General features: G+C 40.8%; 3 protein-coding genes across 20 annotated transcripts in view; 1 reads left to right on the plus strand and 2 right to left on the minus strand.

Annotated features, from left to right (window-relative positions):
* Positions 1-66,350: 66,350 nt before the first annotated feature.
* bcl11aa (BCL11 transcription factor A a) lies at positions 66,351-119,710 on the minus strand. Of its 2 annotated transcripts, none has more exons than XM_084947838.1 (3): positions 119,323-119,710; positions 114,855-115,301; positions 66,351-72,204 (listed from the first exon to the last, which is right to left on the minus strand). In XM_084947838.1, exons 1-3 carry the CDS (start codon positions 119,375-119,377, stop codon positions 69,962-69,964), a joined length of 2,745 nt encoding a protein of 914 aa, XP_084803964.1. In that variant the 5' UTR covers positions 119,378-119,710; the 3' UTR covers positions 66,351-69,961. The 2 variants fall into 2 exon arrangements, with proteins under 2 accessions (XP_084803964.1, XP_084803963.1); XM_084947837.1 differs by having other exon boundaries at positions 114,855-115,304.
* A 10,596-nt stretch (positions 119,711-130,306) lies between these two features.
* rims1a (regulating synaptic membrane exocytosis 1a) lies at positions 130,307-242,336 on the minus strand. Of its 15 annotated transcripts, none has more exons than XM_084948439.1 (33): positions 242,094-242,336; positions 238,077-238,151; positions 209,134-209,344; positions 205,755-205,766; positions 184,862-185,133; positions 180,544-181,238; positions 169,534-169,574; positions 168,060-168,173; positions 167,830-167,929; positions 163,440-163,563; positions 162,533-162,550; positions 160,050-160,096; positions 157,686-157,798; positions 157,462-157,592; positions 156,733-156,904; positions 156,409-156,556; positions 153,117-153,282; positions 152,568-152,672; positions 152,059-152,118; positions 150,057-150,134; positions 148,030-148,119; positions 146,761-146,844; positions 144,739-144,804; positions 140,874-140,983; positions 140,665-140,783; positions 138,551-138,711; positions 138,243-138,457; positions 137,370-137,402; positions 136,232-136,397; positions 134,621-134,733; positions 134,420-134,521; positions 134,141-134,280; positions 130,307-132,706 (listed from the first exon to the last, which is right to left on the minus strand). In XM_084948439.1, the coding sequence occupies exons 1-33, from the start codon at positions 242,252-242,254 to the stop codon at positions 132,488-132,490; spliced, it is 4,461 nt and encodes a 1,486-aa protein (XP_084804565.1). In that variant the 5' UTR covers positions 242,255-242,336; the 3' UTR covers positions 130,307-132,487. The 15 variants fall into 15 exon arrangements, with proteins under 15 accessions (XP_084804565.1, XP_084804564.1, XP_084804563.1 ...); XM_084948438.1 differs by having other exon boundaries at positions 153,117-153,279; positions 157,686-157,801; positions 242,094-242,335; XM_084948437.1 differs by having other exon boundaries at positions 157,686-157,801; positions 242,094-242,335.
* A 10,061-nt stretch (positions 242,337-252,397) lies between these two features.
* asrgl1 (asparaginase and isoaspartyl peptidase 1) overlaps positions 252,398-275,814 on the plus strand; it is a 35,989-nt gene continuing 12,572 nt past the window's right edge. Inside the window, exons 1-2 of one of the 3 annotated variants that reach the window (XM_084947997.1) lie at positions 252,398-252,475; positions 274,994-275,226. In XM_084947997.1, coding sequence (XP_084804123.1) covers positions 275,031-275,226 — 196 coding nt within the window. In that variant the 5' untranslated portion in view covers positions 252,398-252,475; positions 274,994-275,030. Of the gene's footprint in view, positions 252,476-267,861; positions 274,787-274,993; positions 275,227-275,814 lie in introns of those variants that run through there. The other 2 variants (XM_084947999.1, XM_084947998.1) reach the window with 2 other exon arrangements.

The raw sequence follows: 275,814 nt of genomic DNA on the forward strand, positions 1-275,814 counted from the left end.
GTCCTGTGCACCACTGCCTGCCTGACACTTTTGTTCCGAGTTGGTTGGACTCTGCTCGTTTCGTTTTCGTCAGGCACGATGCCCATAGGACTCCGCTGCGTCCACCATATGACGGGCCATACAGGGTTCTTAAACCAGGCGACAAACATTTCATTTTGGACTTTGGCGGTCGGCAGGAGGTTGTCTCTGTTGACAGACTTAAGCCTGCACATGTTATGCAGGAGGATCAGGTGGTCCCGGCCCAGGCCCCTCGCCGCGGCCGCCCACCTGCCACCGGGCTGATGGATTCTGTTTTTTCCCCCAGGAGCGACCCAAAATCAACTGAGTCCGAGTCGTCTGCAGCTTTTTCTGACCGCCAGTGCCAGCCTCGCTCCCGGGCTGGGTTGCCCTCTGTCAGTTCCCCACCCCCCCGGTTCAGCCGTTCCGGCCGTTTGCTTAAGCCCCGGGTCCTGGACTAGTTCTGCTGGGTGTTCGGGGGGGGCATGTGTGGTGGACCACTAGAGGGCTCCACTCACACCCAGTGTATAGGAAGTGTGTTCCTGTGTTTTGTGGCGCGATATGCACAGTTGATGTTGGCGACGAATAAAGAAGGAGTGAGAACTGAGAGCTCTGTGTCGTTGATGCTTACCTCCACAAGCTTAGCTTTTTTCTTGTGTGTGAGAGCTCACTAGCTATGTGAGAGTAGGCGATATCCATTACCGTTCTCTCTCGTTCTTTCTCTTAACGCACATACAAACACACATGTCAGGGTACAAAGGGGAGGAGAATGTTTTATTTGGCCTTCTTTTATACTTGAACACAAACACAATATCCAACACACTCTGTCTCAGACACGCAGTTGGATGGCTCAAAGGGCAAGTTATTGGCTCAAACAGTGGAATAACATGTCAGCCTCGGGGGATTTTGACAGTGATACCTGCTAGTGCAAAAAGGCCGTTTGCAACCATTCTCTGTACTTTACTTTATCTTCCACTTTGAAAGCTGACATGGTGCTGGCTGCTGTTCACTGCCCTTACAGATAAGCAAAAAGGACCACCAATGGATAATCAAACAAATGCATTGCCTTTACCATTGGCTCTTTCGGTCACTATAACATATAAAGCAGACGGGAGGATTGCCCATGAAACCACCAAATGCGTAATTAGTCAAGAACCATAGTGACAGTAGTAATGACTGACGTACAGAGAATCATCAGTTCAATCTGCAGGTCGCCCAGACGCTGTAGCACTTTACAGTACTGTGCAAAAGTCTCAAGTCACCCTTCATTTCTTTATTTGTTGCTAGGAAAATGGGAAAGACGCGCAGCGATTTACTAAACTGTGCAAACATAAATGGAATGAGGTCTATAAGAGGTGAATATTTGGTATGACAACTTTTTGTCTTCAACACAACTAACTTAGGCAAGTGTTCTGATCATTTCCTTAAGTTACCTTCAGGAATGTGTTCAAAGTTCTTCTTTGGATGTTGGCAAGCTTTTCTTTCATTCTCTTTCAAAATGATCCCATACTGTTTCAGTAATGTTGAGGTATGGGCTCTGGGGAGGCCAGTCAATGACTGATAAAGTTCAAGTGTGTTTGGGATGATTGTCAAGCTGAAATTAAGCTGTTAATTAAGCTGCCAATCAGACATTTCCCAGATGGTGTACCTTGGTAAAACAAAATCTGACTTCTGCATTTATAATTCCACCAATCCCCAACGCCTCTGACTGAAATGTAGCCCCAAATTATGACAGAGCCTCCACTGTGTTTTACAGATGGCTGTAGATAGTCAGTGTTATGCCTCTCTCCTGACCTCCTTCATACAGCCTGAAGATGATTTGAACCAAAAATATGAAATTTGGATTAATCACTATAGAAGACCGGTCACCACTGATTTTTAGTCTACTTCTTAAGTAATTTGGCATACCTCTGCCTTTTCTTCCTGTTTTCATTCCTCAAAAATGGCTTCTTCAAAGCCATCCTTCTACTGAGAAGATTTCTGGTGAGGCTTCAGTGAAGAGTAAGAACCAGGTATATCTATCAGGTCCCGTGTCAGGTGTTTTCAGGGGTTTCTCAAATTTCTTAAGGATATCACTTTCTGATACTGTTTATTGTCTGCAGATAGCTTTTAGGCCTGTTACTACTCCAAATACGTTTTCAAATAGTAGAAGAGTTTACTTTCCAAATGAAACCATATAAATTAATTACAGTTTTTCTGTTAAAAGATGTCAAGCCTTGGTGTTCTAAATAGGCTGAAAATTTTAGAACATGGGTGAATGTTAATCCATGGATGGATGATGACAATAGAATACACAGGTACAGGATATAAACACTAGCCAGCAGGAGAGTTCAGAAGGTTAACAATAGTGTAGCTCAACAGTATCTAATGTGGACGAGCCCTTAGCTCCTATCAGTGCACTCTAGTTTGAGGGAATATAGCTAATCATCAAGGTAAAATGACTTGCACCTGTTTTCATAATGGTCCAAAGGGTAATTGAATTTAGCTGTTGAGTTTCCACAAAGTCAGCCTCACACATGAAAATCATTGTGAATAGGCCAAGGATTAGGTCAGATGGCAAGCAGCATTTGTGTGACTCAAAAACTAACTTAGTCAAAGTAATGTGTGTAAAATATTTTTTGAATGCTTCAAAGACTTTCTATTTTTTTTACCCCAGTATAAGAAAAATCCTCCCCAGTGAAGGTAGAGAATGCAAAGAGCCACATTATCAATTGTGAAAGGAAAAAATAGGCTGAAAAAACAAGAATTGTGTTTGTATTAAGAAATGTACGTGTATACACAGAAAACCTGTTAGTTATGATGCAGTTAGTAACTGAACTGCTATGTTGTTTGCATTTGTATGCTTGCATAATGTGCTACTGAGCTAGCAGTGGCCAAACAACTGAAGAAAAAAAATACAGGACTCACTTGCACTGTTTGAATGTCTACTTGTGTTCTATCAGCTGACAGTAGATCAAACATAGTTCTGCATTTTCTGCATCCAAATTTGTGGAAATTCTGCTGCTTTACAGCACTGCTTCCCTCTGCTGTGTTAGCAAGATACAGCACAACAAGTTTACGTTACATTTTAATGCCCTTACTGAAAAGACTGATGTTGGTAAATGGTAAACAGACTGGTTCTTATATAGCGCTTTTCTACTCTACCTGAGCACTCAAAGCAGTATGGACGACAATTAAAATCCAAACATTAGAGAGGGAAATGGCCCCAGGGAAATGTTCACGTCTATCAGTGTGATACCTAATAGCTATTTGTTACAAGAATAGATGAGCTATTTGCTGAAAATAGTGCTTTGAGACTACTGACGCTGCTTAGTGTTCATGGTCAAACAGAGTAAAAACCTTCCATTATCATCAGCACCACTGTCAAAATGTCTTGTTTTTTTTTAATTTCCAATGGAACTAGGTCTCCAAAGAATTGGAAGTGAGATGTAAGGAGAACGTGGATCTTTATTTAAGTGAAAGATGTTAATACACATGAATTAAAAAATGTACATTAAAATCAAAGAAAGCCATCATGTTCTCATGAACGCACACATACACTTTTTATGAAAATGGAAAGGGAAAAACTGTCAATTTTGGAAAAAAAAAAACCCTTAAACCATTGGGAGATTTTGGTGTTAAAAATTAGCATTTTTTTTCCCCTGAATACACGTATGCACACACCCAGAAAAACCCACTCGGGCTAGCTTATAAAAGTGAATGAACTCAGAGGGGCTGACCAGTCTTGACCGCTCTTTGATCACGCAGTGGTTTGTTTCCTCAGGCCTGTGACCTCTGACCCCCACAAGAGAAAGGGCACCTCCTCAGCTCAGCGCTAATGATCCATTTAACACCCCTCAGCAGTGTTAGTGTGTGGCATGCCTTCCCTTTAGCACAAGACAGATTGTGCTGTTGTTAAGCGCTTCAACCAACACTTCAACAACATGTAACCATAGACTTTAATGGTGCAAAATGACAGCTGACAGAGGCCAAGCTCTCACTTTTATGAATTTTTCAGTTACATTTGACAGCTTCTGAATGCAAACACGACCAGCATAGAGGGAAGTCGCACATGTCTCTAATAGTCACGTTAGTCCTGTCGCATGGCAGCCAGAGCCTCTCACACAGAGAAAGAAAAAACCGCAACTTTTCCAAGGCCTCCAACTTTGCACAAACCCTTCGCCACACTGCCTCCTGTCTTAAATTTATTTTTAATAGCACATTAAAGGGAATTTTATTAATTAGAAAGAAAAAAAAGAAGCCAGTGTCACACATTCGGCTTCTGCTTGCATTTGATGCGATTTCTGTTAAAAAAAGAGCATTCCCACATGTCGCAAATCCCTGCTGCCGCTTCGCCTAAAAAACAATGGCAAACAACAAAACAACAAAAACAGCCACTGAGTCAAAGTGGATCGCTCTCAGTAGGAGCCGGGGCCAGAGTCCCCTTTCAAGTGCAGTTGCAACAATTATCTTCAAAGCCGGAGCTGAGCGGGAACCTTTGTTTTCCTCCCAATCCGCATGGCTTGAACCTGACCCTGTTTCTTCAAGCCTGGTGGAGGATAACATGTTCCTACAGTTTGATAGCAAGAGTACATTTTCTTATGACTTATTCATCTTTTTTTCCTCTCTCCAGCTCCTTAATTTATAATTCATTTGATCTAAAATTTCATTAATTTTCTAAAATGTTCCAATTGGGGCCTTGCTGGGCCCAGGCGAAGGGGTTTTTTCTTTGTCCAACCCTCTTTGTAGTCGCCTATTATTCTTTTATGTAGCAGCCTTGTAGAGGTTATCGTCTTCTGAGGGCAAACAGCGCTCGCTGGAAAAGTTTTAATCAGCTTTAATGAGTGGGGTCAGTGCTGGAACCAGAGAGGGAGAGGGAGACAGACGGAAACTAGGAGAGAGAGTGAGAGGAAAAGATAGCCAGCCTCTGAAACATATGGACATTTTTATCTTTTCTACATTTTCATCTCTCATTTGCACTTTTCACTCTTCTTTTTTTCCCCTGTCCTTCTGATAGCCAGATTTAGCTCAAATTGCACTGGCATCTCAGGCATGGGAACAGATTATAGATAATGAAGGAGAAATTCACTTTGGGAACTCACTATCTTCAAAGTATCGTTCCAATCAGACACTACAAGGATGCAATTAGAAGGTGAAAGCTAATTTTTAAAGTCGTCCGTCAATAGCGCTGGAAAAAATTCCGTTATAGTCAAGACGAGGGACTCGTAAATGCCTTAAATTTCTCCACAATGATAAAGCTAGTTTAGTCTTACTGCTTTGACAATCCCTAGCTTATCGTTCCCTGAAATACTCCGATATCCCTCTTTTACCTTCTCCTCTTTAAGTTACCTTGCCTTTCTCCACTCTGTCTTTATCAAATGTTACTGGCCTTTCTCCTGGCTTTAGCCTTGGACTCTAATCTTCTTTCAAGCGATAGTCTAATCCATTCCATTATTTGCATTTTATAGCCAAGGCTGGCTCACTCATCATGACATAGTTTGCGTCTCTTCTCAGACTGCATGGCAAGAGTATGACATGCCTCGTTTGGATGGAAGGTCACTGCAAAGACTTGTTACACTGTCAAAGTTGTGAACCATGAAAAGCTGGTCACTTCATATTAAAAGCTCTCCAGCTTAAAGAGTTCTTTACCAGGGGTATGTAAAACATACAAAATATAAAAGCAACGTGCAGTGATATTTTTTCCTTTGCATGTTTCTTTGTTTTTAACATTGCGTGCAGATAATCGCAACACGTTATATTACTGATAAATGTAATGTGATTGTTGTAACCTGTTACACCCAACACTGTTTATAAGGTAGCAGAGTTAGCAAATCGTACTGATTTTAGTGATGCTTCCTCTAATGAATCTTGACCTTTGTGTTTCTGAAAGAAAAGCAAATTTATGATCATTTTGTAATCATCATTACGCTGTTTTATGGCATGTTCTGTCTTGGTAGCCATAAATTTGAGCTCTATTTTCTGTCTGTACTCTGGACAGGTGTGCTCTATTTAATGTTCAGAGATTACAGAAGCTTTTATCAAATATTTGCCCCGCTGAAGGTTTAGCCAATAAGAACTCAGTCAAATATATGAATTTGATCTAAGCGTAGCAGGACATTCTTTTCCCAGTAGATAATGCTGTGGCCTTCGTGCAACTATGCATTGTGTCATGAGCATGATGAACTACTGAAACACAGTCATATCTGGGCCTATGAGCATGGTCATATTATTGTGCAAGGGATCAAAGTGCCAATTGAACTCAAAGTTTCCTACAGTTGAAAAGGGATTTTGGAGTTTGAAGTTCACAGTTGTAGGAGAGAAATGCTTTTTTTTCTGTTGAATATGAGTTGCAGAATGAAGTTGTGGTCAATTTTCCACAATAGATGTTAGATCCCAATATGAAATCCCACCTTCCTCAGCTCACCTCTTTCACACCATGAGGCCACAAAGCTCCATTGATCTTCCTTTTGCCAGCATTACTCTGTTTTCCTCCCTTGTATGCCAAGGGAAAAGGTTATTGTGTGTATGTGTGTGAGAGTGCATATGCTAGTGCCCATATCTCCATCATCCCTATTATCTCCTTCCCCACATATCCAAATGTCACTACATCTTTCTTGCAAATGTCTTCCTGGGTGTGTGATTTGTGAATTTATGTGTGTCTTCTTTACATGCATTTGTGCTGAGGAGTACGTGCTTTTCACTCTTTGAGTGCATGTGCATGCATGTGAGTGTCTGAACATTGTACGTGTGAGTTTGCGACCAGATCGTGATGGAGCCTAGCCTCGCTGCGCTCCCAGTGGAGCTGCAGCCCGAGCTCAGAAGGCCGGCGCTTAGCCCCAGTGTCGATAAGCGGTCGCTCTTCAAAGAGCGTTGAGGAAAAACGGCTCGCCCCTGTCAAAGCTGGACAAATTCCCTGCTAACACCCTGAGCCTCGCTGCTCAAACGGTTCAAAGAGTGAGAGGGAGAAAAGCCAGGAATAGAAGAGGAAGGGGCGGGTGGACATAAAGTAGAAATACAGATGGTGGACAAATTAAAGCAAAAACTTAATCTCTTGGCTGCTATAGTGAGGGGATCCGGTAATTCTGTGGGGCACCATCTTTATTATTAGCAAAACATGATGGTAGTTGTCGTCCAGCACCACGGTCCAATGGGTTCTCATGCTGGTGCCTCGTATTATGCTTTTTTGTCAGATGTTGGTTGTGTCATCATTGATGTCCTTGGTAGCAGTTCTTGACTCACCAGTCATAACTGGGAGGCCAGTTTTGAAGTCCTAGCTTTTGGATTTTGTACTTTAATTTAGGGCAGAGCCATTGTGGAGGGGGGGGACACTTCTAGCATAATGGACAGGTTTTTGACGGGGCTCCCACACAAACGCAAAGCAGGAGATGAAGCATCGCTGAATATGTTTCCAAACCAACTTCATTCTAAGCCAAAGACTAGAAAATATGGTGAAGCATATCTGCCCTTTGGTTTCACCTGCACAAGTGCCAAGGTAGGTCTCCCCTGCAGAATTGGTTTTCCCTTCGTCGGGAGCACGCGCTGGGCTCTCCAAATCACGGGCAAACAGTATCCCTCATTCTTGATTTTTAGGTGGTGGGGGACGCGAACATTTTTCTTGTAAAACAAAGGGGGGCCCAGCAAAAAAAGTTTGGGAACCACTGATTTAGGGTTTAAAAAAAAGACTTGTTAAAAAGGTGCAACATTAGGTACGAGTGTAGTCAATCATTTTTTCCTTTTCATTCATATACTCATATACCTTTATTTATTCAACTAATTGTCTCACATTCACAGTGACATAAAAATAAAACATGCGCTCCATATGTGGCATTCAATAAAGGAAACTATTTATTGAAACAGGCGAGTATCTTTGTAACTGTTTTCCAATGTACAGCGCTGTGAAAAACTATGAATCCTTGTTTATTTGTCACAGATCGTCAAATTGTCATAACCAATGTGCAGGCTGGACTCAAACGTAGGACCCATGAAAGAAAGTTTACAGTGAACTATTTACAAGATCACGAGACAAGGGATTTCCAGTTAGTGAACGTCCAAGCAGCATCACCTACAGGTCCCAGACAGAGCTCTCCTCCACAGATTACTCTTTCTCAGGTAGGCACTGAGATATCTACGCAGAGGACAAAACAGGTGAGTTACAGGCATGGAGGAAATCAAACTTACTAATGTAAAGAGACAGTTTCACTAACATGGTTAGTTCAATGTTTAGCCAACGCCTGAAGGATTCCTCCCATCTCAAATCGCAGCAGGACCTGCTGCCTAACAGGTGAACTTCAGATGTGCAGAAACAAAGTGCAGAAAGCATGGAGGAATCCCCTGCAAGACAAGGGCGTGGTTAGGTGCTCCCACACAAACATCCACACAGAAAGAGAGAGCCAGCAAACAGAGGAGGGGCAGATAGAAGAATGAGAAAACACAGGATTGAAATGTAGCTTTTACATGAACATTTCATTTATTAAATGAAAAAAACTATTCTAACCTATCTAATTCTATGTGGGGAAAAACAATTTTTACCGCCAAAACCTAATAACTGAGTGTGGGGGGCAAAACTGGCATCCACGTGAGAGTTCCCAGGTGCAAACCACTGCTGATTAAACAAACAAAGATCTTATTGCATTTACCAAAAAACATTTTGATGATTTCCGAGAATTTAGGACTAAAGGTTTTTGTCACTGGACAACATCCTGTAAGTGATGGAACCATGAATTCTGCTCTCTACCAGAGAATCAAAGGAGAATGTCCAGCCATCAGTTTATGCCCTGAAGCTCAAGCAGGCTTCTATATGGCCTTGGAAGCCATCCAATGTGGCTGAATTAGAATAATAAGACTCATTGCCAGATATAATAAAAATCAGTGATGGGAATAACGGCGTTACTAACGGTGTTACTTTTTTCAGTAACGAGTAATCTGACTAATTACTATTCCTATCATTACAACGCCGTTACCGTTACTAACAAGAAAATGCGGTCGCGTTACTATTTTTCAACAAACAGACGGTTGAAGCTGTGTTCAGCTTACCGCATCTTATATCAGTTGCATGGAAGTAGCTGTAAGTAATCTGGGCGCTACAGCTTTAAGAAGCTGTGCGCGCTCCCGTGGGCGGCAATCCCTTTCTGGCAGACGATCACTTTTTGGCACAACACCTGGAGCTAATGGGGCAAAACATGAGTGCTGCTGTTTGACTGAGGAAGAATAAAGTAGTCGTGGTAAGCCAATCACATGACCACTTCAAGATGACAAAGCAACAAGGTGATATATACCAGTTTTTAAATTGTGTATATAGGCCACGTAAAACCAGAGTCACGATAAACAATATATACGCTGCGTTTTTCCTCAATAGTTTCGTCACGTTTACTGTCTAAGGACAGCGCAGCAAGCACTCTCTGCTTATGAGCAAACAAAAAACAGCCTGTTCGTGTTGGTGGAAAAATGCACCATGTCAGCCAATCAAGAAATGATATGGCAACATGACATTTGGTTGTTTAGGAAGAAGGGGAAGTTTTAGGAGTAACGGCGAAAAAGAGAGAGAGAGAGACAGACAGCAGAAAAAGAGAGAGAGCGAGTCTTGAGATGCTGAGAGATTTGTGACGTTTAGCATGTTTGGAGTGTGTAGTTAATGTGTTGTCTTGTGTAGTTAGTGTGTAGTGTTGTGGATAGTTTTGTGTTGTGTGTTAGAACAATGAGGCGACTGTTGTCTCCAGGTAGAAAACAGGAGCAGTGATACACCTGCTGCTGTCAGACCTGCAGGTATCAGGCTGTGATGTTCTCCTTTATAGTGGACAGAAATTATTTTTTTGGAGCGGCAGAAATAATTTGTGTGGCATCTTATTGAACAGCTGGTTGTTATGTAAATAGTTTGAAGTGGTTATTTAAAAAAAGGGTAAAAGGTAAATGGTAAATCAACTTGTGCGTATGATTTTAAAATTGACCATTTATATTTGCATTTAAAGTTATGAAATATGATTCATTAAACATGTTTGTGGTTGTTACAGTAAAAAAATATAACTTTTTCAACTCGGATTTTATGTTTTTTGTCTGATTTTAGATCAATTGTGTTTATACAGTATGTCAAAATGAAAACATAACTGTAAATTCAGATACGTGAGGTTGTGCTGAAAAGAATGATGCCAAACAAGGCAAAGTAAATAGTTTTTAAAGGTGAAATGTGGAGGAAAAATCAAAAGTAGTTAAAAATGGCCAATTATACCCTGGACCCCAGAGGGTTAAACATTTTTTTTTAAGTAACACAATAGTTACTTTTCAAGTAATTAATTACTTTTAGAATATTGTAACTCAGTTACTAACTCAGTTCCTTTTTTGAAGAACTAGTAACTATAATTAATTACTTTTTCAAAGTAACTTGCCCAACACTGATAACAATAGATTTTATTTGTAGATGCCTATAAACTATATACAACTATAAGAAACAACACAGTTATTAGACTGCAGTTCTTGCAGTCAACGATGGCAAAAGCAGTTATTAGATTTAGGGGGCATTTACTTTTTCACAGAGGGCCTGGTAGGTTAGGTTAGGATAGCTTTTATTCCTCAGTAAATAAAAATCTTCATCTGAATACTGCATTTTGTATTTACTTGGGATATCTGTGTCTATTATTAAAATTCCTTTCACGATCATGTAAATGTAAAACACGTAAATTTGTCAATTATGAAAAAAAAATAGGAGAAGAAGAAAGGGGGGGGGGGGGTTGCTTTTTCACAGCACTGTAAGGTGTTATTACACTTTAGTCATCACTAGTCCTGTTTCATTAGCTGACAGTCTTCACCGTGCCTGGCTTCAGGACAAGGTTTGATCCAGAAACACCTCAAAATGACCAGCAAAGCCTTTCCTTTTGGAACAAAACAACATATGATATGCAAGATGTTGTACAAAAAGAGAGGGGGGGTTGTAAAAAGCCTGGCCTCAGCAAGTCCGCATTTTTTATAGTTGGCATTAATTTGTTCTCGAGAACAACAAACGATTCTCTGATGCTCTTGTGAGGGTTTTATTTTTTTTCTTTTATCTGCCTCTCAGACATTAATTATATATTTATATACAGAATATGCAAAAAAGAGCTGAGGAATGCTGGGGAAGGCAAACTGATTAAAAATTAAACAATGCAGAAAATCACTCTGTTACCTAAAGGGATGCTACAGCACATCTCTCTCGTTTTTATCTTTATTTTTACTCCCTCTCTCCCTCGCCGCTTTCATTTGTTTTTTGTGTTTTGTTTTTTCTTTTCTTTTTTCTTTTTTTTGGGGGGGTTGGGGTTTCTTTAAAGCTGTCTGCTCCACAGGCACCCATGCTTCCCGGCCCACAGACAGCCTCAGAGTGTGTGTTCTGCATATGCCTGTCTTTTCAGTGTGTGTGTGTGTGTGTGTGTGTGTGTGTGTGTGTGTGTGTTTGTAGCAGCATCCAGGCTATTTGTCATGGCGTAGGCTGTTTGCTGGGTCAGTCCAGATAAACTAATGTGTCAGTGCAATGGGGCTCCTCCGCTGACCAGAGCGCCTGCAATATGCAAAGACTTTGAATTATTTCTCTGCCCCGTGGCTCACCCACAGAACATCATGCAAAAAGTAGAGAGAAGAAGACCAGAAGAGGAAGGGGGAGAGAGAAGGGATGAGAGAAGACGACTGGGAATAAGCACGGGGGGGACAAAGAGAAGAAAAAAAACTACTTAGATATTGGAGGACAGTGAGGGAAAAAAAGAGAAAGCGGATTTGGGAATTGTAAAGGAGGGAGTTGCCAACTAGCAGAGGAGGAGGAGAGTGCAAACAGGGAGGAAGAGATAGTGAAGGATGAAGGGGAAACACACGAGAAAATGGAGGTGGGGGCCAGTTAGTACTGAGTGTTTGCCCTCGGGGACGGCATTATCCGGCCTTTGAAGAAAGAGAGGCTTACGAGGCAGCATTGAGACACACAAGGTCACAGGGTCACTGGTCACACTGTTACACTGTGAACGCGTGTGTGTGATTTTAAGGAAATTGTGTACCTGGTGGTGACCTGTATGTCCAGATGTGAGAAACACATCAGCATTGGTAAGAATTTGCTGTCGCACTTGCATCTGATTGTCAAATGGGGGTGTTGCACGTGTCGGCCTCATAGACTGTGTATGAAAGATAAGCATAGCAACCATGATGTCACTGATTGGCCAACTCCCTGTTATTCATGGCAGCCCAAAGCACCAGTATTTGGAAGGTGAATCTAAAGGTGCAGCTTAGTTGTCAGATCGATGCACAGATTCAGATAAATGATATTCAGTCTTAAATAAAGAACTATTAAAATGCTATGATTTTACTGACCACAATTATTATTGTAGGGTCTGTAGCTCAGGAGGCAGAGCAGGTCACCTACTGATCGGAAGGTTGGTGGTTTGATCCTTGGCTCCTCCAGTCTGCATGTCAAGTATCCTTGGGCAAGATACTAACCCCAAGTTGCTCTCCGATGCGTCCATCGGAGTATGAATGTGTGTGAATGTAGTTAGATAGCACTAAGTATAGACAAAGTGCTTGTGAGAATGGGTGTGATTGGGTGAATGTGGCATGTTGTATAGAGCGCTTTGAGTACTCCGAGAGAGTAGAAAAGCGCTATATAAGAATCAGTCCATTTACCATTTACAAGAAACTATCCCCCCACACCGTTACACCAAACCAAGCTGTTTTAACCACTGCCAAATTCTGACCCTACTATCTGCTGCAGCAGAAATCAAGACTCAACAGACCAGGCAATGTCAACCCTCTGTGGTCCAATTTTGGTGAACTGCAGCCTCTGTTTCCTATTCTTAGCTCTCAGGAGTCATACCAGGTGTGGTCATCTGCTGCTGCAGTCCATCTGCTTCAAGGTTCAACAAGATGCTCTTCTGCATAGCTGGGTTGTAAGACGTGGTTATTTCTGCTTCACTTTTCAGCCCCATTGTTTGCCATTTAGTTAGTGTGTGTTAATAGACATATGTGATGTTTTATGTAGTGTAATGTAACTGTATAAATAAAAAAAAAAATCTTCATTTTTGGATGTAAAGTTTACAAAGGATTTTCTTTGTGATGACAAAGCCAGCTTGGAGATAGCATCATTTCTGCTCCGAACACATCTTGTGCATATCTCCAGTTCTAACAACAGCAGTGCTTAAATGAGAACAGGTTTTCCTGATCCCAGGCAGATGGTGACCATCTCTTCAGAAAAGAAAAAGTTGTTTCAATTGACATAAACCAATGCTTCAATCTAGATTTCAAAAGTTGACCTCAGTGTCTTGTTTGCATCCATGGGAAAATACTTACTCCTTGGATTTTGTTGTCCTGAAATTGCCTAAAGATGGGAAACTTACAGGACAGAACATCAGCTCCAACCCAGCAATGTTGGTACTGGGCTTCAAAAAACCACATTAGTCAAAGAGAAGTGGTAGTTTACCACAAATTTACTATAACTATGTAATCATAATGACCTTGAAGGCATATATTAGCGTGTACACGCCTATGTCCCCCTCCACACACAGTACCCTAAACACACACATAAACAGGAATACACATGCTAGCGATCATTATGGTCTTATATTTTGTCAAACCTCAGATTGGGCCTGTTTGCCTCTAGCTGACAACTGTGTGAGGGGAGATTTTTTTTTTTTGCCTCATTTTTGGCAAATGATCAGACAAGAAGCACAGTGGTGTATTAAAATGTCAGCTTAAACTGAAAATAAACAACTTAGGGGTGGAAAAAGGTTTGGCGATACAGCTAATATCAACCCCACCCCCAGACAGACTTGGTATGGCCCTAGGGCAGAGTGGAGATTGACAGGTGGGGAAGCTGGATCTCACAGCCGCAGGGGGGTTTCCCTGTTTGAACGGCAGGAGCTTTAGGTCTTTAGTAAAAGACTCTGGAAATAAACAGCGATAAGGCTCAAACATTATTCAGCCGAACACATACAACCTATATATTACATGAACATAAATATATTCTTTATTTGTTGCAGCATAAATGTAAACACGCAGAAACATAAAAACCAGAGCATCAAAGGTATCCTAAAACAATATTTGACACTCTTTCTGCTTTTCTGTGTAAAACTGTCAGTTTACTTCAAAAGATGGCCTTACTGCATCACCATACGTTGGTTCTGACTTTAGAACTGGGGTAGTGGGTATTTATTCCTTGATCTGCAATGTATGTGCTACATCTGCTTCTCAGTCAGGGGGGTTTCCAAAACTTGGTGGTGTGTTGGAGCTCAGGAAATGTGAATATTTAATCAGAATTTAATACATCACCACTTTGCTGTCTTCTGTCTGAAGGATATTTGTTTCTGGAAAATTCATGCAGAAAATATTGGTAACAATTTGCATGCACATTCTACTGCCCAGTTAAAGATGGCACTGTGGTTATGTAAAAGTAATCATACTGCTGAAGTAATTGTACAAATGTTGCAACTTGTGTTGGGTGTAACGTGTTATTGTAATCACATTACACTTTTAGAGTAACACTGTACTATGTTCAGCAATTACATTACAGTCACAGTTATATATACATTGCATTGCAGGTGGGACAACCGAAAAAGGGGACTAAAACTAAATAGATTTTTTCAGTTCTGTCACTAGTTAGCTAACAAACTAATGTAAGCCTGTTAACCGCAGCCAACCAACCAGGTGACATCGCGTTCTGTGCTAGTACAAGATGGCACTAAACATGTCCTAAAAACTTTAAACACGTATTTCAGTAGTAAATCTGAAATGTAGTAAATGTAAAGTAGTAAATGTGGATCCCTGCTCTCAAAACTGACAGTGTAAATTAGACTTTATAGATATAATGTTTCATGTCCACTTTAAAAGGCATCCACATGTGGATGTGACTAGCAGTGATGACACAACCACTGTGTGTCAAACAGTTAAGCAAAAAGTACCCGAAAAACAACTATTCCATGGCTCGTTTCCATCACACAACCAAAGACTCAAAGCTGAATAAACACGCTGCCTCCAACGTTCTGTCATGCACTCCCAGCTGGACATTTTCAGAATGACACCTGTTATTTTTTAACTGGCAAAAAATGGCTTCTCACAGCAAATATGTTTGAAAGGGCAATGTTATCTGAGCGTACAACACACTAAAGCTAACCCGTACAGTAGATAGGCAAATGTGTTTTTGTACCTATAACAGAGCAGACAAAGCAAAATATGTTTATCAGATTACTGCAATAATTTTTTAAAAATATAACAACAAGAAAAAATGAGGACATTTACTGCTAGTCTTATTAAACATTTTTAATATTTTTTCCGTTTTTTGAAGATCAATGTAAAGTTTATTTAACAATTTGAAATCTGCTAATGGCTCTGGTAACCAATTTCATACTTTGTCATTATATCATGTTGTCCATCCACAGCCTCACTTTGTCCACTTTCAAATTGTACATCCTATCCTATTAGTACATGTGGTGCCTGCTCGCTCTACCCTGAATTTTTCCCTTTGCCTCCTATTGTATAAATATACAATTAACTAAAAAAAGACATCATTTGTTTGGCTCGGTGCGGTCCCCGAGCGTGTTGTTTTGGCCTCGTGTACAACACGGAGAGTGTTTGTTGGCGTTAACTAGCACATGTGTCGAAAATAAACACCTCGCTCGACAATGCTCCATTAATAACACGCCTTCGCTTTGTTGCCCGCTTGTTTCTGCTGCTGCTGTGTTTTGTTACTTTGCTGTCTTACTTTCACTGTCTTTTGTAGTGCCTGTGTGCGTGTGCGGGTGTGTGTACAGTAGCTTCTTTGTGCATAGGTGTGTGTACAGGAGTGTATTTGTTGTACATTGCTTGACGTATGAATACAGAGATGTGAACAGATAGGAACAAAATGTTGAGAGTAATCAAAAGATGATCAGATTTTTAACTTGAACTGCGGAAAAGAATAGAGAGTGTGTGTGTGTGTGTGTGTGTGTGTGTGTGTGTGTGTGTGTGTGTGTGTGTGTGTGCGGCCTCTTGCTTGGTTGTGGCTTGAGCAGAGAATCACCGTAGCTTCTATATGTAGAGTATGCGTCTGTAGAGGTGTAGCAGGACCAAGTGTCAGCTCTGAAGTTCATAAAAGGAAAGGCTTGCAGAACAGAGGTTTGCATCTTTGCACATGTAAACTGTGAACTCGTACATATATATGTTTGTATTACTTGGATTATTTTGTGTAGTTGGCATTCAGGAAAAAACACCCAGAATGTCACAAGAAACCAATAACTCGCCCCCCTGCAACCACAGAAGCATATGAAACAAAAAAACCCACAAAAAATAGAGAGAGAAAACCTTTCCTCATGAATATGCAAATATATCACAGAGGAGTCGGCACTTGTTTGAAAAACTGCTGCATTTGTTTCCAGCATTTAATGGTGCAAACAACTATTCTCCCTCTCTCGCTGTGTCTGTCTCTCTGCTTCTGTCTATCTGTCTATCTCACCCAGTCTGTGAGTGTGGTAAGCAGAGAGGATACAACTCACTCCGCACCCAGGTTCCCCAGATGGATTGAGATTAGCAATGGAAATGGAAAATACATAATTCAATAATAATAATTCCAGTCAGACTGACAGATTTTGAATAACCAACTTTTTAAAAAATGAAAAAAAAAAAAATATGGTCAACTTTTGAATTGCTGATAACTCCCGCAGTCTTCAAAGATCTCTTCCTAAACCATGGTAAGTTAAGAAACTTTAAGAAAGTTCAAACTTAGAAAGTTGTTCAGTTGCAGTATGGCAGGGCAGTGTGCATTGTGTAGTACGATACGATACAAGTACTAGTTCATTTGCCATGTACATGACATACTTTTACAGAGTTAACCATCATAACATGATGCCCAAAGAAAAGCCCAGGCTGACAAGACTGCTCAAAGTTCGTCGTATCATCAAATGTCAAAGGTAATCAAACCTTTTATATTTCAGGTCAAAAGCCCCATGGATATGTGTACCGAATTTAACTGCAATTAATCTGAAAGCTTTTGGGACACTTAGGCTACGTTCACACTGCAGGTGAAAGCGCATCAAATCCGACTTTTTTGACCCTATGCGACCCATATCCGATCATGGAATGACAGTTTGAACAGCACAAATCAGATATTTTCAAATCTGACCTAAGTCAGTTTCATGGTACTGAATTCAATACATATCTGATGTTTTAGAAAGCGACTGCTGTTCGAATGGTCATGTCGCATTAAATCCGTCTTTTACGTCACTGACACAAGACAGACGCCAATTATCGGCGCCAGAGAAGACAAACGAGAAAGCATGGCAGCGGAAGCGAGTCAGTGGACAGAAACTGAGGTTTTGGACTTGATTAGCATATGGGGAGAAATTGATAGACTGCCGCAACAACACCTACTAGCTCTGTAGCCGCCATTTTTACTTCCATAAACAGAGCGCGTTGCGGGCCGCTTTGAGGACCGTGAACCGTTTGCTGAAGCGCGTATGCTGTCACATTTTATTTGAAGTGTGAACAACCAGACAAAAAAAATCGGATTTGATCAAAAATCAGAATTGAGCATTAAGACCTGCAGTGTGAACGTAGCCTTAAATCATCCAGTTTTTCTCTAATAGTTGATTCTGATCAACACAGATACAGAGAAATGAGCCATTACCATTCAGATGACAAATACTTGTGTAGCTATAGCTAATCAGAAGGTGCAGCGTGGTGGGCTTGTTTACTCTTTTTGTTGCTAGCTAGCCAGAGTTAAACAGAGAAAAGCACATGAGCATGTTCATCACATCATACTGGTAACTAGATACAACCAAAAGTCTTCAATGCATCTTAGCACCATTATTCACCAATCAGAATTTACATTTCAGCCGCAGAGTCATAATGTATGTATCCTTCCGCAATTTCTTTCTGATAAACTCTAGCTGAACCTCGGTTCCCCCTGGTTTAGACACCTCAATCCTCATATTTCGACAGACTACAGAGGTGGACGAGGACAAGCCCTGTCACATTTCATGAGTTGCTGTGTGCTGAGAGAAGAGGGCATCTGTCCACCCAGCACAGGCTATTCCTCAAATATTAATAATGATAATGAGGCAGGGGCCGACCAGGGCCCGGGGTCCACAACTACCATCCTCTTATTAGAATAACCCCTGCAACTCTCTCTCACACACACACACAGACTCACACATGCACTCAAGTGAATATGTACATGAACTTGTGCACATGACAATATGATGGGCAATATGCACATATATGCACACGCAAATGCATTCAAGCCAACAAAGACATGTTATTCAAAAGATGGATAATGTGAGAGCATGCAAACACACATAAATGGGACAGACATGCAAATGAGCACCCACTGGGACCGAGAAGAGGATTCCCCTCTGGCCAGAGAGCTCATACTCTCAATCACCCCACCCTGCTCCATCTCTACCCTCCTGACCCATGTCACACACAATCAGCCTCCCAGTCCAACACACGCACACTTAAATTCTCGCTATCTCTTTCCAACGCACCCGTTCATCTCCCTATACACACTGTCTGCGTCTCTCCCGCACACACACACAGACACACAGACATGGCAGGTGCCCTACCTCACCCCTGGACCCCGTTGGTCATTAGTATGGAGGCCTGTCTGTGTTTGTTTGGCTTCTAATGGACCATTTAAATGCAGAATATTCACAGCAGACAGGGCCATCCTCGGGGACAGCGCACACTGAGGCCTGAATATGCTTCGGCTCCATTATCCTGGAGGAAGTTATCCTTATTATCATCACACAACCCCACACTGACTGGCAATGAGTTAGAGCGCTCTGGCCCTCAGCTGCCTCTGTCTGCTCTTCATGTGTTGCTGAGAATGGAGAGCTATGTTTGACCACCAAAACCCACGGCACCTGCAACACCACACGCGTTTCATATTGTTATCTGGACCATAGTAAATGGTGTTAAGATTGCCTTCAGTGTTCCTGTTGTACTGTTTTGCATTTATGGATTCTTCCTTTGATATCACAGATTTACATCACACAAAGGGGATTTTACTGATTTTATTCCTTTTTTCCACACAAGTAATTTGAACTTTACTTTTCTAAAACATTAGCTTTGATTTTAATGTTTTTCGGGGGAAATCATTCTTAAAACATCTAACATTTTGCTTACTGAAAATACCATGACATTTATAAAAAGATCAGCATTTGACCCACTTATTTGGAAGAGGAAAGGAGAAGACTCAAATAACTATTCACTTGGTTCTTCATTAGTCAAAACATTATGACCACCCTTGTCTCATGGGGCTACTGCAACGGCTCTGTCCAACTGAAACACAGATTTCATAGAAGTGTCCTGTTGAATCTGGGTACTAGGAGCACATGGGTTCTTTAATACCTGTAAACTGCCTCTGGAAATACAATAGTAATCTATATAGTATATGTGTGCAATAATAATAAGCAATAACTAGTAATTCAATTTAATTCCATTCAAATGTACTTATATAGTGCTAAATAACAACAACAGTCACCTCAAGGCACTTTATAATGTAAGGTAAAGACCCTACAATGATGCAAAGAAAAGAGTCAAACAGCTCCCTATGGGGAAGCACTTGGTAACAGTGGGAAGGAAAAAATCTCTTTTAACAGGAAGAACCAGGCTCAGGGAGGTTCAGCTATCTGCTGTGACTGGTTGGGGGTGAGGGCATATTTATACTAATAAGAACAAGGCTATAATATTAAACTTCATGTAAGAAATCACAATACTAAGATTGAGAGTAACATACTGTATTAACTCACTGGATCTCAAGAAGTAAAAGCATATCATAAAGTATTAACATTATTGGTGTCTAATTATGTTTTTATTGTGCATCCTATTGGGCTTCTGCTCTATTTTAATAGAAGGAGCACCAGTCCATTTGACCATGCTGGCCTGTTTGGTTTTGCAAGGCTCAAACCACTTTAAATCGACTCGACAGGCAAACAGGCAATAACAGTAGCTTTGCCTGTGCACCCACAGATAATACTGAAAGTCCTTTCAATTTCTAATATTGTGTGAACGTAAAGTGTATTTATTCATGCATTGATTGATTTATTACACATTTATTGTAAAACAACCTTTCTAATGCTTTCTGCCAACTTCCAAGGCTGAACGATACGACTCCTTTTCCAGAGGCAGGAAGAGATTCCCACTGAGCAGAGTGAGTCTCAGCAGTCTCAGCTGAACAAACCGAGAGTGTTACAATTTTCCTCTGTTACAACTGGGGACTGCTGCTACCCTGGGGGTCTCATGGTTTTGTAGTTCCCTTACCCCAGTCAGGATTTCAGTTGTCAAACATGCTCAGATCTTTGTTTCAGCTTATTTCTGTATTTCAGGAGCATCAACTTAACTGTCCATGTATCATCTAATATACTGCTCAGAAAAATAAAGGAAACAATTTTTAATCGAAGTATAGCATCAAGACAGTCAAACTTCTGGGATATCGATCTGGTCAGTTAAGTAGTAAAGTAATGCTTTTACAGGTGGAGGCCACTGATATTTTCCCCTCTCATCTTTTCTGACTGTTTTTTCACCAGTTTTGTATTTGGCTGGGGTCACTGTCACTACCGGTAGCATGAGGCGATACCTGGACCCTGCTGCGGTTGCACAGGTGGTCTAACCCCCCAAGATGACACATCAATATGTGCTATTGTCAGAAGGTTTGCTGTGTCTCCCAGCACAGTCTCAAGAGCATGGAGGAGATTCCAGGAGAGAGGCAGTTACTCTAGGAGAGCTGGGCAGATCGTTAACGGATCAGCAGAGGAACAGGAGTAACATAGGATGACTATACAAAAATATTCATGCCAACTTTCATGGAATTTGGCTTATGGCATGAAAGAAACATATTCAGCTCTTACAAGACATTGGTCTTCAAGTCTCCGTTTACCTGTGACGACTTAGATCCTGGTTCAGACTTATCCTGCTATTCTTTTCTTTTCAATAACCCTCTCAATTCAGATATCCTTATTCTCCTTTTATCTAAAGTTTCAGTGTTTCCCAAGAATTCCAGGCTCATTCATCAAGGAACCAAAAGAGGAATAAATTCTAGGGGAAAAAAATCTGAATTTTTGCCATTTATCAAATCTTTCCAACCTCATGGATTGATGCATGGATGTTCTTATTTCACGTCAGCTCACTTTCTCTCCTCTTCTCTCAGTTTCACTGTGTTCTCCATGAGCAGACAAGACACTAGCATTATATTACCTTTAGTGCAAGAAAAGTTTCACAAGAAGTATAAATCCATCTGAAATGCCTGGAAAGATTCAAGAAAGAAGCTTACGGGGAAACACACCATGAATCAATAGCTGCGTCCAAATTCATGGGCTGCATCCTCCTGAGGACCCGGCCTTCGCAGTCTACGTGGGCCGGTGTTCTGGGAATCCATCCTACCTGAAAACACATCCTACCCAATGTTTCTGCACAGACGTGGCGCTTGCGCACAAAACCAACGCTGAATTAACTTCTTTTTTTCTCACCCATCCGGAATACTTCTTAAGGTTATGGTTATGGTTGGGGTTATGGTTAGGGGTAGGGTTAGGTTTAGTCGCAAGTCACCGTCAAATTATAATGCGGGTAGGAAGTTTTGTCAGAGTAGGATGGTTTCTCAGAACACCGGTTCTCAGGAGGTCGGGCAGGTTGGAAGTAAACGGCTGGGGAAATTGGACGGTCTAGCCTTCTGATTAGCGTCACCGCTGTCTTGGTGGAGTTGAATAAACTCGGCCGTCTGCTCCTTGCTATCTAAAATATAACAGGACACTGGCGTAAATTCTCGACCATCTCACACTTCTGTTTAATCAGTTTTCTGTTTGACGTTTATTCAGCTGTGTGAAAATCCCGGAGGAACCCACCTGGGGGATTGATAAAGTTTTATTTTATCTAATCTAATAACTTTAATCTCAGCCAAACCAATTTACTCACGAACAAATAAAACACTGAAAAAAGCCCAACAATAACATTTTTAGGTTGTCTAAGTGACTTATATATTACGTTTAACCTGAGTAGCGAAAGTCCGCGGTGATATGAAAATGATGTGCCGGTAGTTGTGCCGTTCTCTGCGGCTTCAGTGACCCTCGAGCTCTCGGCTTGCTATCGAGCTGGTGGGTAACAGACGTCTCCGAAAACGTCGAAGCACTTTTGCAAATATGCGATATCTTGATAAACCGAGCAGATATTTGAAGTTTACACACCCACATTCTCACCTGAAAAAATATTAAAAGTTTATTTTGTGACCCAGAAAGATTAATAAGAGTAATTTTAAAACTTAGTAGCGAGTTTGGCTGGGCTGCGCTATGAATTCTGGGATATGGTGGGCCACGAAGGACACATCCTTCAAATTCGGGGAAAAGGAGGACGCATTTGTCGGCTGCATTCGGAGGAGTCTACGAATTTTTTAACTTTGGAAAAAACTTGAACATTCAGGGTTATGAGATAAAGTATACAAAGGCAAAAGGAATCACAGAGTCTGTGAGATTAGGTTACATGCAAAAAGAGAAGAAGTTTTTTAGTTACTTTACTGATATGTTTTGATTATGGCCTTCAAAACCCAAACATCACTCTGCACCAAAACTTAAGCTGAATACTTCAATTTTAATTATTCTTTGCTACATGAAAAGATGTCTGTGGATCTGCGACATGACCTACAACCTGGTTGTTTGTCAACTGTTTGGATGTAATATGAATTTGTATTGCTGGATGTGTCTGTATGTTTCGCAGCGTCCAGTTAACTTCTCTTATTGCAGCATTTGTCTCTCACTTTCTCTTCTTTCTCTTGGTTAATCTTATAAAAATGAAAGGGACTTTGGCATGAGGCTGAGCAGAGTGCAATCCTCTGCCGCCGGCTGTAGATTAGCATAATGTTTTAGAGTTTAATGTGTGTGCCTCTTGGTCATGTGTCTGAGTCATATAGGTATGGATATGCGTGCATGTGTATCTCAGCACATGCATGTCGTTTTAAAATGTGTTTGTGCGTGCAAATCAGGCGTTTAAGTCCACGCGCATGCACATTTTCCTGTCAGGGTGTGCATTTATGCTCAGTACTCTCTAGGGAGTGGTGGTGGTGGAGGAGGAGGAGGGCTGGAGGGAGGCTGCTGGCCCAGTGGGAGGCTCCAGATGTGGGGCTACTGAGCTGACAGGCCTGGGCCCCTCTGGGCGTATGTATGCCAACCACAACCTCTCTGACTGAGCAGCAGACCCTTCTGTGGTCTGGTTTTGGTGTATGGACAGAGAATAGAGCAAGAGAGCGAGAGATACTGGACCATAAAAATGAGAAAAATAAAAAGGGCGAAGAACAAGAAGGGATGGCGGGAAAAAGGAAATAAGAGAGAAATGGTGTCTTAATGCCCTGGCTGATATTTGCGTCTTTAGAAGCATTCAGAATAAAAATGTAGAGAATGTGTTTTATTTGCTTTATACCTGGATGGCTCGAATCCCTAGGAGCTGACACAAGTACATCACATTGCTTTTCTGTTGCTCAGTACATCTTCAACAAAGCTGCCCTTCAACAAATCCAAAACCTTCACACTTACATGTCTCGTGTATTTAAATACTTTGACATTTTAGCAAATGTACAGTACTATTCAATTCCTAACACATTCTATAAATCAAAAGACAGAAATTGCTCTATTTAACCACATTTGTAACATTTTCTGAAGTTTTGTTTGGTTGAAGCAATTTTTTTTCAGATGGTGAAAAAAAAAGGATTCTTTGCTAAGTTTGAGGAAAACCTCAAGGTCTCAAAAGCATTTAGTTACAACGTGGAATAATAATGGCCACACGAAAAAGTCACTCACCCTAAACAACCAAACAAGTTGCCTGTTGGTTCCCTGTATAGCAAAAGGAATGTTAATAAAGGATTAATAATCACAGTTTAACAATAACAATAGTTCTTTATGATGTGGCAAATGTGGTAAATGTTTGGCTTACTTTAGACAAAGTTCAGGTGTTCATCTGAATCAAGGTTTAGGTTTAAATACATCCTTTATCAGTATTAAAAAGACTTCAGTTGTTACCATAATTAAAAAACTGTAGTTATGGTTGAGGGTAGGTCATGGACAAAGTCAACTCATTGGTGCCATCTACTCACTCTGACTTCCTCCCTATATATATATAACTATGAGAGAGCACTGTTATTAGCATGTGGAGGCATAAGTAGCTTTTGGAGCATTTGTTGAAAAGGCTGATGTTGGAACACTTTTTAATGACCGTTTGACATTTTCTTGAAAGATGAAAGTAATGTATTTTTTAAAGAAGCTTGCTTTCTGCAATAGGAATGAAACCCAGCGACACAAATGAAAGTCTACGAACAACTTGTGCGTACATTTTGGAGTTTTTTCTTGGTAGGCTAAGAAGACAGAACATCCCAATAAATCATTTTCAGTGTAGGCGGACGGACTGAAAAAGATGAGTCTTCAAGCTCAAAAAACTTGTTTTTTTGAGGTTTGTTATAATGAATCGTTTTGGAAAATGTGCTTGGTATATTCTGAATGTACCATAGTTTTCGGGTCATAAGCCGCTACTTTTTTCCCACACTGTGAACACCGCGGCTTATACTGACGTGCGGCTCATGCATTTTTTTTTTTTTACTTTACACACAAAGTACACTTTGTACTTTGGGGTCATTTCTGTCCACGAGGACCACAGGTGTTATAAAATCCAATAAAAACCCCATAAATAATTCAAATTACTTAAAACCTATTCCAATCATGCATAGCATAGTAATGAATAACGTCTGTTATTTTCAGACCATTTGATGAATAAAAAACACATTTTTGATAGCAAAAGATTTCTTTAGAGGACAAAAATGACCCAAGGACAACACAAGGGTTAAGCTCCTCTTTGACCAATTTCCACTCAAAGACACTACTAAATTAAAAATGCAACCAATTACCTCGTCACAGAATAAAAGTAATCCAAGTATTGTGCCCTACACTTTAAATTAGTAAGAGCGCATTTTCCCTTTGCACAGTTAATCAAATGCTCCTGCTTTTCCAAAGAGAATTTTTCTGCAACAAAGCTGTTTTTTCTGAATCCACACCAGCAGAGAAGTGTAATGCCAATGACAGCTGAGGGAATGCGAGCTGGAAAAGTGAGTGCAAGGTACTGAACCCCTAACCCTTCCAAAATACTTGCTCCATCATCACCAGTACAGGCTGCGGCTTTACTGGGCAAGTCCAAAAAGTTTAAAAGAATGCAAAGTAGAAACGAGCCAGTGTTGAAGAAGCGTGTGCTGCTTATTTAAAATTCCCCTGGAAAAAGAAAACGAGAAGAAGAAGTAAAAAACAATAATAAAAGAAACACACTCAAAGCGATTTATGGACCGACTCCTCCATTGCAGAAGTGCTGGACTGCTTTATTGAATCACGAGAGTGAAGGCGAATCAACAGCACACACAAAGGAGTTCTTTAAAAGTTTTTTTTTAACGGTAATAACTCATAATTTTCTGCAAAGATGCACGCTCACACCCATGTGTAACAACAAAAACAAATTGCTCCCAGACACACAGATGCATGCAATTTAAGGGACTGTATATTCACGCACAAACAAATACAAAAAAATGCATCTATGAAATACACACAGCTTTGTGAGGTGTGTGTTGCGTGGAGTGCTGTGTCAAGCCTGCAGCAGCTCTTCCAGTGAATGTTATCTGCTCTTATCTGTATGTGTGACTGGCCGGGTAACACTGTGCCTGCTCCATACGCCTTATCGCTGGGACAGGCAGCAACCCTCTCTCACATACACACAAGCACACTCACACATGCATACACACAAATATATTTGCACGTACCATATACAGCCAAATGTGCAGCACATAGAGGATATGGCCATCTTGAGTTCATGCTTTAAAGAATGGTAAAGTGCTGATGAAGGTTTCTTGACTGAAAAGGTTAGCTGCACTTTGCGTCTGTTAGCAGGAAAAAAATGGGTCCATATCTCACATTTTGTAGGCAGCCGTCACGTCGGAGTGGCTTCCTTGCAACACTATCAGAGGTGCAGTGTGAATACGTGCATGGACTGTGCTCTCCGACCGGTGAAAATAAGCAGCATCTTTAGGACAAATCACCAGCAGCTTTTCCTCCCCTCTCACTTCCTCAAAATGTTATATATACATATTAAGAAGTGATTAAAATTCCTGATTTTTATACTTTAATCCAAATGTTTACTCCATTTTTTTGCAGGACAACAACATTTTAGAAAAACATTAAAGTACCAGTCTACTTCAATTAGACCCAACCTATGCCTTACTTCACAGCAACCACAGCCCATCTCATTCTACGCACTGAGATGTTGAAACTTCAAAGAGTTTTTCCTACCCTTTTTAAATCCACAAGGTCACTGCAACATGTGTAGGGTTAGGGTAGGTTTTGTTTTAGTCACATGGTAAAAAGAAAAAATGAATAGACGTTAAAACGGTTTCTGGTTTTCTGTCTTAAAACTTGTTTAAGTTTTCCAAATGTTCCAAAATTCTGTTATTCTGGATAATTCTGCATTTTTTTTTTTTACAGCAATGGGGTCGGGGGGGTTAATGGATCTACTTATTTTTATCATTCCTATATGATAAACGCTGTTTCCTTTATCTATCACAGATTTTGTACAATGTTCCAATGTAATCAACTACAGCTTTCAATGATTTTTGTTAGTCTCAAGGCTTCTCTTGCAGTAATTCTTGTTCCAGCACAGTATTGATTAGCCACTACTTTCCAAGCAGTGATATTTTCATTCTCATGAATGACCCCTCACAACTTACAGTATCCTTGCTTTACCAGTGGGCCAAAATGACAAGTGACAAGTTTTAAGAAAAGAAGAGTTTTTAAAGCGCTCATAGATGTGTTTAGTTGTGCTGTTTTCTAAATACAGGCAAATTGCAAATTGGAAAAACATTTTACTATCAAGATTTTAAAAAAATACATGTGCTTTTTTTTTTATACAGCACAGCTAGCAGTAAATTGCATGTCACAAATAGTGAGTTAGTAAATCAGTTTGTCCACATGACGGAAATATTCTCATTTCATACTTATACTGACTTGAAGCTAAGGTACTGAACACAAACCCAAAGCCTGCCCGGAGTCATCAGTAGTAATGATCCAAACCAAGCAGAAGGCAAAGTGCTGACGGTCCTCTTTGATTGGTTGGATCAGAGGGAATGACATGCAACATGCAAATTAGCAGCCAATTTAACTGAACACATATAACAGACAGATATCTAATACAACTAAAAGCATTGTCATACAAAACTGCATGTATCAGCATGGCCATATTTGAGCATTTTCCTCTTTCTCTTGACTCTTCCTGTCAGATGGCAAAGCACAAAATTAAAGTGCATTCTTCTTCACAGAAGCAGAAATGTTGGTTGATAATCAGATTCTTCAAAGCAACAGTCTGATGAAATTACAAAATACTTTAATTTATGTGATATATTGTCCACTATGGCTACTAATTCCAGAATGAACCTTAGTGCTTTTTATATGGCAGGCCTTTACGTTGCCTGAAACAGAAGAGAAATTCAGTGGATGAGTAGGCTTTGAGAAACTTGTCTGGTCAACCCAAAACTACTTTGTTCCCTTTTCTTCACTTTCACCCACATTATGAACTTGAGCGTGCACGCAGACACACATTTAGCACGCTTGGTTGCCCCTTGGTGTGCTGGAGGCGGGTTGGGTAAGGGCAGGGAGTTGGGTGAGGGGGGCAGTGCCTGGGGCCATATGGCAGAGACACACACATTTACATAATGTCATATTTTATTTAATTAGCCATTCTAAATGCAATCAAAAGCTGATGAGGGCTCCGAGCTGCTTTGCTGATTGGCAACATGATAGCGCTCTGACCCCATACGCAGACGTGCCGCATCCCAATGATGCAATATTGAAACCATCCCCGTGCTCCTACACAAACCCAACACACAACTCTAGATGCATGTCGGAGAGAGAGGGAGAGAGAGAGACAGAGGGCAAGTGGGTGTCTCTGTGTGAGTTCATTGTTTTTGCTATTGCACTCTCATAAGATGTGGAAGTAACTTCATCATTTAGTCATTGAGAAGGGGTGGGGGTAAAAGGAAAAACAAAGTTGTGGTAAAGTGATAAAGAAAAAAGAAAGGAACACATGCGTGGAGGACAGGTGTGAAAGAAGGATTCGGTCAGCCAGTGTGTGTCACATGGTTTAGGTTATATTTGGGGAATTTGCCTGGCATCATGATGCAGGTGTGTTTCTGAGAATCAGGAACTACACTGATAGACTAGTCCTTTAGGACCACCCTGCTCAGCCAAGTGTCAAGCACGAGTACAGACAACACACACACACAGACACACAGGCTGAAACTGTCATCCCAGAGGAGTGAAGCGTTGGTGGCTAAAGGTACCCAGTTCGCTTGAACAGGAAGGAAGGAAGCAAGGCCTAATGCCAGTGTGAACACACACAGACACCAACACGGCAGAATGACTGCACAAGCTTGAATGCACATGTATAAACGTATCAAAGCGCAAACACACACATACACACACAAGTACAACTGGGTGTTCATGCACGCGTTCTGCCTCCACACTCGCAGCAGTTCTCTCAGCAGCAAGTCAAATAAACAGTTTGAACAGGGCGGTCAGGTACTGCATGGTTTAACAGGGTTAAAAGTGTTTTAAAGAGCCTGCTGAAAGGCGCTCGATAGGGAATGGGATTTTTTTTTTTCGGAATAAATTTTTATGCTCATCTGCTCGCAAATCCCCTGCGATAAAACCAAGTTAAACCAGTATGTATCATGTAGAATTTGTCCCGATGCGGTCACTGCTGCGTTGTGAAAGCATTTACTCTTTTTCTTTTTGTGGAATAGAATTTTCATGTGTTTGGAGCACATAAGTTTAAAATCTTTGAACACGTTAATTGCAATAGCAAAACATCTAACGCTCCGTTTACTCCACGAATGAGGTCACATTTTCATGTACATCATTCTTGCTGTCTCTAAACATGATAGCTCAATGAACTCTGGCAAAACTTTGTAGGGTGTAGAGTGGGGTCACGTTAACAATCCGTTTAAATTTAGCCTATGCCAACCAAAGTCTTCGAGGTAAATCTTAACAATTTATTGACCGAAAACAGCTTTACAGCCTCAAACCTATGAGTCGTACAAATGTGGTGTGCAGTGTCAACATATAGAAAGCACCGTATAAATATTTAAAATATCCTGTCATACACCTCTGACCTGCCCTTCAAGGGTAATAGATTGAGCTGAAGGACAAAAAGATAATAGTGCTGTATAACATTCATCTTTAAAGACAGATATAAGAATAAATCCACATAAATAAAAAAAATAATTGTAATCAAAATTATGTCCACTATATTGAAACAGGTGTCACTAGGCCATAAAACCAACACCTGCACTTTGGTTTGTTTTTATTGCACTACAGACTTTTTTAGCTCATAGTTTAAGTGTATTTAACAGTAACAAAGAAAGCAAAAGTAAAAATAGAAAAGCAATACTTTTCCCTTTAAAGGAAACATTTAGCGAGCTGCCTCGGTGGAGGTTTGCACTCTCCATATTTTGCATGTATCTAAAACAAACCCAGTCTTAAAGGGTTGCCAATAAAATTGAGGGTGGTGATTAAGCCCTTATTAATCCTTCTTCACAGCTATCTTTGACCTTATGACATTTTCTATTATAGCCAAGAAAAAGTTAGGAAAAGACAAGCAAGTTACTTTTTTTGACTCTTTGATTGCAACCACAACAGGGTCAAAGGATGGCTTGTCTTATCTTGGGACTTACTTACTTTGACCTAGAATTGATCATTCTAACTCTTAGGCTTCTTTCATTCAAACCTATTTTATGTACTTCTTAGACATACAGTAGTTATGTGGTTGGGTGGGGGGTTCTTACATACAGCATTTCCATCTGTGAGAGGAGCAAGCACTTATTGGAGATTATGTATCGACCATGCCTCCAAACACGCTCCTTCCGATTGTCATCTATATAGGTTCCCCCACTTCTGCAAGCTGTTCATTCTCGTTTACGTGCCCCACCCTCCCTGCCTCCTTGTTCTCAATTCTTTACCTTCTTCACTTCTATTTAGTACATGGGGATCTGCCAGGCCCGGGAGCCATCGCCAGTCCCCTTCAAGGCCTTCCCCAAACCGCAGCTCAATTCACGTCAAAGCATTCACTTTTACCTACTAAAACGCTGTCAAACATAAAATGAGGACATGGGCCCAGCTAGTGAATAAAGGGTACAAATGCTTGCCCTCCTCGTCATTTCTGTGACTTCACCTATCAAAAAAACATGCCGAATTTTGCATAATTGCAAGTGCAATTGTGACAACACATATTATTTTCCTTCCATCCACCTTCTGCTTATTTAATCAGCATGGGGGCTGGAGCCTATCCCAGCTGTCATAGGGCAAGAGACAGGGGTACACCCTGGACACTTCACCAGTCTTTTGCAAGTAGGTACTAATGGCAAAAGGAAAAAAATGAAAAAGCAAAACCCAGTATGGCAGTTTAGAGATGAAAAACATAACAATATTTTATTAGAATGCCATAAATATTTAAGACCACAGAAAAAGTTACTGAACCTAGGCTATAAAGGAGACAGTATTCAATTATGTCCATGTGCTTCGTGTTAACTCTAGCCAGAGTGTGAAAAAGCACTGAATCACGAGACACTAAAACCAGACAGATGAAATAGTTGTAGGTACTTCAGCACCTTTTTAGCACAGGGTGAGAGAGTCTTTGCTTAAGTTTTCTACTGTGTTATGTAATATCCTCCCACACCACCACACTGGACTGATTTGTCAGACATCTAATGAAAGAAGCAGACTTCTGCAGACTGTAAGTACTTATGGTGGGTTTATTAAATATATGATGCTTTCAGTCAGACGACCTTGCATCTATATAGATCATCTTTTTTTTGTTATTATTTTATTTGTTCATTTGAAAAGGGTTTCATCTTTGCACTTGGGGTCATCACCAATGACGACTTAGACCTCAGAGAGTTAAATTCAGTCTGAACTAAACCACTTCACTGATGCAGCTCTCTCAGAAAAGGTCAAATATAACTCCTGCTAACAATAAACAAACTTAGGGGAAACAGCCTGTTCTAACACTGGAATTTAATAGAATACGATTTTGCCTCTATTTGGGATCACTTTTCCAAATCTTTTAATAAAACTGTCACTTTTGGTGTGGTGAAATTGCTGTACATGCTGGTCTCACTGATTTGCAAACCACTGATGGTTACATTGAGTTAACAGAGTGAGTTTGGTGGCATCATAAAGGTTCTTGGGGCAGACCTCCAGTTAAAGTTGGTTCATTTCAAAATGCGTTAATTCACTAGAAGTGCCTGAGGACGTTTTTCCATCATACACATCCTTCCTCCTTTATTAAACAGTGTTGAATGTGGTCATAAATATTGTGGTAAGGTCAGTTCCCATAGACTCCGCATTTAAATGCCCAACTTTACAGTATTTAATAAAAGAAGTTCACACCTTCCCTATAAAAAGAAAATGTTATTTATGTCATACCCAAAACTGAAATCTTATAAGAACTGCAAAATGCCTAAAATACATGACTTGATGTGAAAAGTAACATCTTCAACTTTCTTATCTGTGGTTTAGCAAATGATGCTTTGAATGCAAGACTTTCCCTTTAACGTTATAATTTCTGAAATTTTCAGTCAAGCAGAATTCACAGTGACCACAGAAGATAAACAGCTGCGAATACACAACATTTCTTCCATCTAGAGTTCTTTATGTTGTGACACCACCAGAGATGGGCAGTAATGCGTTACTTGTAACGCGTTACTGTAATCCGATTACTTTTTTCAAGTAACGAGTAAAGTAAGGGATTACTATTGCAAAAACGGTAATTAGATTACCGTTACTTTCCCGTAGGAACGCTGCGTTACTGCGTTACTAAAACCGTGATTTTTTTGCGAGAATGTCTCATGACAGTGACGTAAGCGAGTGCGACGTTCGTGACAACAGCTGTGTGCAGATCAACAGTGGATCATATATCCAGTGCGGGAGAGAGTATGAGCATGCAGCGTTTAAAGCGTGGAAGTACTGACCTTATTTTGAGTTTGATTCCATAAAAAGTGACAAAAACATTAGTGTCCGTTGTGCGTGGGAAGAAAACTTCTTTCTACAGCGAAAAAACCCCCTAAACTTCCAAGCAAGCACCGAGTGCGCTACGACGTAATGGGAAACTCACAGAGAAACTCGCGGATTCTTCCACTGACCGCTGCGCCACACCTGCACCAGGGTAAACCTCCGCCTACTGAAAAGCTTCTCCCACTCCTGCTTTACAGGTGAAAATTACGGAGCCCTGCAGGGGACATGGGAGAAAAAAAAAATTAAGACGGACTTTTGCGAGATCTCGCAAAACTAACTCGGGATCTCGCAAAACTTTTGCGAGCTCTCGCAAAACAAACTCGGGATCTCGCAAAACTTTTGCGAGCTCTCGCAAAACAAACTCGGGATCTCGCAAAACTTTTGCGAGCTCTCGCAAAACAAACTCGGGATCTCGCAAAACTTTTGCGAGATCTCGCAAAAGTTTTAGCCGCATTCTTCGGACGCCGGCTCGAAGCCGACCGGGAGGTCGAGGCACGATGTGCCGGGAAAGCGGTGTTCCTCCCGGCTGTAGTAGGTCTCGACCTCCTGTTAGCTTCGAGCTAACGGGAAGAATGCGGCTAAAACTTTTGCGAGATCTCGCAAAAGTTTTGCAAGATCCCGAGTTTGTTTTGCGAGAGCTCGCAAAACTTTTGCGAGATCCCGAGTTTGTTTTGCGAGATCCCGCAAAAGTTTTGCGAGATCCCGAGTTTGTTTTGCGAGAGCTCGCAAATGTTTTGCGAGATCCCGAGTTAGTTTTGCGAGATCTCGCAAAACTTTTGCGAGATCCCGAGTTTGTTTTGCGAGATCTCGCAAAAGTCCGTCTTAATTTTTTTTTCTCCCGTGTCCCCTCCGGGGCTCCGTAGAAAATAGAGCAAAAGGACCGCTAGTCTTTGACTTTATTTATTTTCTGCTATGTTTTACTTGCATCTGAAAGAGTGAGTGTAAACACAAAAAATATGTATATATATATTTTATGTGCTGGAATGTGCAGAAAATAGGTTTAAATATTAAACAAATTTCTTCCAGACAGAGAATGTTGAATATAATTAAATTTTTTGCTTGATGCATAAAGTTAAAAGATTAAAACTAATAAAACAAGTTTTAAAAAGGGACTTTTCCATTTGATTACATTTTGTATGATGGATTATGTAGAAAAAGTAGAATTGGGCTTAAAGATCTATCGCTTTATCACCTATTCAGGTTGTAAATCGTGTTTTTAAAAAGTAACTAAGTAACTAAGTAATTAATTACTTTTGAAAATAAGTAATCAGTAAAGTAACGGGATTACTTTTTTGGGGAAGTAATCAGTAATTAATTACTGATTACTTTTTTCAAGTAACTTGACCAACACTGGACACCACCCCGCCAATCTGTGTTAATTAGTATTAATCTCTGGCCTGGTTCTACCAGAGGTTTCTTCCTGTTAAATGAGAGTTTTTCCTTCTCACTGTCACCAAATGTTGTTGATATTTGGTGCTGTAAAATAAAACTCTCTGAAGTATGCCATAATCAGTGATTATGTTATTTTTTTGGGGAGGCATCCTCTCAAGTCTTGGCAGCCATGGAACAAAGAAAATAAAGATTCTGACATTTATTAAAATGTATTTACTTTTTTTTTCTTAAAAAGTACTTTTTTCCTGTCCCCAAAAAAACAAAGAATGAGAGTTTTGGGGATCGCACTGGGACTGACAATGTCTACATGTCGGAGGGTTATTGCTGTCCATTTTGACTAATGTGAGACAATAAGACAGGCCCCTCATCATTTGAGACCCTAATTTCTCTTTAATTTCTAATACATTATATGAATCGCTTTCACTGATCTCAGTTTGTGAAATCTCCCATATAAATAAACGTACTTTTCCTTTTCTTACCTTGACCGGCGCCAACAGTACATCACCGTCCGTTTGGGTTTAAAGTGTAAGGAAATATACTTCCTTACACCTTTTTCCCTTTCACACAGCCATACTGACACACACTCAGTCTTTTCAGGTTCTTGAGGCCCCTCCTATTGTTCACAGAACCAACAGCGGTCTGGTCATTGTGTGTGGGGAGTGAGTGGCGGTGTGGCGGGTTTCTGTCTGGTTATGCATTGATTCAGTCTGGGACTTGGGTGGAAGGTCGCAGCCTTGACGGTGACCCCACCACCAGCCAAGGCGTTAAATGTCTGTGAACCTGTGTGTGGGTTCTTATTCTTATCATTATTTTTTAAATGGAAATATATGAAAAAAATGTACTTTTGGTTTTTAAGAAGTCTGCTGCGTGTTCACTGTTTTAAAAATGTTTAAAATGCCCTTACGTTTCAGAGAGCGTATGTGTGTTATCCCCATGACAAGCTGTGTCTCATTAGGTCCTGGAGGAGGTGCAGGGTCACTCCAAAGGTAGAGGAGATCGATCAGGAAGGATATACCCCTCCGACACCCCGCTATGCCCATCACCTGCTGTACGCGCAGCTAACAGAAACATAAAGACACAGTTCCATCAAATCCCAGAAAACGCTTTATTGTTGAAGCAATTTTAACACAGTTTCTTACCTTCAGCTTTCACTTCCCTGCACACTCACACACGGACACTGTTAGCAGCCACTGTTTAGTCCGCTACTGTCGGTTTCTCTGCATTGACACGTGACAGACAGGCGCATTAACAAGTAAATGAATACAAAAGAGATGTAGGCACACAGTGAAGGACAAACGCAGTGCAAAATGACCTCAACACACACACACACACACACACACACAAACACAAACACATTCCAATCTAAATTACGGGTGCAAATTGGGTGAAGGGGGAGACGCAGGAGGGGGTTGGAGGCAACTGAAATGGAAGAGCCGGACTGATCAATACTGCTGGAGATTTTCCTCCCTCCACTCTCCTCTCAATTGTCATGCTCCCTCAAAGCAATTAAAGGCACTCTGTCTCTCTTTCTCAATCTACCCTCTTTCTTTCTTTCTTTCTTTCTTTTCCTGTCTACGTGTATCTCCCTGTCACTTCTTTCTTTCACATTTTCCTTCTGTGTCTTTCTCAGTCCTTCATCACCACACTTTCACGCCCTTCTTTAAGCGCACTTATCTTGTGGTAAAAGCATTGTACATTGTCCTGTGCCATGTATATCTTATGCCTAAGTAGGTTAAAAATAAAGGCTTAAAAAAGACCTGACCCAGTCCAGCATTCTGCTGTGTTTGTTTGCCCAACACCTGCACTTAACAAGTTAGCTCTATTTAAGACAAAAAGGAAAAAAAGAAAAGCATTGAGAGTATACGACATTGTAATAATATGAGATTTATGGGTTTGCTTAATAAATACACTAATCCAACATCACTTTTTTAACATAATCTTTGTTTGTTAGTATTAGTGTGATGTGTTCAGTGTTATTTGTAGCAGCGTGTATGATTTCATCTTTGCCCAAAAGACTTTGGTGCCTTTTGTATGTCTTTGTAGTCTGCAGTACACGTTTTCAGATATTTTCTCAACTAAAAGGCATTCATAGTTTGCACTCATGTTTCACTCAGAGGTGTAGGAAAAGCTTTAGATACAACCACACATCTAGCCAATCGCTGTGCACTCTGGGTGTCATTGTTTGCTATGTGAGCGCTCAAAAATGAGTAGAAAAGGGTTCAGGGTTAGCGAAAGCAGCATTTACACTCACAAAGTTTGCAAAATGTATTTTTGATGTTTGATAACTAGAATTTGATGTAAGTAAATAACTGCAGGATATACTGCAAAACTATGTTAAAAATATTTCAAAATAAGAGGAAACCCAGTCGCTATAGTTCACCTACAGGGTGGTCACAAGATGGTCTGGAGTATTGGATCATGGGCTGGTTCTCTCTTCTTTTAGCTTTGTTCCGGCAATCTCTCTCTTCTTTTTTTTTCTTTTTTTTTCCCGCCCGTCCCGTTTGGTTCTTTTGCCATCAGAATTATTGTCTAAAGGCAAAGAAAGATGCCCAACGGATTTACTTTACCAAATGTTCTGGCAATCTCTAATTCTCTTTAAGAGTTTTCTGGACTTGGTTAGATGCTCTGAAGCTGTTTTTTAAACCAACTTTCTTTTTTAATTTCCGCCCTCATGGATTTTAGTCATCTTCTGCAGTCTTTCAGGACACTGTTGCTGAGACACCCAGTGCATGCATTTTTTTTAACGATGAACCAGATTGTTGCTATTATGTCTGCTTGATTTATCATGAAATAACAAAAGAGCAGTTTCACCTGACCATGAAACTGCTTCTCAGTCAATCGTCCCATTAAGTGTGAACCTCAGAAAATGGTGTGTATAAAAATGGCCCTAATTTTTAAACACTTAATGTAAAAACAATTTAAAACCCCTTGAATTAAAGCTGAAAGTTTACACTTCGGTCACATGGAGTTCATTTGATTTATAACCTATTGTGGTGGTGTACGAAAGGAAAAATGACAAAAAATTGTGTCTTTCTGCCTGATATTACTGAAGGCACTATGACTCTTGAAGAAAGGACCTTTTATCCAACATAGCCTATAAATTTGCGATGGTGCATGAGCTGAAATTACAATTAGATCACAGCAACAACTGTCTTTCTGATTATAGCCCTGTAGATCAAAAAAACATAGAGAAAAACAAATGTATGAGAGTATGTATTAAATGCAATACAATAGCATGAAGAAGTCAATGCATCAATTTCATGTCTAACAAGCCTAACTCTTGTCCACTACCCCAATGAAAATGAAAGTTCTGAGAAGGGAACTGTTTAGACATTTTTGGGGTAAATGTTATGTTTTCCATCACTATTGCAAAAAAAGACTTATGACCTGTGGATTTCCTCCATGTCCACCAGCTACAGAGATCCAACACAGAAGTGTGACAAGCTTTGATCAGCTGCTCTGCTGGTTATCCACGTATCCATTTGAGCCTGGCTAAACTGCTCCATGAATGCAGTAAATGAGAAATGTGTGAAAAATCATAGTCTACAAATAGAAGAATGTGTTCGAAGGATAAAATTAAACTGTATATTTGTGCCAATTTGCACATGCTTGGCACTATTTATTTCTTTATTTATTACATGCTTTGAGGTCAACTCTGCATTAATATCATGATTTCATTCCTGTTCCATCTGTGACCTTGCTGTGAAATGAGAGAGATTGCCCAGTGTGTATTTGAGACACACAAAACATTTATACACTAACATTTACAGGCCAGTGTCTATTTGCACACACACACACACACACACACACACACACACACACACACACACACACACACACACACACACACACACAGCAGGTGGCCACAAACAGAAGCATACAGATGCTAGGTCAGGCTGTACACAGCAGGTCAGTGTTGGCTTTGTGTAACTCAGCATGGTACCAACATAGATTAGCACCAGTGTGTTGAGGTAACACTTGGCTAAAGAGCCGGTACATGGGTTTTTTTATTAGTCATCGACCTTAGCATACACCAAAGCCAAAGCATAAATATGCGTGCTACCATGTGGTTGTTATAAGAAAACTTCTTGACAGCACTGTCTGTTTCAGCTGAGTGATAAAGGGATAATAGTAGGGTAACAAGGGAAAACATGTTATTACCATGCAATAACCAAAGTAATAACCACTTAATATCCAAATAATTTCATGGTAGCAACCGCGGTTCTAGTTGAGTAACATTTATGTAACTTAATAATTTATGTAACTGAATAATAAGGGCCCCTAACTGAGAAATTACCCAATTACAGTCTTGTTACCCTATTATTACCCCTTTTATTACCGGTTGTTGGGGTGGATGGTGGGTGTACCCTTTCATGCACTGTCCCATTTATCATTATTTTCGACGGCAAAACCTCAGTGCTAAAGATTTTTGGGAGAACTAGTGTGGGCTTTCTGCTGCTTTCTAGAAAACTTTACAAAAAATGTCTTTTTCAATCTTTTTATTGTATTTTTTGAGAAATCCAGAAATTTAGACACCCAGAACACATAAGCTATTCATTTAGAAAGAAGAAAAAAAAAAAAAGAACTTGTCTTGGAAAAATGCACAATAGTTTCTTTACTGACTTGCGAAACAACTTTTTGTTTCCCACGTTTCCCTGATGGAACCGCAGATTGTGACATAACAGCCAAACTGATGGGAAATAGCAGACACCAGGTTCAAATATAAAGGACCTACTGCTTGATGTTAAAAACAGAGCATGGCCTTTAATAAATGTGTCTGGGTCTTAACCCTGTCAAGCCAGAAGCATGAAATAATTTCCAGAAAATGTAAATTTAAAAAAATTAGAGAAAAGGTTGTATCATTTTTTTGTGCAATGCATTGATTAATATTTTATTTTGCAGTTTAATTAGGTTTTTCAGGGAAAAAATCACAGTGATGTGTTCGAGGTCTCAAGAACTTGGACATTTCATGTATCAAATATGATACACTTTGCGTTACATGGTTAAGTAACAGCTGCCTTTTTTGAATTAAACCACCCATGGCTGTTCACTAACTTTAACCAAGTGCTGCAACATGCCTTCACTTAACCATTACAAATGTTCTGCTTAAATCCACTCCCAAATGTACACCCCCACATCTTTTAAAATATACCATTTTTGCATTATTACCAAAAATACCATTGTAGCAGTAACTTAACTGGCATTAGTCTTGCAACGGTAGTGATAACAGCATTGTCTGTAGTGGTTGTAATAATATCAGTTACACTGTGTTGCTGTTGGTGGTGAACTTAAGTGTCTTCCCATTCTTTATCCCAGTAGAAGAGTCTCTGTGTCACTCGGGCTCCCTTAGGTGTTTGGCATGGGGGTGCAATGTCACTAAGAGAGAGCAAGAATTGCATTGTGGTGCTCTGAGTGTGACGCTTCGCCTTCACAGACAAATCGATTAGAGACAGTTCACCGCCGTGGATGCTTGAGGCATTTCACATAGAGGAAGAAAGGGAGAGGCAGAGGAGGGAGGGAGCAACGGTGAGCGCTGAAGTTGGCCCTCCCCCAACTCATTTTAAGGCAAGCGGGTCCTGCCAAAAACTGAATGCATAGACACGTGACAACAATACATTGTATATTGTTTTGCCTCTAGACTCATACAACATTTGATGTGACATGACATGGTAACAACATTGTTTGGCTTAAAAACATGTGTTTTTCTCCTTTATGAGAACATTTTAAATATGGAAGGGATTTAGGATTTTTTTTAACCCAGCTAACCCCTTATTATGTGTAGGTTGGAAATACAGACCCAGATCCCTGCTTGTATTATTTCACACTGTCTTAGAATCCACAAGCCTCTAAGGCCCAGAGTTTGTTTAACTTTTAATATAAACCGTTTCATCACAAGGTCTATTAAGTTGAGGATAATCTCCAAGCCTTTCAGAATTTTCACCACAACTAGGGAAATTAATTTGATCAAAAGCTCCAGAACAGCTGTTTAACATAAAGTTAGCTTTGGGTTTCCTTGTAGCTACGGACAACATTTAGAAAAGTAGAAACAATACTACTTGTTGGCATCAGTGTTTCTCAGTAAAATGTTTTTCATTTGGTTCCAAACAGGAAAAAATCTCTAACATTAATGGACCTGGTCTGTAAATAACTTTCTTTGCTACCCATCTACAAGAATACACTTTCAGTCTTGAATTGAATATGGATGAAAATATTTGAAAGTGCTTAAAAGGTCACAAATGAAGCATACATGAGAAGACCTTGTGCTCAGATAAAGGAAATTTTGGAAATTTTGGTCCCCTCCGTCTGTTAAACTTTTATCCCTCTGAGGTCTGAGTCGTCTCCGAAGATAACTCTTACTCTAGGGCTGGGTTTATCACCGATGATGACTAGAGTCTCAAAGATCAAGGAATGTCCATGTTACTTTCTGCTCTGTTGATGCATCTGCTGGCAACTGATCTGTAATTGCAAAACCTGGTTGCACAGACAGATATTTCATGTTGCTTTTACATATATATGGTGGCCAAAGGTCAAATGCACGGCAACATAAGAAAATGTTGCAAAAGTACACAAGACACCAGTAGTCTAATAAAAGACAATTAAAATAGAAAGGAAAGGAAGTCGAGTAAAACAAAATAGAACAGCTGTGGGACGGAAGAGACGGAAACCTAAACATACAAAGGCTCGCACTGAGACACAAAAAAGAGAGGATTCAATGGTGTTGTAAGGGGGAGAAAAAGATGCAAGGTAACATGTGTTTTAACTGCATGATTCATAAAATACTTTAGATAAATTTCCTATTAGCTGTTTACTGCTAGCTTGTCACTTCTACAGCTGTTCCATCTCATTATTGTCTCCCCCAAAACACTTCTGCTGTTGCAGCCCCCCCCCCCCCCCCATTTATGTTGTGTTTTATTTAACTTTTATTTTGTTTTCTGTGCTTTCTTTACTATTTGCTGGTGTTTTCTTATGTTGCAGTGAACTGGACCTGTCAGGTCCACCATACACATTTTTAATATGTTGCACTTAAGTTACAATCACAGTGTGCAATTCATGAAAACCAAGCTCTGCCAAAACGTACACAAAGACAAATAGTGGAATCATCCTTCTGTTGTCATTTTTTGTATGATAGTAGTTAACTTTGTATTGACAGGATTTCTTCACATTGAGTTGGATTTAATGCATTATACTGAAAACTACCTATAGAACACAAGTATATGTTTTAGGTGAAATTATTCTTTAGGATAACATCTTTTAACAAAGGTCCTATATTCCCTTTTATGCTCTGAATATTAAAAAGTTAATTTATTATAAACACATGCAGACACCTTCCTTGTCTCCTCCATCGCACACACACACACACACACACACACACCACAAATCGCGCCTCCCCTTTGCCCTGTCTGGGCTGAAAGGTCAGAGTGTCTGGGAAAGCCTTCCTGGGATCCCCTTAAGTCATTAAAGGTCACTTGCATTGAGAGCAGACATATAGGCAAATATATAGACACTAGCTACACTTATAGCCACACGTTTAAACATGGAGATGAGCTGCGTAGAAGCGCTCGTAAAATGAAAAATGGCTGTCCCATGTGTAAATTAAAGGACACCACACTTTCAAATGAGCCTGTCAACATGCTCTATAATAGCCTGAGTTTAGACAGTGAAGGATATTCAAAAGTGATATTGACTGAAGCCACACAGTGTGAGCTTCAAGTACTGGTGAATGGCAGCATTTTCATTGCTGAAGTTTGATTTTCCTTAAATGAAGTCAGCTCATTTCAAATTAGTGCCACCACTGACATGACAGGTGAGAAACTTCTATTGTGATAAAAAGTATAAAAGTGGTGACAACGGTAACACTATTTAAGAAGAGAAGTGTGTAAGACTGAAATGACACCTGTCATGAACATGGTAGAGTTTTTATCAACGTTAATTACTGCTCTCATTAATTGTCCTTCTATCACTTAAATAATTTCAGCCAGACTGAACTCAGAGATGACTTTTGTAATGACAGCTTGACACCAGAATTATTAGAGCTCGCTAAAATTCAACTGAAAAATAAATGTAGGTGTGAGACAATGTTATGTACTTTCAAAACCAAGTTTAATATAGAAAAAATACACAGAAAATCTCTTTATTTTAGTCTTTGTCAATTTAGTTGAAATTTCAACACAAGTGACCTAGTGGATGCTGAGAGGCCAAAGAAACTGGTATATTTCTATTTGTGTGTTACCAGCACATTGAATATCGTGACACTCATTTAAATGTGTTGCGAATATTCTTTAAGCTCAACTACAGTTGTTAAATTGATTAAAACTAGTCATTGCTTGGTTGGTATCGATCTCTCAAACTAAGTCAAACCTTTAAAATAAAGAGACATGAATGTCTGAAATATCACCTAAAGGCAGTAAAAACAGTAATAAAATCCCCCCAATGGTGTTGTGAAGTTTTAGATCAGTTCAGCTTTGATGCAAGTAAAACTGTGAAGCAACTTGAGGTGACTGCCATGGTAAAGACCCTGTCATATCACTCCTATGCATACATTTATTTATGTAGCATCAAATCACAACAGGCGTTGCCTCAAGGCACTTTATTATCAGAATCAGAATCAGAAGACTTTATTTATCCCCAAGGGGCAATTAACAAACATTATTGTAAGGAAAAGACCCTACAATGACACAGAGAACAATACAACAATACAGAGACAAGCACTTGGTGACAGTGGGAAGGAAAAACTCCCTTATAACAGGAAGAAACCTCCCACAGAACCAGGTTCAGAGAGGGGCAGAGACAGAACAAAAAACCCTGTGAAGAGACCCAGAGATTAATACATATTGATTAAATGCTGAGTGGTGAAATAGCACATAGCAGTATCGATGGTTAGCTAATAAGGATGGAGGATTTGTACATCCTGTGAAGTATGCTGTTGTCCTGCATTTATGTTCACTTTGCCTGAATGTAATACATGTGGTAATGTAAACTGGGACCATATAGTTACAGAAAGTAATCCTGCAGTGTAATGTGCACCCACTCCTGTCTCCCTCTCATAAAGAGTCCTTGATTTAGCTGATTGCAGACCAGGGCCAAGAGCCATGCTTGCCGATTATGATAATGGCAGTCTGTGTTAACAAGAGGCCTGATCTGAAGTCTGAGAACGGACTGTGGTGATCCAAAAACTGACCCCAGTTTAGCATGACAATGGAGTTGAGGCCTTGTTGTGTTCGTCTTTCTCTCTTTCTGTCTACTTCTCCTTTGTTCATTTGTCTACAGCTTGGAGTAAGATGGGAACATATAGTGTATTTTTAGACTGGCCTGTTGGTCAGCGATGGAACCACTCACTCCAAAGTCATGCCAGTAGATCAGTTGCTATTTAAGTTCTCCACGGTAACACATTAATGGTTACATGATGTGTCATTCAACTGACATCTAACCTTTTATGAAAAGAAACTGCATGTTGTTTGATTATATATAGGACCATAAGTAGTTGATCTTTAGAAACCGGTGAGCATGAAACATCTATGATATACAGTTAGGGTGCTCAAAACCATAAACCTAATACTGGGTTGATCAATAAAGAGCTTGTATGTGTTAATATGTCTACAAAATACATTGATATTTCGGAGCTGGTAATTTTCTGAGTAGTTTTAGGCTAACGTGCAGCATAGTTATAGACAGTGAGCTGCATGAGTCAGAAAATAAAATGCTAATTCTTAGTATCATCTGCCAAGATCATTGTTTTACCCAGTGACTGCTGGATTTCAATGCTTCTGTTATTGGTTGCACTTGAACTGTTTAAACTAGTGAGGTCAAGTCTATGCAGGTTTTTCCCTAAAAGTATAAAATATAAAGGAGATCTATACTGGGTGACCTATGACCTGGGTTAGGTTTGGTTTACATTAATGTCAGCTTCCTTATATATAATTTTAATTTTCACTTGTTAGGAACACCACAATGGAAAAGAGAAAAAATTATATTTTGTGCAAAATGTTGTTGCGGTTGATGAAAATAACTAATCATAAATTACGAGATTGTTCTAACAGCTAACCTCTGAAAAGAAGAAGACGGGCAATTTATTATTTTTTACCTAAAATCACTGTCACACACTTGAGTACTCACACAGACCATCACACTAAACTGTCTGGGGATTATTCGAATAATTATGAATAATACATGAGTGTTTCCCCTCCCCCTGGCTCCCACTGCTGCCTCTTATTGGCTTTGGCACACTGCCACTCATTCACTACTGTCGGCCAGTCGGTATGTCTGTCTATCTAGCTGTGGGACCTCGACACAAGACACGCTTCCAACAATCAGACCTCATTTTCCCTCATAAAAAGAAGATCAGTGCTGCCCATGACCACAGCAATCACATTAGCAAAACCCTTTCTTATGAAAACAGGCCAAGTTTATGGAGCAGGGTAAAATATGGGGTAGCGCTCAATCACCAAAACAGAAATATATTGTTCCCAGTTTTTGGGCTAAGTCGGTATGAGCTTTTAAAGGCTGTAATATTTCAGAATGTAGCTGCCTACAGGGAAGAATTTGTGCCAGTATATACTTTTAACAGCATCAGTGTTACAATAAACCATTTCTTTCTTTTGGGGTTTTGTTTTCACTAAATTGTCACATTTGGGTCTTTACACCTGTAAATTTCTTTGACATCTGGCAAGCTGACTACAAGAAACGACTCCCTTTTTGCCATCAAATATATTCTAAACCTTGATATCCAAAGATAAAAAGACATTCGCTGTTAGTCTGCAGTTGATTAATCAGGGTCAGTTTGTCAAATGAAACAAGGTCTGATTGTGGACTGCTTATCAAGGTAGTCTAAAAGGCAATATCTAAAATACTCACATTTTGACTTTCAGTTTTTCATTTTCATATATATCTGCAACAAATAGGCATAAAATTGTGACATCTAAAAAGCTCATTCCTCCCTCGTTGTGTGTTAATTGTGAGCTTTGTTGTCATTGTTGATGCAGTCTCAAGAAAAATTTGAAAAAAGCAAATTTTTAACTAATATTCACAAGAAAGCATCTAGAAATCTGTGTAGATTTAGTAAAGAGATATTTACCACACAAATGTCACTACCTTTGAAACAAATGGGTTTATTCCACTTGTACAACGTGTGAGGCTTTTTCTAATAATTGAAAATCAAAATTTACCATTTCCAATTTCTCTTTCATTTGGCACAAATTGTTTTAAAAGCCAAACAGATGACATTTGAACAGAATACTACTTTTTGATAAGTGCACAAAAATCTGAGTGCTAAAAGAGCATCATTGCTCTTTTTTTGCCCAGCAAAAAGCTTGTGTGTGATCGCCTGGCCGTGTTGCAAACAAGCAGGAAAGATGAAAGGTTGGAGGGGAAATCAATAGCTCCTCTGAGGACATCGCCTGACACAACCTTGTCAGACCGGGGCAAGGATATTCTAGGACACAGAGAAGTAAGGAAGGAAGTTCACTGCCAAATGTAAATACAAACACAATTCACAATGTTGAGATTGAAATAGTTTATCTTTTACAAACTGCTAAAGGGGAAAAGTCTCTCCTACAAAGACTACATTACCCATTAATACTGTAGGATCCTTTCACAAAGAAAGATTTATGCCTCATCGAGGGGAAAAAAAGCCCTTTGTCTTTCTACCATCTGCTGTTGCCTAAAATACTCAGAGTTTTAGTTGAGTTTCTGTGGTTCGGCTGTTAAACATGCACCACATTTCTTCCAATCCATCGTGGCTGCATGAAATTTTCAATATGGTCAAGGAATGTTTGCGTTCTGTATCTGACAACTGTTGGATAAAGGAACCATTAAACCTTGATCCCTGAGACCTACTATCCGTTAATCGCCTGGACGTCACTGTAATTCCTCCCCATTCCTTCGTCACATACGATAATAACATTACGGTGAACTGACACAATGTGCAGTGATGTTGGGCAGGGATGTGCTAGGACTCACGCAATTCACTGGCTCAGACAGTACCACATGGGGGATTTGTTCCAAAATCTCTATTAAGGTGAAAGGTGAGCTGGGGTCACCAGACTGCTTCTGTGCCATCTATAAGAGTGTATGCTGGCGTATTGGGAACAGTACAAGCTTGTGTACAAGTATGCTCACCCTTAGACAGTTGATTCTGAGGCTTTAAGAAGGCGAATCAGGTCATCAGTGTAACCGGGGGACAACCACCAGTCTGCTGTCTGCATAGAAACGCACACACACACGAACACACACACACACCTCTTGTCCTCCTTTCTCCTTTCTTTTTTCCTTTATACCTACAACCCTTGTAAGAGAACATCATTATACTGCAGGATCTATCTTATGCGTTGACAGGACCATGTAAAATACATGGAGCTTGTCTTGGCTTAATGTATTGCTATGGAAGCAGAGGAGACCAGCCTAATGACCACATGGGTTCATTATTTCAAATATTAATGTAATTTCCCTCCTTTGTGTTTCCTGCACATTATAAAGCAGACCACCATCATGGCAGACCCACTGTAGGATGTAGAAAAAGGCCATTTAATGTGCATAATCCACATTTTATCTGTTCAACACTGTCAAATAGTACAACCATCGAGACAAAAAATAAACCAGTGATTATTCTGATTTAATCAATAGAAAAAGCATTATTTGTCTATATATAATTTCCATTCCCTGTCCTCGTGCCCACAGCCAGTTAATACTGGTACTTCCTACCATATATTAGTTTTAATACGTTTAAGTCCTGCATTATTGCTTATTCTTAAGTCAAAACTAGTCAAAAAAACAGAATTTCTTTAAATGATGTGTTTATAAATTAAAGCTTATTATGCTGTAAAAAAAAAAAAAAGAAAAAAAAATTCTAAAATATAGGTCTGAAAGTTATGATGCTGACCCAAATTGAAATATTAATATAAACAAATAAAGAACAATTACAGATAGTGATAGATGTTGTTACTTGAAATCTCTAACCTTTTCTGTAATTTCCATGATGGACATTCAGAAAAAGAGTGTTTCGAAATGCCTTTTTATGAACACTTGCATGAGATTGTTTGTCCTTAGTTCATGATGGAGATATAACAGAACAACAACAGAGCTGTGTACAACATTTGAGGATTGGAGATATACATATTACACTGAAGTGACAGAGCAAATGTGTTCATTGTGGTCACGCTAGAAGCATTTATCCACCACTGCAAACACTTAACCAACTCTTTTTAACTTTTATGAGAACCATTAGATTTCTATGTGATGCTAATCCATGCTGGACCCAGAGTGATGCTCAACTGGAGTGTATGCTGACCCCAACCAAGCAATTCAATTCAATTTTATTTATACAGCACCAAATCACAACAACAGTTGCCTCAAGGTGCTTTATATTGTAAGGTAGACCCAACAATAATACATACAGACAAAGCCCAATAATTATATGACCCTCTATGAGCAAGCACTTTGGCGACTGTGTGAAGGAAAAACTCCCTTTTAACAGGAAGTAACATCCAGCAGAACAAGGCTCAGGGAGGGGCGGGGCCATCTGCTGTGACCATTTGGGGTGAGAGAAGGAAGACAGGATAAAGACATGCTGTGTAAGAGAGACAGAGATTAATAACAAGTATCATCCAATGCAGAGAGGTCTATTAACACATAGTGAGTGACAAAGGTGACTGAGAAGAAATACTCAGTGCATCATGGGAATACCCCAGCAGTCTACACCTATTGCAGCATAACCAAGGGAGGATTCAGGGTCACCTGGTCCAGCCCTAACTATATGCTTTAGCAAAAAGGAAAGTTTTAAGCCTAATCTTAAAAGTAGAGATAGTTTCTGTCTCCCGAATCCAAACTGGAAGCTGGTTCCATAGAAGACTACCCTGAAGACTCTGTCTCCCATTCTACGTTTAAATACTCTTAGAACCACAAGGAAGCCTGCAGTGCGAGAGCGAAGTGCTCTAATGGGGTGATATGGTACTATAAAGTCATTAAGATAAGATGGGGCCTGATTATTGAAGACCTTGTATGTGATAAAATGACAAAACTTTTTATCAGGTAAAAGGTGATAAAAAACAACAGCTTGTAGCGTCATACATCACGGAGCTATTGGCTTTTACCAATCAGAGGTTTGGTGGTTCACTTCCTGACTCCTCCAGTCTGTATTTCAAAGTGTCCTTGGGCAAGATAATGAAGCCTGAGTTGCCCCACAGTTGAAAAACACTATAGAAGCAGCACTCGGTTTACCATTTTACCCATATATGTTCCTATTGTATCACTATAGCTGTTTCTGAACTCCATTTCATTAGTTCTAAAACAAAAAACAATTTGTTCCTTACAAGAACAGAGATTTCTGTTAATAGGTGTAATATTTTAAGTTAATTTTTAAATTGATTGATTCTGTATACAAGGTTTAGCAGAAAGAATCTTCCAATTTTGGATGGCTATGTGTTTCTAAGTAACGGACATAGAAGCTTGTGGTATTTTATAAAATACATGCATGAATATAAAGTTTTACATATTTAAATATATATATAAATAAAATTGAAATGAACTTAATCAACTATCTTCAGTTTTTTCTTCCAACTCTTGTTTTCTTCCTCTTGTCAATCTTCAACCTCTCCTGCCATTCATAATTAGACCGATACAAATCCTTTCTTGATCTTTTCTCATTTCAGCTTCACATATCCGTTGCATACCTTTCTTTCTTCTTTGTTTCTTTCACTTTTTTCTTTTTCTTTTCCTTCACTCGTTATTCTCCTTCTCCTACCTGTACTGATGCCTCTATTATTTTTTCTTTTCACCTCCACTTCTCCATTCATTCATTCTTCCTTCCTTTCCTTCTTCCTGCTCTTCTCACAGATCGCGACCTTCTGCCATTTTTCTTTTTCTCCTCATTTCCTCCCCTTTGCCAGAGAATCAATTTCTGCCCTGGGCATGGTCGACATCCCTTTTCGCTGCCACAGACAGACACGCGCGCATACACACACACACACACACACACAACCACACACACACATACACACACACACAACTTTTCGCAAGGCAAATAGGAATATGAATCACACATCCACACACACACACCCTTGGTGTGGTCAGGCGACTTGGGCTGACCTTTTCACCGATTCCCGTTATTAGAGAAACTGACATTCAAACCTCCTCAGCCCCCAGGACACTGAGACCACTCCTGTACCACACAAACACACATATACTTTCCCTACACTTTTTTGGTCTCAGAACCTGACCGTTCCATCTCTCAAAATTAAACCGGCCAGCTTTCAAACATCCATCTGTAGCTGCTGGTATAAGGTTCCTTCATTAAAACCAACAGGAGTGCCAGAAAAGTCCAAGTCCATCTAAATCCAGGAAAGGAAAAGTGATCCCTCTGTGGGGTATGCTGATCAATATGTGTGGTTTGAAAAAAAAAGTCTTAGCGTGTAAAACAGTTTTACCACTTTTACATTCCACTGCCAAAAGATTTATAATCCTATATTGTTTTTGATCCACTAAGTAAGTCAGGCAACAACTCAACACTTTCAACTCTAAATTAGTTTCATTAAAACATCATCACATGTTGTGTGTGCTTGATTTGTAGGCTGATTGCAGGCATGTTGAGACTTCAGATGAAATACTCACCACATCACAGATAGTCCACTGATTGAGATGATTTGTATGCACTGTTCTGGCAACACAAGGCAAAGCAAGCATGGAGTCTAAGCACTTTTTTTTAAAGGGGAACTCCAACGATTTATGCATGAAGGTCAATTTTCTGCTCTTGGGGAGTACCCCTGGGGAAGTTAGCCTGTAAACATATCTGAATATCCGAGGCTACATCCCCAGTGATGTCATGCAAAACTAATGTCTTGAAAGCCCTTTAGTTTACCCGTGAAGTCACTGGTCTGCACCTTAAGCACCTCTGCTTTGAGAGCCTGTAGAGTTTGCAGATCGCAGTATGCATGTTGTAACTGTGTACTGTCACCTGAGGGCACTGTCAAAAATATGTGGAGCAGCTAGTAATGTGGGCTACTCTTGTTTATGTTTTTTCCTTTTGATTTGATTTGATTTGATATACCTTTATTAGTCCCACAAGGGGAAATTTTGCTGGTTCTTTAGCTGGTTCCCCAGCAGCAGGAAATACAGAAGTCTTATTACACAAAGAATGTCTTTGTAGTCAAGTAAAACCAAGTGTTAAAAACAATAAAAACTCTCCATGGATGGCATTATATGTGCTTCTCATGCTTCTTTTTAATGTTTTTGTGCTTCTCCTTCCTCTGGTTCAAGCCATCTTTTCAACTAGTCATCACTTTATCTTCAAAATGTGCCATAGCAGTGGTTCTCAAGAAGAAACATATGATGATTTATTTTATTAACGGACAAAGGATATCCATGCTTACATGGCTCTGTGAGAAAAGGATCTCACAGCATTTCATAAAGAGAACATCATACCAACAGTTAAACATGGTGGTGGTAGTGTGATGATCTGGGGCTACTTTGCTGCTTCAGGACCTGGACGGCTTGCCGTAAATGATGGAACGATGAATTCTCCTCTATTTTAGAAAATTCTAAAGAAGAATGTCCAAATGCATTTGTGTTATGCACCAGGACAATAATCCAAAAACACACCGGCCAGTCCACCTTTGAATTGTTACAAAAACCAAAATGAATCCAATTGAGATACTTTGGCGTGACCTTAAAGTGCCGGTTGAAGTTTGAAAACCCTCCAACGTGGCTGAATTAAAACAATCCTGCAAAGAAGAGTGGGTCAGAATCCCTCTAGTGATGTGAACATTGTCAGTTATCACAAATGCTTCATTACAGTTCTTTCTGTCAAAGATAGCAAAAGCAGTTATTAGGATTTGAGGGCACTTACTTTTTCATTAAGTTCCAGGTTTGAATACCTTTTTAAGTTAAATAATGAAATCATTATGCAAAAGACAGGGAAAAAAAGTTAAGTTAACATCAAATGATGATGACAAACAAGTAAAGGAAGAAACAGAGATTTTGGATTCACCCCATTCCCATGAGAAGGCATCAGTCAGGAGATCCAGAAGTTGAAATTGTATTTCAGGGTGTCAATGCCTCAGTCTGAGCTCTTGTTAGCAGAGTTGGGACCCAAATGGATTTATTTTACTATTTCTGTTTCCAATACTGGTGCACATGTTGAGCTACAGCACACTTGCTGGCAAATGCTGTGGCCTGACTGGTCAGATCTTTTTATTTAGATCTGAAAAGCTGAAACAATAATCCTGGTTAAAAAAAAAAAAAAACTCAAAATTGTCCAGATTTCACAGTCATTGTGTATGGCTGCATTAAGAACTGACGAGTCCTAAAAATACTTTTGACACAGATTTTATGTATACAGACCTTTAGGCTTGATTTTTGTTTTGGCTACTAACAAGATCTAGACTGGTGCCTGTTTTAACCAGTATCAGCTAATTTCCAAAAACTAGAAGCCTTTACCTTATAAATGATTTCTGATACGTTGTTTTCCCATCTTGGTGTTCCAAATATTCAAAGAGTCTATACAAAAAGTTGACGTTAAACTGATCCATACCCTATTCCTTACCCTAGATAACGTACCAGTGGCCTGGTGGATGTTAAGAAGTTGAAAGAAGTTGAAAGAAGACTCGACCAACCCAGAGTAGAGAAGGCATTATTCTAATGTGTCAACCTAATGTAATTATCACAACAGCTTGTCATTTGTCATTTATTATTGGATCTTACTTCTGAGGTGCCAATTCTATGCATTACAATTATGAATAGATTTATTTATTAATCTTTTTTTTAATAAATGAAGTCTTCCCAATCTTTACATTTGTCCAGACTGGTGAAAAGCATTAATGTACAGGAATTAAGTACATACACATGTATGCATTTATTTGTGCATGACCTAACCACAGGCAGTAATTGAGCATAACAATACCCTCACTTTGGTCTTATTTAAAATGGGCTGAACTGATTACTGTTATTACAGTGAAATGGTGCCTAGTTTACTGGAGCTGGCCTCAGCTCATTTCAAGTACACACACTCACATACACATGGATGGAAAATAAACACAATCAGCTCAGCCTGTGATCAATCTATCATTACTTTGTTACTGTTTTAATAGGCCCAATGGGTGGATGAATGGAAAGAAGAGATGAAAGCAGGGAAATGTTCACATATTGTCTGTGTGTGAGAGTGTGTGTCTGTATGTGTGCGTGCGCACACCTCTGTCTACAGTTTGATAATTCTAACAAGTTCCAACATGTGGGCCCTTAGCAGCATAATGGACTCGGATTAAAGCCATCAATCACCTGAAAACTGATTGCACCTAGCAACTACAATAACCTCACACACACAAACCGGTCGTGGAATGACATTAATGCACAAATCTGCTTGACCGATCCTGTGTTGACGAGTGGCAAGCTATGAGCAGTTCTTTGGTCATTTTAAAAACACTGAATGTCTATGTGAGATGCACACGAATGTGCATGTTTGCTTTAGCAGACAGCCTCCCTGCAGTTTCACTCAGCACTTCTTACCTGTGGGTGTGGCTGATAACAGGTGTGTGTGTACCTGTGTGATCTTGTGTGTGTACAAAGGTGTGGATGGGCCAGTAGAACAGGTCAATCATATGACCGATGCTTAGGGGCATGGAGTGCGTGGGTGTGTGTGTGTGTGTGAGAGAGAGAGAGAGAGAGAGAGAGAGAGAGAGACAGAAAGTAAAAAAGAGAGAGAGTTTCTTTGTGACAGTTTCTGGGAAAACAAAGAGATGACTGGCATAGAGTCAGCTGTGTATGTTCAGGTGTGTGTGTGCGTGTGTGTGTGTGTTGAGGTGGAGGGGGTTATTCTGAACTACACCAGCCAGAGGCGATGGGACAGATAGGATACTGTACATGTACACCTCTTTTCTTTCTTTCACTTATCACCACTTTGCCTTTTACACTTTTTTGGCCCAATAATTTGATCGTCTTTGCATTCAAATATGTTTCAAAACATGAAGAGAGTGATTAGTGTTCCAAAATGTCAATGTCTAAGGTCTTCTTAGAGAAATAGTTCATTAATTATGGCAATCTATAACTCTCCCATGTCTATACACCTGATAGCTTTAAAGAAAGAATCCAAAGAAGAGGACTGATTAACCTGCTTAAGGATTTGGTTGATTCATATATTCTGCTACTGCAGCTGTCACCTCCTTGGACTTTCTTGGGCCTTCAAGCAGCCACACTTGGTTTTTTGGTTGATAGCATAGCTGGACTGGCCATCCGGCTGATGGTGATTTTTCGTTTTTTGTTTTGTTTTGTTTTGGGGGGGTTTGTAACGGTATAAACAATGAAAGGTGGTGGATTGGCCAGATGCTGGCAGATGTGTAAAAATAACTCAGTTGTTTGGTGGTGGCAATGGCGGAGCTTCCACAGAGGCCAGCACATGGATGAGGGAAAGGGGAGGCAGGAGGAGGAGAGATCCGAGGCGGCCGCCGGTCCGAGTGTCAGGTGAACTGAACTTCAGGTAAGAAGTTATGACCTGCAGTCTATCTGGGTCAGATAGAAACCAAGTTTAGGTGGAGTTTATTTTCATTGTGCTGACTTTTTACAGTCAGTTACAATAACTCGTACTGCGTACTAGCTAGCATGACAGAGTATCTACACAGCTGGGTGGGTGCTATGATGTTACTGATAGTGAACTTTATTTTATTCATAAGGTTAGTTAGTAGAGTTGCCAACCGTCCCGTAAAAAATTGAATCATCCCTCATTCAGAGAAAATATTATGCGTTTCATATTGAGATGAGAAGGAACACAGTTTGTCCCGGACTTCAGCTAGAATGAAAAAAGACACAAAGCTGGAGTTCTTCTGTGTCTTTACGCTGTCAGCTGCTTCTTCTTCTCTCATTCTCTCCCCCTCCCTCTAATGTTGCTACTTCAGTCATGAAACTGATCAAAAATCAGCTGATCGGCTTTTCTGTCGCAAGTCCCGTCTCTCTTGTTTGTTTATCGCCCACTTTGCGCCAGAAAGAGGGAACCAGCGGATGTCGCGCTAAACAACAGCAGCACGTTTAAGCTTGATCAGCTGTTGTTAGAATTTATTTAATATTGCTTTCTAGTATCAGCTGATGTTTGCTGGAGCCACGGCTGTAAACGCTGCTGGTCATGATGTCAGTTTGGATATCTGCTGAGAGGGAAACATGAAGATGAAACCAGATGTCTTTACGGAATCATCAGAGCTGATGGAGAAACAGGTTTACCATTAGGGTGATCGTGGCTCAAGAGTTGGGTGTTTGTCTTGTAATCGGAAGGTTGCCGGTTCGAGCCCCGGCTCGGACAGTCTCGGTTGTTGTGTCCTTGGGCAAGACACTTCACCTACCAGCTACTGGTGTTGGCCAGAGGGGCCAGTGGTGCAATATGGCAGCCTCGCCTCTGTCTGTCTGCCCCAGGGCAGCTGTGGCTACAACTGTTGCTGCCTCCACCAGTGTGTGAATGTGAGAGTGAAAGAATAGTGGAATTGTAAAGCGCTTTGAGGGGTCCCGGAAAGCGCTATATAAATGCAATTCATTATTATTATTATTAGGTGACATGAATGAGTTAAAGTTATGAACTGTTTCTGAGAGACAAATAACACCAGGATCCTTCTTTTTACAGCTGGTAACTGTGCAGGGGCGGGTCTAGCAAAGTTTTGCCAGGGGGGCAGGTAGGGCATTAACAGGGAGAGGGGGGCACAAAGAAATACTTTTCTTTCTTATTCTCGTTTAAAATGTCTAGTTTTTATTAAATAATTATCTCAATCTTACAACCAAAGTTTTTATCTGACGTACAACATATAGAAATATATATATACATATACACCATATACCAACAAGACAGTGTACATCACTGTCACAACAGCGTCTGTTTTCATTCAAAGGCTTCATGGCTTTTCCTATAATACCTGGTGGGCCGGTCTCTAGTCAAATGTGCACCAGTCCAGGCCTGGTTGATAGCATGTGTCTGAAGAATAATGAGCTAATACTAGGTGTTTAATTAGCTTTTAACTCACCTGAGTACAAACTTCTTGGGTGGTCTATTAATATTTAAACCCTCAAATCCGAATATTTGTCATATAAATAAAGTTTTTCTCTTTTTCTTTTAGCTTCCTTATTTAATGCAGTAGGATTTGCAAGGACAACAGAGTCAGGAGTCCTCATTGGCCTCCCATCACCAAATTACGGTAAAGCACAACTTAAAAGGAGGTTCCACAACCAGTAACAGGGTGATGGGCAATGTATGTACTTCTGTCAGTGCTGCTTCTCAGTCCAGCTGTCCATCGACAGCTTTTATTAGTCTCTATGAATTTTTGAATCAACAGAATTACTGTAAGAACTTTATCATACCAGAATCCTATACTGGCTGTTTATGATAGAAAACTCAAATACTCAGAATGCCTAAATAATTTCATGGAACTTTTTTTGTGTACATCACTCCCTCTCTCTCTCTCTCTCTATCTAGCTCAATCTCTCTCCCTTTGTCTTTTTGTTTCTCCTCAGTGACCCAGAAAGAGAAAAAGCCAACTCATCAGGTTCACCCTCCACCTGTAAGTCAGAAATAGAGCTGGTTGAAGAGACAAATACACTTTCTGTTCCAGGAAAAAAGGAAGTAGTGTAAGACACAAGTAACTTTAGTCAGTGTCAGTGGATTTTAGAATTTCCCAAGCCAGTTTGACCCCATTTCTGAGCAGTGCAAAAAGTTGGAAGTATAGAAAACACCAATGATGACAACTTGACCACCAAACCTGTTTAGGCTGCTGTCTGTCTGGTTTCATTTGTCACTCATGAATGCTTGAGAGATAATTTTACTTGTGTCTGGAAAGTTAGTGATGAAGCTGTTAATGAAGGCGAGCAGTACTTCCACAAAGTTTCTTTTGTTTGTTTGTTACCTGTTGAAATTAGTTTTTCATTTACTTTAACAGACCCAACAATAACAGTGTACGTTTGTATATAAGTAATTCAAAAGATGATTTTTTTTCCTTGTCTGATTTGTACATTTTTTTACTAGTCTTTACAGACCTGAAAGGGTTTATTCAAAAACTTTGGTGGGAAAAATTATATGAAATTACAGCCAAAGGCTTGCTTCAGGCTTTGTGAGCTATTTCTTAGGACATTGGTAAAATCTAGCATCAGGGTCCTCAAATGTCGACAGTAATAATGTTTCCATAAGGATGTTTAGTGGCCATAATATCTATCATGTTTACCATTTCAATACAGCATACAGACAAGCTAATATTTGCTCATTTTAATTTTTTAAAAACACCAAAGCTGATGCCTTTGGCAAGGACTGGATCATGAGAGTTAACATCTTGAGGGGAACATGATTATGTGTAACAAATTCCATAGCGTTACATCCAAATCTTGATGAGGCATTTCAATCAAAGCTATAAATGTGAGCCTCGTGGTGGCAGTAAATAAAATGTTAGGGGATTTCCAAAGTTGTTTTGCTGTTTATGAAATACAGATCTACCAAATTCAGTCAGTTCACAGAATAACTGGACCAAAGAGGTGGACCAAGCAACCTACAGACCAATACTGGCATCATACAATGACTAAAAGATAATCAATATATATATGTTTTAGAAACTTTTCTTTGCCTTTAAATAACTTCTCTTTAAGATTTAGGCAGCAAGTGGAGTCAAAAACAGGACATAAATCTGTAAACAGTTTAAAGGTTTTATTGAAAGAAAAATAAAGAGTCAACAAAAAGGTGGAATCTGAGGCTGGTTCTTATATAGCGCTTTTCTACTCTGTCTGAGCACTCAAAGCACTTTATACAACTAATTCATTCACCCAATTACACCCATTCACACAAACACGTTTTCTAAGTTGTTAAGTGCTTGCTATCTAACATTCATACACATTCAGACTCCGATGGATGCATCGGAGAGCAACATGGGGTTAGTATCTTGCCCAAGGATATTTGGTATGCAGACTGGAGGAGCCTGGGATCAAACCACCATAGCGGTATGTAAATGTTTTTTTTCTAAGTAAGACACACAACTACAACACGGGAAAAGACCAGGGAAACTGAGTTAACAATGAAAACCCTGAAAACCATCAATTTCACACGCCGCCCGGCACCAAACGACTCATGGACCGGTACCGGTCCGTGGCCCAGGCTTTGGGGACCGCTGTATTAGACTATATATTGAGCCATGTATTTTAAAATTTACCGGTGCTTCTTTGCCCATTACTTAAAAAAAAAAAAAAAAGATTATTTTTGATGCTCCGTTTTATGTCCCAGGACGGGGTCAAAGGTCTTTCAGGGGTGCTGACCCCAGACTGAAATGAATGTAAAGTTTACAAAACCAAAATTAATTAATTAATTAAAGTTGGAGTTGACATTTTGATGATTCTAGTTTTGATTCCAGTTTTTGAAATAAAAGTACTAATTCCCCCTAAATTTATTTTAAACCACTCCTTTAAACAGCTTTGTGATTGTCATGGAATATTAAAACAGTAAACCGGTGTAAAAGAAACTCTTTCCATGGAAAGGAGTTCCTGAAGGCAGGGTGAGGCTAGTTTCACTGCAGGTTTTACCAACTGACACCTCTTGCAGCTGTTGGGAGTCTGTATGTAAGTCTGTTGTGTGTATTGTGCTTGTGAGGCGTTCACACGCTTCCATGCAGTCCCGTGGTTTTAAGCAGACACTGAAACCTGGACCTGGGTGAAGAGGTGGGGCTGGAGGCTGTGTGAACGTTAACTAGACGCAACATACTAGATACACCCCCACCGCTTCTAAGTGTACCCACACATGTTTAGTCTTCCTCCTGCAACCAGCAACAAAGGTGTTTAGTCATGTGAAACCCAAGCCTCAAACCCACAGGTTGAACTTTGACCTTTCACACACACAAATGAACGCGCAGGAGGAAAATGAGTGGAAGAGATTAAAGGACAGAATGGCTGTCTGTGTGTGTGTGTGTGTGTGTGTGTGTGTGTGTGTGTGTGTGTGTGTGTGTGTGTGTGTGGAGCTGGGTTATAGATGTGTTGTATATATCCACACAGGTTCCAGACATAACATCGCAATATTTTTTTTCTTTTCCAACAAAGGTGACTGCCCCCACCCCTCTCATCTGTGTAGCTGCAATTAACCTCCATAACCTCGGTGTGTATGCGTGCATGTTGGAGATTTTGTGTCCTAAACTTGGTTACACAAGATGGGCATGAGTCTCCAGGGTCATCACACACACACAGACACACAAACACACATATTCACACTGATAATCCATGCCTTTCCTGGACATCCTTTTATCCAGCTCAGGCCTCAGGGATTTTCCGTTAGCCCAGCCAGGCCGAGAGGCCTCTTTCTAGGGTCAGAGATCAGAGACAGCCCTTAATGACCCTGGAGGATCCGAACCCAGTGTAGCCCTTGCTGCCTACTGCTGCACTGTGAGGTCGAGGGGGGGTTAGAGTACAATCGGGGAGGATGATATAACCGAGAACATTATCAAGTGCAGTCAATGAGTGAGCTTATTCTTTTCATCTTTCAGCCACACTGCAAAAGGGTTATGTGGTGTTTATTGGCCTTTGCTGTTTTACAATATGAAATCCCTGAAAAATAACCAGCATTTTAAACTGTCTCTGAAGTGGCACTCATAACACATTAGAAAGGATCATAAATGCTTTATAAGCATTGCAGTTGTTTCGTAATTTTTCTAACTGGAGAAGGAAGCCATAAATACAAGCAAATGATTTAAAGTGTACATCATCTGTCTGACACGTTTAAAGTTAATGATGTGGGTCCTGATTTGTTGTTTGTCACAAACAGCTCATTTTAATATCCAGTTATATTTAAATATAACTTGGAAAATTGGAAAATGCTTTTCCTTTGCTAGCCCCACATTGACACATGTTGCTCTGTTTCCTCCCTGACCCTCCCCCACCCCTTCATTCATTCACTCATTCATTCTTTCATTCATTCACTTTGACAATGAATTTGAACTTCAGACTGGGTTCGAGGGGTGGGGTGAAAGAATGAAAAGAGGAGAAAAGGGAGGGAGGGTTCTCTCTTTTCTTCCGCTAAGCCTGCTCTCTCACCTTGCGACCCTGCAAAGGGCCAGACGCCCTTCCCCCTTTCCCCCAGTTTCCTCAACCCTTGGTATTCTCAGTTACACCCTCAGCATATGCAGTTTTTGAAGTGAGTACGGCAATGTTGGAGGGGAGACAAGGGGAACGCAGACACAAATCAACACACCTGCCATCACCTGCTGTTTGATTTGTCTTTTCTCCACTTTGCATTCCTTCACTGAAAGGCTATCAATAGACTTTGACCTCTCATGGCTCAGCTTAGCTTTGTGTGTAAGCATGTGTGCACTTGTGTAGGCTGGGGGTTGACTAACTGCTACACCTAAAAGTGATTCAAATAGCACTGTATAATATTATCAGCAAGCAGTGAGAGAGGAGCCACACATTTCTTACTAAATCAAGAAATTTGCAAATAATCTTCTCTTCTAGGAACGTATCAGAAACACAGTCAAAGCATGGGCAGTGGGGGCATGATTATAAGGCTCGACATGAGATTAAGTAACTTCGAACGCCGCTGTGTTTTCCACGGTGTTCTTTGAATAGTCTCAACAATTCCAGCAGCTACACCAAGGACAGGTTTTGAAAAATAAAGCATTCAACACAGTTTTATTTGTGGGAATAAAAACCTTTTGGTGCTCATGAAACACAAAAATCCTCTTGTAAGAATCAATAATCTCATCAAAACAAGGCACACGGTAATGACACAAGTTGGTGAAATCACAGCGTTTTAACAGCGGAGCTTAAGATGCTGTTGTTTTGTGAGTGAGATACACAGATGTACCTGCTTGCTTTTGTCTGTCGGTTGATTTATCACAAATGCAAAAGGAATCTGACACCTACAACTATTTGAGTGGATTAAAATGGAACATTTACCTGTGACATAGACATTGTGCCCTGAGACTTTATCATCAATGCCAATGCATAACGACAGTTTCTTAAAATAAATGTGGGGTTTTTTTTTTCAAAATCAAATGGTTCATAAAATATTTGTTATAAATTAAACTACCCACTGATTATTGTTTGCAGTGGTTATAATGTTGAAGTCCCACTCTTCTTGAAACTGACGATAAATCATAAAGACACCACACTTCACTATTATTACCACAATTAGCATTATTGTTTTCTAATTATGCATTTAAGCTTTTATTTCTAAACATTTTTACAGTGCAGTATTAGCATTTTTCTTTGAAAAGTTCCTGCACTGCCTCCTCCAAATTTTTGCTCTGTTAACACAAAATAGGGGTACCAACACGAAGGAATATTTGAAGAAAACATGTGGTTTGTCCAGCAGTCTGCTAAGCAGTTTTTCCTAATGTTTGACAATCAAAAGCCGCATATATGAGCATGCAGTTTGTACTGTGGCCCAGGGAGGTCAAACACACTCCAACTTGAGAAAATGGAAAAACACAGGTTTGCACTTAGACACAAGAAGTGGAAGATTCTTCAGTGTTGTAAGGGAGAAACAAATACAAATTTTAATCATGTGATACATATAATACTGTTGATAGAAACGTTTGCGATTAACTTTTGCAGTGTTTGCATCACTTTTGCAGAATCAGTGCTCTTTGTCATTGAATCTGTTATGAACAGAATTTCTAGGCACAGTCAAGTGGCAAAGCCAAGCGGTGGAAGGCTTCATCCATGGTGGCCTCAGTAAAGCAATTTGCAGCTGAGTGTGAAGAGTTGAGGATGAGAATTAGCATCTCCAAGTCCGAGGTCATGGTCCTCAGCTGGAAAAGGGTGGAATACCCACTCCAGGCAAGGGAGCATTTGGTGCCTCAAGTAGAGGAGCTTAAGTAGCTCAGGGTCTTGTTAAGAAGTGAGGGAAGCTGTAGACTGAGAGATGGATTGGGGCTGGAATGCAATGATGTGGACACTGCATCAGTCCATCATGGTTAAGAGAGAGAAGAATATAAAATCAAGGTTGTCGATTTACAGGTCGATGTACGTCCCCAACCTCACCCACAGTCATGAGCTCTGGGTAGTGACTGAAAGAATAAGATCCCGGATACAAACAGTGGAAATGTCTATTCTCCGAAGGGTGGGTGGCCTCTTCCTTAGAGATGTGAAGAGCTCAATCATTCAAGAGTAACGCAGAGTAGTGTCACTACTCAAAAGGAACCAGTTGAGGTGATTCAAACATATGAACACCCGGGCAACCAGGATGCTTCCTTGGTGCTTCATAGGCAAGGTGTTCTTGGTTTGTCCTGCTTAAGAAGGCTTGGAGTAGAGCCAGGGATGCTGGAGAGATATTTTCCAATTGACCTGGGAATGCATCAGTTTCCTCACTGACTAAAGAGGTGTCTGTAGAGAGGGAGTTCTGGGTTTAACTGCTCAGGGTGATGTCTCCTGTGAACCAGCCCCAGATAAGCAAAAATGGATGGATGGATAGTTATGTCAAAGAGTATCTGAAGCTGCCACAAAAATGGAGGCTATGTGAACTTTTGCATCTCTTTGTTTTGCTCACAGACAGTTTGATTTCAACTCAAAACAATTCATTGTTGGTTGTGATGGGTTTGAGTCTTGCCTAATCTTATGGTGAGTGTTTTGTTATGACTATAAAAACCGTTGGTCAAAAGGGCAGAAAAATACGAAGACGATAAGAAAAATACGTATCTCTGCAGAAGCTGGCTGAATACTTTTTTCTTTTCCTTTCACATGATAGATTAGCTACCTTTTATATGTTTCAGCCATGCTATACAGGTTATTCAAGTTAATCAAATGGCATCACCACCATGAACCAATAACTCTATTTTCACCTCAAAGGATGTGGACAAAGATTTATTCTGTGGTTCTTAAGTCAGTGTGTTAAACTGGAACTCCTACACAGCAGCGTTAAGTGTGCTGCGGTCAAAGGCAGTCATTATTCCTTTACTGGCTTTGATTGCATTTTTCTATATAGTGGACTGGCCTTGTGGTCATTATAAGTGCTAAGTAATGTTCAATGACTTTCCATTATAGTAAAAGGCATTTACTTTGCTGCCTTTTCCTATAGACTACGGGGGTCAGTGTATAATAAACTGTCCGATATGTATAGACATAGCTTCTTCTATGTATGGCAGAGGGAAGCTGGCCAAGACAAAATGCACTACTGTGGTACAGATGCCAACTTATAATGAGTTAGAAGTAAGACAGACAAAACACATTCATGCACACACATAAATTCCTTTTCTTTATCAAGATTCCATTGGAACACTGTCCTGTCAAGGCCACACAGTGACAAAAGCAATGTGAAAACATGCTTTCGAAAGTCTTTGGAGAATCTCTTATTGTTGAAATCCTGCGGGCCAAAGACAAATGCACAGGAGTTTATGGAGGACTGCAGGTCATGGTCATATAGATTTTATAATGGTGACAAATACAGTATACTTTTCACATAAACCAGCACAGGAGAGGCCTGCTTAAGCAGAAATGACTTGAATGCTTCACACATTTATAACATGAATTTATCACAGAAAGAGAAAATGAGCCGGCAGTGGTAGAAAGAAATAATGGTGCTGATTTGTTTTATTTGCCCAGTCAGTGGTGCTGGTGACCAGTTCTTTAGTCCGATCATGTCAATATATACTATACATATGCAAGATATATATACCATGTCAATATACATGAAGCATTCACTCGTCTGGCTTCACAAGTATATGAACTTGAGTGACATTCTTAATTCACAGGGTTTAATATGATGTTGGCCCACCCTTCTCAGCTTCAGCACTTCTAGGGAGGCTTTCCACAACGTTTAGGAGTGTGTTTATTGGAATTTCTGAGCATTCCATAAGAACATTTGTCCTGGTCAGACACTGATGTTGGATAAGAAGACCTGCCTCACATTCTTATCTCTAATTCATCCCAAAGGTGTTCTGTCGGGTTATGGTCAGAACTCTATGTTGACCATTCAGCATAGAGTTCCAAACTCACTCATGCATGTCTTTATGGATCTGGCCTTGTGCACTGATATAGAGTTCACACACGTTATACCACTGCATCCCATCCTTTGTATAGTGCTTGGTGATGTAGAGCTTTGATACGGCTGCTCTGCCATGTGAACCCATTCCATGAAGCTCGCTACACACTGTTCTTGAGCTAATCCGAAGGCCACATGAAGTTTGGAGGTCTGTAGCGATTGACTCTGCAGACAGATGGAGACCTCTGTGCAGACTGTGCCTCAGCATCCGCTGTGATTTTAAATGCCCTACTACTTTGTGCCTGATTTGCTGTCATTCCCAACCACTTCCACTTTGTTATAATACCACTAACAGCTGACTGTGGAATATTTAATAGTGAGGAAATTTCATGATTGAACTTGTTGCACAGGTGGCGTCCTATCGTGGTACCATGTTGGAAATTGCTGAGCTCCTGAGAGCGAACCATCATTGTTTGTATAAGCAGTCTGCATGCTTAAGTGTTTGATTTTATATATCTGTGTCCATGGTAGTAATTGGAATTAGAAGTGAATCTTCTAAAAGTCAGGACATGAAAGTAACTTAGCAAACTTAGTTGCACAAACTTTGCTTTTTAGTTTGTTTTCCTTGCATCCCTTTGCAGCCTTTGTTGTTGTAGGGAAATCTGAGGCTTTTGCACCTGAGGGCTGCCCAGTACAAGTGACACCTTTAAATGCTCTTCTCTGCACCAGCTGAGGTTCACTGCCTTGGTCAAGGGCACCTGAAAAGTAGCAGGAGAAGTTGTTACTCCCCCAGCAGCAGTGACTGCAAGATGTTAGAAACCTGCTCCCAGTCCCAACCAGAGATCCGATTACTTCCGAGTAACGAGTAAAATAAGGGATTACTATTGCAAAAAAAGTAATTGGATTACTGTTACTTTCCCATAAGCACGCTGCGTTACTGCGTTACTAAACCGTGATTTCGTTTGCAAAAGTGTCTCATGACAATGACGTAAGTGAGTCCGACGTTCGTGGCAACAGCTGTGTGCAGATCAAAAATGGATAATATAACGAGTGCGGGAGAGAGTGTGAGCGTGCAGTGTTTAAAGCATGGAAGTACTGACCTTATTTTGAGTTTGATTCTGTAAAAAGTGACAAAAACATTAGCGTCTGCTGTTCACTGTGTGGGAAGAAAACTTCTTTTTACAGCGAAAAACCCCTAAACTTCCGCGCAAGCACCGAGTGCGCTGCCACAGGAATGTGAAATTCACAGAGAAACTCCTGGATCCTTCCACTGACAAAAGTTAAAGATCAGAGATCATCTCTGAATTGCGATGTTTTGTGCAAATGTATTTCAACCTAACATAACTCTGTCTTTTAAAGATAATTTTGGTTCTGATTCAGCAATATTTCCCACTTTAGGTCAGTAACAGCATGCCAGGTTTGGATAGGACCTGAACAAATCATAAATTTGTTTTTGACCATAAGTCTTATTTTTATCATAATACAGCATGGCCACATTGCTCGCTAAAGCTACAGTAAATAATAAAGACAAATAATTAACAACATCACTAGTTGATGTGCTGCAGATAAAATCTGGACTGCTAGGGAATGGAAAATAACAAGAAACTTTAATAAATAACTTACTGATAACGGCACTGTGTGGAGTAATGGGAGAGTCCAAAACAGTGATAAAATCTATGCATGAAATCCAAGCTAACAGTAGTAAATGGGAGAATAAAACAAAGGAGAACAGAAACATGAGGAAGATACGACAAACTGTCAAAGACTGAGGGAGAAAATGGCATCTAAATACAGACAAAGGTGGAAAATGTGGCAGGACGGCGGTGCATTGGTTAGCACTGTTGCCTCACAAGATGGTGGGTTTCAATGCACCATCTGACCTGGACCTCTTTGTGCATATTCTCCCTAAACCTGCATAGCTTCTTTCTGGGTACCCACAGTCAAAAAACAATGCAGTCAACCGATGATTCTTAACAGACAATAAGTGTGAATGTGAGTGCAAATGGTTGTCTGTCTTTCTGTGTTGGTCCTGCAACAAACTGGTGACCTGTCCTGGTCATACCCTTCCTCTTGCCCTATGGCAGCTGGGAAAGAAACAATAAGCTCTGGACAAAGATGAACACAAAAGGTACAGAATCGAAACTCAATAAAAACCCAAATGTAATAAAATTCAGGATGCCACATAGATTAAATAACAGATTAAAAGTGACACAGGTTTCATTTAATGTCTTAGCATTCACTAGTTTACCAGTGACCTGTGTACAGCAAGAGTTATGTTTTGTGTCAAGCACATTAGAGCTAATTAAAGTCTCACACATCATAGCACTAGTCTTTAAACAGGAGTGTTTAAAGGCTTTTTAACTCCAGACAGGTAAAAAAAATTCTATATAAAGGACTCAACATTAACCAGATACTAATCCTAACTCTAGATGGCCCACATCAAGAAAATGTTGATTTTGTGATCGGTATCCACTGTATGCATATGCTAAAGAGTGTGTGCAGTGTTGATCAATATTATAATATTAATAGCTTTGAAAAAAAATATAAAACAACAGAGAGTGTACACATTTCTGGACTGTTTAAAGATGTGTTGATTTTTTCTTATGCTGCTTTAGGTGATCGGGGCAATCCTTTATTACGTTTCCTTTTTTGAATGATTCCCACTAAATGATATTCACAATGACTAAATCTTACATGTAATAGCAGGTATGCTGGTGTTTTATAAGGACACTCAAGTGTGTGTGAGAGCTGGATAGAGGGGTGTGGTGTGTGAAGGACACAGTGCTGATTGATCCTGACAGTTTTATGAGCCTTTGTGACTACTGAACAAACAGAGGGGTAATGGTAGATAATGATATTTACTTAAGTACATTCTGTGAAAGTATATGCATTCATACACTGTATGTATATACACATGTGTGTGTATGTGAGACTGAGGTCCCATAAGGGACATCTATTATCAGCAACAGACACTCACTGTAGTCTGAGGAGTGACAGCATAGTGCACACATGTGCTTTAAGATAGTCTGCAAACTAAGTGGAAATAGTACCCGCGTGCACTAAAACAGCTAAACAGCTGGGCTGTGTTGACCAGCAGATAGGATGGCACATACACCCCCCACCCCCCCACACACGCACACACACACACACATGCACACACATACACAGAGCAAGTAATATAGTGGCCATAAAGTACTTGAGCAAAGGCTAGGGTGACGTTTGGGGTGGAGAGCTGAGTTCATTAGGTTCAAGGAACAGTGTGAAGCAAGTATGTCAAACATCAGTCCATCAGGGGCTAGAACTGACCTGCCAAATCACTCTAATTCAACCCACTGAATGTCTTTGGAAGATGTGCAGATGAGCAAAGATTTTGGACTTTTAACTGTATCTTCATAAGTTTTTGAGCTTCTCCTACTGATAGAGACAGCACACTGATAACTACACCAAAGTAACTAAGCAAGAAATGAACAATTAAAACTGACAGAAAAAAATTACAGAAAAGTTCATGTTTCTTCACTTATATATTATATATATATATAAACCTACTTAAAATGTAGTCCCAAAGAGTCCATATGCTGACAGATTTCTTCCATGACCATTTCTTCATTATGCAGACAAACAGTTGAAATCTACTTATTTTTCTTATATTCAATGTGTGGTTAAACTTGTTACTGACAGAAAGAGGATTTTCACTGGTCTGGCCCACTGGCCTAGATCAAAGTGGGTTATATGTGGCCCACGATGTAAATGAGTTTGGCATCAATGGTGTAAGCCTTGTATGTTAAGAAAATCAGATCAGACACTCGCTCACTCTGTTGGGGGAACTGAACGTATGGACTTGTTACAAATGGCTTTTAATGGAAGAGTTTTGACCATTTTTTAAAATAGGAGATTCAAAAAGATACAACAGTAATTGCTTGATGACGAGTTTGCAACTAAAACATAGCTGTAGGGTGGGGTGGGGGTAATTACATACACATACATGCATGCATACTTGAGATAACTTGACACACACACACACACACACACACACAGTGGAGATAAGCAACAAGTGCCATTATACTTTCATTTTTTTATTAATTGTTTTTTGATAAAGGGACAAAATGGGTGTGTGAACAGGATTATGCAGACATCTGCCAGAAAACACAGACAGTGGTTTTCCCAATACAACTGAACAGAGACCCCAAACAAGTACAACAGAAATTAAAGAGCTCCAATGACCATCGGCCACCATTACAAAAAAAAAACAAATTAAAATTTAAAAAATTAAAATTACAACATAACCAAAAAAAGTAAGAAACCAAAAAAACCAAAAAGAATCCATTCCATGTCTCTGTTTTAAACAGAGCATATAGGTAATAATAAATAGTAACTCCCATAGTAAAAGATAAAGTTCAAGTTCAAGTTACAACAAACAGCTCTCAGAACAGGAATAGAAAAGGCTGATAACAAAATATTCCGCATTGCCATTTACAAAAAAGTCTCAACTCAAGCAGGCTTCTCCACATCCCCCGGGTCATTTTTAAATATGCTTTGCATATGAAAGTATACCCAATCTAAATATAAAGCACCATTTAGTATTTGGCAATGAAAAAAACTGCAAAACATTAAATTTGTTTTTCAACGTATTTATTTTGACGCTTTTTCGTAATCCATGTACTGCATATGAAGTTTTTTTTTCTTTTGTTTTTTCCCCCCTAGCTTCTTGATGTTGGAATGTTGTCAGGTGGGAGGGGTGAGAGAGACAGAAGCACACAACAGAACAGGCCGACGTCAGCTTGCATTACTGCATACAAGAATGGCAGCGGGGGGGGGGGACAAGGGAAGGAGGTCTGAACCAAAAAGCAAACATATGTACAACCACCTCTGTGGACAGGAAACAGCAGCGGCCATCTGATGGCCCCACGACGCCTCCCAATGCCACATATTTTAGCTGCTTTTTATGTTTTTTTTCTTTTATTTCTTTAAACATACAAATAATTCGCACTATATTATCCTGCCAAATTAAAAAAATATACCGTGGCAGCTTGGGATTTTTTTTCCACTACCAAAAGAAGGTATGGTAAATACCTTTAGAGAGAACAAGCAACAGTTAAAAATACGAGCCTCAATATAAATACTATAGTGCCTACTCTAAGTGAACATTGAATTCAAATACAATTCTAGAAATACAGAAAAAGTAGACCATAAATGTGTTTAAGCATAGGAATCGACATGAGTGTGCATTTTCCTATATTTTAAGTTCTTTATTATATATTCATATATAATTTTAATCCTTTCCCCAATGTATTTCAACCTGAAGAGCTGTGAAGAGCCAAGGCAAAACAAAATACGGAAAAAAAAAAAAAAATCACAGAGTTTGTTTTTTTTGTTTTGTTTTTTGCTTGTTTGTTTTTCATCTTTTTTTTGTATCATTTCATATATACTGTGATCGGAGTCTTGAACACCACCAAGACGCTGAGGAAAAGAGAAACGACAATTAAACTTAAATACATCTTCCCCTAAGAGAGCGTGAAGTGTTATTTGAAAACAAAAGTTTATTTTCATATCTATAATTAAAGGAAGATTTATACAAAAAACAGATTCTTGCAGTGTGGGCAACACAACTTGGAGTGTCAGTTGACAAGCCAGTAAGGTCTATAGATTATTCAGGTACAGACGACAACAACAACAGCTCCTTTAAAATAAAGAAGAAAGAAAAAAAGTGGATGTTACAGTGGCCAGCAGGAATGAAAACTGTGTCCATTTGACGGCCGTGTAGGAGCATCGGTTACTCGCTGTGAACCTTTGAATTTACAGATCTTGCTGACAACAATGAAATATCAGCCCAGGCTAAATGTTGGGGATTCCAGGGGTAACAATTTGACAAATGGTCAAAGGTGAAATGGCAAGGGTACAGAGGTCATGAGGGTGGAGTTGCAACATATTATGTGTCTTATCTTTTACTGTTCAGAACAATGGGACCCTCATTGTCTGACAGCATTTCAGTGAGGTTTTCGTCCCCTTTGACGTAAACTTGTAAACAGGAAAAAAAGGAAACAGTGCACTTTATGTCCTATAAATGACAATCTAGCTTTTAGACTCGACCTGCATTGGTGTGGCACAATGCACGAGAGACGTCAGTACGTACCCCAGGTGGAGTGACAAGTGAAAACTGTGAACGGCTTGAATGAAACAACAAAAAAAATCTGCCTTTGGGTTAAAAAGCAACAGCAAACAAACAAAAAATGCTCTGCATTAGCCTATACACACTGATTAAAATGATCTCATTCTGATTTTTTTGAAAGAGCCCTAGAGTACAGATAGATTTTTTTGCAATTCTCTATTTTTTCTCTGCAATAATACTTATGACCCTGTTTTGATACTGGAAATGTAAAGTGAAAGACATTGCCTCTAATCCCCATATCCCCATAATATGTAGCTTCCAGTTCTGTGTAGCTTTCTGTCTGTCTAGCTTGTAGTTATTTCAATGCTCTCAAATAAAGTTAGCCTCATTTGGAGCTCATATATTACTTTATGCATTGTTCCACACACTGACGTATTGAAGCAGCGTTGTAGGTTTGTGCTAACGCAGATACATGACACTTCTCAGCCATGCGTTGTATCCCTCAAATTCAGGATTGTACACTACAGGTTACCTTTGTTTTAAAAGTACCTCCTTACCAAAAAACAAAACTACAAATAATTCAGATATACACAATACTGCTTGTACCATGCTTGCCATGAAATCCACATATTAAAGATAGCCTATTGAACATGTAATAGGTAGCTAAATGATGATTAAAGAAAACTCGCTGATCTTTCATCATGAATCATCACAGTCCATTTGAGCAGTCAGGTGCTTGATGCAAGGACCTTCGCTGGGTGGCTTATGTGACCCCAAACTTATGCCAGATAAGGTTATGGCCAATGCAGTCTAAAGATATCAAAGGCACTCTTTCTTATTCTACCGAATGATAGTACAAATTGAATTCTAGCACACCCTTGTCTTTTTTAAAGAAATTTCAAGGCCCACTTACAGTTTAGTCCTCAAGCCAATGCATGTTGTTTTTTTTTAAACCCTGTCTGAACATGGTATCTTTTAGAAAGATCAGGATAAGTGCATTTCCAGGGTTGTAAGAAATGGATCAAGTCAAAGAATGTTCACTTTCCATGTTACAAAACAGAACTGTACATGATATGTGTTACAGAATGTATGCAGCATGGATGTATCTTTCTTGTCTTTTCTCTTTTTGAAGAATAAAAAGAAAAAAACTGAACAAGAGAAAAACAGCAACACATTTACTCAACAACTAACCAACCAGGGACAAGTTCTTTTCTTTTTTTTTTTCTTTGATTAGCAAAAACATACTATGCATGCTGACTAATTCTTAAAAATGGAAAAGGAAAACTCATAAAAGAAAATAGTACACAACATGTAAATTATTGCACAAGAGAAAGGCTCGAAGTTTTGCGTCAATGCAAGAGTATTGCCCCGATACAGATCATGCATTCAATGAGTAATGGAAACAGGGTGTGCTGGTGCAAAGCACATGGTCTTAAACTTCTGCCAGATTGGCAAAAGTGGTGTGTTGGGATTGGGGCAAATCTACAAGGGGCAGGGAATAAACCGGGGACTGATGGTGGACATAACTGCGGGGAAAAGGTCCCATTGTTCGGCCTTCTACTCTGACTTAATTTCGGTACTCAAAGGACGGTCACTGTGCCATTTTTTCATGTGTTTCTCCAAGGTGCTGTAGACACTGAAGGGCATCTGACAAATTTCACACTTGTACACGTCTTTGCCCACCTGACCATGGGTCTTCATGTGGCGAGTAAGTTTGGAGCTCTGGGCACATGCATAATTGCACAGCTCACATTTGTACGGTCTTTCCCCTGTGTGGCTGCGCCTGTGCACTGTCAGGTTACTGCAGTTCTTGAACACTTTGCCACAAAACTCACAAGTATCACTCCTGCGGCCGTCCTTGGAGCTGGGGCGCCCAGGACCACCGAGGTGTGGTGTGCTGCCCCCACTGCCTGTACCACTACGGCCTGACATCCCACCATCCAATTCCCCCGGAGGGGTTGAGAAACGCAGGCTGCCGTTCTCTGAAGAATGCTCCGATGAGGATGCAAAGGGCGATTGTCTGGAATCCCCAAAGTTCAGAAAAGGGTCCTTGAGTTGTCGGGAGGCAGCATAGCCAGCCAGCCACTGAGAGTAGACATTCTCAGTGTTAGGGATTGTAGACGTGGGCAGGTCAAACTCCTTTTCCAGCTTGATACGTTTAGAGAAAGGACTGAGTGGACTGGGACTACCTAGAAGCAGTTTCTTGGAGAGGCCGACGGAGGCGGATTCATTAGGTGATGCTCCTCGACCGTTGACTGTTGAGACTGAGCCCTCCTCCCCACGATCGGTTTCCAGCACTGAGTCTCCATCGCATATCTCACGATTGTGGTGATGGTCTCGGTTGAGGTGGTGGTGCAGGTGGTTCTCTTGGGCCATGGCATTTCGTTTGTGTGCATTTAGGGCTTCACTGAAGTGCTGCATGCTCGCAGCAAGACCCATTCCCTGCATCACCTCAGGCAGCGAACGAGGGATCGAGCCCTCATCGGCCACTCCTCCCAGTCGACTTCCGATGCTGCCGTTGTTTTCATGCTGACGTGCCGTTTCAAGGTTCAAGCCAAAGTGATAGCTGTTATTGTTTCGTCTTGCTACCCTCTCTCCATTCTGCTCTTCCTCCTCCTCCCCCTCCTCTTCCTCCTCCTCTTCTTCTTCCTCCTCCTCCTCTTCTTCCTCCTCCTCCTCTTCCTCCTCCTCCTCCTCTCCATTTTCACGTAGCATACGGTCATTCTCACTTTTCAGCTTGGCCACCACTGACTTGAGGGCATTGCTTGCGCTGCCCACATGCTCACTAGTTCCAGGCTCCGGGGATGAGGCTGTAGAGAGCCCGTCTTCTGACTTGCCTGTATTTGGTGAGGACGATTTATGCATGTGTGTCTTCATGTGGCGTTTCAGTTTGCTAGCCTGTGTGCAAGCATGATCGCATAAGTGGCATTTGTACGGCTTCTCTCCTGTGTGGCTACGCCGGTGCACGATGAGATTACTCTGAAACTTGAAGGCCTTGCCACAAAATTCACAACACTTTGATTTCAACTGGGTGGTAGAGGAGGGTGTAGCCCCTGCTGAGGGGAGAGGGGTAGTGGGCGTGGTCTGAGAGCCCACAGGTGACTGCATGGAACCTGGAAGAGGCGGTGGAGTAGCAAGATATGGAGGTTTGCTGCCCCCTGCACCTCCTGTGCCTCCACTTCCTCCTCCTGTCTGGAATGGCTGGAGTAAGCGTTGCATGGGGCTTGGCCGGCTTGGGGACAGCGGGGGAGTGGACCCTGAGGTGTTGCCCGCCAGTTCCCGAAGCCGCCTTGAGAAGTCCATTGTTGGAGGGGGATCTAGAGGCAGAGGAGGATTGAGGCGCAGCACCCTGTCAAAGGCACTCGGGTGGTGGGCTGCCAGCGCCAGCTCCTCTGGGCTCAGGTGGTGGGGGTCCAGGTGGTTCCTTGGAGGGGGGCTGAAGAGGGGTGGTGTTGGGGGGAAACGCTGATGATGGCCACCACCAACAGCGCCAGTGCCAATGCCACCTCCTGCTCCAACACTGTCCCTTCCACCTGAGCCCGAGCCAGGGATGCGCAGGAGGTTGAAGGGGCTTGCATCAGGAGGCAGATGAAGGCCATGAAGTGGAGGCTGAGAAGGGCAGTCTGCGCCTCCGCCAAGGGAGGAAGGGCCACCCATGCGTGGGGTCAGAGGACTGCCATGTTCACTTTCCAGGTAGATACGGAAGCCGTGGGTGTTCTGAGCATGCTGCAGCAAGAACCAGGCGCTGCCATAAGACTGCTTACATGTAGTGCAGGTATAAGTGGTAGGCTCCTCCTTACCTGTTGTGACAAAGAAAAAAGAATGGGAGTTAGAAGAAATGATCAGTGACCTTCAACATGATGCAGACTTTGTTACATCTGAAACAGTTAATGTTATTGTACAGAAGCTGAATTCTTTTAAACATTTAATGCATTTCAAATGCTGCTCATTTAGTGTCATTTGACTAATTTTCATTGACACAGCTGTACATGAACAGTGCTATATACGGAACGAAACACATGAAGAGCAACTTTGTTCTCAGCTGAACCAGTCTTTAAACCTAAGGCCTAACTGTTACAGCTTTTAAAAGTGGTCGGCACATGGTGTTGAGGGCTTTGCAAATACAACAGTAGCTTTTATTGAGGTCATGCCCCACATGAGTAGCATGTGAGAAGTGTGTGTGTCTCTCTCTTTTTCTCCCAGACTGCTTTGGGACATAATTTCTCCCTTTAGACTGACTGTGAGTCCTCCATTGTCAGCAGGAGAACAAAGAAACGGGGCTATCCCAGCGGACGACCACTTCCCACTGATCTACCAAAACAGAGGCTCACTGACAAACGCACACACTCCCGAACACACAGGAGAGACAACACAGAAGAATCCTCCAAACTTGTAATTTACTACTTCCTTATTTCTCCAGCAACAACCTAAATACATTAACCACCTGATTCACTAGGTCATTGGAAACCTGTCTGGGGTTACAATTAAGAGTAGATCCATCCTGTTTTATAGATTTTTTTTTACCTGCCAGGCGGTGTACTGCAATGACAAAATATGTGACTTCATTCAAAATGTAACATGTTCTCCCTTCTGAAAATTTGCCTATTACACATACGGTTAAAGCAAAATTCAACCGTCACTCATGGCGGGCTCTGGCAACCTGGAGGTTGAAGCCGTGAGTAGTCAGAAATGCTTTTCTATTTGTATCTCAAATGTATGCAAGTTCATTGATATAGACTGTATTTTAGAGTCATATGTACTGCGCACACTCAAATGTGCATGCACACCCTTATTCACACAAACACAACAGAGCAGCTCAATCGCCCAAGGATGGTATAACAGTAGGAGTGCGAAAACATTTAGGCTCCAACTGGAGAGGAAAAATAACCCCTTCAGTCTGCTTCAAAGCATCTTCTGTCAGTGAAGCATGTAGAGTCACTTTGAGACAGCAACAAGAGGAACATCTAAAACAATAATTGCCTTTGAATGGCCCTGGTGACAATGACCTGTGGCAGGACCCGCAATGCATGTGTAATCTCATTAGGGCACTGATGGACGGCCATCAGCTCGTTTACAAGATTAGATGATAAACAAACCCCCCCATCACTGCCATTCAGAGTGCCTTCCACTATTAAGCACTGTGCAGCAAGGGTACATTAAACAAAGTGAACATGCAGATATGCACATTTTATACATTAACGAGTTTATGCATGATCAAAAGCCCAAAGCAAAAGAGAAAATATTCAGGTAGAAAGTGCTAGTGTGAGGTCAGTCTGGAATTTTAATTTACACTAAAACAGAAAGTAGCTATAGCATAATAGCTCTATATATGACTGTACTGAATGACTAACACCATAGCTTTGTCCCTTTCACTACCAACAATCGTAAAATATCTCATTTAATGCATAAAATGCTTGAGCTGTCTTCAGTGTGTGGGTAGAAATAGAGTTATTTATGGAATAACAACAACTGCAATGAAAAAAAAAGTCAAAAAGTTGTAACACATAATAAGCTGAAACAGGCAATATTATTTCAAAAGCAAATGGGTGTCATTCTCGGGGTCGTAATATTGATGCTAATTATCTCAGATGATTTTTTGGTTAAAAGCTATTTTGTTGAATCGTGTCGTGGACAATAAATTACAAAACACCCCATTAATATGTAAACAGGTTAGGTGGGTTGTAAAAATACACACTAAATTGGGACGTATCACCTGCTAATTACTGGCAGAACAAATACGGCAAATTAACAGTGATACTAAAAGGATGTCATGGTTTAGCGGAAGCTTTTAGACGTCGGCACACTGCAATTTACCTCTAATAGCCAGAAAGAGAAAGTCAAAGAGGTTTTAGGGATGGAAAAAAATACTTCAACAAATACATGCAAAGAGAAAATCTCTGTGTACGAGTGTGTGTTTAAATGAGATCTAATTTTACTGACAGTACAGAGCTTACAGACAGCGATTTAAATTGACAAAAGAAATGTTTTTATTCACATAAACGACAATGAATTGCGACAGAATAGCTTGTCGTCATAAGGAAGACATGATTGAGTTAAAGTGCGTGTGCGCGGGGGTCTGTCTGTCTGCGCATTTCAGCATCTGGTCGAAAGATTCGCCTTCATTTCCCTTCCCTTTTCCTCTCCCGGCTTCTCTTTCTGTACACACACACACACTTATCCCATATGACCAACCATTTGCAAAAGCAGCCAAATTATGGATCATTAAAATCGGCACAAATTACCACTAATTGTAGGCACCTGCAAAGGATCTAACCTGTGAATATCATTTGCATTATCAGGACCAGGGAGGATTCATTTATTTATTCATGTTTTTTCCCTTTGGTTGATCTGCTCTGGTCTTGGACACTGACAATAAAACTGCACTTTTTCTACCTGGACATTATTTGGCCTTCCCCTTATTGACTAGACAGTAATTTCAATTAAAGGTGAATCTATTTTTTGTTTTGTTTTTTTCCCCTGACTGCCACAACTTTGGAAAACAATTTAAAATAATACCCAGATAGCCCAGAACTAGGGTGAGAGTTGAGGTCCTATTAGCTTAGAGCCAATAGGTTTAAAGGCATCTGACATCATCTGTCATCGTCCCCAGTTGGTCACGGCAGATGATTACCCCTCCCTCAGCCTGGTTCTGCTACAGGGTTCTTCCTGTTAAAAAGGAGTTTTTCCTTCCCACTGTTGTTGTTAGATCGCTGGGTTTTTTCTCTATTATTGTAGGGTCTTTACTTTACAATATAAATCTCCTTGTCTGTTAATTTCAATTTAATAGAATCTGTAATCTAAAAGTTCAGGCTTCAGACTCCTCTAAACACTTGGTTTCCGACAAAAGCTGACTTAAAGAGATGGGGAAGGTGCCTAAAACTGCTTGTTTCATTCAGTGGTTGAACAGAGGATGCACCGAGGCTCAGTACAAAGCTACTCTAGTAGAATCCAAGCATAAGAATATGGAGAATAATAGGTCCCCTTCAAGCAGTTACAGTTTCAAGCAGTAATTCTGAATACAATCATCAAGGTGCCGGTCTGACATCTATATTTTTATACACACAAAATGAATGAGTCCAACAAAACAGAAAAAAGGTACAATGTGTACTGAGTTAGCACAGTGTGAGCAAGTTTAAGAACAAAAGCTGCCCTGTATCTCCCTGAAAAATGTCACTCTATTACAGACTTTTCAGGCAGAATAGTATCTGAGGCAGATTTTGCAGCAGTCAAAATACGACTATTAGTAGGAAGGAAGTCTAATATTTGTCTTACTTGCTGTGTAAAAAGCAGAAACGCTTGTTATATGAAACTTAAATGGAGCTTCTCAGGAGTTCCAAAATGTGCATATGATTTAGTCCAGTGGGACTGGGAACCCTACAAATAGATGCAAATCAAATCTGACAAAATAGGAAATATGTTTCTCATAAGGAATAACCTTCATGCCTTTGCTTCTGACAAAAATGCCTCTTTGGCTAAAGCGGTCACATGTGCAGATCATTTCATTTGTGCAGACGCTCACAATAAGCTTTGTTTTAAGACATCTTGTGGCAAAATGCTTGGGAATCACTGGTTTATCACCTTCTTTGAGAAAAGTTTCTCTCTATATGTGTGGTTCTGCTCAAACTGATACTCCTACAACACTATACAGAAATCTTTTTCTGAGGAATGCGGTGAATGTGCACTATGTGCAACTATGTCATTAAATCATGAGTATCTGCATATTCATAATTTTTGATTCATTCTGTGTCTGTCCCCGGGAAAGTACTGTCATTTGATTAAAAAAAAGACTTGTATAAAATGTTGACATTACAAACTGTCTGAAAACAAAAGAAAAAAATTTTTCTCTCTCGGTATAAAGATGTGTGTAAAGTATTAAGTAAAACAAGTAAAAGGCACAATAGTGTAACTCTTAAGCTAATATGCGCCTTTTTGACTCGTAGCTCAGACTTGTCTGCATGCTGATTGAAACTGTAAGGTTAATGGATTTTAGAGTAGGCGACCGCTCCACTCTGTCTCCCTGTAATATACTCCCATCAGCCACTTCATTAGGCAAACTCTCCACCACTCCAAGGTAGAAAAATGAAGTGAGAAAGTGGAATGGAGACGGTGGAATGAAGACAGATCGAGCCAGAGAAAGAGAAAGAAAGAAGATGCAATAGAAGTAATCTCTGTGGTTTAAGTTTAGATAGAGGTGACAAATACCTCGCACAACTTTAAAGTTTGGCTGCATGTGTGCACCAGGTATATGGAAGGAGACGGGTGGGCAGATGGGGGAAATAATAACATCCGCTTCTTTACCGAGGGTAAATGTCAGAGTCGTGTGCCTGCTAGTGAGACTCCAGAGAACACACACACACACACACACACACACACAGTTTCAGAAATGTCCTAGCACTCAATACCAGCCATGCTACAGTGACAAGCGCAGGCATTAAGCCTTATTAAGCCAAGGGCATTGCCTGGACACTTATGTGGTGCTAGATGGGAGAGGGAGGCAGTAAGACAGCTTGGCTCATGTTTCACAACTCCTTTGTGTGTGTGAGAGAGAGAAGGACAGAGTGCAGCAAGTTCCCCTGGCTCTACCCATCCCTCTCAACAACGAAGTGTAACACTCTGAGCCAATGGCTGTGCAAGGGGCTGAAATAAAGCCAGTGCACCAAAGCGTACAGCGACAAAACGGATAGATTGAGAGCAAAATACACCAGAGCATCATATGTGGTTCAGGATTATGGAAATTGCTCTCCCAAGTCTTGGCATTCAGAAGGTGAAAAATAATTATTCTAACAGACACATCAAAAAAAAAAATTGAACGCATTGCTTGGTGGTCAGGGTTAGGGTCAGGGTGCTGCACTTTGATAGTCTCTCTCTGAAGCTAATTTGTTTTACTTCACTTTAATTTTCAGCTTTTCTTCTGCTGTTATCAACTATTTTTTTCCTTTGCTTTATAATTTTTATGTCAACTGTGCTGTAATACTTTTTTTCTTTTTCCCCAGTCATACAGATACAGCCACTTAAAATGGCCACCTCGTCCCTGACAGGACCAGGATGGAATCCTGACCAATTGCCAACTGATAGATGGCCGTAATGATACTCCCCGCCTGTGACGTGGACAGCGCAACCATGAGTAGTGACGCCCCTGAGCACCATCTCTATCCTGTCGCTGTGAATTAACTACAGTAACACACAGAGTGTGTTACTGTAGTTAATACACCTGCAGTCTTTGAATTTATAACTGTAACTTAAAAAGATGCAGAAGTCGTTTCTACTTGATTGAATGATCTCACAAGTCAGAACATGCCTGTTTAGTTTATTTAGGCCTCAGTCAGAGAAACAGTTTTCAGTGCAGAGCTGCGTTCATGAAAACTCCGACATCAGAATATTAGTCTTTTTATATTGGGGTAAATGTTGTCTCCTCCTTGAAACAAATTGAAGATTTCAACAGAAACAACAAAAACTAAATATCAAGTAGGAAAACCCTAAATTTATGGAATTCACATAGTAGTATAGACTGCATTTTTTTGGTAGTCTTATAATGTTGTCGGCCACAGTGAAGACATAATGTGAAATACCAGCATGTTGATGAATGTAGTCACATTTTGAAGGTTAAAATGGCAAAAAAATCTTCTTTTCTTTAAATATTCTAAAAAAAAAAAACCGTACTGAACGATAGATGCTTACAGCATTTGAAACTGTTTTCCACAAGTTGCTGCAGTGACACATGACCTGTTACCTCCAAATGTTTCATGCATGTCTGTGTAACCAGAACAAGACATGTTGGTGGCACTAAATTAAAAGCGTCAGTGTATCTTTAAGATGGCAGCACATTTACAGTATAAAATGATTTTTATTGAATCCACCTCAGAACGTCAGCCAGCATAGTGGTCTGTCCTTCAGCCAGAATTCTGGCCTGTAAATTAGCTGGACTGCCACCATTACATCCCTCCACAACCAGCTGGGAAACAAAAATTTATGCCAGGTCTTGGCTACCTTCTAAGACAGACCTACAACTATCCTTGTAGCTTTACATGAATTCTTTTAATTCTCTATCATTTATGATGATTTCTCCATAAATCTATCCTCCTTATTTCCTTTCTTTTCTCTTTTCTCTTTTTTTTTGGTACAAGCTAGGACTCTCCTCTTTATAGCCCTCCCCTCCCTTGCTCTCTCTCTCCTCCACCCATCGGTAGTTCTCTGGTGGTGTCCTTGGCTGGGTCCACCTCTGGGCGAGATGATAGTAATTGAGGTAATGGAACATCGCTAAAACAGGATTAGGTACGCATACTGAGAGTGAGGGACAATGTCCCTTAATACAATTTGGGATTTCTATCGGAGCCTCAGGCTTTCAGGATCTTCTGCTTGTATTTACATCTGGGCATCGCTGCTCACCCCTGATGAACCCCTGCTTTACCTTAAAGGGATACCTCAACATTTCACTAGAACTTCAGTTCTTTCCTTATGCTTCATCAAGCATGTCTTGCAAAGCTGGGGTTATGTTCATTTATTGTCAGATTAATTGTCTTTTCCTTTTTTTTTTAAAGAAAAAAAAAGAATGAGGAATGTGCCAAAGCAAATAAAAATAGAAATAATTGAGCTGTTACATGTTGGTAAAAGGTAAGCCAGTCAGTGCGGGTCAATCTGATTTTCAAGGAATCTAACAGAATGCTATTAGAAGAATCTGCAAAAAAAACTGCAACAGCTAATGCCTATGATTGAGTTCAGTGATAAATATAAATAACTAATAAACCTAACAATTAAAGGCTTTAATATTTTCAATGATTCGTTTGGTTGGGGCAATAAAAGTTTGCAGAAACATCATGGCTTGGGTTAAATGTTCCCCATCAAACAGTCAATTTCAGGGCTGGTCAGACTGTAACTTTAAAAAGGGCTCATAAATATAGGCAATAAATCTATATTGCAGTGATGCATACATACATCTATGGAACATCTAGCATATTTTATTATAACGAGTTCTGCTCACCCTTGGCCTCACTCTCTCTACACATCCTCAGTGACTCAGATACTTCGGTCGCATACTTGATACACTGACTTACTTACTTTACTATATAAAAAGTCGGTTGTGGCACGGGGAGCAAACCATACCAAAGAAAATGATTTTTAAATGGCTTCAACAGGACATTGAAGTTATTGACTCCCCTATCATAAGCCATCCATCGTCTTCACCTCCCTCCATCTTTCCCCCATCATACAGCACTAAAGTGTAGCAGCTGTGGTTTGCTGCTTCTTCCAGCCTACTATACGTCTCACAAGCACTTAGCCATATCATTGTTGTCGTGTGAAAATCTTGCTACCCTAATTATAGTCACGTTTCAAGTTTGTCATCTCGGAGCAGCATGTTTGTTCGAGCTGAAGATCAGTGCCCTCTAAACGAAACCATCTTGAGACCAAGTGGGTTTAATTCAGAAAGATGAGGCGGTCAAGTTAAAAACAAGGCAATTACCAAAACCATGGTGAGAACAAAAATAAGAGTTTGGCTGCACTGCATACTTGAGTGTCATCCTATTATAGTGTCACTAAATTCCTCTAATTGTTATTTTGCCATCATTTGCTGTCTTGCCCATGTAGCGAGTTAAATCCTGCAGCTCCTTTCTGTGCAGTCCATAGAAAAGCGATCTGTACAATCCTCCTGTCCTCCAATTATTTTCCCCTTTATGCTTGGGCCTTCTTACTAACTGGACGGCAAACAATTGGAATGCAAACAGTGGCAGCTGGTGTCCTGTCCGCTCACTGAGGGGAACGCCGCAGTCAAATAATAACATGACAGAAACTGCTCAAAAAAACGGCACTATGCTTGGAAGGAAATCAGCCACCATTAGCAACTATGAGTCACCAGCTAGCTCAAAGGAACTTCCTCAAACACTGCACTTACAAGGCAAGTATGTCAATCCTATTGCAAAGAACAGTTGTGTAGGCCGGGGGGAACGTACAACACCAACTACCTTGCAAGATAGGAAAAAGGTTCAGTGTTCCTCCTTCTTGCTGTTACACCGCAACCTGAAGTGTTTGTTCCCTCAAGATGGACTCAAGGACTCGATTTCTTTGACAAATGTAATGACTTTATTTCTACATCCATACATATTCATTGGCGTTTGCATCTGCTGGTCCAGGAGGCCTTTGACCTCATCTAGATTCTTTTCCTTACAAAAAAGAAACAGCTGTGCAAACACACAGGTAAGGAATGTTCATCACAGCATTGCTTTGACCCTATCTGACTGTTCACAAAACTGTTGTGTAAAACTAAGGCAAATGCCAGGATGCTTTTAGTATCACCCATGGCACTCAATGGCATAACTGCATTCATGCTTGAGTATGTTCATACACATGATGCCAATCGTCATACTATACCCCATTTAATCTGAGAATGTCTTGATAAAAGCAATATATATCCCGTGGACTATCAGCTTTCTTTGCAACAGAATACAGTTTTCCAAAGTAAAGACAGAAACTCTGCAAAATAAAAAATAGATATTTTTATCTTCAAAAGAAGGCAGATCAATCAGCAATGAAGTTGCCGGATTTATAGATGCTCAATCAAAGTGAACATCCAAATAAAATAATACATAAAAACACCTGCCAATGGCAAAGACCCACAATCTGAACTTAAAATAGCTGCGAACAAAAAGAAGTCTCCAGACCTGACAATAATGATCTGGTATTTTTGTGAGAGAAAGAACGTAGAATGCATTTGAATTACCAAAAACAACAATGAATTATTGAGCCAGCCTGATTACATGCTGTGTGTGTGTGTGTGTGTGTGTGTGTGTGTGTGTGTGTGTGTGTGTGTGTGTGTGTGTGTGTGTGTGTGTGTGTGCCCGAGAATGTGCATGTCAGTGTGGTCCTGCTAAACAGCCATACACTGTAGGCTGATGAGCAAAAATACCAATACCGTCTGTCACTGTCTGTGAGTGTGTGTGTGTGTGTGTGTGTGTGTGTGTGTGTGTGTGTGTGTGTGTGTGTGTGTGTGTGTGTGTGTGTAGGATATATCAATACCTTCTGTCTCTGTGTTTGGAACCCCTGCTGGGCTACAGACTGTGCGATCTGCAACTCTCTCACCACTACTCGTGTGTGTCTGTGTGTGTGTGTCCATCCAGCCACCCATTATAGCTGCAATGTGACAAAGTTTCCTTTTCTTTCTCCTTATGGCATACACAAACACACACTTGCTTGCTCTCTGTCTCTCATGCACACACACAGTAATGTATCTCGTAAAGCCTGTTCTAATGACACAGCCTGGGCCCTTAAAACTGTGTTTATAAATGTAATTAAATGCACCGGCCTTTGTAGAAGCATCCAAGCACACTGTAGCAATGATCCAGTGTGTGTGTATATGTGTGTGAGGGAGTGTGTGTGTCCATTTAGAAGACCAGTGCTCATGATGGCAGGGACAGCCTCCACTTAACCCTAAACCGCCATGGTGAAATTACAGAGCATCCAAATTACAGCACTTATGTGAGCAGAGAAAGAGAGCGAGAGACTGGGGTTTGAAAGAGGAAACTTGGTCCTGACACACAAACACACACACAATACTCAGTGACTCAGTGTGTTGACTTATACTTAAAACCCATGATGTAGAAACTTCCCTTCATCTTCTAATCTGTTGCAGATTGCTGACCTTAATCAGATTTGGGAGAATCGTGCAGATATTTGATCGATTACATCCTTTATTAAACCCATATCCTTTACAGAAATGATGGACATTCCCATTGGTTTGTGGAGTCAGGTTTGTTTGCCAGATATGGTATCAAAAAAAGCAAGAGGATGACTGCCAAAATGCAAAGGTTTACCTCTGACTGATAAACCAAGGGCACTGTCCACTTATACGATGGCAACTTATCAGTCATAAGGTAGTCACACACTCGAATCATACCCCGTATTCAATTCTAAACTACACCAACTGCAGGCTATGTCTGTGTTTCATATAAAGTCTATGATCAGACCCTTTATTAAATGATGTAAAATGTTCTGTAACATTTTTTTTGTATCACTTCCTATAGATGGAGTAAATAAAATACATCACATACAGTTGTAGGCTACATTTCTTAGGCTATATCCAGGCTGACAGGCTGCTCACTGATTTGACTGCAGCAAGACTGAAATATGCAAAATACTGCAACAATTAGAGTCCTGTCCACACAAAAAGTAAAAACAAGTTTGGGCATGAAACTTTTGCTTCAACTCAATGCAAAATTATCCAGCCACTGCCCTGTCACCAAGTGTTCATGAATATAATCGATGTTCTGTTCAATAAACCAAACGGCTGTTATTTCAGCCCCTAAATGGAAACCTCTTGATCACCAGTATAGCTCACCAGTGACTGTAAGCACCACCGAAGCGCTCGCTGTGGGGAGAAGGTTTTACTGGCTAACACCAAAAGCCACAGAAACAATCACTTTTCTGGAAATAGGTCACATTCAAAAGCTTACATTATGTAACAGTGTTATGAATGGTGACACTAACTTATGGCATTCACCAGGTGAACCAATTAGAGGTAGACTGCATTTAACAGAATGCTAAACAAGGATACTTTCAGACACTAGAGTCACCTTTTAATGAACTGTTAATGCAGTTTGACTTTTCAGTTTTTCTGAGATTTCCATGACTATGTCAAACAGGTAAAAAAAAATAAAAAAGAGAAAAGAAAAGAAACAAACAAACAAAGAAAAACAACATAGTATGGTGACCCTGACAGGCCAAATGCACTGTCAGGTATTAAGCATGTACTTCTGCTGTGTTTTCTGTGCTTTCTGAACATGTCTGCAGCTGTAGTGCATTTGACCTCTCAGGGCCACCATACTCCCCTTTGGTGTCTGAAAATCGATAACATGTGGATAAAGCAAAATCCAACCATAACCCTGGATTTGGTGAATATTAGGAGGTTCACATAAAATCCATCAAAAAAATGTAGGGAAGTGCAATCTAATGGATATGGTGTCAGCTGGTTGTTTATAAAGTCACTAAATGATCTGAACTAAACATTTAAAACACTGTTCAGGGAGTCTGACGACAGCGGGAAGCTGTAAAGACAATTTAAAGTCTCTCTTTCACAGGATCTTCTGTCAAATATTCTCAGTCATTCAGTGATGTGCAGCTGTGATTCAGATACAGTAGGTTAACATAAATGATTGATCAGAATAGGTTGATGTACTTTTTCCTAAAAAATACACATGCTTTGTTTTCCCTAGAAACACACACACACTCATGTGTAAAATCTCTGATGAGATAAGAGCTCATGCTGAGAAGAAGCAGATTTTCTCTAGTGCCACAAGCAAGAGGTTGGTGGTCACTAAAGGCACACGCACACACACCTACACACACACACACACACACACACACTGGTGTATATACACAAAGCCAGTCTGGTATTGAGTGATCTGAGGGACCTGCAACAGCTGCCAAGTAGGACAATTCAGTCATCAGTGTGTGTGTGTGTGTGTGTGTGTGTGTGTCTTGCGGTGACCACAGTGGGAGATCACTCTGAGCCGAGCAAACACCTCAGCTGGCTGGAGGCCCTCACACACAATCACACACACACACACACACAACACAGCACTTTGCTTCCTCTCTTCATCTAATCCCTCCTATGTCCAGTTGGCTTCATCCCTCCATCTGTCCATCAACACTGCATACAGGTGGCTGTCCTCACGCTTTCTACCCCGTATCACTCGATCCCTCCATCCCACTTTTTCATTTTTCCTACACCTTGATTCCGTTCTCTGCCTCTCTTCTTCCCGACAACATCAAAATAAAAATTAGAAAGGGAGGGGAGGGCAAAACCATGGAAATTAAGGAGGTGGTGTGTGAGCAGACACAAGAGGAGCACGATGAGAGCCTAAAACACAAAGAGCCCCACACAAACCCTAAGCGCCCACACACACAGACACACACACAAAAATTTACGCAAGATGTGGACAAGCTGTGACTCGACCGAAGAAGCTGCCAAAAGCCTTTCGCTCACCTATTCTTTCACTCCCTTACACTTTCCCTACTCGATTTCCTCCCTCTATCCTTCCATCCTCCCCTCTTTTAATCCCTCCATCTTCCCCTCCCAGGTGGGAAGCACTCAGCGCCGTCTCTTTAATTGTATTCATCCGACAAGGCCAATCGATAGAGGACATATTTAATACAAATTTATGACTATCAGCCATCAGCGATAAAAAGCCTTTTTTTTTCTCCTTCCAAGATAGCTCTTGCTTGTGGTGAAAGAGAGAAAGGGGGAGGAGGAGGAGGAGGAGGAGGAAGAAGAAGAGGAAATACAAGCCATCCTGCTTTTAACACAAACAGCCTCCCACAGTCTCACTGTCCGACCTTGGAGAGATACGGTTTAAGCTGTAGGAAAAAACATGAGAATTCAAGATTTTTTTTCCTTCTTCTTCCTTTTTCCTTTTCAGAAAAAGCTTAAACTTCAAGAGGGTCTCGGGTGTATTTGGGAGTTGTTTTTTTTTTGTAAAGGCATTTGATTTTTAGTGCACAGTTCACAAGAGGATTTCAGAATGGACTCCGGCGCAGCAGCAATTTTTGGCAGGCACAATAAATAATTATATCGACTGGTTATTTTCAGATTTGAGTGTGATAAACTGCTCCTCCACTGGGGGAAATTACAAAAACAGAAGCCGAGTGTGCCATTAAGATAGCAACATGATATACTTTACATTCTCAGGGTTGAATAAGTTGCGTTTTAAAAAGGCCATTTCTAGCTATTTCCACAAATTGCTGCCTCGTGAACTCGTGAAAGAGGACGAGTCGTGCATTTGTGGAGAGTTCAATATTACATTGCCTATCAAAGTTTCAAGGTTTGCCCACTGTTCTGTTACTTTCAGAGACAAACAGCAAAAAGGAGTGTTGCAATGAGATAAAGCACGAAGACAAACTCCCCTTCAGCACTCCTTCACAGCCCTGTCTACTTAACAAACACTGTAGGCTTGATTCATTAGCGCTGCAGTCACTACACCCCGAGAGCCCTATCGATCCCCCCCAGACGTTTTCTACAGGCTGTTGGAAAAAAAAGACGAGCAGAGAAAGATGGAGAAACCGAGGAAGGGCAGAAGAAGAAGGAAAAAAAAGCCAAAGAGACAGGCTGAATATATGGCTCTGTTAATACGGAGCGAGCAGCAGTTTACCTGCCTCTTTAAATTCATTCTAGTGTGCGAGGCGACTGTGACGGCTCCCGGAGAGAAAAGCCCCCCACTCGTCGCCAAAGGAAATCTTTCTCTCTCCAAGAGAAACAAGGTGTGCATGAGCTGGAACTGAAGTCAGAGGATGGAGAGATTTTGTGGGGTTTGTGTGAAACCACCAGTCAGATACATTGGAAACGCAGCGAGGGTTAGTATTTTGGGGGGGTTGACTCATCCTCAGTGAGAGAAAGTTTGACCCTGGTTCACACCCCTGAAAAACTTTTTTTTATATAGCATAGTGTCAGCTTTCAATCATCAGAGGAGCTATGGTAATCCTTTAATGCACACACACAGGGTGGGTTTTCTGATAAGGAAACAAACTGACCCCCCCCCCCCCACACACACACACACACATTTAGTGTGAGTGTGAAGACAGAGTGACAAAAAAAATCTGATTTCTGTCGAGTAATTTATGGCAAGAACAACCAACATATGCATTATTCATTACAACGTTTACCACCATTTACCCTGTTTTAGACTTTACAAGCTGCATTTAATGCTTCATAGCTTTATTTACTTCATAGTTATATTTGCGACATTTAATATATAAGACTTTATGGAGTTGTTGTAAGCAGGGGTATACACTTCTACTATTTCCATAAAGCATTAACCTTTGTTAATTAATAACAAATTGATAGTTAATTAAACTGTAGTTAAAAATCATTTTTCACACTACTAACCAATGGTGAAATAATCTTTTATAATTCTTACTTATTAGTTATTAATAGTTTGTTCAACCATGTGACTCACAGGACCCAGAGGCCTGTTCACCTTCTCTAACTGTTTGGTGTAAGCGTCACACTTTCTTCGTTGGACTCTGGGAAAGGTTACAGTTTGGGTTCAAAAGTAACCAGTAACAGAAAAAGATCCCTCTGAGTATCTGACAGGCTCATAGATCTGTACAGTAACATTTAGTAATAATTAACAAACACTTCAAATTATATCATCTCTTATTGGCTTTGACACAGAAATATCTTGAATAAAGTATATTTTGTATACTTTATGTATACAAAATATCTATATAAACAGTGTTATGTTATAAGAATATAACTGTTTGTCACCTAAATATAAACCTATAGAACTGCATTATTATTTTGATATTTTATATTTTTAGTCCAAAAACTAATAACAAAGGTAAGCATGAGTAAGACTATTGACTATTAGCACAACAATAAGCATAATTATTATTAATTAGCTTTTCACTGTTTATTAACGCCAAAGTAACAATTTAATTAAGTTTAATTAACTATGAGCTTTCAATTTATAACTGAGGATTATTATGACGTGTTAGGGTTATGAAAGGCTGCTGTAACATATAATGTAATAAGGGTTAAAAAGCCTTGGAAATATTAATATGTTGCTGAATTTCGATATTCATGTATTTGTGTTAAATAATTACCTGTTCATTTACATGTGTAATGTAAATGTGTATGTAAAACCATATTTTTACAAAAGGAGAATGTGAGGTTGCAACCCTCTGAAACTTCTGTCATGTAGGATGTAAATGTGCATAAGATACTTATTTTTATACGCAAGAATTGAAATGCAAAATCAGATGTTATATCACAAAAAAAGAATACATCTCTGAAAGCCACCACACCGTCTCCCATATTGTGTCACCACTGGGGCTGTGAAAAATGGTTCCAGCATGCCGGTGACCGGTCAGCACCTGCGTGAGCATATGGTACAGACAACATTTCTGAATGATAAAAGACTTCTGTTAGTGTGTGAAACGGTATTCATTTCTGCATACACAAACATGCTCACACACACACACAATGACATATGCCTGGGGCCAAGCCACCAGCGGTGGACAAAAAGGCCAGTAAATAATTGAGAGGTGTGAAAAGCAAAGCAGAGTGGGAAAGGAGAGGGCGATGGGCGGAGCTACAGTACATGTGGAGCTTTTTTTCTGCTGATCTCGTCAACTTTGAGTGAAATAAGTGCAGTTCAAAGCTAGTTTCTCGTGTCTAAACATCTTGTTGTCTGCAGCTTTGTGTGTGTGTGTGTGTCTAGGTGTGTCTGTGTGTGCTGTGTTGGGTCCAAAGATGCTCCATTAGTGATTTGGAAAGTGGTGTGGGGGCCTGGCATTCCCATCAGGCCCAGTATGGCCTAAGTGCTGCACCACACACCCTTCCAAACCCTCACCAACCCCACCCTCATGGACACAGCCTGGATATGGGACCCACCCCAGCCCCCCTTCCTCACAACTCTCCACCAACCCTTATCCCACCTAGTGGGACAACCTAGTAGCGCCTCTCAGTCCAAAACACCACACACATACACACACACACACTTATTCATGGTCCACTAATGACCAAACCCAAACAGCTCCCAAACAACTCTAAAAAGCTATTAGGAGAGGGCATTTTGATGAGGAAGTGATTTTTTTATATGCCATTAAAAGCCATGGATAAAATGGGCGTTCGCGTAAATACAGCCACAGGTCGGAAGGGGATAGCCAAACAAGGATAATTGAGAAACCATACTTCCCCCCCGAGATAAAGGTAAAGGAGTGTCCACATGTTGCTCTCTGTTAGTGAGGAGCAGTTGGCCAGTAGTTTCCTCTAGTTTTAAACATACTTTTTATGACCTTTTATTCTTTTTACCAATTAATAGTGAACTTGCATTTCTTTTCTTTTTTTTTTAACTCTTAAGCTCGCTCTTCTTTACTGTTGCTGGGAGGCCTTAAATACTTGCCCTCCATGGCCTCATAATTCATGAGATTTGTTAAAGTTGCCTTATTATGCTCATTCCCTGCTGTATATTTTGGGGGGGGGGGGGGGGTTAGGATTGGCTTTGCATAATTCACAGTTGCAAACAATCCTTATTTAGTTTGGTGCAACCCCTTTCATGAAACAAGCTCCTTTAGCTCCACCCCCTTCCCTTTAAGCTAACTTCTTTCTGATTGGCTGTGTCCTCAAGATGACCATATGACCACAGTGTTTGTTGGAGACGTGATAAAGGACCTCAACACACTTAAAATTTGCATTTGACATTTTATAATTTCCATGGATGGATTGTAGTGATAGTGGTGCATAATTCTGCATAGAAATTGTCCTCACCTTTTAACTGTTCAAGTGAAGAAACTCGGTCACAGAACTGAGTCTGTCATTCAACTCAATGACAAACTTAAAAGTGAAGTTCCCTGAAGAATGAATTCCCATGCACAGACACACCTGCGCTCAACACTAAATGATTCAAAGCATTTTAGTGGCGTTTTTAGAAACATCTGTCTGTTTGTCGATTCCTTTGGACTTACTCTATACACAGGACCTTGAACATCTGTGTTTTTTCCGGATTATGCACCCCTCCTTTATTATGATTTGTTTTATTTTGTATGAAGTTTCACCAAATTTGGATTATAGCATTTGAAATCCTCTATAAAAAGCATTGTGTAATTGTAGCATTTAATACCATGTAGTTAATAAGCTGTCCATCTAAACCCAAGGCGCAGCAACTACAGCAGCTCCTGACAGGGAGAAAAGAATTCTGGTTCCAGGGTAAACAGGTTCTGTTCCTCACAAGTGGATAGCTTTGGGAATCTCGTCAGCTCATGCTCAGACATGATTTAAGGCTGAACTCTCCGCGACACAACTTTTTCCTAGAAGGAGATGGCGAGCTTGGTGTACCCGTTTATTGCTATCCCTCCTCTTCCTTTTCTTTTTGCACCTTAATATTTTTTAACCAGTTTTTTCTCTCAACCATCTCCTTTAGAACAGATGAGGGACGAAAGAGGAAGACAAAACACTGGTCATCATCAAGAAAATACACCTACACACACCTACATGTTCACACACACAAACATACACACTCCTGGCTTATTCAGCTTTATCAGCAGGTCATTCAGCACTTCAGCAGTATTTGCACGGCCTCGTGATAAAAGAAAGAACACAAGTGAGAGAGAGGAAACATTCAAGAAGCCTTTGGGCTCAACACACACACACACACATACACACATAGAACACACAACATTAAGGGTAGGATATCTTTCTCCTTCTTGTTAGCTTTTAATAACCCACAAGGCCATCATATTCATAACAGCTATTAGGCAATCTTTAGAAAAATGCTTCCTGATGAGAAGGTCAGTCAGCCTATTAGAAAAGCCTATTGCTGTTTTTCTGATCATAAATCCAGCAGAGTGGCCACACGTGAAGAAAGAACTCCTCATTAGAGCCACCAGTTGCTACCCTGAGTGTCATAATGACATTAACCTCTATTACTGCTCTGAAGAGTCAGTCAGAGTCTTTGTGCTTTACTTGTGCACACAAAGCATATGAAGAACATACAAAACATGAAGCCTTCTCATAGATTAAACTCCCATACAGGTTGGGCCATGTCTACTTAATGTCATTTTACCAGAGTACTGCTAATTTTATAGCACTCAACACCAATGGATGAGAGTCTGAACAGGACCATGTTACCAACAATTAAGCTGCACAAATATTACTATTACTTTAAAGTAAAAAGTGTGAATATCTTTTTATTCAACACAAATTATATTTAAACCCTTAAAAATTCTCTGCACTGATTTTTATTTCTGATTAAATATTTAGATTTTCCTACAAAAACTAACATTTCCACTTCAGAATATCTCTAAACTTTTATTTTTTATTTGTCACAGCAGGAGCGGTACATGTGTTGGCTCATCTTAACAGGTTTTTCATCTCACTATTAATGACACCTGATTTCCTCGCTGTGACAAATGTCTTTAATGAAAGAAGCATTTGAAGAGTAAACTTTTCATTTGAACTGTTTTCCATTAAAGAACAAGTTGCCGTGAAGCCTCCTTGAAGTGTGTTATTTAGAGTAGAGTGACAAAGACACTGCTCACAGAGGGGGAGTTTTCTGTGGATTGGATTGGAGGGGAAAAAACCCTCAGATCTTATATAGATATCATAATATTCTGTACATATTGATCCCTCTTTATTTAACCTACATGCCTCTTTTCTATATGGAGGCCATATAGCAATGCATCAGGTACACAAATTAATATTTCCTTAACGACAAACTTTAGTTTTACTACAGGGCAGAAGCTCCCTGACCTTGTAAAATCATGCACCACTTCTCTTTAAATCAGTTATACAATTGCTATATTTTCTCAGACCTGCTACCTGTAAGCCATACTCCTCTCTCTATCTCTCTGTCCATCTAAGTCCCTCCCTCTTTTGCTTTTTTCTCATTCCCTGCAGCTGAGCCTTGTAAATCAAGTTGAAACATAACTCTGCATATGAGAGTGTGTGTGTGTGTGTGTGTGTGTGTGTGTGTGTGTGTGTGTGTGTGTGTGTGTGAGTGTGTGTGTGTGTGTGTGTGTGTGTGTGTGTGTCCATATACTGCATGCTGCCTACTAACCACTGCCAAAAAATGTGTCCCAACCGCCCCCTTCTCACCTCCCTATATGTCTCTGCCTATAGGAGGAGGAAGAGCCAGAGGGGACGGAGGCGTGTGTGTATGTGTGAGCGTGTGTGGGATTAAGTTTGGCGCTATCTGTCAGGGTCACACAGGTTGAAGGAACATATCCTGGACGCTTATCTCGAGTGGTGCAGAGAGACAAAGTAACCACACGGTCTGCAGGTCTTCATGTAGAAAGAAAGAGTAGTTGAAAATAAACAGCCACTTTATTTCATCGTAGGAGCAGCTGTAAAATTTCATCTCAGTATTAATCTAAGTAACATCAATCTCTTTCAGCAAGTTAGGCACTGGTGATGGATAAAATAACCAGATCCAGGTATTTTATATTAATCAATCAAGTCCAATAAGGCCATAAAGCAGTTTCCACACTCATTTCCAAGAATGCCCAAATTCCCTTAGTCAAAGCATTAAAATCCTGCCTAGAACACAATTTTCACAAAAACGTGCCCGCTTCAGTTTTGCTAAAGAATGAGGCCATGTCTGTTTTCTCCAGTCTGCAGGGCAGAACTGTTTGATTTGAAAAGCCAACACAACATACTGCAGCATCGACTGAGTACAGGATTAAAAAGCAGTAAAAGTGACTAACACAAAATAAGTGGAATTAAGTTTTTAAAGACAGACTGCTGATGGTGTAAATTGCACACCAGAATTTATAAAAACAACGACACGTGACACATTTTCTGCCGTCATACCACATAACCCAGTGTGAAGTGTGCTGTAGCAGCAGCTCTTGAAAACAGATATGCCATTAGCTTGAAAGTGCCACAGTCCTGAAACATGGATAATACACATTTCAGGACTACTCTGTCTTTGTCAGAGTGCTCAGGTAAAGGAAGAGGAGGCTGGTTCAGGTTCTTTTAGTAAACATTAAAATTCTCAGAATCACATCCTGTTATGCGACAATAGGCTCACCCATCCATGGTGTAGTTTTTCTTCTTTGAATGTTGGCTCATCAGAGCAACGCACAGGAAACCAAAATAATAACCAAAAATGGGGCTTTTAAAAGTATCAAGCAAGCAAATAAATGAATAAATAATGCTATCTTTTGAGTTCACTTTTCACCCCCTTAAAAAAAAAAAACACTGTATGTAAACCAAAATGTTTAAATACTGAGACAGATTTTTTAAAAATTTCTGCAACATTTGCTGTTTTTTCAAAATGAAATTGACTATATTGATATTATTTCATGACCTATGTAAATCACGCTTAAAAGTATAATTTCAGACTACTTGTAAATGTTGGATATATACTATTCTGTTGAGTTGTTTTGTTATTTTTTTCCCCACAGTTTTTACATTTATGATAGAACAGCAACGCAGTAACACCTTGAGTGAAGTGGGTGGTTGAGTTATTGATTATCACTGAAGTAGCATAGATAGGAGTGAGCGGAGTAAGAAAAAAAAATAAACAGATCGTAATTTTCTTGCCGGGTATTAATGTATTTGTTTTATAAACGATAAGCACAACGAACAGTTACTGCAGCATTTACTGTGAGGTAAACGTTACTTCTGAGTGCCTAAAATAACAGACACACGGTGCATAAACCCCACTATGAACAAAGTCGTGACTAAAACAAAATTGGAGCAGACTTGATAATCAGTGAAACTGAACTGTAATACAATAGTGTAATCAGAAACCTTTGAATTCTAAAAAACATTTGAATTTTAAATCATCAGCTTAAAATGAAAAAAACAAGGACATCAATAGCCTCAGACAAGTTGAGTTCTGCCAAATTCTTTGGGTTTACAGTGCGGTTTTGGAGGCCCCTTTAATGCATTTGGCTCTTCACCTTGTGCCTGGTAGTCCTTTTCAGTAATCAGTCTTTCCCTTTGTTAGAAGACTGTAAATATCACAGCTTGTGTTTACTGAGCTTGCACTGCCTGACTGACTAGTGTGCCGTGTACGTATAAATGTTTGAGAACTTCTGAGACTGAGTTCTGCTTCGGTTGCTGCTGTGGCATCCCTCACAGCTCGCAATAACACTGCCACTGGTCAGTTTTTCATTTTTTTCTTTTTTTTTAAATGTCATACAGTCAACAGTGTCAAAGACGTGAGCCACAGTGTTTCTGTTACTGTAATACAATGTAAATGTAGTGTTCAGAGAAAGACTAATGTGGTGTCAACTTGTGATTACAGCTCTCGTGTTAAAATATGTTAAAAAGAGACCAGTTTTAACCCGACTCTGGCACGACAGAGCTGAGTAATTTTTATGCAGAAACAGTGTGAATGTAGCTATATTCTTTATACGTTGCCGAAACTGTGGGAGAGATAGAATGTGTGTGTGTGAGCGAGGGGAGAAAGTGTCAAAAGCATGCCATATTTAGGCCAGACTGGCACAGAGCGAAGACACCGACTAACTGTTGCTTTTCACACATCGTGCCGACTCTTTCGACCATCTGCCCTCCCTCTTTGTCTCACTGAGCGTCTGTATGTCGTTCTCCTTTCCTCTGTCGCTCCTTCCTAAACTGACGCTCTCTGTCTGGCTGATAAAGTCTTGGCTATAACCTCCCACCACCTCCTTTCTTTCTCTTCTGTCCATTAAAAGAGCCTCAAGGTCTCAACAAGGCAGCAAATATATCTATTAAAAAAAAAACTGACGGCCATCATAGCTCTGTTAATGCACTCTCTGGCCTTAAAATGGTTCCTATTTGAATCTTTTCCCGACAGAAATGGTGTTATATCAGGAGTGAAAGGCAGCGACTAAGTGCCAATATGTGTCAGAGGGCTGGTGGCTGCAAAAAGAAGAAAGAAAGACACTGGGAGAATCGTTCTCATGGTCTGCTGGTATATTTAGACTAGACAACCAGAGCACGGAACACAAACCACCGTGACTCACACACACAGCGGAGAGATTACAGACACACACATATGCACAGACACAAATACACTCATTCATACACAAATCATGCTCAAATCAATCCCGTCGCAGACAGCCACGTTTCGCCTCAACGGCCTTTCGCATTTCTCACTACCCGTTTTCGTCAGGCCTGCAGCCAGATGTTCACGCACAGGTGAAAAAGAGGAAATGGCCAGTATGAGTGATAATACTTGGTGGGGCAGGTGTCAGCAGTGGTCTGAAGGTGAAGTGCGGCTGAAGTTTAGAAGCTCACTGGTACATTCGGGTTCCTAAAGCAGCTTGGACTTTACATTATTTCCTTTCAGGCATGTTGCAGGGATACAGTTCAGACTGGCTTACCATAATTGGAGCTACAGATCCAATACATGGACACAGTTACCATTTTACATATTTGAAATCAAAATTTCCCCTCTAAAGCACCCCGTGTTATAAATTTATCCTGTTAAATGCTCAAATTTAGCATCAGAGAAAATATTACTGATGACATCATCGCAGAGTTATTTTCTCCAATTTGATGAAGCTCCTCCAGACACACAGACGTAAAAATCAATTTATTATAAAATGTAAAATAATTGATCTTAGTGTTCTTAGGGACGGCACAAAGTCAAATTCAGCTTTAGTTACAGCCGATCAACTGACCTCAGCGTTAGCCCACATCAGCTCACCACTGACACAACTGGCTCAGATTCGGCTTCTATTTAAACTGCACATCTGCAAGCTGCTTTGCAACCCACTTCTTTCTTTTAACTAAAGTGGTCCGAACTAAAATACAGTTCTGGTCCCAGTACCACTCTTCTCATTACTAATCCACACTAACTAGAAGCAGTTTGTTTAGATTTTCAACTCCATCTACTAATTAAAACCATGAGGTGAAGCTGGAAGCTTTTTGAAAACAAGTAAGTGGACGTTTATGAAGGTTTTTGTTTTTTTTTTTTAAAGAAAAATGATTTTTCAGGAGCTAACTACGTTTTGAGTCTACCCAACTGCAGTCCATTTAGTGTTTGAGGCTCAAAAACACAAGCATATGGAAAGTGCAGATTTCGCTGAAGACGTCATTAAACATTAGCCTGAATGGTTTTCTGTATTTGTCCGACCTTTGCTTAGTGCAGTTTTTTGTTACTTATCAGTCTGAATGTGGTATCTGTGATCGGGATGGGCTCTAACTCAAACTGTACTTACATTATGCTCCACTTACGGAACCTGAAGGTGTAGATTTGGCTCATTAGCACCAGCAGAGTGGAGCTCAGCACCAGTCTGACAGCAGCGGTTGAAAACATTAGCATTCCACATGCTAACAGCAAGCGCTCCTGTAACCGTGGCCGGAGACCGACGGCCAGCGGTTGGGGGGCCGTGTTGAGCTAATAAAGTCTGTTAATTTAATTGGGCATTGGGTCAGTATGTCTGTCAGTGTGTGTTTGTGTGTGTCTGTGTGTGTGTGGCTATAGCTGGCTAACCCCACCAGATGAGCCTTCACCCCAATCACAGCCCCCTTTTCTGCTGGCAGCCTGCCGTTCGACTTGGCAGACACACACTCGCGCGGGGTCTGGTGTGCATGTGTGTGTCTGTGACTGTGTGCGCACGCATGCATGTGCGCTTGAGCCCGTGTGCGATTGCACAAGGGAGAGAGGATTATAGATGTTGAACATACACACGCAAATGAGCACAGGGCCTGACTGGTCTGCATGGTGTGTGTGTGTGTACGTGTGTGTGTTGTAATAAAGCCAGCAATGTTTTACTGGCCCGCTGACACAGTGCATAAAAAGATCAGTGGGCCAAATCCATTAGTAGTATAATTGCATTACATGGTAAATATTCCTAAAAGGTCAATATCTCCATTTGAAACATCACCATCATCACAGAGGGCTGCAAACGAAACAGGAATTCTGGGATTTTACAGAAGCTCGGGCCACAAAATTACACTTCTAGGCATCTATTATGGAAAAGATTTGGCCGGCAGGGCCGATTTTCCACCTCAAAATGAGTGAGCATCAGCTTGTGGCAGTCCAGCTGATGATTGTTTAACATGTTGAGGATCTGAATTTGATTTTAATACTCCAAAATTCAAAATTTCATAACCAATATCGCCAGTGGCGCCCGGTCGCTTTTTACTCGGGGGATTTAATTGAAGTGATCTTGGACTGAAAATGAGCACGGGAAAGAGAGAGAGTGAAGCAGACAGAGACGACGGGAGTGTGGGCGAGCGCGAGACGGCAAGCGTGTGTGAGGAGCTGAGAGTGAAACTAACTTAATTTGGTGTTTATGTAAAGTAAGTCTGTGCATGTGGAGCGTATCAGAGATCTATTTTCAATGACGACGAGGGATTAAGAAGCTGTTTGGGGGCTGTATGCAAAATCTTTTCCTTTTTTTAACTACTCGGGAACTCACTGTATAGCTACATAATTTTCCACATGCATATGAATGAGATTAATGATAACAATGAACCAATGAAAAACCATATCTAGTAGACAATTACAAGTGTCACAGCCCTTTTCTAATTTCCAGATATAACACCCTATGACATAAGAGTATGTGAAAGCGGGGGATGAGTGAAGTGATGTTGAGGAGACCCTGCAGAGTAATCACTCGCTCAAGCAGGAATTGAATGCATAGCCTCAGCTTGATAGCATTCTGTCCTGACCAACAGCAGCGAGCTGCCCTGTGCTACTATGTGAAGAAGAGGCTCGTGTTTGGATGGCAGGGGGACCATTGTTACACACTGTGACAGGCTTGTACTAATAAAGTGCAAATTCATATTTGAGGACAAAAATAATGCGTGAACAAGGCTTCCTGAAGATGCCTGCTAAGAAACGGCTATATTAAAGCAGCTGCTGGCTAAAAATTTGTGCCCACACTATTATTTTGTGTAATTTCCACATGCTCGAAGGGCATTTCATACCAGAAAACATAAAACTAGAGTGTTTGCAGGTGCTACGCCATGAGAGACAAATGAGAAAGTATTTTTAGTTTTGTGAATAGGCACTTTATATTGGAAGATTAAATCCAACAGTATTAGAAAGAAGCCCCAACAATCAGATGACCCTACTCCCCGTGAGCAAGTGTTTGGCGATAGTGGGAAGGAAAAACTCCCTGTTAAAAGGAAGAAACCTCCAGCAGAACCAGGCTCAGGGAGGGGCGGCCATCTGCCCAACCAGTTAAAGGTGAGAGGAGAGAGAAGATGAAACACTCAGTGCATCATGGGGAGCCCCAGGGTCACCTGATCCAACCCTAATTACAAGCTTTCAAAAAAGGAAAGTTCTAAGTCTCATCTTGAAAGTAGAGCGGGTCTGTCTCCGAATCCAAACTGGGAGCTGGTTCCATAGAGGAGGGGCCTGAAAGCTGAAGTCTCCCATTGTACTTTTAAATACCTTATGTAAGTGAGCCAGCAGTCTGGGACGTGTCTTTAAGATAAGATGGGGCCTGATCGTTCAAGACCTTGTATGTGAGGAGAAGGATTTTAGATGAAATTCTGGAATTAACAGGAAGCCCCACAAACCATGTTTATTTTCACAGGCCCACTGTGTACTGATTCGAGCACAGCGGGCTTGACTGACTGACTCGCCAACACTGTCTATGTTATTAAAACCAATATCTGACATAGTTGCATCATCGACTTCAGAAAGTGAGAAGGCAGATGGAGAAGAAAGCAAAAAAAAGAAAAAAGAAACAGGAACACAGAAACACACAGAGGCAACAAAAAAGACAACACATACTGCACGGTATGTTCACTCAAACACACACATAGCCTCCAGGCTATTGTCCTCCACATTTAGGTCACACCGAAACTAACAGCTTCACACACACACACACACACACACGTTCCCCAGGAGGTTCTCCTCACCTGCAAAGAGGCCAGTTTGGACACAGTGTCAAAGATTAAACCTGTGTTTTATCTCAGAGAAGGGGGCTGCCGGGGGGGGGGGGGGGGGGGGGGGAGTGCGTGCATGTGTGTAGGTGTGTGTGTGCGCTTATGTGTATTAACTCAGTCCCCGTTCACTAGAGGGCAGAGGGTCACTGGAGAATACACTTTTTCACTGACACACGCGCGCACACAGCTGCCCTTCTCTGTGTGCGCGGTCAAGTAGAAAGGTGGATCTGTGTCAGGTAGCAAGGGTATTTACTGTTACTGAGACAAGCAGGCAGAGAAAACACAAACACAGCAGGGGGAGAGAGTGAGGGTGAGTGGGGCGAGCGACTTAGAGGAAGACTGGAGGAAGAAGCAAAGGAGAAAGTGGAGAGGGAAGAGGACGGCTCGCGATGCTTCTCGAGCCTTTCAGGGGCAAAAAAAACAGTGCAGCCGTGTGCAACATCAGAGACTTAAACAGGTGGAAACAAAGCACATCAGACTACTCTACACTGCACTTTAATAAGTACACATGTTAACGCCAAAAAACACACTCAAGCAGCAGATGTCTCACAGTGGTGGTGCAGGAGAAGCAGGTGGGAAAAAGTGTGAGCAAAGATCTGACACACTGCAGTTTTAGGGATGAAAGCCGGGTTGGACGTCCTGCGTGTGGATGATGAAGCAGACTCTATCACAAATTAATTAGAGTGCGACCCAAAAACAGCACACAAAAAACCCTGCACACACTCCTGACCGCTCTACCATAATAACGTCCTACATCTGCACCGCTTTCCCGTCCAAATCAGCTCTTATATATCAAGAAACCACGCTCTCTTAACCTCCATTAACAACTCTGTCTGCTTACCGCTACACTTAATTCATTCACTCTCACAATGAAAATGTTTTCTGGCTCAAACAGGACGGACCAAAGGGGGTGTTTACCTGTAAAGCACACTTCTAATCTTTGCTGAGCCTTCATATAAACATTTCATTCTACTTCTGTTGTTCTTTGCGTGCTTTTGCAGCGTTTTTCTTTTTGCTGGTATTTTCTTAAGTTGCAATTCGTTTGATCTCTCAGGGCCACTGGAAATAAATCTGCTTTTATAGCATTGAGCTAAAATTATTAGTCAAGTAACAGATGGATGTTTGAGCACAAAAGCAACGTGCAACAAATGAAAATGTCCAAAAAGCATGTTGGGTCTAGCTTCTCAAACATGAAGAAATGCTGCTTTTCCGTTCTAGGTTGGTATAAAGTCAGATGAAACATTAAGTATTTCATTTTAACTTCATATGCCAGTTCAATTCAATTTTATTTATACAGCGCAAAAACCACAACAACAGTCACCTTGAGGCACTTTATATTGTAAGGTACATACAGAGAACAACCCAACAATCATATGACCCCCTATGAGCAAGCACTTTGGTGACAGTGGGAAGGAAAAACTCCCTTTTAACAGGAAGAAACTGGCAGAACCAGGCTCAGGGAGGGGCGGGGCCATCTGCTGCAACCGGTTGGGGAGAGAGAAGGAGGACAGAGAGAACATTATAGATACAGAAAACAATCGGATGAACCAGCGCTGTAAATTCTCCTTCACTGCATCGTGAAATTAGGTGGACTTTCATGTCAATGGTGAAAGGCTTCTCAAAACAAGGCTGCCAACAAAAATCTTCCCTGACTGCTGGGTTTGTATTATCTGTGCAGACTCACAAAAGCAGAGACTCAACTTGGGTCAAAAGTGGACAACAGGAAGGTGGTTAAAGAAAAGAAACTTATTTCCTTTTCTGTTTATACATAAAAAATTAAGGTTGTATCCTGAACAAGCCCTGGAGACAAAAAAAACTCTGCATCCCTGAAAGGCCTTTTTGTTTATCTCTCACTTTGCTTATTTATTTATTATTTCTGCTTTCCTGCCATGCGGCCGGGGGAGAGAAGGACCACAGGTGCTCAGGTGAATCCGATGGACATCTGCAATTTATCATTCATACGCCACTGATGGCAGGCCGGGCCGAAATATGGCACGGTAAACACAAACCATAGATCATTCACGGACACAGATACACACAGACAGGCGCCGACGCACATAAACACACATCCGTGCGCATGCACGTACCTAAAATGCATCTTTGAAGACAGATGCTTTTATTCATTCACAGAGCTGGACACGGGTCACACTACAACATGTTTCTTGCAGCGTGGTGTGGATATCTTTTTCTTTCCATCTCCTTCCGCTTTATCTTTGTCTCTCTTTTGGGAGCGCTCGTCCCCCTCCTTCACTTCCATATGTCCTGGCAGGCCAGACACTTAAAAGCGTAGTCCCACCACCCTCCTATTAGTAAAATAGTAGTTTTGGCTTTCTAATTTGCTTTGTAACGTGTAAAGAGCAAGATTTTATTTCTCTTGAACAATTACTACTTCCTTCTCTTTGGAAGTCAGAATACAATCCAACTGACTTCTGACCTTAGTTCAGTCTTTCCTTTTGTTTAGTCATGCATAAATAAAGAGATGATAGCATCCCACCCAGAAAAAAAATAGCTCCTATATAAACTTTCCTCCCTTAAATGCTCCCTGCCTCAAAACTTTTAATCCAGGCTTTAGAGGGATATATCACAGTGGGACATCACTGCTGGCCTGCATCTGCCAGAGTGAGCTTGGAGCTGATTTCTGTGTTTACATAAGATTAGAGCACAGGGAGAAAAGAAGGTGGCCGATATGGTAGCTCCAAGCCAAACAGCTCTCATTTCTAATGCAGCAAAAGCTGCCATAAACAGCCTGCAGGAGGGAGGGGGGCTGAGGAGTGATATAGCCAAAGGTAGGACCAGTGAGTAACACCACTTCCAAGCCTGAGGGAGTGTGTGTGTGTGTGTGTGTGTGTGTGTGTGTGTGTGTGTGTGTGTGTGTGTGTGTGTGTGTGTGTGTGTGTGTGTGTGTGTGTGTGGGCACGATGGCCTGCTTATTCTGGATTTGCAGCAGTGGTCACTGATCTTAGCCACACTTCCAACACGGCGATATAAAAACCCGCATGAGAAAGCCCCACTCAGGTGTTTTTGTCAAAATAGCATTTAAGGGTATAATTGGAAGGATTTAAGAAGTGTACTGTTTTTGTGAGAAAGAATTTACTTGTGATGGATTAAAGCTGAAAATTCCAATGTGCATCATTGGCAGGGAGGTGTATAGAGGTGGGGGTACTGTGACTGCAGCTCAGCCACCAATTCAAAAAGGCAACAAATTAAATGCTCATAAGAACAGACTTCTGCAACAACTCTTGAGAACCAAAGAAACAAAGCGGCTTTTCATAGCTGGGCACTTCCTCTCTTGGCAGTGTTTGCCAACAGAGGATGCTAATGCGTTTAATGTGTACAAGCTAAGATGTGGAGACACCTGAGGGGTGTACTACAAAATGAAATTAATGGCTTAGCGAACTATGTCAACCTTAAAGTCAGAGTTTCTATGTCATTAAAGTGGCGCTCTTTTTACCTGACAAAATCAAAGGTGAACACATGGTCAGGAGCAGAATGTGGAAACTTTGCATCGCAATTCACCAGGTTAACAATTTTATGCAACACTAATCTCTTATCTGAAACGGTTACTGTTAATTTTTTAATGTCCTTTATATGTTTTTAATCACCATTTCATCATTACCATCTAATAAGTTCTCTGATTGGAGTAGGTGACCCTCATAGGGATCATTTTGTGTGGAAGAAGAGACACATGACCTGCTCCCTGTTATGTAAAAAGGCCCAGTGATGTTTCAAGCTCTGTAACATGGCCAGGCTTTCTGTTTCAGTCTAAAACAGAAATCTTAACAGAGAAAGTTGATAAGCACTGTTGTGATTTCTGTTAGCTCTAACTGGGGTTTTAGGTTTTGGTTCACCCAACAAAGAGCTCAGAAAGCCTCAACAAACTGCTCCTTGATTAGTTAGTAAAGTCTAGTCTAGTTTAAGTTAGTTTAGTCTAGTTTTTAAGGTCAAGAAATAATGTATAGTGTGCCTGCAGGACAGCTTGCTGTAAAAGACGCTACAGCATTCTCAGCATGTATTTCAGTATATGTGTAAAGTCATGGGGTCCAGTTTACAGCTGCACTGAAGGTAAGAGCACACATAGATTCCACATACCACCTGGCCTATCATATGTCGGACATGAAATCATACACACAGTATAGCTCCACCAACCAATGATAAATGACATAATCATGTGACAGCCCTGTCAGAAACATGACTCCATATCTATACAAAATAAAAATCATAAAGATTTCTTGGTCATGGCTTTTAAAACTCTCATGGGGACCAATGATTTGTGTCTCTCCAGACGTACATATTTACAGCAAGCATTTCACCAGAGCACGGCATCTTTCTACACAACTATGTGAGGTTGAGCTCCTGCACGCTCCTACATATCGTACCTGTCGTGTATCAACCATGTTTCTCCAGCCGAACGTGCAGCAAAGGCAAATTGCCTTTAAACATACAAACAGCCTTGCAGAATTCTTTGGATGTGTGAAAGAGGAGCAAATGATATAAGATATTAAGTTCTCATTTTAATAACGCTTTATCAGGAACTTCTATTTTTTTTAAAACTGCAGTGGTGTGAGCATACACGTGCTTGACCTGCTGACTATAAAAAGCTTCTTTTCTTTATGTCAACAACCATTTTACAGTAACGCAACTCAGCTACTCCCGTCACCTCTGATCCTTGTTAGTGATGGGTTGAGGTGAACATGCCGTACTTTATTATACTGGCAGAAAAATACAGCAAAGCACATCCAAGTAGAGGGCAGAGTCTAGAAGAGTCAACATTCCTAACGCAGCCATTTTTAGAAGAAAAATCGACAGTATCAAACACCTGTCACCTGATCCCAAAAAAACAAGAGTGCTGCAAATATTCCCAGAGCAATACAGTAAGAAGAAGTAAAAAAGCACAGGATAAAGTAAATGCATCTTAAAACAAACAAAAACCCCATGACAGTTACAGCTAAAAGCTCTCCTCTTACTTCCTATATTGCAACCAGACAGCCAACTGACGTGAACGTGCCCTTAAGCAAGGCATCAAACCCACTGAACCTGCTGGGCAGCAGCAGCAGCAGTGTGAATTCACACTCAGTGCGTAACCCTCCCTCCTTCCTGCTGATCCTCCTGACCCCGGCTGTTGCTGTAAATATCTGCGTGCTCCTGCACTGTCAACTCGCGCTCAGTTACACAAGCAACAGTTCCACGGAGGTTAAAACTGTATATTTTACTTCCTCCTGCTTTCCCTTTGCCTTGCCTGCATCTGTCCTATCTGTCTAACTCTATGTGCGGTTTTCCTTGTTTTCAGTCTTTCTGTCTCTTGAAGTGAAGGGCTCGGCAGGTCTGGGGCATTAGTGGAAATTCTGCTGTAAATTTCTCTGCCTATTTGAACTTTTTTGTTGTTGTTGTTTTTATTTTATTTTATTTTTTTATTTTTCACTTTTCTGCTTTCCTTCTTTAACCCTGCATGGCACGGTTTCCATGCCAGCAAACCGGTCTGAACTAGTCCTGCTGAATTATGAGCACACACGTGTGTGTGTGTGTGTGTGTGTGTGTGTGTGTGTGTGTGTGTGTGTGTGTGTGTGTGTGTGTGTGTGAGAGAGAGAGAGAGAGAGAGAGATACCGAAGGCTGTGTGTGCAGGTAGATAAAAATGAGAATGAGAGCTTACATTGAACACCAGGAGAGGGTTAATATGCAGAGCAGGAGCAAGGAAAGACGGTGTGTGTAATCACGTGTGTGTGTGCATGTGAAGCCCCCCCCCCCCAGCACACACACACACACAGCCTTATGACACCAGTCTCATCAAACAGTTGGACGTCGGCCAAGTTCATCTGTTAATGGACAGTCGCCACCAGGACCCAGTCTTCTCTACCTCACTCCCCTGCGTCTTTCTCTCTTTTTTTCTCCCCCTCACATCCCCTGTCCCCCTAGGGCGTTCTACCTCTATGCCCTCTCCTCCTCATAGCCCCCATGTTTCTGTCTTTCTGCCCCCTCACACCCATTCCCTCCCCTCATTTCTCTCAACACCTCTCCCAGCACTGCAGATTGGGGCCTGCGTTTCCCTCGAACAGCAAAGATAAACAGTGTGTGTGTCCCTTTGTCTTGTCTGTCTGTCGGCAGACGGCGCTCGGGGTGTGTTGCATGCACACACAGACACACACGCACGCACACACACCTATGCAGTGGAGAGTACCTTTGAACAGACGGTTTTCAACAAGCTAGAAACCAAAAAAATAAGGACGGAAATTACACAAAGGCCAAAAGACGAGTTAGCTTCCATTAATTTAAAGGAGACAGACTGTACCTGTGTGTCTGAGTGTGTGCTTGTGTGTGTGTGTGTGTGTGTGTGTGTGTGTGTGTGTGTGTGTGTGTGTGTGTGTGTGTGTGTGTGTGAGTGAGAGAGAGAGATCAGCAGTGTCAGCTACAGTCCTGAGCGTGTTGAAACACATCTGTATTCCTGTGGAAAACTGCAGCACGGGAGAAGAAAAAGTGAAGAAAAAAGGGTGAAGACTGACAAAGAAAGTGAAAAGCAGGGAGAGTAGTTCATCAAAAGCAGGTGAAAACGTTTAAAACACATGAATTTTTTGCAGGGGCAGGAGCTCAAGGAACTACTTTCACACGTCTTCTTTTTTTTTTTTTTTTACATTTAGAAAGACGTCTTCATTTTTAAGCCCACTTTATTTTTATTTGGCGGAGGTGAGCATTAGCAAGTGTTAAGTGCAGCTGATGTGACGTCCGATGTAATTTGGAGGGCAATTTTGTCATCATAGCTGAAGTTAAATGATTGTGTGATTCTGCTGCAGGCTGGGAAATCTTAAGGACTCTCGAAGATTTTTATGATTTAAAAAACGTTCCCACCTTCACAGGAGAAAAAAAGAAATGAATTACTTTTTGTTCTTCTTTATGTCCACCTTAAAACTTTGTGTTCTTAAACAGTTTTATTAAACATCTGGACAATAATGACTGCCACTGCACTGAAAAGTGTTTGGAAAACAGTGACTGTTTCCACACTGACCACACACACACACACACACACAGCAAACAAGTGTACTGCTAAACACCCGCGCACACCGAGACAAAAAAAAAAGTCTAAGAACTAGATTTTAATGGTTCTTTATCTGTTTTTTGGGGGGTGGGGGGGATAAATTATCCATTAGATTTCATCATATCTTGCTGGGGCAATTACATCAAGAAAATGATAGCGGGCACAGGATCAATTATGCATGCCCTTGGCCAAAGACCAAGCATCGGGCAGAAGGAGAGGGCATGTATACACACACACATGAAGAAGAGGAGGATCTCATAGATGTGGCCCATCAGTTCATCTTACTGCCTAAAAAGTTCATACGCTTAATAATTTAGCTGTGTTCTGGATACAGTTTCCCAGCTGAATATTAACAACTTTGAAGTGAGTAACAGCAGCCAGAGGTATATATAGTGTGTGTGTGTGTGTGTGTGTGTGTGTGTGTGTGTGTGTGTGTGTGTGTGTATTTGCAACGGGGCTAAAAGAGACCTCAGGAAACAGGCCTCGTGAGTCCTACCAGAGACAACCCCTCGAAACACACACACAAACACACACCTTCCACTCGACTGCGTCCATTACACCACCGTTTGTAACATTGCTCATTTCTGGGCAATTAAGAATTCCTTTTCATCGCTATGTAGGTTCACATATCTCCCTCACAGCGCTTGTACACAAACTGGGAAGACATGAGGAAAACGAGGTGTGTTTGTGTGTGAGGCTGAGAGAGGCTAAAAAGATGAGAGGAGGAAAAGCAACAAAGGGAAGCGGAGAAGAAAACACGAAGCTTAGCGCCCTCGCGTTAGTTCTTCTTGGTTGCTGTTCTCACTTTCTTAATTGTCCAGCCTCGTTATTTGATTTTTAAAAAATGGCTTTATTTCATCGACTTTTCCCCCTTTTGTCTTCCTCTCACAGGAACCTTTTTCAGAATGAGTTTCTTTTTGAAGGCGTGCGTACATTTTGTGTGTGCACGTTTTTCTGCTGAGTGCAGAACAATGGAATTCATTTTCTTTCCGTCTCTTTTTTTTTTAAAGAGTTTTCACCGATGTTTACAGAGAAACTCACTTAGCAAGACGAATCGCTGTCTCCAAAATGGCAGCCTTAGATGGAGCTGGGGAGGGACGAGGAGAGAGAGAGAGAGAAAAGAGAGGTATCTGACATCTGTTTGTTCAAGGAGAAACAGAAAGCAGTAAGAAGGGAGGGCGCTAAAAATGAATAGGCTGACAGAACGAGAGAGAGCGAAAGAGAGATGAGCATTGAGAAATCATTTTACCATGTCAGGACCGACACATACAGGAGCGAGCCAGATGGTTTGCATTGGGTGTGCTTTGTAAATTTGTGTGTGTGTGTGTGTGTGTGTGTGTGTGTGTGTGTGTGTGTGTGTGTGTGTGTGTGTGTGTGTGAGACGAGCAGTGTAATGAGGGAACAGACGAGACATCATGTAAATTAAATATGTCCAATCTCTGGCTCGCCTCTCAATCTTCACACAATAAAAAAAAATGTTACTTTCATTTATATCAGCCTAAAAAACACACCCAGCTCACACAAACACACACCCACATATCTCGAAAGCAAGGCACAAATGAGAACATACACACACACACACAAACACCCCTTGACATGCCAGCTCTGACAAGCGTGGCTGATGTGCGCCACGAATGTGCATGGTAATAGGCCAATCAAAAATGCAAAACAATTGGCAATTACTGTGAGGACCTAATGGTCATTAGAATTTACAACTAGGTAATGAACTAAAGTCTGCCCACTGCATGCATATTCATAAAGCCATTTGAGCTTTGAAGATTAAAGTAGTGCTTAAAATTCAAATGAGCCTCCGCAAATTATCAGGAAAAGTCAGTGCCGCCGCCGCCACCGCTGCTGCTGGTCCTGGGTGTGTTGGTGACAGCGATGGGGGAGTTCCCCATATGTGCTGTTTGTGTGTTTATGTGTGTGATTTTTTTTTAAGTATTATTAAGCGACGTGTTCCTCAGCATCTCAAGATGGAACAAGAAAAATTACAGGTTTGTTTGTTACCTGACATATCACATGAAAATAATTTTCTGTGGCAATGTGATGGTTTTTTAACTCATGAATGGAAATATTCAATTACAGGTTTTTAAACGATACCAAATACATCTGAAATGTATTACAATTCTTTTTTTGTAATTCCACACCAACAGTGATGTTTTTCTTCTTTCAAATAATCAATATTAAAAGAGCAAATACTGCCAGAAACCGTGGGATCAGGTGTTTTCCTGGATTATGATCCAACAACGCTGTCTCATACAGAACTATTACGTAATGTAAAGGATTCAGAAACGTAGCCAAAATTCGACTATATGCCACGATACCATTTAGTTGAGGACAGCAACTACTGGAACTGTTGAGCGTAACAATATGCCGTTTGGTTTTTAACAACTCAGTGGTTCTGGAAAAAGAAGAAGAAGAAAAGATGATACACAGTTCTGCTACTTGTTAGCACTGTCTCTCATGAGAAGAGTAGGGGGCATCATCAAACCTGATAACAATATAATTTTTCCAAAATTTTGCCATTCGTGGATAAAGAGTCAAATCTGTTTCAGAATTTGTGACAAAGCATTTTAGGAGTAAGTTTTTATTATCTTTTATTAATTGTTCATCAATGCAGATCAATAAAATAGCTGTTTGGTTTGTAAAATGTTAGAAATTAGCAAAAAAAAACACATCTCTCACATTATTTTTGCCTACAAGAATTCACATTTGCAGCTGGAAATGCTGATTAGCATGTCTGGTTACTATGATACTGGCTTTGCAAACTAAAAGAGCGAGGCCCATGACATACCTGCTGGAAGTGGATGAGGGAGCGTTTCGGGCTTCTTGTATTTCTGGTGATTTTAGACTGCAGGAGTCAAGCAGTTTAAGGTTGTCTACTCTGTTGCCGAGAGTTGAACGTGTTAAACAAAAAAATGGAACGACATGCGTTATCCTACTTTGAAGAGGACTTTATTTGGCACTACGAAATGCTTTCAATTTGCTGAAGAAGGACAGAAAGTGGAGGGAAAAAGGTGGCGGGAACGACAGAAAGAAACAGACTGATGCACGTAATGCCAAAATAAAAGATTAGACCCACTCATACAGAGCTGTGCGTGTACAGTAAACACACACACAGTCCTAGGGTGTGTGGTGTGTGTGCACGGCCCTCTGCTGCAGTTGTAGTAGCAGTTCAGCCAAGCAGGGAACATAAAACCAGAGCAAGGAGCCAGGCTCCTCCACACATATGCACACACACACACACACACACACACACACACATGCATTGTCAGCTCAGCTCTGGCACACTTCACAAAGGGATGTCCTGCATCCACACTGCCAGTTCACACACACACACTTGTGCCACAGTCATGCAGGCCTGTTGTAATGACAGGTACATCTGCATGTACATGTGAATATATGCATGCGTGTGTACGTGTATCTGTGTGTGTGGTGTTTAGAGCCAGGCTGTAATCCAGTGGCCTATATAAATAAGCTTTGTAGTGTATAAACAGTTTTATGAACAGCCCTTCAACTGGCTTCAACATAATAAGAGAGCTGCGTTACATGTGCACCCCCCGAGCAGACCGAGCCGAGTGCGTGTGGAATAAACACACACACACACACACACACAGCGAGCAGCAAGTTAGCCAAAAACAGCAGCTTTCCCTCTCACCACGAAGAAGTAAATGCAGCATGGATGTCGAATCATTCGCATAAACACAAAGAGCCAGATCAATAAACAATCCTCCATCAGAGAGCGCGTACAGTAGTGGGCTTTGACGTCACGGACGTCACGGACACGCTGTCACCGCTGTAAATACAGCAAACTGCTTTTTCTTTTCTCATCGCGCCTGCTGCTGTCATTGTTTTGGAACGGGGTTTTGCCGGCCATGATCATCTGGAGGTGGTGGGGGACGGGGGTCTTTTTGTTTCAACTGATCTGTCTCTGTGTTTGGCCGACGTCGCTGCGGCAGAGTGTCTGCGCCGCACTTCCCAGGGATCAGCTGTCAGTCAAAGTGTGTGGGCAGCGTGACGTCTTTCCCTCTGATTTTTCTTCTTTTTTTCACCCTTTGATGTTGTTGTTGTCTCTTGGTGGCAGTGGTGATTGCTGTCCATGCCCTGTTCTTTTTATATTTAGTCCAAACCCACTGCACATATAAAACTCATCACTTCCTGTGGAAGCAGGGTTTTTTGTCCCAGGAAGACTCAGCAGACAATGCTGTAAATAAAAAAACGGCTCTTGTATCCATTTTAAATCATTTCCCACAGAGCTGACAAAGCTGATTTGCACTGTAAAAAATAAACCAAAAAAAAGAGGTTTCCATGTTTTGATCTTCCCATTGCACCTTATGTAATTTCCCACTTCATAGACAGTTCATGCTCTTCTTCTACTTAATTCAAGTCAATTCAATTCACAACAGCAGGCACTTTCTACCCCCCTAACATTCACGAGGTCACCAGCAACCTGTTCAGGCCTAGGTTCAGGTTCACGTCTAGCCTTTTGTATAATATCTTCATCAATCCGACATACTCAAAAGGAAATCATACAAGAGAAGTAGCATGAAATACCTGTTTTGCATGAAGCTGAGATGCATTTTATCCCTGACCCTAAACAAGTGGTTCACCTGGCGGATGTGAAGAGGTTAATTAAAGTAAAAACTAGGCGACATTAGAGCGAGATTCCCAATGATCCGACAGTCCCCTGTGAGCAAGCACCTGACAAAAGTATGAAAGAAAGAACGCCACATTAAGGATTCTATTGTGTGATTTTAATCTATTTGTTATTAATATAATGAGCACTTTTTATTCTGCATTGATTATGCCATGATCCATGTGCAGAGGCATACTCAGCACATGTGCACACGCTCTCTACTCGTCTACTTACTCCAAAACCACCGTAAATGTAAACAGTGTAACATGTGCAAATTGAAACAGACGCTTCCTGCCCAACTGGGCGATGATTCGGAGGAAAAGGCTCCAGCTACTTTTGCAAAATGTTTTGCATAAATAGTAGAAGCTAGCACGCCTTTGCAACAATAATACATCTGCTTTGCATTTCATTGAAACGCTGCCATCTTCTAAGAAGCACTATAACAAAGTGAATCTGACGGTGACAAAGAAGCTCAACAGATCAAAGGTCACAGCAGCCGAGGTCAGCCTAATATGCGTCCAGTGTTTCAAAGAGTCTCTGCTGGAATGTCACTTTACTTTCCTTTGTTAGTCCTACTTCAAGAAATCAGCTGTTTAATGTCCCCTAGGGGAGTCACAAGTAACCCGGCTGATGTTTCTGTGATGTCATCAGGGTTACCTCACGAGTCAGCCTCACAAACCGCAGCAACCGGGTTTGAAGGATGAGGGGAAAGTCTTCTAGAAGCAGCTCTCGCTGCAAGGGCCCCCCTCTTTTCTAGGATTACGTAGATTTACTGTCATTTCAGTCGTCTGAAGGACTCACAAACTGCACGTGTACAGTCAGCAGTCAGATCTGATAAAGACTGTTTGGAAGGTTTGCCCAAAATAAACCTTTAAAAAAGTTCTACTTCTACTACCATCTTGGAACTCTCCACTACATATAATGTGCATGACGTAGAGGCAGCGAGGGTTACAAACGTCAGGACACATCGTGCTTTTGCTGTGTCACCATCCAGCTTTGCAGAAGTTCAAGATAAATAACTAGAGTGGCTCTCTAAATGAAAATCCAGGCTACGTTTTTGTTCAGCGCTGTGACTTATGTAAAAAAACTATGAGCATTATAAAACAGGATAAAGGGCGAATCAACAGGCTTGTCTTTGTTTTATTGCTACTCTTTAACACTCAGCACCAAAAGGCTTTTTTTTCCTTTGCTGCTGTCCATATGCAGAGCTTCAGTTACTTAATCATGATTTTTTTTTGTGAGCATCAAATAGAAAACATTAAGGCCTCTCTGAAGGATTATGAACTTTTCCCACTCATCTCAGTGTGCACCATGCTCTACCCTGCTGCTGATGTTTCCTCGCACACACCGGCAGCGTTTACGTTCGGCAGGCTTCCTTCAAGACAAAAGCCACATTCCCACTGTTCAAACGCTGCACTCGAGGCCGCTAAACAAAACGCAGTGAAGGGAAAGAATGAAAGAAAGATGGACATAAACAGAGGGAGGGGGCAGCAACAATAGATTAGTGATGGCAGCCAGCGTGTGAAATCTCTTTGTAGGCTCGCTGGGATGCGCCACAGCACAACACACATGGCCGCACACGCACACACATACACCGAACGTACTGTAATTGATTCAGTATCAATTGGCTGTCTTGGATTTGCATTGACTGCTAATGTTGCAGCGAGATCAAGAGAGAACGAAAGAAAAAGATAGAGAGACGCCAGAGCCAAAACAGAAAAAAGAGAGAGGACGAGGACAGACGTGAGATGGAGAGCGAGCGATCTGACACCAAGCCAGGCAATGAATGGGTGTTAAAAATGCACTAATGTGTATTGAGGTGGGCAGCATTAGCCGGTGATGATAAGCTAATTGCTAATCAGTAGATCATAGACTAACAATGCTCATGTTACGAGGCTTTGAGCCAGGATGGCTCCTCAGTGGGTTGACTAGCATGAAGAGCTGCATTTGCCTTTTTTTTTTCTTTTTTTTTTTTGGAAGGAAGGAAGGAAGGAAGGGAAAAAAATGGGAATGATAAATTTGTCTCAAGAAATGTAGCGATTTATCATCATGTCCAAGCGGCGATAATATCTGGGTTAATGAGCTAATATTGATAAGCTAATTCAGCTTATCAGCCAATAATTCTCAGTGAAATCACTGGTCAGTAAAGACGAGCAATTCTCCGCACTGGCCGTGTATCAATTTGAGCTCATTAACACAAATATTAGGACTGGTTTTCAGCCCTTTGTGCTAATTACGAGAAATCAACTGACAAATCAGGACAGCGCCGGAAAAAAAATGCATTTGCCGTCGAAGTAAGCCACGAAGAATTGATGCTAAAATTTCAATTTTCAAGCCTCTTTTTTTTTCAATTTGAGTAAAAGGAGCAAAGATGAAGACGCAGCCATTCACACGCAAATACACACACGCACACACACGCACACACACACACGCGCGGAAGCCCCACTCTTTTGAGACATTAGCGATGCTGTTTCTGAATGAGGGATGCCTCAGGGATTATAATCAGAATTTTCATCTCAGTCAGGGATTAATAGAATAAATGGGCAAGAGAGAGAGAGAGAAAGAGAGAGAGCACTAAATGTGTGTGTGTGTGTGTGTGTGTGTGTGTGGGTGGGTGGGTGAGCGTTTACGCAGGCTTTTTTGCATCACCGATCGGCATTTTGCCTGCACAGTCCTCACTCTCTCTCTCTCACACACACACACACATACACACACACACACGCACACAGGTGTGTGTCAGCTCTACTCGGTCGGGGCTGTTTGATATGTAAATAGCAGCGTTCCGGCACAAGTCGGACGCTTTGTGTTCCTCTGAGCCTCACAGCCACTCTGTGCTTCTCTGACCACAGACATATTTTACAACAAGCAGCCGGAGCATCATTATATACATGAGAAGATACATGCAGGAAAACGTATGCAGCGATTAAAAAAAGGGAGGAGGGGGTGCTATAAAATAATTCCTCCAATGTGAGATGAAAAATATTTGGTTGTTTCTAAAAGAAAGCAGATGGAGACGGAGCAACAACAACAAAAAAAGGGGGGAAGGGAAGGAAAAATGAAGATGGTATGGTCCTGTTTTATCTGATTTAAAAAGAGAGAGTAATAATGAGGCAAAAACTAAACCCCAGTAGAAATTCTGTTAGACTGAAAATACTGAGATTAATGACAAAGCATGTGTCTACAAGTCTGTAGATTTTTTTAATGGCATTAATTGCATTGCTGTTTTAAGGCCTATCTGTTGGAGCAGAGGCCTCATACACAGCAAGGAGGAAGCAGCAGCCCTCACCTTGCTTTGCTTGTGTGTGTGTGTGTGTCATTGTTTTTGGATGGCAATAATCTCGGCTGAAATTCCGGCAGATTATTACTTTTTCTTTCACATATTTACTCCACCGTGACAGTTTGAGGTCAATTACGATGAAAGCTATGGGTTTGGTCGGGATGGGAGGGATAAGAGAAAGAGGAGGAGGAGGAGGGAAACGCTGGCTTTGATTATCGGCTATCAGACTGAATGTGTTGCGCAAATTCAGCATGTGAGGTTTGTGCTGGTGTGCATCCAGCGGCTGGGAGAAAAGAAAAGAAGAGAAGGGAAGGGGGAAAAAAGGAGAGCGGACAGGGTGTAAATAAAGCAGACGGACAGTTTAAAGGCTGGGGTTTTCCTTTTCCAGACGAAAATTCCCAACATTTAATAATAATGCTCGGCCGGTCTCCCGTCCACCTCGACATCGACATCAGACAAGATATATAACGCTGCCTTCTGAGCGTACAGCTGTTCCTACCAAGACGTTCCCACACACAACGCTATTGAAGCCACCAGACGCCGGTATTATGATGTAAATCGCTCTAATAACCCAGTTTAACTGGTGAGCGTCTGAGTGTGTGTGGGAGTGTGTGTATGGGGGGAGTGTGCAATCAAACATGCAGACGCTACAGAAAGTGAAAAAAAAGTCTTTCTACAGCCGTAGAGACAAAGGTCAAAGGTCAAACCCATCCCGTTTCCTCACCTCCACTGTAAATTTTGAGCTGGTGGTTTCGATCACGTTTGTTTCCTCAAACGCTGAAGCGGAAAAAACAAACTGCAACATTTAGGATTCCCGAGTTATGTTCAAGCGACAAAGTGTGCTGCGTTTCAACGCGGATGCGTTTCCGCTGCTCCGCGTCATCTCTCTCTCTCTCTGTAACAGCTAATTTAGTACAGGCAGGCCGCCACTAAAAACTACTGCTAATTAAAATGCACGAGAAAAAAGAGAAAGAAAGAAATGGCGCCGCAACAAATAATTAGTGGCGTTAAGACGCTTTAAATAAACGACTTTCCCTCCATGAGCAAAACTTTTTTTTCTCCCCCCCTCCCTCGCTCTGCTCGCCTCTCATTTGATTCCTGGGAAAAGGAAGAGAGGCGGAGCGGCTAAAGTGGAGGAAAAATTGCCAGCTTTACCTATGAAGTCTGGCACGGAGGTAAACTCAGAGAAGAAGAAGAATGAAAGCTGATGGAGAGCTGGGCTGCATTTAGTCGGGTAAGATGTGGCGGTGGGAAAGAGGGGGATGAAAACCACACCAAGAGCAGGACACATCTGCTAGGGCCACATGAGAGGGAAAAACACACACACGCACACACACATTTCATGCACACAGATTCTCTGCACCCAAACTCAAAAAGAGGCCGCAGTTACTCCCCAGACTCAAAGTCACACACAAACACACAACTAATGCTGACCAGTGGCACCACAAAGTCAAGGTCACCCTTAGCTCTTTGCAACTGGCCTGTGGGATTTAGTCACTGTGGCCAAGCTGGGCAAACTGGGAAAACACTCACATTCCATAACACACAAACACACACACTGGAATTTTAGGGGAACTATAGAAGGGGTACACACACGCTTTTTGTTTATAAAAACACACACATGTAAAAAATTTTTAAAAGAAAAGAAAGAAGAGAAAGACGCCCTAAATCAAACCACAGGGCGTCAACACAGGTGAACCCTCGCCACACCTGTGTTGTTTGTCTCACAAAGCCCCCCACACACACACACACACACACACACATACACCTCACCCGCTCCACCCCCTTCTAACCACTAACAGCCAATCAGATTTCTGTCACGTGTGTGTGTCTCAAAAAAAAAAAAAACCCAAACAAACAAAAAAGCTTCCTTGGACATAAAATGTGAAATAATGAAAGCAAGAGCTCACGCTGCAGAAAGCACACACATCCGCTCATCTGCAGCAGTGAGCGCATCCAAAACACTGAGGAAATAATCTCGACAGTGAGCGCGTTAGAACACCTACGGGTGACATTTCTGACTGTGTCTTGGTCACTTTCTGGCTTCTGTCTGATTTGAATGGTTTGTTCACACTTAAGCTGATACTGAGGGGTCCTCTGGGGATATGATCTTGCCACATGGTGGCTGTGCTTGTATCCAGAAAGAGGTGATGTGTGTTGGTTGGTGTGAAAGCAGCTCTGGTTACCTGGGAGGGGCTCCTGTTTGGGGCAAATGCCCCGGGGTGATGAGAACCGGTCATCATCTTCATCTGCCAGTGTGGCCTGGACACCCACTTCCAGCCTCCGGCTGCGCAGGGAGCCCATTGCAGGCGAAGGAGTGAGGGCCAAGCCAGGGGAGGGTGAGGGGGGCTTGTCCAGCCCCCTGCCCACAGTGAGGCAGGGCGGACCGTGGCATCGCTTCCTCTTGTGCTCAATGAAGAGCAAGATGTCCGCCAGGGGGAAAGTGGCCTGGCACTGGCCGCAGGTCAGCAGGTCCTGCTCCAGAGACGGGTGAGCGTCATGACCCAGCCGGGCCAGCCGGCCCACGTTCGAGCCCGGGTGGTGCCCGTTGAGGCTGCCACTCTCCTCCGAGTTCTCCGAGCAGCGCTCCGACAGCTCCTCCGACGAGACAACAGCCGTGGAGAGGGGCTCAGCTGCTGGCGAGTCAGAGGGGAAGAGGGAGAGAAGAAGACAGGGGTGGGAGGAAAGAGGGAAATTAGAAGGCGATGCTTACTCAGAACAGAAAAGCAAAAACCACATGTTTATATTTTCCTTTTTTCTCTCTCCTGTAATTCGAACCTATTAATACAGTTGTTTTTTTGTTTTTGTGAGAATTGATGACAAGGAAGAATCCACAAAACCTCTCTCAGTGTGGATCACAGTTAGAGAGACACAAAGCTAAATAAAAGGTCGGCATGCGGCACGCACAATAAGGGGGGTGAGAAAATGTGCCTTGTAATGATAGAAAAGTATGTAATACAGGGAAAATGATTACAACGCGAGCCGGTGTGGATCACAACAATAAATGGTGGGAAATTCTATCCTGAAAAGCTGCAAAGCTCCAATCAGATTGCTCCAAGATAACAATTTGGTAGCCAATGAGAGCTTAGAAAATGATGCTTAAACACAGTATTCACTGAAAGAAAAATAAAATAAAAAAAACTAAAGATGTGGACGAGTTTGACTTGCCTAACCTTGTTTGTAGAGGGTTTGATCCTGTAATCAGCAGAAGGTAAAACTGTCACAAACATGTCCAACATATGTGCTGGGGAAAGGGAAGAGAGGGCAGGCTGCACGACGAGAGTGCGTCTGTGTGTGTGTGTGTGTGTGCACGCGTGCCCGTGTGTGCATGTATGCGTGTGGGCGAAATAAAACTCTTCTCTCAATCCTCGGCCTCGATTACATGTGGCTGACTTATAGTTCTTAGATACCAGGCTCTTGTACAGCGGGAAAATCGCCCCAAAATGAGCCGTTCAACCCGATTCCTCACCCCTCCGAGGCCGGATTAACTCCTCGCTGCTTTTTTTTTTTTAAGAAGCCTTTTGTGGAGGCCAGACTCGTCCTGCAGCAGGAGGGAGAGGAGCGGCGCAGTCGGCCGAATTAGGGAGGCGAAACGGGAGAACATAATTCACCGTCCCTCTTTTAAAGAAAATCTTCCAGTCCAAGGTGAAGAGTGTGACTCTGCACTAGCCGCCTGATGCGTGTTGACCTTCTTTACTCAGCCGCCAATTTCACATTTTAATGAACTTAAGACCACAGAGAATCAAAAAATAGATTTTAATTTTCACTGTCTGGCTGATTGGTACAGATTTTGTCTGATAACAGGGATAGGTTAGAGCTCCTGCGTGTGTGTGGGAATGCGTGTGTGTGTGTGTGTGTGGGGGGGGTCTAAACGTGGACTACATCCCCTCAAGGAAATATCATCAGAATGCCGCAACCCTGCGCGACATCTGTGCACAAACTGGGACATGAAGATAACATGGTAAATTCCACCAAGACCGCAGCCACTGCTGCTGCCCCATCAACACCCCCCCACCCCACACACACACACACACAATCACACTTCTCTTTGATTTAACTTGGGTCAACACAATGCCACACAAGTTACACAACAGCTCCCAGGAGGAGGAGGGAGGAAGAAGAAGAAGGGGGCATTAAATTCTCTGGATAAAACAACAATAACAACAAAATCTAATGGAAGCTGCATAAGCCCCTCACCTCTAAAGTTGAACTTGAGAGGGGATGTCTGGGGTGTTTAGCAGAGCATGAGGAGAGGAGGGCGAGAGACCTTAAATAAGATTTGATTCAAAAAGCATATGAACGCTAAATTCAACAAAACGTGTTTAAATGAGAGCCGTGTGTCTATTTTTAGAGCAGTGCAGGTAGATGAAATAAACAGGCAGAGAGGAGCAGAGAGGAGGATTATGTGTCTAAATCCACATGTCGGAACATGCACAATAAAGCTATCACATTTCCTAAAGGAGGGGGTGGAATGACTGTAAAAAATAAAGTTATAAATGTTTCATCAATTAGAAAATCATTTCAGCCAAGTCCACCGTTAAAGTTCCACCTCTCTCATCGATCTGTAAAAGTAGATGTTTAAACTGCTGGCTGACTGCCTCCCAGAATAATAATAATTTTTTTTTAAAAAATACCATCTTGGCAAAACATGAAAATGACTGATAATGTAGTTTATTCTAGAGGAGGAAACATCACTGAAAAAATAACCCAAAAAAAATCCAGGCTGGTCTGTATGTGTAAAAGCAAGCACTGGGGCTGCGATGAAAATGATGTTCTATAAAAAACAGAAATGTAATAAAAATTAAAGAAGAAGAAGGGAAAAAATCGATATTAAAAACACAGGTGCTAAAACTGAAAACTGACCACACGATGTTGATTGTTTTTTTCTGAGGCCAAAAAATCTGAATTGCTTTAGTAACAAAATTTATGCAAAAATAAAATAAGCGTGTGTGTGTGTGTGATGTGAGAGCTATAGGGTAGGGGGGGAGGGGTCAAAAGTCTGCAGAGGTGATGTATATTCTGAGTGTAAATAAATGATGCACAAGAACAATAAAAAAGAAAGTAGGTTTGAGGTGATGAAGAGGAATTCAAGATGGGGATGTATGGTGGAGGTGGTGTGTGTGTGTGTGGGGGGGGGGGGGGGTCTCCCTGCTTTTCTTGTTTTCTCCCCCCTCCCTCTTTCCTTCCCCATGTCTTGTACACTCTCCCTTTATTCTAAAGAGATCGCCAAATAGTAGCCCGTGCAGATAGGGGCGGCAGTGAAACTCATCAGGTTCAAGTCGAGAGCCGGATTTTCTGATCGCGCTCTGCCTCCTAGCGACGGCACGCGGTCATTGTGACTGTCACCCAACTGGACACACACACAGACTCATACAGAAACACACACTCTGTCTCACTCCAACAGCCTAACACGGGCTACAGCCAGTCAACATACCGAAACACCGAAGCGTAAAGATGCCCAAATTCCCTCGTTTTCATGTTTGCGGGCACTTTCCGTCGCTGAAAACGCTGCGAGGCGGCGCACCGTGCGGCACATGGCGCGGTGATAAACGCCACTTTACCAATTGCCCTGCAGTTTCTCAGCACACTCATCTGCTCTCTCTCAAAATATCACGCTGAAATAACTCTGATGAAGTGGAATTAATTAAAAGATCCGGCGATAAAAGAACGCCGTGCGTAAAAGTAGATTCTGTCCACGGAGTTCAAACAATTTTGTCAGTTTTTTTTCCCCTCACACACGCTGCAGCTCCAAAAACCCAACAGGCTGGCATTCATATCTTACCTTAGCTCTGTATAGCTTTGGAATCTATTTTTTTAAGTTGGTCCACATTTATCTCTGTGGAAGGAGAGAAAAAAAGACGAACAAAAAGACCGAGCTGGCTATGCTGTCGTCCTGTTGCTGTTTCTTGTCTTTAACTCTGAACTGCAGGAGGATCTGCACTTTCAGGAAGAAAGCCTCTCATCTAAACTAAACATCAATAAACAGCTTTTACACGAGAGGCACAGGGATTTTTTTTAAGTGTAAGAAAAATATCGATCTGTGTCGTCCGTGTTGCTGATACAGAGACTGTCAGACACGAGATTTTTGTCCCCCTCCTTCCCTCCACTCGATCCAAAAATCCACCTCCAAGTTTTTTTGTTTTTGTTTTGGGGGGTTTTCTGAAAATAATCCCAAAAAAAGAAGAGATGTGAGAGCGAGCAGATGAACAAGCAGCATGCAGAACTAGCACGCAGCGATATTCCGGGGTGAGTTCTCCACGAAGCTCCGCGGAGAGGACGCGCTCTGCTACCGGCAGCCCTGCGCGCTTCCACTGACCGGAGCGACCGCGGGGGCACCGGAGCCACAGCGAGTACATTTAACAGCCCACAGAAGCGAGAAGCTGCGGCGGGTTTATACCCACACACGCAAAACTTTTTCTCTGTGACAGGCTTTGAGGAGGAGGGGGGAAGAGATCTCCGAGCAGCTTTTACGCACGGAGGTGTCGCACTTTCTCGCCATGCTGTTTAAGTCCAGATGACCGCGGGTCCGAGCGGTGCGTCCGGTGTCCAGGAGTTCCAGCCTCGCTCCCGCCCCCTCCCCCCCGAAAAATCGTAGCTGAATGAAGTGAAAAGGGACCCAGAAATGACATTTTGTTTTTCTCATCTTTTACTTACGCGAAAAATCCCGTTTGCTTAAGTGCTGGGGTTTGCCTTGCTTGCGGCGAGACATGGTGGCTGGCGGCGGCGGCGTTCAGCGCGGATCACATCGGGGAGAGCCAGGGTTAGAGAGGAGACTCCGGTGGGGCAGGAAAAAAAATATCTTCATCCAACGCCTCTGACATCCACGAGAAGAGGAGGCGGAGGGGCAAGGGGAGGAAAAAAAATAAAAATAAATTAGAAATAATATAAAGATGGCGCGGAGGCGAAGATGGATCGCGGGATCGCCGTCATGGCTTTTTTGAGAAAGGAGAGCAGAGAGAAAAAAGAGAGAGAGTGAGATAGAGGTGGATGGAGAGAGAGAGAGAAGGGGAGAGAGATGGAAAAAATGGCAAAAGCCCCCCCTCCCCCCCCCACACACACACGCCACCCCTCCCCTCAACCCCCCCTCCACCCCCCACCCCCCTCTGAGCCGTGCAAGTTCAAGTGCACGGACGTGACGTTCCCGGCGAACTTGAACGTCAGGCGATGGACAGACACCCGACATACAAAAACATGGGCAGGGCCGAGGCACCCGAGTGGGAGTGGGAGTGGGAGGAGGGACGGACGGGACGCGCAGTAACAACACCAATGGACGGTCATTAGAGAGAGAGAGAGAGGGAGGGAGAGACAGAGAGCTCGGAGGGAGGGGGCTGGACATGAGAAATAGACCCGGTAGAAGCCAATGGACACAGAGATCAGGGGGGCCGGACAAGAGGCACTTGGAGGGAGGGAGGGGAGTGTATGTGTGTGTGTGTGTGTGTGTGTGTGTGTGTGTGTGTGTGAGCGAGAAAGAGAAAGAGAGGCAGAGATGTCTAATGAAAGCAATATGCAGAAAGAGAGAGAGAGGTGGACGCAAAACAGGGCAAGGGAAACCGCGGACAGGAGCTCACTGGAGGGGGCGGATATGATACTGCTGCATATATACAGGAAGAGAGAGCGAGAGCGCGCGCGCGTGTGTGTGTGTGTGCAAAAGTCTGTCGCATGTAGCGGCTTCTGTTCGAGAAAAGCGCGCAAAAATAAGAAAAAGAAGAAGAATGGACACAAGCTCACCTGGACCGTGGACGGCATGCGCACGGACAAGCATGTGTCCTTAAAGTGCAGGCTCGGAAGGTTTTTTTGGGGGGGGGGGTATCAGACAGAGAGATGCATGTGTTAAAATGACAGACAGCAGCTATCCGGTTGCAGTGAACAGGACAAACTGGTCGGGCAGCCAAAGAAGCACAGGCACCGTCTATAACCTGGGTGGCTTCACATGCGCAAAGTGGGCTGTATCACTGCTGACCTCCCGCAGTAATAATAATCACAATAATCATAAAACACACACTCGTGTTTTGGAACAGTGTTAAAGTGTCAGACTCCAAAAGCCTAAAAAGTTTAACAAATTATTTACACGAACGTTGTTTTATGACTGTTTAAGTGAGTGAGGCAGGCTGTACAGCACACTGATGCGCGATCATTTACACCAGCCTGACTTAACAAGGTCAGAGGAAATCAAAGCCTTCACTCCAACTTACAAACAGGGTTTGATTTTTAGTACTGATTGATTTTAAGAAACTGCTTCGTGTCCTGAAGATCATGCTGGGGTTATTCACGCGAGCGTCACGCACACTGTGCAGAACTTTAACAGAGACATGAGCGTGTATTTTGAGTGGGGGTGTGGGGAGTATGTGCCCACACACGATGGGCACTACAGGGTCAACCCATTGCTTTCTTTCTCCCTATCCAAACTGAAGCCTCTCGCCACCGGCGGGACAGTTAGTGCCCGCTGTAACAACTTTGAGATGAGCCTTAGGTTCGAGCTGCTTACGGTACAGGGGAGGGTGTTTTGCTGCTGCTGCTGGTGGTGGAGGGTGGAGAAGAGGAGAAGGAGGAGGAAGAGGAGGAAGAAAAAGAAGAGGAGGAGGGGGGGGGAGAGCTTGTAAATACTCTGGTAATAAAGGGGGTTTGGTGATAGAACGGCAGCAAAGACGCGACTCCGCCGGTTTGTTCGGAGGACGCACAGAGGAGAGAGTACCGCCGGGGCCGGGCGGAGGAACCGGAGAAGGAGATCGCTGCGGTATACCGGGAGGGGGAGAGAGGCAGACGGAGAGGATCTCCCGGGGAAAAGAAGGTAGAAGCTCGCGAAGCACCAGCGGCTGCTGAGCGGGAGGAGAGAGGAGGATCCGGCGGCTGCTTCTGGAGACCCGGAGATACGCGCACTGACCGCAGAGGACGCGCACTTAATACCGAGGGGGTGGTGGAGGTGGAGGGAGGCAAGGCAGAAAGGAGGAGGAGGAGGAAGAGATGAGTGGGGGTGGGGGGGGAGAAAAAGAAGAAGAGGAGGCGGAGGTTCAGCGTGACCAGTGAGTGAAAAATTTCTGCAGGTTGCAACTCGCTGCGTGGCTTATTAGACCGACCGGTTGCGAGGCGAGAGTGTTCACGTGTGTGTGTGTGTGTGTGTGTGTGTGTGTGCCGGGGACGCGTGCACGACGATTATCCCACATAGGGTGATTATCCCGTTTGCGAGCGTGTGGTGAAGTTGAGGCAGATTTAAAGCTGAGCGGAGCAGACGGGTTAGATTTACGGCTCAGAGTTTGATACGAAACAGGAGAGCAGCAGTAAACTACAACATCTGCGTTATTATTTAAAAGTACAATAATAATAATTATAAAATAATCATAATAATAATCCGTGTTACGAGCTATTCTGTGTGAGTGTAAATAAGAGATTTGTGGATTATTTAATCCAGCGTGTCAGATTTTAACTGTAACCCGTGTGTGTATGTACCTTTGCGTGGATTAAAATATCACAGTAAGTGACATTTAGTTATTTATTTATTGTAGGCAGGCAGTGAAAAGCAAAGGAATCCAGTGACGACGGAGAGAGGCATAAACCTTTCATTTTTCTGTCTTCACGGAGCGCGTTTTGTTTTGTTTTCTTAGGCGTTACGTGGACGTTCATTGTGGATTCCCGGGTTTAGTTTGTGCAGTTAGGGAGACGTTTGTAGCGATTTGTTGTTAGAAATTTACTCTTTTCCCCCCTGAGGTGTGCATTAATCATTCAAAAGCTGCGTTAAAAAAAACAAACTCCGTGCTGAATGTTTCCTCTCTGAAAGCGTTAAACACGGGTTAAAGGTGCCTCTCATTTGATAAATGACTTGGTCCGTTTCAAACTGGGATAAACCGGGCTGGGTGGAGTTGGGGTGGAGTGGGGTTGTTTCGCTCTCGGTCCGGGGCATCTGGTATCCTGGGTGGCCTGTTGCTCGTGCTGGCGACAGGCGGCCACCGCTTCCACTAAACCTGATCCTGTAACTGTAGAAGGTGACACGCGGAGGTGCACCTGAGTGAGAGAGAGCAGCGGAGAGAGAGAAAACATCCAGGAGCAAGCTGGGAATCTGTCACGTGACTGATCACTGTGGACAGGTTGTTCTAACTTCCTGATCAGCGTTTTTTTTTTTTTTTTGGGGGGGGGGTGAAAATTGGCTCCGTGTGATAAACTCTTGGCTTCAGGTTTGCGCGCACAGTGGGGCACGAATGTGACGTTAAAACGTGGTTGTAAACAGGCCCGGACCATCAGCGTCCTCTATCACCCGCACTTATATAAGGTTTTGTTTTTGTGTTGTTCATTACCCCCGCGCGCAGATCCGAGAACGCCAACCTTGACCTCTGTCTACACCCATCTCCATCTGTCGGCAACAAAGAATATCTCTTCCTCTTCCTCCTCCTCCCGTACATACACTCTAAGTCACGGTGGGACATTGATCAAAGCCCGCAGCGGTGCTCGGACTCGGGGAGTGAGCCAGGGGGGGATATGTAAATGGCCGGCGCGTCGCCTGATTCCGTCATAAATCAGTCAGGCTGCATGTTTAATGCTGCAGCAAGAGTGTGTGTGTGTGTGTGTGTGTGTGTGTGTGTGTGTGTGTGTAGCTCACTGAGGTCCATATTTAATCTTTTATTACATCTCTGTGTTTAAAGTAAGTGTATGTGTGTGGGGGGGTGTCAGGTGCGCGCGCGCAGATAAAGAGCAGACAGCAGGATGTTAGCTGCTCCGTATGTAGGCCACACGCCGCCTTTTTTAACTTCACAGTTTCGCGCTCAGCACTTTTATTCTCCGGGCACACCTCAGTACGCACACTCTCACACACACCGGGTGACCGGACACTGGAGCACTTTGACGGGGGGGGGAGGGGGTACAGGGCGTCAGATCGGCGGTGGTCACATGCGCGCCTTCCTCTGCACGCACGACAGCTCCGGGGAAATTGAGGTACTGGGGGCGCATTTCAATATATGGAAATGACCGGGGGTGGGGTGGGGTGCGTGAGTGTGAATGTGGGGGGAGACTCCGGAGATAAATCAGCTCCAAACACACCCCCTCCGTCCTTTTCCACGCTCCTTTTTATCCGTTTCTCTCCTCCTCTCTCCTGCTTTGATGCTTTTTTAAAACAATCTTAATTATCCAGAATCCTGTGCGTAAGAACGTGCGATGTAAACCTATGTTACCGGCCTCACACACACTTACAAGGTTCCACCCGACACGTTCCACACGCGGATGCGGCCTAAAACGCTCCCGCTTGTGTAAATGAAAGGATCCGATCTTCATCCTGCCAGTAACACGAGCACACACACCCGAACAATTCGCGCTCGGCTGTTTCCTGAATTTACACACAAGTGCGGAATTATTTAGAGAAGTCAAACCTTTCCATTAATTTCCATTAATTGTTAACTCGGTTAGTACCTGCAAACCTGCTTCTCTTATTCGTTCTGTTCGTTCCTGACCCGACACACCAAACACAACAACAAACCATAAGAAAAAAACACAGATAAAAAGCTCCAGATCCCTGTAATTCTTTTTTTCTTCCTGTCCTTCTTTCTTTCTTTGCGGAGGAATTTCAGGCTCTGGTCCCAGCACATCCCCACGTATAGAGAGCACACACACACACACACCTTATTTTTTTTTTTTTATCCCACAAAGCTTTACAATAACGCGAGCGGGTTGGATTTTTTTCTTTCCACAGCGCGCCCATTATCACATCTGGAGATGTGCGCGCACGCCGTTGAGTCGGTGCGGTGGTATTAGATGAAATCGGGCGGGATTACACGGCTATAGAGCAAATTATCAGACCACCTCCCCCCCCCCCCCCCACACACACACACACACACACACACACACACACACACACCATACGCACACGCTTTCGTCTTCCCAATCTCCTTTTCTTGTGTGTGATGAGACGGTGAAGGTTCTCAGTCAAATTAAGCAGAGATGAGAGATTTTAAACTTCCGGTCAATGTTTAGGAGTCTGTTATTAATGTGTGGCTCACACCGGAAGCAGACATTTAGTGTGAGTTTTGCCGACCGATAAGGTCAACTGGGAACGCCTCAAAGGACCACAAACCATCCATCCACCTCCATTCACCCATCCTTAGCAAACACAGGGGCGTTGATGGTGGCTAAGCCTAAATTGTTGTTAATTTTTTCCCTAAATTGGTTCCTATGGGGATGAACGACAGGAGGGGAACTGGGCACTCGGGACAGCCGAGTATTCGCCTGTCTCCGGGCCTGCAGATGCAGGGAGGGATGCCAGTAATGTCAGACTAGCACCATTTTAAGACTCGACTGCAGAAAGCTGACAAATAATCCAAAGTCATTTGGAAAGTAATTTAGGACCAAGTATTATTGGAAACAGCTCACTGACTGACTCACACTGGAGGAAACATGCAAAACAAAACTCCAACAAACTTCAAAGCTGCTTTAAATGAAGAGCTGTATGGGTGCATGGTGTGTGTTTGGATGGTGTATGAGTGGACGGTGCATGGTGCTGATTAGGGTTCAAACAGCGACTAGCTTCGTCAGTCTCTGACACTCACCTTTTCCTGATCAGAATGAGCCCGGCAGCGCATGCGCTTGAAGTGAACGAAGCCTGCCTGATGTGTTTTATGTCGGGGTGAATAAAACCACAAACTCCATGATCGCTGTGACATAACAGCATAAAGACCGCCATTTAAATCAACAAGCTTCCAGTTGCGGTCGCTCGCCTTCTTTATCGTGTCCAAACACGGACTCGAGCGCCCCCTTGTGTCCAATTGCGATCAGTATGAGAGCGAGTGAGAATATAAAAGGGACCCCCGCTTTACAAAGCGCAGAGGGCCCGGAGACTCAGGATAGAAATATAATGGAGATTTATTTCAAATGAAAATAAATAAATACAAATAGTATTTGCTTTATTTGTTTTTGTTTTTTCTCATATTAATAGTAGGAAAATACGTTTTGGACAAATAATTAGGTGATTTTACTTTCTGATAAAAACTGTTTTATTCATGTTTTTTGGGTTTTTTTTTAACGTAATATAAATATAAATTCACTGATGCCTCAAATCAATGAAATCATTCAAAGATTAGAAACTTAAGAAGGGAAGCAGCAGCGTGAGAGCTGCTGTTCAAGCAAGAACAAAGAATCTCAAATGTCGTTTTTGTTTTGTTTGTTTTTCAGGAATTTTTTTAAAGAAAAAAATTAATAAAAAATAAAACCTCAGAGCTCAGAAATCCGGAAACAAAACCACAAACAAGCTCACCTTTCTGCTATCTGCTCATCTTCACTGAAAACACAGCTTAACGGTTAAATGAGCCGTTTATGATCATATTATTCTTATTAGATTTTTTAAAGCGCCTAATTTTAATTGTTTTGAAGGTTTTATAAATGAATATTTCAAGTAAAGGTATCTGTGCAGTGAGCTGTCAAACTGTGCTCTGAAAAATCTGTAAAAATATTTTATTATTATAATAAAATATTTTCACATCTTTTATATACATTTTAAGTCTTGTATATTATTATTATTATTATTATTATTACTAAGAAATCGTGATCAGAGGCTAAATGATAGCATACGCCATAAATCGGGCCGCTCATCGGAGAGCTTGCAATGATAAATCCTGCTTTTTTCCTCTTTATTTTTTTTTTAAAAATGAATATCAATATTTTGCAAAAGCCGCACAGAAAGAAGGGGTATGAGGCAGAGGAGGCCAGAGCTGTACCCACAGCGGCGGTGCGGCCCGGCTGAAGGAGCGGGGAGCAGTGCGTAAGGACTGATCTCACGGCACCGACTTTCTAATGAGCTCTGAAGCGCTGACACACAGCCCTCCACGAGGGGTGGGTGGGTTTCAAACCATTACCACCGAGGGGAGCAGTGTGTGTGTGTGTGTGTGTGTGTGTGTGAGAGAGAGAGAGAGAGAGAGGCTGGGGCTGGGGCTGGTGGAGTGAGGCTGCATGACAAATCTAATGTGACATGACACCCTTCTGTTTCAGTGTGCCTGTTAACCAGCGGCCGTCACACTTCCCCAATCAGCTGACTGCGAACACACAAAAAAAAGAAAATAACTTGTGTGTTCGCAGACTGCGTCTCAGAGAACGACGCGCCACGGCTGACAACATATCATTATCAAAAGTGCTCAATTATACGTTATATTGTAACATTCCACAGGCCCTCCTCCTCCTCACAGCGGAACTGCGTCCAACAGAAGAGGAGGTGACCACACTCACTCAGGTTAGAGCAGCAGCTGGAAGCAGCCCAGTGTCCTGGTTATTACGGCGTGTGGCTCGTGCCTATTAAGGCCGAGCACTTTCCAAAATAAAGTCACGACGTGTTCAATAAAAGCATAGAGAAACCACAATAATATTATTAATAATAAAGAAAAAACAGGGGGGGCACTATTGGATCAGACCGACCAAATTTTAATATGTTAAATTTAAACGTGGCTGCTGATTAGCGGTGTCATTTAAAAGATTGCCGGACAGGTGATCTGACTGGGACTTGTGATAAAGACATAAAATTTCACTCCTTATCTTTGGCTTCTTGTCTACATTGTTATTTGTGCAGTAATAAAGTATTTATTTTATTACTGAGAGCCACAAACTTTTTTGTTTTTATTTGTGGAACCAGGAGCCCACCTCGACACTGTGCAGGTGTTACAGATGTTCTGTAGTCGGTCTACAGTTCAGTACAAAAGCGCAGCGGGAATGGAAGAATTTTAGTTTTTTGTCTCACTGCAGTGCAAACTGTAGACTTGTGTTTTAGGAAGCTAAATGGACTTTTCTCATTTGCAATATGTATATGAGACCAGTTTGTGCCATAACACCACAGATGCAACACTCGGTCATTTTAACAGAATAAAATGTAATGAAATCTTGTTTCTCTTGCCGTTTTTATTATTGCCTCTTTTTGTTTGTTTATTGCACTGAGTTTGACACATGCTAAGCATATATGTCATATAACAGCACAACAGGGATTGAAACTCAGTAAGTCTGTATTCCTCCGATCAAAGGCTCAGAACAGTGGCGCAAAAATAAAACTCACAAGCAAAAATGTTTTGCTTTTTAATGCTTTTTGGCTCCACCTGCCCCCCAGAGGTGAATCATCACTGCAAATGGGTACAAATTTGTTTGGAGCCATCACTTTCATCATTTCTGTCCTGATGGGAGTGCTCTCATCCAGGATGAAAATCTGTCTTCTGATGAATGGTATTCCGTCCCTCCGGTGGACTTCCACAAACTTGGAGAGTCCGTTTTCACATTGTAGCTGTTCCACTTACACGTTTTGGTGATCAAAAAAAACAAAAAAAACAAAACAAAACCAAAAAACCTTAATGAGAGCTTGAGGCGTTTTTTCCTTTAATTTGTCACTTGTTCGTGTGAGTATGTCACTATATGAGGCATTTAGTATTTTGAATGCATTTTATGGGAGCTTTGGGATCGGGATTCACAAAGTAGCATTTTTATGTAAAAGAACAGAAAAAAGTACTTTGGAAAAGAAACTATCAAAATGTACAGTATATGTATACAAGCTGAACGCATACTGTGTGTACTTTACAGGCATGGCATCATTTTCAAACTGTTTTCATTTATATTCGTCTCTGAAATATTTGTCAGCACAACAGTGCATCACCTGTCTTAGTGTAAACCACGCCTGACAGAGGGAAAATGATGAGATCCAATGTTTCTGCCAGATTTGCGAATTGATTCGTTTCAAGTCACCACTAGATGGCACTAAAGAGCTACGAATGTTGCACCTAGGGCTCAAGCGCTTCTTTCATTAACGTACACCGGACTGTATGTGTGTCAAGTAGTTTAGTAACTTTATGAGTTTAATTGTGAGATTAAAAAAAAAAAAGCCAGACTATTTGTTTTGTAGCCAGTGAAAACAAAACCCATGAGAAATAAAAATGAAATCATGACACAGGCTGAGTGTAAAGACGGTATTTGCTCAGGAGGCTGGATGTATTGTTTGCTATCAATCAATCATAAATGCGTCAGAGAACTTTCCATCCTCTGTCTGCTCTCGTACATGCACCTCCTTCGTATCAGCTCACAGTTTAGTGTGTAACAAGGTTTTTATACTTAACTAACACTAAACTAAAAACTAGAACTAGAAGTCAAAATACATTTTTGTTAAATAAACCAGACTTTTGGCACTGTTGCTGTTCACACCGGGTTCTTTCTGTGTGGATCGTGCATGTTCTCCTTGTGTTTCCGTGGGTTCTCTCCAGGTACTCCAGCTTCCTACCACAGTCCAAAGACATGCACCTAGTGGGGTTAGGTTAACTGGTGATTCTAAATTGCGCAAAGGTGCCAATAGTTATCTGTCTCTATGTGGTAGCCCTGCGACAGACTGGCAACCTCTCCAGGGTGTACCCCACCTCTCACGCTATTGTAGCTGCGATAGGCTCCAGTTATGGCCAGTCATCCATGTCCTGAAGGAGCCCCAGACCACCAGACTACCACAACCATGTTTGATGTTATGTTCACGAAATGCTGTGTTAGTTTAACACCGCATGTAATAGGATTCAAACCTTCAAAAAAGTTTGGCTTTTTTTTACTGTCAGTCATCAGAATATTTTCCTAAATGTCTTGGGGATTATCGAAATGTTTTTTTGTAAAATGTGACGAGCCATGAACTCTCCCATTTTTGCGCTGACACTGACCATAGCTGAGAAAAGTGAGGCCTGAAGTTCTTTGGATGTTGTTCTGGGTTCCTTTGTGACCTCCTTGGTTGGCCACTCCAGCGAAGATTCACCGCTCCTCCAGGTTTTCTCCATTTGTGGGTAATGGCTCACACTGTTTCACTAGTCTCAAAACCTTAGAAATGCCTTTGACACACCTTCCAGACTGAGAGCTGTCAATGACTTTGTGTCCTAGCTTTTTCTTTAGATTGTGACATGGTGCATTGCTTTTGAGATCTTCTAGACGGCTTCACTTTATCAGGCAGCTTTCTTTCTGGCGTGTGGCTAGTGAAAGTGAACTCAGCTTTCAAAAAAATGTGGTTAATGACAATTAATTCATCATTTAACAATGGGGGTGGCAATTAGGGCCAGGCCGCTGTTCTTTGCATCACTTCCACTTTGTCCCACTGTCAACTTAATGCTGACATCATTGGTCAGGTCCAGCCATCTTCTTGCCTGCCTTAGATGCCAATCAACCCGCACTCTGCATACTTTCTATCTCAGTGCTCCTCTGTCATTTTCTGCAACTCACCTCCTTCTCAGTTTTTGCCTTGCCCTGGTCACTCAGACCTCCATCCAACCCTCCGTCTTCATCTTCATCACCACCAATAACTGGACTCCAGGGGGTCCTGTCCTGATTCCAATTACCATTGGCATTGCATTCTGCAGTGATGGGTCATCAGAGACTAATCGCCCAAAAGCTTAATTCATTTCTGCAACTCGAACAATTATGCTCAATAATTCCAAATGACCTCTCCTTATTGAAGCATATTTATAGCCTCTTGGGGCTGGATCTAAAAGTGAAACAGTTAAGACACAAGTGTACCATCATGTTGCTCATTACCACCATTCACCAAGTTTGTGCTTCTGAAATTGTGAAGAAACGTATATATATATAAAAAAAAAAATCACATTCAGCATATGACATGTGCCTTTAGTCATCAGGTACACAATAACCTGGGAGCACTGGGTTCAAAAAGGCCACGCTCTTCTTCCACACAGTCTTTTATTTGTAAATAATAAAAATGAACTCTTGAATATAAAACATACACATCAGTAGAGCCACATCTGTTATACAAACAAGAACTGTTGCAGTGAATACTTCATCTTTCGTCTAGTATCGTGGTTTGGGAGTGGGGAGCCATGGGCTGTAAACAATCAGTATTCCTGGAGTAATACTGACAAAGGAAAGGGGCAGTCGGCCGTACCGCCAAGTGCTTCAACAAAAAAACATCTGCAAAATATGTCTGCAAAACCAGGTTTCTTGTTGGCTTTAGAAGTCCAGTCCAAACCAATAGTAATAAACGGGGGGAAAAAAACATGGTTTTCAGGAAGAGAAAGTAAACTTTGCTCCAATTGGTTCTGCTTGTTTTTCTGCAACTGGGACAAAATCAAAATAAAGGCCTATTGGCGCCCACTTGTGTCTCGTAGCCACTCAGCAGCTCAAGCACTGGACGCGTATTCCCCTCAACAAGACCAGGAATGTTTGTGTGTCAGCGATGCGTTTGTTCGTTCATAACTTAAGTTCAAGCCTAATTTGTATGTACAAAGTGTGCATGTCTGCGTGTATTGGTGACGGGTGTACAGTCAGATACACTCTTTTTTTATATTCATATATCTATATCTTTATAATTTATATCAAACTCATAATGATACTTCATATACATTTAGCTGTTATACACACATTCTCTATCTCTGTCTCTAGCCCCGACCGTCATAAACTACAGTTTAGACACCTACATCCTCGGATACGCCAGGGGTTCGAGTATGCTCAGTACTACAGAACAGCACTGTTGTTCAAAGGGTTCAAAGAAAAAAATAATTCAGACAATTTCTTTTTTTTCTTTTGGAGACTTCCTAATACGGATATTTAGACCCAGAGTGGTAGGCGAGGCCTGGGTGGGATTGTCACCCTCCCCCCCCATTAGATCCGCTCTTGTTAGGGGGCGGGGATGGCTTGGCTTTTCTCGGTTTGTATTCATATTCAGTACGAGCAAACTGTACAAGAACATGCAACATACAAGCTGGCCTAAAAGTATGTGGAACTAACACACATAGTCTAGTCTTTTTTTCTGTTTTTGTTTTTTTGAGAATTGTTCCTTAATTTGTCTCGTCTTTCGATTTTACAAAAAAGTAGAGAAACGAACCGAAAAAACGAAACGGAACAAAAGAAACGTGCATGCAGCTTGGGGGCCGGGGAGGGGGCGTCCCCGAGTCATGCTGCTCCCTCCCACAGGGGGAGTTCGAGGGGTTTGGGGAGGGGGGGAGACGGGCGGTGGCGGTCGGGCGGAGGTTATTCAAAGAAATGTGGCCTGGCCTTTGTCATTGGCCTTTGGCATGCCATCGCTCAAAAACCAAACATAGACATACACAGAGGGAGTCTGCACCATGTGGCACCATTCTGGACAGTAGGCAAAAACAAAGGCAGGAAAAAACAAAAGATCCAAAATCAAAAGTGAAATAAAAAATCCGCAATTTGGTCTATGTTTTCTTTCCACACGGAAAAGGTTTGGCCTCGATTCGAATGAACGAGTCCAGCTTTTCTTGTCAAGGCTAAGAATGTGCGAGTGCATGTGCAGGCTCCCTTTCCATCACAGTTAAACGGGACCAAACCTCTGTCCCCTTGAGCTCATCACTATCGCCACGGTAAAACCTGAAGAGACAACAGCCAAACCTGTGAAGCCGCAACTATTTGCTACTTCCACACTTTTCCCTGTGGCCTGGCTGTAAGCTCTACTCTGATTGGCTGGAGGGTTACTAGGCGGAGAACCCCACTTTGTTTGGGTGCTCTGATAGTGGCTGCACAAGGAAATACGGAAAAAAGAAAACAATGTTGGACAGAAGCCTCCACTGCTGCAGGTCAGAGGAGAAAACAAAGAAAGCAAAACTTTGAACACAAAAAGGTGTAAGGAGGAGGGAGAGGGAAGGTGTGAGACGTGATTGTCAGACTCCAGCTAAGCTTTGATTGGCTAGTTCTATCTCTCCCTCTCTTTCTCACTCGCATTCCCTGTCTCTCCGTCTGGCTTTTCATCATTTGAAAGAGGGCTTCTCGTTGACATCCTCGGGGCGTGTTGTAACCCCTCTGCTCAGTAGTGGTCCAGTAGCTGTGGTCCATTATTCTATTTTGTCACTTAAGGGGTGTTGAGGGGTAGGCGGTCACCGTCCGGTCACTAGGACCGAACGCCCGGCGGCGGTCCTGAGCTGTCCAGTGACGTCTGAGACGCCAGCCGTGTGAGCGGAGCTAATGTAGGGTCCACCAGGGAGGATGGTGGAAAAAGTTTGTACCAGCCGATCACCGTACTAGAGAGGTCCAGCTCCTCCAACAGTATCTGTGCTACACCCATGAAACATTTGTGGTCCAATCGTCCATAGTCACCCCACACTATCACCTGGAGGAAAGAACGGCAGATGAATTGATTTAGGATTAACTGAAAAGACAAAGGTACAATCACCACAACACATAACCTTAGAGATTTCCAGGTTCAAAGCGCAAAGGAAAACAAAATGCTCATAATAAAAGATTTTAAAATGCTTTATGCATCACTTCAAATGACTTACTTACCATTTCATTTTACTTACAGTTAATTATTTCTTTGTTTCCTGTAAAAACCTGATTGCAACTAAGTATTTGTAAGCAAATCAAATCACATTCTAATTTCTAATAAAATACACTGAAATTCCTTTAATTACAGGGGACTTATACCCTTAGTTGTGGCCCGTATCATAGTGTTAACGTGTTCAGTTCTAATCCTACTAATTAAGTCAAAACAATAAAATAAACAGTAAAAACAATGCACTTTCTCAACACACTCGTTTTTGGGGTTAAACAAAACCTTGTAATTCCAGAAAAAAAGGTTGTTCACTGTGCTCACTGCGCCATTCAATGATGCAAACGTTTTTCCCGTGCCTGTACCCTAATCTGTGCCTTGATACAATCTCAGTGTCTCTGAGGCCTACAGACAATCTCTTGGACTTCATGGCTTGGTTTGTACTCACATGCACTGTCAACTGAAGCTGAATTTACCACCACAATTTACCACATTTCCAATTTACCACGTCCCAAGCCTTCCCACGTGAAAGGTAACCTTCCGCGTCCCTATGATACGCGCCGGATTGTGAATGGACTCCAATGGAATGACGCTCCCAGCGGTAACAAACGTTCCAGCCATGTATTCCAGCCCTAACCCTAACCTTAATCCAAACCTTAACCACAACCTTAATCGTATGAGACAGTGTTTTCCAAAGCGATTCATGACAAAATAAAATAAATGTACAAGTGTAGATTCATTGCAAACGGTTCTCATGTTTCCGAACGCATAACATACAGACAATTTGTCACATATCGTCGGTATGTTACGCTTTGGGATGAGAACGTGTTGCAGATGGACTGCAATCAATCAAACTGCTGACAGGTGATCACTGGAAACAGGAAAGCGTCTCGGAAAAGCTTGTGAATGTACATGTTATATTTAGTTTTTTGTTTTCAGTAAAGCTGGAATAAACCTGTAATTATGGACATGAATCTGAGGTGAAAAATGAATTTAATCCATTTTAGAATAATGTTATATATGTGACGTGTACAATAACATAAATGTGGAACACGTTAAGCACTGTGAATACTCTCTGGATACACTGTAAAGGCTATGGACTATTGGAAAGTACCATAAGTCTATTGTTCCAAGATATACAGTCTATGGCAGTTTCACTGTAATGTCCCCAATAACACTCTGACCTTTCACTATTAATACATTTTTAACTAGAGCTTCTTCTTTCAACGAGTTTTCCCATAAAAAAAGTGATTCATGAAAAAATGTGATCATTACCTGAAGCACCTTGCCCTGGGGACTCTCATCGAAGAGCAGGTGCTGCTGGTAGAGCGGCTCCAGGGTCTTTCGTGCAATCTTAGTTTTCTTTTTGGCTTTACATGTTCCATTATCCAGCAGGTACACTTTTACATAGGGAGCTGAGAGAGTGGTCAGGAGAGGGTAAAAATAAGTTTTATGGGAAAAAACGGGGACAGTATGGAGGTTGCTTTAGGTTGCATCCACCTTAATTTAACTGTAAGTGCTACAAGGAATTAGTTTTGTATGAACATGTGTTACCTGGGAGGGATTTAGAGCCTGGTTTGGGGGTAAGGCCTCGTGCCCTGATCACCTCCACCTCCAGCTGGCCTTTCTTGTCCATCAAACCAATCTGAACATCACCTGTGGAGGTTTTTAAAAACAGACCATTTCAGAGAATAATGTGCAACACACAAAATCTGTCGTTCTCAATTGAGCAGAGCTGATGAAGCTGTGACTCACCCATAGCTGGTGTCGCCAGCGTTTGTCTGCCCACTAGCTGACCGGGGCCTAATCCATCCAAGAAGTCGCTGAACTGACTGTCAGCACCCAAACGCATCCCTGAGAAGATCAAACTGACATACACAAACACAAATGAAACCTGTCCTCAGTTTTTGACTCCATCTAGTTTTTAGAGAATCAGTAAAAACCTTTTCCAAAAATTCTTAACAGCATTTGATGTTTGTTGTTTAGAAAGATAACTTTCTGTGTTCCCTGCAGCCAACAAAACAAAACAAAAATGATCTATTCTGATTGCTAAGAGTGCTAAAAGTAAGTAATAGTCGCAGAGTAGTCACTGATGACAACTCAGACCTAAGAGGGTTAACAATCAATTTAATCATTATTCAGAGAACTACCGTAATTGTCGGGCTATAAGCCGCTACTTTTTGCACAAGCTTTGAACCCTGCGGTTTTTAGTCAGGTGCGGCTTTTCTATGGATTGTCCATGATTTTTGTCATATCGTAAGACGATTTGTTTTGTTTGTTCTGCTGTTGTACGGCACTACGTTGCCTGGCGGAAGGGCATGTGATCAGACACACAGTATCGGGGTTCAAGAGTGGTATGTTGGTCACATGTCCATCCGCCAGGAAACATAGTGCCGTACAAGTAGCGCGAAAAACAAACTTCAAAGTAGCGCTACGCGTTCAGCGGGAGGCGTGGATGACAAGCGGCGATAAACTTGCGAAAAGCAAGTTATGCTCAACTCCACCGGTGGAATCTGACAGCGTGGAAAAGTGTGAAAACATCCACGATCACCAGCGGATTTCGAAGGGCTGGACTGCTGCATGATGGAGAGGAGGACACGGCCACGGCCCTTCTGAAGGTGTTCAACGCTGACACTGACAACGAGGATTTGTTTGGTTTTGAAAGTGACAACGAAGGAGAGAAGCGGAGAGTGGATGACGTAGCCACCCTGAGCCTGTTCGTATCCGACACTGGAGAAGAGGACTTTGGTGGTTTTAGTGCGCAGGAAGAAGAGAAAGATGGTGGTGAATGACTGACTTTTCTTCTTGTTAAAGCCGTGTCGCTGCACCTGAGCCTAAAAGGTAGGCTGAATCTATTTTTCTGGTGTGCTGTAGGTTATTGTTATGTACTACATTTGTTACTCATTTATGAAGCACAGTACATGTTTTGTACTTGTAATTACTGGTACTTGTACATATACCTAAAAAGTTATGCAAATATGTACCCATAACTTGTTTTTCAAAATATTAATAAAAGGGGTGTGTCTCCAAACAGCCGTCTCTTTCCTGACAATTCCCTTTGTGCATATTCTCTTACATATGATAAGTCAACATTGAAACACCTGCGGCTTTTAGTCAGGTGCGGCTAATGTATGTACAAAACAGGATTTTCCCCTGATTTTAGCTTGTGCGGCTAATATTCAGGTGCGCTTTGTAGTCCAGGAAATACGGTAGTATGTTTGTTGGAGTTGGAGTTAAAATGAAAAAAAGACCCCAAATATTGAGCTCTTAGAGGTTTGATAGGAAACAAAAATACATCAGAGGAACACTGACAGTGCCCTCTGTGTGTTGTCCTGTGTTTTGGCAATATTTTCATCATGTACGTACTTCCCCTCAGAGCTGTAGCTGTTCATGCTGCCGTCAGTCGACTCTCTGCTCGCCTGTCGGTTCATGGCTGACCCTCCTCGTGGATACTCCACCGCCATGCCCGTCTCCACACTCCTCTGGATGCTGCTGCTGCCGGCCTTACCCACCTTCTTACCTGCTGACGCTTCTGTTGCAAACACAGGAAAACGGGCTTTAGCCACTGGTCTTTGCATGTGTCATTCAACCCTAGGTCCTAATCAGTTATCAGGCATCTCTGATGGATTTCTCTTTTTTTGTTGCAAAGATTCAACATGATAACTACAGCCTGAGATGTATCTCTTCAGGCCTTCCCATGCAAAATAACATCCCACAGTGACATCACCAGCATTTCAGTAATACACTATTGTACGACAGACAAATCTATGCAAATCTTTAGACACTTTTATTTGGGAATTGTAAAAAAAATTTAATGGTACTTAGGTGATGAGGTCACTGCAGGAAAATCTGACTAAAAATCAAAAGTCAGTCCACTCACACCTCAAACGTTTAGCAGGGATGGAAAGGCAAAACTCAGAGGGTTGAGGAAATAATACAGTGTGTGCATCAAAAAGGAAGAGTTCAGTCATTTTCAAAAGCCTGCTGTTTGTTCATTTGTTTTTATCATAAACACAAAGTTCTTTCAGACCCACGTTAATTTTAAATCTAAAATTCAAAGACAAATATTGTATTCTCAGCTCATGAGAACACTCTGAATTCACTGAGTCAGGCTTCTTCCACGACCGAACCAGCCTTTAAGCATAATGGTTAAACAAGAGGGTGGAGTAAGGAAGCGTGCCGGAAACAGTTCAGGAACGGTGTACGGAGTGCTGGGAACATTCATCATTCCTAACTGAACCACTTCTTATGCTTTCTGTGCCTGACTTTGCCCTATTCTGCCTGCGTCTGTGAAAGTGGGACGTGAATGTGATGTTACATCGAACTGCTGCTATACAAAGTACTTAAGGACTAATGCTCCTCCTAGTGTACAATGTGGGGTCACGCTCTGTTAATGATCCTGTATTTACTATTTTGCGTGGGGCAATGACTAATCAATTATTACACAGTTAACCTTCCTCCTTGTTGTATCCTACAGTCTCTGACTTCCTGCCTTTTGCTTTACCTTTCTGTCTGTCCGCCGCCTTACCCGCCGCCTCTGAAATAACACACATAACAACAACAAAGCCAGTAAACAACAGCAACATCAGCACACTGGTTACACTGGTAAACTTGTACATTTTTTAAAACTTATTCTTCAGGATTTAGTGACCACACTGTATTTATGTATGTATGTATGTGTCCTTTATAAAATCAAAGTACCACTTATGAAATCCAGCTTGCTTTGTGTAGATAAAGAAGCATCGGATTAAGTAATCAAGTTCAGTTTAAAATGTTATAAATGTTATAAATGTGTCCCTAAAGTCCTTGAATTGTGTATTGAAGCGATATCAACTAAAAATTAAACTAGGGCTAAGCCATACTTTTATGCAACGTGCACCACAAGATGGTGCAGCAATTCATTGTAAGTCCATTATTAAGAGTCTGTTCTTATTTACAGTAGTGCCTGGGGAAAGGCAAAGCCTCTCGAGGAAAGCTGGGGCACGGCAAAAAATTAAGAAAACCAAAAAACCTTCCAGTACACCTACCAGTACACCAACCATTACACCCACCAGTACACCCACCAGTACCCCGCTGTCGTCTGGGGGTGAAATATTTAGCAAAATTCTGCAAAAGGGTAGTCGTGAAAAAATCCTATTAGTAAGTTAACTTTTCTTGATGAGTTCTTGAGTAAAATTGAATTTTTATGTGAAAACTGTTATTTAACATTTTTTCAAAGTTCATTTTTTTAATGTGGAGATGTATTTTGGTCATTTTTGAAAGTTAACAGACTCACAACACAGAAAGACAGAAAAAAAACAACATTCAAAAGTTTTTCCTTCTGGACAAATCTTTCCACGTCGTTTTTCTCGGACACTTGGTCAGTCTGTTGTCTGACCTGTCTGGCTAAGCTGCGAGGTACTTCGACTCCTTCTGGACGGCAGGATGGCGACAACACGCTGGCTCAGGCTTGAGCGCCGCTTCTTGATCCCGCTACCCAGGCTCCCGAGTGCCGTGTCTGACTGGCTGCCGTCAGCGTGCTCCATGCCGTAGATCTCACCACTGATGCTGGTGCTCTTCATCATGTGGCGACCCGATGCGCGCATGGCTCGGCTGATGGTGACATTATAAATGATAACACATGTTGTGATACCCTATTTCAAAACCTTTAAATGAGAGTGTGTGTGTGTGTGTGTGTGTGTGTACCTGAAGCGTCCCCGGGGTCTCTCTGACTGGATGGACATGTAGCTGGTGCTACTGATGCGAGAGGCACTGCTGGTTCGAGAGATGGCTGAGACGTCGCTGACATCACTGTCTGAGGACTTATGGGAAATATTTTCACTACTCCTCCTCTGGTCCTTATAGAGCTGCATGAACCACACATCATAAAACAGATATTTTAGAAAACTGCTGTGAAAATGCAGCAAGTAATTCTCAAGCCATCGCCATGGTGACTCGACACCAATCACATGCTCCAGGTTTAAAGCTGTAACAATACATGAGCAATAGATGGATTGTAATCACCTGCAATCATCTTCAGTGACTGAAGCTAAATTTAAATAATTATTTACACTTTCTTCTGGGAAAAAACCCCAAAATAAACCTGACATTTATTTTAGTTTTGACAGACTCAATCAATATGAATGAATTTAATATATAACAATAAGAAGATGGTATGTCTGGTATGTCCTTATATGGAAGCCTACTTTCAATATTCCCATGATGCATTGAGTTTCCTTTTCAGTCACCTTTCTCACGCAACGTGTTAATAGACCTCTCTGCTGAATCACACTTGTTATTAATCTCTGTCTCTCTTCCACAGCATGTCTTCTATCCTGTCTTCCTTCTCTCACCCCAACCGGTTGCGGCAGATGGCCCCGCCCCTCCCTGAGCCTGGTTCTGCAGGAGGTTTCTTCCTGTTAAAAGGGAGATTTTCCTTCCCACTATTGCCAAAGTGCTTGCTCATAGGGGGTCATATGATTGTTGGGGTCTCTGTATGGATTATTGTAGGGTCTACCTTACAGTATAAAGCGCCTTGAGGCGCTTTTTATTGTAGGGTCTACCTTACAGTATAAAGCGCCTTGAGGCGACTGTTGTTGTGATTTGGCGCTGTATAAATAAAACTGAATTGAATTGAACTGAATATAAAATGCTAGCGCTCTGCTGCTGCATCCTGATTGGTCCATTTGCTGATAGCACAACACACTGATTGATAGAAAATTGCTGTTAGTTACAGAAAGGGATTTTACAACATTACATTTGGCATACAAGCTATTAAAAATCTAAAACTTGAACCAGGTGTTTTCCATATAGACTGTGCATCATGATGCATCTTTTGGTCTGAAAAGTGAGGGTGAAGAGGAAGAACTGCAATCTTTCTAATGACCAGCAGAGGGCAACTCTGAGGTTTTCATAAAGAAGTCTTCTTGTGTGGACTGCTAAAGGGAAAGAACACATTTCACTCCATTTTTCATGGCCTCAGGAAACTTCCTGACATGTTTATGGTCTCAATCATTAGTTTTAAGCTGGTTGTTTCGTAAATCATAGTACGCATTAGAGTGAAAAGGGGTGATAAAGCAGCACAAACCTACTGTGTGCTACCATATGTCTCCCTTGGTTTACCAGTCAGATGTGCTACTTGGGATCAGTGGGTGACATCACCTTAGCCATGCCCCTCTTTTAAATCTTTTTAAAGTCCATGCAAGCCTGAGTTCAGTACAGTGACAGACACTCATGCATTGCCATATAGGAGGATGACAAATTACAGGGCAACCAGCAATCTGAGTTGTTAGGTGGGACGAGACTACTGTACACTGGGAACTCCAGCTGCTGCTAATGTTTTTAGATGCTTAGATGCATCCAAGCTCTAATCACCTTCCACCTAAATGTTGTGTTTGTTTTGTCTGCTATATTAAAACATGCTTTATTTTCTGATTAGCCTTCTGTAATGCATCACACAGACAAAAAGAAGAAGTTAAACTACTGGCATGTACATATTTTTAAACGTCACAATATCAATATTAAACTATTTTCTCTAAGGGAAAAAAAAAAATAGAGAAAGCAGACGGTATGGATTATACATTTCAAGATTCCAAGCATTAACTCAGTTCTTGAGTGGCTGCCCATTTGGAAATGATTCATTTTATGGAGTGGTCTTCACCATTACTGTACTGTAATTTATTACTTTCTCAGACAGTCAATGCAATTCGCTGCGATGCACTTGAGCAGCATTATGGTTCATTCTTTCTGTCTGGCTGGAACCTTTATTGTCCTCCTCCACTCTCCAGACAAGCTTGTTTTAAAGCGAACGGTCAGGCTACCTCTCGTTTATTCTTGAGCGCTCGGTCAAGGTCCTGTTGGCTGGAGGTGGCTGGAGCTGAGACCCGATTGGAATGAACCCTCATCTGGAGCTGACGGACACGCTCCTCTGCTACCAGGGCTGCACGGTGAAGGAAAGAAACTCGAAAAACTAGTACTTAATCGGACACTGCACAAAAATGACCCAATATGGGTCAACCTTTCTTTGTACCTTGTTCTACAGTGCTGCTCTTGGGGGGAAGCTGTGGGAGTTGCCTCACTCTGCGAGTTGATGAGGACGTCACCGAGGAGGAAAGAGACCCACCACTTTGGAGGTGTCCCCTAACACAAAACAACATGACGGAAAGCAGAAAACAGAAGGGAGAGGGGAAGGGGAGACATGGTGGAGAGAAGAAGTGTGAATATAAAGGAAGGATGAAAAGTGTGAAGATGGGAAGAAGGGAAAACGATATTAAAGTCATCACATTTGCAGTTGAGAGTGCCATTCGCTGGTGGAATTTGACGTCTTCACGTCATCCCATTCACACAGTGAACAAAATGTTGACAAGTACTCAACATTGGATGAACCTGCTGCAATTTCACATTTCTTGACGTTAGGCGAGTATCACTTAACATAAGGTTGCAAAACAAAGACATGACGACAGAAGCTATAAGAGGAACATCGACGTTGGAAACAAGACAACAGCAGCAGCAACATTTCGATCAAACATCATATTCACAGAGTGAAGCAAAGTGAGGCTTGTTTGGGGTTCACAGTGAGGGACTCTGTTGCCAGTAAGAGAAGCAAATCAAGATTTAAACAGTGAAACAACACACTGAGAAAGTGAAAGCCTTCAGGCACAAATCCCACCACGACTGTACACATCCATCCATTCGACACATCCATTCTCACATAACACATATTCCCTCTCCTACTAGAAATCTTGAAATTTGGGGCTCCTTTCCACTGGACTACTAATAACAAGGGTTATTCATGACATTTTGTCATTTTATTTGAATATAGACTGCAAAGAAGTGGTTTGTAGCTTTTGGATCTGAGAAGTGAAACAAATGTACGAGTGCCTATAAACCAGCATTATTTCTAATGGCCAGCAGGGGGCGACGTCTCTGATTGCGAAAAAGTCTGGCTGATTAAAAGGCTGTTTTGACAATTGGCCTCCCTTTCACTCAATCTAAACATTTTCTTGGTGAGTCTGTGGCTTCATCCTAGTGTCAAGTCTTCTTGAAACCTTCAAGTTTTTAAGTTTTGTAACTTGGATTTTAGGAGACCTGGAATGTAAATGGAATAATTGAACACATTTAACACAATTTATTGGGCTATGTGCTGAATTTAGAGGTTAGAAACAAAGTATCGTTCTGATACCAATACCAGCGTTGGTATCAATACAATACACACCTCTACTGGGTTTCTCAATCAGAGGCACCCTTAGCTCACCCATGAGCAGATATATTCCTGGTCATTGATAAAATTACTGTTAAATGAAGCTTATTCATTGTCTGAGTATTAAAATGTTGAGATATGAACACTTACCACAAATTTCCACATCCACTCAGAAATTACACATACAAACAATGACTGCAGAGTCCACACAACACATATACAACAACTACACAAACAGCAGCAGCATCTGATGAGATGCGGCAAAGACATTTCACCAAACACACATACAAATGCTGACAGAAGCAGCAGCAGCCCTGTGTCTTTCCTCTCCACGAATCTCTACGGTGAGCAAACAAGACTCTGCCTCTGGTTAAATGAGTTAGAGGAAGGCTGATTTAAGATGAATCCATTTACCAAGGGGACACAGTGGGGCTTTCTTTCCCCTGGAGCCCATTTAAATGGAGGTGGACTTGTTTCTGGTGTACATACATACGAGTGCCATAAAAACCCGGAGCCCAGCAATACAGTGTGTAAGCAGCAGCATGCAGGGACAGAAATGGGGTTGAGGAATGGGAAAAATGGGGGGAAAGGAAGAATCCATAAAATATACAAGAAACGATGTTAAATGAAGGCAAACCTAAACACAGTCGTTTAAGAGTAACATTAGTTTCAATTTAATTAACATTTTAACAATACAAACTTCATAAGAAAAGCATGAAAAAGTTTTGCACTAAAGCATCACTACACTTTTAACCATGCCTCCAAACACAATGAGGACTATTAAAAGTTTTATGCTTATGTGTTCACAGCCTGAAGTCGCAAATGATTGCATGTCCCTCAGATAGCGCTAACCAGCATATGTCAGCTTGTGTTTATGGTAGTAGACTGCACACTGGACCAGCTGGACCCAAATATAGTAATGGATCTGGATGGAAGACACAGCAGTTTCAGTCCTTTACCAGATTCAGTCCCAACATTAAAACCAGGCAAAACAAGTAACACACTGATTTCAGGTGTTACAGTTTACAATACGCTTTATATTGTAAGGTGAACATCCTAAAACATTTATATTAGAACACCCCAATGATGAGACAACCCTCTATGAGAAAGCACTTGGTGATTGTGAGAAGAAAGAACTCCCTTTTAACAGGAAGAGACCTCTGACAAATCTGGCAAAGCATCAACAGGAAGTAATAAAGAAGCAAACCAAAGGATTTGATGCCAGCATCCCAGTGCAACAGAACAACTGTCGAGGCATGCAGACTCCATGTCCCTACAGATCTCTCCCAAGGTGTCATAAAATTTTACAGGGTGGTTTTAATGTTGTGGCTGATTGGTGTCTATATAAACATTACAGAGGGTAATGTATAACGCAGATGTTCTTATAATGAAAAAGTGTTTGCATTATTTTTTAAATATGTTTAGCTGGCTGCGCAATTAAGGCTTTGATTCACTGCATATTTCCATGTGCCCAATGAATCCCTGACCCCTGGGTACTCTACTCAGTGTTAATAACTGGCATTTTTACACATTATCATGTCATTATCAGCAGCTCCAATGTTTAAGAAAATATTAAACACAGAACCTAATTTCCTTTTTTATAAGCATTTTAGCACTTTCACTTTGGAGATGCTAATAGTAGCAATTATTCATTATATAAAAAAGTGACTTTTCCTACTACTTAACTAAAAGTCTTTGGTATCCTAAACAAAGGGGCATCTCTATGGTATACATGCAGTGGAAGAATCTAACACTTTTATAGCACTGTCTAAAAAATAAAGCCCTACAAAACATATGTGGTAAAACCAGCAACATAAATTCCTGGTGTGACACATAACATTTGTATCAGAATATCTTTCATGCTTACAAGGACCACATGGAGCCCTTGGGAAACACGTACTGACACTATGTTCCATATCTCGATCATTTATTGTACGATGATGTACTACACTGTCACTGCAGATCAGCAGATACATTCATCTCCACTGAAATCAATGTGCACTTACAGGCTCTTTCTGACCACGACAACACAGAAACAGCCAATGAACAGGACCGTAAGTGATAACTGAAATTAAACTCACTAATTAGCTTGTGCTTGAAATTAGACCGTGGCAACCCCTTAAACTGAAAATCAAAGTGTCAAAACTGCTGTTCCTGCAATGGTTCCTTGCATGTCCTACAATCTCCACAGACTCTCATATATTAAAATGCTGATACAGGCAACTTTACTCAATCGGACTAGTGTCATTTGTGTCAATGACCTGGTTCTCTTCATCTTGTTTGTCCTATTGGTGCTTTTTGGGTTATTTTTAGTATAATTATATGACAAATAAGATCACCTACTGTCTGGTACAGTCCATTAATGCTAATTTATTAGTCTGCTTACTTAGCTCTAATTAGCAGATATATATGATGCAAATGTGCCACCTTCTGGCTCTAGCAGCAAAACACAGTAGCAGCCAAGGTGCTAGCATTGTGACTTCGAAATTTTAGAAATCCATGCTAACTTTCACAGTGGTTGTGCCTAACTGTGGCTAAGCATTAAGTGCCTCAAAAAATACTTGGACCTATTTATAACTACTATCTGCTACCAAGTACTAAAACACAGCTTCTTCCCAGCTGGTGAATGCATCTAAGAAGCTTTGTGTGTAAACAAGCCACCTGAAATATGCTGAGCGTGCCGCACACGCCTTACCTGCCACTGTCAAAGAGCTTCCTGCCAAGAGTGTGGCTTTCAGGTGTTTCCAGGGTCCGAGGCTTCCTGGAGAATGGTGGATGAGTAAAGAGGACAATACACCACAGAACAAAAAAAGATGGATGGATGGGTGAATGAGGGTATGGAAGAGAGCATGATGGTGGATAAATCATTTCAATTTAGAAGGGCCTGACTCTGTCTGTAGCCGTCACCGGCCTTATAAGTTTATGATCTGTAAAACAGGAAATAGGAGGAATCCTGTGATGGATGGTATGATGATGATAGGAATAAGGGGTGTTATACAGTCATGCTTCATCTGTAAGTGTGCCTGTGTGTGTGTGTGTGTTCATAAATGTGTGTGTACCTCTTCTTTGTACTGAGGTGAATTAAACTCTCTTGAGACGGAAGTAGCATCCATATTCTCCATTCACGGACATGAAGATGACAAGGATGATCCATGCACCGCCCCACGCACAAACACAAACACAAACACACACACACACACACACACACACACACACACACACACACGATCACACTTATGATATGAATTGTGGATTGCATGAATTTTATACCACTAATGAGCAATACGCCTTCAAAAAAAGACTTCTCAAGACTAAGAGGAGAAGGAAAGCACACATAAGCTGCGGATGCAAATTCCTAAAACAAAAATGTAACTCGGAGAGACTGTGGGAAGCAAATGCAAAAGGGCAGGATTTCACACCAGAGCCAGTACAAACTACCTTAAGTTCAAACGAGCACAAACCTGATACTAAAAATCACAAAGAACAGAAAGTCAACTAAACAAAGATACAGCAACAACAATCACGACCAAAAACTGCTGCGACCACTCTTTGCATTAAAGGGCAAGCCAGAAGAACACAACCCACACACTAAAAGCCACACAAATAACCCTTTACACAATGTGAGCGACAAAGTTAAAGAAAAAAAAATCAAACTTGTATATGCCTAGAGGACTTTTTTTTCATTGGGACAAGTTCTACTTTGTAGATCGTATTCACTCTCACTGTGATCAGCTCATCTATTACTAAAGTTTGCAGCAGAAGGCTAAATTGCCAAAAGTGATAATAGATTGTGATTTTATCTTGTATTTGTCCAAATAAAAATGCAGTCAAAGTAAAAGGTAAGTCAATAGCAATAAACCTATATTTCTTGTATATATTCTTGTCTGCTTGATGTGGAACTACAACTAGAAGGTGTTAGCTTAGCCTAGCATACAGTCTTAGATTAACGAAAAAGCTAGTCTGGCAAAGTCCAACCAAAGTATTACTGCTGGTCATATATTTTCATAAATGTTACCTAAAATATCTTTTGTAATTGATTTATGATGACCTCATGAAATTTGAAAGCCGAAACCCATTGGTCTAGCAATGAAGTTGTACTACATGCTACAAGCGTTGCCAAATCTTTAGACTTTTTCCTCTTTTTGATTTTGGAAGTAGATAAAGTCATGTCCAGACTTCCCCTTTACTAAGGATCTAAACCTTATCCACCCAAACCTCTAAAGCTCACTAATCAGTTGGCATTTGTTATTTAATGCATCATTAGGACAAAGTCAGGGTAGTTATTACCCCATGTACTGAGTTTAGGCTAGTTTGCGCTATATTTTGTACTAAAATTTGTTTAATTACACTTGTTTTATATGATACAAGATAAAGTCACTTGCCAAACTTGCGGAGAGCTGACGAATTGGAAAGTTGAAAAGGTTAAATTGTAAAATCACTACTAGTCATTCATAGAAATATAACAATCTGGCAAAAAGAGCTTGGCATTTGCCTCAACCCAATAGGACCCAACTAAGCCAAGAATATTTCCACTGGGTTTGACAAAAATGTGTTTCTTACTAAAACTACTGTAAAAAAAAAAAAAAGAAAGAAAGGAAAAGAAAAAGAAAGTAACTTGGCAAACTTTAGTGTTTGGGTCATAATGGCGTGAGATTTTAAGGCACAAGTCAAGCTCCAACAAGAAGCAATTGGGTGAGAATGGTCCACAAAAGGGTACCTGTCATCTTCAGGGGAAGCATGTTGAATAAGAATCCTTGGACTTGCCGGACGTCTTCGGGGCAGGGAATGGGACAAAGATTTTCTATGCGTACACATACAAAATACATCACCCATAGGACCAAATCAGCAAGTCATTAAAAATTCAAGAGATTCGCTTTTCCAGTGTCAGGAAAGCGCACAGTAAAAAGTTGTTTTTGCTTGCCATTGCTATGGGTACATTTTGACTACCTGGGAGTAACAGAACAGGCTGTAAACACAATATTAGCACATTATCACCTTATAAACTGAATATGGCAAGTTTGTTAGCAAATGTTTCCCCATTTTCACATTCCACATTAGCTTTATTTTGTGTTGTGTTTCTAGACACTTAAACGCAAGTCTATATTTTTCTTTTAGCTTTAGCTTTTCTTCTCATTTTCATGGACAGCAAAGATCAATTGTTTGGGCATTTCTTTTCTGCATTAAAACGTGATACGCTTATATGTGAATCCCACTGTTTACAGTGCAGTTATGTTATCACTTTACAACCAGAAGGAACAACATGAACGACACAGTGACTCTGAAGTAAATGGACAAATGGCAACAGGACTTTTGTATTAAGCATTGAAAAGACAAAAGTAACTAAAAAAGACGGTCTACTACGAAGCAAGTTCAGAAGAACCAGGCTTTTTTAATCTTTGCTTGCAGGGTGGGTCTACCTTTGATTAATGCTTCACCTGAGGTTTTACAAAGGGATTTCACTAACCAACAGGTGACATCATAGTGACTACATCCATAATTTATATACAGTCTATAGGCTCAAGAGGTTTACTTATTGTGTCTCTTAGAATTAGTAAAACTGCATCATTTACACTTATTTTTGCTAACCAACTGATCTTTCTTCATAGTACATCCTTTCGACCGTCTAATGTTGGGAATAATTTCAAGGAAGTGACAAATCAAAAACTGTAACGTACAAGTAAGGTAAACTGATTCCTTTGTCTGATAGCTGGTTATGAAGTTGTCTTTAAACTGACCCGAATACTCAGAATGCTGCTTGCCAATGAGACTTTGTGAAAATCACAACATCATCATGAACAACCTTGAGGACAGAGGTAACAAAGGGGATTTGCTGGAATAGTAGAGTGGTGCACAATAGTGGTGTAGGTGGGGTGAGGATGATATCAGGCTAGTGTAGGATCATTCAGAGGTGAAGGAACTACAAAGACCAGGGAAAGCTGAAGTGCAGGAGGACTACAGGAAGGGGGTTGGGTACAGAGGCTGGTACCTTTCAGTCTCTGGTGAGGGGGCATGATTGTTTGGAGCCAGACAGTTGGCACTAGCGCTCCTAACCCTGTCCAGAGAAGGCTGCAGATCACTAGAGGCACCACAGCACAACATGCCATCCAATGGAGGAAGAGGAGGAGGAGATGGAGAGGAGACAGGGTGGGAGGACAAAAACAGACACAAAGAGAAAAACAATGGACAAACAGAAAAAGTCTTTTAAAAGAAAGTCTGGTTAGATTTCCCTAATAATGCTGTTCTAAGAAATTAAAACATGACTGACCCAGCTCGTGTCAGGATGGCAGTGTCTGTACATTGTAATGGTTGACATGGAGATGGAGTATGGAGGAAAATGTGTCTTCTAGCTGTTACTGCCAAAACTAGACTGATTGATCTCTGCATTTTTCCCAACGCGGAACACTTAAACATCCATGTTAACCATCAACCATCATCAATGTGTGTGTGTGCCTTACCGATGTGTCACCTCATCATTAGACCACAGATGTGTGGTGGAGCGGCATGTCGCCATGACCATTTTCAGTCTCACTACAGAGTTACTTATTTAATATGCAAGCAGCGTGGAGCTACTGATGAAATGGAAATTTCAAAAAGTGGAAGCATTTGTTAACGAAACTAAAGAAATGAAAGAAAACAGGTTGGAAACTAATCAGAAGCCCCTGCTGTGACGGAAGGACTGAACCGTTAACCAGTCCAATATAAGTTGACACTGGTACTACAAATTGTCTGATGGCTTCAGTGTGCTTCTAATGGAGAGCGAAGAGCAAGAGCAACATCTAATAGCACCTCAAAGAACTTTTCTGACAATGAAAATGTCATCTGACTCAATTATTTTGTTGTCTTTTTTCAAAGTCTTACAGTCATACTTGTTCTCTGTCGCTCTTGGCTAGGAGCGCTCAAGGTATGACAGCAGACAAAAAGTAGGCGCCATTTTTTGTAATCAAGTTCACACAAGTAAAGGTTCTGCAGAAACCCTTTAATAACTGCTGTTAATAAACAGTAAAATGATAGAAACTTTTATTAACGCCTTCATGACAGTCAATGTTATGCTACGTAACATTATACTGAAGCTCTTCTGGTTGTTTATCCAGTTATTCAAAAACTGCATTAGATCAGTGATTGCTAAAGTGTGAGTTCTGCAAGAGGTCATTTAAAATAAAAGCTGTTGATGGTGAATCAATTTCAGAAAATGAGCCAAATGAATCTATGAAAACAAAAAGATGAATAATAGAATGTACTCATGTAATAACTTATGTGGATGCTCCTGAAGAAGACATCCACGCAGGAAGCAACAAGGACTGATGAGGCAATCAGAGAACAAAAAAGTCGTCGGGATTCAGTAACTTGAAGCGATGACAGTCAAAGTAACCGCTGGTAACGAGAAGTGGGCGGGTCCAAATGTAAACTTTCTCAACTTCAAGGCAAGTGATTGTATGAAATACCATAGAAGGATGCTGTTGGCTGGAATGTGACTGCATATTAAATACAATATAGCGTTACTAAGGCAACTAAAGCCTGAATTGTCCTCAAGCGATTAAATGTCTGCAACAAAGCAGCAGGTGACGAGCAAATTGTTCCCTGTGCTGATAAGAGATACTGCATTCTTTTAAATGGCCAGCAGGGGGAGACACCTGATGTCCATTTGAAAACAAACATGGGGAAAAGAGCAAACACATTCAAGAAAAGATCCTTCTGAAAACCCTATGGGCTCAATTAAACATCTGAAGTACTATATAATGCAATTAATATTTAATGGGCATTTTTTTTATCATGGTCCCCTTTAGAGGGATAACTTTATTTATTTAAAAAACAAAAAGAAAAATGTTCAGCTTGAGGATTCACCAACAACAGGTGACAACTCTGAGCAGGTCAATCTTTTACATACAATCTGTGATCTACCTTGGTAAAATGTGAGTTTTCTAAAAGTGGCATGAGAATAGGAATACGACACAGGGAAAGTCCCTTCAGATTTGGACACTTTCTCCATTTGAACCGATTGAACTGAAGACTTACCTATTTGCCTGTTTGCGGAAACTGCTGAACAAAAGTGGCATCTTAGGTGGCAGTGTGTTATTGTGCCTAGTAGGTCTCCTGATGTTAGCATGCATGCAGCAGACACAAGCAGGAAAGGAAGCCGGAAGGAAAAGGAGGAAGAGCAGAAAAAAAGTATATAGGAGTGTATGGACAACAGAAAGATACAAAGGGGGAAAGAAGTGGCATCTTATCCAGTGATCTCATTGATTTTTGATTTGTTAATTATTTAGATTTATTTATCAACATGTTTCTAGATATTGTGGTCATTGCAAAAATCACTGGCTAAGATTTTAGGGTGTTAAAGCATAAGTAAGCACATTATCTCTGCATTAAGAGCGTACAGTCAGCAGCAGCCAGATCTCTTCTCTACAGACAAACTTAGCACTTTACACCCTCCTTTCCTCAAACACTTGTACACTTATACACTTGTGTGTATAAAAAGTACAAAAAGTGTCCTAGGTTAGATACTAACACAGCTACGGTTGTATAGGGGTTTTATATACCTCTAACGAAGGTATATATAGTGTAACTTACCTCTTTGGCTGTGTGCTCAAATGGCAATGTAAGAGTCACTACATTACACGTGAACTTAAAAATATAAATAATAATCAGTAAGAGTCATTACATGAAAACTGTCACGTTTGGGTTCCTAACATTTAAAGGGAAAAACAAAACCCCAAAAAAGCAGCACCAACACTTCTCTCTTAATGGGAAATGTAGCAATCAAGTGTGAAAAAGAAGTATTTTTGGATGAAATAATATTATTCATGTTTTTAATTCATTTAGAGTCATGCAGGTTTACATAGGCTTACAAACAGCACTGTATATGTGTATATGTGTGCATACTGGTGTTAACTTTGACCACATAGAGAAATTCTGACACATTATTTTGAATTTTTCTATCCAATTAGATTTTACCTCATCTCAGGCTATAGTGTTGGCTGTATTCCTGTGACTGGGCCAAGCTAACTAACTGACAAATGAGTGTATTAATAAAAAAGATATTTGACGAGTTCCCGAGCTTTCAAATCGTGCATTTTTGCAGGTTTTAAAATATGCTATGAAACACAAAATTCATAGTTTGGTTTTGACCAGAAACAGGAGGACCAGTACAGTTTCCATGGAATGACCCAAAAGCCTTTAGACTAAATAAAGATATTGGAGCATCATGCAAAAAGTGCCCTAAATTGTTTCAGTCAGAGACAGAATTGGTGCATATTCATCATTTGGACGTATGAAAGCAGGTGTACACTAAGCAACATTTAGTTTTAAGTCTAGCCCAGGGGTGTCGAACTCCAGGCCTCGAGGCCCAGTGTCCTGCAGGTTTTAGATATCAGCCTGGGTCAACACACCTGAATCAAATGATTAGTTCATGACCAGGCTTCTGGAGAAATGTTGAGGAGGTAATTTAGCCATTTAAATCAGCTGTGTTGGATCAAGGACACATCTAAAACCTGCAGGACACCGGCCCTTGAGGCCTGGAGTTTGACACCTGTGGTCTAGCCCCTGCAAGCTGTACTGTTGGACTGATTCTTGAAAAGCAGCAAAGTCTGAAACCAAGCCTGGTCCTGTAGTGTCCTCTTGTGGATCTGAGGCAGCAGTACAGCTCGATTACCACAGGATTTCAGCTCACTGGCCTCCTTTTTGTCTCGTTATTTAGACATGACACATTGTGTTTTTCTTACAGTTATTTCATTTAATGAACGGACTAAAACCAACTAATGTGTCTGTGTGTAAGGTCTGATATAACTCGGTTCTCTTTTGTAATGCTGGGAAGTCAAAGTTTGCATGGGATTTGTTCACATTTCTTTTCTGTATACATTTTACATTACACAGGATTTTTTTTACCTCGATTTCAGAGGCATATTCGTTTCACTCTTAAATAACAGTCTTGAGCGACAGACTGCAATTAGAGACAATCTGACAAAAACACACCTCATCCACAACCAACATGTAAACATGTCACGATTGGCCAGTTTACCTGGTGTGCAGGCACTCAGCACTTTTGCCTCGCATTGATTGGTGGATCGTGAAGACCTCACTGTGGTAACCATGGGGATGGATGACATATGAGGAAATCAACAACAGTTAAAAAAAAACCCCAGAAGAGCAGAGGGGAGAAGAGAGTGAATAGGAAAGAGAGCTTTGGCTGGTTCCACACAGTCACACAGATTCAGAAATTCAGTTTTGCAACCGAGAGCTTTCAACCTAAACACTGAGGTCTGAGGTCACCTCGTGCAACATGAAACTCAACAGATAGCTACGGCATCAAACGCTTTTCAAGAAACAAAACAAAAACAGACAAAAAGCAGCAACTATTTAAATCTAAGAGACCAGCAAACAAAGTTAGACTTGGCAACACAGGCACTCACACTCTGTACACACTTTTTCAGCGGATGCGGATTTGCACAAAAAACTAGGGCCTTGTACAACATAAAGCAACTCTGATGACATTTACACTACAAGTGGTGACCAAACACAGGCACGCACCTGTCGTCCAGATACCCTTCCCCTTGATGGCGACCTCTACCAGCGTCGTAGTAGCGGGACGGAGAACGAGAACGGTGACCGTGAGAAAGCTCATCATCCAGGCTCCTGAAGGAAATGTAAATAAATAAATAAATGGATGGACGGATAAATGAGAGACTGACTTGTGAGGTTAGTGGTCAGGTGGTATTGCGGCACACTGCTGCTCGGTTTCATTTAGCTCAGTCACTAAAAGCAGAGCTGGCAGCACTGCATGTTCTGAGCCAGACAGACATTTCATTAGTAGATGGACTCAGTTTGCTGGCTTCCACAAACGCTCATGTCCTGTCTGTTTTTCCTGAATCTTGGTTTTGCCTCTTCCATGCATTCACTATCGTCTCCCCAGGCCGATATCGGTCTTTTTAAGTAATCATCGTCAGACGAGAATCGACAGAGCTCTTTCACAGGACTCAGCAATCGGTCCAGGGCAGTGCGTTCAAGACAATTTATGGCTAAAATATAACCATTTGGACAAATAATGGGGAGTAAAATCCTGCCTTACTCAACCCTCACCTCTGGGGGGGGACATTGGGTGGCCGCGACCGGATGCGCCCCTGCTCCTCTCGATGAGGGGAGACGGAACGAGAACGTATGTGATGGGTGGGGGTCCTCTGCTGCTCAGGGACCTCCAGGGTAGATGTGGGCTCCCGCTGCCTCTCCCTGCCACGTCCATCTGCTGCTATGGAGAAATGGCAGCACACATGCACACGTACAGAAACAAGATCATAGCAAAGTAAGTGCAATTCAGAGTGTATACTTTAATAGTGACAAAACCTTCAGTCTCTAAAATTCATAAGAAAGGAACGGTATTAAGTAGTACTATATAATCCATATACAGTCTCTTCTTGAGTGAATAATATTACTAAAATGGGTTTGTTAACTCTAAGGTTTTCCATATGATCCTGGCAAACATTAATGATATACAATAACTGTCATTATGCATACATGGGAAGATGCGTGGGCCTTGAAGTTGCAAAAATGTGCTAATGGCTTTAAAATATGGCTGCTAGTCAAGATCAGTAGTGGAACATAGCCAGTATAGCCAGGATGAATTAGAGTGAAATGCATTTTTCTACAGTATCTTTTTTTAATCTGCATTGTTTCTTATCCACCACCATATCTGCATGTCAAAAATTTATACCAAAGCCATACATTAGCTACAGTCAGGCCGAATTACATTTATCATTTGCCTGCAAGACAACTTCTGAACTGTTTCCACTTAAAAAGAAAAAAAATCATATTAAATCATAACATCTGTGACTAAATCTTGTTAACAGTCTGCTGTTTTATACCATGTACATTTAATTCCATTCTAGTCACCTGCTAAGTTCTGAACTAAACTAATGTCTATTACCCTTACAACATGCTATTAGCCTTCTACACATTAGCACTAAAAATACAGAGGAATTCATGATACTACCTCATATATGATAATTAAATTCATGTTCATTTTCTGCTACCTTACAGCATTTGTTTATAACTAAGCTAATGTCTGCTACCCTCACAACACATTTTCACCAGAGTGATCATCGTGTAGGTCTGTTCCTTAACTCTTTCTCGATGCATTAATCAGTCTGGATGAAACTTATTAAATAAACCGCGTAGGGATTGAAATAAATCTGTATACGTGAGGTTTACTGTTATTAAATTTAGCAAAAAACCTTTTATTTCTGTGGCATTTGGTCACTGGAATGTATTGTCATGCATGTCTGTAAATACCTGTTAATCAAACAGTGATGCTAACACTGCCTTTAATTGATTTGTCTTATTACATGAATATGTAGCTTGCAATGAACAAGAAGAAAGAAATATATGTAATTTTTATTCATTTGGTGTTTATGTACAGAAGTTTTTGCATTCTCACTATATACACTGATATAGATAAAATAAAAACAACAACATAATTTAACACACACATCTGTGTTTTAGCGAAACACTGCAGGCCTAGCTAGTTTAAGTTACATTTTTATACCCAGAGAGGGTATAAAAGACACAAGAATTCATGCTACTGACCCTGCTTCCACTTATGTAGTTTAAACTCATGCTCATAGCCCTCACAACATGAATGATTGACTTCATGTCAGTAACCTGTTAGATACAAACACTATATAAAAGACATAAGAAGTCATGCTAGTGGCCTTCCACCTCATGTGTAACCTGATTTAAAACCATGCTAATGGCCTTACCTTACAGCATTCCTCTCTATAATTATGTTAATGTCTGCTACCCTCACAGAATGCAAGTTTAGCTTTATTCCACATGCAATTTACTTATATGCCAGTAGCATGTTACCTTATCTTATGTTAAAATACTTATAATTGTTAAAAATCTTGCTAATAGCCTATTAAATTACATTACTTGCAATAAAATGGATGTAGCCTCCGGGTTGGAATAAAAAAGGCAATAGGTGCCTTTGCCTGCTTTCTGAAGGCCAATACACCAAGGCCAACTGTGGTTGTAAAAACACTTTATTCCTACAGAAGGCTGTGGGAAAACAACCTTCTAACTAAACACTTTCCTGATGAGTTTATGTGCTCAGTAAATAATTTTTAGTCATAAATAAAAAATATAATATATTTTGTAACTCTTGTTCATACTTTGTTTCACAATAGAACAATATACAGGGCGTGGTCATTGGCTAATGACGTGTGAATGACTGATTGTTGTTAGCCAATGAATGAGACCCCCTCCCTGTCACAACACTTTTTCTGGAAATCAGTGTGGTGATGGTAAAAACACTAAGTCCATGGCTTCAAAACAGAATGTCATAAACCTGTGGATGATGTCACAGTACACACATCCATTGCTAATAGCCTATTAAATTACATTACTTGCCTAAACAAACAAAAAACTTCTGTTTTGTTTGATTTTTTTTTTTGCAAGTTTTTCAGCATTTTCTTTTTCTATTTCCACTGTGTTCAACTAATCTGCTGTTTTTTTTCTTAACTTGCATTTGACCTCTCAGGGGAATCATAGTTATTTCCAGTATGGTCCTTTCAAGCACACAGGCCCCACAAAAAAGCCCCACTCACCTCACCACCTGGTTTTTCTGTTTAGCAGCCAGTAAGCTGGTTTTAAGGATGAGGGTGGTACCATATACAAGTATAAGATAAATGAAGATTATTTTAAACTGTAAATCTGACAGATTTCGTAAAGTACACAAATATGCAGTTATCTTTGTACACTACTAAAGTACTACTGCACCTACTATCCATACTGGACTTATTGTGAAATGACCACAATCTGTCCCTATTAATGGATAATTTAAAAAAAAAACAGCAACAACAACAACATCTGGTGCAATGTAAGAAGTTTTGGGGTCATTTTGAATCTCAAGTTATCAATTTTTAACCAAATAACTTAAATTCTGGATTACGAACCAAGCCTAAATGTAACCACTCTTTAGCAGCTCTCATTTTTTAAAAGCTATAGTTACAAATAACACCGAGAACAGAAGTGCAAGCTGCAGAAAACCTGCATGTAAAACTAAGAAACAGTCCCAACCCACCTTTAGATACTACTGCTGTACCCTCATCAAATTCAGCCTCTGTTACACGCTGAGAACCTAAACAGTAATAGACACACACACACAAAGATACCCACAGATGTGTACACACACCACACACACATATATATGGATGCACACATCAAATGCAGTATTAGGGAAATGGAGTAAAAGCAGACATTTACATAGACACGCATGCTAAACTGCTTATGGACAGGATGTGTACACTTACAAGCAGAAATATATGAAAGAGCTTATGTATATCATGTTGCACACGACACGAGATCTTGACAGACTTACGCTGCAATTTCTTGCCAGGGGCGTCTATGTGTCGTCGGGGCAGGTATGGGGAGGGCTGGGGCAGTGGTATGGATGAGACATCATGAGTTTGGAGGGGATACCAGTGAGGCTTGTCGTCCAGTAAGGCCGTCTCTAGCTCCACCAGGACCTATTCAAGTCATCAACCACGCAGTAAATATGTGCTTTGTAAAGAAGTTAAATGTTTAAGGGTTAGGCATTCATTTTTGATGGTTAGGGTAAGGGGCTAGGGAAAGCATTGTGTCAAGTAGATGTCTCCACAAGATATGAATACCCGGCATGTGTGTATGTGGATGTGTGTGCTACCTCTCCCAGAAAGATGCTGTCCTCCTCTGGAGACCTGGGTTGGTCCCACACGGTCAGCTCCAACATGTGGTTTCGGAAATCCCTGCGATGGACGTGACTGTAGACGAATGTCTGGTTCCACTTAGGCTCACAGGTCTTCTTCACTGTTTTTGTCCTTCGTTTGCTCTTGTCGCTGTGTTAAACAACAGATTCTTGTCTTTAAAGTCAGTTGAATGTTGATTTTGATTCTAGTCCCATTTGTGCCTTATTCAGCTGACTGGAACTGCTTTCTTTAAATATAAACGAGATGCTAAACTCACAGTAGAGTGTCTTTTCCCAAAAAAACCCTCTTCGATTGCGTTGTATAACGTGATTACTGAAGATGTATTTTATCCATGTGAGGTCAACATCATCATCTGCGATCACCCTAACCCTGACTATACTATCAGAACATGCAATTTTTGTTCTTTTTACAAACTGTTCTTCCAAGTCTAAGGGACTAAACAATACTCATTCAATATCAAAAACTTGTGCATATTGTATTATATAAGTATATTCGATGCCAAAATCCAATGTTTTACATTAAAAGTCACGTGCATGATTTGTGCAGTTTGCATAAAAGAATCGTGTCCTAGCCTTCGTGTCACAAGGGTTTTTTTTGCAGCTCTTTTGTAAATGGCCATAATTTTCATGCCAAATGAGGGCTAGGCATTGTGACTGTTCAGAGTGCCTGTGTCAGGGTTGGCATACCTGCGGTCAGGGAGGAAGTACATTTTGACATAAGGGCTCCTGGGCCGCCCATCAGGCCGAAGAGAAAGCTCCACAGCCTGCAGCACGTTCACTATGAGCTGGTGACCCACTTTATCGTACCACAGCTTCACCTGGATGAGAAGCAAACAAAAACAAATCCGATGCCATGTCTTCACATTTAGCAAACTTGAAAGGTCCTCCACAGTTCAAGTGCCCACACTCACTGAGAGTCGCCCTGGCATTAACTGCGGAGCATCTCGGAGCATCCCGGGACTGGAGGGAGACAGGACATTTAAGGATGGTCTCTCCATCTTCTGGGACTCAAAAGAACTGGAACCTGCTATGAAGGCAGGGAAAGCAATATGTTTGAAATCCTGAGCAGGAAACGCCAGCTGTCTTTCAGAAGGGAGTCAGACTGAAAACATAATCTGCTCCAAAACCAAAGGTGCGTTCGTTACTGAAACTCCAGACTCCTCAGAAAAGTTCACACAGAAACAGTTTAAAGTATAAGTCAGCTAACCTGTCAGGATGACAAATCACCACGCTTCTGTCCTAGTTAGAGTCCAGCAGGCTTCAGTGTTACTTGGGTCACGAAAGCCTTATATTCAATTACATGATCAAAAGTCATCTAACTAACTGCCTACAAGGAAACTGATCTTCTCCCGCTAACATTCATCACAGATGTCAGACATCAGTTAGTTTCAGGAAAAAAAGAGTTGTCTAATTAGTCACTCCATGCAATATTAGAGGACATTATCAGCCACATGTTCAGAAAGGGAACAGAAAACTTCTAGTACTCATCAATCTCTACGTGTTTGAAGGGAACTGATTATGCTCATTTCAAATATGGGATTTTTATTCTTAGACTCTATTAGCAGGGGTGCACATAAGTGGTCCACAGGTGCGCATTAGCTGTCAAAATAAAAGACGCGCACCAGATAAGAAGTTGCAACGTGCGTTTGTGTACATACGATTTTCTGGAGGAGGACAGACATTTGTTTAGAATTCTTAAATATGTCGAAGAAGCAAGCTCCTTTAAGCAATTACTTTGGTGTTCCTCCACCTCCAAAGAAATGTCAGAAGGAGTCCGAACCACAAAAGAAGCGCGTATTCTCGGAAAAGTGGTTGCAGGAGGTGAGCTGGCTTCAAACAAATGATGAAGGCACAGAGATGTGGTGCAGAATATGCCATGAAAATCCCACTCTAGCGGACAAAAACAGTGCCTTTTATATGTACGCAAACGCGTGTTGCAACTTCTTATCTATCTATTTTGACAGCGAATGCGCACCTGCAGACCACTTATGTGCACCCCTGTCTATTAGAATACCTTTGCATGATTTATTATTTGAAAAAAATCCTTATTTATGTCATATTGGGCTTTCTGGGTACCCCTTCATCATCGTTTGTCTTAGCCAGAGCCGTTTGGCTTAGATGATCATATTAGGACTATCTGCTCTTAGTGATGTCACACAGAGCCACAGATAGAAAAAAAACCTGTAAAGCAGTCTGAATCCTGAGCTCTGCAATCAATTATACATACATTTACATCATTATTTGATACTCTGGCTATGTTTAAGATGAGTGTCTGTTTTAAAGAAACCACTCAACATTTTAAGGGCCAATATTTATCTTTCTTGCTGGGAGTTAGATGAGAATATAAATACCAGGAAGAAATCAGTTTAATTTAGCATAAGAAACGAGGCAGGAAAATTTCACCAATGAATGAGCTCTTAATTTAAACAACTCCAAAACAGACATAACTGGCAGAGCCACTAGTGGATGTCATCTATTTAACAAAGTATAATTTATCTATTAATTAGAAAAGAATAGGATGAAAAAAAAAGCACATAGTGTACAAACGGCAAGGCAACGCAACTAATAGTCTTTATACCTCACCTTTACAACTCTACTAAAATACAGAAGGCAATATTTTTTTAACCTGTGCCGTACATTTGTCTGACAGTACTGTAAGTTCACAGTAGTATTATGACGACTTTTACGCATAAAAAGCTACTTTCAGGTGCCCATTCGTCACAAAGGGTCACCACAGTGGGCAGCTGTGCATGTTTTGATTTAGCAGAATTTTACACTGGATGCTCTTCGTGACACAACCCCAAAGGGACCTGCGTCTCCAGCTAGAATCAAACCAATGACCTTTTGGTTGCCAAGTAAATTTGTAAACCATTACACTATTGAAAGGACATTTATGACATTTTTAATTAAGTGAATTTGCTCATTATTTTTTTCCACTAATGAAAACCACAAATTTTATTTTTTACATTTTTGTGAACAGTTGAATAGTGTTTTTTAAAAACCTTTGAGGTAGTTCTTTCAGTTTTTCTTGACTCATTCACACAAGACCTAATTCTTAGAAAGGAAGAAAATATTTCAAAATTTTGGACTATTACTTTAAGTTTATATGACATAATATGGCATCCATAACATAAAGTATATCAGTACATCAACAAACTTATTTTTTGCTATAATTCATATCATACAAATGAAATCAGCCAGATATACAGATATACAACATACATAGGTGACAAACAAATACAGAGCTGTCTCAACATGTCAGAGGAGATACCTACTAGATTCTAATGGAGGGTGGGACGTGTCGGGGATTCTTGGGATATCACTGAAAGAGAAACAGCAAAAACACATGAGTCACAGTTGTACTGGCACTGAAGTCAGACTAAGAGTGTTAGATGTAAAAGTGACACACAGGCGTGCATGCATATTCAGACAGTAGTTACCACGCAGGGAGAAAGCAGCACTGTAAACAAAGGTTATTTGGATGTTGAGATTAAAGGATCATGTGGTTAAAAAAATGGAGAAGCAAAGGGAGATGTGAGTAGAGCAAAGCTCTTCCCGTGACTGCAGTGTTTCCCAGACTCACTCAGTTCTGTTCGACCAATCACAACTGGAAATTATAATGGGTGAAAACCATTAGCTCATTAGCGTCTATCCACACCGCCATCTTTTCTTATCCATCACCACAACCCATGGGAAACACCAGAATCCACTGCACCAGCTCAATGTAATGTAAAGGAAAAGAAATGGTAATCTGTGTAACACTTATCAGTGTAATTTTCTTTTTCAGTTGAAATTTAAAGTGCACTAATCTTGGACTCACATCAGGCATGTGATGGTTTTACACATGAAGAGGCAGTGTTTTAGAGTTTTACTTACCAAACAAACCATTATTCAACAATCAAATCCCTAAAAAAACATTCTTTTTGAGAGAAATATGGATACCACTCAAAGAGCTAGTGTCTGGACTTAAAGTTAACTAAGATAAACTAGCATAAAGTCTGGAAATAGCTAGGCTAGTCATCTCCTACCTTCAACTTTGTACTTAATGTATAACTGTCAGACTGAAATTTTCTTATTTCTGCTTCAAGTTGACAGAAAACTGCTTCATTTAGTAAAATTTTTACTTGTAAATTCAAGTATTAAACTGATAAGTGTTTCATGGATCATAGGTTGCCTTGAAACACATTCCAAAATCAAAAATAGGAAACATGTATATGGAAAAAAAAATATTGCTTGCTTTATGAAACCCAACTTCAGTAATTCAGAATTAAGGTACCAGGGATACTGTGTGCTGGATTTTACTAATAGACTGTATATAAAAGACAGACGTAGCCATCACACCATCCGGTTTTTAAGTGATGACGTGATGAATCCTGCTTCCAGGCCCAAACTACTGCGTTTAATAAGGCTGTTGTGTATTTAACATGTTTTAATGCTTTGTATCTTGTTCTATTTAATCTCAACAAGCCTCCCAAAACAGTCAGTGATCACTGTCGGCCTCTCTCGGTTTTTATTACTGCTATTCATTTTAAAGCTCAGTTTTTAAAACTATAGCTAAGCCCATGCAGCAGTATATTAATGACTAACCTCTTGTTGTGGATCCTGCCATCCTGCCATGAGATTGCATTTGTTCGTAACCATCGGGAACCCTCACGTTAACTTTTATCGAGTGCAAAAATATTTAGTGTTCATCCTCCAGCTTCACTGTTTTAATTATGCCAACATAGCTGTGTTGCTAGCGATCACGTAGCACATCATTATACACCAGCTAGCCAAGCTTCAGTAACCCTACAAACTTTGTTAAATTTCATAAATTCGGTTTTCATGGATGCCTGAATGTAAACTTAATTGTTACACCTGGTAGAGCAGCCACACTGATCATTTTATTACAGATGAAAGAGTTTAGACAGTTTTTAACTCTCAGTGACGCTGCAGTGATCGTGTGACTTAGGGACCTGCAGCGGAGTTTAGGCCCAGGCACGGCTAATGACGTCAGACTTAAAGACCAGATTGGCCAGTGCTTTGAAAAATCCTGTTCTTCCAAGTCCTGAGGATTGTTTAATGTTGCCATCTTCAATTTTTAAAAACAGAAGTCGCAGCTGCGTAGTCATTCTAACTTGTCAATCACAAGACAGGCTGTTTATCTGACATGCCATTCTTATCATCCTTTTTTGACTCCTAGTGGGACCAAAATTTAACAAAAAACCCATCATGTTGCATTCTATAACAACTGACACTAGAGCCTGAGACCATAAACCCGTCAGGAAAGTGTGGGCATAGAACAAATGAGCAGCAAGGCCATTTCCTCAAAGACTTCAATACAATAAGACTTTTGAAAGCCAAAGAAGTCGCCCTCTTGTGGCCATTTAAAAAAAATGCAAGTTTACTTGCTTGCTGTGACCATCTTTTATATACAGTCTATGAATTTACTCGAGGGTAAGACTTAATCAGGAGTTTAAAAAATAGGAATTCCAGATGCTGCACAAACAGCTTAAAAGCTTGCGAAAACACTGATACATTGATGGATGTTTTCCGCTGGCCATTTTGCATCCCAACAGGTAAACTTGCAGTTTAATTCAGCACACAGTGCAGCTACTTTCATAAAACCGTATAGTGACATCAATTAGATTTCTCACTTAACAGTATTACAGTTAGTTCCTTTAGGGATGCAAAATGGCACCAGCAAAACCAAAATAGTTTCCATAAGCGTGGCAGAATTAAAAGGTCCTAAAAAAAAAAAAAAAAAAAGATTACTTACTGATATTTTCTATACACCCTTCGTGAGTGTTTGGAGAGAAATTCATATATTCAACTTTTTTTTCCATCAATAAGCAGAAAAGTAAAATTTGAGAGCTGCACCAGTGGGCACTTTACTTTTAAAATAACCCACTGGATTGACCTTATTACACACAACAACAAAACATATTCAAAATACCTGAAACCAGCTTGCACCCTGGTTTGTGTGACGTTTTTGAAATGACAGCTCTTGAACAATAATAGAAAACGAGAGGGTGACACCTCAAAGTCCCTCTCTTTGAATTAAATTTTTCCAAAGCTTTGCTAATGTTAGCAATGTAAGAGTTAGCAAGTCTGCTAAATATAAGGCAAAGTTAGTGTACCAGAAAGCATCCAATTCAAAGTATCTCGAGAAAAATGAACTTTTTTTTGTTTACTGATGACTTTTGATACTAATGATTTGAAATGATACACTTAGAGTTAAAAATAAATTTTACTCAGGGCGTGTACTGCCTTCAGAAGTATGTTCATGACTGTGCTTGTTGAGCTTTGCAATCCATCGACTAAAAACTTCACATGCAGCTTCTCCTGTCTTTAATGGAGCTTACAGACAGTTTTATTTGGTCAATAATAATTCAGCTTTTACCATCCGACAAATAAAAGCAAGTGCTTTTTTAAAGGGGACATATGAGACATGGCTATCTCCCAGTCCAAAACTTGGCAGCTGCAGGCAATGGCCAGTTGTTTTTAATACGTTGAATGCAGCTGTGCATCATAACCTCCTGCTTTGTCTGAGGTCAACTCTGAGTCCAAATAAATGTTGCCTAATTAAATAAGGGTTTAAATTTACAAATAGACTAGTACCTGACAAACCAGGTAAAAACATATGACTCTGACAGTATACTGGACGTGTTTCATGCCTGACTTACCCAATAGGCCTGGATACCACCAACTCCACTTGAGGGTCAGCTTGAGACTCCAAGATGATGTTGTAAACCTCCTTCATAGTTGCTCCCGGTAACAGCTTCCCGTTCCACTGCAAAACCTCGTCACCTGAAATCAGATGTCCACATTGTCATAACTAGCTCAAAAGCCATGTCAAAGTAATGGCTGTTGATAGGATTAATACAATTAAATTAATACTTTTTATTTGAAATCAACAAAACTAAATAAAGTTATCAAAGGACAAAAAAACATGACATATGTCAGTAAATGAGTCAGGATCATTGGCATGTTTGAACGTGTGCTAATGTAGTAAGTGAAACATTGTTTGGGAAAAGAAGAGCACAAAAGTCTGCAGCAATAATAGCTTAGGTGCAAAGTTATTCTTCCCCCTGAGGTAACAAGTGGAGCATGCGTTTATACAGGGGAACACTGGACCTAGGTGTTCTCAATCCATCATCACCCAACCACACCCCACTGGACACCTGCAACACAAAACACAAAGACAAATACAACCTCCCAGCCCACGAGCCGAAAGAGACAGTGTCGTCAACTGGCAACCTACACCACCACAGCCTACATACTACCTTAACCTTAGCAGCATGATCCCACATAAGAACATCTGTCAATACGTGTGACCATGTCCACTTCCACATTTTTAGATCTCTTGATTAGCATGCACTAGAACTACAAGTTCAGAGACCACGCATCGTATACCACAAATATATAGCATGTGCCTTCCTCAGACTGGTAAGGGAAGTGACATCTTCCAGTAAAAGTTCCAGCAGAAACGATGGTAATATCCGACCATGCCTAAGAATTACATCAGCTCTTTTTTTTTTTCTTTTGTTCTCTGGCCAGCGCCTTCCCTTGGCACCCCTCGTTGTGGCCACAGCTGACATCGGCCAACAACATGCTCGTTGTAGATTACTAATGGATAGCAAATTCACATTTAGCCAAGTCAGTGTTCAGTCGGACTGCAGACAGACATTTAAATAAGGAACAAATACACAACATATGAATGCCACAAATGTCATTCTATACAACCACATCATCCAGACAGACAGTGTAGCATTCCAGATTTTTAATCAATAGGACCAGTATCACTCGAACAGATAAACTTTACTCATAAACTTTGCAGATCAAACTTGGTCAATACAGTCATCCAATCATGGAAGTGGAAATCCAACAGGCTCAGTGATACTGACCTTGCCAAGAGTCTAAACAAAACCTGAGAGTGTTGTCACATAATGGGACAAGAAAACAAGGGAGCTAGAAGCTAGCCAGCTAGAAGATGATGGGTCGATGATGTTGTTTTAAAGTATGAACCTGACTTCTGCATCCAAGTACTTATACTTGTCAGCTGACACCTAGTAAAAGTGCTGCTTAATGGGGAATATCAATAATCATATGAATCATCAAATGAATATGGTGAGTTTGTGAACGTGTGTCAGCAAATAAACGTTTGGAATTTTTCCAGCTCGTCACACAGAAACTCTTTTAGGTGAACTAACAAATTATTCACATTTCTGAGAGTTTTGGTGCTTTAAACCAACCACATGCCTAATTCCCACTATCAACCTTTTCCCTTTCTGCTACTACTAGTGACTGGGTAACCACAACAGGGTGGTTTCAACAGACAGAGCTGTGTTTTCTTAAGCAACTCTGGTGTAGAAATTAAACAACTCTTTCGTGAGATCTGCTTCACCACTGTGGAAGGACCTGGCCTGAAAGAAGCATCCAACAACAGGCAGCACTTGATCATCAGGACTGAACTGGCACCACTCAGCCTGCTTCGTAAATGAGCTACCTTCGAATGTATAAACTATGCTGGAAGTCATTCACATAGTCAGCTTAGTTTTTTTGGAACATTGTCATCCTTAACCCTCAACAAACCCTCAACATCGTATACAGAACAGGCAAACACCATGTCATTGGGGCTAAAGCCAGTTGTCACTTGTGAAACTTCTCTGGCTGTCAACATGAAGCATTGAAAAACCCTTCTCCCAAAATCTGCCTAAGAACAGTGACTTTAGCATCTGATGAAAATGCTCCAACAACCCTGACTTTGACCTGTCCAGGGTGTACCCTTCCTCTCGCGCTAAGACAGCTGGGATAGGCTGACCCTGACCCTAACAAGGATAAGCACAAGAGAATGGATGGACGGGCCCTGACTTTGTGCTGATAGGCTGATGACTGGAAGTGCTGCACCTGAACTTGTTTTAACAACTGGGCAAACTTGGAAGGTAAAAATTAGAAGCCTGATCATTTTTGGATCACTTTAGGGATTTCAAAGATAGAAATAAATTGTCGCTTTCACTACAGACCTGGTTGTTACCAGTTGTTAAGGATATGCAACTGGGTGATATGACATATGACAATAAAAAGATATTTTAGCTCCAACTTGGAAGGAAGCAAAGGACCCACAAGTTAAGGAGCATATGCTCAAAAGGTTCTTCTGAAAAGGATATTGGGTATTCTGTCATGAAAATAAAACCATCCGGTGTAAACGGTAAATAAGCACCATCACAGGGAAGTTCTTCACATAAGGAACACAAGTGGAGTGTAGCTTGATGTGTTTCAACACAAGGTATGTCAAAAGAAACAGCTAGTCTAGGAGACACATTTACTTGTTTTTTTTTTCTTCAGAGCTTAACAATATGCCTTCATATGCTCTTTTTCCTGACAGAACTTTTTGAAGTGTTCTTCCAAAACAACAAGACTCAAAAACTCTTAAAGAGATTTTATCTCTGAAGCTGCACAACAAATATTATTCAACAAATCAAGCAAAAACTCCAGGTAGTGCCGCTTATAACCTGTCCTATCATTCCTAAACTCCTCACGATAGGAACCATCCCAAAACAGCTGCTTTCACTAACTTAGTGAGTTGACGTTGATGCAAGGAGGTTTAATGACTACATTTGGCTTCCCAGTTACTTGCCATGAGCAGTAAGTTCTAATATATTCCAATATATTCCATAGCCAAGTGACTTGCTCCTAATCACTGCCACACAACTCCCTTCGAGGTTTTACCTCTGAATGCATACCCAAGGCTGATATTATTTAACACATCACATGGAAACTGCAGGTAGGGCTGCTTATTCTCTTTCCTACCATTTCTAAACTGGTCGCGGCAGCCTCAGAAATGGTAGGAAAGCTAGGTATAGCCAAAAAGGAGCATCCCTTCTAACTGCCTAAACAACACCTAACTAACTCAGGCCTAGTCTTCAAATTGAAAAGGATAGAACAAGGAAATAACTAGCATCTGGCAACAACCTCACACCCATGAAATGCACCCAAGACAAAAAGTTAAACTGCATTCAACCTGACTCACAACCTAGCAAGAAACACAACCTAAGGAACAGTGCTGCTATGCCTTACAGGAGAAAAACTCCCATTTAAATTGTTACACATCAACATGTCAACACTTATGTTTCTTTGGTCAGGCAAAACCATGACTGTTCCAAACAACATAAATTTTTCTCACCCTTAATCAATCAGGTGGAAGGACAAGCCCGGAAACGCCAGCTAATTGGGAAATTATCAAAGACCAAGGCCCAACTTGTAAAGACTGGTTCAAAACCCATGATAATTAATGGGACATTACACCATTAGTCAAGTAAATGAATGGAATTGTTCTTTTTGCAAAACTACATAAAGTAACCAAAGGGGAAAAAAATGGTATATGTCGATCAATGAGTCAGTGATAGCATATTTTGTGCTAGTGTGGTGTGCGAAATATTATTTAGGTAGAACAGCTAATTTTGGCTGGTCCCCCAAGGAGTTGCCATAATGGGTAGCTTTGCATGTTTGATTTTTTTTTAGACTGGATGCCCTTCCTGACACAACCCTCAAAGGGATTTGTGACTAAATCAAACTAGGAACCTTTTGCCTGTTAGCCAAATGTGTAAACCACTACACTAGAAAAGCAAAAAGGTCTGCAGCATATGGAGTTAAGGATCACAGGAACACTGAGCCCGGGTGTTCTCAATCACTGATGACACAACTACACCACACCAAGCACCTGCAACACAAAACAAAAAGATACTAGCTCTTCTAAACCTACTAGCAAAAAAGAAAAGACAACCTGCAGCATGCAGCAGCTGAATAGACGAGGTCGTCAGAATGTACAGCGCATCAGTTATGATAAGAACAACTACATTTTCACTTTGTTAGGCAAGATAAGTGTCAGGGTATCAGGTAAAAAAAAGATTTTTCTTATATCATCTATTGCAAGACATACAATAAGACTCTCTATGTGACAAAGCTTATTAAACAATCGTAGTTAGGACATTTCGATGTTTATAAAGACCTTACATTTGCTGATTATTACTTCCCAGCATTTGTGAGAGGCTACTGTGGCAATTTAGTGGATACCTGCTCTCAGATGTCCCACCACATCAGCTAGGCTTCCCTTCTTAACCTTGGTGATGAAGGCTCCTAATCTCCCTGACTCTGTTACTCTGCCTCCCACCACCTGAAGAGAAGCAGACAGCAACAGTTAGCGAGAAATATCTGACAAGTGGACAACACAGGATGGCTCAGTTAGAATTAATAGACAGAAAAATAATTTAAGAAACTGTTTGCTTGTCTGTGTGACCTCTGACCTTTAACCCCAGTAAAGCGCCAGCTTCTTTAGGCATGGCAGCAGTTCTCTTGCTGAGGGTGATCCGTCCAATCAGATGGTCTCCCTCCTTGGATGGCTGCCAGGTTACAGGATGCTGCAGCAGGACACAGGAAATGGTAATAAAAATGAGCAAAGTGACACTCAGACACATTCACAAATATGCACACTCACTGGTATTTACTTCATATATACTTTGACAAAACACTTTGAAAACTATCAATAATTCTAACTGATTACAGAGGTAGCTTTAAAAGACATAAGATCTGGCTTTTCAATTCAAATTTTAAGTGCACAAAAGTCTTGTTTCCTAAAAGTTGTTTCTAAGAGAAAAGTGGATACTACTCATAGAGCTAGGGTCTGAATGGTAAGCTTAACCAAGATAATTACCTCCTAGCTTCAACTCAGTACTTACTGTAAAACCGTGAGACTGAAATCAGTTTTTTATTTTCATTTTTAAAAACTTTGATTACCAATTTTGATTCTGGATTCATGTACTACACTGATAAGTGTTTAATGGACAAGGCTTGAAGGCCACTCCAAAATCCAAAACAGGAAGCATACGTTTTGCCTTATTTTTGTAACAGGCTGAATTTCTGTCTATACTGTAGCTGTAAAAGATGCAAGCTCTGATAAACCAGGATTTCTTTTGGATTTTTATCTTACTGACTGGACTTCTACTGGCCACAGTACACAGACTGCATTTAGCTCTGCTCTAAGAAGCCTCGATACAGCAGGACTGACTCATTGCAGTGCAGCTATAAAGATAATGAGTGTAACTCTCCCACAGGTACAAGAAGAAATCATACTACACTTAATGTTTTAATAATTTTAGGTACCATAACAAGAGCTGTAAGCCCATATTGGACTATTTAAAACTTCATAAATTATTTATCACTCTCAGTTAGCTGCCACACAGTCCAGATCAGACAGCTGAGCTGAGTGTATTAATTCAAATAATTCAAAGTCAGTATCTGCTTTTGTAATTATAGCATCATTGTTTTGGCATGGATATGTACCATATATAACATGACCTCTCTAGACTCAGCCCACAATGATTGATTTTGACCAGGGTTTTTAAGTCAATGGTCACCACCACGGTCTTTAACAACATAAACATACTATCCATGTACTTCACAACAGTAAAGTAACCATAGTCAATAACCATAAGACATCATGTGTTTTACATTAATAGATTCTTCAGAAAAATTGAAAAAACAAACTTTGTGGTAAGACATACAACCAACGATGCTAAACGAGGACAGGAGGATCAGACTGAAAAGAGACAAACACTCCATTTGGCACTATTTGGTACTCCAGTACATCCACATAAATGTTTACACACTTGGGACTTTAATTAAAATACAACAATAACACCTGAACAACTTCATGCTGATTCTCAAAACTAGCTTTAATGTATGAAAAAATATTAATCAGAAGGAAAAACACTGACTTACATGCCACACAGTGGGGTCATGTGGGTAGCATTCCCAGTCGCCTGCAAGAGAAAAGAGATCAGATCAGCTGGATAGATGTGGAAGTCGCAGAGGAAACAATGACCTCCCTTATATCTTCTTCTTCGCGCACACACACACAGACCCTGTATACACAGCACATACCAGGAGTCCTCACACACACAGCTCAGCCAAATTTGGGGGCTCTTCAGGAGGTACTTGTTTACAATGGGGAGGCTTAAGTTTATTGAAAATTCAAGCCTGGGCTGGAATTAGAAATGTATCACCACGGCAGCAGGTGGCCTAAAAAGTTTTCCACTGAGGCGGCGATGACACCAACGGATGGTTAAGCCTTTTAAAACGCTTTAAATCCATCCAAGACACTTCAGAGATTAGGTGTTATTGATCTCCTCCAGGGTAATGCAACAATGTAAGGCGAAATACAAGCACAAGCGTGTCAATAACAGATATTTTCTCACATTATTTAGGTATCAGGCATAGGTTGAGCCAATGAAACAAATATAGATATGTGGTAATAAATTATATGTGTTAATAAATATGTTTTAATAACCACTAAATTGATTCGCTTATTAAGTGATAATAATACTAACGATCAGTTTTAAAGCTGCTATACATCATAAAAGTTCTCAGATAAGTTAATATTGTTAAAGTCTAAATCACAAAATAAATTCCAGAAAGTTGTCTTTTAACATGGAGCATTTATTGACCGTTCTGACAAAATTATAAAAATTAAATATTATTTGCACATTACAGGGAGTGCAGAATTATTAGGCAAGTTGTATTTTTGAGGAATAATTTTATTATTGAACAACAACCATGTTCTCAATGAACCCACAAAACTCATTAATATCAAAGCTGAATGTTTTTGGAAGTAGTTGTTAGTTTGTTTTTAGTTTTAGCTATTTTAGGGGGATATCTGTGTGTGCAGGTGACTATTACTGTGCATAATTATTAGGCAACTTAACAAAAAACAAATATATACCCATTTCAATTATTTATTTTTACCAGTGAAACCAATATAACATCTCCACATCACAAATATACATTTCTGACATTCAAAAACAAAACAAAAACAAATCAGCGACCAATATAGCCACCTTTCTTTGCAAGGACACTCAAAAGCCTGCCATCCATGGATTCGGTCAGTGTTTTGATCTGTTCACCATCAACATTGCGTGCAGCAGTAACCACATCCTCCCAGACACTGTTCAGAGAGGTGTACTGTTTTCCCTCCTTGTAAATCTCACATTTGATGATGGACCACAGGTTCTCAATGGGGTTCAGATCAGGTGAACAAGGAGGCCATGTCATTAGTTTTTCTTCTTTTATACCCTTTCTTGCCAGCCACGCTGTGGAGTACTTGGACGCGTGTGATGGAGCATTGTCCTGCATGAAAATCATGTTTTTCTTGAAGGATGCAGACTTCTTCCTGTACCACTGCTTGAAGAAGGTGTCTTCCAGAAACTGGCAGTAGGACTGGGAGTTGAGCTTGACTCCATCCTCAACCCGAAAAGGCCCCACAAGCTCATCTTTGATGATACCAGCCCAAACCAGTACTCCACCTCCACCTTGCTGGCGTCTGAGTCGGACTGGAGCTCTCTGCCCTTTACCAATCCAGCCACGGGCCCATCCATCTGGCCCATCAAGACTCACTCTCATTTCATCAGTCCATAAAACCTTAGAAAAATCAGTCTTGAGATATTTCTTGGCCCAGTCTTGACGTTTCAGCTTGTGTGTCTTGTTCAGTGGTGGTCGTCTTTCAGCCTTTCTTACCTTGGCCGTGTCTCTGAGTATTGCACACCTTGTGCTTTTGGGCACTCCAGTGATGTTGCAGCTCTGAAATATGGCCAAACTGGTGGCAAGTGGCATCTTGGCAGCTGCACGCTTGACTTTTCTCAGTTCATGGGCAGTTATTTTGCGCCTTGGTTTTTCCACACGCTTCTTGCGACCCTGTTGACTATTTTGAATGAAACGCTTGATTGTTCGATGATCACGCTTCAGAAGCTTTGCAATTTTGAGACTGCTGCATCCCTCTGCAAGATATCTCACTATTTTTGACTTTTCTGAGCCTGTCAAGTCCTTCTTTTGACCCATTTTGCCAAAGGAAAGGAAGTTGCCTAATAATTATGCACACCTGATATAGGGTGTTGATGTCATTAGACCACACCCCTTCTCATTATAGAGATGCACATCACCTAATATGCTTAATTGGTAGTAGGCTTTTGAGCCTATACAGCTTGGAGTAAGACAACATGCATGAAGAGGATGATGTGGACAAAATACTCATTTGCCTAATAATTCTGCACTCCCTGTATTTGCACTTTTTCTACATCCAAAAATTTTTGCAATTTATTGCTTAAAAATGTATCGTGCAATTTACTTTTTTTTCTGGGGGGTCCAACCGGTCGCAGCAGATGAACCACCCTTGCGTGCACCTGGTTCTCCTGGAGGTTTCTTCCTGTTAAAGGGGAGTTTTTCCTTCCCACTGTCGCCAAAGTGCTTGCTCAAAGGGGTCATACGATTGTTGGTCTGTCCTCTGTTGTCTTTATATGATTGTAGGTCTATGCCTTAGAACATGTTGCTATGATTTGGTGCTGTATAATAAAAACTGAAGTGAACTGATGTAGTCTTAAAAACTCTCAAAACCTGTATGCATCAAACATGATACATGAGACATTGAGGGTTAAATGCAAAGATATCATTATGAAACTTGAGAAAAATGAGCTAAATAAATGCTAAAATTAAATATTCATTCAAGTGCTTTTCAAAAGTATACAGTGCAAGAAACTGAGCACAAAAGTAAGAATAAAGTTATTAAAATGAGTAATTAATGATTAATGTTTTCTTTGTGTCTTTAAAATGTAAATTGCAGAATCACTTAAAACTGAAATGCAAAATGTTTTTTCAAATTAATAAGCACAGACTTTAAAGGTAATTTTTTGTAAATAAATGTATAAATTAAACCTAAGGCATCAACAGGTTTTAGAAAAATAACCGATATAGCTTTATGCCCCAAAAAATCTATATATTTTGTTGAAGAGATATCAGCTGAAATCAAACTAGGCTCAGCCATACTTTTATCTATACCACAAGTAGACGTAGCACGTGAGTGTCACCTTTGTTTACGCAGACAAGTCATTTACATATTCAGATTTACAGTGGTAGCCTCCTAAGGCAAAGCCTCTTTAAGAAAAGGGCTAAAAATAAATATCAGGAAAGGCAGCTGGGTTTTTCTTATACTTTGTGGATAATAATTACAAAAGTAACTTTGAACCAAAAATCAGCGAGTGAGTAGGTTAAAAAGGAATTTTATAGCACTTTTCACAGATAAAAAGCCATAAAGTGCTTCACAATAAAACACAAGAAATAAAAGCATAACATATCATAACAATTTAAAGCCACAGAATAAAACATAGTCTGTATAAACATGGGCTCAGCTGCTTTGTGATAGAGTTAATGGAGGCTATACAACGTAAAGACAGTGGAAGAGAATTCCACAACCTCGGTGCCACTGCCTGAAATCCCCAATCTCCTTTTCTATTAATTAATTATTAATTTATTCCTAAGACTGTGTTTAGCTCTAGCTCGTGACGTAGACCAAAATCCAAAGCCTGTACACACGGGCTGCAGGGCAGTGCTGCACTGTGCGCAGGACCTCGACGACACTGTTATGACACAGAGTAAAACAGAGCCGAGCATTCCTAGGAGCCGGGGAAGCTATGAGGTTAATGGCTTGGGACAACTTATAGTGATATTATGTAATCTTAAAGCAAATGCTCAACCCAGTTCTTAGTTTCATAATTTGAGCGTGAACATAGTTTCATGCAGTGGGTGAGCCACATGGCTGCGAGTGTGTATTGTTTTTGTGTTTCGGCACTTTTATTGGCAACAAAGAAAGAGAAAACTCCACTACGGGCTCAGGACACGGTTTTGAACACAACTTGGAATGGGACTTTAACAACAAATAATATTTTTCACGTTTCCTAAAACAGAGACAGTGTGAAATAAGCCCTTTAAAAATAAACCTTTACGATCCTAATAATAGAATATTTACAGAAACCCATCAATGTTTCATGGCCTACAAGGAGCCTTTGTGGAGGGTGAATCCACACATAAGGTTTGTCCATGAAATTAACAGGCAAATAGTCTGAGTTACCGTGTGTTAATTTTATGACATTTCTGGTGATTTTACTTTGACTGTGGCTAAAAATTCTTTGCTTATGCAGGAAAAGCCTTGGCCACATGGCCTAAACAAAATGTATTCTTTATAAAGAAGAACCTGCACTTTGACCAAAACCACAGGAACCGAATTTATCCAGTCACAGCTCAACAAGACTTTGGCATTTTGTTTTTACAGTGTTCTTAAAACCAAACAAAGAGGAGCAAAAGCATTTGGAAGCTGCAAGTGTTACCATGCACAACTAACTAGTTTACTATCTCTAATAGAGCATGAATTGGTCCAGGATCAGTATTACAACTCAGCAATTACATTTTCTGAGCATTCAGCTAGCAGGAGTCAGCCAATTCTTTTTAACTATCACAGGCAAACCAACATGAGTAGCCTAAATTTGCCTAAAACAACAAACCTAACTTAATAACATATTTATTATGTTGCATAAATTAATAAAGAAAACACTTGCAATGCTTACCATTTATTCCAGAAGAAAGTTTTACATAACCACAGACTTTTTTTATTGCGATGCTATAACATCACAACAACGTGATTGGTCAGTTGTAATGCTGATCATGGACAAACATTATTACGAAAATACAAGAACAACACCAACACAGGGATACAGATACACCCTCTAGTAGTACTGTAAGTTATAATTACTTTTTTACATTTATCCATAGTAAGGATTAGAGATTGCCTTGCTTTTGAAGAGAGACCCAGATGGCCACTTGAGGACTCGAAACAATAAGTTCAGTTGGAGCAGCCTCTCTCTGTCTCTCGCTAGCAAAGTTAACCCAGACAACAAAGTAAAGCTAGTTTTCGGCTACGAGCCCGACACAGAATCCGATGTATTAGTCAGAAGTCCCTTTACTACGGTTCAGAGCTGCGGATCTGTTTTATATACGCGCGGAATAGTTTCCTATACGAGATCGCTGCAAAAAGTGCAGCCTTACCTAATGTCCACCCTACTGTTACTCATTTTATATTAAGATTTAAAAATCTAGTTGGTATTGGTATGGCGAGTAACCTTAATAGTAATAAATCACACAGAAATAGTACATTCATGTAGTTGTAAAAAGAATGACAATATATTAAGTAGTCCAAAGTATTCAGAATACGTTACTCTAACGTATTCTGAATACATAACATGGAAATACCCTACACTGTACGAGTACCATCTATTGTTTATGACTGTTTATGTCAAGTACCAACTACTTGACATTACTTACCCTATCACTCAAAAGTCAGTAAAAATCAAACAAGTACCAATGTTGTGCATTTATCAGTACCTGTTAAAGGTTATTAAACACAGAAAGATAAAAGAAATTCTCTTACATTTAACAATATGTAGTAATTTAAACTAATCTGTGATCATGTAGTTAAAAATTATTTTTTTTAACTTCTGGCTGCCTCGGAACTGAAGCTAATTTTAGCTCTACACTTCAGTAACTCCATTTAACTTTAACGACAAAGAGACAAAACTCCTTTTAATTTTGTAGCCCTAAAAGGCTACTGTTTAAACAGATTACATTTTCAAAAACACAAATACGTATCTATGCTAAACAGGTTATGCTAGAACATGACTTTACTTGTTTATCTTAGCCTACATCTTCCACAGGGCTAGCTAGCTCTACAGCAAAAGGGCTGTTTGTTTATTTCTGTCTGGTGCCTGGTACAAGGAGACTACAGACATTGAGTACATAAAGGACCTTTTCACAAAGTTCACGTTTATAACAAGACTAGTGGAACACCAGCACACAGAGTAACTATTAGTTAGCTTTTAACTGTAGCTGATAAAACCTGCCAGCATCAGTTATTTTATCTGGCAAACTCAACTATAATCAATAAGTCTGCCTTTATTTACATCTCTATAAAATCCAAGTAAAACCAATTAATCTAAAATGCAATAGATTAAATACTGCCTGACAGAATTCTCAAGTGTTTGTATCATGTTTCCCTTTCTTCCATTGAGAGTGTGAGTTGGTAGCGCATGTTTGTATGTAGGACAATACTTGCACAGATCTACTGTGCCCCGAATTTACAATAATTTACATGCCTGGATGCTCCTTAGCTGCCAGCAACCACATCTTGGCGCTGACCTGGTCTCAGTCTCGAGCTAAAAAAGGAAGCAGCGAATTGCTGCCACACCAATGTGTTTAAAACCTGGCCTGACAGCACACTCTCATCCTAAACCTCCACATGATGAATGTCACAGCGGCTGGTGTGGGTCCAGGCTGGCGCTCCACCCTTTGCTCCACAGAATGCTCCACACTTTTGTTGGTTTCCAGTGAAAATAAAATTTAATGTAGCATGAGAATACAATCAGTGTGATTGTTGGGTTCTGTTAATTATTATTAGATGAGATGAGGAAAAGAGAGGTGAACTCTAAGAGTCATGAGTGATCTTTAAAGGCCCAAAAACCTTTTTAGAAAATCCATGTATCCTTACATTATCACTTAGCTGAATGACATTACTTAAGCTTGCTGTTACAGTACATGTCTCAAAGGGTCAAACTGCTATCTAACTGCTATTTATGACTAGCTACTAACTACCTAAGGACCCAACTCTCATCACCAGCTACGATCCCCTGGACTAAAATTCAGGTAAGTTTGTGAGAGGAGTTTGCTCTCTTTCTTGATCCATTTTGAAATGACAGGGCCCACAGGACAAGTGGCAAGAATGGGACTCCCAGGAAGTGATAGAAAAACAGCAGCTCTGAAATATGAGACTGGTCATATTTAACTCAAGCAATGCTTTTGTAGCACTGGTTACAAGCTGCTAAACAGTGAAAAATATGACTTCCTTCCAGCTGTGTATATTTATTTATGGCTTGTATTATTTTTAACACAGTCGGATACATAGCAGCCAGTCCAAATGCCTTGGAATGGTTAGTAGTGAAGTGACATAACCCAGCTTGGACATGACAAGGTTAGAGTGTAAACAGTTGTGTGTGCTCAGGCTTGGGGACATAGTTGGCTATGCAAAGCCACAGAAGGTCAAGCCTGGGATTAACTGGGGTCAAACTGCCCCCATCACAAACACACTACACGCACACACGTACATGTGTGCTCAGTGTGGGATTGTCCTCCCTCGGGGCCAAGCTGAAAACAATACAATATGACACACAGGAAAACGTTCAGATACACACACTTGTTAACGTGCATGGCAGTTTATTGGGTAGCTGCTCATTTTGACAACCCGGACTGCCGGCTACAGCCTGCTGCATGCACGGCACACAAAACATTAGAGAATATCGCAGGACGTGCCACGTTTCTGCAGGCGCAGCCAGACCACGCCTCTCAAATGTTGCCTTTGCAAAGCTTGTTCTCAAGCCGTTTGGTGTGTAACACATGAGGTTTTAGCGCTTCACTAAGCATTATAAAAAAAACCTGATAAACGAGCAGTGCTTCTCCAAATCAGGAGGTTACATCAGAGTCGCCTCACCTGTGATCAGCGAGCACACGGTATTAAAGAAGCGAAACGTTTGTAGACTCGCAGACTGACACAGTGCAAGTGAGGCTCACAGATGGAAACCGAACAACTGTCTGCACTTCTTAAATTCATTTCCCATAATATATTGGTCAGATGGGAGCGTTCAAACATACACACTGCAAGTGCAGCACCAATAAAATGAATTGCATGATGTGAAATAAATTTTGTTAGTAAGGTGGGGATTTTTATGTGCCTAATGCTAAAGACCCACACAGTCTAGTGGGTGCCCTGGAGACTGGAATATAATAAAAAAATAATATAACATTAACACAATGTCCTCCAGGGATCCCACTCTGGGTTGTCCATCGGGATCTAGTTTTTTTTTTTTTTTTTAAGTAATTGCTTCACATGTTACTTAGGCTACGTCCACACGTACCCGGGTATTTTTGAAAACGCAGATTTTTCTATGCGTTTGCACCTTTCGTCCACACGTAAACTGCGTTTTCAGTCACTGAAAACGGAGATTTCTAAAAACGCCTGCCAGGGTGGATATTTTTGAAAACTCCGTTTTTGCATTTACGTGTGGACGAGAAAAACGGAGAAAACGCAGCGTCAAAGGTGTGCGCATTTTTTGACGTCAAACTGTGCGCCACGTTATTGTTTCGGTGAAATGAATTTCTACAATACTATTGCTGTTAATTGTACTCTCTGCAGTGTTTAAATGCTTACATATACACACACAGTTACTGTCCCTCCACACATATGACTCGGTTCTGCTTCTATGCCCCAGCTTTGTTTACTTTTTCCCACCGAGGCTTCTAGACTTCTGATTGGCCAACATTTCTGCACGGTTAGGAATATATCCCCACCTGTTGCTTTGGCATGTTCCTAGTAGTGATGTGCGATACCACTGATTTCCTTTCCGATCTGATACCAAGTAATATTCAGGGTGGTATCGACGATACTGATCCGATACCAATACTTTGTACAAAAACTTATTTTATTTATTGTATCTCAAATTATAGCGTCATAATGATTACAGGACATCAGATTACTTGTTCTTATCACTTAATAATGCAGAGTTCATCATATAGAAATAAAAAAAACTGAAGTTGTGCGCATTTTGAACACCTTGCCTGCCTGCAGCACTAAAGGACTCCATGAGAGACGTCTGTCTCGCCCTAGCAGCACCTGTCCCTCTCCTCCTCTTCAGTTCGCCTCAACATATGCTTGTCATATTCTGTGATATGATTTACTCTGAGGTGTTTGACAAGGTTAGTGATGTTGCCACAACCATACATGCCAACCCTCACGATTTTTCCGGGAGAATCCCGAATTTCAGTGCTCCTCCCGAAAATCTCCCGGAGCCACCATTCTCCCAAATTTCTCCCGAGTTTCCACCCGGACAACAAAATTGAAAAACCGTATCGCAGAATTCATAGCGCGGCCCAGCCAATTCCAGTTTCCACCAATGGCGGCAGGTACTTAGTTTTAATATTGTTCTTATTTCTCTTTCTGGGTCGCAAAAAAACTTTTAACATATTTTCAGGTGAGATTGTAGCTGTGTAAACTTCAAATATCTGAGACGATCGACACATCGTTTTCAACCCCCCGCGGTCTTTCATTACTCGGGTTAAACATGATATATAAGTCACTTTGATAACTTAAAAATGTTATTGTTTAGCTTTTTCAGTGTTTTATTTGTTAGTGAGTAAATCAGTTTGGCTCAGTTATTAGATTAGATTTAATTAAATTTAACTTTATTAATCCCTCGGGAGGGTTCCTCCGGGGTTTTCACACAACTGAATAAACGTCAAACAGAAAACTAATTAAACAAAGTGTGAGACGGTCGAGAGTTTACGTCAGCGCCCTGTTATATTTAGATAGCAAGGAGCAGACGGCAGAGTTTCACTCCACTCACCGCTCGTGACGTACTACCCGGCTTTCTTTAGACCGCGAAGGCCGGGTCCTCAGGTGGAAGCAGCCTCTGAATTCGGACACCCCCGCTGTTTCCGGGTCGGCCAATAATAACGGTGATATTTAACGTATTTTACCCGATAAATAAACCCTGTAAAATGTATTTTTAATGTCTCCCTAATTCTGAGGTCTCAAGGTTGGCAAGTATGGCCACTACACTTCACTTTTTTGCCACATGTATTGCAAACCACGTCTCAGCTGTTTGTGGAGGTAAAATAAGTCCGCACATAACTCCAATTACGCTCAGCCATTGCTGTGAGTGCGCACGCCAAGGGGCTGCGAGACTTTTATACAGCCCTATTTCGCACATGACTATGAAAGGCGGAAGAGGAAGTAGTTCCTTTGAATGTAGACAATCCGAATGTTATAGTTTCTTTCCACTGTGTTCCTGTTAATGATAAACTACAAATTTACCCTAAATTACTAAAATATCGATATTTTAATGTGAGAATCGATTCTAGAACATAAATGATTGGTATCGGAGGAATCGATATTTCAGGATCGATCCGCACGTCACTAGTTCCTAGCAGCGTTTTCCTTCATTTCTGCCTTTACGTGTGGACGGGATTATTTTTTAAAACGAAAACGGAAAATCTCTGTTTTTAAAAATACCCGTGTAGTGTGGACGTAGCCTTAGTATAGCTACAGTCCAGCAGTAAACTCTTTACAAGTGAGAAAGCACTAAATGAAGGTTTATGTTCATTCCAAATATTCTAACCGTTGGTAATCCAAAATCAGTGGATGAATGTGAGCTAAGAAAGTAAAAGAATATAGGAATAAGAATAAGTTGTAATCTTTATGTGGTAGTCTTTAGAGGTCTTTATGGACTTTCCAACTGATTTTATATATGCAAAACATAATAATAACAGCAGGCTAATAAAATACATGTGCTAGCTCAAAGCTTTTGTATTAAAGGAAAAATCACCGGCCCTTAAGTTGGCAGGCCGTCAGGCTTATAATACACACTTTTATTGTGAAAGGCAATTTTTAAAAAGCTGGATTTTTTTAAATAATTGAAAATGAATGATCATCTTATTTTATTTATTTGATCTTAACTTACATCTTACTTACTAAAATGTTTTATTATTTTGCATGAATATAAATTTCCATCCTTTATATTATATTGTCTTCCTGGTTGATGATAGTTCACAGCAAAAAAACACATTAAAACAGAGATTTTGGTTTTAAAATCTAAATCAAAAATGTTGTCGCTTGAAGAACAAGGCTAATGTACCGCTCTGACTTAAGATGCCATAAACAAAGGGTAGGGTGGATCATTTCCTCATCTTCTGTCAAAATAAATATCTCGTGTAATTGAATGGACGGATAAACAAACAAATGACCAGACAGATATCAATATATGCCACAGTTTCTTCATGAACAGAAGGTAATGATGGATATACTCTCACCTCTCTCGCTGACACTTTCAATCTCGGCATCCTCACAGCTGCTGTACTCAGGCGTGGTCCCGCCCTCCTCCTCCGAACTACTGACGCTCGTTTGTCTCTTCCCTCCGGCCCCCTGCCCTCGTTTTGACTTGTAGGGCCGCGGCGGTGGCGGACGCAGAGATTCCGATTGGTCAGAGCTTAGCGAATCGTTGCGCAGCATGCTCTCAGCTTTGTCCCGTTTGGTCCGTTTCACTGAGGGTCCCTGGCCCGGGGCTGAGCCAGGACCTGAATCAGGAGGTTCTCTGAGTTCAGGGGGAGGGGCTTGCTGTGAAAGAGCATGTTCATGCAGCCCGCCTACCCCACCCGCCGTCCTCTGTCCAGGTCGGGCACCGTCCCCGACCTCACCTCCCCCTACGCCTGTGCCTCGACCCTGCCCGGGCACAGGATGGCCCCTGCCTCCAGGAGGGACGGGCCCTGCTTGTCGAGGAGGCGCACCGGTGTGGTCCATGTGATGGTAATCCCCCTCTTCTGTCCGTCTTACTCCAACACCTCCCACAGGATCGTGCTCCAGAGAACGTCCCTTTGTCAGGCGCCGACTTTCCCTGCGTTCCCTAGACTCCCCCCTGAGGTCCCGGTCCATGGAGACTTGGGTCTTCAGCCTGGGATGGCCTTGCCGCCGCTCTCCCCGACCAGCTCCTCCACCCCGTCCATTCCTCCTGAGGAGGGAAAGTATACAGATGAGGGGTGATGTCAGACAAGATACTGGTTTGGTTAGAGAACTGTTCAGCAGGAAGCTTACAACGGCAACGTGTGAGTGACTGTGTTACACAGGTTAATGCAAACTGAATCATCTCATTGTTTTAGCCTTCACTGCCAATAATAATTAACCTGTAAATCAGTATCTGTCACTCGGGGTGTCACAGGGCATTACATCATCACTTAACAAGTCGGCGATAGGGTGTTTTGTCAGACAATCTGAAATTCTGAAGTTTTCTGTTCCCATTGAGTTAACAATAAATCATCACATGTGCGCGTAAGAAAGCTCTTCAATGAGTAGCTATATGATTCATTTGGCGGAAAGTGAGTCACAAACCGAGCATCACAGACAGCTGTGACAGCACGTGGAGGGTGGAAGACTTTGGTTAATGTATGTGGCTGCTTTTAGCTTCTGCTTATACAATGTATCCACTTAAGCCATGTGTGACAAATGCCACTGGTGTGATTTGCATCTGTTACCATTTCATTGTTAACATTAGTGTCCACTAATAGAATGTCACAAGTGAAAACTCATTCTACTATTAAGTGTGCTGGAAGTAGCCTCATTCTTCCATTACAATGAATGGCATAGGAAACAATGCTAAGAGGCATAATCCATCATTGTATAATGGAAGCAAATGAGGAATGTGGGAGATGGTGCTCAATAACACAAGCTTTAGGACTGCTTTCTTTCTGTTGGCTGAGACAACACAAGATAAAATGGGCACTTTTTAACAATTTACACATTTCACTTGCTGTTGAGGAGGTTTATGAAGTTTAATTATCTGGTGAATCTAGGAATTGATGGCTACCAGTACATTGTGGTTCTTTTGAAAAACGTGGCTCTTGAAGAGGAGCGTCTCAAGAAAAGCAGTATTAATCAGTGAACCCCACAAATCCCAAATTATGGAACTAGCAGAGGCCAGAACTAATCTTTGGCTCTGTCTTTTAAAAAATGTATTGTATGTATGTATTGCTAGTTCTCCAGCTATACATAAAGGGAGTGCTGAAATGCCATTAGTGCAATAAATACAAAGCAAACATTTGGACATTGAATAACCATTGGCTGACCGTCCTTTCCACACATCTGATGTGGGATTTATGGTTGTGTGATGATGTCTGTTTGCAGACATGCGCTTATGTGCAGTGCTCTTGGAAGCCAGGAGTGTGATGGTGATGACAATATAAATAGGTCAGAGACTGACTGGTGGAGAACGGAAAAGGATCAACAGCAGAGTTCACCATGAAGAAGAAGAAAACAAATGAGAAAGTTATAAGAAATATAGAGAATGACTGCCATGGACACTTTAGATAATAAATAACATTTGGCTTCACCTCATCTATGCATTCTCCTCCGCTTATCCTTATCAGAGTTGTGGAGTGGCTGGAGCCTATCCTAGCTGGCTTCACCTCATTACAGATTCTTTGCATAATATGACTCCCGTCTTCTCCACTCCACTCTGCCCCCTAGTGACAACTCTAAGATCTAGTTGAGGATCTGCAAAGCTCCATGAAGGAGTAACACGTTATGTAACATTAACATGTCTCTGCTAAATTTCAGACAGGTACGCACATGTTATTTTTAAATTGATTTTTTTTTTCAGTACAGGTATCTGATCACATGTCTTCTTAACCAAAAAGGCTGTAAATCAATTGGGTTTTATATTTTTTAAAGAAAACAAAAAGACATGTTTTTGCTGTTTATTGCAATGATATGAGAAATATTCCTGGTGTTAGAGGAAGATTTGAGTGGACCCACTGCTGTTCATGTAAACAATGTCAACATCTGTCTTTTTACAGTGTAGTTTTTATTGTTCTGTCAGCACCAGCTCTGGCTTGGGAGATGACGTCCCAGTAAATATTGACAGTAAACATTGGGAAAGGATAAACACCAACAGTATATTTTTACTTGCTTTACGTGTTTGTTTGTTTTTCTTTTTTTATTATTCCTCAAAACAACCTAATGCAGCGATGTTAGTGGTCATTGTCTTTGGAAGTGATATGATCTGAAAGAGAGTACCATCACTCCAGAGTAACTCCAGCGTGTGCAGCACCTTCTCATTTTTCAAATTAAGGTGGATCCCTCCATTACTGAGTCACAGTATCAGAGGGTGACAAATTAAGGGTGAATCATATGCTGTTGCCTTCACAGTACTCAGGCCTTAGATGGATTGATCACATTCTGCGTGGGAGTTTTTTGAGTATTGAGCTCTTGTCACCTCATTATGTAAATGTAGCAGCAATTTTACACATTGATCTTCATCTCTGTATCTGCATGCTACCATAAAATCCACAGGGTACCTGCACAGATATTAAATGCACATGTTGCTGCAAACAGAGGAAATGTATAAAATTGAGGCCAGAGGTGTACATAGACTCATCATGGGCATGGACACTTAATGGGAATATTGGACTTTTGATTATGTTTAATTAACTGTTCTTTTTCAGGGGTAGAAAAAAATCGTACAGCATACATCCTTAATTACTTTATAAAACAAGAACTGGGTGCACATTTTTTATTATTATTATTATTATTATTACTATTTTCTCTAATCCACAAAAGATCTAAATTATACACACAGTCTCAATTACATGATTCATGCATAAAAAATTATTGATTACAACTGGTAGTTTCTCTTTCCAGCATAACAAGTATTTGTTTTGGTATTTGGAGTATTTGGACTGACCAATACACAAATGGGAAGTGTGCTGCCACATGAACAAGTCAAATGCGTGAAAAAGTTTTATGGTCAGACAAATTCAAGCTACTAACCACAATGACAAGAGGTATGTTTGGAGGAGTAAGTAAGCGAGCCTTTCAGAGCTAAAAAAAAAAAACTGTACCAGTAGCCAAGCATGGTGATGGTAGTGTTGTGCTCTGGGATAGCAATAGTAGTACACTGTAAAAGTTAATAATGGAATAATGAAGAAGAAGAACTACCTCCAAATTCTTCAACTTCCCCACAGATCAACAGCTGGATGGTTGAAACACAATTGGGTGTTCCAACAGGACAATGATCCCAAACACACATCAAAAGTGGTTTTGTAATGGTTAAACAGGGTCATATTAAGCGTGTGGAATTCCCAACACCCCAATCTGAATGTGGACTACATTTCAAAGCTGGGTTCATTCCAGGAAACCAACCAATTTGAGTAAAAAATATCAATTCTGCCAAGATGAGTGGTCAAATATGCAGCTAGAATTAAGTCAGAAGCTTATTGATGGCTACCAAAAGTATGTGGTTGAGGGACAACATGCATATAATTAAACCTGTAAGTCTACTTTGACCCCATGTGGATTTGAGAAAATCCAAAATAAATGCAAACTTGTGCAGCCAATTCTTATTTTTTAAAGAGATTAAATCAATCATTTGGAAAAACAACTTGTGACCACAACAGCATTTAAAAAAAAAACTTTGTCAACAAATTACTCTTTATATTTTAACATTGAACATTTCACACTTTTTCAGTGACGTTCGTCGCACCCATGAGGTAAAAGAATAAAATATGTCTTTTGTTTGCCCATGCCCGCATATGCATTTTGCCACAGAAACACGGGTTCTACTTTATAGCTCCGCCTTACATGTCTCGTGGTGGTTCACTGAGCGATCGAGCATCAGTGCCAGGCGCGGTCCCAGGTGCGCTCGGTCGGTTGGGGTCGTAGATTGCAGTGGTGGACCCCGGTGGTGCTTGGGAGCGAGATCTGAGTTTCTTATCCCCGGGAGCTTGGCACACTGACGGCTCGCTGACGGCTGAACCGAGGCCAGCGGGCTTCCCGGGGGGCCCGGTGAACCACTCCCCTGGCTTGGTCAGAATCTCCTGCTGCTTTCGGCAGTTATTGCACACCCAGATCACCTAAGATAGAAGGAGCACGGGTGGGGATTACAATAACAGCCATACGACACATGCATCTTTATCAGCTAATCTGCCAACAAGCTGTCATCACAGAGGTTCTGCACAAACAGATCAGATAATATATGACATATACTTGCATAACACGACAGTGAAGTAGTGGTGAGGAGCTGAACGCTTTTCACATTAGTATCACAATAAGGTGTCGAAGAGAAAGGAAATATTCTTTACTGCAGTTAGTAGAAATCATCTCAGCCAAGTATTTTGCCAAGCACTAATCTGAGGCACTGCTGTGACTGTCAAACAGGAAATGGAACAATGCACTTCCTAAAGAGCTGCTCTGCTGCCCAGAAAAAGGTTTTTATGGAAGCTTTTTAAGATCAACATCAAGGCAGTTATAGCAGGGAGCAGCTTTGCTTCCACTGTGGGCCGCTCTTGGCCTCCAAATGAGGAACACAAAGCCAACTGGATAATGAAAGGACACTCAAGTCGCTGCCAAACTGATATCTCCCGTCTTCTTTCCTTCTATTTGTCCCATCACACATATGCACACTGACTATACATTGGCTGTGCTGATGCACTACGGCAAAGAGTGAGTCCAAACGCAGACACGTGACACACGCATCAGACCCACACAGCTGAGTGAATTGCATAACCACTTCGGGATGTAGTGATTACTTGATGTTAACCCTTTTTGACAGTGACAGCTAATTCAGTTTCAAGCGACCAACAGACTTTGTACCACGTACAGTATGTGGCACACTCAGACTTGGCTCCAAACAAAGCATCAAAGAAGCCTTTGACGCCAGTTTCCACTACTCAGCTGCTGTTAGATACTGCATTCATTCTATGAACAGACTGTAATCACTACGTTAAAGAAATGGCATCAAGTATAAGATGATATTTTTCCCCTCTCCGGTCCTCTTGTGCTGTGCAGCTAATGCCTTAAACCTGCATTTCTTTCTAATGGCCATCAGGCGGCTGGTTTCAAAAAGAAGCGTGACTAGAAGCTTTCAGCTACCTTGGACTGTAACCTCAGTAAACACCTTATGGTCTTGCTCTTGCTCTAGTTTAAAGTCTTGTTGAGGACAACATAATGTTCATTTTGTGCACCGTGGTCCCCATTAAAGCTGAAAAGCTTTAGGACAGGCCTACTGAGGCCTACTGAGTGACTGACTAGTCACTTCTATAGACTGTATATTAAAGATGGATGCAACCCACCACCATGTTAGCGTTTCCTATTTATCATGTTTTTGACTATATATGCTGGGTTTATATATTGTTTTTTTAATTGTTTTTAATGATCATTTCTTCTGTGTAGCTATTTTATATGTTTATATGTTTTTCTGCATTTGTTGTGGACAGCAAAGAAAAAATATCTTACAGGGAAACATGTTTTCCACTGTGCATATAGCAAAAAACTTGAAAACCTATTCAGTGTCTGTTCTGGACTTGGCCTTTCTGTTGCTCTCCCCAACTTCAGCTTTCCATGTATCCACTATCTTCAACCGTCTTCTTTTCACTATATTTCTAAGACTTCAAAGAATCTAAACTTCAGACCAGGATAATCAATTTTTAGCTGTTGATCCAAACCTGACCTTAAGAAGCTAGATGAGGGATTGTGAAGATGAGTCAACCTATGGTGTTGAAGTATTCAATTCAGTTCTATTTTGTTCTGTGTTTACTATACAAACACGCCAGCAGTCTTCACTCATAACACTTTGGAGGTATTTCATACCTGCTACTGTAGCTTTTCTTTCTACATCTGTAGATCTTGCAAAGCTTGCAGTCGTTTGTTGTGGTCAAGTGAAAAGCTCAGGAGTACACAATTCTTTTTCATGCTGGCTTCTCTTTCATTTTGGTCTAATACTTAGATTTAGATTTTGCGTTATTATGGTAACATAAGGTGTCATCAGTGACTCTTGTCAGCTCCACTCCACGAGCTCAGATGAGGAGGTGTTCACACAGTGAGAACAGGGAAAGCACCCTGTCTGTAAATGACAGCAGTAAACAGTAAAGTCTCTCACACTAAGACCTTTTCAAATAAATTAGGTGAAAAAGATTAACACTTGATTTATTTCGATCCAGTTGGCATTTATTATTTTATAAATTAATACCAGAGCGATACACATTTATACCTGGACATATTCATTTTACCTTAGAAAGTTGCAAAAACAGTATAACAGTGTAACTAAAGCCTGATGTTGCTTAACACATAATTACTTAACAGTGCTATAGGACTGACACTTGGTATCTGCATGGTATTTTGGTATCAGCATCAAAATTGGAAAAAGTTTTTGTACATTTGACTCACCTTTCTTGCTTTCACTGCTAAATGTGGAGAGATCAGAACTTTCTGATACCTTGAATAGTTTTTCTATCATTTCTTTTTTTCTTAAAAAATAAAATGAAAAAGAAGCAAGCTGAGAAAAGGCAAATGTAACATCTTTGGAGCTTCAGCTTTAGCCTAAATAGATTTGTCAAAAATTGAGCACAGCACCAGCTGGTAACATCCATCCACCCATTCATTTTCTTAACTGCTTATCCAGTTAAGAGTTGCGGGTGGGGTGGGCTGGAGCTTATCCCAGCTGTCACTGGACAGGTCGCCAGGGCATCACAGCAGCTTGTTACAGTAAACTTTACTCAAAAGATCACTAACAAAACTAACAGAGGGCTCTGTTCTTCTGCTGTGCTACATGGCGGCTGGTCTTAAAAACAACAGTTTCTCTGTGCACATTCTCCACCACCATCAGCTCATATTGATAAGAGGTGTGGGCTACAGCCCAGAATAGAAAGGCAGAGAGAAGCAAGGACGGCTCGCAGTGTGAATGTAGCCTTACTCAAAGTGATATGAGAGCCAGAATGAGGAAGAAGGAGATGACAGAGGAAGTGAGGCTGGGCGGGAAATAAAGAGACAGTGAGTGGATGGAGGAGGAGGAGGAGGGTGAGTGGAGGTTAGAGCCGGTCCCACTCCTCCAGCCACCAGGGTTCTCATTACTCCTGAGCACTCCCCAATGACTCTTTAAAGAGAGCTAAAATAAAACACTCTGGCATCACCCCGCTTTCCCAACTCTTCTTCTTACCATCTCTCTCGCTCCTCTTCCTCCTCCCTCCCTCCCGCTCTCTCACCCCACCACTTTCCCTTCCATTCCTCCCTCCTCCAGATTGCTTTTGATTAAAGCTACAAAAGCCGAGGAGAAAACAGCTTTACACCAACGCAGCTATATTTATCCTGCCAAACACCCCAGCACCACCGGGGAGAGAGGGAGAATGTGTGCGCACACAAACACACACATATACACAGAGCAAAGAAAGCAAAACAGTGCCTCATGTGGGACATTATAGCTTCGGTGAAAACATTCACCAATCTGTGATTTTTCTGCAGCCAGACCGCCAAGGTGGATGGCTGCCAGATCAACACTGCAATGCTAGCCTATTCGTCCGTACATTGACAGGTGGGCCGACATGCCTCGCAGTCACACAGGGAAGTTCAGTGCTTTCCTAACAAATATTACTGGAACATCTTTATTTAATTTCTTCACTTGGTCAAAAACTCTTTTGATGTTAAAAAGGTGAAAAGAGAAATTTAATTTCAATCTTCAAAAATTAGTGAAAAAAAACCACAAAACACTTGAGTCACATTTGCCAGCAAAGCTATCGTTTATGCTAATGTGCTAACATCTCTTTAAATGGGACCAATTAAACTTTTACTTATTATCTGGAATGTAATGTTGTACTTCTAAATTCAGACATAAGTGATTCTAAGAAACACAGTGTCTACTTGGCCTCCAATAACACTGTGAGAACATTAGACTCCCCTTTGACCAGGATCTGTCCTTCAGCGTCCACATTAACAAATGTTTCTGATGTCTTTTTTCTTCTGCACAGTATTGCTAAACATCCTGTCCCAGAATGATGCAGCAGGAAAACAAATGTGAGCATTTGTTATTTCTAAACCACACTTTTGCAATTCCTTTTTATCAAGTTGCTCTAAAAGCTGCTAGATAATCCTTTAGTAAGGATGTCAAACTTATTTTTCATTGTTGGCCACATTGAGACCACTTTACTTTTTGTTTATCTGCAGTCCCATTGTAAAAAAATGCTGGAATTTCTATAGTAGGTAGTAAAAAAAAAAACTATCAGCAGGCCTACTTGTGATTCCTAAAAGTAGAATGGGATGCAAAGCCTCCAGCTTTCAGCCCCTCCTCTGTGGAGACAGCCACCCACGCTTCTTTTAAGGCTTAAAATTTTCCTTTCTGATAAATCTTAGAATTAGGACTGGATCAGACCAAACCATCCTTTAGTTATTCTGCTATAGGTTATGTGCAAACCCAAGTTTTGTTTCCTCTGTCATAGACTACAATTTTTAAAAACAACTTGCCTTTTAATTGGGAAATTGTTTTTGAAGCAAAAACGCTGTTGAGATATTTCTCTCATCAGCTGTGTTTGGTACTGAAGATGACACTGATACATTTTGCAAATTACCTTTGCTGATTTAGTCACTCACAGGGTGTGCTTTATACTTACAATACACAATTCACAGAGAAACATTTTTTTACACTTTAGAAAGTATGCAAAGAAAGCTTGATCAGAACAACACCATTAATACCTTTTGACTTGCTTCCCATGAAAATAAATAATATGGACAAGATGTGGACAATTGTCATTTTAGTCACATGACACTGTGGAAGTGTGAGGCAGGGAAGAGAGAGGAAAGTAGAACAGAAAGTAAAACACTGGTGAAAATCAATTTCCGAATCCCGGTTTCATGTTCCAACTTTAAGTTTAACACCGACTTCTAAATGAGCATTGTTCATGATGAAAGTAAAGGCCTTTAGACAAAAAGGATAATGCAACATTTAACAACATTCTGACAGAGACGCCTGCCGCATATTTTGCTGTGAATGCAGATTACATTTGTCTTGATTTTACAGTGTTTCATTTGATACAACAGGCTCCAACACCACCAACTACAGCTGAGGACGGGGTGCAAGGTAGAGGGCTGTTGTAATGAGGACCTGCAGCCACGAACAAAAACAAGCAGTTGTGGTCAGAGTCCATCTATGGGGTAAGACATGTTTGTGATACGTTATCTGGCACGAAGTACTTCAAAAACAGTATTGTTTAGTGTATGTGTTCCACTTTTCAAGTCCTTTTGAAGTCCTCCCCCACCTACTACCATGAACAGAATCCAAATCTGTGGGAAACCTCCAAAGATACATAAAAGGTACCACAACTGATCACTTGAACAATTTTAGACTCTTTCTCTGAGCGATCCCTTTTTTTAATACAGCCAAATTGTCAGCACAGATGCTGCTTTTAACATATACCAACAGTTAAAAACATTTCAGCGGCGCAGCATCTTGGTAAAAGCTTGCATGTGTTAGTGGCAATTTTAGGTGTAGTGCATGAAACAACAACATAACGCATTACTGTTGTCACTTGAGTAATCACGTCACAGTTTCAGTTTTGTTGTAGCTAGTGTTACGAAAGTTCTTAAATGGTCTGCATGACTGGCAGATAGGAAAAAAACCCATCACACATGCCGTTTTCTTCCTACTTATATATTTTAGGTGATTACAGTTTGTGTGCAGGGAAGAAGAAACTTGTGACATACTCTGCAGTTTTTTAAGGGTGTGGAGATATGGACACTTAAATTTTGTTTGCACTAAACCATAAGAGTGTGATGGTGAAGTGTAAACTGCATCAAGGACAGGAACAACTGCATAATACTGCTAACATAACATCAGGCAGATCTACATGTGGCCCCCTAAAATAATCTCTTGCCACCCCTAGTGCCACCCTAGTGTTGCATATGACAATGCTTATTTAAAAAAAGCTACCATTAAGCTAGCATTAACACTTTGAGACTAGTTAGACGTAACACATAATTTGTAGATTACAGTAGCTGCACCGCATATTCCCAACAGCCTAGTACCACTTGGTAGGCTCAGTGGTTACAGGAAGGTATCTTGACATGCATCTCCTTGGCCTGAATCCCTTGATATGTATCTTCTAGGCCAGTACCGCATTGTTACATATCTTCTTCGGCAGCAGCAGCAGCAGTGGCAATGCCTGTATCCTAAATAAACAAGCTCCCTAGATGCATTATATCCTCTCCAAGGTTTTGACGCAGTAGCTCGGACTCTGAGCTCTGTTGGGGTGACAGACCTGGTCCTTGGGAGTCTGGTGGTGCAGCGACACTGACACTTCTTGAAATGGAAGCGAAGCACTTGATGGTGGAAGCAGTTCCAAAGGGAAGGGGGGAGGAGCAGAAAGCCACCAGGCATCATCCTCTGACATCACAGCACCCTGTTTCTCTAGAGTCAAACTACGCAAACAGAAAGACAAGGTTTGAATGGCTGGACTCAAACTAGCTGTGTACGGCTACTTCCATATCTCCTGAATTATTAGCCTCCCCAGAACCTGGACCTCAACATTAAAGAAGCACTGTGGGATCATTTTGACAGAACAAAAGGCAGCAAACATCCAAATAAGTGCTTTTGCTATCCTCCAAGCAACCTGGAAACTATTCCTGAAGACCACTTAAAGAAAATACAAGAACACTATTCAAGCTGTGTTAAAGAATAAAGGCAGCCATAGCAAATATTGACTTTCAAGCTCAAATTATACCAAACTATACAAACTCAGTTTCTGTCATATATACTGTACTTTACTGTAGGTCTTTTGTAGCTTTTTTTTTTGTTTTTTGTCCTGTAGATTTGACTGAGCTACAAAAGAGACCCCTCAACCCAAAAAATAGCTTCTCTTCTTCATTCACATTTTTTTCTTTAATAAGACCTTATATATCGTGAAGAGTGGCAAACACAACTCACTTTATAAAGCTTTACAGATCAAATACTTCTGGTTACTCTAACATTTAGCTGTTTAATATATAGTTAAATTTTCTTGTTAGCAAGAAATTTAATGTTCACCTTCTAGCTAGCTAGCCTTCCACAAGCTAAGTGCTGATACAATGTTGCCATAAGCCCAGGGACCAATGACTGTAAAATGACTGTACTGTACTTTACAGTCATTGCCACAGACCACACATGCCAACTCCCCCGATTTTTCCAGGCGAATCCCGAATTTCAGTGCCCCTCTCGAAAATCTCCTGGAGTCACTATTCTCCCAAATTTCTCCCGATTTTCCACCCGGACAACAAAATTGAAAAACCATATCCCAGATTGGCCCAGCCAATTCCAGTTTCCATCAATGGCTAATGCAGCTACTTAGTTTTAATATTACTCTTATTACTCTTTCTGGTTTGCAAAATAAACTTTTAACATATTTTCAGGCGAGAATGTAGCTGTGTAAACTTCAAATATCTGAGCCGGTGAGAACAGCAAACTCCCGGCACATCGTTTTCAAACCCCAGCGGTCTTTCGTTACTCAAGCTAAACATGATATATAAGTCACTGAAATAACTTAAACATGTTATTGTTTGGCTTTTTTCAGCGTATTATTTGTTCGTGAGTAAATCGGTTTGGCTGAGATTAAAGTTATTCGATTAGATTAGATTAAATAAAACGTTATTAATCCCTCGGGAGGGTTCCTCCGGGGGTTTTCACACAGCTGAATAAACGTCAAACAGAAAACTGATTAAACAGAAGTGTGAGATAGTCAAGAATTTACGCCAGCGTCCGGTTATATTTTAGATAGCAAGGAGCAGACGGCAGAATTTCACTCCACCGAGACAGCGGTGACGTAATTCCGACCATCCAATTTCACAGTCGCTCATTTCCGGTCTACCCAGCTTTCGGAGGACCCAGCCCACTTAGGCCGCGAAGGCCGGGTCCTCAGGTGGATGCAGCCTCTGAATTTGGACACCCCCACTGTTTCTGCCCCCCCAACAGTCCTTTTGAATGTCTCCCTAATTCTGAGGTCTCAGACCTGTAATACAACACTAGCGCATGTTTACACATAGCTAACCAGCTAGCTAACCAGCTACCTCTACTAATAACTAAAGTTGAGCAGACACTAAACAATGAGTTCATTCCTCATCAGTCACACTGCCACATGTCGGCGTCATCAGAATACTGCAGGTTTTTAGCGTGGAAACCGTAGCATTCCTCCCACATGGGTTTCATATCTACAACCATCCTGACGTACCTGCCTGGCATCGTCCTAGAATTCAGTTTTGTTTTTTTGTTTATTATTTCAAGTACATATAGAAATATGCTAATTAGTGTTGTACAAATTCAAAGGATACAATGAACTGCCAGAAGGAACGCAGAAACAATATAACCATATAAAACAGAGATAATGAATGTTGACATCGAAATAGATGTTCACATGACCAAGATGCAAAATGTGTATCTGTGTTAATTTGTATCCCTGTAGTCCTCCTAAAGTATAGCGTTCCATGTCAGCTATTACTGATACTATATATTTAAATAATAACTACAATTCTTTTCCCCTTTTGACTGAATACTGACTGAATTATCTCTTTAGAAGACAGTTGACTGACACAAACACAATTTTCATTATAAAGTAAAACATGTGAAACAGAGCCACGCTGCGAACAAAACAGATCATTTTCATTGTAAACCAAGCCACAGTTGGCATGTTTCTACATCTACATCATTATGTGGGAATGACATGTTTTCAGAGCACAGTATTCAGAATGACCCCCTGACCCCAACCCTAACCCCCAAACTCTGGCTCTTGGTAATCACATTATGATTACCAAGAGCCAAGAGGTAATCACATTATGATTACCAAGAGGATTCAGAATGAAAAGCAATGCATAATGTTGTCTGTGTTATAGTCTGACAATGGTGGCCTGACTTGTAATCTGTATTCAATACTCATCAGGTTATAACATGTCATCACTGACTAAAATTTAGGAAACCTTGTCCTACCCAGCAGGTCTTGATGAAATTAAGAGCCATAATGGATTTTTAGATCTTGCCTGGTATCTAAAATCTACAAAGAAATAAGACGGTTCTTTGCTAAGGTGTTCAACTCTCCACTGTGTTCACCATCCCCTTACTTACTTCCCAAGCTGTCATTTGGAGCAGATCAGGAGCGTGGTTTTATTTGTGCTATGGGAGAACGAACCAAACCCTTCTCTGTGGGTTCAGCACAACATGCAGCACCTCTCATTTCCAGCAAAAACTCAAGCCAAGATCCCAGGAAATCAACAGGTACAAAACCACCAACTGCTGACCAATCAGTTCTCTGGAAAACACCATCAACGTTCCAGGAAGAACCCATGGACACCTCGATACACAGATAGTATGAGAGTATACACAGCTTTGTAGGTTCACAGTCATCCACCTCACAGCAGTCGTGACGTGGTTGAGTTGAAGGCAAGTGCACTTTTTTTAGGTTCTTGAAGACATTTCACCTCTCATCTGAAAGGGTTCCTTAGTTCTAACAACTTATTGTAGAAATGATATTATACATATATATATTATTATATATTATTATGTTCTTTTATATACCTTTCTATAGTTAAATAATCACAGAACAGGTCACCCAATCCTTGTGCTTGACATTATTTCTAATTTACAAGTAAGCCTATTTACCACTTGTTTTTTACTTTTTTCCTTACTTACTCTCAGACTCTTTCACAGTCCCAGAGCGGCCGCTGAAAAACACTGAACTACCACTGAAACTTTCTTCCACACCATAACAAAGTATCAAAGCACCACGTACACAACTGTAACTCAAGTAAGACCTCCCTGTTTCTTAATGGCAGAGCAGTAATAACTTACTAACTTAACACAGTCAGTGTTTCTGGCCAGTTTTCCAAAAATAGACTTTGTCATAAACTGCATGAATGATAAATGTGTATATGTGTGTATATGTGTGTGTATGTGTGTGCGAAAAATTAAACCATGGAGTTAAATTTGCTGGTTGGCTTTAAGAAAAACATGTTTTGGGTTAGTTTCTGAGGCTGGACATCTTCTCTGCCGGTGTACTTCCTCTCTTACGAACACTTGACTCCTGTCTGGAGCGTTTTTCATGTTTCACTCCTATGAGATGTTCTCGACATGATGATACTCCATAACAAATGGCCAGTCTTGTGGAGATATGGAGCTGGTGAGGTGTTCTTTTATGAGAGAGTCACTTAATCCCAGAGTAATCCCTGTATTAGATCACACTCTGATGGAGAAACAATCAGAGAAGAAGGAGGAACTGTTGGCAGGGAGACTCTTACACACACAAAGAAAATATATATAACCGGCTCCTCACAAGAGCAGTGATGCAAACATGCAGATCCAAACGTCTTCTCTTTTTCACACACACACACACACACACACACACACACACACACACACACACACACACACACACACACACACACACAAATTGCAACAACAGCAGCAACACGTCATGTGACCACAATGAGACCACCACTAACACCACCCCCCCTTCCCCCTTGAGATGAGTTTGTGAGTGAAGGAATGAGCAAGAGCAGGAGAACAGCCCCTCCACAGATGGAAACTAGGACACCAAACTCCTGTGTGTTTGTTTAGCGTCCTGCTGCATCTGAACGTGTTTGTGCGTGGCCATCTGCGCCTATGTGTCTGCTCCTGTCTAGGAGAGCGGCTATGCATGTGTGCATCTTTACTCGCACACATGTGTGTGTCTATATATATGCGTTTGGATAACAGTGAATAATCCAGTGATGGAACCTTGAAGTTGGAATGCTGATTGTTTGTTTCATGAAGAAAGGAAGCATCCCCCAGGTCACTGGCAGACCTCTTCAGCACAGATTTAGGCTACGTCCACACTAGCCCGGATAGATTTGAAAACGTCGTTTTCGACTGAAAACGCTCTGCGTCCACACTAGCGTTTTCAGTCGTTTTCACAGAATGTGCGTCCACATTAAAACGGCCAAAACCGCTCACATTCCAGTCCTGTGAGAATTAAGAATTTGAAGAAAAGCTATCTGGAGCATGTACAAACTGATCTTAATCTTTTTTAGGGCTGTCAAAATTGAGAGCAATCAAAAGAACTGCTGTATAATGTCCTCTATCTTTGTTCAATTGGTCACATGACTGCATCACATGACTAAAACGCGTCATCATTTTAGAAAGTCTGCGTTTTCGAGAGCGTTTTCAAAACGCTGCGTTTTTACTTGAGGAAAACGCCGTCTCAGTGTGGACGTAGCCTTAGGTATGTTACAAGCCTGCCACATGATCCGAAACTTGAAACATTTCAAATCAACTCTTTCACAAACATTTCACCTTCAATTATTAAAATTCCATCTGGATATGATAAGTGAAAATTCTATAAGGAGCAGATGTAAACTTTTAAACCCAACCGTAAACAGGTCTCTGGTGACCTGGTAAAAAAGTTAACACTGGAAAGAGAGGCTACCTGTATTGAGCCAGTCAACATATTTTAAGTCAGATTTGAGTGAACCAGAAGCTGTAATATTCTGGTCATCCTCCAGTTTATTTCCATCCAGTTTACTAAAAACATGACTCACTGTCATGTTACCCCTGCCAGCCACTATTCTACTAACATCTTCCAACGCCTGCTGCTTAACAGGTGAAACAAATAGCACATTAAAACCCAGGGAGGGAAGGGGGTGGAGGGGAGGTAACCAGGAAGTAAGATCAACCAATGACAGCTTGACGTATTGCACTGGCAGCACGCGAGGGCGTCCATAAATCCTGCGGTAAGGATGAAAGACTGCCACAAAGGAGATTAGTGTCCACAGCAGCTAATGAGGCACTATATCAGCACAACCCGGCACCCGCAGCAACACATACAGACATACATTACACACATCTCCATACACGGAAATCTCACACACTAATAAATGCACTTGCAGGCACCCGAGTATATTGTGTTTGTACTGTAACCCATGAAACAGTGGTCTCACAAGCAAGCACAGAGCATGAGAGGCTGCACACACTAGTACAGCACAGGTTTAGATACAGGAGCCGGCTTTACCTGCACCTCGTCTCTGTCTCCAACCTAGAAATATTGGGGTTCCACTAAAGTGAGAAAATTATTAAGGACACTGTGCCTTATTGTGGCAGTGTTTGACTGCATGTTGGAACACTTTGTCCCCAGTCACCAACACAGTTTCCACTCACACACTGAGTTGTAGTACTGCAGGTGAGTTTAGTGATGATGCTGTGCTTACCTTTTTTACCACTGTATAAAAAAGGTACGTTTCTAATCTAATCTCTAATCAACACCTGTTAATGAAGGTTTGCTTACATCAGAAAATGAGTAGCCATTTTCTTAACCCATTATCCAAACAGATTTGCGTTGGGGTCGAAGCCTTTCTCAGCCGATATTTGGCAGGAACCGCAGTGCACCCTGAACAGGCAGTCAGTCACAGAAAACCCACAGAAAAGACATAGTGAAGCAACAAGTTCAAACCCAGAGCCTGAGTGTGAATAGTTGTCTGTCTCTCTGTGTTAGCCCTGCGTTAGACCTGTACCCCACTTCTTGCCTTATGATAGCTGGGATAGGCTCCAACCCCCTGCGACCCTGATAAGGACAAGTGGACGGATGGAGGAAATAAAGTGAGAGAAAAAGACGTCCACAGTTTAAATCATAAATAATAAGACAAAAAACCTACATTATAAACTAGGACTTTAAATAATCTTGAGATGTACTATTCAGCCCTGTTCACTGAAAACACATTAAAGACTTGCATTTGAGAATCTATGAAATCTGTGCTATGAACCTATGAAAATCAACTCACCCCTCCCTGGACAGCACCTGTTTGACCTCATGCCCTCTGGTGGGAGGTACAAGTGTTTAAAAAGCAGGACAGCCACGCTGAAAAACTGCTTTTTTTTTCCCCCTTGAGCACTAAGCCCAGTGAGTGGACCCAGTGAGCCACACTTACCATACTTTTATATTTTTGCAAATGAGACATTGGGTCTCAATGGGACTACCTGCATAAATAAAGGTTAAATTAAAAAAAATGCTATTTCAATGTTAATATAGCCACTATTTTTCTCGCCGTTTTAATTTTGCAAATGTATTATATTTGTAAATTAATTCAGAGGAATGAATGGTGAGTGCAAGCAAACAAGAATATATGCATGCTAGTCTGCTGAAATGTAAGCTCTGCTCCAATTTCACTGTTCAACGCCCAAGTACAGCGACAATCTTCATCTTTTTATCAGTCAGTTTACAATTACAGTATCCCTCAGAAGGTTTCCAGCTGGTTGGTATCTGGTATCCCCAACATGGTGTTGTTCATATAATATTCATCATAATAATGTTGATCCAGAATCAACATTGCAACTGCACAGTCACATTTTTGTGATCTCATACCTTTGCAGGGGGGAAAAGTGGAAAAAAAAGATTTTTTTTCTTTATTAATTTATACAGTGTAATAAATATATTATCAAGTTAGGTTTGCTGTCAGCCAAATTTAAGTTCCTCATGTTGGTTTACTAATGATAATTTTTAAGAGCATTAGCTATCTTTTTGGCTAAAGCTAAATGAATGATCAAGCCGTGTTATTGATCAGCTACAATGCTGATCCTGGACCAACATTATTATGATTCAGGAACGATACTAACATGGGGATATCAGATCGTGTGCTATTTCACAAAACTAAGAATTCTACATAAAGGGGTAACCACTAACCCAAATGCTACCCCTAACCCTCAATGGGCAGGGTTCAAATGGATGTTAAATGATTAGCCTCAAGCTACAGGATTCATGCCTACTTGCCATAACCAAAACGAAAAGCTTATGAAAGACTAACTTCTAGGCCAGCGTGCATGCTTCAGACATGCTTCAGACAAAAATATCAACTGCTTGCCACTGCTGTTTCTTAAAATGTGTTTGATTAGCAGGAGACTAAAACTACTAAATAAACCCTAGTTCCACAACTAAATAAATCACCTACTGTAAAATCTGATGGATGGTAACAAATTAATCCTCCAAGATCTAAGACACCACTGACGCCAACCCTAGCCCCCAAACTCTGGCTCTTGGTAATCACATTATGTCATATTTGTTATTTTAATAATGATTTACCAAGTCTTGGCAATCATGGAACATTGAAAACAATCATTCTAACAGAAGTGCATCAATTGTGCTTTTCTTTAAAATATAGTTAGGGTAGGGTTACAGCTTTCACCAGTGATGACTGAGACTTGAGAGAAAGTTAAAGGAATGAGTAATAAGTAATTACTCATTCCCTAACTTTACTGAACTGACGAAAGATACAGACACTAAAAGCAGCATGAACTGTCCATATATGATTTTTATATGAATAATTTTTTACATTAATTTCTATGAATAATGTGCCTTCCTCAAGTACAAGGTGTCTGTGTATGTGTGAGTGTTTGCTCTTACGAGTGTGTGCCACACCAACCAGGAGAGAGATGGCCCCCTTAAGGCCAGTCAATGAGAGACGGACGCGGAGACGGACGCAGTTAGCAAGACTGGCGATCAATAGTAATCATGAGGCGCTGTGGCGTTTACAGCGGATGACACATCGCTCCGGCTTTTTCTACAGCACTGCACACCGACACAAAGCAGCACAGAGCCATAACTCCTTGCAAGCCTAGATCAATAGATATACATTTGCACAAGTGTGAGGCACATACTATATTTTGAAGTATCTTGGATTTGATTTTATTTCATAGGATAAGACTAACTTTTTGCCCTAGTGGCCAGCAAATAGAAGTAGAGTTAGCTACATGCTGGCCACTTCACAAACACCGTGATGCTTCTAATGAATCAACACAAGCATGACACAAGCGTGTCTGTGAGCTCATAAACACCACCCTCAGGAAAAGATAAGTGTTACATTATCATGAGGGCAAGATAAACTGAGGTGATGAATGTACATGCTATCAGTCTTAAAGATAAGGCATTGGAGGAGGCTTGAAGGGAGGGGAAATACACTGCTAAAAAAGATTAAAGCAACACTTTAAAAAGTACATCAGATCTACATTAAAAAAAATAGAAAACATGCTGGATATCTATACCAACAAGGTCTGGGTCATGTGTTAGGAATGAAAGGATGCCACTTGGTTTGATGGAAATGAAAGTGATCAACCTACAGAGGGCTGAATTCAAAGACACCCTGTAAATCAACATGAGAAAAATTCACACAGCAGGTTCTCGGTAGTTTGTATGGACTGTGGATCTGTCCAGGAAAATCTCCTCCCAGATCTGGACCAGGGGAATACTGAGATCCTGGACAGTCTGAGGCAAAACCAGGCGGCTGGATGGAATAAAACATGATTTCACCGAGGTGTTCTACTGGATTTAGGTGAGCCAGTTCCTTGATCCTCCAGGAACTCCCTGCATACTCTTGCCACATGAGTTCAGGCATTGTTGTGTGCCAGGAGGAACCAAGTCCCACTGCAGTAGTGTCCAAAGATTTCATCCCGATACCTTAATAGATATGACTGCCCAGAACATCACTGACCCACCACCAAAGTGACCATACTGAACAAAGTTATAGACAGTATAACATTCTCCATGAGTTCTCCAGACCCACAGGGCGCAGGTGGAGGCCTGCTGGAGGTCATGTTGTAGCGCTGGCAGTGTGCATTCTGTTCCTCCTTGCATAAAGGAGCAGATACCAGTCCTGATGATGGGTTTCCGCAGCCCTGTCCAGCTCTCCTGGAGTAGAATCTTCACCACATTCTTCAGACTGTGCTGTGAGACACAGCAAACCTTATGGCAATGGTACGTATTGATATGCCATCCTGGAGGAGCTGAACTACCTCTTCAGCCTCTGTAGGGTCCAGGTATCATGATCTCTACCCAAATACAAAACTAATGAAAAACAGTCAGAAATGACGAGGAGGGAGATTGGGGGTTGTCTCATTGTTGCACCTGTTGTATATTTCAGTAATACTAAAGCAGCTGACCCTAACCTTAAGCAATCAGAAACGATTAATGTTAATGGTCATTAACTTCATAATAATTCATAATAATTTAACCCCTAAATGTATTATTAAGAAAAAGGAAGATGTAATGTCTGCATTCTCTCGATTTGCCTTTAGAGTTCTGAAGGTTTTGTATTTCTAAAAATTAACAGCATCTATAGTCTGTAAACATCCCTGCCAGTAATTCTGAATGAGAACTGGTCTAAAAACAGCAATCTACCAGCACCGAGCTGAGCTACAGTCACATAAAACCCACCCACCCAACAGAAATACAGCCCTGGACATTACAATGAAAGCAAAGAGAGGGAAAAGAGGTGTTTGTGTATTTGTGTATTTGTGCATGTGTGACGGTGAAGTAACACAAACAGCTCTTCTGTAGTTCCCCATGAGAGGAAGAATCAAGACTTCAAAAATGGCCTCTCTGCGAGAAACACTTGGCTTCAGTACAACAACACGCACTCATCTCTCCACTAGAGCACAGGTATCACTGCAGATAATGAGCACTGAATATCATTAGCACAACACGCTAGCCTGCGTGCACCACACGCTTCACATCCCTGCGCCTATTAAAACTTTATTTATCATTGTATCCATCCATCTGCCACACTTCATAACACAACGAATTAAGCAGACACGTGTGAGAATGACAGGGAAAAATATAGCGACTATTAGTGTTTTTTTCAGTTTCCTGCTTTATATTACCTTGGACTGTTTAATGAAAAAAGTGTTCTTTTTTTTTAACAATGATTTACTGAAAGTGTTCATTTTTAAAAGCATTAGTATTTTTGGTTGCTGTTATGAAACACCAACAACTTTGTGCGGTAAGCGCTGCCAGTTCAAACATGATTGTAGCCAAAGTAATACAAAAATGGCAAAGTGGTGTTAAAGCTGTTACGAGAGGAGAATTAAGAGTTGTAAAGAAAAAATGATACAAAAACATCCTGAGTGATAGGGCTGTTCAATATAACGATATATATCGGATGACGATATGAAAACATCTATCATTTCATTTTACGCTATCATTTGTTCCGTGGTGTCGCAAAATAAACTGTTTACGGAAATATTTTTTATCAATTTGATGGTCACTGTAGTGTTAATTTCTTAAAGTTCTCTCTTTCTCTTATTTTTAATATAACCACACTACGGACGGACAAGTGCCTGTTTTTATGCGTTGTCATTAGCAACAACGAAGGTAAAACCATTGCGTGCTCCACTGTCCGCTTATTTACACATAAACCTTTCACAATAAAGCTGAAGATCCTGTTGAGATTTTTCAAAATAAACTGAATCACGTGAAAGAGTAAGCAGAGTGTGTACAGATGAGAAGCAAAAAAGAGGTGCTAAAAAATAGACCCTAGATTCAAACATTAGAGCGAGCTTTTCCCCGGAGCACACCATGTAATAAATACCCACAAAGAAAATGTCTAAAAATGTATAGTTTCATGCATCGGTCAAAACACTTGACTTCAGGTACACGACCAGCTAAAAAAAAAAAAAAAAGACTTCACGCAAATCGAGTTGCCAGAGATTCAGAGAATTTTCAGAAAATGTAAAATTTTGTGATGTATATCGTTGTCGAGACGATAAATGTCTTATGTCGGGATATTAGATTTTGGTCATATTGCTGAGTGGTTACGGAAACAAAAATTATATTCTATATTTTAATCTTCTTCCTTTGGCTGCGCCTTCATCACACCATATACCTAGCATCTTCTTCTGTCACGCTAACCTCCTCCTTCACTACACCCATGAACGTCTCTGTGTTCTTCCTCTTTTCCTTCTGCCTGACAGCTCCATATTCAACATCCTAGCAATTCCAAATTTGAAGAAGCGCAAAACATAAAAGTTAAAGATTGTTGTATGCTAGCTAGCTTAATGATTGCAAAATCAATTGGGTATGATTTTAATAGCAAGTAAGCAAATACTGTAGTTAAACAATGGAAAAATGTCAAACTGTTTTAGAAAGACTGATAAAATCTATGCAGAAATACAATGAGTTGTGTTTACTAACAAAAACCCTGTTACTAGACCTGAATACCAAATAATGGTGAAATAATAAATTATAGAAACTAAAAAAGTGAGAAAGTAGTTAAAAAAACACATCAAAACTTTTTTAATGTATGCCAGTTAAAATCTAAGATGACAGACTTGCATTCATGCCTGTTATACTTCTTGACTTGTCCACTGCCTGGGGTGCATGCGCAGTTGGTGCATTGTAAAGTCTCTACAGCTCAGTTTGCACAATCACAAAAAATTGGCAAGCATGCAGATGTCCAAATGGATCCTCATGCTCACCGTGTGAAGACGAAGTTTATGCGTGGAATCACAGACACTTAAACTGTAATTGAGGTCTTTGTGTTCCCACGAACTGCACTGGGCTTGTGAGGTCATATGACATGTCCTGGTCCAAAGAAACTGCAAAATTCAACTAACATGAAAGATCTAGTTCATTCTAAACTACACGCTATAGCGTAGTTCTGATTGACTAAACTGATGGGACTGGGAAGGTCATCAGTCATCCAGATCATTGTAGTCTAAGGAGCTTGGAAAGAAAAGTGTCTGGACTTCTTTAAGTTTCTTGAAGACGTTTCACCTCTCATCTGAGAAGCTTCTTCAGCTTCTTGAGTTCTAAGGTCAAATGGTGGAGAGTCCCAGATTTTTAAGCCCTATGGGAGAGTCCCCCAAGAGGGTCGTGTACCCCCTATTGATCCTCTGCCTAATCACACGAGCCAAGGTGCGAAAATGGGTGTGGGTCCCAATCAGCCAAGGTATCGAATGAACAATTTTCTGTTTGACCAAAATTCCACAAGGGTAAGGACAAGGAAACATTCTGCCACCTACATCTTCAGGAAACCATAATGACAACAACTAGCACTTCATCATGTGATTTGCCAACAACTAATACTGCTTCTGCCCCTGAGAGCGACCGTCATGAGCCCTCACGAGCCTGCCACTCCTGCTGGGTGGGCATTTCATATAAAACTGTATTACATCCATGGGATGAAAGATTAATAATAACAATGACAATGGCACAAAATGCATTATATAATAATATGCACTGCCAATTGTCACTTTTGCTCTCTTATAGTTTTTTCAGATTTTTTGTCATTATCTTGAATTGCTAACCAGTCATTGTTTTCTGTGAACTGAAATAAATTCAAGTGTGTGCGACTTCATAGACCAAACATGACCCTGTTTAGAAACACTATTAAAAACATTTATAGTATACTACATAATACATATCATTATATCACTCACAGCAAGAATTATACTTGCCAGTGCTTCAATTTAACTTTGAGTGTTATATTTGAGTGGAGTGGACAAAGCAGGGAGTAACTTTTGGTTCACTGTGCCAGCCAAAATTAAAGTAATTAAATGAATCTGTGTCAAGAGTAATTCAAACCTGGTCTAGTATCCAGCTACATAAGGCCTCCATTCAGCCAAAACTTTCCTCTTTAGAGCCAGTGCCTCGCGTACCAAGCTTTAGCAGGGAGTGGGACCACTATGTACAGCACACCAAAGCACTCTTGGACACTCGTGGCAATCCAGCCCAGCCAATAAAGATCAAAGTGCTGGTTTGGCAGCTGCCCTAAGGACAGTCAGCCAAGGCCAAGAAAAATTCTAAACCCACACACAACTACACAAGTAGGGGAGATGTTAAAGGCATCTCTGCCAGGTACGCCTGTCATGCAGTATCATGTTGAACAACCAGGCTTAATGACAATGAGGAAGTTTACAGTAGGGGACCAATGCACCGAAACACTCATAATCCCAACATACAAGCCACATATGACAGCCAGTAAGGTGTTAATTAAGCTAGGCTGCAAGTTTTGATATGCTTGCCCCATTTCGGCATGTACAAAAGTTAGTTGTGGGTTCTTTGGGTCAGTTTTAGTGTCCAACAGTTCAACATTTGGAAAAACTGGGCAATTAAAGCTAGATTTAGAAACGTGGTTGCCCGACAGCTTAGGAGACAACACCAAAGGGTTAACAGACAAACATAAACCAGATACAGTTTTTGCTTTTTGAAGACGCAATCTCTGAAATTATTGTAAATCAGTACTATAGCTAGATAGCTAGTGAATATATGCTGAATATGTTGACAGGTGTTCCCAAAAAAGACAAATCCTGCTTTAAAAAGACACCATAAGCTAGCTACAAAGCAAACATGTCACAATCAACAAATGAGAGATGACCAAGGATAGGTAAACAACAACAGACACACCAGCTATTAATACGTAAACACAATATCCATTTCTTGCAAGAATTAGGATTTTGTTAACTACTTGTGAACATGGTTCCAGTTAACTACTAAATCCCTTTCTAAAAGGATGTATAATAACTAAGCTCTGTCCCACACTGACAATATTACACATCTTAAATGTCAAGATGATGAGTATGTTTCTTTTCTGGGCCTTGTAATCTCCCTATGTTTGCCTAGGACTGCTGCCACTTCCTCCCACATGTTTTCATTTGCAAATCTAAAGTTGTCCATACAGTGTATTGGTCTGTGTGCATCATCTACCTCTGAGGTGGCAGCGTGCATCTGACTGCAAGAATATCATCAAAGCAGATGAGTGTTTTGTTTTAGTCTCGTTATCATGCCATAAATTAAATTGTAATTGTGCTGTATTCATAAGGTAATATTTTCACAATAAAACTAATAGACGTGTGAAGACAGAAGACAGGGTCTGTTTTATGTACATGTATTTTCTTAAAGGTTTTGGTCAGAGTTATGTGCTCCAGAAAAGAGAGAAGAAAAGATGCATCACTCACCACTTTGTCCTCCTGCAGCCCAGTCAGCCATCCATGTATAATGAAAAGAAAGACAGAAAGAATGTGAACAAAAAAATGGTATCTGAAAGCATGGCAATGATCCTACTGTGCAAGCCTGCAAGTCACAAACACTGTCATACGCAGATATTTCAGTTTCCAATAATATTCCCATCACTGAAGATGAAAGAAAATGCATTGCCCTTTAAAATTCCTCATTTACATCCACCACAAACCCAAATACCTAACGGTTGCTGGCCTACAACAGCACATGACAAGATTCGTGCATGGTTATAGCCTCCCTAAATTAAAACGTAATGTTTCTGATTTATGAAAATGAGGTTAAAGCAAAACTATAAACCAACTTCAAGCTGAAAGAAGAATACAAAAATCTATCCGCTCTATTCTCAGTGCACAAATATGAACATAATCTATTTCATTGTTTAAAAGCATATAGAGCTAAAGCAGACAGCTTAGCTTGCCATAGGAAAGCTCTTTACTCTGTCCAAAGGCCTACCTACCAGCTCATTTCGAGTTCACTAGATAGTAACAATAACAATATAGTAATGTAACAGCTTCTTCTCAACCTAAAATGAATCTTTAAGCCACTGAGGCAACCCAAGTGATTAACAGACTACAGACTGTCCACAAACATTAGCAACAAGTAGTAGCAATCTCTGGTCACAGCTGACACCATCTAAAATCAAAACTGTACTGTTTGTGTACAGATTAAACCAACACTTAGTTTAATATTGAGTTTTAGAGGTAGGCATGTATTTAAATTAGCGTTAGGCTAAGTGTTATCAATCTACAACCTTTAAACAAACCTAAGCTAATCCGCTAATGAATCTGGCTCTAGAGAAAGAGACATTATAAAAGACACAAGGCTCCGATTCTGCAACAGAAACTATAACAGTTAAAGCAGAACTTTATTTTAAAACCCTGTCCTGGGTTTCGGTGATGACTATCTTTGGTGATGACCCGAACTTGAGCTGTGTGCTGTCAAAATGTGTATTTTTTAATTGTTCTCCAAAGTTTTGGCAATCACTGAATGAAAAATAATCATCAATTCTGTGTCTCCAAAAGATGCAGATTTAGAAAGACACAGATTTGTATCTTAATGGGCACTGAACAACTGAATATTACTAATTTTTCTGTTTGACTGTCTCGTTAAGGAAACTGAAAAAGATTTGCTTCTGTATAAATGATTGTATTCCTTTAGTTATTTGAGTAAATGTCCAGTGGTGGTAAAAATCAAGCTGTATTCTTGAGTAATTTCATGTCTTCCCTGAGTCGTAACGCATGTTTTCTGTTCACACTGAGCAAACTTAACAAAGTATAATTAAACAGAAAGTCAAACAAACATTAATAAACAGTGTTGTGAGTCTGCTTGTGTGTATGTGTGCGTACCTGTCAATGTACCTTTCAAACAGTTTCCACTAAATGTAACGCCCCCCCACCCCCCTGCTGAACTCTCCCCACGTTAGCCACTAACTAATTAGGATGTACTTTTGAGCATTTGTGTGTTTGCGTGTGTGAGGTCATTAAATGCCACAGCGACAATTCAGGGGAGGGGATGTGGGGATTGGGGGGTAAGACGGGATGTCACTTATTTCAGAGGAAGACTTGCCTCCCAGCATCACCACACACGCACATACACCCCACTGTGTGTGTATAGGGCACCTCCGGACCCCTGGCAGAGCGAGACAGAGTGAGAGACACCCCCCTCTCCCATCCACTGCTCAGTCTAATGCCCAATTAACCTTTACCAGGTCTCACACACACACACACACACACACACACACACACACACATGGTAACACACACAGAGCTCAGATACAGTACATTTCGAGAGCACATACAGTACGACCCACGGCTCATCAGCTCCATCTGAGTTCCAACACCTGAGGCGTGATGTGATGTTCAGTGCGTGCTTTTATCACCAGCTGCTTGTAGGAAGTATACTGAGTGTAGATTTAATTTCAATTACTTATTCGTGTTTACAACGTTACCATAATTTAGAAAAAAAAACATATTGCATCAAATAAGACTTGAATCTTGAGGATAACAGCATAAACTCAGCAGGAAAGCGAACATGCGTAGGTTGTGCACAAACAGCATCAGTCCATCTAAAATCAAACATTCCTGCTGCTCAACCGTCTCAAATTTCCTAGCAATCATTATACATGTCCAAACTTTGGGTCATTCAGTTTTAATGCAAATCAGAGATGGATGAGCAGAAACTATTGTAAAAATGTGATGATTTGAGATTTTAGTGACCCAGGTCTTTAATGAAATGTATGCACATATTTAAATAACTTCTTTTCTGACTTGTGATTAGAGCGCCATCTGGAATCTCCGGTATTTTGTTCCTGCTGAACAAGACGACATGCTGATTTTTGCTTTAGTGGCACAACTTGTCGTACTTGCTCAATCCAGCAAATACAACAAGTCGATTCATGCTGGAGTCATTTTTGCAACTAAGAAGTTTATGTTAAAAAGTATTGTGCATGCTTTATTTTACATTAAACTATATGACAAACAGAAATGGTCACTGACTGTCTTTTTCAATATTCGTATTAAGGTGTGCTCAAATATGGGATTTTGCAGGACTGCTGGAGTTTTATTTTTTCATATTATTAGTAGCCAATACTTTTGGGGAATCTGTCCCAAATGACAGATTGTGGTTCATTTTGATGTTAAGAAAGATCAGTGAAAATGTCAGGCTTTTATCTTTGAAATATTCCTGTTCTAACGTTGCCATGTCTGAAAAAAAGGCTCGAAAGTGGGTCAGTGGTCGCCTAGGAATAAAACTCCGCATATCTCTTAGTTCAGTATAGTGTACACACAAATTTAAAAAAAGGAAATACTTCTGTGTTTATATATATATTACTGTGTTTTTTACATTAACCTACTTAATTCTGTATTATGGTATCTGTATTATGTTCATTTTACTAACGTATAAAGCAGTTTGGGTTGTAGGATTGTGATCATGTTCTTTTTTTACAATACAGAAAAGAATGCATATTGAAGATATACAAATTAAAGAGCGTGTATATCACTCGATATTATACTTATGATACTTTTTAATATCAAAACTCTTCAAATGTGACAGTGCTGTATTTCTTCCAGACAGCTGCAGCTCCGTCCAGGAACTGATGCATAGTGCTGTTTAGGAGAATGAGTTTCAATTCAACCTTTAATAACGATCAAAGTATTATTTTTTGTCCTCCATTCTTTTTGCCCTTCACACTGAAACGTGTGGAGGATACTGCATCACACTTTTGTGAGGGCAGGTTTAATATTTGCTATGTTGCTGTGTGCTACTTCACAAGGATAAAAATATGTGTTTTTGTGCTGAGAAAGTGTAACCTTCCCTCACCGTGTTGGATCGCAGGGACACACGCCCCCCACAGCGAGCGCAGAACTTGGTCTGGCAGTACGAGCACGGGTTCCCACAGCCATCTGCGAACTTGGTCTTGTGGCAGATGCCACAGGTCGGCGCGTCGTCCCGGTGAACGGCCGAGCCTGCCGCTGCCGTGGCCTGTCGGATCACAGTCTCTCTGTAGCTGGATAACTGCTGCTGGATACCTCTGCAAAAAAAATCAAACAGAAGCATGAAGACTTCTGCATTTTTGAAAGGAGGCCACGTTATAAGTTACCATCTCAGGATACATTTCAAAAACTAAATGTGCTAATACACTTGAAGGAAAGGATGTGTCAAATGTCACCCAAACTCTCTGGAATTTCACTGGTGTTTTTTTCACTTCAGTCCAAGAGTATTTCACTCCTTACTGTGTCGTAATCGAGCTCTTTACCGTTTTAGTTTGTGAGGACGTGTTTTACTTTCTATTTCACCATCCTCAGCAACAATGCGCGTCTCTGTAATGCTAAACACAGCAATGGTTTGAGCTGTGGATTTATGTGTCACCAATGCTACAATTTACTAATTAGAACAAGAGTATAACTTTTTTTAATGCTAGCATCCACCGCGTCATTATGAAGGTTAATTTATTAAATGTGCACTCATCCCACTCTGTGCACTGGGAGGTAAAGTACAAGTTTGCGGTTCTACCCACATTAAAAACCAAGAAAGAGTCCAGCATGCATATTTTAATCTAAACCGTTAGCTTTTCATAAACTTAACCAAGAAGATTTGTTTTGTAAACCTAAGTAAAAAAGAACTGCTTTGCAGCAACACCACTGCCTTAAACTGTAGTTTCTCTAACAACCACTTGAGGCTGGTTAATCTAACTGGCTAATACTCAAAGTATAACACTGCCTCTGCTGGTTTAGTCCTCATGCAGAAGTGCATCCTGCTGCCAGGTGTTCCCCAGGTCAGGGACACAAATGCACCCAGCCATCCATGTGAAAAAAAGCATGATTGATCAGACCAGGACACTTTCTTCCATTGCTCTGTTGTCCAGGTCTCATGTGCACATTGTTGTTGCTTTTGGACAGGGGTCAGCATGGGCACCCTGACTGGTCTGCAACTCTGCTGCCCCGTGCACAACAAACTGTGATGTTCTGTGTATTCTGACACCTTTCTACCAGAACCAGCCATAACTTTTTCTATAATTTGAGCTACAGTAGCTCGTCTGTTGGAGCGGACCTCACAGGCCAGCCTTCACTCCCCATGTGCATCAGTGAGCCTTGGCTTTCATGACCCTGTTAATGGTTCACCCCTGTTCTGACCACTGCACACTGGGAACATCCCACAAGAGCTGGAGATTTGGAGCTGCCCAAAGCTGGCCCAGTCATCTGGCCATCACAGTTTGGACCTTGTTAAACTTACGCAAATCCTCACACTTGCCCATTTTCCCTGCTTCTAACATCAACTTTGAGGGTAAAATACTCACGTGATGCCTGATATATCCCACCCACTAACAGGTGGCACGATGAAGACATAATCAGTGTTATTCACTTCCCATGTCAGTGGTCACAATGTTATGTCTGATCGCTGTAATGTTTAATGTGGCAAAAAAAAATAGAATGAAATAAAGATCCTGCTGCATCTGAACAAATTCAACTCTTGTAAAAAACAAACAAACAAAAAAACAAAAACAAATGTTATGGAAAAATCATAAATCCACAGAATACTACTGCTTTGATCCACTAGGTTTAAGCCTTCCACAGTAATTCCACACACTGTGGATCACTGCAAACGCAAAAAGTTAAAGGACAGAAAGATACAATAAGAAATTACAAAAGAATGATTGTTTTATTGGATAAATAATAAATAAAGGGGAGGAGAAATGAACTAAAACCACAGTATGAAGGAGACAGTTGTTGCATTAAGTTCAGTCGATATCAGCCACTCTCCACACTCTCTGTGTTTTGGTGCAGTCAACTTTTTTTGTGTGTGTGCTTTTGTTTCAGGCTGCTTTGCCAACACAAGAAACTCTTCGAATCGATATGAGAAAGAGAGGGGAAGAGTATTGGTTTTATCAAAGGCATTACAGTATGCTGATTAATTGGATTTCACACTGTGGAGATTGAGGAGAGAGCAAATAGAGGGGAAACAGACCAAAGAGGAGAAGAGCTGATGAATAAGGTGAGGACAGAGGATATACTTCTTTATGTTTCACTTCCAAACACTACTCGGCATTCCCATATGGAAAAGAAATAGTAAAAACTTATAAAAGGCTTGCATAAGATGTGGCCTACTTCATATAGTGAAGGCTTATATGATTTACTCATGAAAGTGGCCACTTTCATATATTGTTTTAGTAAGTATCCAAAACATACAAGTTTCATTTATATAATTTTTCTAGGGATTTTATATCTGTTTTCACTCTTGTATGCTTTTCATACAAGTTTCACACAAGACAGATACAAACTTTATAAGATTTATATATATATATCTTTTCCATATGGGATAACATGTACTAGGCCACAGGCATTTATTAGAGCTGAAGAAGACCAGCCAAATTACACATAATTAAAAACTACATTGAGTGAAATGACTACAATCATAATACAAAGACACTGTGATTTAATATTAAAAGCCTGGAAGAGCACGCGATATAAAAAAACAGCAACAAATGCAAACTTACAGACAAGGAGACAAAAGTAGGACAACCATGGTCCAGAGCCCCTTCTCGTCATCTTTTAACACACAATACCCCCCTGTACCAATGTGTTTATAAAAACCTTTAAAAAGTCCACGTTGGGAGGCAGGCAGAAGGCAGGTGTTTCAGTGCTATCTATTCAATTCAATTCAATTTTATTTATATAGCGCCAAATCACAACAACAGTCACCTCAAGGCAGACTGGGACCAGTTTTTTCTGTTTTGACTCGACGTTAAATAAAAAAACTAAAATGAAAACGTTTAGGTTCAAATATGGCACATGTTGTCTATCTGCAGAAGGTTTCTTTGGCGATCATGGTTAGACTCATCATGACAACACCATCTTTTGCCAAAAACTTCACGCCTTCCATTTCAGACATTAAAGAACTCCTATAAAATTCTGCCTGCCCTGCATGTTTCAGAAGAAAACATCCAGCGGGTCATAATGGGAATCCGCACATCCACACATGTGCTCCTGACCAAACGTCAGTATGTGATGACCTGCAGGTGAAAGCGGGTTGACTGTTAGTCCATTCCCTGTTTCACCACAGGAAGCAGGTTGAGCATTTCCTCGTCTTGGTCTCATGATACTGAATTTGTCAAACGACGGGTGGACAAACCATACTGAAGTCTCACATACGTCTTGATGGTCACCAAAATTTGTATCTGCGAGGGAATTTCTTTGAAATCACTGCTAAATATGGAATGAAGAATGAGACATAAAGTCCTTTAATATCACGGACATATAGAGCAGCTTAATAGTTCATTAAGGTAAAGCTCAAGACATTTTTTGCTGACCATCAGGACTGAGTGAACCCTGTGACAAGTACTGCTAAATGACATGAAAACAAAATAGAGATATAGAGATTTATACAGAGATATTTATTTAAAATATAAGCAAATTACTATAAATGCAACAATCTGTGGTTTAATGATCAGCCTGCAGATAAATTTAGATGTGAACTGAGTAGGGTACAATTTAAGGTTTTACAACTGGAATCTTAAATTATTGACCAAAGAAATCGGTGCATGTGCTGTGTCCCTTAAATGCCACAGGCCTGGCAAAAAAAGGCTCATAGAGCAGCTTTTTGCTAGTAATGAAATAATACGGCAGTGAGCTTAGGGATGATGTGACATTAATATTTATGATATGTTAGAGAGGGAAAACAAAGAGGAAAGGAGCAAGTCGTCAAAGAAGAGGTGGGAAGAGACCTTACAGGAAGAGAAAGTAGATAATTAGGAGAATAGAAGAAAAGGGGAATAACCGGGAAAAAGGAGAAAAGACCCAAAAAATTAAGTTGTAGTAAAATTAGAAGAAAGGAAGGAGGATGGATGAGAAGAAAGACGACAGGAGAGGACATACAGTAGGGAGAAAGAAAGGGGAAAACAAAGAGGTGAAGTGAGGGCGGAAAGCGAGGGGAGGAGAGATGAGGATGAAACGAAAGAAGAGGTGGGAAGAAAAGAAAAAAGGGGAGGAGAGGAAAACAAACCAACAAGTCACAGAGACAGAGAGGATCTATGAAGAAATCAAAAGAAGGAAAAGGGGACATGAGGATTAAAAAGACAGGAGAAAAGGAGGGGAAATGAGGAAAGGAAACAAGGTGGAATGGTGGGGGGAGGAGAACTAAGAGAGACTGAAGAACAGAAGTGGGGAAAAGAAATGCGAAGAGGAGAAAGTGAAAGGGAAGAAGAAGAAGAGGCAAAGCAGAGGAAGATGGAAGAGGAAATGAAGAGATGAAAAGTGAAAAGTGAAAAAGTGAAAGAATGGAGCAGAGGGACAAAAGAGAAGCAGGGAAGTGGAGTATATAAGAAACACCAACTGTTTAATCGCACTGTCATAAAGACAAACTGCTCCTTATCACAATCATCGAACAGAAATCCATGCCTTTGTGGCAGCCTGGTAGCAAGTCAAGGGGAGAAAAAGTGCATACAGAGATGAGGTTGTGGTGGAGGAATGGATCACACACAGGACACTCCAGATATTAATGCTCCGTTGTTATTTTTAGATTTATTGCTCTCAGTTTAAATGTATTTTTATCTCTCCATCACACTTTGGGCAGTTCTGGTTACATATAACAGCACTAACCCTGTTACAGCACTGTCTGTCAGACAGGCCTGCTCCCATCTGATATCTGTATCAGCAGATAACAGAAGACAAGATACTGGTACTGTGTGACTGTTCCCATGTGAACAGTCACAACATAACTTCTCCATCCCAGCGGTGGTCCTGGAGCAACGTTACCTCAGATGCTTTAGGAACAACATCGACTGTAGCTGCTATACGCAACAGAACACGATTTTCTGCAGCACTACTTACAGACCGGGGCTCAGCGGTGCAGGATGCTCCCCCATCGGCTCAGGCGGTAAAAAAAACTACAAGTTCCAGCAGCTGAGGCCTGAGTAATCAAAGTCCACCAACTAGTTGTTTGCTTGAGATTTGGCCATTGCTCCTTTGGGTGCAACAAGACAAACCGTTGCCTCTAAATACAGCCTTCAGAGATGTCAGGGCCCAGTAGGTGAAATACAAGCTTTACCTCTGTAAATGTTAGCACCTGCCCACACACACATACACACACACACTTCCTGGGAGTAACAGCCAAAGGGCACAGAGAGGTCACCTGCTGCTGCAGCGCTGCAGGATTTACTTCCTGATCCGTGGCTCTCACTGAGCCCGTCCTAACCCACGGCTCCTGTCAGCTGCTAATAGATTTAGACCAGTATCCAGTACGGACTTGATTTATGGAGCCTGCGTGGTTGGTTATGTGTATTGTCGATCTGATCAATATGACACCAGTTGTCCGTGGGGAAGCCTTCAACCCGAACTGAATAAGATGTTGCTGTTCAGATTCAGCATGAGAGGGATTTACGTTTAGCTTTTTATGACGATTATCAGCATCTTATTTGTTATTTCAGAGGTGTTACTGTTGATGACGCATGGCTGCAGTCCAAAATAGCTTCTATTGGTATTAGGTCTAATAAATCCATGTTGGCTGGAAGTAAGTATTCCGAGTATTAAATGCACAGAAGGTGATCGGGGCATTTGCTCATCCTTATTACATCTCATTTTCCTCCATCCTCAAGATCATTCTTTGTTGGGGGTTCAGTGAGTTCTTTCATTTTTGCCCCCAAACATTTAACTTCTACCTTTCCACACATTTTGACACATTTTACCTTTGTCTGTTATTTTTCTATTATTTCAATCTCACAGGCTGTATTTAAAAGATGGAAGTAGCCACTGTGAACTCACCCATTTGGGGCCAGTCGTACGGTTGGATATATTTACAAAATGTGATTTTTTTTTCCGTTCAGTTACCAAATATATGAAAAAATCCAAGGTCACACCCCCACTCTCAGATCCACAGCTACACATCCAGCTAGATTTGATTTAGAAAAGATAAGAGTAGTTATTGTAAAGACAGAGATACAGAGAGCCTCACTGTGTCATGTTGAATTGTCAGCTGGTACCAAACATTGTGTTTTCCTTGAGAGAAAAACAGGTTGGGTCTAAACTGGTGCATAAAACTTCAGCAGAATGTATAAAACAGTATTTAAAACATTTTTTTTTCATCCCAAATGCTAAATCCAAACCTACGTCCATGCTGCTATTTGCCTTCTATTCTGAAAGTAGTCATTTCCAAAGTGTGGGTCGATGCCCCCTGGTGGGCCGTGAAGGAACTGTTGGTGGGCTACAGTAACTTTGAAATTAAGTATGTATGGTTACATATTTATATAAATGTATTTGTATAAAAAATAGATGAAAAATGGTGATAGGAGGTGGTGAGTTTCTGATGTTACTCATTACTCTGACCTAAATCTACTGCTCTTGTATTAAAGTTTGTGTGCCAGTGGTAGGTGGTAGTAGAGCAGGGCGATATGACCAAAAATATTTATCACGATATAGATTTGAAAATTTGCGATAACGATATAACTGACGATATAATTGACACTAGACAAAATACTTTACAACTCCACAATTTTATTAGTGCAAAAAAAAAAACCCCATCAATGTATTTTCACTTAAACAAGCAGCTCTTTTTTGAATTAAAGTTATATAAAAATGTAACAGTACAAATGCAAATTCCTTGCTGACAGTTTAACCAAAAGACATTTCCAGTGGAAATTGGCCGACATATCCTCAGCATAACCATGTATAATATCCACAAAACTTAAAAAGAGCTTATACACACGGGGTAATATTATGTTGAAGCACCGTACGTATCACTCCGCGAGGCTTCTGCCTACGATAGTCGTAATGCTCTGACAATCCATCAAGCGGTGCGGGTTAGTAGCTTAGCAAAGTCGTACTAAAACGTTTGACAGATTTTCGAGCGCCGTGTACGACATAAAATCGTTTCGAAGTCAGTAAACACAACCAGAATTCAAACATAAGGCACACGGGATTATAAGGGGCACTGTCGATTTTCAGAAAAATCAAATGATTGATTTTAAGTGTGCCGTATTTTCCAAAAAATACGGTAATAATGACGGTCCGCTAGCATGCTCTACCAAAAATAGTGCTTTGTTGTGTATCTGACGGACGAAAGCTAAACCAGTTCCACACCACTGAAGTTGCAGCATTTTTACAAACCAATTCTGGTTCATCCATTTCATCCAACGATCCGCTTTCGCCCTTGTCATTCTCCGTCGCCGCCGTGCCTTTTTCGCCATGTGCGTATGAAAACAAAGGCACTGTGCATGCGCGTTTTACCCATATTCTATCGCGATATTTCATTTTCTTGTCATTGCCCAACATTATACCGGTATTACCGTGAATGGTATGATATGGCCCAGCCCTAGGTGGTAGCAACAGAGTAGCAATTTATAGTTAACAGCCTGTGTTGTTTGCATTTCTTAAATAAAATTTTCAAGAAAATTCATCACTTTCTCTTATACTTTGAGTAAAGTGAAGATTTCAGATTGGCTGGGCCCAATGGGATTTTCTGTTTTTCTAGATGGCCGCGGGACTCTTGGCTTTGGGAATGGCTGCTGAAGAGGATCACAGGGGGGATGGAGCTCAGCCCAGCTGATATGGGAGCAGGAAGGGACGACAAGATCACCCAGAGAACATCGAGAAAACACGTGGAGTAGGAACATACAGTATATACACAAAGGCCACAGCCAACCTGAAATGTTTTTTTTTTTTCTATGATTTACAGTTATGGGTCAAAGGATTTTGATCACATGACATCCCAGCTTGCGTAAGCCCATAGAGCAAGGGTTCTCAAAGTTCCCCCAAAGTCCCCAAACAGCCACTAGAGGAATTTTGCGCAAGCGAGAAAAGGAAAAGATTTTAATTAATTTAATTCATCCAAATTCATCCACAGTCACCATGAGCACAAAGCCAGACTCTACTCAGATTAGCTAGCTGTCACGTGTTATGTAAAAACTGTAGACTGCCCTCTGGTGGTCAAACTATGCAATGTCAATACACATAACACAGTTGATGTCTCATCTAATATCAACAGAAACTAGGCAGCAGGAACATGTGCTCTTGTTTCTGTGTGTTTTTGCTACAAATCTGAAAAATCAAGTTATTAAATCCTCTGTGACAGGTGAGAAAAAAAACCCATCTCCGTCAAATAACAGCCCTGGAAAATGCAGACATGGATGGTAGTAGATTTAATGAGAGCAAGAGAGTGAGAGGACAGAGAGTGAAGGGAGGGAAAGAGAGGCAGTGAACGAAAAGATCAGAGGGAAACGTACAGAGCGACGGAAACACGGATGGCAAGCTCATTAAGAAAAATATCCATATTCAAATGTAGTGAGACACAAGGTTAAAGCAAAGTGAGAATAATTTCTTCACTTTCTTCTGCAAACACACACATGCTCCAAACAAACTTGCCTCACTTTCCCATCACAACATTCGATGGAGCTCACTGCTGAACAACTAAAACAATAAACCGTGTGTGTGTGTGTGTGTGTGTGTGGTGGGCGCATATATAAATATTTTAAACAAAGGATCCATGATTCAAAGCAGAAAACAGCATTAACATAAAGTGTCTCATAATTAAGCTGAGCAGTACTAACAAGCTCTGCTCTCTGACTCTTTGCATGAAGGGAAACCAAAGTTTTGTCCATGAGAATCTGAAATGATTTGGATCGCATACACATACCAGATACAGACTACAAAAAAAGGACTCCTCATTTAGTCAGGTACTGAGATGGAAAAATCCTGTTTTGGGGTGTTTCACTTGTATCCAAAGAAGAACAATCCCAAACCTGCATTATTTTGTTTAACCTCTTAACATCTGCCAGTGACCTTTCTAGGGTTAGGATTGAGGGTAGTTTGTGTGTGTGTGTGTGTGTGTGTGTGTGTGTGTGTGTGTGTGTGTGTGTGTGTGTGTGTGTGTGTGTGTTTTCTTTCTTAAAGCATAATGCTAAATAGGACCATTTTCAGAAATGTTTCATATTTAAATGATGTCACACATTTGGCATTACATTTTTCTGTTAAAGGCTTTTTCCAAACAGATGAAAATTCTGTTATAAAGATATGTCTGTGAAGGTTCTCAGTCATCCAGGTCATCGTAGTCAAAGGAGCTTGCAAAGAAAAGCGTCTGAAAGAAGCCATCTATGTCCACTGTGAGCGACCATCTTTGAACAGAGGCGGGGGTTTACGACACCAACTCTCTGCCATCTATAATCCAGTTTTGAGATCCCTTCCCAGACGCCTTAACGCCCACTCACATCCTGGGCCATCTGACCTCAGGAATTCGCATGATAAGGTGGGGCCAGGTTTCACAATGAACACACCCGAAACTCTGGCTGATTGGGACCCACACCCAGTTTCACACCTTGGCTCAGGCGATTAGAAGATCATCAGGGGGTCCTTTTGTCCCTCTGTGGGGGGATACTCCCACTAGGTTTATATCTGGGACTCTCCACCATTTGACCTTAGAACTGAAGAAGCTTCTCGGATGAGAGGTGAAACGTCTTCAAGTAAACTTAAAGAAGTCCAGACGCTTTTCTTTGCAAGCTCCTTTGACTCTGTTATAAAGAGCAAGCACTAACCAAAGCCAGGCCCTCCTTATAATACAATACACCATGTCTGGGAGAGAATATATATATGTATGTACAGCCCCAAGGAGTTAAATAATAATAACATGCAGGTAACTTCCGGAACAGAAGATGCAGAAGCCCCCTGGTATCAGACAGATTTGCCACCTTAATACACTCTTGCGGCCATGTCCACGGAACCAGACAAACATGAGAGATTAAGTCGTACCTGTGTGTGTGTGTTGACTCAGCAGGGATAATATCTAATGACAAAATGTCAGAATAATTCATTGAAAGTAATACAGAAAACCTCCAGTGCATTTTAGCCTGTGCCTGAGTTTTATCTTTCCTGTAAAACACATCTCCAACATGAGCAGATGGAGATGCAGCACAACGTGGTGTGGGACTATTTTCTTCTGTGGATAAATACACATTTAGTAGTCGCCTATTTACAGAGGCAGGATGGTATATGTGGGAATGAGTCAAAATAAAGTACAGTTTGGAGTTTGTCACCTAGTGTTACAGCGTGCATACTCTTTCACGTGATTCAGTTTATTTTGAAAAGTCTCAACAGGATCTTGAGCTTTATTGTGAAAGGTTTATATGTAAAATAAACAAGCGGACACGCGATGGTTTTACCGTCATTGTTGCTAACGACAACGCATAAAAACAGGCGCTTGTCCGTCTGTAGTGTGGTTATATTAAATATAAGAGAAAGAGAGAACTTTAAGAAATTAATATAGCCACTTCAGTGACCATCAAAACGATGAAAAACTATTGCCGTAAACAGTTTATTTTGCGACACCACAAAACAAACGATAGCGTAAAATGAAACGATAGACGTTTATATATCGTTATGTCGATATTTGATTCTACTGAAATCCATAGCATGGCTCAGTTTTATGGCTATGTTTGTGTCTCACTAACAATGGACTGGGCTTCTCAACCTATGAGGCCAGCAACTTTCTTCTGGTTATATGCACATGCACAATGTGGACAAATCTATATTCTTTCATGGGAAATTGCTAGAAACCACTGTGCTATGAAGGTACCGCTGGCTCTGTTATCACTGCTCTGAGATCAGTTTCTCCACCTTTTACTACCATTAGCTAGTAAATTAACTTCTGTCTTTCATTGTCATAAGATATATGTTTACTCTTACTGACCATGATTTAGAGAACTTAGAGCAAAATGAGAAGTTTTTAATAACTTTTAATAATACGATACAAGGCAAAGAAAGCCTTGATGATGGGGAGGGGATGTCAACTTCTGCCACAGCCAAATCGAACAGATGTAGGCTCCACCAGCATTTTCAAATTAGCATCTAGAAAAAACAGTGGGTTAAATGAATGTATCAAGTTCAACCACCTGTTTTGCTATAACACCATTTGAATTTTTAATTAACATTTAAAATTCTCCTGTAGATATTAACAGTTTATTATGTCCCACAGTGCTCAATGCTTTTATTTCAGCTGCAATTTTTTAAAATATTAATATAATGCTGGCTTGGGGCACGCCAAACACCTCCAATGAGCTGAAGGAGGTGGCTGAGAAGAGGGAGGTCTGGTTATCTCTGCTTAGACTGCTGCCCCTGTGACATGAAACAGATAAGAACCCGGAGGAAATCCGATGGATGGATGGATGGATGGATGGATGGATGGATGGACATCTTGAGTTTTGCAATCTTATTTTCAGCAGATAGTTCCTGGTTGGTTTCTTTATGTTTATATTCTCAGGCCATCTTAATTCTAGTTTAGTTATCTAGGTTTTGTTAATGGTTATAGTTTAGATTCAATTTCTTATTTCAGTTCATCCTTCCTCTTCCATTTTTCCTTTGTCATGTTGTTTAAATCTCTGATTTAAGAATTCTCATGTTTTGGATTTCCTGTTTTATTTTGATAGTCTCTTGTCTCTTGTGTTTTGTCATCATGGATTAGTTGAGCTGTGTCTCTGCAAACAAGAAGAAGACTTGCAGTACGAATATAGCCCATCATGTAATTGAGTTCGGTGTCAGAATTTTGAAGATTGCAGACTTTCATCCAAACTCAATGTGTTTGTTTGTACTTGATGTTTAATATGGCTAGCTTCATTAAAGGTCCCCTAATGGGAATACCAGCTACGTTAGCAGAACACACCAACTATAACTAAATACTATAAAATTTGAGCTGTACGTCAAGCAATTCATGGTTTTAGCATAAACATATAATCATTTGAAGAATACAATTTTAATGTTACTGATGAGTGACACAGTTAACATTGATCATCTCATTATAATGCAATGATATGGTGCAAAAATCTTGCTTCCTGGACCTAAACAAAACCACATGCCATGGCAACAGCACTCACTGATGGCAGCTACATTCCCTACAGTGTAAATGAACTGGTATGTATATAGCACTTTTCTACTCAGAGCACTCAAAGTGCTCTTTACTACAAGCTGGGAGCACACAACGTGTTATTCCATGCCTTTAATTGCTTTTGAAATGTTCTTGGGTATCTTATCCTAGAGCACTTCAACTTATGGTCTCCAAAGAAGCTTGATCCACATATGCTTCAACAACATACAAGCGTGAGGTTAGGGGTTGCCACCTCAGCATCTTGTCACGTTCATCTCTTGCTAATGACCTACTAAATTTTATTCAGGTGTGTTACAGCAGGGGCACATTTAAAAGTTTCCGAACACCAGCCCTCGAGGACTGGAGTTTGACACCCCTGATCTAAAGGATCCACTAACAGTGTCAGTGGACAGGGGCAAGTGGCAGACACCACAGGCCTCCCCTACAGGGCCCTTGTTCACGCTTTGATGGATCAGAGCTTTTTTAGTGGCACAAACGTTACTTAAACATAACTATGCAAGTTTTATTGTGGTCACTGTTGGGTGTGCATCACATCTATTACTAGAATTGCACATAGGGTTCTTGAGTTCACTGCAAAAACAACAATTAATCTTCAGGCTAATTGCCAGAGAGTGAACAAGAGGCTTTTTGGGACCTGATGAAGTTGCCCATATAACCTTATTACCAGCAAACAAATGCACCAATTCTTCACCAACACTGTCTTTTTGATTTATATCAGTTGAATCTAAAGCAACCAGCCGTTTTAGGAACTTTAATTACTAATGTGTTTCATGTTTTTTTAAATAAGAATTTAGAATGGGAAATCAGAAATGCTGCACAGCTTTGTTGAACTTTTACACAGAAATATGCCAGTCTGTACAGGCTAAGTTAAAACATACTAAGCAACTATGCAGTTTTAATGAAGATTTTCTTAAATTTTAACCACAGTTGTTACAGTGTGTCCTCTCTGCCTTTCAATTTCCCCAAAAATGCTTCCAAAAATGGTTCTGGCCCTCTTTGTCTCTCTCAGAGCCTGGCACCTCATTCAAAGCTTAAAGTTACACTTAAACAACTCCAAAAAAGTTAAAGACCCCATCCTTGACATGACAGTCGATGTGTCCAAAAATAAGGCTGATAAAACAGCTGAGTCCTACAGTCCTTGAGCGTCATTACCACTTCTAAGCCAAACGCTGGCACCGCATTCACTCGTCCTGGGCTTTCACAAAGCGTGGGGGTTGGGGAGGAGGGATGGGTTTGGGAGGGCATCAGGTTGGCAATGGGTGCCAGCTTCAACTCGTTTCCTGTAGTGACTCAGGCCTCTACGGCAGCGTATGAGTCACTCCTCCAGTTCCGGGATCGATATTCAAAAAAGCAGGCAGACATGAATCAAATAACAATGAGTCAGTGTCAGAGAAAACCACCTCATGGCCATTTAGAAATTAACCGCTCCAACTTTTCCTCGTCTCATTTGCTTTCTAACACTTTTTGAAAAGCATTTTTTAACTGACTTCAGACTCTTGTTACTCCATTCTGTTGTGAGATGTTTCACTCTCTCCAATTCTCGAACTTGTCTCGCTGTCACCATCCTCTTTTCCTTCCTTCCCTCTCTCTGCTGTCTTCAATCTATTCCACACACACACACACGCACACACACTTTTACTGTAGTCATCTACAAGACTGATTGAAACTCATTTGGTGTCCTATAATAGATGAGTATTAAAAAACTTTCCTCCTCCTCCATGCTATTTGTGAGATTGAATAGAAAGTAAAGTGCATGCCAAAATTAAAGACGAGTTTCCTGTTTGCAGCAGCCGTGTGTGCCTGTGTGTGTGTCTGTATGTGTGTAATGTGGATACACAAAAGGCATTTGTTGGTAGACAAAAGAAAATAAAATCCTCCTCCTCTCCCTTTAACACCTTATTCTTTGCAGAAAATACTTTATCACCTTTGCAGGCTTCACACGCACACTGCAGTTATTAGGCAATCGTGAAATGCATGTAAGAAACAAATGACAAAATGAGTCAAAACTACGGTGTATTATAATCTACATATAAAAAAGACGTGTAGGATCCAGGTAAAGTTAGCCATCTAAACTAACAAGTTATTCCAGAACTTCTAGTATGCACAGTCAGAGACATTAGAAGAAACAGACACACAACAAATGGAAATCTGTGGACATTAACAAGGGAAAACACTTTTAAAGAACTTGTTTTTGAGGGAAGTTTGGGCAGGTTAATCAGGTCGAGGTGACCATTGAACTCAAAGGATTTTTTTCGATTTTTAAAAAAGTGAATAAGTGTTTCCAGACGGCTGCCCAGTTGCAAAACTATGTCCTACAAGGAATTTGGCACATTAAATATAAACCAACCACTTCATTCACATTGACCTTGAATGTCACATAGTAAACAATACTAAACAATTCAAGTGTTCAACCCTCCAGCAAAGCAAGCTCAAAGAAGTTCAAAACCAGCTAGGCTTTCAATTATTTATTAATTTGTTGGGTTTGTATCGCAGTCTTATCTGTGACTCAAAGGTGGTGGCCTGCAGGCTACCACCTACATTGATAAGAGTGGAGGAAAAGAACAGATACAGCACAGTACTGTGATAATTATAAACATGTCGCCTCCTATCAGGCTCGTTTGACCTGATAGGAGGCGAACAGCTGCAGTTTGACTTGTACTGACTTGAAGGTTTGTAAATAATTGCTATCAAAAGTATGATGCAGACAGCAGCACAACTCGAGCGGACTCTACTCAGCTGGATGCCAGCCGGTTGTATTCTGTAGAACAGGAAGGTTCTTGAGTGCAAATGTTATAGTTACATATACACATATCTTGACTAAAGTACCGGTACTGTGGGTAAAGTATTGTCATAACATCGCGATGTGTCTGGTGAATCCCACGTCTTCAATAAGCATTTTCATTAGAGCACCCCATAAGCAAAATAAAGGCTAGATGACTATCCCAACTTTGACCTTTGTAGAAGACAGGGCTTTAAAATTAGTCAAATTGAAGGGGCTGCTTTGAGGCACCAAAAACTGTACCGTGGTAAATGTGTGGGGCCTTTGAAATCCCTCTTGGCTTGGGGCCATGGGACACTACTATTAGCATTTTTAGCCTTGATCCAGCCTTGTATTTATTTGTGGGTGAATAGAACAAAGAACTGAAAGTAAATCTACATGCACACTTGGAAGAGATCAAATCACAGGCAGTTTTGGGCAGGAGGAGGGATTACCGTCAGCTCTCCATTATGCCATGGGTGTGGTGTGGAGCTCATAAAAGATAGGAACAGACTTGTTGGGGGAAAATAAACTACTTGAACACAGTGTGCACAAATGAATTTTCAAAAAATGAGAGAGTGAGATCTAGTCCACCAGGGACCCAGACAATGCTGTAGCACGAGCCACTATCAAGCCATTAGTTAGAGAGGAAGAAGAAGCAGAAGCCAAAGAAAATCTCTTTATATTGTTCAGAGACAAACTTAGAGTGAAATTCAGATTTTCCAATTTTATTCTTAAAGGGATTTACACGGGTGGTGTACACATTGACACACAGACCCAGTAAAACAAAATTACCCAAGCTGGTCCCAGACTGGGTCTGGGCTCCTTAGAACTGGTTGGACAGTTGAAGACATCCAGAGTCTTATATTAATATTTTCCCTTAAAACCTGTTTTTTTAAATAACTTGTTAATATCCACCAGCTTGCCAGCAATCTGGTTAGTGTCATGGTTTTCCCCTTATTAGAATACACTAAGGAACATTTTATATAGTTAAAGATCCTTTTTTTTAATAACACCAACCTTCTTCTGTGCCTGCCTCTCCATTAGAGCATGTATGTGCTGTGCTGTGGCATGGCTGCTCACCATATGGCAGCAGGGACACGGAGAATCTCTTGCTCTCTAGTTTTCTCTCTGTGTGCCAAGCTCTGCTGTTCCTCCTCCATCCCTTCCCCTCCCTCTCTTCCGTCAGAGAACTCACCATGCTGAGCTGCCTGGGTGTACTCTCACCTCCCCCACTCCCTCCATCTATCTATGCTCCCATCCTTTCCTTATATCACGCTCTCTCTTATGCCCCTACAGTTTCTGATGGAAATCATAACATTTTTTTTTAATTTTTTTTGAAGCTGGGTTTGAAATCTTATAGAAAAAGAACAGATTATAGTTTTGGGAAACCCCGCCAAAGGGAGGAGGGAGGGGGGATTATTCCAAAACTGACAGTGGTAATTTAGTACGCATCATGATGAGCGTACAGTATGCACTGCTTCTCAGCTCGCTAAATGATTTTCTCTTTCTCGTCATTTCTTCCTCTACTTTTCTCACCTCCCGTTCCTGCTCCTTCTCCTCATATACTTCTCTGACTGCTTTTCCACCCACTCTCTCCTCATCCTCGCTCTTTCTCACTTCTTGCCTCTCCTTTTCTTTACCACTCTAATGTGCCTTCCTCATTCTGTTGAAATGATGCTCATCTTGCAATCGTGAAAAGCGTCTCTGGAAATAAAAATGTATCTCGACTCTTCCGACAAATTTCATCACTGGTTTGTCACCGTCTGAAGCAAGCAGCTCTCGCTCACGAAGGCCTCTGCTGCAGGGAATGCCTGTGCACTCAAACTACTTTCACTCCTTGGTTTATCTCAGTAGAAGTAAAAAACCCTGCTTTTAAACTGCATTCAACAACAGTCAGGCAATCTTTTTTGTGAGCAGCCCTCATTTCCAATCAAACAAGACAAAGGGCAAATTAACTGTACAGAAAAGATGGACATACTTGTGACAAACTCGGACATGTTTGAAATTCTCTGTCAACATTACTTTCGTTACTTTTAAAGCATTTATAGCACCCTATAAATCTCCATTACAATGTGAGGGGCTTTCTCTCGATGTTGTTAATCAAGGTCTGTGCCTCATCCCAGTTCTCTTCCGGGGGGCTGCTCGAAAAGCACAGAAGCAGCGAGAAAATGGCTAAAAAGGAAAAAATGTGAGGAGAGGAGTGAGAAGAAACTCTGGCTCTGTCATGTAGACTTAATTACTCAGGCTCACACACGCTAACATACAAACACACACTTATAAATAGACAAATACCAAGGGATGACTTTTTTGGGGGGAGGGGATTATTTTTAAGATGAGATAAAGCACCGAGTGTAGAACAGTGAAGGAGAGTGAGTGAAATGAAGCCAAGCTGTAAGAGAAAAATAAAAAAATAAAACACAGAACAAAAGATAAATTTAAGGAGAGAGCGAAGGAGAGAGAGGCGGGACAGATGGAGAGAGCACCAGAGCCAACAGTGGAGCTAAGTGGGTAGTGTGCTCCCCAGACAGCGCTCCATATGGCCTGGCAATGCCATACACAGCCAGGCAGCACAAACACACGCATACACACTGCACTCAGACACACACAAGTACCCAAACACTCCCCGCACAAACAATCAAATTCGCACACGTAGTGCATATTGACACACATGTACAGAGTTCAGTCTGAGGAGTGATGCGACTCCAGCCACTCTTTTAGAGAATACTAAACCATCACATTTGATGTGTTGATATTTGGTGTTTGAAGGCACCAAATTTACTGTAAGTACAAAAAATTTAGGTTAGCGACGGCAGAGATTTGTCCAGCTGGACAGATTTATATTTTACCGCGTGAAGGGGAAGGAGAGCACTTTTGTGCAGCCTTCAGTTGTCTGTTCACCGAATTCGACATGTACAACATGTACAACATTTGTCCGTGTGATTTTGAGCCAAGGCGTGACAAGAAACGTTTTTTTCTTTTTTAAATCGTCGCTCTCAGATATTGGTCCAATGCTGCGGCTGCCCATAAGCCAATACATGAGCCTGCGTAATCTTCGTGTTGCTCCCAAGCATTGAAAAATTTGGAGGGTCGTGTCAGGAAGGGCATCCTGTGTAAAAGGTTTGGCAGTTCAAATATGGAGATAGAGCAGGGCGATATGACCAAAAATATTTATCACGATATACATTTGAAAATTTGCGATAACGATATAACTGTCGATATAATTGACACTAGACAAATTACTTTAAAACTTCACAACTTTATTAGTGCAAAAAAAAACCCATCAATGTATTTTCACCTAAACAAGCAGCTGTTTTTTTATGTGCATTAAAGTTATATAAAATTGTAACAGTGCAAAATTTCTTGCTGACAGTTTAACCAAAAGGCATTTCCAGTGGAAATTGGCCGACATATCCTGAGCACAACCATGTATAATATCCACAAAACTTAAAAGAGGTTATACACACACAATACGGTAATATTATGTTGAAGCACAGTACGTATCACTCCGCGAGGCTCCTGCCTACGATAGCCGTAATGCTCCGACAATCCATCAAGCGGTGTGGGTTTGTAGCTTAGCAAAGTCGTACTAAAACATTTGACAGATTTTCAAACGCCATGTACCACATAAAATAGTTTCGAGGTCAGTAAACACAACCAGAATTCACACATAAGGCACACGGGATTATAAGGGGCACTGTTGACTTTCAGAAAAATCAAAGGATTGATTTTAAGTGTGCCGTATTTTCCAAAAAACACGGTAATAACGACGGCCCGCTAGCATGCTCTACCAAAAATAGTGCTTTGTTGTGTATCTGACAGACAAAAGCTAAATCAGTTCCACACTGAAGTTTTCACATTTTTACAAACCACTTCTGGTTCATCCATTTCATTCAGCGATACGCTTTCGCCCTTCTCATTCTCCGTTGGCGCCATGCTTTTTCCGCCATGTGCGTATGAAAACAAAGGCACTGTGCATGCGCGTTTTACCCATATTCTATCGCGATATTTCATTTTCTTATCGTTGCCCAACATTATACCGGTATTACAGTGAACGGTATGATATGGCCCAGCCCTACATGGAGATCACAGTGATTCCATACCTGATTGGTCCAGGCCTGGAAAGAGGCGGCTGTGGCAACCCTGGAAGGTAGCAGCCCAAAGAAGAAGAAAAAAAAGATGGCTTCTAACGCAGTTTTAGTAAGTCCTATAAAATTTGCCAACACAACACGTAGCAGAAAACAGGAAGGTAGATTTTGCCCAGTTACCTGGCAGAAAGAGCAGAGGGTGAGATAAAGTGACCAACAAACTTCAGTTTACAGTTACTACTTTGATTTTATGTTCAGAATACCGGTACATATCGCTGCATGTAGAATAATAAAGTAATACTTAGGAATTGGATCTTCTGAGATCTTCTAAGGTCTAAACCATCATCTGTGACCCTACCCCTAACCTAAATTATTATTTTTTAATCTATTTTGGTCTTTCCCAATTAAGGTGGTTGTTGGATTGTCTTTAGAGTTGGAAACCCTGCTTCTGAGGGTGCAATCATTCTCTGAAACCGCAGTTTCAGTATCAGAATTAGAGAAACTTTATTAACCCCAGAGGGAAATTAAGTTGTAATAGCAGTAAATATACAACAAACATCAAGCACTTATATAAAATGAGTGTAGAAAAAGAGTTATTGATAGATAAATATTAAGATAAATAGACAAATATAGGGATAAAGGTATAAATATGCATATGCATATAAATATAAATATAAAAGGACAACAGTGTGCAAATATTTGTCGTGGTGTACAAAAGTGACAGGATGCAGTTTCTTTTATATCTCGGTTTTTGGGCGATGGTTTTGATTGGTAAACTTTTTTGAGGGGGGGGCTGGGCGGCTGGTTGAAAACTGGAAGGAATGAGAAAATTTGTCTTTGAGCTAGCCTTTTGAGTTTTGACTTTTAAGTTTGGTGAATTATGTAGCTGGGAGGGACACAGGTGCACACGATTAACATAACAATGGAGGAGGAAGTAAAACTAAATACCAAACACACTAAAACAGAAACTAGTGGATATATTAGAAAAGGATGTTGAATATGTAGTCTTTTCATCCTGCCCAGCAGCTCCAGAGGAGAATCATGGATGTAGTGAAGGAGGATATACAGAGGGTTGGCGTGACAGAGGCGCACAGAGAATACGGTGAGGTGGAGGCAGATGAGTCGCTGTGGCGTCCAAGGGTAGGGTATATTTAAATCATGCATCTCAAACAGATTCAGAACTGATCTGTACAAGCCTTATTCCTCCAGTAACAATTCACAGAAATTTTGACCCAGCACCCTTGCACAACGCAAGTTATTTTGCTGCCTCCAGAAGCTTCTCTTCCCTTTGCATTGTGATTTTTCTAGCTGTTTCTTCACTAAATTTCTCTGCTGCTTTTTTACGTATTAAAGGTGGCGACTGGTTTAAGGGCAAATAAGTTGACTGTTTCTCAGTGACAATCACTGAGAAAAACAATGAAGCTTAGTCCCCTTGAAAACCACGAATGGACCCTCCAGAAAGCACATGTGCATGGTCCATGCGTGATGTTTTAGAAAAAGGGTTCATATCTGTGTTCATGACAAAAAAACGTTCTTTAGTGCAACACTAAGCTCCACGCTTGAACATCTTTGTTTGAGTCACGCTAATCATGTCATATAATTTCAATCCTTTCTGCTGATGTCTGTATAGCAACCTCCAGTCAAAACCATTCACGTATCTGATGCTCACTGTGAGTCTTATTCAGTACGCATGGAAACCTCTCACACGTACAGAAATGTGAGCGTGTGTCAGGTCCCTTCCAGATCCCCGCTGAAGCAGAGACTTGCGGGAAGACCAGGATAACAGCCAATCCCTGTAGGGAGTAAGGAAGTGACTCCTCGCCAATCCCAGGGCTCACTGAGGTTACTATGGGGCTGCTGGGCCATTGCCATGGTACCCTGCCATCAGGGGACACCTGGCCAACCGCATTTGTTGATGTGAGGTGTAAACATCCTTACACCGCAGTACGTCCATGCTGCCTCGACATTAGTTCTGGGGGAGCGATGAAGATTTTTGGACTATGGGAACAGTCCAAAAAAGTGTCAACCCTAATCAGAGATAATAATCAATCAATATTATGAAGGCTATACTTCCAAATGTCATGTAATTATTTCAATAACTTTACACAAAAAAAGGTTAAAATTCAATTTTATAAAAGCCCGGGTAATTATTAAGATAATTAATTTTGGCAAATTAGTATTCTAATAAACACAGGTCACTGCACAAAATATGATAAAATATTAATAAAACAAAACATACTCATTGAAAATAACACAAGTTCTTTACTGACGTACATTGTGACAATAGTAAGATAACTGGATGAAAGCCCTGCATATGGTGATTAACTACAGCTGAAGGGTTACTTGTTCCCATACAGACAGAGAAAATGCTACAACTCCTGGTTTTATTTTTTATGTTTTGTTTTTTGTTATAGATTGAAAAAGAAGCCATGAGATTAACTGAAAAAGTGCACAGTATTCAAGTTTAGAACAAAATGTTTTTTCTCACAAAGCTTCCAGATTACCAGCAGCTCAACCAGCAGCTCAAAAGAAGTCTATTGCTGTGACTACTGAGCTAATCAACCTGACAAACGTTTGGCATAAACTGACAATCACGAGCCAGGTTTGCTCCCTACGGTTTTTACAATATTTCTGTGAGTTATAGGGATGTCAATCCAGAAGCAGTTCTTGTATAGAAACACTTCCCAGTAGTGTGTTTGCCTAACGATTCCGCTTATCGGTTCCACTTGTACTTGAGCTACAATCAGCTGATTATAGTTCGGCACCTGCACAGACAGCATGCTAAGGCTAAACTAGCCAGGAACCCAGAGTGATGTTAAAGCTGAGTGAATGCTGACCCCAGCCCAGCAGCCAGACCCTGAACTTCAACAGGTAACAAACGGATGAGCAGTCAGACTGTAGCCTCCATGTCTACCTGCTCATTTTTCTACAGTAAAATCACCGTGGCGATGGCTTTAAAGTCTCTTTGTGCTGGTTTCCATCTTTGCTTTGTATTCATAACTAAATGCTAACAGAAAGATCATATGCGTGTCCTCATTAGGATAGGGATTTGTGTTAGTGTAGGCCTCTAACCTGTTGGCTTAAATTGTTAAATGCTAATTATAAAACAATGTGTTTCAGGTCATTTTATAGAGAAATGCAAAAGTAATGTATTGAGTAGTGTAATGAATTACTGTCTCCTGGGAGTAACAAACTGAATTACTTTTAAGGAAAGTGTTCTGTGTAATATGTGTAATACATCCACTCCACTCTGATCACAACAAAAAGGGGGAATTCCTCCAACATGCACACACTTTGCAATGCAAATGAGCCAATGAGAATCGATAAGAGAATCGCAATCTCTAAATTCTTAAGAATTACCATTCTCAGTGAGTAAACACTACACTGAGGTGTACTTAATAACTAGTTGATCAGCTCGTATCGAGTTGATCAAATGAATGGAGCACCATACCATAATGTTAATTAATTAAACAATCATTTTCTGCCAACTTCACCAGACACATATTTACCTAACAGCCAACAAGATTCCACAGCTGAGACACCTTATATGCTGCAAATTGGCAATAGATGCTGTTCATAAGGTTTTATCTTTCTGGCTAACAATGCTAACTCAACTTGGTCAGTAGGTGACCAGCTTATTAGCCACTATGATAAGGTACAATAAGCTAAAAAGACTTCAAAGGTTACAAACTTTTAAGTTTGATACCATCATCGGGAAGCTCGCGGTTCTCCAACAGGAGATTGAGAGACCAGTGTCGGAGTGTTAAAGAACAGCTTTGAAATTCTCATGAGTTGTCGCAAAAGAAAAATTACCATCATAATCCGGCTACCCCTTCGGCGCCAGCTGTGGGCTCAAGGCCGGAGCCGAACAAAAACTCCCTGATAACGACTGTGTTGAGTCTGTTCCTTCCCATTCCATGCAAGGCCACCTGGGTTGGCTGGAAGACTGTTTACTTAGCCTGGCAGGGCAAAGGACACTGTCTCAGCTGAACTATGGACACGCACACACATACATATACTGATACTGATAAGCACTCACTGACGCATCACCCTCCCTACCCCGGATCCAACGCCACCTCCAACGCTTACCTCCCCTCTGATGTGGACATCGGGTCAGTTGGAGGCGCAGTCGAAAGATTGCAGCGGTCCCAGATCAGATGTACACACTGGAACTCTTTCCCATGTTGCTGTCTGTGTTTATTGTGCTATGGTGTGTTGATATCTGTGCATTCCTGTATTATCCTTCTGTGTTACACATTTCAATGTTTTTTTTCCTCGCTACCTAGCCTGACCTGTCTCCCCAATGTGATGTTTGTGTATTGTATGTACGGTCGGCAAGGTCTGTCATCTCGGTTGTGGGCAAAAGACCTGCAACTGACAAATAAAGGCTATCTCATCTCATCTCATCTCATCTCAAACCAGGTACCATGTTATCTAGGGTCTTTAGACTGACTGTGCTAGATGCACTCTTTTAATTTCTCTTGCTGTAGCTATTTAGCTACAGCTAAATATTACTGACACTATGTTAGCAAAGAGGAAAATGCAAAACTATTGATCTGTTTTGGAAAAGATAATTTTTAAGTAATGTTAAGCTATACTACTACTATAAATTCAACCCAAGTGCAGCCTAGTGTTTGGATAGGAATTAAAAACTTTATCCTATCACAAGCCAGTTACAGCTAAGGAGAGATTATCAATCACAGTAAAGATTAAAAGCTGAGATAAGGCATACAGTGATTGGCTACAGCTCCATCACCACACCTGTAAATGAAAGCACAGCAATCTCTGAGTTTAAGTTTTACCACTATCCAGGTGGACGGGTTAAAAAATAATCCAACAACCTAAAGTTGTTATGAAAGATGAAAGTATCATTTACTCATACCAGGGTGTAACGTAATTGTTGTTTTTGTTGGTATTTTAACTCTAAGGTGCCTCAAGTGGCTAATCTAGGAAGTGAGGTTTTTGACATTTTCACATTTTGTTCATTTTTGTAGCCCAGACGCTGCTAGGTGGTGTCTGCCCAATGCATTTTTATTTAAATTTAACCAAATCTCAGAAATTACATGTATGCTTATAGTAGCTCAGCAGTTATTCCAGTGGTTGCTTTACAGACATGATATTGTCTCTGTCCCAGTTCAGTGCCCCATGAAAGGCTGAAGGAAAAGTGACTGTAACGTCTGGTGTTCACAGGAATTGCGTTGGGAACACTAACCAGATAAGCGCAGATTGTATAATGTTAAAAATGAGGGTCATATTGTGGGATTCCTCAGAAAAGCAGATGTGCTCCAGCTGACTTACTCTGTAATCTCACCTCACTTTTTGATCCAGCGACACACTCACTCCAACACGCATACAGTGCAAATACAACATAAACAAGCTTTATCCTTTGATCATTGTGTGGCAGAAAAAAAAACAATTTCTGGCTGCAGACGTCACTGCAAACAGGAATGCATGGAAACCCGGTTTTCAGTCCACAAATAAGCCAACGAAGACGGGGGTCCTCGTATGACATCAAAGAGTGTTTTTAAAGCAGCACTGGCAATTCAGGTCTGTATTAACGACTATTGATCAAATAAGCAGACTTTAAAACACACACACACAGACACACACGCAGCAGTGGAAAGATGATCACTGAGCAGTTCCATTATAAAGAATTGTTTCTGACCAACCCATCAAGCATCCAATTCCCACTAATTGGAGATGAGATGGGAAGGGTTATTTCGGAGAAAGCTAACCTCTAACCACCTGCACTCTCAGTAGGATGTTTGCTGGAAAGCTTGCTAATGAACTGGAGTGTTCAATTTACAAGTAGGTAGAAGTAAATAGGCTTTGCTGGCAACACTAAAGCCCAAAGTATATTTCACACAATAAATCTACACATGAAAGTTTCATTTTTGCAACGTTAGTCAATACAGAACTATTGGAGTTTCCTAGATAATTGATTGATGCGAGTATTATGATCAAGGTTCAAGGTTCTGGCGTACTTGGATTGCCTTATTATCATATTCGCCAACAAACAACTACACAAGCTCAGCAAACAGACGTTCCTTCATACAATCCTGGATCAAACTCATAATTGACTTTTTTAATAATAGATTGTGTCCAGTTTTTCATAACTTTGTACTGTTTTAACTAAAGGATGCCTATTGAAAAGCTGAACATTATTCTAGTGGTTAATGTTGAGTTTTGACTTTCACTTCCTTAAGAAACCAACAAAATACTACGACAAAATAATTTACAGTACTTTATTCCAAAGTTGGAATAAAGACGGCAGGAAGAAGTAACTTTACTGATAAGCATTGTTTGCAGGTATGCCATGAAAACATTTAATGATATACTGAATAAAAGGACCTTCACCCTATAGATGAAAGCTCAGCCTGACGATATATCATTTCTATTGAAAAGTACTGACAAGGGGTGGAAGAAACAATCGGTACTGTATATCTCACAATAATTTCTGCAGCAATACAGGGACACCAAATATTGATATTTTATTAAATAAATCAAAATACTGTGGGAATGCTATGAGTAAGAGGTCTCATCTAATGCACCACCATCCTGAGATAACGCTGGGTGAGTAAACTTATATTGAATCGAGTCTGAATGAGCCTTGGCTAATGAGTGTGACTCAAGGAGACTCGACTCAACTGTCTTAATGGGCTCAAATTGTATTCTGGTTATATATCTATAGAACAGGAAGACAGCTTACATATCTTTTGACATGTCTGTCTAAAATCTCCAATCATTATACACTGGATTGAGATCTGATGATTTTGACACTAATCAAACCATTCAGTGACCCATATACCTTATAGATGGGTGTAGTGTTATTCTAGGAGACCACTCCATTGGGATAAAAATGTCTTATTGTCATAGGATAACGGTGATCACCCCAAAAAACTTTATTTTGATTTGCAGTGGCTTTTTCCCCTAAAGCTGGGGTATCAAACATAGGGCCCGGGGGCCAAAATCAGCGGGGCAAAGACCCCAAATCTGGCCCACTAGATTAGATTTTGAAAGAGGGCATACGTTTTGGACTTTTAACTGTATTTTTAAAGGTGGAACAGCTTTTGCTACTGATAAAGACCTTCCCCATGACCATTTGTACGACACAAAAGTAAATAAGTAATAGCTTAACACTGAAATGACAGGAAAGTTCCTGTTTTTCACTATCTACTATAGAAATTTCAGTTTTTTACAATGGGGCCACATAGAAAAAATGAATTTTTAGTGACTTAACAAAATGTTTCTATTTAATAATAACAGGTTATTCTGGCCAATGAACTACTAGAACTTTTTCTGTATAATAATATTAAGATGTCTCAGGTATCGGGTCAGGGATAGCTCAGTAGGTATAGTGGTGGCCCCATGATCAAAAGGTCGGGGGTTTGATTACAGCTAAGCAAGGTACCATCCGTACACACTGCTCCTCGGGCTAAATGCAGAGAGGAATTTCCCAACGGGGATCAATAAAGTATACATTATGATTAAGTGTGTAGTTATACTTCTTTACACTTATCGAAAGGGGGAGTTTCACTGATCCAGCCCACTAGAGATCAAAGTGGGCTGTACGTGGCCCACAATGTAAAATGAGTTTGACATCCCTCCTCTAAGGGGACAAATGGACCCAAACCATGTCAGCAAAATGTCCCACACAGTAACATGACACTGGATTCCTTCAGTCTAGTTCAAGTGTTTTTTTCTTTTATATGTACACTATGCTGAAACTGCATACGTAAAAGATAGACAAAAGTATTGGACAACATCTAAAAAACTGAATTTGAGCATGGTACTGTAATAGAATACCATTCCTGCAACAAGTCAGTTTGTGAAATTTCTTTCCCCATAATAGAGAGTCCATGATCCCATGATGATTCCTTGATGTAAGTGGTATTTTTACAAAGTGAAAACATTTTAGAACCACAACCACTCAGCCATGAACTCACGTAACATCACAGAGCGGGGTCACTGAGTGCTAAGGCCCACAGTGCATAAAGGAAACCAGTGATCAGCTCCTATACCTGCACAGGTACAAACCTCCTGTGTTAAGGTTAGCATAAAAACTGTGCACCAGAAGCCTCGTGGCATGGGTTTCCATGGCTCCTGCAGGACTAATGTGTAGGTTTCCCAAGCTGTTGTCCATATGGTGTATTATGTAAAGAATACAGGCTGATCTCTATAGATATGTATCTTAATCAGAAATCTTAATTCCCAAAAAATGGGTCTAGACATCAGCCCAATAAATCTAGTATGAGCCAAACTATAAATCTAAGCTAACAAAAATATAGTGATTCGTAGTTACAAGTGATTGAATACTAATAATATATTACTATAATAATTATGAATACTAAATTAAAGTGCAAGTGTGATAAAGATCTTTGGTTTGAAGTTTAGCTTTAGTGCAATATATGATCATGCTAACCTTTGACAGAGAAGAGAGACTGATTATTATAGAAGAAGGTATTATTAGATTGCTGTATCCTCTTTTACAGTGAATGAAATATAAAACAGAGTTAAAAGAAAAAAATAACTAACTGGAAGAGACCTCATTTTCACTTAGCAAGCAGCCAGCAAACAGCTAACAGCCAGTTAGCTTGACTGTATATGGGGAGAATGTTTTCCAGGTAGAAAGCTGCATTATGCTAGCTAAGGGACAGTGCTTACCTTCTCTATGCTACATAGTAGGTGAGCATAGCAGTTTCTTCTTTTCATTCTTCATCTCTACCTAAAACTGTTTTATGTGTCTTCAGAAGCATGCATCCATCCTAAAAGTTTGTGTACAGCACCAGCTTCCACCAACAAAGCTAGTGAGTAAACATGACTAGAACAAAACCTAGTTTAGATACTCCACTAACATTTCCATTCATTCTAAAGGAAACGATAAAGCCTTTCAGCTGAGACATTGCTGCTAATTCAATTTTTAGCAGTCTTTAGGAGGCACCATTTCCCATAACCCCCAGCGCTTTGTGGCCTCAACGTCACAGCTCAACAGAAGAGTACAGGGATCACAGCTAGCTGACAAGTCCATAAAAAAGACTGAACACTTATAGGTTACTAGACAGCAGAGATTATATCAGCTAAAACAACGAGAGGATTGCTAAGCATTTGAGATATGGACGAAATCAAATCACTATACTCTCCCTGACAATCTTCAGGTTTTTCTAATGAAACCGGAAGTTTTTTTCTGCCATCACCAAGTTTGAAATGCCAAAGATTGTATAAATTCAGAAATCTGCATCAAAATCAAAAAAATTGTTACATTGCATCTGATTTTAGAAGGCAAGAAAACGAAACATAAATCCCATTTGCTTTTGAAACTTGGATTTAAGGATCTTAGGTGGGTTTTTTCTAAAGGAAAATGATGCCTCATGTTGCATAAATCTGTTCGAACATGTGAGAGGAAGATGACGCGAAAGTCACACAACCGCATGATAGAAGTCATTCCTCCAGACGAGCAGTTTTGGCAGAAGAGACGAGCAAATTGTGAGACACACAGAGCATCTGAATCCAGCCTTTAGCCAGCCACTCTACGGAGGAGGAAGATAACATCAGCTAGTCTCTAATGACTCAGGCTCTGGACTGGACTCATCAGACCAACCATGTCCTTCTTTACAGCAGAAGCTCTGTAGGTTGCCGCCTGACAGATGACAGACAGCAATTGGTCTGTTTGTGTGTGTCTTAGAGACACAGAATGCTAAAATAAAAGTTTAATAAATATAAAAAATAAATATAAAAGTCTAAATAACGTGCCGTGTATTTCTGTTCCACTTAAGGTATTATGCAAATTGCATAATAATGGCTTGAGTCACACTTGCAAAAAATAATCACCACCGTGCGTGTTTATCTTTAATACCGCTGATTCATCTGAGGTGTAAAACTGAATTTCACAACAAACATGAGAAACACCGTCTTGATTGGAGATTGAGGCCAGAAAGGCGACTTGATGCTAAAGTGACGCAAAAGCAAATATTAGCTCGCATTTTTAGCAACTTAGGGCCAGTTCCACATCGATGAGATGGTATTGACCTGGTGGTTAAAGAGTAGCTGTTGGCACTCACCGGACGTCGTTTTGCTGCGGGGGTTTCTTCTGTCCAACCAGGTTCACTGTTCTGGCTTGGATAGGCTTTTCTTCTCTGAAAAACACAAAGTTAGAAAAGTGCAGTTAGTCCAGCGTTTTGCTATGATTTTGTTTGATTTATGTGCTTCGTCCTCCTAACATTGAACAAGTCACCAGTGACAGCCTTGTGGTAAAGGCTAGGGTTAAGTTCACGTCTATCCCTTTATAACTTCTACAAGGCATCTGCCCTGAATCCTACTGTCTAACAAAGCATGGCAGACCTGTCTTAATGTTTCTCTCCTATAAGCTGAAACACCTAAGCATGACAATTAGTCCAGAATTCAGTTACATATTGGTTCATTTTGGTACATTACATGCTAGCTTGTAATGTCAATAATTATCTTGTTATCTACATAAAACTTTGTGTCCTGGCATTGTTTTCTCAGTCCTTATTCAATTTTCATCCATCCGCTTCCACTTATCCTTTACTGGAGCCTATCCCAGCTGTCATAGGACGAGAGGCGGGGTATACCCTGGACAGGTCATCAGTCTGTCGCAGACAACCATTTGTGTTCACATTCACACCTATGGGCAATTTGGATTAACCAATTAACCTATCCCCACAAACTGCATGTCTTTGGACGGTGGGAGGAAGCCGGAGTACCCGGAGGGAACCCACGCAAACATGGGGAGAACATGCAAACTCCACACAGAAAGACCTCGGCCTGATGGTGGAACTGAACTCAGGACCTTCTTGCTGTGCGGCAACAGTGCTAACCACCGTGCTGTCCCTTATTCAATTTTATTTTTTCAATTTTACTTGTTCAGTTTTAGCAGAAATCTGCTTGAAACAGGTTCGAATCAACACTTTTTATCTTGGGAGCAATCGGGATACCGCTAGGCATCGATGACGGGCCTTAGACAACACTGACATGCTTTCAGTATGTCCACTGACACATCCACAGTGTGATTCAAAACCATCTCATCCATAAACATGAACAGCAGGCTCTGATCAGTCTGATCACAGAGGGAACTCAAGAGAGAATTCCCCGCCAACACCCACGCTGTCTAAAACAGAAGACGTTTCTTTTTATTGTCAATACCGTGGGTACCCTGCTCGTTCATTATGAGACACTTTTGGCACATCAGGAATCGAGATATCTCTTCTACTGACAGTTTAAGTGCTTATACACTGACGGTAAATGTAGCTTCGAGAACCTTGGGTTACCCCGGTGTATAATATGACAATTCTTTCAAAAAAGGGGGTAAAAAAAAGTACTGTTTTACTTTGTACATGGTACAAAACTCATAGCGAAACATCCTTGGGTTGTGTAATCCATCATAGCAAGCATCAAGGCTGAATATTTCATGTTAAAGATTCCACTGTGTTAGCGTAAAGTCACAGCCTAATATTTGGTACAGTAATAGATTCAATATTATATGAAACTACAACTTATTTGTCAATCATACAAAAGGCAAAGTTCAGCATCCTCATAGCCTACATGACGGTTAGAACTACTAAGCTGTATCTTAGGCACAGGCTAAACAAGCACATCTTCAGAAGCTAGAAGATGTGTTTCTAGAAGGTGTTACAGTTCAAATAAACTCTCATACATGCACGGTTCCTCTGTTAAAGGCGTACATGTGCCAGACAAGCAGAAATTCCATAAGACGTGCTTGTCTAACTAACTCTAACCAGGTCAGCAGTCAAATTTGAGCACATATCACATATGTATAGTACAAAAGATTCTTTATCTATTTGAGCTTCTAGTGTTTCCTCTGTGTTTTGTCTTCAAGGTGAGACATGTAACACATGGAGCCCTCTATAAAAATAGAAAAATAAGTTATCAATTTGAGGAACCTTTATCATACAGTACTTCTACATTGTACACCCATCAGGCGATGCTTCTAGGATTTGAGTTAAGTTGACGTTTTTTTCTGTTTGGAGCACCCAAAGTCCTCCCATAGTCTGGTGACTTGTCAGGAGTGTACCCCAGGTCTTGCCCAATCACAGCTAGGACGGGCAACTCTGAATTGGACAATGTTTGAGAAAATGGATGGATGGAACAGTGAAATGAAAAAGCTTCTAGAAGAAAAACTGTAATACCAAAATGGAAGTATGAGACTTTGTACAATTCAGCATGTGGCTTTGAAGCCAACAATAACTCTAAACCTAGACGGGTCACCAGCAACCCCGTTTTAATGGGTAATGGCCATGGAGTTTCTGCTTAACACTGGATAAAATGCACACATTTGTACTATTATGACATGCCTTTATATTGAATTTAAACCAGAGTGTGGCCAGAGACCCCACTCATCGATTATTGAAATTATTATTGCTTTCGATTTCCATTTTTCTACCTCAGATCATTGAAAGCAGAATACAAATCATGCCCATTATTGCTGTGGCTTTAAAGTGAGGTTTGCACGCATTCACTGTGAACATATGCGCATTAATAGAAAGTAAACTGATGTGAGTATATCTTAAACAGCTCGTAAGTGGAGCGTATTCTCTGCCTCTGTTCATTACAGCCCACACTTCCCTACTCCTGGTACACTTAGCACGCATGTATTAGTCAACCAACCAGTGCAGCTTTTCAGTGCAGACCCAATTGTACGAACACACACACACAAACACACACACACACACACACACACACTGCTTTGCTAACTCAATCCAAACACTGGTGAGAGGAAACAGTGCTGAAGCCTATATAGGCTTGGACATGTGTGTGCTGACAGCCTTATCCGCAGCTTCCTCACTATGACATGAGTGAATCCACAGCTCTTTAATACATCACTGAAAATGATGCATAACCACTTAGGGCCGCAGCTATATACTGGACATTTCCTTCTTTAGAAGCAATGAATCGATCTTCCGTTCCAGTGCTGGGCCATCGTTCTACACAGAGGGCTTAAAATAGAACAGGGACGTAAAGCTTGAGGAGCGCCTCTCTTAGGTGGGTCGTTCTGCCTTTCTTTGCACATGCATGCGTGCGGCTCCCGTGCATAACGTGCAGAAAACATGAGAAAAGGCGTCGCTTAAACTTGATGCATTTTCTGGTCCTGGGGGTGGGGGGTAAGGAGTGTGGGGGATGGTGGAGGGGGGGTGAACATATAGGTTCGTTCCTGCGCCGATTGCTGCAACAAACTGGAGCAGACTTTTCTCCATTTAATGTGGGGGAGAAGAGGTAGGATACACACAGCGATGTAAGTCACTCTTGATTGAAAATAACATGACACAGGCACCTTTTCCTTCCCTGCTAGAGGCCCACTGTTTCTTTAACAGCTTGTGTGATGTCTGCTGCAAGAGCACTGGCCTACATACAGTGCATAAGGCTGGGAAAGGCTCAACCGCACCCCAGAGCTGAGAACAGCAGCTGTTGAGATGGATGCTGCACAGATAAAAGCCAACAGGGAGGGCTTTACTATTCTCAGTGCCAGGCTTGACTGAGCCTCCTGCAATTTCCTGCTGAAATATTTCAGGGGAAGTACAAATACTTTCCACCTGACTCGGGCAGTGGCGTTGGGTGATGATGACAATCTCAAGGAAAGAAGTGCAGAAGAGAAATGTGTATGATTCATCTGGGAGGATGCTGCTGCTGCTGGGTGACACACCCCTTCCCTTCTTCTTCTTCCCTCCCCTAACAAGTTACACCTGAGCCCTCACATCCAGCGGGCCTCCCCACAGGAGCGTTCCAAATCTGTGAACTGGACATGCATGGACTAAAGCCTGTGAGGTTCCTCCGGCACAGAGCTGCAGGCTACGTGGGCCTGTGAGTGAGTGTGTGGAGGGACCTGCAGGATGTACACACACACATACACACATGCATACATGATCACATACAGTGGAGAGGAGCACGGGTCCTGCAGCTGTCATATTGTGTCCATACAGAGCAGACTTTCATGGACTTCAGAATGGAAACTGCCCAGGCCTAGTCTTCCTCTCTCTCTCTCTCTCTCTCTCTCTCACACACACACACACACACACATTATCTTTTTGCTTTCCCTCTCTTACTTTAACATGGCCTCCTCTTTCGCCTCTTCCTCCCGCTGCCGAGCCAGCACAGCCATGATGATCTTCCTCTCGTCCTCCGTCAAGTGACTGAGGTCCGGCTCCGGGATGGCCGGGGCGACGGGTGGGCGCGGGCCGCCCCGAGGGCCCACCGAGGCAAACATCTTCCCCGCCGCCGCCGCCACCACCACCACCACCACCTTGCCCCCCTTCCTCTTCCCTCTCTCCCACCTCCTCCTCTTCCTCCTCCTCTTCCCTCCTAGCCTCGGTCGGGATCACGGATAGAAAACCCGCTGGCGGAGCCCACGGATCACGACATGGCCCACGGACAAAGCGGCGGTTGGAGCATCTGATGCGGAGTTCCCATGACGGTGGCGGGGGGCACCCAGGGCGGCGGCGGCAGCGGGCTCGGCGCTAGCTGCGGTAGTAGTAGTAGTAGTAGAGGTGGTGGTGGTGGTAGCGGTGGATGTGGCGCTTTGGTTCCCGGTTTTAGCCGCTCCTTCTCCCTCTTGCTGCTCCGCTGTCTTCTCCCCCCTCCCACCGCCCGCCCGCCCGCCTCTCCCCTCCACCGCCTCCGTTTCACGGGGAGCCCATGTCTCCGGCGGTCGCTCGCTCGCTCGCTCGGGATGATGACTCGCGGGAGGAGGACCTCTTTTCCTTCCTTCAGGCCGGGCAGAGAGGAGGAGGAGGTGGAGGAGGAGGGGGGAGCGGGGGGGTGGGGGTCCCCCAAAGGCGGCTCAGGTCTTCGCTCGGTGAGCCGGGGCCGGCTGTTTGGCTGCGGGGCGAGGCGGCGACTTCTTGTTTTCCAGCGCCGCCGCTGATGCTGCTGTCAGGGAGACGGAACAGTCAATGGGACCGCAGCCCCTCGAGCGCGTTCACTCCTCTTGCGGCGGGAGTGCGCAGCCCTCATTTGAGAATGGGGGCTCCACTCACCGTTAAGATGCGCGCTCACGGCTGTCTATAGCACACACGGGAAATAAAGGGTTCCTTTAAGGGTCCACTGTGCGGGTTTAACGCCGTGTGACTGCATCCAAACACGAATCCTTTTATTCATAGCGTTGTGTTTTAAAACAAAAAGTCCTGGTGTATTTTTCACTACATACCGGTTCATAATCATAATTAAAATGTGGGAGAAAAAACAGGGTAGCTTCGGGATATTTTGAAGGAAAATATCTAAAAAAGTGAGTCGCGGTTGGGGCTAATCTTACCCTTATTACACTATTGTTACATATTACTATATAATTATATGTAGCTCTTAATTTATTCTTGTCTGTTTCAAGAGTTTAAACCACATTTAAATTTAATTAGGATACATTTTATATTTCATTAAGGAGCTTTAATTGAGGGTCAAAAAACTGAGGATCCAGAAAACTGAGCTATTTTCCTGTGGACCCCCATACAACCAGACTTCTTTTCCACCAAATTAGTTGCCCCCTGCTGGCTGTCAGAGAGAATTCAGTTTGGAGGCATTTGTGCACTGGATTCCCATTTCATCCATTTTCAGTATACAGTTTATGTAGCACACATAACATCAAATTTACAGCTTACACCAAGAGACTTCAGCAAAGATACAATTGTATTACAATGCATGCAGGCAGAAATATGTTTTTTAAAAGATGTTTATGATATAATAACTGCTTTACAGTAGCATGTTAATCATGTTTGGGTCTTCAAGTAAACAATGAGAGCTATTTACACCTTCCATGGCTCCAAATCTAAGCGATGCTGTTTCTTCCATTGTTATTTCCAGGCTTTCTCATACAGAACAGAAAAGAAAAAATACAGTGACAGAAAGATTATGAATCAAAATTCTTATAAAAAGGGAGAAATCTAAAACACACAGGCTGGATTTAAATGAATGAATGCAGGGCTAAAGAACCCTTTTCTAGCACTGCAGGAAACCCTTTGCAGTAAGAGTGCAGGGACTCTCCTCCTCCTCTCCCACCAATGATTGCGTGTTAGGATGACGCGGATCTCTCTTTTTTCTCCCTCCTTCCTTCCTCTCTCTCTCTCTCCTTTCTTTCCTCCTTGTCTACCCTTCTAGCAACCCTTACTCCCACTACACACAGTACTTCCCCATGCTGAAAAACACTCAGAAGGGAGCGTGACGTTTACCACATATGTACGCTTATAAGGTGACATTTACAGTATGTCAGTATGCAACCCTCTAATTACAGAATGTGTGGTCTGCCGAAACTGTCCTATTCATATAAGGGAGATAAACCGCAGATGGGGACTGTAGATCCCACAAACTGTGTGAGACAAGATCGTGTGTTACAGTGATCTAAATATAGAAACACATCTCGTCTATTTTTAGCCAGAAATGCAGATTTGGCAAGAAAAAAAGAATATATTTCGCTTTATTATTAAGCATATTTTGATTCCGAAATAAACAAAGTTCCATAAATTCCTCATTAAGTTCCTCTCAAAGACCTCTGCATGTTGCTTTGTAAACCTCAGGAGCTCAGACCTCACTGTAAACTCACAGTTTCTGTTTCAGCACCACGGTCAGCACATTGGTGGCCTGTTGCTGTTAGTTGAGAGCCAGTGGCACGCTGACACACGAGACACCAAAAGCATCCCCGCCTTAGCCTAAAGTGACTGTCAAATAATGTTTTTGTAAATTATTGTTGGAGACTAACTGTACAGTTCATCCAGCCACACCTGTCTCACATAAAACTCTGAGTTTAATGTAGTACGGTTACACTGAGGGCTGGACCCTCACTGAGTGGAAGGTTTTAAGTGCTTAAAAATGTCTTTAGTCTTTGATGTATGTAAAAGAAAACAAGAAGTTAATAAAAACACAGAAAATTATTATTTTCTTTTCAGACTTTGAAGACACCACAATATTTTTAAGTGTAACACTGCAAATGTATCATGATTAACATGATGTCAGAGCATTTCAAAATAACCTATTCAGGTCCTGAAGCTGTTTAACCAATGTGTCATTTTTTACAGAATACGATTATTTCTTATTATTATAAGCAAGATCTGATTTAAAAATATAGGCCAACATCGATTGAATTCAGCTTCAGCATTAACACATTTAGCTCATAATAACAAATATTAGTTAGTCTTGTTTCCACACGTTAGATCCACAGGACACACCCTCTAATAGTACCTTATCAATATCTAGGCCGTCATCTTTTGGACTTTAAAGTAAAAGCCCTTTGAATTTTCCTTTTTGAGTTAGTCTTCCAATAACTTCAGAATTCTGTAAAAAAGAAAATTCCTGTTTCCACAGGCTGATTGCAATCCATAGAAAAGTTAACACCCTCACAGGGGTATTATGTCAATGTCAAGTCAATCTGATATTTAATTTCAAAGTATAAGCCCACACTTCAGCATGGATAATGCAATAATTTAAACACAACATACTATAGCAATGAAAATCATTTTCCTCTTTTTGTATATTGTTACTGTCTTGGTCTTCCAGTTCATCCAGTTTTCAGCATGGACACCCAGATAGACACCATGCTCTCATCCTGTCCTTTATCGTCCTTTATCACATATGATGGCAGTTGGTTGATAGTTCTTAAACGCTGATGGTGTTGACTTCATCAATACAGGAACCAGACAAAATATGTTCCATAACAGCAGTGTCTTCTCCTGCTTCAGAAACAGGTTGTAAATGTTACTCAAGATGACAGACAGCTACAGTTGCTTGCAAAAGTATTGGGCCCCCTTGAACTTTTCCACATTTTGTCACATTACAGCCACAAACATGAATCAATTTTATTGGAATTCCACGTGAAAGACCAACACAAAGTGGCGTACACGTGAGAAATGGAACGAAAATCATACATGATTCCAAACATTTTTTACAAATAAATAACTGAAAAGTGGGGTGTGCGGAATTATTCAGCCCCCTGAGTCAATACTTTGTAGAAACACCTTTTGCTGCAATTACAGCTGCCAGTCTTTTAGCGTATGTCTCTACCAGCTTTGCACATCTACAGACTGAAATCTTTGCCCATTCTTCTTTGCAAAACAGCTCCAGCTCAGTCAGATTAGATGGACAGCGTTTGTGAACAGCAGTTTTCAGATCTTGCCACAGATTCTCGATTGGATTTAGATCTGGACTTTGACTGGGCCATTCTAACACATGGATATGTTGTGTTTGAAACCATTCCATTGTTGCCCTGGCTTTATGTTTAGGGTCGTTGTCCTGCTGGAAGGTGAACCTCCGCCCCAGTCTCAAGTCTTTTGCAGACTCCAAGAGGTTTTCTTCCAAGATCGCCCTGTATTTGGCTCCATCCATCTTCCCATCAACTCTGACCAGCTTCCCTGTCCCTGCTGAAGAGAAGCACCCCCAGAGTATGATGCTGCCACCACCATATTTGACAGTGGGGATGGTGTGTTCAGAGTGATGTGCAGTGTTAGTTTTCCGCCACACATAGCGTTTTGCATTTTGGCCAAAAAGTTCCATTTTGGTCTCATCTGACCAGAGCACCTTCTTCCACATGTTTGCTGTGTCCCCCACATGGCCTGTGGCAAACTGCAAACGGGACGTCTTATGGTTTTCTGTTAACAATGGCTTTCTTCTTGCCACTCTTCCATAAAGGCCAACTTTGTGCAGTGCACGACTAATAGGTGTCCTATGGACAGATTCCCCCACCTGAGCTGTAGATCTCTGCAGCTCGTCCAGAGTCACCATGGGCCTCTTGGCTGCATTTCTGATCAGCGCTCTCCTTGTTCGGCCTGTGAGTTCAGGTGGACGGCCTTGTCTTGGTAGGTTTACAGTTGTGCCATACTCCTTCCATTTCTGAATGATCGCTTGAACAGTGCTCCGTGGGATGGTCAAGGCTTGGGAAATATTTTTGTAGCCTAAGCCTGCTTTAAATTTCTTAATAACTTTATCTCTGACCTGTCTGGTGTCTAAATCCAATCGAGAATCTGTGGCAAGATCTGAAAACTGCTGTTCACAAACGCTGTCCATCTAATCTGACTGAGCTGGAGCTGTTTTGCAAAGAAGAATGGGCAAAGATTTCAGTCTGTAGATGTGCAAAGCTGGTAGAGACATACGCTAAAAGACTGGCAGCTGTAATTGCAGCAAAAGGTGTTTCTACAAAGTATTGACTCAGGGGGCTGAATAATTCCGCACACCCCACTTTTCAGTTATTTATTTGTAAAAAATGTTTGGAATCATGTATGATTTTCGTTCCATTTCTCACGTGTACACCACTTTGTGTTGGTCTTTCACGTGGAATTCCAATAAAATTGATTCATGTTTGTGGCTGTAATGTGACAAAATGTGGAAAAGTTCAAGGGGGCCCAATACTTTTGCAAGCAACTGTAGGTGAGTCAGCAGAGCCCTGTGGTTGATACCCCCTGGGAACACGAGGCGGGTCCGGGCCCGTGCTGTCGAAGAGATGATGGCGCCGTCGCAGGATGGCTGCTGTGTTGCCTGGGGTTACTCCTCATCCCCTACCCATCCCTGTGGCTTGTCATGTCTTCCATAATGTTGTGCTGTGGACATTTATGTGCTTTTTTTGTGCAGAGGAGTTTTTTTGTTTCCTGTTCTCGTGCTGTCCTACCATGGAAGCACAGCATGAGTGGAGGTCTCTTTTTTTCCTCTTGTACCTTCCCGATGTTGTGTACATTTCAGTGTTTTTCTTGTAACGCTACCGATCTCCGACTTGTAATCCCATGTGATGTCTGTGTTATGTGTGTAAGGTCGGGGGGGGGTTACCATCTCGCTGCAGGGCAACCTGCTTGCGACAAATAAAGCTGTCATTCATTCATTCATTCATTCATACCACCATAACCTGTAGCCTTCCTTGCAGGTTTAAAGCCACAAAGTTTACTCAGGGAATAATCAAAGACATTAGTGATGTTTGGAGGCCAGAGTGTGGGGTGGAAGAGCCAGTAGAGTTGCAAACTGAACCAGCTGAAAAAATTGTTCACCTCATTTGCTCTCTTCAGGCTGCTGACTGACTGCCTCTCACCTTAGTCACAGTAATTATCTTCATTCCTTTCCACACATCCTTCATGCTTTTTAACTGCCATTTGAGCTCCAGTCTTCTGTTGTATCAGTTGTTAAATTTCAGTACCTTTACCCTTAAATATGTTTGATACTCATCAGTTCTTCCCTGTCACATGACCTGAGTGCTTTTGATATAAAATATATCAGAAGGTTTTCATTTTGAAATACAAAATCAGAATCATTTGATTATGACTGAATCAAATCATAAAAGGTGAAGTAAAATCAAGTTGAAATTGCTAGTATCTTATAATTCATGGTATTATCATTCTGAATAAAGAACCCAAACTGCATATAAAAACATTTACAGGATTGAATCAATCAGATTAAATATTCTTCCCCGACTGCTGTATTTGTTTCAGTCTTTACCGATTGCCATACCACAAAAACAGTTTGCGGCATGGGATAGAACATTGTCAAAATATATCTGGAATGGGAAAAAAGCTAGAGTTAAATATAAAACGCTCCAATTAAAGAAAGAAAAGGGAGGTTGTGGGCTTCCCTGTCTACGAGAATATTATTGTGCAGCTCAGTTAAGACCACTGATTTGTCTCTGCTGTCCAGACTACACCGCCGGATGGAAAGATGTTGAAGGAACAATAGTAAAATAAATACCAGTTTCAGCTTTAGTATCGGACATAAAACTGCAGAATAAAATACATATGGCAGATAAACCTATACTACAAATAATGATATCTGCTTGGAAAGAAGTAATAAAAATTGGTGGTTTGGAAAATGCCTCTAAGGTTTTAAGATGGTGTGCATATGATTCAGATTTTACTCCAAATCAATATGATAATAGATTCAAAAACTGGATTTCAAAAGGTATAACTAATTATTATTCATTTGTCCATAAGGGTGCATTTCAAAGCTTTGAATCTTTAAGGAATAAACATGACTTGGGATCAGATGATTTTTTTTTAGATATCTACAGATCAGAAATTATTTTAATCAATACTTAAAAGTGAACCTAAACGAATTACAATTTGTAGAAACATTCTTATTACTAACCAAATCTGAAGCGCAAAGTAATATTATTTCTAAATTATATCACAGCATCCTGCGGTGTAAAAACGACAGCACTCTGTATATTAAAGCGAAGTGGGAAAAGGAGGGTAATTTGTCAATTACAGAGAAGTGTTGGGCTCACGCATGCAAGATACAGTGGGATACCACTGGGTCTAATGTTTGGCGTGAATTTTGCTGGAAAAGCATTATGAGATTTTTCATTACCCCTGCTCAACAAAGATATCGAGGAATTGGTGATAAATGTTGGAGATGTGGGGGAGACAGAGCTAACCATTTCCACATCTTTTGGGACTGTAAAGTTATTCGCCAGTATTGGTCTCTAATCCATGATCATTTACAAAATGTTTTTTCATTTGTTTTTCCTTCAACTTTTGAGACCATATTTTTGTGCAATGTACCAGTGGATAAACTGAATTCCAACGACAAGCAAACTGAATTCCAACGACAAGCAAAAAGCCTCTTACGAGAAGATGGCTTAAGCCTGAACCACCAACGATAGAAGACTGGATACATTCTGTACAAGAGATCTATACGATGGAAAAAGTGTCATTTTCTCTTAAACTTCAGAGGGATACCTTCTACGGAATATGGTCTAAATGGACAGACTATGTTAAGCATATGAGGTGTGATTTTGTATATGATGTTACAACCCTGAGTACTACGTAAATCTACCTGCCCTGCTGCCTTCTAACCCTAGTTTTTTTTCTTTTCTTTTCTTTTTCTGTCTTCTTTATTTTTCAATTATAAGTTAAAATGTGACAGCAAAGAAAGTGTAAAAAGGCATACTACTGTTATGTTCAACAGCTGTCCCAATAAAAGATAATAATAAAAAATAAAAAATAAAAACATTTACAAAGGGAATTATTTTTAAACCCAAGACCAGAAAGACTTGATTTTGACAGTGTGCAGCTTTGAGGCAGTATGTTATGGATTTAAAGTGGAATTATTCCATAAGAACAGGGATTTTCCTTTTAACAGCATTCTGAAGTCACTGAAAAGTAAGGTCACACAGACAAAGTCAAAGAGCTTTTACTCTGAAATGCAAAATCAGACTGACATCAGATTGACATGGTACCACTGTAAGGACTTGTATGGTTGACATGAACTCAACGTACTGTAGAAACAGTAATTTATCTTTTAACAGCACCCTTACTTAATTAAAAAAAAAAAAAAAAGCTCATATCCAAGCAAATTGAAAGGGGTTTTACTCTGAAATGCCACCGTGAGGGTCTATAGTGTCAACATATACTGCAATTAACCTGTGGAAACAGCAATTTACCTTTTAACAGTGTCCTCAATTCATTTGAGAAGTTGTGCATATACAGGCAAATTCAAAGGGCTCTTACTTTGAAATGCACAACCAGACTTACTTGACACGGACATGGTAGCCCTGTGAGGGTGTATGCTGTTGTTCTAGAGTGAAATTAGAATTTTCCTTTTTACAGCATTCTGAAATTCTCGAAAGAGTAGCTCAGAAAGGAAAGTTCAGAGGGCTTTTACTTTGAAATCCAAAAAAGGATTGCCTTGATATTGGCTAAGGTACTACTAGAGTACTGGGTGTATCCTGTGGATCCAGCATTAAAGTGTGGAAACAACACTAACTAATATTTGTTATTATGGACTGAATGTGTTAATGTTGAAGCTGAATTCAAACAAAGTTGGCTTTTGTTTTGAAATCAGGTCTCCACATCTCTTACCGTAAAACTTAATATACACTAATATACATACTCAAAACTAAGTTGGGGCTGGCTTGACACCAGTTTTATGCTCCCTTCTCTTCAGTAGGGCTAGCTAGATGCTGAAACACTGCAACTTACGGACACCTGCAGTTGTTCCAGGGACATGAGTGAAGTTAGCCCTCCACCTTTTCTAGTGTCAAACATTTGTGCTGGTTTGTGCCGCTATCATTTTAAAGATACTAATAAAAGTTTCTAGAGGTCATCCGAGGTCAACCAGCACCCCAACAATACCCAATCAAACAAAATTGATGTCATGCATTTGTGCTACATTTGAGCTGCTAAAATTTTCATTTGTGCTGCTTTTGTTTTAAAGAATTTATTAGTGGAAGATTAAAGGTCAAAAAGGTCAGTCATCACAACCTTTTCACAAAGGGGCTTGTTGACCTTGGATGACCTCTAAAAACTTTAAATAATATCTTTAAAATGATAGCGGCACTAACAAAAAAATTTGCAGCACAAATGTAGTACAATTGACTGAGACAAATTTTGTTTGATTTCAAACAGTTGGGTGGGGGGCAACTTCACTCCGGTGTTATGGCAAAAACAACAACAAAAACCCCCACATCCCCACCTTTAACCCGTGACTTTGCCACACGTCGTCTCTTTTAACGCAACATGATTAATAAAGGAACAGAATTTCCTTTCATGTGTTATTGTTTAGGCTCGAATTGGTTTGATGTTTAAAGCCTCAAAGTGGGGAAATAATAACTCGACCCAAATCCATTAAAGCAAAAATAATGAGTCCATTTTTAAAATGTAAATACTAGAAGTACAGATATTGGTTTTAAAAAAATGGCTTTAGTTGGGATGGTGGCACTGTTGCCTCAGAGCAAGAAAGTCCTGAGTTTGATTTCACCACCTGGCTGGGACCTGTCTGTGTGGTGTTTTCATGTTCTCCCCGTGCTGCGTGGGATCTGTCCGGGTACTCCAGCTTCCTCCTACAGTCCCATGTCTTTGGACTGAATTTTAATTCAACATGTTTATGCAATTTTACTAATTTTGAACTTACATTATCTGTTTGCATGTCTGCATGTATTAGGGTGACTGTAAACTATCTGCAGGGTTACAGAATGCCTTAGAACATTAAAAGATAACCTTTACATTTGGGCATATCTTTTATAAAAGATTATATAGAGACAAAATTTCAAAAATATGCAGTCTTCGATTCAGCATGGTCAGTTTGGCACAGAGAGCTAGCAGAGTCTTAAAATTGCCTGGTACAGGTGTAGATTATTTGAACTGAGCCCTCATGGGCTGCAGTAAGTAAGCCACAATATAAAAGGAAATCAGCCAAGTTTGATTTCATAATAAAAACAAATCTGTATTAACAGACTTGGAATAAATTCAAAAAAGCACCACTCCAGTTTGTACCTTAAATAAATAATAACATAGTATAATTAAAATAGGCTAACAATCGTATAGACCAGATTTTTTATCAACACGTTCCCATTTGCAAATTTCACCTTTGTCGTGTGCTGCCATAATGTAAACACAAATATTGTTGGTCTAGTTTAAGGAATCATTTTTTATTATTTTGAAAGCGTCAATTTCGTATACCGGAAGTACGCCTGCTTCATCTGGACTTGATATTTTAAGGCGCAGACGCGTATGTGTTTGGATCTGTGTGCTGCGTGGTAAGTCAGCATATGTTTTTATGCTTACTTTCATGTCATCATACGTTCACGTTTTTCATACGTTGGCGGTGAAAAACCCGCGTGTCCGGTAGCGTGACGGAATAGTGAGGATTAGTTTGAGTGCACCGAGAATGATTTTCAGATTAGAATTTAAGAGACGTTGAATTTTATATACCATGAAGCCTGCTGGTTTGCTGTTACACGGTTAGACAAACTGACCCTCTTTTCCTTCGCTTTTCAGTTACCATATTTCGGTAACTAAATATTCAAATATTCCCTGTAACTAGAGCAGAGCCGGGTGCCTTCGTTACGGATAGGGTTGCCAACTCCCTGAAAAAGAAATATGGGACACCTCGTGGCCAGGGCCGGGCAACCCAGTTGTCTTCACCCTTCCCAGTGTGGTAGCTCTTTTTTTTGTGTGAAATTATTTTTTAACCATTTGACTTGAATTTGATTTAAGCAGATGCATATTCTTTGTGATATGACCACATGTGAAACAAATGATCATTTAGCCATTTATTTTTAGCTCAAAATGACAACATTAACACAGTAAAACAGGTCTCTTTCTTAAACAGAAGCCTGTCATGCTTAACTTTTGAGAATATAAGTAAATCTTTCTTTAAAAGAACTCTGTCCTGCTTAACTTAAAATTATATAAATTAATAGAAAACAATAGAACGAAAAATATTCTTGTAACTGTGCACATTTAGTGCATTTAGTACAATTGGCTTCAGTTGAGGTATTATTTCAGCTTTTCTAATGCTAATCAGCTGCTCCTGTTTGTAAACCTGCTTGTTCCCATGATTACGCATCTTAACTCATCATCATTATTCATCTATGTATTACTTTTATGTATTAGTCATCTATTTGTTGTAATCATCTATCCTTGCAGTTGTTTATTACACAAAATAAATGATATTATCACACTTCTGGCCACATAGCGCTGATATTCACTGCACATGCCCATATTAACCTTAACCAGAGGGTTTAAAAAAAACAAACCAGTGTTTACATACCATATCTGCTTCTGCCGTGGCCTGGTGGACAAAAAATCGGTTAAGGGTTCCCCGAGCTTTCACGCCCCTCATGTTCTTCATGTGCCCACCACTAGAAGCATGCCTATGGAAAAAGTGCGCCGGCACACAGTGCAGTGCGCTTTAAAGGTGTTATGACCTTTTTCCAGCCAGGTGTTTTCCTTTTCCCATTCCTCCCTGTACTTTTGCTCTAATGCTGGGCTTGTGCTGGGCTTACACTGTGCGATTTTTGGCCCATTTTGAGGCGATTTTTTGAGTCGTGCGACCGATTTGGTGATCGGCCCGATTTTGGCCTTCATCGTGCATCGTGTAGTATACGTGGGGTAACGAGAAGCGATTAACACCTCACGACCAGCTCCCGATCATCAATCGCTCGTGAGCCGCTCACACTGCTCACGCGCAAACACATAAACGTCGGTGAAAAAGACGGAGTAGCACAGCAGTGCAGCGTGTGATCTGGACACAAGCGATGGAGGCACAACTTGTAGAACTTTGGAAAGCTCATCCGAGCCTTTTCCATGTGGCATCACAAAATTATCACGACCACAACAACCGTGAAAATAGTTGGATTTACATTGCTGCTCAATCACAGCTGCCTGATCAATGTTTTTCATTAGCAATTTAGCAAAGTTGATGGTGGTGGTGTGTCTGTGTGAGTGAAAGACAGAGAGGGAGAGCGAGCGACAGATTTTCTGTTATAACCTTCATTTTATGGAGGCACAGTGTGAGCACTCGGGTCGCATCAGAGCATCGGGCGGTATAGTGTGAGACCCTGCATCGTGACCTACCAACTTCTAACCCCTGCGAGTCAATCGTGCAGTTTGAGCAGGAGCTGAATAACGTGACTGAAAAAATCGCACAGTGTCTGCCCAGCTTTAGGTGTACTGTCGTCCGAGACTTGCACCGCAGTGTCGGCGTTTGTTTCCCTGTTGGCCATGCTTCTTGTTGTGGTCATCTGTTGTCTTCCGGTATTTTCTCCGTAAGCGATCCTTCCTCGACCAATGAGATGAGCGGTAATCTGAATTGTCATAAGTGTGCTGTCAGCTCATTGGTCACAAAGCAGGAGAGGGGCTGGGAATTACGGTTTCAAACAAAGCGTTAATTCCATAAACATTTAGAGACTACTTTTGATTCTCACTGTATTACGGGACAAAGTGCGTCCCTTATTAGCTCAATACGGGACGTGTACTTTTGTTTCTAAATACGGGACGATTCCGTTTTTTAAGGGACGGTTGGCAACCCTAGTTACGGAGTAGTGATGTGCAGATCGATCCTGAAATATCGATTCCTCCGATACCAATCATTTATGTTCTAGAATTGATTCTCACATTAAAATATCGATATTTTAGTAATTTAGAGTAAATTTGTAGTTTATCATTAACAGGAACACAGTGGAAAGAAACTATAACATTCGGATCGTCTACATTCAAAGGAGCTACTTCCTCTTCCGCCTTTCATAGTCATGTGCGATATACGGCTGTATAAATGTCTCGCCGCCCCTTGGCGTGCGCACTAGTGATGTGCGATACCACTGATTTCCTTTCCGATCTGATACCAAGTAATATTCAGGGTGGTATCGACGATACTGATCCGATACCGATACTTTGTACAAAAACTTATTTTATTTATTGTATCTCAAATTATAGCGTCATAATGATTACAGGACATCAGATTACTTGTTCTTATCACTTAATAATGCAGAGTTCATCATATAGAAATAAAAAAAACTGAAGTTGTGCGCATTTTGAACACCTTGCCTGCCTGCAGCACTAAAGGACTCCGTGAGAGACGTCTGTCTCGCCCTAGCAGCACCTGTCCCTCTCCTCCTCTTCAGTTCGCCTCAACATATGCTTGTCATATTCTGTGATATGATTTACTCTGAGGTGTTTGACAAGGTTAGTGATGTTGCCACAACCATACATGCCAACCCTCACGATTTTTCCGGGAGAATCCCGAATTTCAGTGCCCCCCCGCCCACGAAAATCTCCCGGAGCCACCATTCTCCCAAATTTCTCCCGATTTTCCACCTGGACAACAAAATTGAAAAACCATGTTGCAGAATTCATAGCGCGGCCTAGCCAATTCCAGTTTCCACCAATGGCGGCAGGTACTTAGTTTTAATATTACTCTTATTTCTCTTTCTGGGTTGCAAAAAAACTTTTAACATATTTTCAGGTGAGATTGTAGCTGTGTAAACTTCAAATATCTGAGACGACCGACACATCGTTTTCAACCCCCCGCGGTCTTTCACTACTCGGGTTAAACATGATATATAAGTCACTTTGATAACTTAAAAATGTTATTGTTTGGCTTTTTCAGTGTTTTATTTGTTCGTGAGTAAATCAGTTTGGCTCAGTTATTAGATTAGATTAAATTAAATTTAACTTTATTAATCCCTCGGGAGGGTTCCTCCGGGGTTTTCACACAGCTGAATAAACGTCAAACAGAAAACTAATTAAACAAAGTGTGAGACGGTCGAGAGTTTACGTCAGCGCCCTGTTATATTTAGATAGCAAGGAGCAGACGGCAGAGTTTCACTCCACTCACCGCTCGTGACGTACTACCCGGCTTTCTTTAGACCGCGAAGGCCGGGTCCTCAGGTGGAAGCAGCCTCTGAATTCGGACACCCCCGCCTCACATATAGCTTTGGAAGCGCTGTCTGAGAGAAATGTTTACGTCCAGGGAGTTGGTAATGAGGATCCAGTACCTTAATTAGCTGCTTGAATCCTTCATTTTCGACCGTGTTTATTGGTAACATGTCTTTAGCAAGACAGTAGGCTATGGCATTCGTTATGTCGCTATGTCTCTTAGCTTTTTTGTCATATGGTAAGACGCTGGAGAAAGCCGACTCAATTGACTGTTGCTGCTTCGCAGGGATTCCCCTGGTTGTTTTCGATGACGAATTAGCACTTTCAGTCAGAGATTGAGCGTGCTCTAGTGGGTGGCACTGCTTCAGGTGATGAAAAAGGTTTGTTGTATTTCCAGACTTTGTGGGAACATGCTTTCGGCATAACTTACAGTGCGTGCTACTCTGTTTTTTGTCAGACTTCAAATAGCCGAAATATCTCCACACTACGGAACTTTTCTGGCCCTTCTTTTCGACAATCTCTTCGGCATTTGAACCGTCATCTGTGTTCTCTTTGGTAACGTGGTCACCCAAGCTCTCGGTTGATTTTTCTCTACTTGGTACACTCATTTTCTCCATTACCCGGTCGACACGGCGGTTAGCTGCTTCGCAAACAAATACGCACGTGCGGCTTGGCACTTGTGCTGTACGTAACAAGTCATGTGACGTGGTTCGGCTCTGCGCTACTTAATTTGGATTGGCTGTTCCTTTTTTTTTTTTTTTTTTTTTTTTTTTTAAAAAGAGGAAGAGAGAGAGAGAGATGAGGTCTATCGCGATAGTTGTATTTCCCTATCGAGAAGAAGTTATATCGCAATACATATCGTTATCGTTCTATCGCCCAGCTCTAATTAAAGATATTTCTTATAAATTAATACACAGAATTTATCCTTCTAAAGATTATCTTCAAAGCAAATTCAATTTAGACATTGATACAAGCTGTAGCTTTTGTAAAACTTTCAAGAAATCTACTACACATCTTTTTTGGTTTTGTAACCTTGTGCAAGATTTTTGGCAGAGTTTATGTGTTTTTATCTCAGAAAACGTATTTAAAGGATTTGTACTGTTTTCGAAATATGTTTTATTTGGTCTTGAATGTCGCAATGTTGGCAAAGGGAGGAAGTGACGTAAGATTTGCGCATGCGGGGTACCGATCGGGTTTCCGGTACGGATCGGGTAGCGACAGTCCGTGTCACTACCCGATCCGTACCGGAAACCTGATCGGTACCCCGCATGCGCGAAAGGTGTCTACTTCCGGTCGAAGCGTTTTACCATAGTTACAGGTCAGAGTATCTGTTAAGATGTTAAGAATAATAAGTATCTCTTAAAATGTTTCCAATAATGAAACATTTCAATATAATGTAGACAAAAACGAAAAATAAAAAGATAGTTACGGATCAGGATTCCCCGATCCTTACTGCGCATGTGCAGGGGTTTTCTTCTTCTTCTGTTCGTTTAATGGCAGTTTACTCCCCAGTATAAGAGGATACTGCCCCCTGCTGACCGAGCAAATGAACCCTATTGTAAACTGAATTAGCCCCATTACAAACGTGTGTTAAATTTGATTTAGTGATAGTCGAGTGTGTTTATGCTTGTCTGTGTGGAGAAGATTGATTGGAATAATGATGATGATGTCCGCTATCACTGTCAGTTGCCAGTAAACACTTCATCTGGCTGATGAATCTACACGTGAGATATTACAAAGTCTGTATTATTAACTCTGTAATTAGGCGCCATTCTTCTTATTTTATGGCGCTGTTGTTCAATCGGGGAACGCTCTCTGTTGAGGAGAAAAGCATGAATTTGTTTGTATACGGAGGTATCCATTGTTTAAATGTCCCGGTAGTCAAAAAGGAGGCAGAGCTGCTGAGAAATGCTAGCTAACTGGGCGCTAACCGTATCATTCAAATATATATATATTTTTGTATTTGTACAAATTAACAATTACAGCGCATATCTTACAAATCAAAAAGATATGTACAAGTATAAGTATAGGTGGTTAAGAACAAAACAGCCATCGAACAAAGAACAAAAGAACAGTATAGGTCAGAAATAACATAAAGCAGCATACAAGTACATTAAATGACCTTCTATATAAAGTAAAAAAAAAAAAATTAAAAAACAAAGAAAACAAAAACAAAAGTACGCACACACAGTCTAGCTACATCAGTTGAAAAGCAGCATCAAAAATTCAAGTAAGGTGTGAGCTTTATTTAAGTTACACTTGTCTAATGAAGCCTTCAATAGAAGGACTTCATTTTTAAAGCCAGCAAAAATCGGAGTAATTTTCAAGAAGCGACATTTATGAATGAAAAATATAGCAAATATAAATAAGTTCTTAATCCCAAATTCTATTTTCTTATTTTCTGTTTGTAGGCCAAATCCAATTACTTGAAAGGTTAGAGAAGGGCAGTCAATATTTTTAGAGGTTAACCAGTACTGAAAATCATCCCAAAAAGATCTGGAACTTTCACATGAATAAAAAAGGTGCTCTCTAGTCTCAATATCAGTGTTGCAAAAAGTGCATGCGTTCGTATCTATATTGAATTTCTTGTGAAGATAGTCCTTGGACGGGTATATGGCATTTAAAGTGATTTTCTTTTGCTTTTGGTGGAATTGGAAAAGAAAGACACTTAGTCAAAAACCTCGAATTTCCATCCAATCCTTATAAAAGATGGATTTTCTTTTTATCAATATACATCTGTTGTTCCAAATCGAATTTGTATGTGGAGAAAAATTATGCTTGTAAATCATATTCCAGTACTGGAGAACCTGTTTATGAAAATTGGATAATTTAATTGGTAATTTGGAAATTTCAATGTCACACTTTAAGAGAAATTCAATACCCCCAAGCTTCTCGAAAATTACTTTGGGGAAATAAAACGTCCATGTAGGATCTTATAAATACAACGAGCAAACTTAAATGTTTTAAAATGTTCGAAACTTATTTATGAAAGACTGCAACCATTTGAGTTTGATGGAACCATCAATTGCTTCGAAATCAATCGCATTCAAACCTCCTTCTTCAAATGACTTCACTACATCATTCTTCCTAATATAATGTTGCTTGTTTCTCCAAATGTAATTAAAGTGAATTTGATTTATATTATTGATTAGTCTTTTGGAAACATATAAGCATTGTGATGGATAAATCAGTCGAGAGATACCTTCTGTTTTAGTAAGCAAGACGTGTCCAAAGATGGAGAGGTCTCTTTGTAACCAGCTGATTAGGATCTTTTTAGATTTCTGGGTAATATGCTCAAAATTGAGATTTTCTCTTTTATTTGTGTTCTTTGAGATTATAATACCCAAATATTTAATTTCAGTTTTAATAGCTATGTTAAGAGAGATACTGGGTTTACAATCATGAATAGTTAATAATTCGCATTTTCTGATATTCAGGTACAAACCAGAGGCCTTTGAAAATAGTGAAATTTCATTTAGTGCAAGAGGAACCTGTGACATGTTCTTTAAAAACAGTGTAGTATCATCTGCTAATTGACTTATGATCAATGGGGCTCCCATCAAATTCAGTGGTTGAATATTTGGATTGTGTTTCATGAAAATAGCTAAAAGTTCCGTTACAATAATGAAAAGTAACGGAGAAGCTGGACACCCCTGATGGATTCCTCGACTGATGTTAAATCGTTTAGACGTTCCAAAAGGTAAAGAAATAGAACTATTGATGTCAGAGTATAATAAAGAAATTAAATCTATGAATTTTTTTTTACCAAAACCAAAATACTGTAAAGCTTTTAAAATGAAAGGATGTTCGACCGTATCAAATGCTTTATAAAAGTCTACAAAAAGAATCACACCATCATCTTCAATTAAGTGATTATAATCCAGTAGATCTAAAACCAATCTAATATTATTGTGGATAGAACGATTTTTAAGGAACCCAGATTGTGTTTCACTAATAATCTGATCTAAGCCGTCCTTTAATCCGTTTGCAATAACATGAGCAAGAATTTTATAATCTGTATTTAATAGAGTAATTGGTCGTAGATTATCGATTAATCTTTTATCTTTACCAGGTTTGGGAATAAGGGAGATAAGACCCTGTTTCATTGTCGTTGCTAATGTTTCATTACTAATGATTTCCTTAATAGTTTTGTAGAAAAATTATTTTATTTCTTTCCAGAAGAATTTATAAAAGATGGCAGTCAAGCCATCCTGACCAGGAGCTTTGTCCATTTTCAGTTTGTTTAAGGCTTGATCTAAGTCATCCAGTGATATATCAGAATCACAAATTTCTATGAATACAGAATCGATTTTTGGAATATAAGGTTCAATCTGATCAAAAAAGGTAAATGAATCAGTAATTAAGTATTTAGATGAGTATAAATTTGAATAAAATTTATGTATTTCTTCTGCTATAGTCTTATGATTTGTGCATTCTTCCCCATTTACAATTAATGTATTAATAGATTTCTTCTCTTGCCTCCGTTTCTCCAGATTGTAGAAATATGAAGCACTTTTTTCACCTTCTTCTATCCATTTTGCACGAGCTCTAATGTATGCTCCATGAGCCTTTTTCTTGTATAAATCATCTAATTGAGCCTGTAAAGACAAAAGGGATTTCTTATCAGCCTCTGACATAAACTGTCTATTACAATAGTTATTTATATTGTAAAGTAATTTACTTTCAAATTCCTTTTGTTGTCTACTTTTCATTTTACTAAACGTAATTGAAAATTCTCTAACTTTAAATTAAAAAAATTCCCATCTGTGTGTGTAAGTACCAATTGTTCCATCATTGCAAATTTTATGGAGGAGGTCTTTAACCATCTTAACATACTCATCATCAATTAACAGATCTGCATTGAATTTCCAGTAATCTTTTTTAAATTGTTTTATTTTCAGGGTTAAGTTTAAGAGTAATAATACTGTGATCTGTCAACAGGGCTGCTGAGATGGAAACATGTGAAACATATCTATATAGTAAAGTCGAGCCCAACCACAGATCTAATCTGGACATATTATTACCATTTGGTTTAATCCAAGAGAATTGAGTAACTCCAGGCTTTGTCTCTCTCCGTATATCACTTAAATTGTTTGAATCAATGAACTTTGTTAGAATTGGATTCCACTGATTAATACTGTATCTAGGAGGATTTCTATCCTGCCATTCATTTGGAACAAGATTAAAGTCACCGCCTAGTAATACATGGTCTGTGTGGTATAAAAGTTTATACTCTGAAAGGAATCTATTATTTTTTCCAGCATGAGCTTATTTAGAGTTACAGAGGAGTACCCATAAACATTTACTAGAATCACAAATGAACCATCAATATTCAATACAACTGCCAGCCAGTGTCCTAAATTATCAGCCTGAAAAGTCACGACCTTCCCTGGACATCGGTAGAAACAGAGAGCTACTCCAGCAGAGTGGTTGGATCCGTGGCTGAAGAGGATTTTTTCACCCCACTGATTTGACCAGAAGGTGGCATCAGCGTCACTTGAATGAGTTTCTTGTAGTAAGGCGCAATTCGCTTTTAGCCCTTTGATAAACATAAACATTGCTTTTCTTTTAACATTATCCCTGAGACCTCTAACATTCAACGACACAAAAGATAAACACGTGAGTAGCATTAAAAAAAAAAAACAAGAGTTCAAAATATTAGGAATATCAAACTTGAATATATACAAAAAAGAAAAATTTAGTTTAGGTGAAAGAACAGCAGTGCCGGCACCGCCTATCCCATTCAAAACTGTCAAACGTCCCTCTTTATGTAGAGTTCAGAGAATAAGTAAAAGTGAACACTTTTCAGCCATCCGCCAGAACGCGACGGCCGTTAATATAACCGACAGCTCCTTTGTAGTAAGCCTTCTCCCCTGCATTTCTGGCTTGCAAAATCTTTGGCCAAACTTTCTCCTTCTCCACACGATCCTCCTTCGTCAAGTCCTCGGCAAAACGGATTTTTTCACTCTCACAAATCTGAGCATTTTTGGACTTCTTCCATATTCCATCTCGGTGTAGGCGCTTTGTGAACTGAATTATGACTTGGCGATTTCTGCCCTCTTCTTTTCTTCCAATCCGGTGCACAGTGTCCACAATGTCCTCCATATTATCTGACCATTCTGGGGCGATCTTGGCGAGAATTTTGATCACCTCTTTTCTGATATCTTCGCCCATGCCTTCTTTCATTCCTTTAATCCTTAGATTCCACCTTCGTGAATACCGGCCTCGTTCTCTTGCCTTTTCTTTGAGTTCGTCAACTTCTCTCCGTAAGGTTGAGGCATCCTTCTCCAAACCCGCAATTTTATCTTTACAATCACGGACTTCAGCTGCATTGAATTCAATGGACTCAGCAAGACTGGCAATCAACGAGGCATTCTCCGATAATTTGTTGTTAATGTCCGCCATTTTGTCATCTTGTTTATCAAATCGCACGTGGAGAGCTTGAATAGCTGCCAGGATGTCGCTCGCTGTGGGACTGGGTTTAGCAATCTTTCTCGGATGGTCACCTTTAGACGGAGTCAAGAGAAGCAAGTCATTCATTTCCTTTTAAGGATGTGGCGGTGTAGATTTCGTGGCCCAACATATCCCAGAATGCATAGCGTGTGTCTGTGAAGGTTCTCAGTCATCCAGGTCATCGTAGTCAAAGGAGCTTGCAAAGAAAAGCGTCTGGACTTCTTTAAGTTACTTGAAGACGTTTCACCTCTCATCCGAGAAGCTTCTTCAGTTCTAAGGTCAAATGGTGGAGAGTCCCAGATATAAACCTAGTGGGAGTATCCCCCCACAGAGGGACAAAAGGACCCCCTGATGATCCTCTAATCGCCTGAGCCAAGGTGTGAAACTGGGTGTGGGTCCCAATCAGCCAGAGTTTCGGGTGTGTTCATTGTGAAACCTGGCCCCACCTTATCATGCGAATTCCTGAGGTCAGATGGCCCAGGATGTGAGTGGGCGTTAAGGCGTCTGGGAAGGGATCTCAAAACTGGATTATAGATGGCAGAGAGTTGGTGTCGTAAACGCTTTAATGCATAGCGTGGCGGTGGGTGTGGATAATTTTGCCGAAAATAAAAAAAACGGCACATGACCATGGATGGGCATGTGCTAAGGACAGTACCTGGGTACGATAGGCAGTGGGTACAACCACCTGAAAAACTGCAGACCAGTCTGCGTCTTCTGAGACCTCACTTGTCCATCTGCGCATCAGAAGACCTTCATCTGAGAAGTAAGCCAGCTTTTTCTTCTTGGCATCCTGTTGACTGAGGATAGAAGAATGACACTTGGATAGGGTTACATCATTTTTCTGTGCAGTATTGAACTCCTCTCGGGAGACTGGCAAATCCAGGATTGGTTGTGTTTTGTCAGCAGGTGGAATTTTGGCCTGAACCTTAGATCCAGAGGTAAATGCGATCACGTCATCAAAGGGATCTGACCTCATAAAGGAATCGGCCAAGTCAGGACCATACTTTTTTGCCTGGGCCCTCGTAACTACACAAGCCGGAAAAATGGCAGGCTGGTCTTGGGCTGAGTCAGCATCTAGACTCAGCTCGGGTCTGTCTAACACTTCAGGAACGGGCATGACCTTGCCTCCAGCAAGGTCATTACCTAGGATGAAGTCAATACCTGGGATAGGCAATGCAGAACGAATAGCCACTTTAACAATCCCACTGACTAAGGAAGACTGAATGTGAACAGTGTGCAAAGGGGCAGATACAAATCCGAGTTCTACTCCCTGGACAATAACACTGGACTGGCAAAATGACTCCTCAGAAAACGGTAAGACGTTTTCTCTAATGATGGACTGAGAGGCCCCTGTATCTCTCAGTATTTTTACTGGCTGTTGATCTTTTGGATTCCCAGTCAGTGAAACCACTCCCTCTAGAATGAATGGTTTGAAACAGGGATCAGGGTGGTTATTGTTCGGTTGAAATGCCCTCCCGTTCTCTGTAGCTTTAATCAGTCCCACCCCTTTTGGTTGTGAGGATAGTTGCTGTTTACGCTTTAATGCCTGACAATCTGCAATAAGATGACCCTTTTTATGGCAATAAAAGCATTCACGCTCACCGTGGGGAGGTGAAGGCAACCTCACTGGCCTCGCAGCAGAGCAACTAGACTCAAGCCGTGCTGAGCGCAAGGCTGTGGGCCTATCTGGATGGGAAATAGGGGTAAAAACATTCTTATGTGTTAACACAAACTCATCGGCCAACACAGCTGCTTTGGACATTGACGTCACCTTCTGTTCATTTAAGAACATTATGAGTCTCTCAGGTAATGAATTTTTAAAATCCTCCAGTAGCATTAACTCGCGCAGAGACTCATAATCATCCCCAACTCCGTTAGCAGCACACCACTTATCAAAAAGAGCCCCTTTTTCATGTGCAAACTCCACATATGTTTGACTGCTGGACTTCTTGTGGTTCCTAAATTTCTGCCTGTAGGCCTCAGGTACCAGTTCATAGGCACGTACAATTGTTTCCTTCAACACTTCATATTTCATGCTCTGCTCTAACGAAAGTGAAGCTACTACCTCCTGAGCTTTGCCCATTAATTTACACTGAAGTAAAATAGGCCACATATCTCTTGGCCAGTTCAGAGCAGTAGCTACCTTTTCAAAAGTGTTGAAATATGAATCTACCTCAGTCTCACGAAAGGTAGGTACTAGAGCAATATTTTTGCTAACATCAAAACTTTTTGGGGAGACTTTTGGGGTTTCTTTAGTGGCATCCGTTTTCTGCCCTGATGACACCTTCAGTGCTTCTACTTCAAGCTGCTTTAACCTGATTTCCTTTTCAGCTTCTATCTCAAGCTTACGGATCTCCAGCCGGAGATCATAATCTGCTTTACGCACCTTATCCTTCTCTTGTGCCTCCAACTGTAAACGTAGTAAGCGAACCTTAACCTTTGCATCACTGCTAGATATTTGGGATTCTGGAGTGAAAGGCTTAAAGCGAGGCAGAGTTTGGGGAGCCGCTTCTAACTTAACTTGGGCACCCGGAGGTGTAGCAAGTAGCGCTTGCTCTTCAGTTCTCTCTGGAGAAGCTGGATTAGCAGAGGCTCCAGGGGAAGCTAAAGGGTCCTGAGAAGGTACCTCAGTTGTAGCAGGGCTAATTAAAATACCCAACTCGATTAACCCCTCCAACAAAGCCTGCTTAATATCCTTCTTCACTCCATATTTTGGTACGGAAAGGTTATACTGGGCAGCAATACTTAATAAGTCATCTTTGCGACACAAGTCAATTTTTTCAACGCTAGGTTGATTAACAAAATCAAGGAGGTCAAAACTCATCTTCAACCGCAACCATGAAACGTGGCCACCCTAAAATCACAACACACTTTCATTAATTTAGGTTGTCTACAGTATAAAAAGATCCCGGACGAGCCCCCACTTGTGTTACGTCCCCCCCACCATGGTGGTGGCAAAGGCAGGAAGGAGACAGCAACACCGGACAACCACAATCAATGAAGGAGGATGACAACAGGACAGTTAAGAATCAGGCAGGATTTATTGGAATCTATAAGAAAAAAGGTGGGGGAGGAGGACTGGGCGGTTGAGCCAAATCAAAGAAAGTAATACAACAAAAAGAGGTCGAGAGCTCCCAGGGCCTAACTAAAACAAAAATGCAAAACAAAAGGCCTTTCTAGCTGCTCGACAAAAGGTCAGTGAAAACATACAAAAGTGGCATCAACCGCATAACCTAGTGTGTCTAACAGTTTGAAACCTGCAACCAGTGTATAGGGTACCCCAGCTTACCTGTCCAGCCTCCCACCACACATAATACAAAGAAGCCTGTTCGCAAATGTTTGTCATAGCAGAAGCCAGCAGCCACCAGCTGGCCAGGGAGCTGCTCATTTGTAGTGATCCTCGGCGTGTGATTGGCCAACTGGACCCAAACCAGCCAACAGACACATGCCAATCAACTTCGAACTGGCCAATAGGTGGAGGCTTGACACATGAAAGATAAATAGAACACAAAAGCAAAGCCACATCTCTTGGCACGTAACACTATCAGAAACAGTTTTCACAGCTCGTACATTTTGTTTTTACACATATATGTAAGCACTGAGAGAAATTTAGTAATGCCAACATATTAAAAGAACAATATTTGTCTCATATATAATACATCTATATATACACTGTCAAAGATACTTGTCTTTGAGTGAAGATTTAAGGTGATAGGAAATATAAATAAATGCAACTTGAATCTTTGACCCAGAGTTCAAGCTCACTGCTGTAATATATCCTGTAATATATATCATAATAATCTGACAATACATATAATATTGTCCATATTATATTTACATTACCACAGTGAGATGATTTTAGTCTCATGAACAACATTAGCTAATTGTTATTTACTAACTAATCTTGAAATGACTGTTCAGTACAGAAATGAAGCCCAACAATCATGTTTTACAGTCCCGTGGTCTCAGCCTCAGATACTCAACTAATCACAGTGATGTCATGACAAAAATGAATGACAATGCTGTATGTAACATTTCTCGCGGTTAGTATCATGGTTGCTAGGCAACCTGAACAGCACGACGAAGGCTAGACCGTCTCATTTCACAAGCCTCTCACTTCTGCACTTCTCATACTTATAGTACGCACCGTACGTAGTACATGTAGTGCGCGTACTTCAAGCGTGCAGACCCTGAATTGGGACACAGCCGTGGTTTGCGACACATGTGGCAAAAAAGTGCTCCAAGAGTGAGGTGTTGTGGCCATACTAGGGAGACATTCAAAAGACCTGTTTGGGGGGGTGTCAAAATTCAGAGGCTGCTTCCACCTGAGGACCCGGCCTTTGCGGTCTAAAGAAAGCCGGGTAGTACATCACAGGCTCCCTCGGTGGAGTGAAACTCTGTCGTCTGCTCCTTGCTATCTAAAATATAACCGGGCACTGGCGTAAACTCTTCTGTTTTAATCATTTTCTGTTTGACGTTTATTCAGCTGTGTGAAAACCCCGGAGGAACCCTCCCGAGGGATTAATAAAGTTAAATTTAATTTAATCTAATCTAATAACTTTAATCTCAGCCAAACCGATTTAATCACAAACAAATAAAACACTGAAAAAGCCAAACAATAACATTTTTAAGTTATCAAAGTGACTTTTATATCATGTTTAACCCGAGTAGCAAAAGACCGCGGGGGTTTGAAAACGATGTGTCGGTCGGCTCAGATATTTGAAGTTTACACAGCTACAATCTCACCTGAAAATATGTTAAAAGTTTTTTTGCGACCCAGAAAGAGAAATAAGAGTAATATTAAAACTAAGTCGCTGCCGCCATTGTTGGAAACTGGAACGCTATGAATTCTGCGATATGGTTTTTCAATTTTGTTTTCCGGGTGGAAAATCGGGAGAAATTCGGGAGAATGGTGGCTCCGGGATTCTCCCAGAAAAATCGGGAGGGTTGGCATGTATGGTTGTGGCAACATCACTAACCTTGTCAAACACCTCAGAGTAAATCATATCACAGAATATGTCGAGCGTATGTTGAGGCGAACTGAAGAGGAGGAGAGGGACAGGTGCTGCTAGGGTGAGACAGACGTCTCTCACGGAGTCCTTTAGTGCTGCAGGAGGGCAAGCTGTTCAAATAGGCACAACTTCAGATTTTTTATTTCTATATGATGAACTCTGCATTATTAAGTGATAAGAACAAGTAATCTGATGTCCTGTAATCATTATGACGCTATAATTTGAGATACAATAAATAAAATAAGTTTTTGTACAAAGTATCGGTATCGGATCAGTATCGTCGATACCACCCTGAATATTACTTGGTATCAGATCGGAAAGGAAATCAGTGGTATCGCACATCACTATTACGGAGTCGCGTAAATAGGGCATTGTCACATGACCCATGTGCGCCTTCAGATAGGTCCTGGAAGCATTAAGCCAGCAATTCGAGTGTGTGAATTGTATTTTAAAAATGCACGATAGATATTCAAATAAATATTCCCCTTTCGAGACGGGGCTACGTTCACACTGCAGGCGAAAGCGCATCAAATCCGATTTTTTTGACCCTATGCGAGCCATATCCGATCATGGTATGACAGTGTGAACGGCACAAATCCGATATTTTCAAATCCGATCTGGGTCACTTTGGTATGTGGTACTGAATCCGATACATATCTGATGTTTTAGAAAGCGACTGCTGTGTGAATGGTCAGGTCGCATTAAATCCATCTTTTACGTCACTGACACAAGACAGCTGTCTTGTGTCAATCTAGACGCCAGAATCCAAATCTAGACGTGTCTAGACGCCAATTATCAGCGCCGGAGAAGCCCCCGAGAAGACATCGCGAACCCTTCGTGGCCATCCAGTGTAGATGTTAGTGAAACTGTTGGGAAGACAACGTTGGAGAAACGTGAACATTTTATTTGTACTGTATAATCTGCAGATTCTGACAGAAATGTGCAACTATCCTTTGAAGCACCGCTCCTCTCTTAAACAGCAATAAGGATAATTATAAGGTTATCTACATTATTATGTAAATAACAAAATAACTTAAAGCAAAAATTGGGAAACGTAAAGTCCGAAGTCTTTATATTAAGGGCCATCAGTCAAACAATATTGTTTGGTCTGGGTCTAAACAGAGCGCGTTGTGTGTGACGTCTTCTTTTGCGCATGCGGGCCGCTTTGAGCATTCACACTAGAGTGCGTTTGCTGTCGCATTTTATTTGTAGTGTGAACAAGCAGACAAAAAAATCGGATTTGATCAAAAAATCAGAATTGAGCAATAAGACCTGCAGTGTGAACGTAGCGATAAGATTCTGCCTGTAAAATGATTTAAAAATTCTTCACAAAGAGCTAAGGAAGCCAGTCTAGGTGTTACAGGACAGGGATTAATCAATGAGTTAAAGGTTTTAAATAAAAAATGTGGATTGTGACTGTTATCCGTAATGACAGCCGACAGGAAACCTGCCTTAGCCAACCTAACAGATTTCTGGAATTCCAGGCGGGTCCTGCGAAGGATGTCAAAAGACAGCTGGAGCTTATCATTTTTTCCACCGTCTTTCAACTTGCCGGAAAATGCGTCGTAGAGCACGTAAAGACTCATTTAACCATGGTTGAGGGCAGCTTCTAAGCTGTTTTACCTTTATAGGGGCCACAACGTCCAGTAAAGAAGAGCATGTAGAGAGGAAGGAGTTAGCAAAATCATCAACTGGAGAGGGTGTAGAACAATTAATGTCAGGAAGAACAGATTTGGAGAAAGCAGCCGAAAATTCAGCCACAGTCGCAGGATTGATTATGCACACAAGACGTCGAGGACCCTCAAAGTCCTGGTCCATTTTGCATAACTCAGCATCAAAGATGACTGGGAAATGTTCAGAGATTCCAGTGTTGCTAATGTCCCTGATACAGATGTCCAGTCCATAAGAAAAACTCAAATCAAGGGTATGTCCTTTGAAGTGGGTAGGTGCATTAACCCACTGGCTGAGATTAAAACAGTCAGCTAAGGCTAAAAAATCCTTAGCAAACACATCATCTTTACAACAAATGTGAATGTTAAAATAGCCAGTGATAAGAACACGATCATAATTTAAACTAGAAAGTGCATTTTCTGAAGAAACTGCAGTGTGAATGCTTGAATCTGAATGTATGCACTGAAATGAATTAATTGCTGAATTTAAGTTAAAAATTTTGAATGAGATGAAAAAAAATTGAATTTTTAACCTGAAAACAAAAGTGCTAAAAGCTGATGTTCACACAGAAGAAGTTGTAAAATAGCTGAAAATTTTTTAAATGTAAATTACAAAAACCTAAGAAATGAGAAAAGAAAATTTAGAGTCAAAAAACATCTGAATGAATATTAAAAGTTCATATTCTTTAAATCACTGAATGACTAAAATGTGATCCCTCCACTTGGATCCACACAGTTTAAAAAGTTTAAATAAAGACACAGTGTTGGAAAGAGAACAACAATGGCTATGATTTGAGGGTAAAATTATAGCTGTAGAGCAAACACTGTGGACACAGCAGCAGTTGAAAGAGAAGTGTTTAAGATGAATCTTGGCAGAGTGAGACAGAGCTCTAAGCAGGCAGGTGTGAGCCTGGTTGCTATAGTGACTGCACCCAATAGCTCCATACACACGCACACAGACGTGCACCTCACTTCTGCTGCTTAAAATGAACAGAAACGTCAGCCCGAAACAAATCATTCCCAAATGAAAAGTACAAGTCGTATTGACAAAATTCTTTCACTGTGAGTGGCAGCAATGTCTAGTCTACCAAATCTCAGTTTTCATGCCTGTGGAGTTTATTATACGGACGTGGTGACAGTGTAAAGACAGCCTGTACTTCTGATTTTCAAACAAACTTTCTGAGCCATTTTAACATTGGAGTCTATGGAAGAGTTGGAGGGAGGAGGCTGTGCATTGGTGACATTTATGAAAGAACCATAACACCTATTACAATAATAAACACATTGGATGACAGAGGACAGCGATGGCTACATTTTGAGGGTAAAATCATACCTGTAGAGCAAACGCTGTGGACACAGTAGCAGTTTAAAGAGAAGATTTTAAGATTAATTTTTTTTTCTCCTCTCACTCTACCAGTTGAGCTGTCTCACTCTAGCGCCAACATTCCGTCCCATACACACCCATTATAAACTCTGAAACGGCTGAAAAAAAAGGATGAAACTTAAACTGGAACTGAAGAAAAAGTATAATAGATATTGAAAAGATAAATACAAGTTGAATAGTTGAATATCTTGTCTTCGTTTTAAAGTTTGAATGAAGGCTCTACGTCAATGTATGTGGAAGTAGATACAGTTTAAAGAGGAGTAAGTTGAATGAGAATTTGAAGGGTCTCTCCATTGAAATACATGGGAAATTTTTGTTGAATAAAGTTGAATAATTTTAAAAATATAAATGTTAAAAATGAGAAAAATAGAAGCAGTCATGTCCAAAAGAAGAAGAATCTAACGGTGTATGAATGGTTTTTCTAAGTTGAACGGTTTTGAAGGAGATAGACGGCAAAAAACGTACGGAATAAAATAGAATAAAGATTCGAAGAACAATACTTTTCAAGCATTCACACTAATAAAGAGATGCTAAAAGGTCAGCAAAATTGTTAATGAAAGTCTTATTATATTTCGGGGGATGGTAAATCACAACACAGAGAGTCCACCACTTGCTAATTTTACTGAATCTGTGGAAGCTCCTCCATAGCCACCACCAAACAACTGAGTTATTTTTACACATCTGCCAGCATCTGGCCAATCCTCCACCTTTCATTGTTTATACCGTTACGGTAAAAAAACAACAACAAAAAAACATGGGCCCATAAAAACCAAAAATTACCATGGTCTCATATGACCACATGACTTTCACCCATGCTTCCTCTGGATTATCCAGATGGTCACTGGCAAACTTCAGACGGGCCTGGACATGTGATAACTTGAGCAGGGGAAACTTCCGTGCCATGCATGATTTGAGACCATGATGGCGTGGTGTAGGGCTGGGCTATATCATACCCTTCATGGTAATACCGGTGTAATGTTGGGCAACGATAGGAAAATGAAATATCGCGATAGAATATGGGTAAAACGCGCATGCGCAGTGCCTTTGCTTTCATACGCACATGGCAGTGACAGAGAATGAGAAGAACGAAAGTGGATCGTTGAATGAAACGGATGAACCAGAACTGGTTTGTAAAAATGCTGCAACTTCAGTGGTGTGGAACGGGTTTAGCTTTCGTCCGTCAGATACACAACAAAGCACTATTTTTGGTAGAGCATGCTAGCGGAACGATGTTATTACTGTGTTTTTTGGAAAATATGGCACACTTAAAATCAATTCTTTGATTTTTCTGAAAATCGACAGTGCCCCTTATAATCCCGTGTGCCTTATGTATGAATTCTGGTTGTGTTTACTGACCTCGAACAGATTTTATGTACACGCGCTCAAAAATCTGTCAAATGTTTTAGTACGACTTTGCTAAGCTTACAAAGCCACACCGCTTGATGGATTGTCAGAGCATTACGGCTATCGTAGGCAGGAGCCTCGCGGAGTGATACGTACAGTGCTTCAACATAATATTACCGTATTGTGTGTATAAGCTCTTTTTAAGTTTTGTGGATATTATACATTCTTATGCTGAGGATATGTCGGCCAATTTTCACTGGAAATGCCTTTTGGTTAAACTTTCAGCAAGGAATTTGCACTGTTAAATTTTTATATAACTTTAATGTACATAAAAACAGCTGCTTGTTTAACCCTCCTGTTATGTTGCGGGTCAGATTGACCCAGAACAGAAGAGATGTCACATGTCATCTGCATTACTACAGAAAACGAAAAAAATCAAAATTATAAAAGAAAATTGTAAAATAATCAATACCAGTGTTTCTGACACTTTTGGATGAGTAAACATGCCCCGGGTCAATTTGACCCAGGAACACTATGTTCCTGAACACCCTGCTCTAGCGTGGTGTTTAGGAACACTATGTTCCTGAACACCCTGCTCTAGCGTGGTGTTCTACTGACAGTGGCCTTTGAAACTGTGGTCCCAGCTCTCTTCATGTCATTGACCAGCTCCTCCCCTGTAGTTCTGGGCTGATTCTACAATCTACAATTTTGTCTCTGGCGTCTTTTAACAGCTCTTTGGTCTTGTCCATGGTACTAGTTGGAGTCTGACTGACTGTGGGGTGGACAGGTGTCTTTAAAGAGTTCAGACAGGTGCTACTAATTTAGATTAATAAATGGAGTAGATGTGGACTTTTTAAAGGTATGGTAACAGGTCTTTGAGAGCCAGAATTCTTGCTGATTGCCAGGTGTTCAAATACATATGTGCAGCAGTGCTTTGCAATTAAATTATTTAAAAATCATGCAATGTGATGCAAAAAGTGCTTTATTGAAAGTTTTGTTGTGATTGAAATGTGAATCCAGAGTTTCTTTTCCCAATGAAACATTTAAAAATATATCTCTTTGTATGTTCTGCTTACATGTGCACATTACATTGCTCAACATCATGCAATAAACCTTGCACCTTTGGGTAAACTACTCTTTCACTCTAAAGAAGGTCGATTAGGTTTATCTGGACGTAGCGTTTTTAGTGGAAGAAACATTTCGTCACTCATCCCAGTGACTTCTTCAGTCTCAGCTGACTGCAGGCTTTCCCAATCTTATAAAGGTTTTTATAAGGTTAGGATTTGGGGATTTACTTACCTGGATGACTGAGCATGCATCAGGCTACTCTTTCACTCATTTTCAGTCCAGTTGTTGTACCTGACCATTTTCAGAGGAATGTTTTTGTTTGTTGAGCCACTTAACACTTCTGAACACTTTCCCATTCAAGCAGTATTCTGATCCTGATTAAAACCGGTGACTGCCTGACAGAATCCATTTTAAAGTGCACCAAAATTAGTGCTGTCAGCGTTAATCTCGTTAAAATGACGTTTACGCCATAACCGCATTTAGGGCTGTGCGATATGACCAAAATCTCATATCCCGATATAAGACATCTATAACGATATAAATCACAAAAATGTAACATTTTTTTTGTAAATTCTGTGAATCTCGGGCAGCTTGACTTGCGTGAAGTGTTTCCAGCTGCGCGTCATGTACCTGGAGTCGAGTGTTTTAACCGATGCATGAAACTATACATTTTTAGACATAAGTTGTAATGGCCGCCGTTTTCTTTGTGAGTATTTATTACACAGCGTGCTGCGGGGAAAAGCCTGTTCTAACGTTTGAGTCTAAGGTTTATTTTTTAGCACCTGGCGGCTCTCTTTTGCTTCTCATCCAAAAATACTCTGCATACTCTTTCATGTGATTCAGTTTATTTTGAAAAGTCTCAACAGGATCTTGAGCTTTATTGTGAAAGGTTTATGTGGAAAATAAACAAGCGGACACGCGATGGTTTTACCGTTATTGTTGCTAAGGACAACGCATAAAAACAGGCGCTTGTCTGTCGGTAGTGTGGTTATATTAAATATAAGAGAAGGAGAGAACTTTAAGGAATTAATATAGCCACTACAGTGACCATCAAAACGATGAAAAAATATTGCCGTAAACAGTTTATTTTGCGACACCATGAAACAAACGATAGCATAAAATGAAACGATAGATGTTTTTATATCGTCATCCGATATATATCGTTATATCGAACAGCCCTACTGAATAATGGATGGAATCGATATGGGACCTTTTGAATCGGAATTGAATCCATTCTAGAAATCAGTGATGATACCCAGCCCTATTAACAAGCTAACGTGTTGACGCAGTGCAGCCCCTGAGCTAACTTGCTAACGGAGAGTTGCTGTGTTAATGCCGTTATGGCATTAACGGTATTTTAACGAGATTAACGCTAATAGCACTAACCAAAACACAATCCCCAATCCCCCCTCCCCCCCCGCTCCCCACACACACACACACACAAGTTAGTTGACTCTGCAATGAAAGCTGAGTTTGACAGGCTTAAAATCCTATTATTGCACCAAAATGGGGGATTCCCATAGAACTGGCATATGCTGGCATAAAAAACAAAACAAGAAAACAGCCTCGCTGTTAAAGAGAAGCTCTTCACCAAAACATGCAAATGATTTACCAGTTGGAGATAAAGTTTATGAATTTCTGGAGTTTGACCCCATTCACCTTCAGGTCAGCACGCAGTTTTACTTGCACAACATACCCATTTGTTCTCATTTCTCTGCTCATCAAACTCTGAGTTACCTGGGGATCTGCCACATTTAGGTATATTTTTTTTGTTTTGTTTATTTCTTTGTTTCTTAACAGAAGTCCAGAATATTTGTGCTTTTTTTATCATCTGTTAAGCAGTGTTTGTGCTGCAGTCTTATTTTGTAAAAAGACATGTTGGCCTTTTTATACCTGTTGCTTAACATAACCCGTGTGTGTGTTTGTGTACGTGTGTGCGTTAAAAATATCTGTTTGTGCTGAAAGATTCACCAGATATTATTTGAGTGACACTTCTTGCCAGATGACTGACCTCTTGCCAGTGGTGGTGGTGCATGGAGGGGCAGGGTTTGTCCCAAAGGAGCGGTTGGAACTGTCCATTTCAGGGGTTTGTGCAGCAGTGCGGACAGGGTACGCTATCCTCAAGGGAGGGGGCAGCAGCATGGATGCTGTGGTGGAGGCTGTGAGCCAGATGGAGAATAACCCTGCCTTCAATGCAGGTAATGGAGAAACTCAGAATTTTGTTAAATATTTTCACTTACTGTATATATATGTGTGTGTGTGTGTGTGTGTGTATATATATATATGTATATATGTGTATATATATATGTGTATATATGTGTATATATATATGTGTATATATGTGTGTGTATATATATATGTGTGTGTGTGTGTATATATATATATATGTGTATATATATATATGTGTATATATGTGTATATATGTGTGTGTATATATATATATATATATATATATATATGTATATGTATATATATATATATATATATATATATATATATATATATATATATATATGTATATGTGTGTGTGTGTGTGTGTATATGTGTGTGTGTGTGTGTATATGTGTGTGTGTGTGTGTGTGTATATGTGTATGTGTGTGTGTGTGTGTGTGTGTATGTATGTGTGTATATATATCAGGGCTCTAGACTAACTTTTTGCCATGGGCGTACCGGTACGCCTAACTTTAAAAAGTTAGGCGTACCGGCACAAAAGTTAGGCGCACACAAATTTTATAATAATTTATATAATATAATGTGTTTTTCTGGATACACTGTGCTTTTTCAGC

The sequence above is a fragment of the Perissodus microlepis genome, chromosome 13 (assembly GCF_051167445.1).
Source record: "Perissodus microlepis isolate ML-2025 ecotype Zambia chromosome 13, ASM5116744v1, whole genome shotgun sequence".
Taxonomy (NCBI): Eukaryota; Metazoa; Chordata; class Actinopteri; order Cichliformes; family Cichlidae; genus Perissodus; species Perissodus microlepis.

Bases quoted from the DNA above. Each gene is read 5' to 3' on its own strand.
- bcl11aa (XM_084947837.1), bottom strand. From the start codon at position 119,377: ATGTCTCGCCGCAAGCAAGGCAAACCCCAGCACTTAAGCAAACGGGAT. The intron at 115,305-119,322 runs GTAAGTAAAAGA...CTGACTCGCCAG, and splicing joins AAGCAAACGGGATTTTTCGC to CAGCTGAGCCCCTCTCCACG. The intron at 72,205-114,854 runs GTAACCAGAGCT...TTGTCACAACAG, and splicing joins CAAACAGGAGCCCCTCCCAG to GTAAGGAGGAGCCTACCACT.
- rims1a (XM_084948437.1), bottom strand. From the start codon at position 242,254: ATGTTTGCCTCGGTGGGCCCTCGGGGCGGCCCGCGCCCACCCGTCGCC. The intron at 209,345-238,076 runs GTGAGTGCCAAC...TTTTTTTTGCAG, and splicing joins CCGCAGCAAAACGACGTCCG to AGGTATCCAGCAGCAGTTAT. The intron at 146,845-148,029 runs GTACCAGCCTCT...GTGTACGCATAG, and splicing joins CCCTCACCAGAGACTGAAAG to AAAATCTTTGTCCCATTCCC.